The sequence below is a fragment of the Oryctolagus cuniculus genome, chromosome 5, assembly GCF_051225735.1.
Source record: "Oryctolagus cuniculus isolate XC-2025 breed Fujian yellow rabbit chromosome 5, ASM5122573v1, whole genome shotgun sequence".
Taxonomy (NCBI): Eukaryota; Metazoa; Chordata; class Mammalia; order Lagomorpha; family Leporidae; genus Oryctolagus; species Oryctolagus cuniculus.
Window position 1 is genome coordinate 86,221,770 of NC_142871.1, and position 288,358 is coordinate 86,510,127.

At 40.6% G+C, this 288,358-nt stretch overlaps 1 protein-coding gene, 2 long non-coding RNA genes, 2 other non-coding genes and 3 pseudogenes across 16 annotated transcripts in view; 7 read left to right on the forward strand and 1 right to left on the reverse strand.

The window, feature by feature from the left end:
- The first annotated feature begins 47,017 nt into the window (after positions 1–47,017).
- On the forward strand, positions 47,018–48,758 carry LOC100344662 (dnaJ homolog subfamily A member 3, mitochondrial pseudogene; annotated as a pseudogene). The gene has a single exon (XR_016233427.1). The product of XR_016233427.1 is annotated as a dnaJ homolog subfamily A member 3, mitochondrial pseudogene (transcript).
- Positions 48,759–76,227: 27,469 nt separating this feature from the next.
- LOC100344412 (transmembrane emp24 domain-containing protein 5 pseudogene) lies at positions 76,228–149,284 on the forward strand (annotated as a pseudogene).
- A 4,117-nt stretch (positions 149,285–153,401) lies between these two features.
- On the forward strand, positions 153,402–208,082 carry LOC100344158 (gliomedin pseudogene; annotated as a pseudogene).
- Positions 208,083–221,862: 13,780 nt separating this feature from the next.
- LOC149126564 (uncharacterized) lies at positions 221,863–226,365 on the reverse strand. Of its 2 annotated transcripts, none has more exons than XR_016233877.1 (4): positions 226,130–226,361; positions 225,686–225,855; positions 225,326–225,388; positions 221,863–222,053 (listed from the first exon to the last, which is right to left on the reverse strand). It is a non-coding gene; the product is annotated as an uncharacterized LOC149126564 (long non-coding RNA). The 2 variants fall into 2 exon arrangements; XR_016233878.1 differs by having other exon boundaries at positions 222,044–222,175; positions 226,130–226,365.
- Positions 226,366–239,711: 13,346 nt separating this feature from the next.
- LOC149126565 (uncharacterized) lies at positions 239,712–242,098 on the forward strand. 2 transcript variants are annotated; one of them, XR_016233879.1, is made up of 6 exons: positions 239,712–239,848; positions 240,782–240,837; positions 240,940–241,015; positions 241,096–241,151; positions 241,553–241,608; positions 241,823–242,098. It is a non-coding gene; the product is annotated as an uncharacterized LOC149126565 (long non-coding RNA). The 2 variants fall into 2 exon arrangements; XR_016233880.1 differs by having other exon boundaries at positions 239,805–239,973.
- On the forward strand, positions 241,392–241,460 carry LOC127493348 (small nucleolar RNA SNORD50). The gene has a single exon (XR_007923404.1). It is a non-coding gene; the product is annotated as a small nucleolar RNA SNORD50 (small nucleolar RNA).
- Positions 241,662–241,736, forward strand: LOC127493347 (small nucleolar RNA SNORD50). The gene has a single exon (XR_007923402.3). It is a non-coding gene; the product is annotated as a small nucleolar RNA SNORD50 (small nucleolar RNA).
- Positions 242,099–272,147: 30,049 nt separating the features above from the next.
- Positions 272,148–288,358, forward strand: part of SYNCRIP (synaptotagmin binding cytoplasmic RNA interacting protein) — a 35,506-nt gene continuing 19,295 nt past the window's right edge. For 3 of the 9 annotated variants that reach the window (XM_070073816.2, XM_070073817.2, XM_008263174.5), the window contains exons 1-6: positions 272,148–272,590; positions 274,924–275,083; positions 275,816–275,934; positions 276,053–276,160; positions 278,433–278,546; positions 278,646–278,822. In XM_070073816.2, the coding sequence (XP_069929917.1) occupies positions 274,936–275,083; positions 275,816–275,934; positions 276,053–276,160; positions 278,433–278,546; positions 278,646–278,822 (666 nt within the window). In that variant the 5' untranslated portion in view covers positions 272,148–272,590; positions 274,924–274,935. Of the gene's footprint in view, positions 272,591–273,422; positions 273,563–274,923; positions 275,084–275,815; positions 275,935–276,052; positions 276,161–278,432; positions 278,547–278,645; positions 278,823–288,358 lie in introns of those variants that run through there. The other 6 variants (XM_008263175.5, XM_008263172.5, XM_008263173.5 and 3 more) reach the window with 2 other exon arrangements.

Sequence of the window (288,358 nt, forward strand, 5' to 3'; positions counted from 1 at the left end):
ATCCACCCAGACTAAGTGAGATTTATCCCTGATATGCAGGGGTGGTTCAATGTGTGCAAATCAATCAATGTGATACACCACATTAACAAACTGCAGAAGAAAAGCTATACAGTTATCCCAATAGATGCAGAGAAAGCATTTGATAAAATACAACAACCTTACATGATGAAAACCCTAAGCAAACTGGGTATAGAAGGAACATTCCTCAATACAATCAAAGCAGTTTATGAAAAAACCATGGCCACCATCTATTGAATGGGGAAAAGTTGGAAGCATTTCCACTGAGATCTGGTACCAGACAGGGATGCCCACTCTCAAAACTGCTATTCAATATAGTTCTGGAAGTTTAGCCAGAGCTATTAGGCAAGAAAAAAAATTAAAAGGATAAAATTGGGAAAAAAGAAGTCAAACTATTGGGTTTTCCAGATGATATGATACTTTCTTTAGGGGATCCAAAGAACTCTACTAAGAGACTATTGGAACTCATAGAAGAGTTTGGAGAAGTAGCAGGATATAAAATCAATGCACAAAAATTAACAGCCTTTGTATACACAGGCAATGCCACGGCCGAGGAAGAACTCCTAATATCAAGCTCATTCACAATAGCCACAAAAAAAAAAAAAACAATCAAATACCTTGGAATAAACTTAACCAAGGACGTTAAAGATCTCTACGATGAAAAGCACAAAATCATAAAGAAAGAAATAGAAGAAGACACCAAAAAATGGAAAAATCTTCCACGCTCATGGTTTAGAAGATTGAATACCATCAAAATGTCCATTCACACAAAAGCAATTTATATATTCAATGCAATACCAATTTAAATAACAGAGACATTCTTCTCAGTTCTGGGAAAAATGATGCTCAAATTCATATGGAGAGGCACGGGGACATCAAATAGCTAAAGCAATCTTGTACAACAAAAACAAAGCTGGAGGCATCACAATACCAGATTTCAGGACATACTACAGGGCAGTTGTTATCAAAACAGCATGGTACTGGTACAGAAACAGATAGATAGATCAATGGAACAGAATAGAAACACCAGAAATAAATCCAAACACCTACAGCCAACTGATATTTGATCAAGAATCTAAAACCAATTCCTGGAGTAAGGACACTCTATTCAATAAATGGTGTGGGGAAAACTGAATTTCCACATGCAGAAGCATGAAGCAAGACCTCTACGTTACACCTTACACAAAAATCCACTCAACATGGATTAAAGACCTAAATCTATGACCCAACACCATCAAAATATTAGAGAACATTGTTGAAACCCTGCAAGTTATAGGTACCGGCAAAGACTTTTTGGAAAAGACCCTGGAGGCACAGGCAGTCAAAGCCAAAATTAACATTTGGGATTGCATCAAATTGAGAAGTTTCTGTACTGCAAAAGAAACAGTCAGGTGAGTCAAGAGGCAACTGAGAGAATGGAAAAAAATAATTGCAAATTAGCAAGAGATAAAGGATTAATAACCAGAATCTACAAAGAGATCAAGAAACTCCACAACATCAAAACAAACAACCCACTCAAGAGATGGGCCAACGACCTCAATAGATATTTTTCAAAAGAGGAAATCCAAAGGGCCAACAGGCACATGAAAAAATATTCAGGATCACTAGCAATCAGGGAAATGCAAATCAAAACCACAATGAGGTTTCACCTCACCCCAGTTAGAATGGCTCACATGCAGAAATCCACCAAAAACAAATGCTGGTGAGGATGTGGGGAAAAGGGACACTAACCCACTGTTGGTGGGAATGCAAACTGGTGAAGCCACTATGGAAGTCAGTCTGGAGATTCCTCACAAACCTGAATATAACCCTACCATTCAACCCAGCCATCCCACTCCTTGGAATTTACCCAAAGGAATTTAAATTGGCAAACAAACAAGCTGTCTGCACATTAATGATTATTGCAGCTCAATTCACAATAGCTAAGACCTGGAACCAACCATAATGGCTATCAACGGTAGACTGGATAAAGAAATTAGGGGACATGTACTCTATAGAATACTATACAGCAGTCAAAAACAATGAAACCCAATCATTTGCAACAAAATGGTAGAGTTAGAAATGTCCAGGGGATTTCAATTCAATTCCATCAAGGTGGCATGTACTAATGATATCTTACTAGTCCGAGTGATCCATTTCAGTTCACAATTGATCACAGTGATAGGTCTAAGAGTCAAAGGGATCACACAAAAAACACTAGTGTCTGCTAATACTAACAGATAGACTTAAAAAGGGGGAGAACGATCCAATATGGGAAGTGGGATACACAGCAGACTTGTAGAATGGCAGATGTCCTAAATAGCACTCTGGCCTCAGAATCAGCCCTTCAGGCTTCAGGATCTGGCTGAAGAGCCCATGACAGTATTTTAGGCATGGAAAGCCAAGACACTCTGGCAAAAAAAAAAAGAAGACCTAAATGGAAGTTCTCTGCGAGTGAGATCACAGTGGAAAGAACAGGTCATCAAAGAAGGAGGTACCTTTCTCTGAAGGGAGGAGAGAACTTCCACTTTGACTATGACCTTGTCTGAATAAGATCAGAGTCAGCAAACTCAAAAGGCTTACGTAGCCTTGGCAACTCATGACTAGAACCTAGGGATATTTCTGATGCCATAAACAAGAGTGTCAATTTGTTAAGTCAACAACAGGAGTCACTGTGCACTTACTCTTCATGTAGGATCTCTGTCCTTAATGTGTTGTTCAATGTGAAATAATGCTATAATTAGTATTCAACCAGTATTTTACACTTTATGTTCTGTGTGGGTGCAAACTGTTGAAATAGTTGCTTAATATATACTAAATTGATCTTCTGTATATAAAGAGAATTGAAAATGAATCTTGATGTGAATGGAATGGGAGAGGGAGAGGGGAGGTTTGCGGGTGGGAGGGAAGTTATGTGCGGGAGTAACTATTTTAATCCATAAGCTGTACTTTGGAAATTTATATTCATTAAATAAAATTTTAAAAAGTTGGAGATCTGCAAGTTATTATAAAACGACCAAACATACAGATCCTAAGAAATCCAGAAGGCATGGGATGAGAGAAAGGATTGGAAAACCTTCTTAATGAAAAGTAAAAGAAGCATGGTCAGCACTGTGACGTAATGTGTAAAGCCTCTGCCTGCAGTGCTGTCATCCCATATGGGCACCGGTTCAAGTCCTAGCTGCTCCACTTCCTAATCATCTCTCTGCTATGGCCTGGGAAAGCTGCAGAAAATGGCCCAAATAGTTAGGCTCCTGCACCCATGTGGGAGACCCAGAAGAAGCGCCTAGCTCTTGGCTTCAGATCGGCACAGCTCCAGCCATTGTGGCCAATTAGGGAGTGAACCAGCAGATGGAAGACCTCTCTCTTTCTCTGCCTCTCCTTCTCTCTCTGTGTAACTCTGAATTTCAAGCAAAATAAATAAATCTTTAAACAAAAAATCAATAGTACAAGAAAACTTCCCCAAACCAGAGAAGGAAAGAGACATCCAAGTACAGGAAGTACACAGATCTCCCAATACACACAACCAGAAAAGATCCTTGCCATGACTCATTTTTGTAAAACTCCCCACAGTAAAACATTAAAAAAAAGATTCTAAAATGTGCATTAGAGAAACACTAAATCACATTCAGAGAAAGCCCATTTAGACTCACTGCAGACTTCTCATCAGAAACTCTACAGGCAAAGAGAGATGGCAATATAAATCAAGTCCTAAGAGAAAACTGAGCCCTGCAAAGCTCTCACTTATGAATTAAGTAGAAATGAAGATCTTCCACAAATTTAAGTTCAAAGAATTTGTAACTATCTTGCCCAGCACTACAAAGATGCTGAAGGATGTGTTACAAACAGAAACACAGAAACATGAACATCACTATGAAAGAAGATTTATGCAGAAAATGTACCCATAAAAGCACAAACATAACCAAAAGAAAAAAATTAGGACTATTAACGGTAATATGGCAGGGCAAAGTCAGTACTTAACAACAGTCACCCTGAGTGTAAATGGTCTCACTTCTCCAGTTGAAAAACACAGACTGGCTGAATGGATTAAAAAACAAAACCCATCTATTTGCTGCCTACAAAAAACACACTCACCAATAAAAATGTACACAGACTGAAAGTGAAATGATGGAAAAAGATAATCCATGCTAAAGGAAACAAAAAATGAGGTGGTATAGCCATCCTAATTACAGAGAAAATAGTCCTTAACACAAAAACTATTAAAAGAGACAAAGGACACTATATAATGATTACAGGATCAATTCAACAGGAAGATGTGACTACTATAAATGTATATTCAACTAATTACAGGGCACCTAGCTATCAAAAAGAAATGTTAATGGATTTAAAGGGAGATAGAGACTCAAATACAATAGTAATGGGGGAATTCAATACCCCACTTTCAGCAATAGAAAGATCAGACAGAAATTCAACGCGGATTGTGATTTAATGCTATAACTAGGACTCAAACAGTATTTTTCACTTTTTGTTTCTATGTGGGTGCAAACTGTTGAAATCTTTATTTAATATATGCTAAACTGATCTTCTGTATATAAAGAGAATTCAAAATGAATCTTGATGTGAATGGAAGGGAAGAGGGAGCGGGAAAGGGGAGGGTTGCGGGTGGGAGAGAAGTTATGGGGGGGAAGCCATATTAATCCATAAGCTGTAGTTTGGAAATTTATATTCATTAAATAAAAATGGCTTTGATATACAAATCAACAAACAACAAATGCTGGCAAGGATGTGTGGGAAAAGGTACCCTAATCCACTGTTTGTGGGAATGTAAAATGTTAAAACCACTATGGAAGACATTTTGGACATACCTCAAAAATCTGAATATAATTTTACCATATTACCCAGCCTTCTCACTCCTGGGAATTTTCCAAGGGGAATGAAATCAGAAAATAAAAGAGTTATCTGTACCCCCATGTTTATTGCAATTCAATTCACAATAGCTATGACATGGAATCAACCTTAATGTTCGTCAACTGAAGACTGGATAAAGAAATTGTGTGATATATACTCTGTGGAATACTACACAGCGTTAAAAAAACGTGAAGTCTGGTCATTTACAACAAAATGGATGAATCTGGAAAACATAATATTTGTGAAATAAGCCAGTCCCAAAGGGGCAAATGCCATATGTTCTCCCTGATCTGTGAGAACTAGTAGAGCACTTAAAAGGCAATCTTTAGAAGTTAAATTGACAGTTTGAGAAGCAATTACTTAACTAGCCCTTATATTGACTGTTCAGGAACAGTTTTTTTTTTCTTTTCTTCATACTACTTTTTGAACTCTTTTTTTCTTTTTGACAGGCAGAGTTAGACAGTAAGAGAGAGAGACAGAGAGAAAGGTTTTCATTCCATTGGTCCACCCCCAAATGGCTGCTAGAGCTGGCGCGCTGAGCCAATCCAAAACCAGGAACCAGGCACTTCCTCCTGTTCTCCCACATGCGTTCAGGGCCCAAGGACTTGGGCCATCCTCCACTGCCTTCCCAGGCCACGTCAGAGAGCTGGACTGGAAGAAGAGCAACCAAGATGGAATCTGGTCCCCCAACCAGGATTAGAACCAGGATTGCCGGTGCCACAGGCAGAGGATTACCCTAGTGAGCCACGGCACCAGCCTGAATTCTTTATTTAACATAGAGTTCATCATATGTGTATAAAATCAAGTAAAAATAGATCTCAGTAAAAAGTCAGATTGGGAATAAGAGAGGGAAAAGTAAGTTTGTAACTATAAAGCTGTGTAGTTCTGCATACATTCCTACAGACTTACTTATAAGGATACAGTTCAAAAACTTGCCATGGGACCCCAAATCCCACTACGCTTGGTGGTAAAAAATGCCATCTTAATTGTTGAACTGATCTTATCAATTGTTAAAGTGATAAATAGATAGGATTCAGTGTTAAAGGGATCACATATATAAGACAAAGTGTCTGATAATAATAGATAGAATTAAGAAGGAGAGAGTGATCTAACATGGGAAGCAGGCCACACAGCAGACTCATAGAATAACAAATGCTCTAAACAGCACTCTGACCTCAGAATCAGCCCTTAAGACATTCTGATCTGGCTAAAAAGTCCATGTGAACATTTCAGGCATGGAAAGCCAAGGCACTGTGGCAAAAAAAATCCTACATGAAGGATCTATTTGAGTGAGAACCCAGTGGGAAGAAGTGGCAATCAAAGATAGATGTACTTTTCTCTGAAGGGAAGAGAGAATTTCTACTTTGCTGAATGCCTTGTCAATACTGAAGGAGACTGTGAATTCAATAGGCTTCCATAGCCTTGATAGGTCATGTCAAGAACCTCACTTGATAACTTACATCATACATAAGAGTGTTAGTTGTTAAATTAACAACAGGATTCACCATGCACTTACTTCACATGCAGGACCGATGTCCTCAATATTTGTATTATGAGAATTAACTGTAAAACTTACTCTCAAACAGTTTTCTGTGTGTGTGTGCAAATTATTGAAATCTTTACTTAGTACAGAGTTGGTCCTCTGTGTATAAAATTAATTGAAAATGAATCTTAATGGAGAATGGGACAGGGAATGGAAGGGGGGGGAGGTAAGGGCAGGAGGGTGGGTTTGAAGGTAAGAATCACTATATTCCCAAAGTTGTACTTACAAAATGTTTACTCATTGAATGAAAGGTTCCTTTGGGAAAAAAGAAAAAAATAATAAGTTGCTTTCACGGTAAAAACATCTCATTTTCTACTCATCTCAGTTTTAGATTTATCTCAATATCATGACCAACAAATAACATGAGTTTTGAATTTTTCTTTTTCTTTTTTTTTAACAATTTTTTTAACTTTTATTTAATGAATATAAATTTCCAAACTACAGCTTATGGATTAATATGGCTTCCTCCCCCCATAACGTCCCTCGCACCAACAACCCTCCCCTTTCTCTCTCCCTCCTCCCTTCCAAACATGAAGATTCATTTTCGATTCTCTTTATATACAGAAGATCAGTTTAGCATACATTAAGTAAAGATTTCAACAGTTTGCTCCCACATAGAAACATAAAGTGAAAAATGCTATTTGACTACTAGTTATAGCATTAAATCTCAATGTACAGCACACTAAGGCCAAAGATCCTACATGAGGAGTAAGTGCACAGTGACTCCTGTTGTTGACTTTACAAATTGACACTCTTGTTTATGGTATCAGTAATCACACTAGGCTCTTGTCATGAGCTGCCAAGGCTATGGAAGCCCCCTGAGTTCACTGACTCTGATCATATTTAGACAAGGCCATGGTCAAAATGGAAGTTCTCTCCTCCCTTCAGAGAAAGGTACCTCCTTCTTTGATGACCCGTTCTTTCCACTGGGATCTCACTCATGGAGAACTTTCATTTAGGTTTCTTTTTTTTTCCCCAGAGTGTCTTGGCTTTCCATGCCTGAAATACTCTCATGGGCTTTTCAGCCAGATCTGCATGCCTTAAGGGCTGATCCTGAGGCCAGAGTGCTGTTTATGACATCTGCCATTCTATGGGTCTGCTGTGTATCTCACTTCCCATGTTGGATCGTTCTCTCCCTTTTTTATTTTATCAGCTAGTATTTGCAAACCCTATTCTTGTTTCTGTGATCCCTTTGGTTCTTAGTCCTATCATTATGATCAATTGTGAATGGAAATTGATCACTGGGACTAGTGAGATAGCATTGGTACATGCCACCTTGATGGGATTGAATTGGAATCCCCTGGTATGTTTCTAACTCTACCGTTTGAGGTAAGTCAGCTTGAGCATGTCCTGAATTGCACATCTCTTCCCTCTCTTATTCCCTCTCTTATATTTAACAGTGATCACTTTTCAATTAAGTTTCAGCACTTAAGAATAATTGTGTATTGATTACAGTATTCAACCAAAAGTATTAAGTAGAAAAAAAAATACTAAGAGGGATAACATATTAAGTTGTTCATCTACAGTCAGGGCGAGGGCTGACCAAGTCACCATTTCTCATAGTGTTCATTTCACTTTAACAGGCTTCCTTTTTGGTGCTCAGTTAGTTGTCACCTATCAGGGAGAACATGTGGTATTTGTCCCTTTGGGATTGGCTTATTTCACTCAGCATAATAAACAAAATTGACACCCCAGTGGCCAAACTAAATAAAAAACTAGAGGAAAGACCCAAATCAATAAAATCAGAGATGAAAAAGGAAACGTAACAACAGACACCACAGAAATAAAAAGAACCATCAGAAATTGCTAAAAGGACTTGTATGCCAGCAAACAGGGAAACCTATCAGAAATGGATAGATTCCTGGACACATGCAACCTACCTAAATTGAACCAGGAACACAGAAAACCTAAACAGACCCATAACTGAGACAGAAATTGAAACAGTAATAAAGGCCCTCCCAACAAAAAAAAAGCCCAGGACCAGATGGATTCACTGCTGAATTCTACCAGACATTTAAAGAAGAACTAACTCCAATTCTTCTCATGCTATTCAGAACAATATAAAACAGAGGGAATCCTCACAAATTCTTTCTATGAAGCCAGCATCACCTTAATTCCTAAGCCGGAAAAAGATGCAGCATTGAAAGAGAATTACAGACCAATATCCCTGATGAACATAGATGCAAAAATCCTCAATAAAATTCTGGCCAATAGAATGCAACAACACATCAGAAAGATCATCCACCCAGACCAAGTGGGATTTATCCCTGGTATGCAGGGATGGTTTAATGTATGCAAAACAATCAATGTGATACACCACATTAACAGACTGCAAAAGAAAAACCATATGATTATCTCAATAGATGCGAGGAAAAGCATTTGATAAAACACAACACCCTTATATGATGAAAACTCTAAGTAAACTGGGTGTGGAAGGAACATTCCTCAACACAATCAAAGCAATCTATGAAAAACCCACGGCCAACCTCCTATTGAATGGGGAAATTTGGAAGCATTTCCACTGAGATCTGGAACCAGACAGGGATGCCCACTCTCACCACTGCTATTCAACATAGTTCTGGAAGTTTAGCCAGAGCTATTAGGCAAGAAAAAGAAATTAAAGGGATACAAATTGGGAAGGAAGAACTCAAACTATCTCTCTTTTCAGACGATATGATTCTTTATTTAGGGGATCCAAAGAACTCTACTAAGAGACTATTGGAACTCATAGAAGATTTTGGCAAAGTAGCAGGGTATAAAATCAATGCACAAAAATCAACAGCCTTTGTATACACAGGCAATGCCACGGCCGAGGAAGAACTTCTAAGATCAATCCCATTCACAATAGCTACAAAAACAATCAAATACCTTGGAATAAACTTAACCAAGGACGTTAAAGATCTCTACAATGAGAATTACAAAATCTTAAAGAAAGAAATAGAAGAGGATACCAAAAAATGGAAAAATCTTCCATGCTCATGGATTGGAAGAATCAATACCATCAAAATGTCCATTCTCCCAAAAGCAATTTATAGATTCAATGCAATACAAATCAAGATACCAAAGACATTCTTCTCTGATCTAGAAAAAATGATGCTGAAATTTATATGGAGGCACAAGAGTACTCAAATAGCTAAAGCAATCTTGTACAACAAAAACAAACCCGGAGGCATCACAATACCAGATTTCAGGACATACTACAGGGCAGTTGTTATCAAAACAGCATGGTACTGGTACAGAAACAGATGGATAGACCAATGGAACAGAATTGAAACACCAGAAATCAATCCAAACATCTACAGCCAACTGATATTTGATCAAGGATCTAAAACTAATTCCTGGAGTAAGGACACTCTATTCAATAAATGATGCTGGGAAAATTGGATTTCCACGTGCAGAATCATGAAGCAAGTTCCCTACCTTTCACCTTATACAAAAATTAAATCAACATGGATTAGACTTAAATCTATGACCTGACTCCATCAAAGTATTAGAGAGCATTAGAAAAACCCTGCAAGATATAGGTACTGGCAATGACTACTTGGAAAACACCCCAGCAGCACAGGCAGTCAAAGCCAAAATTAACATTTGGGATTGCAACAAATTGAGACGTTTCTGTACTGCAAAAGAAACAGTCAGGTGAGTCAAGAGGCAACCAACAGAATGGGAAAATACATTTGCAAACTATGCAACTGATAAAGGGTTGATAACCAGAATCTACAAAGAAATCAAGAAACTCAACAACATCAAAACAAACAACCCACTTAAGAGATGGGCCAATGACCTCAATAGACATTTTTCAAAAGAGGAAATCCAAATGGCCAACAGGCACATGAAAAAATGTTCAAGATCACTAGCAATCAGGGAAATGCAAATCAAAACCACAATGAGGTTTCACCTCACCCCAGTTAGAATGGCTCACATTCAGAAATCTACCAACACTAGATGCTGGAGAGGTTGTGGGGAAAAAGGGACACTAACCCACTGTTGGTGGGAATGCAAACTGGTGAAGCCACTATGAAGTCAGTCTGGAGATTCCTCAGAAACCTGAATGGAACCCTACCATTCAACCCAGCCATCCCACTCCTTGGAATTTACCCAAAGGAATTTAAATTGGCAAACAAACAAGCTGTCTGTACATTAATGTTTATTGCAGCTCAATTCACAATATGAAGACCTGGAACCAACCCAAATGCCCATCAACAGTAGACTGGATAAAGAAATTATGGGACATGTACTCTATCGAATACTATACAGCAGTCAAATCAACGAAACCCGGTCATTTGCAACAAGATGGAGGAATTTGGAAAACATCCTGCTGAGTGAATTAAGCCAGTCCCAATGGGACAAATATCATATGTTCTCCCTGATCGGCGACAACTGTTTTCCAAACTCCTAACAGGGATCACTTTTCAGTAAAATTTAAACACCTAAGAATAATTGTGTGTTAATTACTGACTTCAACCATGGTACTAGAACAAAAAAATACTAAAATGGATAAAGTATTACATTGTACATCAACCGTCTGTACAAGAGCTGATGAAGTCACTGTTTCTCATAGTGTCCATTTCGCTTCAACAAGTTTCCCCTTTGGTGCTCAGTTAGCTGTCGCCGTCAGGGAGAACATATGCAAATTGGTTAAGCCACTATGGAAGTCAGTCTGGAGATTCCTCAGAAACCTGAATATAACCCTACCATTCAACCCAGCCATCCCACTCCTTGGAATTTACCCAAAGGACATTAAATTGGCAAACAAAAAAGCTGTCTGTACATTAATGTTTATTGCAGCTCAATTCACAATAGCTAAGACCTGGAACCAACCCAAATGCCCATCAACAGTAGACTGGATAAAGAAATTATGGGACATGTACTCTATCAAATACTATACAGCAGTCAAAAACAACGAAACCTGGTCATTTGCAACAAGATGGAGGAATTTGGAAAACATCCTGCTGAGTGAATTAAGCCAGTCCCAAAGGGACAAATATCATATGTTCTCCCTGATCGGCGACAACTAACTGATTTTTTATTTTTCAATATGAAATCAGGTCTCCCTCACAAAATTTGCTAACAAAATTCGATCTTTTGGGGCAGGCATTTTGGCATACTGATTAGGCCACCACTTTGGATGCCTGTATGCTATATAGGAGTTATGGATACAAGTCCCCACCTCTGCTTCCCATTCAGTTCCTGGTAATGTGCACCCTGGAAGGCACCATGGAATGGCTTGAGAACTGAGTTTCTGCCACCCATTTGGAGAGGTCCAGATGGATTTTAAGTCTCCTGAATCTGGCCTGGCCCAGCCTCAGCTGTTACAGGCATTGGGAGAGTAGGGTAGGGAACCAGTGAATGAAAGATCATTCTCTCTCTCAATCTCTCTCTCTCTCCCTCATTCTCTCTCTCTCTCCCTCTATCTCTCTCTCTCTCCCCCTCTCTCTCCCCCCAAACACACACACACACACACACACACACACACATACACACAGTTCTGCCTTTCAAAGAAATAAATCTTAAAGAAAAATAGGGTCCAGGGCTGTGGTGTAGTGCATAAAGCTGCCACCTGCAATGCTGGCAACCCATATGGGTGCCAGTTTGAGTTCCAGCTGCTCCATCTCTGATCCAGCTCTCTGCTATGGCTTAGGAAAGTTGTAGAAGATGTCTCAAGGACCTGGGTCCTGCACCCATGTGGGAGACCCAGAAGAAGCTCCTGGCTTCTGGCTTCAGATCAGCACAGCTCTGGCCGTTGCAGCCAAATGGGGAGTGAACCAACAGATGGAAGACCTCTCTGTCTCTCTCTTTCTCAATCTCTACTTTTCCTTCTCTCTCTGTGTAACTCTGACTTTCAAATAAATAAATAAATCTCTTTTAAAAAAGAAAAAGCAATAAAAACAAAAAATTACATATGATAGTTTCTTTTTTGTTGAAGTAGTAAAATGAACTGTTTTCTAGGTAAACTGTTGGGAAGGAGGAAGGTAGAGGAGAATCCCATTTGGCAGCATATTGAGTTTCCAAATAGCCTGCCTTTTTTTTAAAAGAAAGTGGAGTCCCATAAAATAATCTTTAGTTGACTTAATCTGGGCCCTGAATCAACACCCTTTAGGTTCTACTCTTGGGGTGAAAAGAACTTGGGAGTGAGCACTTGGCACAGAAATTAAGACACAATTTAGGACACTGGCATCCCATCTCAGAATGCCTGGGTTACGTTTTGGCTAAACTTATGATTCCAGTTTCCTGCTAATGTGCACCCTGGAAGCAGCAGGGAATAGGTCAAGTGCTTGGGTCCCTGATACCCACATAAGAGACACAGTCTGAGTTCCCAGCTCGTGGCTTTGGCCAGGCCTAGCTCTGGTTGTTCAAGGTGCTTAGGGTGTGAACTAATAAATGGAAGAGTTTTTTTTCTCTCTCTCTCTCTGTATCTCTCCCCCCACTCCAATCTCGTGTGTGTGTGTGTCTGTGTGTGTAATGTGTATGTCTCACCTTTCAGATAAAAAAATAAGAAAAAAAAAAACACAACAGTACAATTGGAATGAAATGTTAGAGAAATTTACACACCAAACCTTTAACAGCTGCACTAGACTTGTCAAAATGTTACTTAGGAGTTTAATTTAGTAGCTTTCCAACATATGGGCAACAATATGGTCTCAGTGGTTCCCTGCTACTGGCATGGCTGAGGAGGAGGGAAAATAATTAGATATCTGACAGGCAAATGGCTGCTCTCACAGCTCAGGCAAGGCTTTTGCAGAGGGCACTAGATATTTTTAAACCATGGTTCCTTCAGAGCTAAAGAAACTGTACATTTTTCCTTTGCTGGTAAATTGAAATTCATTTGTTTCAGAGTATGATGATAAAGAAGTAATTGAAGTCATCACGCCTCTGCTCCTAATTCATTTATCCAGTGTATGGTGAAAAAGCATTCAAGCCATATATGGTGTATGAAGTTGTATGCTGAGAGGTGAGAACATTGTCTCACTTTTGCTGGTGAATTTATGCATCTAAACAATTTCTGCTCAATTGTCAGAACAGCCATTTCATACATAAACTGGGGAGACACTAATGATTCTGTATGAAGCTAGCAACAGAGCCCACAGATTTACACAAGAGCTACTATAGCAAATGCTTTCTCCAGCCAGATTGGAAAAGTGTCAAAATCAATGAATCTATCCTGATTTCCACCCACAATACGATCACCACCATGATGAAACAGCACAGGACTGGGTACTCACTGACATCCCGTAAATATTGGAAAGTATATTGACATTTATCCACTATTTAAACTTCATATGCATCAGTTCTGGGGAAAAGTGAATAAAATCAAGCAGGTTGAAGCTTTTTCTTTCTCTACCTTCATCACATACAATAGTACGTGACAGGAGAGCTCCCCATAGTAACATTCAATTTTTCTGAAATCAGACACTTTTTTTAGAGTTAAGTTTTTCTCCAAAGAAAGCATATGAATTTCAACCAAGTCATACTTCTTTTATTTTTTTTTATATAACCAAGTTTGTGTATATTTATCTTCATGGAAAAAATTTCTTGTCTGAAGCTCATCTTTTGTCCATTTCCAATATTATAAACTAAATGTCATTCAACTCAAAATTCTTATGTTAAATCCCACTGTGATAGTGTTGGGAGGTGAAGCCTTTGGAAAATGATTAGGTTTAAATCAATTCATGAAGGTGATCCCCTCATGAGTGTCATAATAAAAAAAAGACACCAGGGAGCTGACTCTCTATCTCTACTGTTTGAGGACACAATGAGAAGTCTCCTTTTAAAAGTCAGGAAGAACTACAAGAAAATAAATATCTATTGATTAAAACACTCAATCTAAGGTATTTTGTTATAGTAGCCCTAGCAGAACATCAATTAGTAAAATAATAGAGGAAGAAATTTGATTTAGGACAGAACTGCAGTCAGATGGGAAAAGACAGCAGTGACACAAGGGTGCATACCACATAAAATCAGGGCATATTTCCCTCTGAATTTAAAGATGAGATACCGTAGGAGTTGTTAGACTCAGAAAGCATGGGTTTGCCCTTGTTGGGAGTTAGGGATAGGGAGAGAGAGAGAGCGAGCTATTTTAAGGAACTGGTTCATGTGATGGTGGCCTAGAAAGTCCAAAATCTGTAGAGGGTTGCTAGAAATTCAAGTAAGAGTTGATTTTAGTCTTGAGTCCAAAATTGGCAGGGTAGCAGGTTGGAAACTCAGAAAGGGTTTTTCTGATGCAGAACCCCAAGTCTTAAGGCAGAATTCCTTCTTCTTCTGAAAACCTTAGTTTTGTTCTTTTTTTTTTAAGATTTTTATTTATTTATGTGAAAGACAGAGTTACAGAGAGGCAGAGGAAGAAAGAGAGAGACAGGTCTTCCATCTGCTGTTTTATTCCCCCAGATGACCACAATGGCCAGAGCTGTGCAAATCCCAAGCCAGGAGCCAGGAGCTTCTTTCTAGTCTCCTACATGGGTGCAGGGGCCCAAAGACTTGTGCCATCTTCTACTGCTTTCCCAGGCCATAACAGAGAGCTTGATCAGAAAAGGGGCAGCTAGGACTCGAACTAGCACCCATATGGGATGCCAGAACTGCAGGTGGCAGCTTTACCAGCTACGCCACTGCACCAGCCCAGGCTTTGCTCTTAAATCTTTCTACCAGTTAGATGAGATGCCCTCACACTATGGAAAGATAATTTGTTCTTCTCAAATTGTGCTCATTGTACATGTTTTTTAAATTTATTTGACAGGTAGAGTTAGACAGTGAGAGAGAGAGACAGAGAGAAAGGTCTTCCTTCCATTGGTTCACCCCCAAAATGGCTGCCACGGTTGGAGCTACACTGATCCAAAGCCAGGAGCCAGGAGCTTCTTCAGGGTCTCCCACATGGGTGCAGGGGCCCAAGGACTTGGGCCATCCTCCACTGCCTTCCCGAGCCACAAAAGAGAGCTGGACTGGAAGAGGAGCAGCCAGGACTAGAACCCAGCGTCCATATGGGATGCCGGTGCCACAGGCAGAAGATTAGCCAAGTGAGCCATGGTGCCGACCCAACATTGTACATGTTACATCTAAAACATACTATTACAGCAATTTCTAGACTATAAAAACAACTGGATTCCATACCTTAGCGAGACTGACACATAAAATTAGCTATCAATGGCATAAAATTGGAACTGAAAAGGACAGCAAACTTCCAAATTTCTCCAATTTTTTTTTCTGCCCTTACCAGCTAAATTTCTTAAGAATATATTTCACTTACTGTCACATTAAACAGATACTTGCATCAAATATGGTCTTTTTCATGCCCATTATGATGTCCTACATTTTTCACTAACTTCAGTACCACCAGATGAGTTATCTAGAAAGCAGGAAATAAACACAGTCAGCTCTGGCTGAAAAGCTCATGAGAGTATTTCAGGCATGGAAAGCCAAGACACTCTGGCAAAAGATCTCTGCGAGTGAGATCCCAGTGGAAAGAACAGGTCATCAAAGAAGGAGGTACCTTTCTCTGAAGGGAGGAGAGAACCTCCACTTTGACTATGACCTTGTCTAAACAAGATAAGAGTCGGAGAACTCAGAGGGCTTCCATAGCCTTGGAAACTCATGACTGGAGCATAGGGAGATTACTGATGCCATAGACAGGAGTGTCAATTGGTAAAGTCAACAACAGGAGTCACTGTGCACTTACTCCTCATGTAGGATCTCTATCCTTAATGTGCTGTACATTGAGATTTAATGCTATAACGAGTACTCAAACAATATATTTCACTTTGTGTTTCTATGGGGATGCAAACTGTTGAAATCCTTACTTAATGCATACTAAACTGATCCTCTGTAAAAAAAAAAAAAAAAAAGAAATTATCAATTCCCAACTTGACTCTCACTGGGATTAAACATGACAATAGGTCTGCTCTGATTTCATCATCATTTAAAAAAATCATCTATTATTTTTCACTTTATGTTTCTGTGTGGGAGCAAACTGTTGAAATCCATACTTAATGTATACTAAGCTGATCTTCTGTATATTAAGATAATCGAAAATGAATCTTGATGTGAATGGAAGGGGAGAGGGAGTGGGAAACGGGAGGGTTGTGGGTGGGAGGGACGGTATGGGGGGGAAGCCATTGTAATCCATAAGTCGTACTTTGGAAAATTATATGCATTAAATAAAAGTTTTAAAAAAAAATAAAAAAAATAAAAAAAAACACAGTCAGCTCTAAACCATGACATGTCAAAAGTTAGTACGTAAAATTGGGTTAGGTTATGAGGTTTTGGATGCTACTTGTCTGTTCAGCATTTTAGTCCCAGGTTTATGCCTAGCACATAGTTGTTACTACAAAATATTTATTTAAATAATACCTGAATGAACTAGGGAGTTAAAGAGATAAACACTATTGAAGGTATCTGCTTTGAGATGACAGAGCAAAGCAGAGGATTGCTGTGCTTGTATGTTAATCTGTTTTTATACTACATTATAAAATGTTTATCTCTGCAAATTCAATAAAGAACAGATTTACTGTAATTCTACTCTTAGTGCTCCTGTCAGTAAGGTTTCCTGGTATTTTGGAGCCATTAACTTTCATTCATGCTGCAACATTCAGAATTCAGTAAGCATTTTTACAAGCTGCATGATCTTTGGTGATAGTAAAAATAGCTAACACTTATTTTACCAAATATCTGTTACTGTTCTTAGTGCCTATAGTTACCAATTTATTTTCATTAGGTGAGTGCCATTATTAGCATCATTTTAACTGATAAGAAAACTGCAGCACAAATAGTTTCAAAAACTTGCTCAGGCCACACTAATAATTTGCAAAACTGGAATATGAGTTCAGTTTGGTTCCAGGCACCCCTGTATTGCAGTTTATTTCTCTGCTCTAGCTTCACATTGCTAATCTACAAAAGGAAGACATTAGTCCCTCCTATGCATGATTGTATTAGGATTGGAGCTAATTTATATAAAGTTTACAGAACAGTGCCTGGAACACAGCTTAGGAACCTTGAGTAAAATGTGATGGTAAAGATGGGAACGATAACAATAGTGGTTGTAGCTATGGCTTCTGTCAATGTCATGGCTAAAGTAGGCTCCCTCCACAGCAAACTCACCTTAAAACAGCTATTTATGTAATAAAATTCAGTAAGACATGTATCTATTTCTATGACTTGGTTCATAAATAATACAACACACAATAACAAATGTGAATTCAAGAATGCAGAGTAATCAAGCCAGCATTGTAAATTACTAAGTTAAGCCACCCACTTGCAATGCTGGATTCCATATCAGAGCATTTGAGTTCCAGCTGGTCTGCTTTCCATCCACATCCCTACTCCTGTATCTGGGATGGCAGTAGAAGATGGCCTAAATGCTTGGACCACTGCTACTGATGTGGGAAATTTAGATGGAATTCCAGACTTCTGACTTCTGGCTTCAGCCTTGTTCAGGCCTGGCTATTGTGGCCATTTGGAAAGCAGTACTCTTGCTCTTGCTCTCTCTCTCTCTCTCTCTCTCTCTTCCTTTCAAATAAATAAATGAATAAATCACTTCTCTTTTTTTCATTTTTTTATTTGACAGGTAGAGTTATATACAGTGAGAGAGAGAGAGAGACAGGGAGAAAGGTGTTCCTTCTGTTGGTTCACTCCCCAAATGGCCACTACAGCCAGCGCTGTGCCAATCTGAAGCCAGGATCCAGGTGCTTCCTCCTGGTCTCCCATGTGGGTGCAGGGGCCCAAGCACTTGGTCCATCCTCCACTGCCCTCCCGGGCCACAGCAGAGAGCTGGCCTGGAAGAACAGCAACCAGGAATAGAACCCGGCACCCATACAGGATGCCGGCACCACAGGCAGAGGATTAATCAAGTAAGCCACAGCACCAGCCCCAGAGTAATCACTTCTAAATTGCTTACCATGTCACAACATTAACATCAAATTTTAGACTAAATGTATGGACAAAGCAGCAGCTTAAATATAACCCTAAATTCAATGTTACTCCTCTTACAGAAGGGTAAGTTCTAATCTCCATCTCCCTAAATCTGGGCTGGCCTTGGTGAGTGGTTTGACCAATAGAATGTGATACAATTGGGGTTGGCATTGAAACATAGAGGGATAAACTGCCACCTGTTGACACTGGCAGCCCATATGGGCACTGGTTCAGGTCCCAACTTCTCCAATTCCAATCCAGGTCCTTGCTAATTTGCCTAGGAAGACAGAGGAATATGGCCGAAATATTTGGGCTCCTATATCCATATGAGAGCCGAGTGAGTCCTGGCTTCAGACTGGTCCAGTTTTTTCTGTTTTGACCATTTGGGAGTTTACCAGAAGAGGGAAGATCTCTTTCTCTCTGTCTCTCCCTTTCTTTGTCTCTCTGAAACTCTTTCAAATAAGTCAATAAATAATGTTTTTTAAAAAGAATGTGACAGAAATGACATCCTGGAAATTATGAAATTAGGTCATAGAAGCCTTTAATCTTCTCCATGGGGCATTTTCAATATTTGCCTAGATGTCCTGAGCTCCATGTAAGGCATTCAAGCACAATAAGTAGGCTTCCAGTCATCTGCATCAAGGTGGCAGGACATATAAAGGGAGCCATTTTGGATCATCAAGACCAGTCAATCTATCAGCTGAACACCAATAAGTGACCTATATCCATACCACATGGAACAGATGAATCACTCAAAGCCCTAAATTCCTAATCAAGAAAATAATGAGATAATATGAAACAATTATGGCCAGCACCACAGCTCACTTGGCTAATCCTCCACCTGCGGCGCCAGACCCTGGGTTCTAGTCCTGGTTGGGGCACTGGATTCTGTCCAGGTTGCTCCTCTTCCAGTACTGCTATCTGCTGTGGCCCAGGAAAGCAGTGGAGGATGGCCCAAGTGCTTGGGCCCTGCACCTGGATGGGAGACAAGGAGGAATCGCCTGGCTCCTGGCTTCTGATAGCGCAGCGCACCAATTCCTCTCAAAATTTCAAAGCCATTGAAAGAGAGGGAATCCTCACAAATTCTTTATTTGCATGGATGGTGCAAGATATGTGAATCAATAAATGTGATACAGCACCTTAACAAATTGATGAATAAAAACCATATGTTATCTCAATAGATGCAGAGAAAAGCATTTGATAAAAGACAGCACCTTTGTATGATGAAAACCTTAAGCAAAGTAGGTACAGAAGGAACATTACTGAATACAATCATAGCAATTTATGACAAACCCACAGCCATAATCTTTTTGAATAGAAAATAATTGGAAGCATTTCCACCAAGACCCAGAACCAGACAAGGATTCCCACTTTCACCATTGTTATTCAATATAGTACTGAAAGTTTTAGCCAGAGCCATTAGGCAAGAAAAAGAAATCAAATGGATACAAATTGGAAAGGAGGAATCACATTATCCCTATTTGCAGATGACATCATTTTAAATATAGAGGAATTGAAAGATACTACTAAGAGACTACTGAAACTCATAAAAGAGTTTGCTAAAGTGGCAGAATATAAAATTAGCACAAATAAATCTTCAGCCTTTGTAGACAAAGACATTGCCATGGCTAAGAAAGAACATCTAAGATCAATTCCATTCATAATAGCTACAAAAAAATAAACACCTTGGAATAAATTTACCCAAGAAGGTGAAATATCTCTAAAATAAAAATTAAAAAACATTAAAGAAAGAAACGGAAGAAGACACAAAGAAACAGAAAAATATTCCATTTTCATGGGTGTGAATTATTAATATCAGCAAAGTGTCTATACTACCAAAAGCAATTTATGGATTCAATGCAATCCCAGTCAAATACCAATGACATTTTTCTCATACCTGGGAAAACATGATTCTGAAATTCTTGTGGAAACACAAGAGACCTTGAATAGCTAAAACAATCTCGAACAATAAAATAAAGCTGGAGGCATCACATTACCAGATTTGAAGACATACTCCAGGGCAGTAATAATCAAAACAGCCTAGTAGTGGCACAAAATAGACATGTAGAATAATAGAACATAATAAAAACTCCAGAAATCAATCCACACATTTACAGCCAAATTATCTTTGAAAAAAGAGCTAACTTCAATCCCTGGAGATAGGACAGTCTCTTCAACAAGTGGTCATGGGAAAATTGCATGTCTGAATGCAAAAGTATGAAACAAGGCCCCTACCTTAAAATTATACATATATCAACTCAATATGGGTCAAGAATCTAAATCTATGACCATTAAACTGCTAGAGGAGAACATTGGGGAAACTATGTAAGACATTGGCATAGGCAAAGACTTCTTGGAAAAATACCACAGAAGCACAGGCAATCATAGCCAAAATAGACAAATGGGATTATATCAAGCTGAGAAGCGACTGCACAGCAAAGGAAACACTCAGTAAAGTTACAAGGCAACTGACAGAATGGGAGAAAATATTTGCAAACTTTACAACTGATAAAGGATTAATATCCAGAATCTATAAAGAGCTCAAGAAACTCAACAACAAAACAATCAAGTCAATAAATGGGCAAAGATATCAAACAGGCAGTTTTCCAAAGATGAAATTTTAATGGTCAACAGATTCATGAAATAATGCTCAGGATCACTAGCCATCAGGAAATTTGAAATCCAAACCAAATGTAGTTTCACCTCACCCCAGTTAGAATGTTAAAATGGCTCTCATATGTTATAATGGCTCTCTGAGCAATCTGCCAAATTTAGCTAAATTGAAAATAGTAAAAGCCTGTTATTTACATTTTTAGTGTAACCTTGGCAATTAGCCTATACAGTTTTATGACAAGTATTAAAGCATTCTTGTTAACTTTTGAATCTGATTCTTCTCAGAGAAAGGTAGTAGGTTGTCAGCAACTATTATTTTTAACATTTGCTCTGCTCCCTCTATCTGCTCCATCCCTTCAAAAGGTCAGATGAGAGGTGAGTAGCATTATTTGTATATAGGGATTTAAGAATATTATAAAAGGAATAGAGTTAGCTGCACAGCTTTATGTTTTGGATGGTGATCGTGAAATACACAGTTCTTTTATTCTGGAGTATATTAGTACACAGTTTTTATTGTGGTGATGAAGGTGTGCTAAAGGAAAGTTTGAGTAAGGTGATAAAGTTTTGCCAAGGGAAGTTGTTAGATACCTTTATATCCACCTGTGTCAGAATTGTGGTTGTGGTGAACAAGCCACAAGAACAGGTTGAAGTGAACTGTTAGCCTCCCCTCAACCTCATCAGAACACTTTATAACAGATTGTTTACCTTTGTTTTCTTGAAGTAAAAAAGCAACCTAAGAAGTTAGTGTCTTCCGTATTTTATTAGAAAATATCTTTATGTAATCAACTTAAAAATACATGTTTCTGCAGCCTTTAGCAAGAGAGTTTTAAGCTTCATTCAGCAACAGCAAGGTTTGGCTTCCAAGAGTGGCTTCAGTAGGCTGTAGTTAATGTGATTTTTGCACTTGTTTCTACACATATACTTTATGTCCTTTTTTTTAAACTAAAGATTTAAACTAGTGCTTATTAATTGAAAGCAAATGATAAATCCGGCAAGATGGCGGAATAGGAAGGGAGCACACTGATAGTCTGGGGAGAGATAGTTTAATAAAAGTGGAGATACTGCAGGTTCAAGGAAGAGTAGGGGAGGAAACAGCAGAAGAAACTCTTCCGGAACGCGTGACTCACAGCAGACCTGCGTGGAGAGCGTGGGAGCCCACAGTTCGGGACATCAGCGGCAGACTCAACACACCAGCGCTGGAACGCGAGGTGAGCCGAACCTCAATAGCCCGAGACACCGGCAGGCAAGCGGAGAGAGGAGACTAGAGGGGACGACCCCCGGGGGGGGGGGAGTTCACAAGGCTAACTGGAAGAGAGAGAGAGAGAGAAAAAAAAAAAAAAAGGGTGACTAGTACGGACACGGGTTTCTCTCTCTCCGCTCACCTCTCAAGGGCGAGCAAGACAAAGAGCAGGCGCCATCTTGGACATACGTCATAAGCAGAGCGACCTCAGGTCTGCACCGGCCCTGAGCCTAGCAGAAAAACCTGACTCTGGGCAGGGCGAATTAACAGGAGATTAGGACCTAGTGAATTTGTGGTGCTACTGAACTGAGACTGTGAAAAAAGAGACGGTGGGGGAGAGAACTCACGGAATTCATGTGAGTACTCTCCAGAGACGCTACAATTCCATAACTTTGGCAACCGAGTGGGAGACTGAAGGAGAATTTAAGCCCACACTGAGGGCAGAACAGATTCCCTGTGTGGTCCTTGGGAAAGAGCTTCTGATCTCTGGCTCCTGTGGGTATATCATTTGCCTGCTAACTACCTCCAACTTTGTTCAACTGTACGGAATTACTTCCCTTTTGAAGCAAAAAAAGAAAGAGAGAGAGAGAGAGAAAGAATTTGTTGCCACTCGTCCAGCCCTGCAAAAGATGCTTAAAGATGTGTTACACACAGAAACACAGAAACACGGTCATCAATATGAAAGAAGGTAAAGGGAGGAAACCAAGGAAGGAAACCTCACAACAAAAGATCACAGGGAATTCAAAGCATATATTAGAACTTATCTTTGGCAAATGGCAGGGCAAAGTTACCACTTATCATTAGTCACATTGAACGTGAATGGCCTGAACTGTCCAGTTAAAAGACACCGATTGGCTGATTGGGTTAAGGAACAAAACCCATCTATTTGCTGCTTACAAGAAACACATCTTTCCAACAAAGATCCATACAGACTGAAAGTGAAAGGCTGGAAAAAGATATACCATGCCAACAGAAATGAAAAAAGAGCGGGCGTAGCGATCTTAATATCGGACAACATAAACTTTACCACAAAAACTGTTAAGAGAGACAAAGAGGGACACTATATCATGATTAAGGGATCAATTCAACAGGAAGATATAACAATTATCAATGTATATGCACCTAACTACAGGGCACCAGTTTATCTAAAAGATTTATTAACGGACTTAAAGGGAGACTTAGACCCCAATACAATAGTACTGGGGGACTTCAATACTCCACTCTCAGAAATAGATCATCCGGTCAGAAGATCAACAAGGATACAGTAGATTTAAATGACACTATAGCCCAAATGGATCTAACAGATATATACAGAACTTTCAATCCTACAGCTAAAGATTTTACATTCTTCTCAGCAGTACATGGAAGCTTCTCTAGGATTGACCACATACTAGGCCATAAAGCAAGCCTCAGCAAATTCAAAAGAATTAGAATCATACTATGCAGCTTCTCAGACCATAAAGGAATGAAGTTGGAAATTAGCAACTCAGGAATCCCTAGAGCATACACAAACACATGGAGATTGAACAACATGCTCCTGAATGAACAATGAGTCATAGAAGAAATCAAAAGAGAAATCAAAAACTTTCTGGAAGTAAATGAGGATAACAGCACAACATACCAAAACTTATGGGACACAGCAAAAGCAGTGTTAAGAGGAAAGTTTATATCAATAGGTGCCTACATCAAGAAATTGGAAAGACACCAAATAGATGAGCTTTCAATTCACCTCAAGGATCTAGAAAACCTACAGCAAATCAGACCCAAATCTAGTAGGAGAAGAGAAATAATTAAAATCGGAGAAGAAATCAACAGGATTGAATCAAGAAAAACATTACAAAAAATCAGCCAAACGAAGAGCTGGTTTTTTGAAAAAATAAACAAAATTGACACCCCATTGGCCCAGGACCAGATGGATTCACTGCTGAATTCTACAAGACGTTTAAAGAAGAACTAACTCCAATTCTTCTCAAACTATTCAGAACAATCGAAGAAGAGGGAGTCCTCCCAAATTCTTTCTATGAAGCCAGCATCACCTTAATTCCTAAGCCAGAGAAAGATGCAGCACTGAAAGAGAATTACAGACCAATATCCCTGATGAACATAGACACAAAAAAAAAAAGAAGAAATTATCAATTCCCAACTTGACTCTCACTGGGATTAAACATGACAATAGGTCTGCTCTGATTTCATCATCATTTAAAAAAATCATCTATTATTTTTCACTTTATGTTTCTGTGTGGGAGCAAACTGTTGAAATCCATACTTAATGTATACTAAGCTGATCTTCTGTATATTAAGATAATCGAAAATGAATCTTGATGTGAATGGAAGGGGAGAGGGAGTGGGAAACGGGAGGGTTGTGGGTGGGAGGGACGGTATGGGGGGGAAGCCATTGTAATCCATAAGTCGTACTTTGGAAATTTATATGCATTAAATAAAAGTTTAAAAAAAAAAAAAAAGAACTTACCTATAAAAAAAAAAAAAGAAAGCAAATGAACTCCAAAGATTAAATTTCAGAAACTTAGCCTCCATGAATGTGTGTGCTGTTGGTCTCTTTAGAGATCCAAGTGGGAGTGGCAGCCCAAAGCACAGTCATGTTAACTCTTCACTGTAAAGAGATCTTTTAGACAATGAGTCTGTTCATCATGGATTGAAAAAGAGAGAATTTTGAAATAGATGTTTTAATACAGGCTGAAAATGAGGAACTATTCAACACTATCACTGATTGCAAAGTAGTATATTTTATAATCTGCTGTGAACATTTTTAGTACCTAAAAATGTTTCAGGTATTTCAGATGGGAACAGCCCATATCTAGACATAATACATTAATGTGAACATGTTTATTAAGAGTTGTCTATAAAAAGTATTAATAAGCCAGGATGTGCCTAAATGTTAGGTTACTTCAAGCTTGAAGGTCATACATACGTTTTAAAATATGGATGTTAAGAAAATGATAATGTATCTTGATATAGCTTAGTAAGATTCACTAGTGCTTGCCCTTAATTTGTAGGACAGTATTGTTTAGGTTACATTAACCTGAACTAAAAGCATAAATCGCTAGGATTCAGGCCTCTATACTACATTAGTGCTACCATGAAGGTCTCACTTAGGTTTGGCTGCTTTTCAAGTAGAGAAGTAAGGGTACTGTGAGTCTTTTGAAGTGGCTTAATTTTCTCGTCAGTAGTGAAACTTGGACATTGCAGTTGTTAGAAAAGAGCATCTCCCTCACAGACTCACAGGGTTCCGCTCCGTTGATCTTCAGCAGGGTCTACAGGCTGTCCCTTTCCTCTTCCCTCGACTCCATGGTCCAGGAGAGACCAGCTTCCCCAGCCATGCTCATATTGGGTGTGTGAAGTGCTGGATACCAGCACGTGGCCTCTCAGCTGGGGGCCTGAATGAAGTTTCTGTAAAAGTGTTGAGGCACTGTCGTAGAAAATGCTCCAAAGCTGTCTCCTCCCCTCCTCTCTCCCTGCTCTCTCCCTCTTATGATCAAGATGAAGACTATTGGATTGGGTAAGAACAATTTTAAGCGGTATAACAAAATATGATTTGAGCTTAGAAGTAAACCTAGAATTTCCTTAGTGTTCTCTTTATTATAGGTGTTTATGTCTAATGATTGTAGAACTTGAATTGCTCTAGAATGTGAATGACTAGCCTTATGTTTTATTTCGTTTGAATTTTGTTTTGTAAAGTATCTCCTGAGTAGTTCTCTCTTTAGAATATTGTGTGATTGGCCAGCGCCGTGGCTCAATAGGCTAATCCTCCACCTTGCGGCGCCGGCACACCGGGTTCTAGTCCCAGTTGGGGCGCCGGATTCTGTCCCGGTTGCCCCTCTTCCAGGCCAGCTCTCTGCTATGGCCAGGGAGTGCAGTGGAGGATGGCCCAGGTGCTTGGGCCCTGCACCCCATGGGAGACCAGGAAAAGCACCTGGATCCTGGCTCCTGCCATCGGATCAGCGCGGTGCGCCGGCTGCAGCGGCGGCCATTGGAGGGTGAACCAACGGCAAAGGAAGACCTTTCTCTCTCTGTCTCTCTCTCTCACTGTCCACTCTGCCTGTCAAAAAAAAAAAAAAAGAATATTGTGTGATTGCTTCCCCAGCTTCAGTGAAAGTTAATAGAATACTTAACTATACCAGCATCTATCTTAAAGTGCAAGTATTAGATAAGTATCTACACTTACTATAGGTACCACAGCGAAGATTTCTTAGTTTGGTGCATTGAGTGGTAGCTTTCTGCTGCTATGTCATGGCAGTCACAGAGGAGATCACAGCTGAAGCAGAGTTGGGATTACTGAAGTGTACTTCCTAGCTGTTTTTTATTTAGATGTAGAATACACAATGAGAATCTTATGCTTAGAATGTAGCAGTAACAACTGAAGGTCACGACACTGCGGGACTTCAAAGGTTTGAGCGTGTGACACTGTCTTCGTGTTGGGGGAGCAGGGTATAAAAATGTAGGAGATGTAGAATAGTTCATGATAATGTTTTATATGTATGTTTAATTTCCATGATATTTATTATTTTGTAGAGACATTTGTGATTGTTTAGTTATTGTTTTTATTATATTTATGTATAAGATTGCCTTTTCTAAATAAATAAGCCAAAAATTCTTTTTGAAAAAAAAAAAGAAATCAACAAACAATAAATGCTGGCAAGGATTTAGGGGAAAATATAACTTAATCTAATCTCACTTGGTCTGGGGTGAATGATCTTTCTGATTTGTTGTTGAATTCAATTAGCTAGTATTTTGTTGAGGAGTTTTGCAATTATGTTCATCAGGGATATTGGCTTCTGATTAGAAATCAACTGAGTCTAATTGGAGTTCCTCTGAAAGTAATTAGGCATTTCTCTCATGCACATTTTAGAATCTTTTCTTTATGTTGTTCTGTTGAAAGTTTGACTACCATGCGTCATGGTCTTGTCTATTAGGAGTTCTATATGCCTCATGTATTTGGACATCCCTTTCTTTCCCCAAATTAGGGAAGTTTTCTGTAATTATTTCACTGAATAGGACTTCTAATCCTTTATCTTCCTTTAGGAACTCCCAACATTTGTATTTTGTTCCTTTGATAGTATCCCATATACCTTGAACGTTGTTTTTAATTTTTCTAATTTGTTCATTTGTTGGTCTGAGTTATTTCCAGAGTTTTCTTCTAGCTTGTATATTCTTTCTTCCTCACCAAGTCTGTTGTTAAGGCTATCCATTGTATTTTTATTTGACATAATGATTTTGCTTTTCTAATATTTCAGCTTGATATCTCTTCAAAATAACAACCTCATGAGAAAAATTTTCCTCCAGGTCATATATGGATTTAACTCACAAATTCGCTTCTCATTGCTTCCTTTGGGGGAGTTTGCTGTCTTCCTTATTCTTGTTGCTTGGATTCCTGCATTTATTTTAAGACATTTGTGGAAATACTTGTTGGTTTTTTCCTGTTTATATTTTATCTTTGAACTAAACCTCTGTGTCTCACTGGAATGTATGCTCTTCCGCTGAATAACCAGAGGCTTGTGTTGAGTGGGGCCAGTGAGCTCTGGTAAGTGCTCCGAGATGGGGTAGGTATCCAGGGTGTCACAAAAAATGGGTATGGTAGATCTCCCCTATTGGCAACAGGGGGAGGGTACAATCACATCTGTTGGCATAATTATATCCTCATTGCCTCCCTTCCAAGGTAATCAATATCCAGGGTTAGCCCTTGCTGAGTGCAGCAATCACTGGTGCTTTGCTTTAACCACAAAATGATCTATGCAGTCCTCAGTGTGAGTACAGATCTCACTGTAATGACCCAACCCAGGCCATCAGGAAGTTCTGAGCATCTGGTGCCAGACACAGTGATTGCCCAAATACCCAGCTACTCCCTGTGCCTTCTTGTAGAGTCACAGAGTTCCCACAATCACAGCACAGAAGGCTCCTTCAGTCATGGGGTGCAGAGTATCTATTCTGCCCCCCTACTAGCCTGTCTCATCATGGAGAGAGCAGAGATGTTCCCAGAGCCAGTTGCCTGTGGGTGCTCCAACTTGGCAGTTTGAGTCCCAGAACCTGTTATATGTTGAGAGGATGAAGGCACTTCACAGTCCTATGTGGGTGCCCATTCTCCATCAACCCTCCCAACCTGACTCAAAGTCAGTTGGAATGTAGATTTTTCTCTCTGGTAAAATCCCGTGATCATACATGCACAGAGGAGCCACTGCAGCCACTACTGGTATCAAAATGGTAGTTTCCTCACCAGTTGCCAGGAATTCTTGAGGGAGAATAGGGAGAAAGAAACATGCTTTTCTCTCACTGGATTGGGGTACCCCGCCCCTGTTAGGGCTCCAGGCCAAACTCAAAGATAGTGTTGTGCACAAGACTATTCCTCAGGCAATATCACCCATGGCATGGCTTTCCACAGTCTGCTCTCATCTCATTCTCCAAAGCTGGTGAATCCTCCAGTTCTCAGCTGGGATGATCATGTGTGGTGTCCATGTTCGTTACTGTGAGTCTGCACTTCCATGCTGCTCCCAGCGTTCCTCTTCCTACTATAGTCTATAGAATTTCCACTGCAAATTTCTCTCTAATTCTCCCCTGGAAATGCACTTACTCCACTTTTTTCTGAAATTTTCCACTTGTGTAAAACAGTATATATTTTCCCTATTCAGCTATCTTGGAATCTGTAGTAATTATTTCTTATTCTCATGACAGAAGCAAAAAAACTACTTAAAACTCCATATTAGTAGAAATATTTTTCAAAGAGGATAAATGGGGAGAGAAATGAGATATTTATATGATAATCACTAATGAAAGAATAAGAAATAAATTAAAATATATTAAATTATGGCAGAGCTGTCCTCATAAAAAAAAGTTATCAACATATCATTATGATGTAAGTAAGCATTTTAAATTACAGAATATGGACTTTGAAATTAAGCTACTGAAAAAATAAATAATTGACACACCATTGGCCCAACTAACTAAAAAAAAAGAGAAAAGACCCAAATCAATAAAATCAGAGATGACAACAGCAATGTAACAACAGACAGCACAGAAATAAAGAGAAACATGAGAAATTACTACAAAGAGTTGTATGCCAGCAAACAGGGAAATCTATCAGAAATGGATAGATTCCTGGACACATGCAACCTACCTAAATTGAACCAGGAAGACATCAAAAACCTAAACAGACCCATAACTGAGACAGAAATTGAAACAGTAATAAAGGCCCTCCCAACAAAGAAAAGCCCAGGACCAGATGGATTCACTGGTGAATTCTACCAGACATTTAAAGAAGAACTAATTCCAATTCTTCTCATACTATTCAGAACAATAGAAAACAGAGGGAATCCTCCCAAATTCTTTCTATGAAGCCAGCATCACCTAATCTGTAAGCTGGAGAAAGATGCAGCATTGAAAGAGAATTACAGGCCAATATCCCTGATTGACATACACACAAAAATCCTCAATAAAATTCTGGCCAATAGAATGCAACAACACATCAGAAAGATCATCCACCCAGACCAAGTGGGATTTATCGCTGGCATGCAGGGATGGTTCAATGTGTGCAAAACAATCAATGTGATACACCACATTAACAGACTGCAGAAGAAAAACCATATGATTATCTCAATAGATGCAGTGAAAGCATTCGATAAAATACAACACCCTTTCATGATGAAAACTCTAAACAAATTGGGTATAGAAGGAATATTCCTCAATACAATCAAAGCAGTTTATGAAAAACTCATGGCCAACATCCTATTGAATAGGGAAATTTGGAAGCATTCCCACCGAGATCTGTTACCAGACAGGGATGCCCACTCTCACCACTGCTATTCAATATAGTTCTGGAAGATTTAGCCAGAGCTATTAGGCAAGAAAAAGAAATTAAAAGGATACAAATTGAGAAGGAAGAAGTCAAACTATCCCTCTTTGCTGATGATATGATTCTTTATTTAGGGGATCCAAAGAACTCTACATAAATACTATTGGAACTCATAGAAGAGTTTGGCAAAGTAGCAGGATATAAAAATCAATGAACAAAAATCAACAGCCTTTGTATACACAAGCAATGCCACGGCTGAGAAAGAACTTCTAAGATCTATCCCATTCACAGTAGCCACAAAAACAATCAAATACCTTGGAATAAACTTAACCAAGGATGTTGAAGATCTCTACGATGAGAATTACAAAATCTTAAAGAAAGAAATAGAAGAGGATACCAAAACATGGAAAAATTCTCCATGCTCATGAATTGGAAGAATCAATATCATCAAAATGTCCATTCTCCCAAAAGCAATTTAAGATTCAATGTGATACCAATCAAAATAACAAAGACCTTCTTCTCAGATCTGGAAAAAATGATGCTCAAATTCATATGGATACACAGGAAACCTCAAATTGCTAGAGCAATCTTGTACAACAAGAACAAAGCCAGAGGCATCACAATACCAGATTTCAGGACATACTACAGGGCAGTTGTTATCAAAACAACATGGTACTGGTACAGAAACAGATGGATAGACCAATGGAACAGAATTGAAACACCTGAAATCAATCCAAACATCTACAGCCAACTGATATTTGATCGAGCATCTAAAACCAATTCCTGGTGTAAGTACACTCTATTCAACAAATAGTGTGGGGAAAACTGGATTTCCACATGCAGAAGCATGAAGCAAGACCCCTACCTTACACCTTACACAAAAATCCACTCAACATGGATTAAAGACCTAAATCTACGACCCAGCACCATCAAATTAATAACCCTAATGTTTAAGCTTATAATAACCTTAATGTTTTGCAGCTCAATTCACAATAGCTAAGACCTGGATTCAACCTAAATGCCCATCAAGAGTAGACTGGATATAGAAATTATGGGATATGTACTCCATAGAATACCATACAACAGTAAAAAATAAAATGAAATCCGGTATTTTCAACAAAATGGAGGAATCTGGAAAACATCATGCTGAGTGAATTAAATCAGTCCCAAAGGTACAAATATCATATGATCTCCCTGATCAATGACAACTAACCAAGTACCAAAAAGGAAACCTGTTGAAGTGAAATGGACACTATGAGAAACAGTGACTTGATCAGCCCTTGTCCTGACTGTCAAGGAACAACGTAATACTTTATCTCTTTTAGTATTTTTTTGTTCTACTTAATACTATTTGCTGAACTCTTTAATTAACACACAATTATTTTTAGGTGTTTAAATTTATCTGAAAAGTGATCCCTGTTAAATATAAGAGTGGGAATAAGAGAGGGAGGAGATGTACAGTTGGGCACATGCTCAATCGGATTTGCCCCAAATGGTAGAGTTAGAAACATGCCAGGGGATTCCAATTCAATCTAGTGTCTGCTTACTAACTGATAAAATTAAAAAGGAGAGAATGATCCAACATGGGAAGCAGGATACACAGCAGACTCATAGAATGGCAGGTGTTTTAAACAGCACTCTGGACTCAGAATCAGCCCTTAAGGCATTCGGATCCAGCTAAAAAGCCCATGAGAGTATTTCAGGCATGGAAAACCAAGACACTCTGGCAAAAAATAATGACCTACATGAAAGATCTCTGTGAGTGACAACCCAGCGGAAAGAACGGGCCATCAAAGAAGGAGGTATCTTTCTCTGAAGGGAGGAGAGAACGTCCATTTTGACTATGACCTTGTCTAAATAAGATCAGAGTTGGTGAATTCAAAAGGCTTCCATAGCCTTGGCAACTTATGACAAGGGCCTCGGTGATTACTGACGTCATAAGTAAAAGTGTGAATTAGCTAAGTCAACAACAGGAGTCACTTATGCCCCATGTAGGATCTCTTTCCTTAATGTGTTGTACTAAGTGAATTAACAGTATAACTAGTACTCAAACAGTACTTATAATTGTGTTTCCATGTGGGTGCAAACTGTTGAAATAGTAAATTGATCTTCTGTATATAAAGATAATTGAAAATGAATCTTAATATGAATGGGATGGGAGAGGGAGTGGGAGATGGGAGGGTTGTGGGTGGGAGGAGGTTATGGGGGGAAAAAGCCACTGTAATCCAAAAGCGGTACTTTGGAAATTTATATTTATTAAATAAAAGTTTAAAAAATCAAAGTTACTTAATTTTGGAATCCTCAGATCTAAAACAAGTCTAATGAGTTATCTGGTTCTACCTAAACTCCTCTGCATTGTTCCATAGACTTGTGAATAAAGGAGAACTAACATGAAACTCACTTTGTTTGCTCTGTTATGAATAATATTTTTTAGAATTTTTTTATTTATTTGAAAGACAGAGTTATTTGAAAGTATAGCCAGAGAGGGAGAGAGAGAGAGAGAGAGAGAGAGAGATAGGTTTTCCATTCAGCTTGTTCACTCCCTAAATGACCGCAATGGCCAGAGCTGAGTTGATCTGAATCCACAAGTCAGGAGCTTCTTCTGGGTCTCCCACTCAGGCGCAGGGTCCCAAGGACTTGGACCATCTTCTACTGCTTTCCCAGGCCATCGCAGAGAGCTGGATCAGAAGAGGAGCAGCTGGGACTCGAACCCACACTCATACGAGATGCTGACACTGCAGGTTGGGCCTTTAACCCACTGTGCCACAGCACCGACCACAAGAGTCTCATATCTTTCGCCACCATTTATGAAACTCCACTAGGCTAACATGTTAGCTTGAGGTACAGTAAAACCTCAAACACTTCATAGTTTCTGACAGCTTCATCCATCTATAATAATATTGGAATTATCATTGGAATTATTGGAACAATATTGGAATTATCATTTCAAATTATCTGGAATAGGAATTACAGTTGATTATATTTATGATAATTTAGTATTATTCTCCAGGAAATATCTGTTTTTCTACAAAGGCCCAAACAGCAAACTTGAATGATGCTATGGTTAGAAGGATCATCCTGGATTGTTCAAGTCCTTGATTGTGGCATTAATGCTGATATCTCTTCCAGAAATGCAAAATTGTTTTTGGCTTACTGAAATGTCTTTTACTTGGCCTTCCTCATCATAACAAGTCTAACTCCATGAGGCAGGGAGCCAGTGTGTAGAGTTTACCAACTGCTGAAGTTATGTCTTCCAACTCTTCATTCTGAAACTGAAGAAATAAACCACAGGATGGGTTCTGATACCCATTTGTCTCATTGTGAGAGAGGCCTGAGCTAAAATTTGCCTTATTTGGACTAGTGGACCCAGAGGTAACTGCAGTCTACAGAAATTTGTGTTGGTTGCAAGTGTTCTGCAAAAATAAACAAACAAACAAAAACCTCATTATTCCTATTTCCCCAATGCATGATCAACTTTGAAAATGACTGGATAAAGATGGAAGAGTAGGGAAGGAGCTTTCTGCTTGAGTCTAGGAGAAGATAGTTTTTAAAAAGTGGAAAGCATACAGTCTCAGTGAAGAGTTAAGGAGAAAACAGCAGAGGAAACTACACAAATTGGAGGAGCACAGTGCACCTATGTGGAGGGTGAGGACATGCACAACTCAGGACCCAGCAGCCAACAGCCTTCACACCAGCATTGGAGAGTGGTGTGAGATCAGACTGCAGCAGCTCAAGTTACTGGCAAAAAAGCTTCAGGAAAAGCCTACAGGGAATCTGGCTTGGAGCCCCATTGGAGACAGTAGAGCAGCCAAACTAGAGGAGAAAAAACAAAAGTGGGGCACGTTTTCTCTTTCTCCAATCACCCTGTAAAGGCATCTGGTAACAAATTGACAGACAACAGACACCATTTTAGACATACAGAACACCTGTATTAGCTTGTGGCCATGCCCAGAAACCAGCCAAGCAGAGACTCCTTAATCTGGTGGAGAGAACATTCAGGGAGCTGGATGATGTGACTATAGGAGGCTTGTGTGCCAGGACTGTGAAAACATTGAAACTGTGTGGGAAGATTCAAGGTGTAGCTGGGACACTGTGCACTCACTTTGGGAGGATCCGCAAAATCAGGGTTACCAGGTGAGGGACATTGCTGGGGAATCTGAGCTTAAACTGAGGACTGCACAGATCCTTTGTCTGGTCCTTGTGGCAGAGCAGAAAAATAATACACTCACTGGGGCTAGTGCCCAGACACTGGTCTTCTTTGAGGAGAGGAGCTCAGCTGAGTATATGCCAGGAGACAAGAAGAAATCTCACCTCTGGTAAAAAAAAGAAAAAGAGATTTACCATGCCAAATTAAGTCCAAATATAAAAACTACCACAGTGAAAAAAAAAAAGAAGAAACCAATGAGTATCTCCACAAAAGCTGAATAGCAAATGTGCCAAATCAAGAAATAATAATGAGGAAGACAACAAGACACCCCCAAGAGAACACAGCACTTCAATACTAGATTGTAAAGATGATAAAATTCAAGAAAATGGAATTCAATAAATTGATCATAGGATTACTTAGAAGTAATCAGAAGCAAAGACAGGAACTAATGAAATCCATTAATGACATGAAAGAAAATTTCTTGGGACCAGCACTGTGACATAGTGGGTAAAGATCCACCTGTAGTGCCGTTATCCCATATGGGCACCAGTTCAAGTCCCAACTGCTCCAATTCTGATCCAGTTCTCTGCTATGGCCTAGGAAAGCAGTGGAAGATGCCCAAGTCCTTAGGCCCCTGCACCCTCATGGGAAACCTGGAAGGAGCTCCTGGTTCCTGGTATTGGATCGACACAGCTCTGACTGTTGTGTCCATCTGGGCAGTAAACTAGCAAGTGGAAGACCTCTCTCTTTCTCTCTGCCTCACCTTCTTTCTCTGTGTAACTCTGACTTTTAAATAAATAAATAAATCTCTAAAAAAATAGAAAATTTCTCCCACAAAATTGAGATCTTAAAGATAAATCAAAATGAAGCATTGGAAATGAAGAATTAAATAGAGCAAATAGAAAATACAGTGGAAAAAAATATAGTAGAAAGCCTTAACAACAGGAAATCACACAGTCAGACCATTCACATGAAGAAATTAGAAAACTAAAAAACACTATTGGAAATCTATAGGATAGTATCAAATGACACAACATACAGGTTCTAGGTGTTCCTGAAGGCATGGAAAGAGACAAAGGAATAGAAGGCATCTTTAGTGAAATAATAACAGAAAATTTCCTCAATTCGGAGAAAGAAAGGGACATCCAAAGGAGGAAGCACATACAAACCCTAATAAATTGCTTCTCGGCCTTTTAGTTAAGATCGAGTGAAACTCTAATAAATACAGACAGAAAAGATCTTCACTACGACACATTGTAATCAAACTCTCCACAGTAAAACATGAAGAAAAGATTCTAAAATGTGCATGAGAGAAATGCCAGATTTTCTTCAGAGGATTTCTAATTAGATTCAGAGAGGACTTCTCATAGAAATCCTATAGGCTAGGAGAAATGACAAGACATATTCCAAGCCTTCAGAGAAAAAAAAAATCTGTCAATCCAGAATACTATAGCCTGCAAAGTTCTCATTTATGAATGAAGGTGAAATAAAGACCTTCCATAACAAACAGAATCTGAAAGAATTTGTCACCACTCATCCATCCCTAAAGAAGATGCTTAGTGATATGCTGCACACAGAAACACGAAAACATGGTCATCACTATGGAAGAAGGTAAAGGAAGGAAATCTTCCAGGAAAAGTACAAAGGAAATCCAAAGTAAAAAATAGGAATCTTAATGGAAAAATGGCAGGGCAAAGTCATTACTTCTCAATATTCACCTTCAATGTAAATGGACTTATTGCTCCAGTCAAAAGACACAGGCTGGGGGACGGAGCCAAGATGGCGGAACAGTGAGGGCCTGCACCGATAGTCCGGGAAAAGATAGTTTAATAAAAGTGGAATTACTGTAGCCTCAGGAAAAGGCTCAGGAAAAAATTGCAGAGGAAACTCTTCCGGATCTAGTGGATGTGACACAGAGGACCTACGGGGAGAGCAAGGTCACCCACCGCATGGAAGCCGAGCTGCCGCGGGAGCTGAGCCACCGCAGAAGCCCAGCCATGCGAGCCGCAGAGTGTGCACGCCAGCGCAGGAAGGGGAGGTGAGACAAAAAACCTCAGTAACCCGAGACATTGGCGGGGAAAGGCAGAAAGAGCCCACAGGGAATGAGGCCTGAAGCCCCACTGGGGAAAGTTCACCAGGCTGACTGGAGGAGAGAAAAAACAAATAAGGGGAAGTGGCCTGGACATTAACCTCTCTCTCCACTCACCTTACAAAGCCGAGCAAGACAAAGAGCAGGCGCCATTTTACGTATGTAGAGAGGCACCTGCCATTAGCCAAGCAGAAAAACCTGACTCTGGTGGGGAGAAATAATAGGAGGTTAAGACCTAGTTAGTGAAAGTGTGGAGCTAACGAACTGAGACTGTGAAAATCTGAGGGGGGGAGGCCAGAGAACTCACCGAGTACACAAACTTGGAAACCTGGGCAAACTGGAGAGAGACTGCAGAGAAATTTGAGACTACACTGAGGGCTGCACAATCTCTTTGTGTGGTCCCAGGGGTGAGCAGACAAATACCCACAGGGGCCAGATTTCATACATCAACTACACTCAATCTCACTCAGCTGTGTGGAATTACTTCCCAACTGAGTCAAAAAAAAAAAAAAGAGAGAGAGAGAGAGAGCAAGAGAGTGAGAGAACAATCTGGGAGAGTCACCTTTGGCACACCCTTAACCCTGAAGAACCAAACAGAGCTCTCTGGAAAAACCCATCACAGCCTCTCAGGATCCATCAAAAGCAGACAGTCCACTTAATCTAGAGTCACAGTATAACGTGAAAAAACACCACAGTGAAGAAACAAAAAAGTATCTCCAATATGACAAACAACAAATGCAAAAACTGAGGTAACAAGAAAAAGGAAGACACTATGATGCCCCCAAATGAAATAGACACCCCAATTCAAGATTATGAAGATGATGAGAAAGAAGAAAGGCAAGAAGCAGATCTCAAAAAATTGATAAGAACATTAAGAAGTTCTCAAAAACAAAAAAAAAAAAAAAAAAAAAAAAAAAAAAAAAGAAGTTCTCAAAAACAAATTCTTGAACTACAGAAATCCTTACTGGATAGGATAGAAAATCTCTCTCATGAAAATGAAATATTAAGGAGGAATCCAAATGAAATGAAGCAACTAGTAACATGAAACTATGATAGTGACGAGAAATCATAACGAAATGAAGAATTCAATTGATCAAATGACAAAAACATTAAAGAGCAATAAAAACAGAATGCGTGAAGCAGAAGAGAGAATATCAGACTTAGAAGACAGAGCACAGGAAAATATACAGTCAAACCAAAGAAAAGAAGAGGAAATTAGAAATCTAAAACAATTTGTTAGGAATCTTCAGGATACTATTAAAAAACAACAACAACATTCGGGGTTCTAGGAGTTCTTGAAGGCATGGAGAGGGAGAAAGGATTAGAATGCCTTTTTAATGCAATACTAGCAGAATATATTCCCAGGTTTGGAGAAGGACAGAGACATCCTAGTACAGGAAGCTCATAGAACCCCTAATAAATATGAACAAAAGAGATCCTCACCACGTCACGTTGTAATCACACTCACCACAGTGAAACAGAAAGAAAAGATCCTAAAATGTGCAAGAGAGAAACGTCAAATTACTCTCAGAGGATCTCCAATCAGACTCACAGCAGACTTCTCAGCAGAAACCCTACAAGCTAGGAGGGAATGGAGAGATATAGCACAGATAGCCCAGGTACTAAGAGAGAAAAACTGCCAGCCCAGAATATTATATCCTGCAAAGCTCTCATTTGTGAATGAAGGTGAAATAAAGACTTTTCATAGCAAACAGAAATTGAAAGAATTTGTTGCCACTCGTCCAGCCCTGCAAAAGATGCTTAAAGATGTGTTACACACAGAAACAAGGAAACACGGTCATCAATATGAAAGAAGGTAAAGGAAGGAAACCTCACAGTAAAAGATCACAGGAAGTTCAAAACATATATTATAAAATATCTTTGGCAAATGGCAGGGCAAATTTACCACTTATCAATAGTCACATTAAACGTTAATGGCCTGAACTGTCCAGTTAAAAAACACCGATTGGCAGACTGGCTTAAGGAACAAAACCCATCTATTTGCTGCTTACAAGAAACACATCTTTCCAACAAAGATCCATACAGACTGAAAGTGAAAGGCTGTAAAAAGATATACCATGCCAACAGAAATGAAAAAAGAGTGGGCATAGCCATCTAAATATCGGACAACATAAAGTTTACCACAAAAACTGTTAACAGAGACAAAGAGGGACACTATGTAATGATTAAGGGATCAATTCAACAGGAAGATATAATGATTATCAATGTATATGCACCTAATTACAGGGCACCGGTTTATTTAAAAGATTTGTTAAGGGACTTAAAGGGAGAAGTAGACCTCAGTACAATAGTACTGGGGGACTTCAATACGCCACTCTCAGAAATAGACAGATCAACAGGACAGAAGATCAACAAGGATACAGTAGATTTAAATGACACTATAGCCCAAATGATCTAACAGATATCTACAGAACTTTCAATCCTATAGCTAAAGATTTTACATTCTTCTCAGCAGTACATGGAACCTTCTCTAGGATTGACCACATACTAGGCCATAAAGCAAGCCTCAGCAAATTCAAAAGAATTAGAATCATACCATGCAGCTTCTCAGACCATAAAGGAATGAAGTTGGAATTAGCAACTCAGGAATCCCTAGAGCATATGCAAACATGGAGATTGAACAACATACTCCTGAATGAACAATGGGTCATAGAAGAAATCAAAAGAGAAATCAAAAATTTTCTGGAAGTAAATGAGGATAACAACACAACATACAAAAACTTATGGGATACAGCAAAAGCAGTGTTAAGAGGAAAGTTTATATCAATAGGTACCTCCATCAAGAAATTGGAAAGGTACCAAAGAGATGAGCTTTCAATTCACCTCAAGGATCTAGAAAACCTACAGCAAACCAGACCCAAATCTAGTAGGAGAAGAGAAATAATTAAAATCAGAGAACAAATCAACAGGATTAACTCCAAAAAAAACATTACAAAAATCAGCCAAATAAGGAGCTGGTTTTTTGAAGAAATAAACAAAATTGACACCACATTGGCCAAACTAACTAAAAAAAGAAAATACCCAAATCAATAAAATCAGAGATGAAAAAAAGAAATGTAAAAGCAGACACCACAGAAATAAAAAGAATCATCAGAAATTACTACAAAGAGTTGTAAGCCAGCAAACAAGGAAACCTATAAGAAATGGATAGATTCCTGGACACATGCAACCTACCTAAATTGAACTAGGAGGAGACAGCAAACCTAAACAGACCCATAACTGAGACAGAAATTGAAACAGTAATAAAGGCCCTCCCAACAAAGAAAAGCCCAGGACCAGATGGATTCACTGCTGAATTCTACCAGACATTTAAAGAAGAACTAATTCCAATTCTTCTCAAACTATTCAGAACAATCGAAGAAGAGGGAATCCTCCCAAATTCTTTCTATGAAGCCAGCATCACCTTAATCCCTAAGCCAGAGAAAGATGCAGCATTGAAAGAGAATTACAGACCAATATCCCTGATGAACATAGACACAAAAACCCTCAATAAAATTCTGGCCAATAGAATGCAACAACACATCAGAAAGATCATCCACCCAGACCAAGTGGGATTTATCCCTGGTATGCAGAGATGGTTCAATGTGTACAAAACAATCAATGTGATACACCACATTAACAGACTGCAGAAGAAAAACCATATGATTATCTCAATAGACGCCGAGAAGGCATTTGATAAAATACAACACCCTTTCATGATAAAAACTCTAAGTAAACTGGGTATAGAAGGAACATTCCTCAATAATATCAAAGCAGTTTATGAAAAACCCATAGCCAGCATCCTATTGAATGCGAAATTTGGAAGCATTTCCAATGAGATCTGGTACCAGAGAGGGATGCCCACTCTCACCACTGCTATTCAATATAGTTCTGGAGGTTCTAGCCAGAGCTATTAGGCAAGAAAAAGAAATTAAAGGGATACAAATTGGGAAGGAAGAACTCAAACTATCCCTCTTTGCAGACAATATAATTCTTTATTTAGGGGACCCAAAGAACTCTAAATAAATACTACTGAGACTCATAGAAGAGTTTGGCAAAGTAGCAGGATATAAAATCAATGCACAAAAATCAATAGCCTTTGTATACACAGGCAATGCCATGGCTGGGAAGGACTTCTAAGATCAATCCAATTCACAATAGCTACAAAAACAATCAAATACCTTGGAATAAACTTAACCAAGGATGTTAAAGATCTCTACGATGAAAACTACAAAACCTTAAAGAAAGAAATAGAAGAGGACAAAAAAAATGGAAAAAACTTCCATGCTCATGGATTGGAAGAATCAATATCATCAAAATGTCCATTCTCCCAAAAGCAATTTATACATTCAATGCAATACCAATCAAGATACCGAAGACCTTCTTCTCAGATCTAGAAAAAATGATGCTGAAATTCATATGGAGACACAGGAGACCTCGAATAGCTAAAGCAATCTTGTACAACAAAAACAAAGCCGGAGGCATCACAATACCAGATTTCAGGACATACTACAGAGCAGTTGTTATCAAAACAGCATGGTACTGGTACAGAAATAGATGGATAGACCAATGGAACAAAATAGAAACACAAGAAATCAATCCAAACATCTACAGCCAACTCATATTTGATCAAGGATCCAAAACCAATCCCTGGAGTAAGGACAGTCTATTCAATAAATGGTGCTGGGAATACTGGAAGTCCACATGCAGAATCATGAAGCAAGACCCATACCTTTCACCTTACACAAAAATCCACTCAACATGGATTAAAGACCTAAAGCTATGAACCGACACCATAAAATTATTAGAGAGCATTAAAAAAAACCAGCAAGATATAGGTACTGGCAAAGACTTCTTGGAAAATACCCCAGAAGCACAGGCAGTCAAAGCCAAAATTAACTATTGGGATTGCATCAAATTGAGAAGTTTCTGTTCTTCAAAAGAAACAGTCAAGAAAGTGAAGAGGCAACTGACAGTTGGGAAAAAATATTTGCAAACTATGCAATAGATAAAGGGTTGATAACCAGAATCTACAAAGAAATCAAGAATCTCCACAACATCACTTAAGAGATGGGCCAATGACCTCAATAGACATTTTGGAAAAAAGGAAATCCAAACGGCCTACAGACACATGAAAAAATGTTCAAGATCACTAGCAATCAGGGAAATGCAAATCAAAACCACAATGAGGTTTCACCTCACCCCGGTGAGAATGGCTCACATTCAGAAATCTACCAACAACAGATGCTGGCGAGGATGTGGGGAAAAAGGGACACTAATATACTGTTGGTGGGAATGCAAATTGGTTAAGCCACTATGGAAGTCAGTCTGGAGATACCTCAGAAACCTGAATATAACCCTACCATACAACCAAGGCATCCCACTCCTTGGAATTTACCCAAAGGACATTAAATTGGCAAACAAAAAAGCTGTCTGCACATTAATGATTATTGCAGCCCAATTCACAATAGCTAAGACCTGGAACCAACCCAAATGCCCATCAATGGTAGACTGGATAAAGAAATTATGGGACATGTACTCTATAGAATACTACACAGCACTCAAAAACAATGAAAACCAGTCATTTGCAACAAGATGGAGGAATCTGGAAAACATCATGCTGAGTGAACTAAGCCAGTCCCAAAGGCACAAATATCAAATGTTCTGCCTGATCGATGACAACTAACTGAGCACCAAAGGGGAAACCTTTTGAAGTGAAATGGACACTATGAGAAACAGTGACTTGATCAGCCCTTGTCCTGACTGTTGATTTACAATGTAATATTTTATCCATTTTAGTATTTTTTTGTTGGTTCTACTTAATACTTTTGGTTGAATACTGTAATCAATACAGTTATTCTTAAGTGTTGAAACTTAACTGAAAACTGATCCCTGTTAAATATAAGAGTGGGATTAAGAGAGGGAAGAGATGTACAATTTGGGACATGCTCAAGCTGACTTGCCCCAAACAGTAGAGTTAGAAACATACCAGGGGATTCCAATTTAATCCCATCAAGGTGGCATGTACCAATGCCATCTCACTAGTCCCAGTGATCAATTTCTGTCACAATTGATCATAATGATAGGACTAAGAGCCAAAGGGATCACATAAACAAGACCAGTGTCTGCAAATACTAGCTGAAAGAATGAAAAAGGGAGAGAACGATCCAACATGGGAAGCAAGATACACAGCAGACTCATAGAATAGCAGATGTCCTAAACAGCACTCTGGCCTCAGAATCAGCCCTTAAGGCATGCGGATCTGGCTGAAAAGCCCTTGAGATTATTTCAGGCATGGAAAACCAAGACACTCTGGCTAAAAAAAAATGACCTAAATGAAAGATCTCTGCGAGTGAGATCCCAGTGGAAAGAACAGGTCATCAGAGAAGGAGGTACCTTTCTCTGAAGGGAGGAGAGAACTTCCACTTTGACCATGGCCTTGTCTAAATATGATCAGAGTCAGTGAACTCAAAAGGCTTCCATAGACTTGGAAGCTCATGACAAGAGCCTAGGGTGATTACTGATGCCATAAACAAGAGTGTCAATTTGTTAAGTCAACAACAGGGGTCACTGTGCACTTACTCCTCATGTAGGATCTTTGGCCTTAATGTGCTGTACATTGTGATTTAATGCTATAACTAGTACTCAAGCAATATTTTACACTTTGTGTTTCTATGTGGGTGCAAACTGTTGAAATCTTTACTTAATATATGCTAAACTGATCTGTATATAAAGAGAATTGAAAATGAATCTTGATGTGAATGTAAGGGGAGAGGGAGCGGGAAAGGGGAGGGTTGTGGGTGGGAGGGAAGTTAAGGTGGGGGGAGCCATATTAATCCATAAGCTGTACTTTGGAAATTTATATTCATTAAATAAAAGTTAAAAAAAAGAAGAACTTGGGAGAACCTAGTGGCATTGCATAGGGAGTAAACCACCATCTGAAATTCTGTCACCACATGTGAGTGCTGGTTCGTGGCCCAGCTGCTTCTCTCTGTTCCAGGTGTTTGCTAACAGCCTGGGAAAGCAGTTGAAGCCCAAGTGCTTGGGCCCCAGCACGTACATGGGAGAACTGGAAGAAGCTTCTTCCTCCTGGGTTCTGCCTGGCCCAGCCCTGAAAATCACAGCCATCTGAAGAGTGAAAAGCACAAGGAAGGTCCCTCTCTCTCTCTCTCTCTCTCTCTCTCTGTAACTGTAACTTTCAAATAAAAAAATATTTTAAAAAAAGACACAGACTGGCTGAATGGATTAAAAAACAAAATCTATCTGTTTGCTGCCTACAAAAAAACACATGCACCAATAAAAAATCATACAGACTGAAAGTGAAATGATGGAAAAAGTTTCCATGCTAAAGGAAACCAAAAATAAGATGGTATAGACATGCTAATATCAGACAAAATAGACTTTAACACAAAAATTGTTTAAAAGAGACAAAGAAGGACACTTCGTAATGCTTAATGGATCAATTCAACAGAAAAATGAAACTTTGAAAAACCTATGTGTACCTAATCACCAGGCATATGGCTAACTAAAAGAAATGACAAGGTATCTAAAGGGAGACATAGACTAAAATACAATAGTAACAGAAGATTTCAATACCCTACTTTCAGCAATGGACAGGTCAACCAGACAGAAAATAAACAAGGAAACAGAGAGTTAGTTGATACTATAGACCAAATGGAGCTAACCAATATCTACAGAATATTTCATCCTTGAGTTGCAGAATACACATTCTTATCACCAGTGCATGGAACCTTCTCTAGGATTGACAACATGCCAGGCCAAAAAGCAAGTTTCAGCAAATTCAAAAAAATCTAAATCATACCATTCAACTTCTTGGACCACAATGCAATGAAGCCAGAAATCAGCATTCCGGGAATATCTAGAATATAAACAAACACATAGAGACTGAACAACATGCTCTTGAACAAAAACAGTGGTTCATAGAAGAAATCAAAAGAGAAATCAAAAAACTTCTGGAAACAATTGAAGACGACAATATAACATCAAAACTTATGGGCTACAGCAAAAGCAGTGTGAAGAGGAAGGTTTATAGTAATTGATGCCTACATCAAAATATTGGAAAGACACCAAATAAATGAGTTATCACTGCATCTTCAGGATCTAGAAAAACAACAGACCAAATCCAAAACTAGTAGGAGAAAGGAAATAATTAAAATTGGAGAAGATATCAACAAAATTAAATCCAGGTCTTCCAAGATAGTGGAATAGAGAGGGCGTGCATTGATAGTCCAGGAAAAGATAGTTTAATAAAAGTGGAAATACTGTAGTTTCAGGGAAAATTTAGGGGGAAATTATAGAGCAAACGCTTCCAGAACTAGTGGGACACAGTGGAACTACATGGAGGGCAAGGGCACCCATGGCTCGGGAACCAGTCACAGAGTATATGCACCAGCACTGGAAAGGAAGGTGAGGCGAGACCTCAGTACCCAGAGACATCAGCGGGGAAATGGCAGGAAGAGCTTAGAGAGAACAGGGCTTGAAGCCCCATAGAGGAAAGTTCACCAGGCTAACTAGAGGAGAGAAAGCAATAAATAAATAAAAGGGACCGGGATGGGCAGGTGCCACAGCTTCATAGGCTAATACTCTGCCTGCAGCAGCAGCACACCGGCTTCTAGCCCCAGTTGGGGTGCTGGATTCTGTCTCAGTTGCTCCTCTTCCAGTCCAGCTCTCTGCTGTGGCCTGAGAGTGCAGTGGAGGATGGCCCAAGCCCTTGGGCCCTGCATGGAGGACCAGGAGAAGTACCTGGCTCCTGCCTTCAGATCAGCGTGGTGCGCCGGCCGCAGCAAATTGGCCGCAGTGGCCATGGGGGGTGAACCAACAGAAAAAAGGAAGACCTTTCTCTCTGTCTCTCTCACTGTCCACTCTGACTGTCAAAAATAAATAAATAAATAAATAATCTTTTTAAAAAAAGGGACCAGTATGGACACGAGTCTCTCTCTCCACTCACCTTACAAAGGCAAGCAAGACAAAGAGCAGGCGCCATTTTGTATATATGTAAAACCTGTGCCCGCCATCAGCCAAGCAGAAAAACCTGACTCTGGTGGGGAGAAATAACAGGAGGTTAGGACATAGTGAATCTGTGGAGCTAATGAACTGTGACTGTGAAAAACTGAGTGTGGGAGAGAACTCACAGAGTACCCGAGACATGTGTACTCTCCGGAGAGTACACATACTCAGTAACCTTGAAAACCTAGTGGGAGACTGCAGAGGAATTTGAGTTTACACTGAGATCTATACAGATCCTTTGTGTGGCCCTACGGGTAGAGCAGATGAATATTATACACACAGGGGCCAGATTATAGAAAATGACTACCTTCAATTCCACTTAGATGTTTGGAATTACTTCCCTTCTGAATCAAAAAGAGAGAGAGAAAGAGAGAGAGAGAGAGAGAGAGAGAGAGAGAGAGAAAGAGAGAGAGAGAGAGAAGATTTACACTCCTAAATGGGGTGTGTCACCTTTGGCACACCCTTAACCCTGAAGAACCAAACAGAGCTCTCTGGAAAAACCCATCACAGCCTCTCAGGATCCATCAAAAGCAGACAGTCCACTTAATCTAGAGTCATAGTATTACAAGAAAAAACACCACAGTGAAGAAACAAAAGATTATCTCCACAATGCCAACCAACAAACGCAGACCAAGGAAAAAACAAGGAAGATATTATGATGCCCCCAAATGAACAAAACACCCCCAATACAAGATTATGAAGATGATGAGATAGAAGAAATGCAAGATATGGATCTCAAAACATTGATAAGAACATTAACAAGTTCTCAAAAACAAATTCTTAAACTACAGAAATCCTTACTAGACAGGATAGAAACTCTCTCTCATGAAATGAAATAATAAGCAGCAATCAAAATGAAATAAAGCAACTAGTAGAACATGAAATTATGATAGTGAAGAGAAATCATCATGAAATGAAGAATTCAATAGATCAAATGACAAATGCATTTGAGAGCCTTAAAAAGAGAATCAGTGGAGCAGAAGAGAGAATATCAGACATAGAAGACAGAGCACAAGAAAGTATACAGTCAAGCCAAAGAAAAGAAGAGGAAATTAGAAATCTAAAAAATATTGTGGGGAATCTACAAAATCCTTTTTAAAAACCCAACATTCAAGTTCTAGGAGTTCCTGAAGGCATGGAGAGAGAGAAATGATTAGAAGGCCTTTTTAGTGAGATACTAGCAGAAAATTTCCCAGGTTTGGAGAAGGACAGAGACATCCTAGTACAGGAAGCTCATAGAACCCCAAATAAACATGAACAAAAGAGATCCTCACCATTACACATGTTAATCAAACTCACCACAGTGAAACAGAAAGAAAAGATCCTAAAATGTGCAAGAGAGAAACGTCAGATTACTCTCAGAGGATCTCCAATTAGAATCACAGCTGACTTCTCATCAGAAACCCTATAAGATAGGAGGGAATGGCGAGACATAGCCCAGGTACTAAGAGAGAAAAACTGCCAGCCCAGAATATTATATCCTGCAAAGCTCTCACTTGTGAATGAAGGTGAAATAAAGACCTTTCATAGCAAATGGAAATTGAAAGAGTTTGCCACCACTCATCCAGAGTTGCAAAAGATGCTTAAAGATGTGCTACACACAGAAACACAGAAACACGGTCATCAATATGAAAGTAGGAAAAAGAAGAAAAACTCCCAGTAAAAGAACACAGGAAGTTCAAAGCATATATTAGAAAATATTTCTTGGAAATTGGCAGGGCAAAGTTACGGCTTATCAGTAGTCACATTGAATATTAATGGCCTCAACTCTCCATTTAAAAGACACAGACGGTCTCCGGGCCAAGATGGCGGCGCAGTGTACCACACGCTGGTTGCTGGTGGCTGTGGGGTCCCGCCGGCTGCCAGCTGTAGCGGGAACAGGGGCTCGGCCGCCCAGGGAGGGCGTATTGGAGGCGTCGCTGGGCCGCAAGCTGAGCGTCGTTGCCTTCGCGCCTTCCCTGGGCGCTGGCAGTCCCCGGGCGCTGCTGACATTGAGACCCGGTGTCAGCCTCACAGGAGCAAAAAGTTACCCTTTTATTTGTACTGCCTCCTTCCACACGAGTGTGCCTTTGGCCAAAGAAGATTATTACCAGATTTTAGGAGTGCCTCAAAATGCCAGCCAGAAAGATATCAAGAAAGCCTATTACCAGCTTGCCAAGAAATATCACCCTAACATGAATAAGGATGACCCCAAAGCCAAGGAGAAGTTCTCCCAGCTGGCGGAAGCCTATGAGGTGTTGAGTGACGAGGCGGAGAGGAAGCAGTACGATGCCTATGGATCTGCAGGGTTTGATCCATGGGCTGGCAGCTCTGGGCAGAGCTACTGGAGAGGCGGCCCCACCGTTGACCCTGAGGAGCTGTTCAGGAAGATCTTCAGGGAGTTCTCCTCATCTTCATTTGGAGATTTCCAGGGCATGTTTGATCAGCCTCAGGAATACATCATGGAGTTGACATTCAATCAGGCGGCCAAGGGCGTCAACAAGGAGTTCACTGTGAACATCATGGATACCTGTGAGCGATTTGACGGCAAGGGGAACGAGCCCGGCACCAAGGTGCAGCACTGCCATTACTGTGGCGGCTCCGGCATGGAAACCATCAACACGGGTCCTTTTGTGATGTGCTCCACGTGTCGGAGATGCAGTGGCCGTGGCTCTATCATCACAACTCTCTGTGTGGTCTGCAGGGGAGCGGGACAAGCCAAGCAGAAGAAGCGAGTGGTGATCCCAGTGCCTGCTGGAGTTGAGGATGGCCAGACTGTGAGGATGCCTGTGGGAAAAAGAGAAATTTTCGTCACGTTCAGGGTGCAGAAGAGCCCTGTGTTCCGGAGGGATGGTGCAGACATCCACTCGGACCTCTTCACTTCTAAAGCTCAGGCCATTCTGGGGGGAACAGCCAGAGCTCAAGGCCTGTACGAGACAATCAACGTGACGATCCCCCCTGGGATTCAGACAGACCAGAAGATTCAGCTGAGCGGGAAAGGCATCCCCAGGATTAACAGCTATGGCTACAGAGATCACTACATTCATGTCAAGATCAGAGTTCCAAAGAGGCTAACGAGCCGGCAACAGAGCCTGATCCTAAGCTATGCTGAGGATGACACTGACGTGGAGTGGACAGTGAACGGCATCACCCACACAAGCACTGGTGGCAGCACCATGATAGCTCCGCAGGAAGCAAGGCTAGGCCCGAGGCTGGGGAGGACGAGGGATTCCTTTCCAAACTTAAGAAAATGTTTACCTTCTGATATCCCAGCTGAGGAAAATGGTCTACCGGAAACTAGGCCAGAAACCAGCAACCCCTCCCTGTGGCCAGGGCGCCTTGGAGACAGGAAGATTCCGGAAAAGCAGCACTGAGCCTCTCCTGAAGAGCCCTCTTGACTGCCTGGCAACAGCAAAATCATGTGACAACCATTTCTCCTCAGAAGGTCATGGTGGACGGCCCTTGGGCAGTGAGATACAACACCAAGGGCTGTAGAGGGCTCATGTCCACAGGTGGGTGACTCAGCCTCCCTGGCTCAGACAGGGTAAGACACTTAGACATTTCTTGCAGCACTAAACTCTGATTTGGAATCCAGTGTGGTGGAGGTCATAGCTAGAACTAAAGGCCCTGCTTACAGCCTAACAATGAAGCCTTAAGCTGCACCCAATTGTGAAGCAGTTGGTTTCCCTCTCAGCAAACCTGTGGGAGGTTTTGGAGTGAATGCTTCCTGACAGGCTGTCCTCACCAGGAACCTGGGGCCCACACGCACATCAGCACCTTCCTCCCACTACGGGCTCTGCTGGGTAAAGTTTGCTGCGATTCCCAAAGGTACAGAGCAGCTGGAAAGTCGGTGTTTGGGGTCTGGGGAGGCACTGATGAAGGCCAGAGTGTTCCTAGAGGCTCCCTTCCTGACCACATGTGTGGCGGTCCTTGGGTAGTCCTTCTGCCACCCACGCCTGGACAGCCACTGGTCCCCACCTATTGAGTTCTGTTGTCCTAAACAGGTGTGGTGACTCCTGCTCTTCTGAGCCACCACCACTGTGGCTCTGCCAGAGAGACTTCAAGCACAGTGGGAAGTCGGTTCTCCCCACTATCACTGTTGACATCTGTTTTCCAAAGTGTGTTTAAATTATTCAGTGCTAAGAATCACTGTCTTTGCCTGTGTAAATGTTCAGAAAGGAGTGCAGCATCTAAGCAGTTGACATAGAGCTGGAGCGCAAGACTTGTCTCCCAGCCCCTGCTGGGAGCACGTTGCAGTTTCTGTTTCAGCGTCTTTGAGATGTTGTAAGGCAGGTTGATGAAGAACACTTCCTGTAGTTTCCTTTCTGCTTTCCTTTATGATTTACAAAAATAAAACATCTACTAGTGTCTGATTTAAGAATGTAAAATGATTCTGTATCCATGTAAATAAGATTATCTACTGCAAAAAGATATTTAAAACCTAAAAAAAAAAAAAAGACACAGACTGGCTGAATGGATTAAAGAAGAAAACCCATCTATTTGCTGCTTACAAGAAACACAACTTTTTTTAATTTTTTTATTTAGTAAATATAAATTTCCAAAGTACAGTTTATGGATTACAATGCCTTCCCCCCCATAATTTCCCTCCCACTCATACCCCTCCCATCTCCCGCTCCCTCTCCCATTCCATTCACATCAAGATTCATTTTCAATTCTCTTTATATACAGAAGATTGATTTAGTATATATTAAGTAAAGATTCCATCAGTTTGCACCCACACAGAAACACAAAGTGTAAAATACTGTTTCAGTACTAGTTATAGCATTACTTCACATTGGACAACACATTAAGGACAGATCCCACATGAGGAGTAAGTACACAGTGACTCCTATTGTTGACTTAACAATTTGACACTCTTGTTTATGGCGTCAGTAATCTCCCTAGGCTCTAGTCATGAGTTGCCAAGGTTATGGAAGCCTTTTGAGTTTTCTGACTTCAATCTTATTCCGACAGGGTCATAGTCAAAGTGGAAGTAGTCTCCTCCCTTCAGAGAAAGGTACCTCCTTCTTTGATGGCCCTGTTCTTTCCACTGGAATCTCACTCACAGAGATCTTTCATTTCGGTCTTCTATTTTTTTTCCAGAGTGTCTTGGCTTTCCATGCCTGAAATAATCTCATGGGCTTTTCAGCCAGATCCGCGTGCCTTAAGGGCTGATTCTGAGCCCAGAGTGCTGTTTAGGACATCTGCCATTCTATGAGTCTGCTGTGTATCCCGCATCCCATGATGGATCGTTCTCTCCCTTTTTGATTCTATCAGTTAGTATTAGCAGACACTAGCCTTGAAGAAACACATCTTTCCAACAAAGATGCATGCAGACTGAAAGTAAAGGTTGGAAAAAAAAAGATATTCCATACCAACAGAAACCAAAAAAATAGCTGTAGCCATACTAATGTCAGAAAAATAAACTTTAAGACAAAAACTGTTAAGAGAGACAAAGAGGGGCACTATATAATGATTAAGGGTTCAATTCGACAGGAAGTTGCAATATTATACATGTATATGACCCTATTTACAGGGCGCTGGTTTATTTACAAGATATGTTAAGGGACTTAAAGGGAGACTTATATTCCAATACATTAGTATTGGGGGACTTCAATACTCCACTCTCAGAAATAGACAGATCAACAGGACAGAAGAAAGACAGGAAACAGCAGATTTAATCGACACTATTGCCCAAATGGATCTAACAGATATCTACAGAACTTTCAATCCTACATGTAAAGATTTTACATTCTTCTCTGCAGTACATGGAATCTTCTCTAGGATTGACCACATAATAGGCCATAAAGCAAGTCTCAGCAAATTCAAAAGAAGTACAATCATACCATGCAGCTTCTCAGACCATAAAGGAATGAAGTTGGAAATTAGCAACTCAGGAATCTCTAGAGTGTATGCAAACACATGGAGAAGGAAGAACATGCTCTTGAATGAACATTGGGTCAGAGAAGAAATCAAAAGAGAAATCAAAAACTTTCTGTAAGAAATTAGGATAACAACATAACATATCAAAACTTATGGGTACAGCAAAAGCAGTGTTGAGAGGAAAGTTCATAGCAATAGATGACCACATCAAGAAATTAGTAAGGCATCAAATAAATGAGCTTTCAATGCATCTCAGGCATCTAGAACAACTGCAGCAAACCAGACCTAATCTAGTAGGAAAAGAGAAATAATTAAAATCAGAGAAGAAATCAACAGGAATGAATCCAAAAAAAAAAGGACAAAAAATCCGCCAAATGAAGACCTGGTTTATTGAAAAAAAAAATAAATGAAATTGACAAATCATGAACCCAACTAAAAAAAAAAGAGAGAAAATACACAAAACAATAAACTCAGAGATGAAAAAAGGAAATGTAAAAAGAGATACCACAGAAATAAAAAGAATCATCAGAAATTACTACAAAGAGTTGTATGCCAGCAAACAGGGAAACCTATCAGATGGAGAGATTCCTGGACACATGCAACTTCCTAGATTGAACTATGAAGACATAGAAAACCTAGACACACCCAGTACTGAGACAGAAATTGAAACAGCAATGAAATCCCTACAAAGAAAAGCCCCGGTCTGGATGGATTCACTACTGAATTCTACCAGACATTTAAAGAAGAACTAACTCCAATTCTTCTCATACTATTCATAACAATAGAAAACAGAGGGAATCCTCCCAAATTTTTTCTATGATGCCAGCATCACCTAATCCCTAATCCAGAAAAAGATGCAGCATTAAAAGACATTTACATACCAATATTCCTGATGAACACAGATGCAAAAATCCTCAATAAAATTCTGGCCAATAGAATGCAACAACACATCAGAAAGATCATCTACCCAGACCAGGTGGGATTTATCCCTAGTATACAGGGATGGTTCAATGTCCACAAATCAATCAATGTGATATACCACATTAACAAACTACAGAAGAAAAACCATATGATTATCTCAATAGGTGCAGAAAAAGGATTCAATAAAATACAACAGCCTTTCATGATGAAAATTCTAAGACTACTGGGTATAGAAGGAACATTCCTCAATACAATCAAAACAATTTATGAAAAACCCACAGCCAGCATACTATTGAATGGGGAAATTTGGAATCACTTCCACTAAGATCTGGTACCAGATATGGATGCCCACTCTCACCACTGCTATTCAATATACTTCTGGAAGTTTTATCCAGAGCTATTAGGCAAGAAAAAGAAAATTAAAGGAATACAAATTTGGAAGGATGAAGTCAAACTATCCCTCTTCGCCGATGATATGATTCTTTATTTAGGGGATCCAAAGAACTCTACTAAGAGACTATTAGCAAAGTAGCAGGATATAAAATCAATGCACAAAAATCAACAGCCTTTGTATACACAGACAATGCCATGGCTGAGGAAGAACTTCTAAGATCTATCCCATTCACAGTAGCCACAAAAACAATCAAATACCTTGGAATAAACTTAACCAAGGATGTTGAAGATCTATACGATGAAAAGGAGAGATCTTAAAGAAAGAAATAGAAGAGGATACCAAAAAATAGAAAAACCTTCCATGCTCACGGATTGGAAGAATCAACATCGTCAAAATGTCCATTCTCCCAAAGGCAATTTATAGTTTCAATGTGATACCAATCAAGATACCGAAGACATTCTTCTCAGATCTAGAAAAAATGATGCTCAAATTCATATGGAGACACAGGAAACCTCAAATTGCTAGAGCAATCTTGTACAATAAGAACAAAGCTGGAGTCATCACAATACCAGATTTCAGGACATACTACAGGGCAGTTGTTATCAAAACAGCATGGTACTGGTACAGAAACAGATGCATAGACCAATGGAACAGAATAGAAACACCAGAAATCAATCCAAACTTCTACAGCTAACTGATATTTGATCAAGGAACCAAAACCAATTCCTGGAGTAAGGACAGTCTATTCAACAAATGGTTCTGGGAAACTAGATTTCCATGTCAGAAGCATGAAGCAAGACCTCTACGTTACACCTTACACAAAAATCCACTCTACATGGATTAAAGATCTAAATCTACAACCTGACACCATCAAATTATTAGAGAACATTGGAGAAACCCTACATGATATTGGCACCGGCAAAGACTTCTTGGAAAACACCCCAGAAGCACAGGCAGTCAAAGCCAAAATTAAATATTGGGATTGCATGAAATTGAGAAGTTTCTGTACTACAAAAGAAACAGTCAGGTGAGTCAAGAGGCAACAGATAGAATGGGAAAAAATATTTGCAAACTATGCAACAGATAAAGGGTTAATAACCAGAATCTACAAAAAGATCAAGAAACTCTACAACAACAAAACAAGCAACCCACTTAAGAGATGAGCTAAGGAACTCAATAGACATTTTTCAAAAGAGGAAATCCAAATGGCCAACAGACACATGAAAAAATGTTCAAGATCACTAGCAATCAAGGAAATGCAAATCAAAACCACAATGAGGTTTCACCTAACCCCGGAGAGAATGGCTCACATTCAGAAATCTACCAACAACTTAGAGCTAGAAACATACCAGGGGATTCCAATTCAATCCCATCAAGGTGGCATGTACCAATGCCATCTCACTATTCCAAGTGATCAATTTCAGTTCACAATTGATCATAATGAAAGGACTAAGAGTCAAAGGGAGCACATAAACAAGTCTAGTACCTGCTAACACTAACCGATAGAATAAATAAAGGGGAGAGTGATCCAACATGGGAAGTGAGATACTCAGCAGACTCATAGAATGGCAGATGTCCTACATAGCACTCTGGCCTCAGAATCAGCCCTAAAGGCATTCCGATCTGGCTGAAAAGCCCATGAGAGTATTTCAGGCATGGAAAGCCAAGACACTCTGGCAAAAGATCTCTGTGAGTGAGATCCCAGTGGAAAGAACAGGTCTTCAAAGAAGGAGGTACCTTTCTCTGAAGGGAGGAGAGAACCTCCACTTTGACTATGACCTTGTCTAAACAAGATAAGAGTCGGAGAACTCAGAGGGCTTCCATAGCCTTGGAAACTCAGGACTGGAGCATAGGGAGATTACTGATGCCATAGACAGGAGTGTCAATTTGTAAAGTCAACAACAGGAGTCACTGTGCACTTACTTCTCATGTAGGATCTCTGTCCTTAATGTGCTGTGCATTGAGATTTAATGCTATAATGAGTACTCAAACAATATATTTCACTTTGTGTTCCTATGGGGGTGCAAACTGTTGAAATCTTTACTTAATGCATACTAAACTGATCCTCTGTAAAAAAAAAAAAAGAAATTATCAATTCCCAACTAGACTCTCACTGGGATTAAACATGACAATAGGTCTGCTCTGATTTCATCATCATTTAAAAAAAATCATCTATTAATTTTCACTTTATGTTTCTGTGTGGGAGCAAACTGTTGAAATCCTTACTTAAGGTATACTAAGCTGATCTTCTGTATATTAAGATAATCGAAAATGAATCTTGATGTGAATGGAAGGGGAGAGGGAGTGGGAAAGGGGAGGGTAGTGGGTGGGAGGGACGGTATGTGGGGGAAGCCATTGTAATCCATAAGTCGTACTTTGGAAATTTATATTCATTAAATAAAAGTTTAAAAAAAAAAGAAATCTACCAACAACAGATGCTGACCATGATTGGGGAAAAAGGAACACTAACCCACTGTTGGTTTGAATGCAAATTGGTTAAGCCCCTATCGAAGTAAGTCTGAAGATTCCTCAGAAACCTGAATATAACCCTACCATACAACCGAGGCATCCCACTCCTTGGAATTTACCCAAAGGAATTAACCCAAAGGAAATTAAATTGGCAAACAAAAAAGCTGTCTGCACATTAATATTTATTGCAGCTCAATTCACAATAGCTAAGACATGGAATCAACCTAATTGCCCATCAACAGTAGACTGGATAAAGAAATTATGGGATATGTATTCTATAGAATACTGTACAGCAGTCAAAAACAATGAAACCCAGTCATTTGCAACTAAATGGAGGAATCTGGAAAACATCATGCTGAGTTAAATAAGCCAGTCCCAAAGGGACAAATATCATATGTTCTGCCTGATCGATGACAACTAACCGAGCACCAAAAAGGAAACCTTTTGAAGTGAAATTGACACTATTGATTTTTGTGCATTGAGTTTATATCCTGCTACTTTGCCAAATTCTTCTATGAGTTCCAGTAGTCTCTTAGTAGAGTTCTTTGGATCCCCTAAATAAAGAATCATTTTCTGCAAAGAGGGATAGTTTGAGTTCTTCCTTCCAAATTTGTATCCCTTTATTTTCTTTTTCTTGCCTAATAGCTCTGGCTAAAACTTCCAGAACTATATTGAATAGCAGTGGTGAGAGTGGGCATCCCTGTCTGGTACCAGATCTCAGTCGAAATGCTGGACGAGTGGCAACAAACTCTTTCAATTTCTGTTTGTTGTGAAAGGTCTTTATTTCACCTTCATTCACAAATGAGAGCTTTGCAGGATATAATATTCTGGGCTGGAAATTTTTTTTTTCTCTTAGCACCTGGGCTATGTCTTGCCATTCCCTCCTAGCCTGTAGTGTTTCTGCTGAGAAGTCAGTTGTGAGTCTAATTGGAGATACTGTGAGAGTAATCTGACATTTCTCTCTTGCACATTTTAGGATCTTTTCTTTATGTTTCACTGTGGTTAGTTTAATTACAATGTGTCCTGGTGAGGATCTCTTTTGGTCATGTATCCTGTAGATTCCCCACAATATTTTTTAGATTTCTAATTTCCCCTTCTTTTCTTTGGTTTGACAGTATGTTTTCTGTGCTCTGTCTTCTAAGTCCGATATCCCCTCTTCTGTTTCACTGACTATTTTTTAGACTCTCTAATGTGTTTGTCATTTGACCTATTGAGTTCTTCATTTCATTTTGATTTCTCTTCACTACTACACTTTCCTGTTCTACTAGTCTGCATTTCATATTTTTTTAAATTTTTTTAACTTTTATTTAATGAATATAAATTTCCAAAGTACAGCTTATGGATTACAATGGCTTCCACCCCATAACATCCGTCCCACCTGCAACCCTCCCCTTTCCCACTCCCTCTCCCCTTCCATTCACATCAAGATTCATTTTCGATTCTCTTTATATACAGAAGATCAGTTTAGCATACATTAAGTAAAGATTCAACAGTTTGCACCCACACAGAAACACAAAGTGAAAAATACTGCTTGAGTACTAGTTATAGCATTAAATCACAATGTACAGCACATTAAGGACAAAGATCCTGCATGAGGAGTAAGTGCACAGTGACCCCTGTTGTTGACTTAACAAATTGACACTCTTGTTTATGGCATCAGTAATCACCCTAGGTTCTTGTAATGAGCTTCCAAGGCTATGGAAGCCCCTGAGTTCACCGACTCTGATCATATTTAGACAAGGCCATGGTCAAAGTGGAAGTTCTCTCCTCCCTTCAGAGAAAGGGTACCTCCTTCTTTGATGACCCATTCTTTCCACTGGGATCTCACTCGCAGAGATCTTTCATTTAGGTTTTATTTTTTTCCCCCAGAGTGTCTTGGCTGTCCATGCCTGAAATACTCTCATGGGCTTTTCAGCCAGATCCGCATGCCTTAAGGGCTGATTCTGAGGCCAGAGTGCTGTTTAAGACATCTGCCATTTTATGGGTCTGCTGTGTATCTCACTTCCGATGTTGGATCATTCTCTCCTTTTTTTATTCTATCAGCTAGTATTTGCAGACACTATTCTTGTTTATGTGATCCCTTTGGTTCTTAGTCCTATCATTGTGATCAATTGTGAACAGAAATTGATCACTGGGACTAGTGAGATGGCATTGGTACATGCCACCTTGATGGGATTGAATTGGTATCCACTGGTATGTTTCTTTTTTTAACTTTTATTTAATGAATATAAATTTCCAAAGTACAGCTTATGGATTACAATGGCTTCCCCCCCATAACGTCCCTCCCACCCGCAACCCTCCCCTTTCCCACTCCTTCTCCCCTTCCATTCACATCAAGATTCATTTTCGATTCTCTTTATATACAGAAGATCAGTTTAGCATACATTTCATTTTGATACCTCCTTAAGATTTCATTTTCACAAGAGAGATTTTCTATCTTGTCCATTAAGGATTTCTGTATTTCAAGAATTTGCTTTTGAAAACTTCTAAATGTTCTTGTCATAAATTTTTTGAAATCCATATCTTTCATTTCTTCTATCTCATCATCTTCATCTTCATAATCTTGACTTGGTGTATTTTGTTTATTTGGAGGCATCATAGTGTCTTCGTTGATCTTGTTCCCTCGGTTTTTGTGTTTGTTGCTTGGCATTGTGAATGCTTCTTCCCTCACTGTGGTGTTTTATTTTCTTTTTCTTTTTTTTAATACTGTGTCTGTGTTAAGTGAACTGTCTGCTGTTGGAGGAGCCTTGGAGGCTTGAGATGGGTGTGGCCAGAGAGCTCTGCTTAGTTCTTCAGGGTTAAGGATGTGCCAAAGGTGACACGCTCAGGTTAGGCATGGTAAATATCTCTCTATTTATTTATTTATTTATATATTTATTTTATTCAGGAGGGAAGTAATACCGCACAGCTGAGCAGAATTGATGGTATTTAACTTCCGATCTCTGGCTTCTATGTGTATATCATTCATCTGCTTATTCCCACTGACCACCCAAAGAATCTGTGCTGCCCTCAGTGTGGGCTCAATTCCTCTTGCAGTCTCCCACTGGGTTGCCTAGGTTACCGAATTGTAGCATCTCTGGAGAGTACTCACGTGACCTCCATGAGTTCTCTCACCCACCGTCTCTTTTTTCTCCCCCTCAGTTCATTAGCTCTAACCTTTCACTGAATCTTAACCTCCTGATATTTCACCCCCGCCCCCCAGAGTCAGGTTTTTCTGTTTGACTGAAGGCAGGCACAGGACTGTCATGCTCAGCTCTGAGTTCGTGCACAGTCCTGAGGTCGCGCACTGCACTGAGGTCACACACCTTTTATGTATATCCAGAATGGCGCCTGCTCTTTGTCTCTTGCTCACCTTTGAAGGTTGGTGTAGAGAGAAACTCGTCCGTACCAACGCTCCCCCTTTTTTTTTCTTCTCTTCTCTCCTGTAGTCAGTCTGGTGAACTTTCCCCAGCAGGGAAAGTTCTGTCCGCCAGAACTTTCTGTCCGCCATTTCCCGCCCCAATGTCTTGGGTTACTGAGCTCACCTCCCCTTCCAGTGCTGATGTGTGGACTTGGAGCTGTGGGCGTCCCTGCTCTCCCCACTGGTCGTCTGTGTCACATCCACTAGATCCGGAAGAGTTTCCTCTGCATTTTTCCCCAGAGCCTTTCCCTCTAATTACTGTAATTCCTCTTTCATCAACCTATCTTTTCCCGGACTATCAGTACACGTCCTCACTATTCCGCCATTTTGGCTCCACCCCTTTGAAACAATTCACACAGAGTTATTCATAAGTGTTGAAACTTAGCTGAAAAGTGATCCCTGTTAAATAAAAGAGTGGGAATAAGAGAGGTAAGAGATGTACAATTTGGGACATGCTCAATCAGACTTGCCCCAAATGGTAGAGTTAGAAACATACCAGGAGATACCAATTCAATCCCATCAAAGTGGCATGTACCAATGCCATCTCACTAGTCCAAGAGATCAATTTCCATTCACAATAGATCATAATGATAGGACTAAGAGTCAAAGGGATCACATAAACAAGACTAGTGTCTGCAAATACTAACCGATAGAATAAAAAAGGGAGAGAATGATCCAACATGGGAAGTGAGATACACAGCAGGCTCATAGAATGGCGGATGTCCTAAACAGCACTCTGGGTCAGAATCAGCCCTTAAGGCATTCAGATCTGGCTGAAAAGCCCATGAGAGTATTTTAGGCATGGAAAGCCAAGACACTCTGGCAAAAAAAAAAAAATGACCTAAATGAAGGATCTCTGCGAGTGAGATCCCAGTGGAAAGAATGGGTCATCAAAGAAGGAGGTACCCTTTCTCTGAAGGGAGGAGAGAACTTCCACTTTGACCATGGCCTTGTCTAAATATGATCAGAGTCGGTGAACTCAGAAGGCTTCCACAGCCTTGGCAACACCTGGCAAGAGCCTAGGGTGATTACTGATGCCATAAACAAGAGTGTCAAATTGTTATGTCAACAACAGGAGTCACTGTGCACTTACTCCTCATGTAGGATCTCTGTCCCTTATTTGCTGTAAATTTAGATTTAATACTATAGTACTCAAACAGTATTTTTCACTTTATGTTTCTATGTGGGTGCAAACTGTTGAAATCTTAATATATACTAAATATAATCTGATAATCTTAATATATACTAAACTGATCTTCTGTATATAAAAAGAATTGAAAATGAATCTTGATGTGAATGGAAGGCGAGGGGGAGCAGGAAAGGAGAGGGTTGCAGGTTGGAGGGAAGTTTTGGGGGGGGGAAGCCAATGTAATCCATAAGCTGTACTTTGGAAATTTATTTTCATTAAATAAAAGTTAAAAAAGTATAACCTAAATGGAAATATAGCACACAGTAACATAATTATAATTTGTTGCCAATTTGTATTAATAGAAACCTGGGAAATATATGTGGGAGTGGATCTTAAAGGTATTGGATCAGAGTGGAAGAAACATAATGATGGATTTGTTTGAATTCTTTGATATTTGCTCATTAGGATACATTCTGGGTTCAGTGTTTTAGCTTGAGAAGTGACTTTTATTGTTGGCATTGTGGTCAAAGTATGAATACAAAATTTATGTATTCTAGGTGAATAGGAAACTCCAAAATTTTCTTAGTAATCTGCAGAGCAGGGTCTCCAAGGGCTTTGAGGATTTGGAGTAGTGAATGGATTTATCATGTAGGATCTGCTGATCCACTTCTTAAGTGCTTTAAGAGGGTCCCCGAGAACACTCTCTTCACCAAGGTGGTAGGAGATATGCCTGTGAAGGGAACTCTAGCATTTCCCAAAACTCCTGGGGTGGTCCCTATCCCTTGTAGGCCAAGAATACAGTAGAACCTGTCAGTGAATTTGGCTTCCTTAATTACATAGCAGTAATGGAATCTAGAGGCAGGGATGGTACTGGGCGATGGATTACTGTAATAGGCAACAAATGGGAGAGGTAATCAGAATGGTTTAGATCACAGAGATCTTTGTCTCTTTATCACTGACTAATTGATCATGGACTTTCTAAACCTGAAATACACAGGCAGCTCATGAAAGTCTTACTTGATTTGTTACTGCGTAAAGCTCTTTGTCCAGTTGAGAAAAGTCAGATTTGGATCATCACAACAATGAATTGCAACCCACCTCCCCCTTTTTTTTGAGCTATGTCATGTTCTAGAGTAAATTGACTGAAAGAAAGGCCAATTCACTTTAGAGAAGACCTTGCTGGCAAGTGTTTTGATAGCAGTTTAAGTTGCTGTTCAGGATGCCTGCATTCCATATCAGATCCTGGTTTGAGTCTTTGACTATTCACATCCAATACAGCTTCCTGCTAATGCACCTGGGAAAGTAGAAGATGACATCCCAACTACCTGGGTTCCTGCCATTCATGTGGGAGAAATGGATGGAGTCCTCAGGTTCTGGCTTTCAATCTGGCCCTGTCCCAGCTGTTAGGAGTATTTGAGGAGTAAACCAGTTGATGGATGATCTTTCTCTGTCAATCTGCCTTTCAACTAAATACATACATATATAAAGAAAAAAACATTTTTACACGAAACAATTATAATACAAGTGTTCCTCTAAGTTTTCCTCAGAATGGACCTGCAGTCATTTTCTTTTTTTCCAAAGAAGCCTTTTATTTAATGAGTACAAATTTTATAAGCACAGCTTTAAGAATGTAGTGATTCTTCCCCACTGCTACCCCCACAAACTCCTCCCTCTCCCATTTCCAGTCCCATTCTCCATTAAGAAAAAAAGCTGTTCCTTGGCAATCAAGACAAGTACTATTCAAGTCATTGCTTCTCGAAGTGTCAATTTCACTTCTACAGATTGCATTTAGGTGTTCTATTAGTTATCACAGATCAGGGAGAACATATGGTATTTGTCCTCTTGGGGCTGGTTTATTTTACTAAGTATGATGTTTTCCAGATTCATCCATTTTGTTGAAAATGACCGGATTTCCCTTTTTTTGTAAACTACTGTGTAGTATTCTGTAGAGTACATATCCCATAATTTCTTTATCCAATCTTCTGTTGATGGGCATTTAGGTTGCTTCCATGTCTTAGCTATTGTGAATTGAGCTGCAATAAACATGGGGGTTAAGATAACACTTTTGTTTACTGATTTCATTTCCCTTGGGTAAATTTCAGGAATGAGATGACTGGATCATATGGTAAGTCTATATTCAGATTTCTGAGGTATCTCCACACTGTCTTCCAAAGTGTTTTTGCCAGTTTACATTCCCACCAAAAGTGTATTAGGGTACCTTTTCCCACACATCCTCACCAGCATTTGTTGTTTGTGGATTTCTTTTTTTAAATATTTTTTTGTAATTATATCACAATGGGTTAATTTTTTTTTGCTTTCAAACTTTTATTTAATGAATATAAATTTCCAAAGTACAGCTTATGCATTACAATGGCTTCCACCCCATAACATCCCTCCCACCCGCAACCCTCCCCTTTCCCACTCCCTCTCCCCTTCCATTCACATCAAGATTCATTTTCGATTCTCTTTATATACAGAAGATCAGTTTAGCATACATTAAGTAAAGATTCAACAGTTTGCACCCACATAGAATCACAAAGTGAAAAATACTGTTTGAGTACTAGTTATAGCATTAAATCTCAATGTACAGCACACTAAGGCCAAAGATCCTACATGAGGAGTAAGTGCACAGTGACTCCTGTTGTTGACTTAACAAATTGACACTCTTGTTTATGGCATCAGTAATCACCCTAGGCTCTTGTCATGAGCTGCCAAGGCTATGGAAGCCCCCTGAGTTCACCGACTCTGATCATATTTAGACAAGGCCATGGTCAAAGTGGAAGTTCTCTCCTCCCTTCAGAGAAAGGTACCTCCTTCTTTGATGACCCATTCTTTCCACTGGGATCTCACTCGCAGAGATCTTTCATTTAGGTTTTTTTTCCCCCCAGAGTGTCTTGGCTTTCCAGGCCTGAAATACTCTCATGGGCTTTTCAGCCAGATCCGCATGCCTTAGGGGCTGATTCTGATTTTTAAAGATTTTTTATTTAATTGAAAGGCAGACTTAGAGACAGGCAGAGGCAGAGAGACAGAGATAGGTCTTCTATCCAATGTTTCACTCCCCAGATGACTGCAATAGCTGAACTTGCACTAATCCAAAGGCAGGAGCCAGAAACTTCCTCCAGGTTTCTCAAGGACCTGGGCCATCCTCCACTGCCTTCCCAGGTCAAGCAGAATGCCGGATCAGAATTGGAGCAGCTGGAACTTGAATTGGCACCCACTTGGTAGAATTAAGTTGTAAAGCCAACTGAGTTGGGCTTTTCTTGTTTGGAGGGTCTTTATTACTGATTTAATTTCCATTTTTGTAAAGAGTTTGTTCAGGTTTTCTATAGCTGCTTGGCTAAATTTAGGTAGGTTGTATATTTCCAGGAATCTATCCACTTCTTCCAGGTTTTCCAGTTTGTTAGCATACAGCTCTGTGTAGTAATTTCTGATGATTCTTTTTATTTCTGTGGTGTCTCATATTTTCTTTTTCATCTCTAATTTTATTGATTTGGGTCTCTCTCCTTTTTTTAAGTTGGGGCAATGGTTTGTCAATTTTGTTTATTTAAAAAAACCAGTTCTTTGGTTTCCCCATCTTACATTTTTTTTTTATTTAATTTTTTTTTTTTTTTGCTTTTGCTACATTCACATTAGGATTCATTTTATTTTATTTTTTTTATTTGACAGGCAGAGTGGACAGTGAGAGAGAGAGAGACAGAGAGAAAGGTCTTCCTTTTTGCCGTTGGTTCACCCTCCAATGGCCACCGCGGCTGGTGCTCTGTGGCTAGCGCATCGTGCTGAATCAGGATTCATTTTAAATTTAGCATATATTGGCCGGCACCGCGGCTCACTAGGCTAATCCTCCACCTAGCGGCGCTGGCACACCGGGTTCTAGTCCTGGTCAGGGCGCAGGATTCTGTCCCAGTTGCCCCTCTTCCAGACCAGCTCTCTGCTGTGGCCAGGAGTGCAGTGGAGGATGGCCCAAGTGCTTGGGCCCTGCACCCCATGGGAGACCAGGAAAAGTACCTGGCTCCTGCCTTTGGATCAGCGCGGTGCGCCGGCCGCAGCGCGTCGGTCGTGGCGGCCATTGGAGGGTGAACCAACGGCAAAGGAAGACCTTTCTCTCTGTCTCTCTCTCTCACTGTCCACTCTGCCTGTCAAAAAAAAATTAGCATATATTAAGTAAAGATTTCAACAGTTTGCCCACACACAGAAAAACAAAGTGTAAAGTATTGTTTGAGTATTAGTTATAACATAAATTTACATTGCACAACAAATTAAGGACAGAGATCCTACATGAGGAGGGGTAAGTGCAGAGTGACTCCTGTTGTTGACATAACAAATTGACATTCTTGTTTATGGCGTCAGTAATCACCCAAGGCTCTTGTCATGAGTTGCCAAGGCTATGCAGGCCTTTTGAGTTCACCAAGTCAGATCTATTTAGACAAGATCATAGTCAAAGTGGAAGTTCTCTCCTCTCTTCAGAGAAAGGTACCTCCTTCTTAGATGGCCCATTCTTTCCACTGGGATCTCACTTGCAGAGAACTTTCATATAGGTCTTTTTTTTCCAAAGTGTCTTGGCTTTCCATGCCTAAAATACTCTCATGGGCTTTTCAGCCAGATCTGCATGCCTTAAGGGCTGATCCTGAGGCCAGAGTGCTGTTTATGACATCTGCCATTCTATGGGTCTGCTGTGTATCTCACTTCCCATGTTGGATTGTTCTCTCCCTTTCTTGTTCTACCAGTTAGTATTAGTAGACACTAGTCTTGTTTATGTGATCCTTTGACTCTTAGTCCTATCATTATCATCAATTGTGAACAGAAATTGATCACTTGGACTAGTAAGATGGCATTGATACATACCACGTTGATTGGTACATTCCACCTTAATCAGATTGAATTAGAATCCCATGGCACATTTCTAACTCTACATTTGAGGCAAGTCCGATAGAGCATGTCCCAAATTATACATCTCCTCCCTGTCTTACTCCTATTCATATTTAACAAGGATCACTTTTCAGTTAAATTTAAACACTTAAGATTAATTGTCTAATAATTGCAGAATTCAACCAATAGTATTAAGTAGAACAAAAAAATACTGAAAGGGATAAAGTATTAAGTTGTTCACCAACAGTCAGGACAAGGGCTGATCAAGTCACTGTTTCTCATAGTTTCCATTTCACTTCAACAGATTTCCTTTTTTGGTGCTTCGTTAGTTGTCATCAATCAGGGAGAAGATATGATATTTGTCCCTTTGGGACTGGCTTAATTCACTCAGCATGATGCTTTCCAGATTCCTCCATCTTGTTGCAAATGACTGGATTTCATTGTTTTTGACCGCTGTATCGTATTCTATAGAGTACATGTCCCATAATTTCTTTATCCAGTATACTGTAGATGGACATGTGGGTTGGATCCAGGACTTAGCTATTGTGAATTGAGCTGCAATAAACATTAATGTGTGGACAGCTCTTTTGTTTGCCAATATAATTTCCTTTGGGTAAATTCCAAGGAGAGGAATGGCTGGGTTTCATGGTAGGGTTATATTCAGGTTTCTGAGGAATCTGCAGATTGACTTCCATAGTGGCTTTACCAGTTTGCATTCCCACCAACAGTGGATTAGTGTCCCTTTTTCCCCACATCCTTGCCAGCATCTGTTGTTGGTAGATTTCTGTAACTGGGGTGAAGTGAAACCTCATTGTGGTTTTGATTTGCATTTCCCTGATTGCTAGTGATCCTGAGCATTTTTTCATGTGTCTGTTGGCCATGTGGATTTCCTCTTTTGAAAAATGTCTGTTGATGTCCTTGGCCCATCTCTTGGTTGGGTTGCTTGTTTTGTTGTGGAGTTTCTTGATCTCTTTGTAGATTCTGGTTATTAACACTTTATCTGTTGCATAGTTTGCAAATATTTTTCCCATTCTGTAGGTTGCCTCTTCACTTTCCTGACTGTTTGTTTTGCAGTACAGAAACTTCTAAGTTTGATGCAATTCCAAATATTAATTTTAGATATGACTTCCTATGCCTCCAGGGGCTTTTCCAAGAAGTCTTTTCCGGTGCCAATATCATGTAGGGTTTCTCCAATTTTCTCTAATAATTTGATAGTGTTGGGTCGTAGATTTAGATCTTTCATCCATGTTGAGTTTCAGGCTTTGGCACGTGGAAATCCAGTTTCCCAGCACCATTTATTGAATAGACTGTCCTTGCTCCAGGAATTGGTTTTAGATCCTTGATCAAATATAAGTTGGCTGTAGATGTTTGGATTGATTTCTGGTGTTTCTAGTCTGTTCCCTTGGTCTATCCATCTGTTTCTGTACCAGTACCATACTGTTTTGATTACAACTGCCATGTGTATGTCCTGAAATCTGGTATTGTGGTGCCTCCGGCTTTGTTTTTCTTGCACAAAATTGCTTTAGCTATTCGAAGTCTCCTACGTCTCCATATGAATTTGAACATCATTTTTTCTAGATATGAGAAGAATATCTTTGGTATTTTGATTGGTATCGCATTGAATCTATAAATTGCTTTTAGGAGAATGGACATTTTGATGATGTTGACTCTTCCAATCCATGAGCATGGAAGGTTTTTCCATTTTTTGGTATCCTCTTCTACTTTTTTCTTTAAGATTCTGTAATTCTCATCGTAGATTTCTTTAAAATCTTGGTTAAGTTTATTCCAAGGTATTTGATTTTTTGTGGCTATTGTGAATGGGATTTATCTTAGAAGTTCTTCCTCAGCCATGGAATTGCCAGTGTATACAAAGGCTGTTGATTTGTGTGCATTGATTTTATACCCTGCTACTTTGCCAAACTCTTCTATGAGTTCCAATAGTCTCTTAGTAGAGTTCTTTGGGTCCCCTAAATAAAGAATCATGTCATCTGCAAAGAGGGATAGTTTGAGTTCTTCCTTCCCTATTTATATTCCTTTAATTTCTTTTTCTTGCCTAATAACTCTGGCTAAAACATCCAGAAATATATTGAATAGCAGTGGTGAGAGTGGGCATCCCTGTCTGGTACCAGATCTCAGTGGAAATGCTTCCAACTTTTCCCCATTGAATAGGATGCTGGCTGTGGGTTTTTCATAAATTGCTTGGATTGTATTGAGGAATGTTCCTTCTATACCCAGTTTGCTTAGAATTTTCATCATGAAAGGGTGTTGAATTTTATTGAATGCTTTCTTGGCGTCTATTGAGATAATCATATGGTTTTTCTTCTGCAGTCTGTTAATGTGGTGTATCACATTGATTGTTTTGCACACATTGAACCATCCCAGCATGACAGAGATAAATCCCACTTGGTCTGGGTGGATGATCTTTCTGATGTGTTGTTGCATTCTATTGGCCAGAATTTTATTGAGGGTTTTTGCGTCTGTGTTCATCAGGGATATTGGTCTGTAATTCTCTTTCAATGCTGCATCTTTCTCTGGCTTAGGGATTAAGGTGATGCTGGCTTCATAGAAAGAATTTGAGAGGACTCCCTCTTTTTCAATTGTTCTGAATAGTTTGAGAAGAATTGGAGTTAGTTCTTCTTTAAATGTCTATTAAAATTCACCAGTGAATCCATCTGGACCTGGGATTTTCTTTCTTGGGAGGGCCTTTATTACTGTTTCAATTTCTGCCTCAGTTATGGGTCTGTTTAGGTTTTCTGTGTTCCTGGTTCATTTTAGGTAGGTTGCATATGTCCAGGAATATATCCATTTCTGATAGATTTCCCTGTTTGCTGGCTTACAACTCTTTGTAGTAATTTCTGATGATTCTTTTTATTTCCGTGGTATCTGTTGTTACATTTCCTTTTTCACCATTGATTTAGTTGATTTGGGTCTTTTCTCTTCTTTGTTAGTTAGTTGAGCCAATGGTGTGTCAGTTTTATTCATTTTTTCATAAAACCATCTCTTCATTTGGCTGATTTTGTACTTTTTTGGATTCAATCCTGTTGATTTCTTCTCTGATTTTCATTATTTCTCTTCTCCTACTAGATTTGGGTCTGGTTTGCTGCAGTTTTTCTAGATCCTTGAGATGCGTTGAAAGCTCATTTATTTGGTGCCTTTCCAATTTCTTGATGTAGGCACCTATTGAAATAAACTTTCCTCTCAACACTGCTTTTGCCTTATCCCATAAATTTTGATATATTGTGTTGTTATCCTCATTTACTTCCAGAAAGTTTTTGATTTCTCCTTTGATATCTTCTATGACCCAGTGTTCATTCAGGAGCATGTTGTTGTCTCCATGTGTTTGTGTAAGCTCTAGGGATTCCTGAGTTGCTAATTTCCACCTTCATTCCACTGTGGTCTGAGAAGCTGCATGGTATGATTCTAATTGTTTTGAATTTCCTGAGACTTGCTTTATGGCCTAGTATGTGGTCAGTCCTAGAGAAGGTTCCATGCACTGCTGAGAAGAATGTAAAATCTTTAAATGTAGGATTAAAAGTTCTGTAGATATCTGTAAGATACATTTGGGCAATAGTGTCGATTAAATCTGCTGTTTCCTTGTTGATCTTCTGTCCGATTGATCTGTCATTTTCTGAGAGGGGAGTATTGAAGTCCCACAGTACTACTGTATTGGAATCTAAGTCTCCCTTTAAGTTCTTTAACATACCTTTTAAATAAACCAGTGCCCTGTAACTAGGTGCATATACATTTATAATAGTTACATCTTCCTGTTGAATTGAACCCTTAATCATTATATAGTTTCCCTCTTCATTTCTCTTAACAATTTTTGTGTTAATGTTTATTTTATCTGATATTATATGGCATGGCTGCTTGTCGCTCCCCCTCTTCGTGGAGGAACGACACTAAACCCTGCCTAGGCTTCATATCCGAGTCACGGCACCATTATGTCGCTCCCCGTCTTAGTGGAGGAACGACACTAAGCCCTGCCTAGGCTTCATATCCGAGTGACGGCACCATTATGTCGCTCCCCGTCTTCATGGAGGAACGACACAGGACCCTGCGCTGTTCTTTCGTCTGCTCGGCCCTCCCCGGGTTTGCTGCTGGTTCCTCCCGGGTTGGCTACCATCCCTTCCACCTCTGTGGAAGGGCGGTTCCCCCTAGCCACTTTCCCCACTTCCGCGGGGGAGCGGCACACTGCCGGCCGGCTCTCTCGGGGGCTGCACAGGTGTTCCTTCAGATAGATGTTCCCCTTAGATGTTCCTGGTGCATGTTGTCTCTCCTCCTTTATAGTCCTCTTCCACCAATCCCAACTCTGCTACCCACACGCCGAGTACACTGCTCTCCTCCAATCAGGAGCAGGTCCTGCTGTTTATTGGTTGAACTGGAGGCAGCTGTGTAGAAGCTGCTTCTCCCTTCTCAGCGCCATATTGTGGGAGAGCAGATGCATAGAATAAGTCTTAATTCCAGTCACTTAGTCTAGTCCGAGTTGCTCCCAGTTGCTCCCCACAAATCCCCCTTTCTTTTTATTTTTGGCGTTGATACGCGCCTGTCTTCGGTGCCCCGCGGCACACACTCTGCTCTGCTTGCTAGAGTTGCCCACAGGTGCTTACAAGCCTACCAATCAGGCAAACCGAATCCGGGTCCTCTCTTCGCCATGTTGTGAGGAGGTTTTTAGGCGCTGATGCGTGCCTGTGTTTGGTGCCCTGCAGCGCATGCTCTGCTCTGCTAGAACTGCCTGCAGGTGCTTACAAGCCCTACCAATCAGGCAAACCGAATCCAAGCCTTCTCATTGCCGTATTGTGGGGAGACTTATTGATGTTAATTCGTGCCTGTCTTCAGTGACCTGCAGCGCATAAGCTGCTAGCTGCCCGCAGGTGCTCACCACCTCCTTAATCAGGCAGACCAAATCCAAGCTCTCTCATTGCCATGTTGAGGGGAGGCCTTATTTTTCCCTATTTCTCTATCTCCGGGCATTCCTCTCTCTCCTATTTTACTTCTATCTACCAGCATTCCTATTTCTCTCATTTTACTTCCAAATTTCTGTTTCTCTTATCCCTGCGGCTTCCCGGCGCCCGCCCCGAGGCTGCTTCTCGGCGGCTTCCCGGCTCTGAGCCGCTTCAGCCCGCGCTTCTCTCATTTGCGCGGCTTCCCGGCGCCCGCCCCGCGGCGGGTTCCCGGCTCTGCGCGCACGCTCCGCAGTCTCCGCGCCCCTTCGCGCCCGCACCATGGCCTCCGCGCCAGCCCAACGTTCTCTATCTATTCACGCCCCGTGCTCTCTCTGCACGCAGCGGCTTCCGCGAGTCACACAGCGTAGCTTACGTTTCCACCACCACCGGTATTCAGTCCAAGTTCCCCAGACTAACCTGGCGAATTCCAACCTGGCGGCCCACGTCTCTGCCTCTGGTTCCAGATTTTCACCTTTTGCTCCCCGGGCTGACTTGAAGAATCCCAAGATAGCTTACGTATCCGCTTCAGCCTGCACTCGCGGCTTCATCCTCCCTAACATTTTTCTCTACCCGGTATGTTTCCCTAAGTTTTCTTCCAACAATATTCATCCCTCATTTCTCCTGGCCTCTCCCCACAGTCCGTATCCAAGTCTAAGTTTCTTGTAAGTTTCACTTTCACTTTCAACCTGCAGTCCGTATCTGAGTCTAAATTTCTTCTTGCTTTCACTTTAAATCCTAACTTCTTTCCCACAGTCCGTATCCGAGTCTATGCCTAGGCTTTCGATAGCTTCTTCCGGCACCTTTTCTGTCCGGCTTTTCGCTAGGCTCTTTGCTAGTCTCTCTCTCCGGTATTTTCCACTTCTTCCCATTTCTTCCCTCCTAAGTTTCCTATCCGAGTCACGGCACCATTATGTCGCTCCCCATCTTCGTGGAGGAACGACACAGGACCCTGCGCTGTTCTTTCGTCTGCTCGGCCCTCCCCGGGTTTGCTTCTGGTTCCTCCCGGGTTGGCTACCATCCCTTCCACCTCTGTGGAAGGGCGGTTCCCCCTAGCCACTTTCCCCACTTCCGCGGGGGAGCGGCACACCGCCGGCCGGCTCTCTCGGGGGCTGCACAGGTGTTCCTTCAGATAGATGTTCCCCTTAGATGTTCCTGGTGCATGTTGTCTCTCCTCCTTTATAGTCCTCTTCCACCAATCCCAACTCTGCTACCCACACGCCGAGTACACTGCTCTCCTCCAATCAGGAGCAGGTCCTGCTGTTTATTGGTTGAACTGGAGGCAGCTGTGTAGAAGCTGCTTCTCCCTTCTCAGTGCCATATTGTGGGAGAGCAGATGCATAGAATAAGTCTTAATTCCAGTAACTTAGTCTAGTCCGAGTTGCTCCCAGTTGCTCCCCACAGCTGCTCTTTTTTCTTTCTGTTGGCATGGAATATCTTTTTCCAACCTTTCACTTTCAGTCTGCATGCATCTTTGTTGGAAAGATGTGTTTCTTGTAAGCACCAAAGAGATGGGTTTTATTCCTTAATCCATTCAGCCAGTCTGTGCCTTTTAACTAGAGGGTTGAGGCCATTAACTTTCAATGTGACTATTTTTTTAACTTTCATTTAATGAATATAGATTTCCAAAGTACAGCTTATGGACTACATTGGCTTCCCCCCTCTCCCCGATGACTTCCCTCCCACCCACAACCCTCCCCTTTCCCTCTCTCTCTCCCCTTCCATTCATATCAAGATTCATTTTTAATTTTCTATATATACAGAAGATCAGTGTAGTATACATTAAGTAAAGATTTCACAGTTTGCTCCCACACAGAAACATAAAGTGAAAAATACTGCTTGAGTACCCGTTATAGCATTAAATCTCAATGTACACACATTAAGGACAAAGATCCTACATGAGGAGTAAGTGCATAGTGACTCCTGTTGTTGACTTAACAAATTGACACTCCTGTTTATGGCATCAGTAATCTCTCTATGCTCCAGTCATGAGTTTCCAAGGCTATGGAAGCCTTTTGAGTTCTCCGACTCATCTTATTTAGACAAGGTCATAGTCAAAGTGGAGGTTCTCTCCTCCCTTCAGAGAAAGGTACCTCCTTCTTTGAAGACCTGTTCTTTCCACTGGGAACTCACTCGCAGAGATCTTTCCTTTCGGTCTTCTTCTTCTTTTTTTTTTTCAGAGTGCCTTGGCTTTCCATGCCTGAAATACTCTCATGGGCTTTTCAGCCAGATCCAAATGCATTTAGGGCTGATTCTGAGGCCAGAGTGCTGTTTAGGACATCTGCCATTCTATGAGTCTGCTGTGTATCTCGCTTCCCATGTTGGATCATTCTCTCCCTTTTTTATTCTATCAGCTAGTATTTGCAGACACTAGACTTGTTTATGTGATCCCTTTGACTCTTAGTCCTTTCATTATGATCAATTGTGAACTGAAATTGATCACTAGGACTAGTGAGATGGCATTGGTACATGCCACCTTGATGGGACTGAATTAGAATCCCCTGGTATGTTTCTAACTCTACTGTTTGGGGCAAGTCAGCTTGAGCATGTCCCAAATTGTACATCTCTTCCCTCTCTTATTCCCACTCTTATATTTAACAGGGATCATATTTCAGTTAAATTTCAACACTTAAGAATAACTGTTTATTAATTACAGAATTAAACCAGTAGTATTAAGTAGAACAGACAAAAAAATACTAAGAGGGATAATAACATCAAGTTGTTCATTAACAGTCAGGGCTATGCTGATCAAGTCACCATTTCTCATAGTGTCCAATTCACTTCAACATGTTTCCTTTTTGGTGTTCAGTCAGTTGTCAATGTGACTATTGATAATTAGTGACTGCCCTGCCATTTTCCCAAAGATATTTTCTAGTATATGCTTTGAGCTTCCTATGTTCTTTTACTGGTAGGTTTTCTTCCTTTACCTTCTCTCATATTGATGGCCGTGTTTTCTGTGTTTCTGTGTGTAACACATCTTTAAGCATTTTTTTGCACGGCTGGACATGTGGCAACAAATTCTTTCAATTTCTGTTTGCCATGAAAGGTCTTTATTTCACCTTCATTCACAAATGAGAGCTTTGCAGGATATAATATTCTGGGCTGGCAGTTTTTCTTTCTTAGTTCCGGGGCTATATCTCGCCATTCCCTCCTAGCCTGTAGGGTTTCTGGTGAGAAGTCAGCTGTGAGTCTGATTGGAGATCCTCTGAGAGTAATCTGACGTTTCTCTCTTGCACATTTTAGGATCTTTTCTTTATGTTTCACTGTGGTGAGTTTAATTACAACGTGTCATGGTGAGGATCTCTTTTGGTAATGTTTACTAGGGGTTCTATGAGCTTCCTGTACTAGGATGTCTCTGTCCTTCTCCAAACCTGGGAATTTTTCTGCTAGTATGTCACTAAAAAGGCCTTCTAATCCTTTCTCCCTCTCCATGCCTTCAGGAACTCCTAGAACCCGAATGTTGGGTTTTTTAATAGTTTCCTGAAGATTCCCGATAATATGTTTTAGATTTCTAATTTCCTCTTCTTTTCTTTGGTTTGACTGTATATTTTCCTGTGCTCTGTCTTCTAAGTCTGATATTCTGTCTTCTGCTTCACTCATTCTGTTTTTAAGGCTCTCTAATGTGTTTGTCATTTGAGCTATTGAATTCTTCATTTCATTATGATTTCTTGTCACTATCACAGTTTCATGTTCTACTAGTTGCTTCATTTCATATTGATTCCTTCTTGATGCTTCATTTTCAGGAGAGAGATTTTCTATCTTGTCCATTAAGGATTTCTGTAGTTCAAGAATTTGTTTTTGAGAACTTCTTAATGTTCTTATCAATTTTTTGGGATCTGCTTCTTGCATTCTTCTATCTCATCATCTTCACAATCTTGAATTGGGGTGTCTTTTTCATTTGGGGGCATCATAGTGTCATCCTTGTTCTTGTTACCTCGGTTTCTGTGTTTGTTGTTTGTCATATTGGAGATATTCTTTGGTTTCTTCGCTGTGGTGTTTTTTTCTCATTATACTGTAACTCTAAATTAAGTGGACTGTCTGCTTTTGATGGATCCTTAGAGGCTGTGATGGGTGTGGCCAGAGAGCTCTGTTTGGTTCCTCAGGGTTAAGGGTGTGCCAAAGGTGACTCACGCAGGTTGTTCTCTCTCTCTCTCTCTCTCTCTCTCTAATCAGAAGGGAAGTAATTCTGCACAGCTGAGTGGAATTGAGGGTAGTTGATGTATGAAATCTGACCCCTGTGTATTAGTCTGCTCTACCCCAAGGACCACACAACGGGTCTATGCAGCCCTCAGAGTGGTCTCAAATTTCTCCACAGTCTCACCAGGTTGCCAAGGTTACCGAGTTTGTGAGTTCTCTAACCCCCTCTTAGATTTTCACAGTTTCAGCTCGTTAGCTCCACATTTTCACTAGGTTCTAACCTCCAGTTATTTCTCCCCACCAGAGTCAGGTTTTTCTGTTTGGCTGATTGCAGGCGCCACTTTACCTATGTCCAAAATGGTGCCTGCTCTTTGTCTTTCTCAGCTTTGTAAGGTGAGTGGAGATAGAGGCTAGTGTCCGTGCTGGTTCCCCTTATTTATTCATTTTTTTTCTCTCCTCCAGTCAGGCTGGTGAACTTTCCCCAGTGGGGCTTCAAGCCTCGTTCCCTCTAGGCTCTTTCTGCCTTTCCCTGCCAATGACTTGGGTAACTGAGGTTTTTGTCTCACCTCCCCTTCCTGCGCTGGTGCGCAGACTCCGCGACTCAGCTTCCGCACCTCGGTTTCCGCGCCGTGGGCATCCTTGCTCTCCCCATAGGTCCTCCGTGTCACATACACTAGATTCGGAGGAGTTTCCTCTGCAATTTTTTCCTGAGCCTTTTCCTGAGACTACAGTAACTCCACCTTTATTAAACTATCTTTCCAGGACTATCAGTGCATGCCCTCACTATTCCGTTATCTTGGCTCTGCCCTCCCCATTTAGGTTATACTTTTTTAAAGATTTATTTTTATTTATTTGAAAGCCACAGTGACAGAAAGAGAGATCTTCCATCCACTGGCTCATTCTCAAAGTGGCCACAACAGCTGGGGCTGAGACAGACCGAAGCCAGGAACTAGAACTTTTTCCAGGTCTCCAACGTGGGTGCAGGGGCCCAATTACTTGGTCCTTGCTCCATTGCTTTCCCAGATACATTACCAAGGAGTTGGATTAAAAGTGGTACAGTCAGGACTCAAACCGATGCCCATAAATACTGGTGTTGCAGGCAGTAGATTTGCCCACTGCAACAAAACACATGTCCCTAGGTAACACTTTTTTTTTTAAATACTAATTTACAAAACATTTTTTTTAATTTTTTTTAACTTTTATTTAATGAATATAAATTTCCAAAGTATGACTTATGGGTTACAGTGGCTTCCCCCCCATAACGTCCCTCCCACCGCAACCCTCCCCTTTCCCACTCCCTCTCCCCTTCCATTCACATCAAGATTCATTTTCGATTATCTTAATATACAGAAGATCAGCTTAGTATACATTAAGTAAAGATTTCTTTTTTTATATTGCAAATACATTGTTTAATAGCATGAACATTTTTTTTAACTTTCATATAATGAATATAAATTTCCAAAGTACGATTTATGGATTACAATGGCTTCCCCCCCATACCGTCCCTCCCACCCACAACCCTCCCCTTTCCCACTCCCTCTCCCCTTCCATTCACATCAAGATTCATTTTCGATTATCTTAATATACAGAAGATCAGCTTAGTATACATTAAGTAAGGATTTCAACAGTTTGCTCCCACACAGAAACATAAAGTGAAAAGTAATAGATGATTTTTTTAAATGATGATGAAATCAGATCAGACCTAGGTAACACTTTTTACCTTGCCCTCTGGGCCTTGCAAATTTCAGGTCAATAATGAGTTTAAATGCATTGGGAGATATTGGGGGCAGGTCTTTATCATGGTAATCAGTCCCTTGCACATATATCAGGAGGTGAGTAGAGTCCAATCTTCTTAGGTAGGATAAGAAGTGCTATTTATTGGCAAAGAAAATGAAGCATAATTTAGAGGTTGAGGATTCACAGTTTCATTTAAATTTGTCTGTATATTTCCTTATCCCAATTTTTAGAGTCCCACTTCTTCTCAATCAATGTCTTAATATTAACATGCAAAAAAATTTAGAGGTTGAAAACTTAATTTATCCTATCATTCAGTTCCCTGTGAGATTAGGTTTTGGATTTCATTTTCAGAAATGTCAGTCCTGCTGTTAGAAAACATAAGTATTTTTTAGAACAGTTACAGAAATTTTCTGGGAATATGAAGCCCTGAGCACATCATTTTCTTTCTATGTCTACTCAAGTGTATGTAGAAACAACTACCTCATTCAATTACACTCCTCATTTTGGCTAAAATGGCCTATGACATCAAATATAAGTCCCGCTAAGAACTTACCATGTATGGATTTTCATTACAGGCATCTACAGGTGATAATATAAGTAACTATTTTATCTCTGCATGCTATGGACTACCAGCATCCCCATTACCACCAGGAACAGGATTATTATGCCTCTAAATCTAATCAGATCAAAGAACCATGCCAGAGAATCAAAGAATAGCTTGAATTCATCTGCAACTGTTTCCTCCACCAAATTCTATCTGGTAGGATTTGCTCAAAAATTACTATAGGAATTTGACTTTAGGCAATGGCAGATGATTAAATAGTCACAATAAGACTGATGCTTCTATATCTGGTACCAAGCTGGAAGTTAGCAAGGCAGGTAATCTGGAAGAAAATTAAAGTGAATGTGAAAAAGAGCAAACACTAATGAAAACCCAAAAGAAGCTTGACACCAAATAATGCACTGGAGCCTGGTTTTGTCTCTCACCAACACCAGAATGACAACTTGAATTATATAGATGACCTGCAGAAGACAATGGTGCCCCTTCACCACACATACATGCATGTGCATGCACACACACACACACACACACACGCACACATGGACAGAAATGTGAAGCAGGATTCAGAAAAGCTGAATTAGGGAATACTATGGCAGTGGTTGGAGGAGTTGCAAGTATGGCCATGCTCCACAGAACAGGTGAGGTAACAGAGCAACAAAAAGAACAGTATGTGGGAGATGCAATAGGGCCTACTCCTACACTGACACTCTTGATGTACGCATGGCTTCTGCTTAACTTCTGCTCCATCTCAAAGTAGTATTGCTTGTGGTCAACCCTAATCTGAAACAATAAAATGAAAGGAATTCCAGAAAATGTAATTCCAGATTAATTAAATTGCCCGGATACTAAGTCACCACACTATCATACCCTACTCCAATTACACCAACATCTTTCTGGTCACGTAATATATAACAATTTGCTTCCTACTCAGGGCCTTTTGAACTTTTAGCTCCTTCTGCCCGAAGTTCCTTTTCCCCATCTTTATATATTCATCATTGATTTCTCCAGATTCATGTCATAAAGTATCTCTTGTTCCTAGTTGCTCTCTGTAGTCAACATGTGTAGTTGCTTGGCCACCATCAATTCCCTACCTCTTCTCCTTACTAATAGTAAATGGATATTGTTCCAGGTAACTGCTCCCTTACAGTCCTTCTCTCTCAGCTCTGGGAATGGACCTTCACTGATCTAAATTAATCAGAAGTTTTTATTCTCAGCTCCAGATATTTGACATAGGAATGAACACAAGATCTTTTTTCCCAAAGAAATCTTTTATTTAATGAGTACAAATTTCATAAGTACAATTTTAGGAATATACCCACTGTCCCAACACCACCTCCTCCTCCCTCTCCCATTCCCATTCTATGTTAAGATTAATTTTCTCTTAGTATATACTAAGTTGATCTTCTGTATATAAAGATAATTGAAAATGAATCTTGATGAAGAATGGGATGCGAAAGGGAGTGGGAGATGGGATGGTTGCATGTGGGAGGGAGGTTATTGGGGGAAAAGCTGCTATAATCCAAAAGTTGTACTTTGGAAATTTATATTTTTTAAATAAAAGTTGAAAAAAAGATTCAGTTTCAATTAACTGTATACACAGAAGACTAAGTAAAGATTTCAACAATTTGCTCACATACACAAAAAATAAACTGTTTGGGAACAAATTTTATGGTTAACTCTCATAATAAAACTCATTGAGAACAGAGGTCCTGCATGGGAAGTTAGTGCACAGTGACTCCTGTTGTTAATTTAACAATTAACTCTTATGTATGACATCAGTGATCACCTTAGGTTCATGACATGAGCTGCCAAGTCTATGGAAGCCTTTTGAATCCACAATCTCTGTCAGTATTTAGACAAGGCCATAAGCAAAGTGGAAGTTCTCTCCTTCCTTCAGAGAAAACTACATCCTTCTTTATTGGCCACTTGCTTCCACTGGGGTCTCAGTCACACAGATCCTTCATGTAGGATATTTTTTGCAACAGTGTATTGGATTTGCATGCTTAATTTGTTAACCTCCATCTCTTTTTACTAGAAGCTATGATGGAAACCCTGCTGAATACAAGAAAAGAAGTAAAGGACTCTTGACTGCTGCCAGGCATTCTTAACTGCAAGAACAACCAGCCTTAAAATGAAACTACCACTGTAAATTGCAGAGTAGAGAAATGAGAAAAATTGGGTCATTGTCAACCTCCTGGACAGCCAACCCAAAAACAATGCATGCTTCTGTATTTTCCAGCTAAATAAACCAACAAATTCCCATGTTATTGAAATCATTTTGATTAGACAGAACAAAATTAACAAAAACCATTGTAAAGGATGCAACCATAGCAGATTATACTATTTTATTGCCTTCAAAGCAAGTGTTTTTATTTAATTATCTTTGTTATTTTTTCACTTTTTGCCTTTTTTAAACATCTGCATCCTCTACTAGAATGTAAACTCATGCAAGTAGAGACTTTTGAGTGTTTTATTCCATGCTCCTAGAACAACACCCAGCCTACATAAAAACTCAAAAATACCTTAGAAAGTAATTGAAAAATAGATCCAGCTAAGAACTTGTTTTTCTATAGAGTGTAAAAGAGCTAAAGAAGTACTGATTCTGTCACCAAACGTAGACCTTTTAATTAAGTTGGACCACCAATCTCAATTTTGCCTTTCCTTTGATCATTTTGCTTAGAGCTGAATGCTACATAGAATAGTACTCAGTATAACATAACTGCTAAATGGCTAGCATGCCTGCAATGGTAAAGCACTATGAGTGTTCAACTGAAGATTTGTAGATGATGATAGAGATTAATATGTAACAAAGCAACTGACCTTATAATGTTTCTCATCACCATAAGCAGGAAGTGATGAGCTTTCTACATAAGCATCCCAGAAATACAAACATTTTTTTCCATCATAGGGCCTGTAAATGTCCTCCAAGAGTTTCATCAGCTGGCTGTGTTACCATTTTGAAAATGAAAGCAACAACAACACAGACCATAGTCAGTCCCTAGGAAGACAAATAAATGAACACACTCATCCACCTCAGAATTTATTTTCTAATTTCCTTCTGCTCCAGAACACTTTGCCTTGATGTAGCTTAGGCAAGCACACAGTACACAAGGTCATAGTTTCCAAAATGCATGCTATCTGACACAGTCTTTAATGTGCCAGGAGAGAAGACAATGAAAGTAGAATCTCCAGAACCTGATGGTCTCATGTTGTGTACCTCTTCAGCAGAAATTTGTGCAGGAGAATGCTTCTAAACTTGATTTTTCACTATGAAACTGAGATTTTAAAGAATGCAAAAAGCAATATTAGAAATGAAGAACTCAATAGATCAAATTAAAAATGTGGTGGGAAGCCCTAATGACCAACTCAGTGAGGCAGAAGAAATAATATACAAGCTAGAAGACAAACCTATGGAAATATTTCAGTTAGTCTGAGGAAAAAAAAAAGAAATTAAAAGCAGTGTGGGAAATTTGTGGATATCATCAAAAAACCCAACATATTAATATAAGGAGCTCTGCAAGTTGTGGAAATAGAGAATGGATGAGAATGCCTATTTAGTGAAATAATTACAGAAAACTTCACCAATTAGAAGAAAGAGGCAGTCCAAGAACAAGAAGCACAAATAACTCTAAATAGAAATGACCAGAAAAGATATTCACCACAAAACATTGTAGTCAAACTTTTAAAAATAAAACAAAAAAGTAAAACAAAAAGAAAAGATTCCAAAAATACCTGAGAGAAACACCAGATTACTTTCAGAGGACCTCGAATTAGACTCACAGCACATTTGTCATTGGAAACCCTACAGGCCAGGAGGGAATAGTGAGACATAGTCCAAGTCTTAAGAGAAAAAAAACTATCAACCCAGAATACTGAATCCTGCAAACCTCTCATTTATGAATGAAAGTGAAATAAAGACTTTCCATAATAAACAGATATTAAAAGAACTTGTCACCACTCATCCAGCCTTACAAAAGATGCTTAAGGATGTACTACCCGGTAAAATATGGAAAGATAGCAATCATTATGAAAGAATGTAATGGCAGAAAATCCCCCAGTAAAAGTAAAAAAAAATACCCACTATAAATAATAGGAATATTTATGGAAAAGTGCCAGAGCCAAGTCATTACTTATCAATAGTCAAGTTGCATGTAAATGGCTTCAACTCTCCAGTTAAAACATATAGACTGGCTGAATAGTTTAAGAAACAAGAAACTCCCATTTGCTGCCTAAAAGAAACACATCTCACCAACAAAGACACAGCAGACTGAAAAAGAAAGGATGGAAAAAGATACTCCATGATAACAGAAAGCAAAAAAGGACAGGAGTTGCCATCCTAATATCAGACAAAATAGACTTTAACATAAAAAGAGTTAAAATATAAAGAAGGGGCCGGCGCCGTGGCTCAACAGGCTAATCCTCCGCCTTGCGGCGCTGGCACACCGGGTTCTAGTCCCGGTCAGGGCGCCGGATTCTGTCCCGGTTGCCCCTCTTCCAGGCCAGCTCTCTGCTGTGGCCAGGGAGTGCAGTGGAGGATGACCCAAGTCTTTGGGCCCTGCACCCCATGGGAGACCAGGATAAGTACCTGGCTCCTGCCATCGGATCAGCGTGGTGCGCCGGCCGCGGCGGCCATTGGAGGGTGAACCAACGGCAAAAGGAAGACCTTTCTCTCTGTCTCTCTCTCTGTCCACTCTGCCTCTCAAAAAAAAAAAAAAAAAGAAAAAGAAAAAAGAAAAAAAAAATAAAGAAGGGCTCCGTGTAATGATTCGAGGATCAATTCAAAAGGAAGATGTGACTGAAATAAATGTATATGCACCCAATTACACTGTGCCTGGCTATTTAAAGGAAAGGTTATAGATTTAAAGGGAGACCACATAAATAAAGCAATAACCAAGATGTATGTTGAATCAGTAAGAAAGACCTTCCCGAGGTACCTTTCTCTGAAGGGAGAAGAGAACCTCCACTTTGACTATGACCTTGTCTAAACAAGATAAGAGTCGGAGAACTCAGAGGGCTTCCATAGCCTTGGAAACTCAGGACTGGAGCATAGGGAGATTACTGATGCCATAGACAGGAGTGTCAATTGGTAAAGTCAACAACAGGAGTCACTGTGCACTTACTCCTCATGTAGGATCTCTGTCCTTAATGTGCTGTGCATTGAGATTTAATGCTATAACGAGTACTCAAACAATATATTTCACTTTGTGATTCTATGGGGGTGCAAACTGTTGAAATCTTTACTTAATGCATACTAAACTGATCCTCTGTAAAAAAAAAAAGAAAGAAAAGAAATTATCAACTCCCAACTTGACTCTCACTGGGATTAAACATGACAATAGGTCTGATCTGATTTCATCATCATTTAAAAAAATCATCTATTATTTTTCACTTTATGTTTCTGTGTGGGAGCAAACTGTTGAAATCCTTACTTAATGTATACTAAGCTGATCTTCTGTATATTAAGATAATCGAAAATGAATCTTGATGTGAATGGAAGGGGAGAGGGAGTGGGAAAGGGGAGGGTTGTGGGTGGGAGGGACGGTATGGGGGGGAAGCCATTGTAATCCATAAGTCGTACTTTGGAAATTTATATTCATTAAATAAAAGTTAAAAAAAAAGAATCATGAAAAAAAAAAAACCTGTAAAGGAATATTCCATAGTGAGTAAAAAGACACACAATTTCCTCTCTGCTACTACTTGACATTGGGATGAAGATCCCCATCAAGATTTTCTTTCAGGGGCAACACTCTGGCGTAGCAAGTAAAGCTGCTGCCTGCAATGCCAGCATCCCATGTGAGCTCCGGTTCTATTCCCAGCTGCTCCACTTCCAATCCAGCTCTCTGCTATGGCCTGGGAAAGCAGTAGAAGATGGCCCACGTCCTTGGGTCCCTGCACCCATGTGGGGGACCTGGAAGAAGCTCCTGGCCCCTCGTGCATCTCTGGCCTTTGTGGCCATCTGGGGAGTGAACCAGCAGATGGAAGACCTCCCTCTCTTTCTTTGTCTTCCTTGGCCTCTCTGTAACTCTGCCTTTCAAATAAATAAATAAATCTTAAAAAATAAAAAAAAGAAAGAAAAGAAGAGGAAATTAGAAATCTAAAACATATTCTTGGGAATCTACAGGACACCATTAAAAAACCAACATTCTGGTTCTAGAAATTCCTGAAGGCATGGAGAGAGAGAAAGGATTGGAAGGCCTTTTTAGTGAGATACTAGCAGAACATGCATCAGGTTTGGAGAAGGACAGAGACATCCCAGTACAGGAAGCTCATAGAACCCCTAGTAAACGTGACAAAAAGAGATCCTCACCACAACACGTTGTAATCAAACTCACCACAGAAAAACAAAAAGAAAATATTCTTTTTTAATTTTTATTTTTTTATTTAGTAAATATAAATTTCCAAAGTACAGTTTATGGATCACAATGGATTCCCTCCCCATAATTTTCCTCCCACTCACATCTCTCCCATCTCCCACTCCCTCTCCCATTCCATTCACATCAAGATTCATTTTCAATTCTCTTTATATACAGAAGATCAATTCAGTATATATTAAGTAAAGATTTCATCAGTTTACACCCACACAGAACATAAAGTATAAAATACTGTTTCAGTACTAGTTATAGCATTACTTCACATTAGACAACACATTAAGGACAGAACCCATATGAGAAGTAAGTGCACAGTGACTCCTGTTGTTGACTTAACAATTTGACACTCTTGTTTATGGCGTCAGTAATCTCCCTAGACGCTAGTCATGAGTTGCCAAGGCTATGGAAGCCTTTTGAGTTTGCCAACTTTGATCTTATTCTGACAGGGTCATAGTCAAAGTGGAAGTTGTCTCCTCCCTTCAGAGAAAGGTACCTCCTTCTTTGATGGCCCTGTTCTTTCCACTGGGAACTCACTCGCAGAGATCTTTCCTTTCGGTCTTCTTCTTCTTTTTTTTTTTTTTCAGAGTGCCTTGGCTTTCCATGCCTAAAATACTCTCATGGGCTCTTCAGCCAGATCCAAATGCCTTAAGGGCTGATTCTGAGGCCAGAGTGCTATTTATAACCAGCCATTATAACCAGGGTGAGGTGAAACCTCATTGTGGTTTTGATTTGCATTTCCTTGATTGCTACTGATCCTGAACATTTTTTCATTGTCTGTTGGCCATTTGGATTTCCTCTTTTGAAAAATATCTAATGAGGTCCTTGGCCCATCTCTTAAGTGGGTTGCTTGTTTTGATGTTGTTGAGTTTCTTGATTTATTTGTAGATTCTGGTTATTAACCCTTTATCCGTTGCATAGTTTGCAAATATTTTTTCGTATTCTGTTGGTTGCCTCTCCATTTACCTGACTGTTTCTATTGCAGTACAGAAACTTTTAAGTTTGATGCAATCACAAATGTTAATTTTGGCTTTCACTGCCTGTGCCTCCTGGGTCTTTTCCAAGAAGTCTTTGCCGGTGCCAATATCTTGCAGTGTTTTTCCAATGCTCTCTAATAATTTGGTGGTGTCGGGTTGTAGATTTAGATCTTTAATCCATGTTGAGTGAATTTTTGTGTAACGTTTGTAGGGGTTTTGCTTCATGCTTCTGCATGTGGAAATCCAGTTTTTCCAGCAATATTTGTTGAATAGACTGTCCTTACTCCAGGAATTGGTTTTAGATCCTTGATCAAATATCAGTTGGCTGTAGATGTTTGGATTGATTTCTCATGTTTCTATTCTGTTCCCTTGGTCTATCCATCTGTTTCTGTACCAGTACCATGCTGTTTTGATAATAACTGCCATGTAGTATATCCTGAAATCTGGTATTGTGATGCCTCCAGCTTTGTTTTAGTTGTAGAAGATTTCTTTAGCTATTCGAGTTTTCCTGTGTCTACATATGAATTTGAACATTTTTCCCAGAATTGAGAAAAATGTCTTTGGTATTTTGATTGGTATTGGATTGAATCTATAAATTGCTTCTGGGGGAATGGACATTTTGATGATATTGTTTCTTCCAATCCATGAGCATGGAAGATTTTTCCATTTCTTGGTATCCTCTTCTATTACTTTCTTTAAGATGTTGCAATTCTCATCATAGAGAACTTTAACGTCCTTGATTAAGTTTATTCCAAGGTATTTGATTGTTTTTGTAGCTATTGTGAATGGGATTGATCTTAGAAGTCCTTCCTTGCTGTGGCATTGCCTGTGTATACAAAGGCTGTTGATTTTTGTGCATTGATTTTATATCCTTTGCCAAACTCTTCTATGAATCTCAATAGTATTTATAGAGTTCTTTGGATCCCCTAAATAAAAAATCATATCATCTGCAAAAGGGATAGTTGAGTTCTTCCTTCCCAGTTTGTATCCCTTTAATTTCTTTTTCTTGCCTAATAGCTCTGTCTAAAACTTCCAGAACTATGTTGAATAGCAGTCGTGAGAGTGGGCATTCCTGTCTGGTACCAGATCTCAGTGGAAATGCTTCCAAATTTCCCTTTCAATAGGATGCTGACCGTGGGTTTTCATAAATTGCTTTAATTGTATTGAGGAATATTCCTTCTATACCCAATTTGCTTAGAGTTTTAATCATCAAAGCGTGTTCAATTTTATCGAATGCTTTCTCTGCATCTATTGAGATAATCACATCATTTTTCTTCTGCAGTCTGTTAATGTGGTGTATCACACTGATTGTTTTGTGAGCATTGAACCATCCCTGCATACCAGTGATAAATTTCACTTGGTCTGGATGCCTGATCTTTCTGATGTGCAGTTACATCTATTGGCCAGAATTTTATTGAGGATTTTTGCGTGTATGTCAATCAGGGAAATTGTTCTGTAATTTTCTTTGAATGCTGCATCTGATTTTATTGTTCTGGTTTTTTTTTCTCTTTTTTTAGTTAGTTGGCCAATGGTTTTCAATTTTATTTATTTTTTCAACACACCAGCTTTTCATTTCTCCGATTTTTCGTACTTTTTTTTTTTTTGATTCAATCCTGTTGATTTCTTCTCTGATTTTAATTATTTCCCTTTTCCTACTAGATTAGGTCTGGTTTGCTGCAGTTTTTCTAGATCCTTGATATGCATTGAAAGCTTATTTATTTTTGCCTTCCGAATTTCTTGATGTAGGCATCTTTTAGTATGAAGTTTCCTCTCAACACTGCTTTTGCCGTATCCCATAAGTTTTGATATGTTGTGTTGTTATCCTCTTTTACTTCCAGAAAGTTTTTGATTTCTCTTTTGATTTCTTCTATGACCCATTGTTAATTCAGGAGCATGTTGTTCAATCTCCATGTGTTTTCATATGCTGTAGGGATTCCTGAATTGCTAATTTCCAGCTTCATTCCACTGTGGTCTGAGAAGCTGTATGGTATGATTCTAATTCTTTTAAATTTGCTGAGACTTCCTTTATGACCTAGTATGTGGTCAGTCCTAGAGAAGGTTCCATACACTGCTTAGAAGAATGTAAAAATCTTTAAATGTAGGATTGAAAGTTCTGTAGATATCTGTTAGCTCTATTTGTGCTATATTATCAAGTAAATCTGCTCTTTCTTTGTTGATCTTCTGTCTGGTTGATGTGTCCCTTTCTGAGAGTGGTGTATTGAAGTCTCCCAGTATTATTTTATTGGAGCCTATGTCTCCCTTTATGTCCCCTATCATATCTTTTAAATAAACCGGTGCCCTGTAATTAGGTGCATATAAACTGATATTCATTTTATCTTCCTGTTGAATTGATCCCTTAATCATTATATTTGTCTCTTTTAACAGTTTTTGTGGTAAAGTTTATTTTGTCTGATATTAAGATGGCTACACCCACTCTTTTTTCATTTCTGTTGTCTTGGAATATCTTTTTCCAACCTTTCACTTTCAGTCTGCATGCATCTTTGTTGGAAAGATGTTTCTTTTAAGCAGCAAATAGATGGGTTTTGTTCCTTAAACGATTCAGCCCGTCTGTGCATTTCAACTGGAGAGTTGAAGCCATTAATGTTCAATGTGACTGTTGATACGTAGTACCTTTGCCCTGCCATTATCCCAAAGATGTTTTCTAATATATACTTTGAACTTCCTGTGATCTTTTACTGTGAGGTTTCCTTCCTTTACCTTCTTTCATATTGATGACCGTGTTTCTGTGTTTCTGTGTGTAACACATCTTTAAGCATCTTTTGCAGGGCTGGACGAGTGGCAACAAATTCTTTCAATTTCTGTTTGCTATGAAAGGTCTTTATTTCACCTTCATTCTCAAATGAGAGCTTTGCAGGATATAATATTCTGGGCTGGCTGTTTTTCTCTCTTAGTACCTGGGCTATGTCTCGCCATTCTCTCCTAGCCTGTAGGGTTTCTGCTGAGAAGTCAGCTGTGAGTCTAATTGGAGATCCTCTGAGAGTAATCTGACGTTTCTCTCTTGCGCTTTTTAGAATCTTTTCTTTCTAGTGATCCCTGTTAAATATAAGAGTGCGAATAAAGGAGGGAGGAGATGTACAATTTGGGACATGCTCATCGGACTTGCCCCAAATGGTAGAGTTAGAAACATACCAGGGGATTCCAATTCAATCCCATCAAGGTGGCATGTACCAATGCCATCTCACTAGTCCAAGTGATCAATTTCAGTTCACAAGTGATCACACTGATAGGTCTAAGAGTCAAAGGGATCACATAAACAAGTCTAGTGTCTGCAAATACTAACTGATAGAATAAAAAAGGGAGAGAACAGTCCATCATGGGAAGTGGGATACACAGCAGACTCATAGAATGGCAGATGTCCTAAATAGCACTCTGGCCTCAGAATCAGCCCTTAAGGCATTTGGATCTGGCTGAAGAGCCCATGAGAGTATTTTAGGCATGGAAAGCCAAGGCACTCTGAAAAAAAAAAAAAAGAAGAAGAAGACCGAAAGGAAAGATCTCTGCGAGTGAGTTCCCAGTGGAAAGAACAGGGCCATCAAAGAAGGAGGTACCTTTCTCTGAAGGGAGGAGACAACTTCCACTTTGACTATGACCCTGTCGGAATAAGATCAAAGTTGGCAAACTCAAAAGGCTTCCATAGCCTTGGCAACTCATGACTAGCGTCTAGGGAGATTACTGACACCTGCAAAAGATGCTTAAAGATGTGTTACACACAGAAACAAAGAAACACGGTCATCAATATGAAAGAAGGTAAAGGAAGGAAACCAAGGAAGGAAAGCTCACAGAAAAGATCACAGGGAATTCAAAGCATATATTAGAACTTATCTTTGGCAAATGGCAGGGCAAAGTTACCACTTATCATTAGACACATTGAACGTGAATGGCCTGAACTGTCCAGTTAAAAGACACAGATTGGCTGATTAGGTTAAGTAACAAAACCCATCTATTGGCTGCCTACAAGAAACACATCTTTCCAACAAAGATCCATACAGACTGAAAGTGAAAGGCTGGAAAAAGATATACCATGCCAACAGAAATGAAAAAAGACCGGGCGTAGCCATCTTAATATCAGACACCATAAACTTTACCACAAAAACCGTTAAGAGAGACAAAGAGGGACACTACATAATGATTAAGGGATCAATTCAACAGGAAGATATAACAATTATCAATGTATATGCACCTAACTACAGGGCACCGGTTTATCTAAAAGATTTATTAACGGACTTAAAGGGAGACTTAGACCCCAATACAATAGTACTGGGGGACTTCAATACTCCACTCTCAGAAATAGATCAATAGGACAGAAGATCAACAAGGATACAGTAGATTTAAATGACACTATAGCCCAAATGGATCTAACAGATATCTACAGAACTTTCAATCCTACAGCTAAAGATTTTACATTCTTCTCAGCAGTACATGGAACCTTCTCTAGGATTGACCACATACTAGGCCATAAAGCAAGTCTCAGAAAATTCAAAAGAATTAGAATCATACCATGCAGCTTCTCAGACCATAAAGGAATGAAGTTGGAAATTAGCAACTCAGGAATCCCTAGAGCATATGCAAACACATGGAGATCGAAACATGCTCCTGAAAAGACCCAAATCAATAAAATCAGAGATGAAAAAGGAAACGTAACAACAGACACCACAGAAATAAAAAGAACCATCAGAAATTACTACAAGGACTTGTATGCCAGCAAACAGGGAAACCTATCAGAAATGGATAGATTCCTGGACACATGCAACCTACCTAAATTGAACCAGGAAGACATAGAAAACCTAAACAGACCCATAACTGAGACAGAAATTGAAACAGTAATAAAGTCCCTTCCAACAAAGAAAAGCCCAGGACCAGATGGATTCACTGGTGAATTTTAATAGACATTTAAAGAAGAACTAACTCCAATTCTTCTCAAACTATTCAGAACAATCGAAGAAGAGGGAATCCTCACAAATTCTTTCTATGAAGCCAGCATCACCTTAATTCCTAAGCCGGAAAAAGATGCAGCATTGAAAGAGAATTACAGACCAATATCCCTGATTGACATACACGCAAAAATCCTCAAAAAATTCTCGCCAATAGAATGCAACAACACATCAGAAAGATCATCCACCCAGACCAAGTGGGATTTATCCCTGGTATGCAGGGATGGTTTAATGTGCGCAAGACAATCAATGTGATACACCACATTAACAGACTGCAGAAGAAAAACCATATGATTATCTCAATAGATGCCGAGAAAGCATTTGATAAAATACAACACCCGTTCATGATGAAAACTCTAAGCAAACTGGGTTTGGAAGGAACATTCCTCAATACAATCAAAGCAATCTATGAAAAACCCACAGCCAACATCCTATTGAATGGGGAAAAGTTGGAAGCATTTCCACTGAGATCTGGTACCAGACAGGGATGCCCACTCTCACCACTGCTATTCAATATAGTTCTGGAGGTTCTAGCCAGAGCTATTAGGCAAGAAAAAGAAATTAAAGGGATACAAATTGGGAAGGAAGAAGTCAAACTATCCCTCTTTGCAGATGATATGATTCTTTATTTAGGGGACCCAAAGAACTCTACTAAGAGACTATTGGAACTCATAGAAGAGTTTGGCAAAGTAGCAGGGTATAAAATCAATGCACAAAAATCAACAGCCTTTGTATACACAGGCAATGCCATGGCTGAGGAAGAACTTCTAAGATCAATCCCATTCACAATAGCTACAAAAACAATCAAATACCTTGGAATAAACTTAACCAAGGATGTTAAACATCTCTACGATGAAAATTACAAAACCTTAAAGAAAGAAATAGAAGAGGATACCAAGAAATTGAAAAATCTGCCATGCTCATGGATTGGAAGAATCAATATCATCAAAATGTCCATTCTCCCAAAAGCAATTTATACATTCAATGCAATACCAATCAAGATACCGAAGACCTTCTTCTCAGATCTGGAAAAATTGGTGCTGAAATTTATATGGAGGCACAAGAGACCTCCAATAGCTAAAAAAATCTTGTACAACAAAAACAAAGCTGGAAGCATCACAATACCAGATTTCAGGACATACTACAGGGAAGTTGTTATCAAAACAGCATGGTACTGGTACAGAAACAGATGGATAGACCAATGGAACAGAATTGAAACACCAGAAATCAACCCAAACATCTACAGCCAACTTATATTTGATCAAGGATCTAAAACCAATTCCTGGAGCAAGGACAGTCTATTCAATAAATGGTGCTGGGAAAACTGGATTTCCACGTGCAGAAGCATGAAGCAAGACCCCTACCTTACGCCTTACACAAAAATCCACTCAACATGGATTAAAGACCTAAATCTACGACCTGACACCATCAAGTTACTAGAGAACATTGGAGAAACCCTTCAAGATATTGGCACAGGCAAAGAGTTTCTGGAAAAGACCCGGGAGGAACAGGCAGTCAAAGCCAAAATTAACTATTGGGATTGCATCAAATTGAGAAGTTTCTGTACTGCAAAAGAAACAGTCAGGAGAGTGAAGAGACAACCGACAGAATGGGAAAAAATATTTGCAAACTATGCAACAGATAAAGGGTTAATAACCAGAATCTACAAAGAGATCAAGAAACTCCACAAAAACAAAACCAACAACCCACTTAAGAGATGGGCCAAGGACCTCAATAGACATTTTTCAAAAGAGGAAAACCAAATGGCCAACAGGCACATGAAAAAATGTTCAGGATTACTGGCAATAGGGAAATGCAAATCAAAACCACAATGAGGTTTCACCTCACCCCGGTTACAATGGCTCACATTCAGAAATCTACCAACAACAGATGCTGGCGAGGATGTGGGGAAAAAGGGACACTAACCCACTGTTGGTGGGAATGCAAACTGGTCAAGCCACTATGGAAGTCAGTCTGGAGATTCCTCAGAAACCTGAAGATAACCCTACCGTTCGACCCAGCCATCCCACTCCTTGGAATTTACCCAAAGGAATTTAAATTGGCAAACAAAAAAGCGGTCTGCAGCCTAATGTTTATTGCAGCTCAATTCACAATAGCTAAGACCTGGAACCGACCTAAATGCCCATCAACGGTAGACTGGATAAAGAAATTATGGGATATGTACTCTTTAGAATACTATACCACAGTAAGAAACAACGAAATCCAGTCATTTGCAACAAAATGGAGGAATCTGGAACACATCATGCTGAGTGAAATAAGCCAGTCCCAAAGGGACAAATACCATATGTTCTCCCTGATCGGTGACAACTGACTGAACACCAAAAAGGAAACCTCCTGAAGTGAAACGGACACTATGGGAAATGGTGACTTGATCAGCATAGCCCTGACTGTTAATGAACAACTTAATACATTATCCCTCTTAGTAGTTTTTTTGTCTGTTCTACTTAATATGACTGGTTTAATTCTGTAATTAATACACAGTTATTCTTAAGTGTTAAAAATTAACTGAAATGTGATCCCTGTTAAACATAAGAGTGGGAATAAGAGAGGGAAGAGATGTATAATTTGGGACATGCTCAAGTTGACTTGCTTCAAATGGTAGAGTTTAAAACATACCAGGGGATTCCAATTCAATCCCATCAAGGTGGCATGTACCAATGCCATCTCACTATTCCAAGTGATCAATTTCAGTTCACAATTGATCATAATGAAAGGACTAAGAGTCAAAGGGAGCACATAAACAAGTCTAGTACCTGCTAACACTAACCGATGGAATAAATAAAGGGGAGAGTGATCCAACATGGGAAGTGAGATACTCAGCAGACTCATAGAATGGCAGATGTCCTACATAGCACTCTGGCCTCAGAATCAGCCCTAAAGGCATTCCGATCTGGCTGAAAAGCCCATGAGAGTATTTCAGGCATGGAAAGTCAAGACACTCTGGCAAAAGATCTCTGCGAGTGAGATCCCAGTGGAAAGAACAGGTCTTCAAAGAAGGAGGTACCTTTCTCTGAAGGGAGAAGAGAACCTCCACTTTGACTATGACCTTGTCTAAACAAGATAAGAATCGGAGAACTCAGAGGGCTTCCATAGCCTTGGAAACTCAGGACTGGAGCATAGGGAGACTACTGATGCCATAGACAGGAGTGTCAATTGGTAAAGTCAACAACAGGAGTCACTGTGCACTTACTTCTCATGTAGGATCTCTGTCCTTAATGTGCTGTGTATTGAGATTTAATGCTATAACGAGTACTCAAACAATATATTTCACTTTGTGTTTTTATGGGGGTGCAAACTGTTGAAATCTTTACTTAATGTATACTAAACTGATCCTCTGTAAAAAAAAAAAAAAAAAAGAAATTATCAACTCCCAACTTGACTCTCACTGGGATTCAACATGACAATAGGTCTGATCTGATTTCATCATCATTTAAAAAAAATCATCTATTATTTTTCACTTTATGTTTCTGTGTGAGAGCAAACTGTTGAAATCCTTACTTAATGTATACTAAGCTGATCTTCTGTATATTAAGATAATCGAAAATGAATCTTGATGTGAATGGAAGGGGAGAGGGAGTGGGAAAGGGGAGGGTAGTGGGTGGGAGGGACGGTATGTGGGGGAAACCATTGTAATCCATAAATCGTACTTTGGAAATTTATATTCATTAAATAAAAGTTAAAAAAAAAAAGGATAACAAAAAAATAAATAAATAAAATAAAACCTAAAAAAAAAAAGAGTGTCAAATTGTTAAGTCAACAACAGGAGTCACTGTGCACTTACTTCTCATGTTGGATCTCTGTCCTTAATGTTGTTCAATATGAATTAATGCTATAACTAGTACTGAAGCAGTATTTTATACTTTATATTCTGTGTGGGTGCAAACTGATGAAATCTTTACTTAATATATACTAAATCTATCTTCTGTATATAAAGATAATTGAAAATGAATCTTGATGTGAATGAAATGGGAGAGGGAGCAGGAGTGGGGAGGGTTGCGGGTGGGACTGAAGTTATGGGGTAAGAGCCGTTGTAATCCATAAACTGTACTTGGAAATTTATATTTACTAAATAAGAGTTAAAAAAAGTACCTGAAAAAAAAGAGTTAACATCCAGAATCTATAAACAGTTTAAGAAATTCAACAACAACAAAGTAACAATCCTATTAAGAAATGGGGAAAGGACTTGAATAGACATTTTTCTTGATAGGAAATTCAAATGGCCAACAGACACATGAAAACATGCTAAGGATTTCTAGACATCAGTGAAATGCAAATCAGAAAGTCAGTGAGATTTCATCTCACCCCAATCAGAATGCTTTTTATACAGAAATCAACAAACAACAAATGTTGACAATTGTGGGGAGCAACTCGGACTAGACTAAGTTACTGGAATTAAGACTTATTCTATGCATCTGCTCTCCCACAATATGGCGCTGAGAAGGGAGTAACAACTTCTGCACAGCTGCCTCTCGCCAATTTGAGTGATGACCTGCAGGAGCTGATCCTGCTCCTGATTGGAGGAGAGCAGCGTACTCGGCGTGTGGGTAGCAGAGTTGGGATTGGTGAAAGAGGACTATAAAGGAGGAGAGAGACAACATGCACGTGGTACATCTAAGAGGAACACCTGTGCAGCCCCCGAGAGAGCCGGCCGGCGGTGTGCCGCTCCCCCGTGGAAGTGGGGAAAGTGGCTAGGGGGAACTGCCCTTCCACGGAGGTGGAAGGGATGGTAGCCAACCCGGGAAGAACCAGCAGCAAACCCGGGAAGGGCCGAGCAGATGAAAGAACAACGCAGGGTCCTGTGTCGTTCCTCCACGAAGATGGGGAGTGACATAATGGTGCCGTGACTCGGATATGAAGCCTAGGCAGGGTTTAGTGTAGTTCCTCTGCGAAGAGGGGGAGCGACAACAATCATGTGGGGAAAGGGGTACTATTGGTCCACTATTGGTGGATATATAAACTGGCACGGCCACTATGGAAGACAGTAGGGAGATATATCAGAAATCTGAATTTAGACCTACCATATGACCCAGCCATCTCACTCCTGGTAATTTACCCTAGGGAAATGAAATCAGCATATGAAAGAGTTAGCTGTACCTCCATGTTTATCACAGATCATTTCATGATAGCTAAGATATGGAATCAACCCTGATGGCCATCAACTTAAGACTGGATAAAGAAAATATCAAATGGAATACTGTATGAAATATACTGTATGGAATACTGTATGGAATACTATACAGCAGTAAAAAATGAAATCCTGTCATTTGCTACAAAATGCAACTGGAAACTATTATACTTAGTGAAATAAGCCAATCCAAATAAAATACAAATACCATATGTTCTCTCTGATCTGTGATTACCTAAAGGGTAATCTACAGGAGTAAAATTAACACTTTTTTATGCAATGATTTTGAACAGCCTTTGTCTTGACTGTTGAAGAATATTTTTTTGTTTGTTTTTCCTTCATACTATTTGTGGAACTCTATTCTTAATATAGGGTTAATCTTATGAGTATAGTGTTAACTAAAAATATATCATTGTATAAATAAATTGAGGGACTGGCACTGTGTTGTAGAAGTTAAAGCCACCACCTGCAGTGCCAGTATCCCATATGGGCACCGGTTCGAATCCTGGTTGCTTCACTTTTGATCTAGCTCTCTGATATGGCCCAGGAAAGCCATAGAAGATTGCCCAAGACCTTGGGCCCCTGCACCCACATGGGAGACTCTGAAGAAGCTCCTGGCTCCTGACTTCAGATTGGCACAGCTAAAGCCATTGCAGCCAATTAGGGAGTGAACCAGCAGATGGAAGACCTCTCTCTCTGTCTCTCTTTCTCTCTATGTGTAACTCTGACTTTCAAATACATAAATAAATCTTTAAAAAAAATAATGGTAATGGAAAAGGTAGGAGGGAGAAGGATGGGAACATTGGCAGGAGGAAGGTAAAGTGGAAATAATCACTATGTTCGTAAATTTGCATATATGAAATGCTTGAAATTTGTATTTTAAATAAAATTTTAAATAGAAACACTAGATAGATTTTGTAGAGAGTACATTATTCAACAGCATTCTCTATGCATCCTGTGATGAATTTTGTCTGAGAAATATTATCAGAATTCAAAACAACAGGTCACTCTTGAGAACTATAGTGAGGAACAAATAAGTTAATGTGTGTGAAATAAATAGGAAATCACTCTGGTGTTACAGCTCAGTGGGTTAAGCCACCACCTGCAAGGCTGGCATCTCATATTAGTGCCAGTTTATGTCCTAGCTGCTCCACTTCTGATTCAGCTCCATGCTAATATGCCTGGGAAAGCAGTGCAAGATTCAAGACCTTTGGCCCTGACACCCATATGGAGACCCAGTTGGCGTTCCAGGCTCCTGACTTTGGGATGACCTCACCCTGGATGATTATGGACATTTTGGGATTAAACTACCAAAAGGACATTCTCTCTCTCTCTCTCTTTTTCTCTCCCTCCCTCTCTCTCTCTCTCTGTGAGTCTTTCAATAAACAGATAAATCTTTTAAAAATAATAAAACACTCTAAAATGAAGTCAATTATATTGTGTAAATACTAATTCAACAATAGGTTTCACCATCAGTGGTGGTAATAGTGATACATTACTACTACTGATTATTATTATTATTATTATTATTATTATGAAAGTTAACATACTGAGCACTTACAGTAGGATGGGCAATGTGCTAAATATATCACAAGTATTATCACACTTAATTCATGCAACAATTCTTGGGTGGGCAATATTATTATCCCAATTTTATAAGCAAAGGAATGAATACAGAGAGAGGTTAAATAACCTGCAGAGTAAAGGTCACAGTGCTAAAAAATAAAGTAATATGCTATTTTGAAATGTACTTGGTGGCAGAGAGAATTCAGAGAACTACTGTCCTATGAGTAGACTGTAACAGACACCACTGGTAACTGTGTCACTTTCCATCTGCCACCTCTGTGTTCAGGATGTTCTGTGAGGGTAGTCTCAGCTCCATTGCCAGCATCCTACTTTAAGCCTGGGTTTCTCATCTATCCACATGCTGTCCTAGGGCTTCTCCAAGGCTATCTGAGATCATGCAGTCCTCTCCCTATAGCAGCAGAAAAATTAACATTCTCAAGGTATAATTCTCAATCCCAGAAATGCTGGGTGAATGTTCTGTTTGCTATCTTTCAGGGGGTCAGTTCTGGAAGGCTCCTGAACACCTCAGAGATCCCAGTAGAATCAAGCCTCATGGCCAACAACAGGAGAGGTAAGGCACCATAGCTGATTGTTTTCCTTTCCCTTCTTCATTCTTTCTATGCCCTCACTACTTACTGCTTGCTGAATCACTGAAAAAATAAACTACCTCTCCCACCTCCAGGTGCTTACCTCAGGTTCTGCTTTGAAGGAACCCAAAATATAAAGCATTTAAAAATTTAACCAAATAAATAGTATAGGATATGCAAACATATAGGTTTATTCCACCCACATTTATCAAAATTAAGTAACGTGTTCATTATATGGTTCTGATGATTTTTAATACTTTGTTTTAAAATTGCAGGAACCAGCAGGAGATTTGGGAACAGATAGATTGTGAAGCTTTTTAAAAACTATTTTTAGCACTTGCTGAAATGTTTCACACTAAAGAAAAAATCCTTTCACTCAACAAGACACTGATTAGATCGTTGGGTAACTGTTCCTATAGCAACAGTCTACTCTGTAATACTCTATTATTTTTTCAATCCCACCCCCTCAACCAGAGACTAGAGTTCATTACACTTAGCCATCATTTCCAACTTTGCCATTCAATGTCATGCTTTCCATTTTTTAGGTTATTTCCAAATTTTCCCTTATTTCTTCTCACCTTTATTTCAGTGGTGAATTAAAGAAAACATTTCATTAAAGCTAGTCTGTACATTCTGTATATTGCTATATGATGTCTAATGACATAAGAATAATAACATAATGGCAATTCCTTAGTAATCAAACATTCAAGACCTTCTATAAATGTACCCCAGGTTACCTCTTCTGACAGAAAGGCCTAAGAATGTTAGGTGGGAGCAATTATGCAAAAAGATTGGAAGTAAAAATCATGAAAGAAGTTAGTATGATTAGAATGAAAAGTGTGCAGCAGAATGGGAAAAGATGAAATGTCAAGGACTAGATAATATAGGAGCCTTGTAAGCCTTGTAAGTCATCTTTATTGGTTAGGGTAACTCCAGTGCTACAATATCCAAACCCCAAATCATGAATTTAGATTTTTGATGAAAATGGAAATCCCTTAAATGGTCTTTGAAGGTTTTTTTTAATTTTTTATTTAGTAAATATAAATTTTCAAAGTACAGTTAATGGATTACAATGGCTCCCCCCCCATAATTTCCCTCCCTCTCACACCCCTCCCATCTCCTGCTCCCTCTCCCATTCCATTCACATCAAGATTCATTTTCAATTCTCTTTATATACAGAAGATCAATTCAGTATATATTAAGTAAAGATTTCATCAGTTTGCACCCACACAGAAACACAAAGTGTAAAATACTGTTTCAGTACTAGTTATAGTATTACTTCACATTGGACAACACACTAAGGACAGATCCTTTTTTATAAAAAAAAAAAAAAAAAAAAAAAAAAAAAAAAAAAAAAAAAAAAAAAGATCATCCTGGATGTTACATGGAAAGTGAACTAGAGTCAACTAAGAAAGTATTGAAGTAGTCCAGGAAAGAAATCGTTGTGTCATGCAGTAGAATGGACCAATGGAGATAAAGATATTTAAGAGAGGCATAATTTATGGAAATTGGTAACAAGTTGGAGTAAGTACAGAAGAAGAATCAAGTTTCCAAATTAAAACAATTAGTTTAAAATGAAGGATTAGCAAGTTAGCAGGATAAGACTGTGAATTCAGGAATGATGATGTTGAGTTTGAGGTGGTTCTCAAACTTCCCAAATCAAAGTATCCAGTAGGAAGTTAGATATAAAAGTCTGGAGCTCAAAGAAGTAAACCAGACCAAAGATGCAGATTGTCAAGGTGACACCATATAGGTACTAAAGTCATAAGAAGCAGTGACACCTTCAGAGAAATGCATAATCAGACAACATAGAGTCCATAGAGAAATAATTGTTTGTGACAGAGAAACTTGCTTATCTCTAAGCCTTGGTTTCCCATCTACAAAATGGAGAAATAATGGTCTCCAGTTTACAAAGTATTCTAAGGATTAAGTTACAGGATAAATATTTAACTTAAACATTCATATAAATATTTAGCACAATGTCTAACAAAGAGAAAGGGATGAATAAATGTTAGTTATTATTATTAACTTTTAAGATCAAAACAGAATGTGGCATCATGAAAACTGAGGAAAAAAGAATGTTTCAAGAGGAGAAGTATTATTGAGAGTCCAGTATTGCCAAGAATTAAATCATGAGTCTTTGAGACCAGAAGGGACCTCAAAAAGTCGAAATTTTTCTTCCTTTAATTCCATTCTGTGGTATTCTTTTAATGTTGGATGTCTCTGACAACACAGTTGGATAGTGAATCACTTCAAGATTTTCTGGGCAGTGCAGAAGTGGAAATAGTCACAGAACATTTGATTGGCTAATTTGCCCATTTAGCAATGATTTCCATACTTCTTGTAAATGCCTTTCTCAAAGTCAGCAGTTGTGGGAGTCAGAATCCATTTTGGAATAAGACATTCTCCCTTTAGTCATATTGATTATACAACCAGTGGGCATTCCACCTCATGTTTGATAAGAGGGGTCATATAACCAACAACCTAAAATTGTGGAAAGAAAACATTAATTGAGGCTGGCGCTGTGGCTCACTTGGTTAATCCTCCGCTTGCAGCGCCGGCATCCCATATGGGCACCAGTTCTGGTCTCGGTTGCTCCTCTTCCAGTCCATCTCTCTGCTGTGGCCAGGGAGAGCAGTAGAGGATGGCCCAAGTGCTTGGGCCCCTGCACCCACATGGGAGCCCAGGAGGAAACACCTGGCTCCTAGCTTCGGATAGGCACAGCACCAGCCGTGGCGGCCATTTGGGGGGTGAACCAACAGAAGGAAGACCTTTCTCTCTGTCTTTCTCACTGTCTCGGTCAAATAAATAAATAAATAAAAAGAAAGAAAGAAAACATTAGTTGTTCTTTGTGAAGGCAAGAGGCTTGAGCTGCAACATATACCTGGGAGCTGCTAGCACCCATATTTTGTTTCTTTGGAAAAGGAAGCTAAGGAACTCAGTCGGCAACCAGTCAGAAGAATGGAGCAATCAGGCAGAGAGGAGAAGAGAAGGAATATTCTTCAGGTGTTCAATTTCTGGATCCAGATCTATCTGAAGGCTTGGTGTAGCCCTGCTCATGTGAAACATTAGACACGTTTGTGTTTTTTCTTACTGAAGGTGGTAGAAATGATGTATTATTACTTCGAACCAAAGAGTGTTCACCTAACACAGGGAGTTCTAGGAAAGAAAGATATCTCTGGCTAAGAAAAGGATACCCTCTGGCATTTTCCTTGATGAATCCTAGCCCTGATATCAGATAGTATCCCAAAACACAGAAAGGATTTCTGGTGGTTTCTTTTTTAGGACACTGGTTTGCAGACACCAAGAGGTGTTTAGTTTGCCCTGAATTGTGATGAGTAGTTTGTCTGAGAGGAGGCAAATTAGAAATGACAGAAGCAGTTTAGATGAAGTTATTACAAAAAAAGATGAGATTATTATTATCCCAATTCCTTTCCTCCTAGCTTCCTCCTCATCAAGATTCCAAAAATGCACCTCACATATTATTCTCAGGTCATATGTTCAGAATGCACTATACCGCCTCTTGGAAAATCCTTTATTTTGTGATTTTCAGAGAAATATTCACCCAACAACAAGTGTTTCTTTTCAATATCTTCTGCTATTAATATTCAAAGCAAATATACATCATGAAGATAAAATGCTACTACCCTGTTTACAGCACAAAGATAAAGCCAAGCCAATTTTCAAAGGCTACTGGAGCCCCTATTCTTCCACTTACTGGTAAAGTTATTTTATGCAGAACTTAAATTATCTATAATTATATTTTAAAGTGCTGGCCTCATTTTTAACTACTTTATTTATTTTAATTATTTGAGAAGCAAGGAAAGAAGGGAGAGACAAACAGGCAGAGTTCCAATCTATGAATCCACTCCTCAAATGTATACAAAGGCCAGGACTGGGCCAAGCCAAACCTGAGAGCCTGAAATTCAGTCCAGGTCTCCCACATTAATGACAGGAACCCAAACACTTGAGCCCTCACTGCTGCCTCCTAAAGTGGGCATTAACAGAAAACTGGAATCAGATGCAGAGCTGGGACTCAAACTTAGGCACTCTGATGTGGGATGCTGGCATCCTGGATAGCATCTGAACTACTAGGCCAAATACCCACCCCCATTTTTTCATATTTAAAATGGATAATATGACTTTTTTAGAATTTTTTTAGTTTTAAAATTTAACAGCTTTCAACATTTGGCCATATTCACCTCATATGTAAACATTACATACATATACATATATATATAAATAATGCTATTTTTAAGGCACATTCAAACAATGAAAATCACATCCTACATAATTTCACTGGCCACACACTGGTATCATACCCAGTGTACCTATAAACACCAACAACAGTAGACTACTGACCCATGGAGTAATCTTCAACAGAAGGACCACATGTGCCCAATTACACCCCATGCCCAAGTTACCACTCAGCTTGAGTTGAAGCTACTTCAGTTTGCAACTAAAACCATACTCTAACAACTATTCCTTCACCTGAAATTAAAGAGTTGATTGCAGTGAACTACTCAGGTCTAAAATCAAGGCTGAAAACCTATTGACCTTATTGTGATTTCTTAACTATGTTTTCTTAATAGATTTTTATTTAACAGAGAGATAAGAAGACTATGTGTACATGGCATAAATACAGTATTGCACCAGTTTGAGAGTCACTTTTTTTTCACAATTTAACAAATTTGAAATGTGGGTATGTTTTGGAATTGTTATTAGCCAGCAACAAATCTTGCACATCAGTATTTGCACAAAGGTTATTATGGCCTTGGGAAAGAATTTTGGTGACAAAAATGAATCACTCTTTTAATAAATATTGGGTCGCCAGTACTGGTAATGGCATAAGGACAATAATGTGTATAATCACAATGTTAATGATTAAGTCAAAATGTGATTTATTTTAAGTCTAATTTTTAATGTGAAAAAATTTTAAGAATACCAAAATTTATTTTCATTTTATTTCTTTTAATGGTTATAGAGTAGATATGAGAAAAATCCACTTTAAATATATCTAAAAGTACCCTTGCAATAGCATAGAATAAAAGTTCTAGGGAATAAAACATCATATCATGCAGTTTCCAGTTTCACATGGAAGGTTCAATGCTGCTACTCCTTCCTAATAAGTCAAAAGGTGAGCAGACTAAAAAACCAACTGCTCTTCTTGAATCTGTAAGAAAAGTAAAGGCACAGAGCACATTGATGTCCCCAAGACTGGAAACACAGACGGACAGACTCACAAGAGAAAACAGTACCAGAAGAGGAAAACCTGACCTATAACCTACAAATTGCTGAGGCTCTGTATAGACAATTCTTAGAGTTAAAAATATCCATGTCATAGGGGAGCTTCCCCACTTAGTGAGCTTTATCTCCAGGGTTTCAATCAGGTTCTCACAGTAAATATCAGAGAAAATGCTCTGTAATTCCACCAGGGGAGGGTAGAAGTAACTATTTTGAAATGTGCCAGAGTATTCTGCTGCTTTTGACAAGGACTGTTGTCAAGTGAAATTATTTTATCACAGCCTAACCTGCTGGGGTTTTTCCAGAGGCTAACTAACCTGAGGAAAGGGAAACACCCAACTACAAATAGCTTTTGCTACTCTGTCCCATGTAAGGAGAGTGGTAGAGAATGAAAAACACTTGTGAAGTTCACAGTCCAGAAGCATAGATACACTGAAACACTAAGAACTGACTAGCCATAGGATGCTTCCAACACAATGCTACAGTTAACGTAACTTTTTCTCAGTCCTTAAGAATCTTTTCTAATGTATGCTGAGAACAAATTAATTGCTAAATATCAAATTTATAAGTATGTAAGGGTACATTTTAAAGTTCATGGAGAACAGAATTTAAAAGATAAATTTATGTTGATGCAAAAGGGATTTAAAATTTTATGCAACAAAATAATTCTTGCCAAAACAGACTTATCTTTTATTAATATTTTCTATAAACTTTCTGAAGTACTCAGATATGCTTAGATTTTGCCTTCATCTTTAAAAATTATGTCTAATCCTTTACAATGCTTTATTCTTTAAAAAGAACATTAAAACCTCAATTTAGCCATTTGATTGTCAATTCTAATTCTAAAGACAACCCTGTTTGTTGAAGAGTTGGAAACAGCACTGCTAAAGAAATATTCTGGTCCAGTTTCTCATAAAGATAAGTGGTGACATTGTCATCATGACCTGCAGCCTGAGGAAACTCAGCTCAGTTGCTAGGACAAACAGAGATCCTATTGTGAAAGCATGAGTGAGTTTAGGCAGCTCAACATCAAAACACAAAGCGACTGAGGAGAAACCAATTAATTATTGCATTTCCCCATAGGTCAGAGAAAAATAATATTATAAGAGAAATTAGGAATCCAATGCTGAAGATACCATTGTGATTAAAGACATTGCTGGATATATCAAACAATATCCCCAAATTAAAAGCAAAACAGTAAAGACTAAAACAAAGTAACTATAGTTTAATTTACCAATATTATATTTTTAAAAATTAGCAGTAATTGAGTGTAAGGGGAAAAAGGGAGATGGGGGAAGGAGATGGAAGTTTGCTCCTTAACTAATGTTATTATAAATATGTTTTTTTCAATTTTTAATTACAAGATTTGAGATCATCCAAGTAACATATTAAGTTAAATTATGAATCCTAATCAAGTGTTTCAATATAGATGATGTGTTGCAGATTGCTTTCAAGAATGTCCCCAGCAATATTTCTAGTCCAAGATACTCCCCCAGAATACTGCACTCTCCTTGGATCTGGGCAGGACTTTGTTATTGACTCAGTGAATAGAACATGATAAAAATCTTACAGCATGACTTTTGAATCTTAATATAATGTGAAGAAGAGCAAACTAGCCCACACTGAAAGACCATGTGAGCCTAAAGCTAGCATTAAGTTAGAAAATTAGAAATTAAATGAGGTTGTTTTAGTTATCTACTGTTGCATAGCAAATTATCTTAAAACTTGTCAGCTTAAGCTATAAATGCTTATTATTTCATGCAATTTTGAAGGGCCATGAATGCAGGCTACCTTAGATGAGTGGTTCTAGTTCACAGTCCTCATGAGATCACAAGAAAGTTATCAGTTCACAGTCTACCATCTTTAGTCTTAACTAGGGCTGAAGGCTCTGCAATCAGTGTTGCTCATTCAAGTGCCAGCAAATTAGTGTTGAATGCTGATAGGGAGTTTCAGTTTCTTGACATGAGTATTTCTCCACAGGGCTACTTGAGTAACCTTATGACATGGCAGCTGGCGTCCCCTGGACAAATTCTTGAGCAGCAGCAAGCTCTAAGCTGCAGCATATCTTATGGCCTTGCCCTTGAAGCCATAATTTGTTACATCCTATCTATGGGTTAAAATTTTAGTTGGCTTTTCATTACTATAATATAATACCTGAAACAGGATACTCCTGAAGAAAAACAGGTTTATTTTGGTTCATGGTTCTGATGGTTCAAGCCCAAGGTCAGGGACTGATTGGTTCGAATATCTGATGAGGCCAAGGATGGCAACGATTGAATGTACACAAAGGAGTAATCACATAGAAAGCCAGAAACAGAGCAATTAGGCCCAACTCAGACTTTTATAACCAACCCACTCATAAGAACCACTATCCACGACATGTCCCCATTGATCTACGGATCCCTCAGTAACTCTATCTTCTAAACACCATAACTGGCTTCTGCCCTCAGTACCATTAACTCATGACTTTGGAGTTTTAACATTACCTTGAGTTCAAGTGCTCTATTCTTTTCAAATCATAGCACTTACACTGCTTTGTCTATCTAGTATGAGAGCAGGCTGTACAAAACCATGAATACCAAGACCTAAGAATCACTGTAGGCTTCTTAGTCTATCTTCTTTTGCTATAACAAAGCATCCAAGACTAGGTACTTTGTAAATAAAAGGCAGCCTTAACTTAGTTCACATTTAGGAAGTCTGAAAGCCCTATCTGTTCAGCCTCTGGTAAGGGATCCCTGGGCCATGTCATAACATGGTAGATGGCATCATGGTAACAGTGTGTGTATGTGGGAAGGAAATCTCAGTGTCAGACCAAAAGGCAGAGAATCAGAGAATTTCAATCTTGCTCTTACCATAAAAGGGTCCATTTTTGAGGCTGGATTTGTCAGAGGTTTAATATTGGAATAATAACACTTCCTGGCTGGCGCCGCAGCTCACTAGGCTAATCCTCCACCTGCAGTGCCAGCACTCCAGGTTCTAGTCCCAGTCAGGGTGCTGGATTCTGTCCCAGTTGCTCCTCTTCCAGTCCAGCTCTCTGCTGTGGCCCGGGAGTGCAGTGGAGGATGGCCCAAGTGCTTCGGCACTGCACCCACATGGGAGACCAGGAGAAAGAACCTGGCTCCTGGTTTCAGATCAGGGCAGTGCGCCGGCTGTAGCGGACACTTAGGGGGGTGAACCAACAGAAAAAGGAAGACCTTTCTCTCTGTCTCTCTCTCTCACTGCCTAACTCTGCCTGTCAAAAATAAATAAATAAATAAATAAATAAATAAATAACATTTCCTGAAAAAGAGAGAGAATGGGATGATAAATAATCAAAGAAATAATGCAAGGGAAAAAAATTAAAAATTCCATAATTGAAAATCATAAATTTATAGATCAAAATGATACATCAACCACAAAGCACAAAAGGTGAAAATAGAATCTGGACAAGAAAAAACTTTGGGACACGAGAAACAAAAACAAGCTGTCAAGGAAGGGGGGAAACATCCTACAAGGCACAAAAAGCACAGAGACTTCATATTGATCAAAAGCAACTCAAGAAACTGAAAAAGCAACGCCTTCAAAATTCTTGAGGAAAATTATTTCTAACCTAGAATTCTATATTTAATCAAATTGTCACTCAAAATTGTAAATTGTAAAAGAAATGTATACTTCTTGCATTTTACAGAAAATCGCAGTTAGAAGTGCTCCACAAAAATAAAGGATTAAAGCACCAAAGAACATTCCAAGGATATAGGAAATAATAGATACCAAAAAAAAAGCTAAAAGACTTCCCAGGATACTAGCAAAGAAAGCTATCAGATGAAAACTTATACAACACATAAAGGAATATGTAAGGGAAGAAAGAGAGCTAAAGTCTCATTTTCCACTGTGAGAAATTAATAGATGATGTCTAAAAACTGAAAATCAATAATCTGCAATACAAGTATACAGACATAAAAGAAATATGTAAAATAATAATTAGCTAAAATAAGTGAAAGTATAGTGGACATAGAGAAGGTAAACAATGGAGAGGGAATGAGCTTGCTATTACCTATAACAAATGTAAAATTACTTGGTTATTTATACTATGGAAATATAATTCTAATAATTTTAAGAAGAGAGACTTGTGGCCAGTTTGTGATTTAGTGGCTTAAACCACTGTCTACAATGCCAGCTTCCTGTGCCGGCCTGCAGCACAAAGAACCGGGTTTCCTGAAACAGAGAGTGGGAATGCAGGGACAAGGACGCAAAGAATGGAGCCAAGACAAATCCTGATCAAGACTCGTTTATTCAACAAACCCAGTAGTATTTAAACATGACCAGTTGTACACAAGAAGGAGCACAAAAGATGTACATATCAAAAAGACTAAGGAGTTCCCGATTATCTATATCATCTCGTGTGAGAAGTTTAGCAGTGAGATAAGGTTCTTCCTGTCTCTTCCTGGAATCTCCTTAGCCTAATTGTCTCCATTCATATGTTTAAGTGTAAACAAAAAGGGGTGACTGCCTGTGGCTGCCCACAGCTTCCCACCTGCCCCACTTGCAATCCTGCTCCCTGATAACACACCTGGGAAAGCAGCAGAAGATAGCCCAAGTCCTACAAACCCTGCACCATTTGGTAGGTCCTGATGAAGCTCCTGGCATCTGGCTTCATCCTGGCCATTGTGGCAATTTGGGGAGTGAACCAGTGGGTAGAAGTGTCTCTGCATGGTCTTTCTTCTCTCTGTATCTACGCCTTCAAATTAAATAAGTAAATCTTTTTTAAAAAATAATCAAAAGAGGTACTAGGAAGAGATGGCCCCTTTTCTGTATCTAGACATTGTTGCTCTGCACATCAGCCCTTGAACTACTGTAAATGTTCCCAGGAGGAGCACGCACTGAAGATGGTGATACAGAATTCTGGACAAGCTGTAGTCCTAGAGTCCTAGATGACATTAATGAACCACTGAAAAACCAACTCTGAAAAACACTCTCTTCAGACTTCTCATTTTTGTGAGATCATACATTTTCTTACTTTTAGAAATGGTTAAATTTTTATTTTAACTTTCAACCAAACACTTTTACTAAGAATACATGGTAAGATTACTAGAACAAAGCAGTGATTGGGTAATGATAGCTGTACCTCTCATATTCCAGTTCTACATGTAATAACGTTCTAATTATGGATACATGAGAGAAAAAATACTTGAAACATTTTCATATGAGTTTGAAACAGGTGATCAAAGACTAAGAACAGGTATACAAAGCTATTATTGTATATGCAAATTGTGGTGAGATAGAACTTATTTCCCTGATAAATACGCCTTATTTATTCTTTTTTGTTGTAGTTAAATGTCTTCCTTCCACTGGTTCACCCCTCAAATGGCTGCTACAACCGGCGCACTGCACCGGTCCAAAGCCAGGAGCCAGGTGCTTCCTCCTGGTCTCCCATGCGGGTGCAGGGCCCAAGCACCTGGGCCATCCTCTACTGCCTTCCCGGGCCACAGCAGAGAGCTGGACTGTAAGAGTAGCAACCAGGATAGAACTGGCTCCCCAACTAGGACTAGAACCCAGTGTGCCAGTGCTACAGGCAGAGGATTAGCCTAGTGAGCCATGGTGCCAGCCATCATTTTTTTCTAAATGCTATTCAACTGACACTAAGGCACCAGCATGAACTTGGAATTTGCATGAATGAAATTATAGCGTTCCATTCAAGAATTTCTCAGTCTTTGAGAAGACAATCATTTAAAGTAATCAAGACAATTAATGTCACCTATGTCTACAATGTCTGGCAAGTGCTTCAGATAACTTTAAAGTAGCTCACTGATTTAGAATAAGGTAGCGTGAGTTACCCTCTTGGTCACTTTTGCAGATGAGAAAATGTACCTAGTTGAAATAACAGAGTAATCAAATAAATCTCCATTTTCAATATGACCAAAGAATTGAAATAAAGGTCTTGTAGACTGGGAGAATAAAGAGAAAGATATTGAAACACATCAGATTCCTCACAAAGTTCACGGATTTGAGAATCAAAAATGATGGAATAGAGAGGCCCTGCATCTGCCTCTGCCACGGAATAGAACCAGCACAGCAAAGGAAAGACTGTGCTTCCAGGACATTGACTGAAGGAAAACTTCAGTAAAGAAGTTAAGGGGGCTGGTGCCACGGCTCAATAGGCTAATCTTCTGCCTTGCAGCACTGGTACTCCAGGTTCTAGTCCTGTTTGGGGCACCAGATTCTGTCCCGCTTGCCCCTCTTCCAGGCCAGCTCTCTTCTGTGGCCCGGGAGTGCAGTGGAGAATGGCCCAAGTGCTTGGGGTCCTGCACCTGCATGGGAGACCAGGAGAAGCACCTGGCTCCTGGCTTCGGATCAGCGCGGTGCGCCGGCCACAGAGCGCTGGCCACAGCGGCCATTGGAGGGTGAACCAACAGTAAAGGAAGACCTTTCTCTCTGTCTGTCTCTTTCTCTCTCTCACTGTCCACTCTGCCTGTCAAAAAAATTTTTAAAAAAAAAGTTAAAGGAATTCAAAACATCACGGAGACATCAAAAGCCTGCAGAGAAAGAAGACAAAAAGTACACTGCAGCTCCAACCTTGGCTCCCTGGCCAGGGTGACTCCATCTTGCCAGGAAAAGAGTCATGTGAGTTCTCCCTGTGGGACCCTACCTAAATTCCACTACTCCAGATATATATCTTCCAGTGAAAAACCCCCAAAATGATCTACCTGTAAGACCTGAGTAAGTCCTCCACTATACCCTGCAGCTCTGGGACTGGCAATATAAGTCTCAGGAGCACCTTGACCTTCCCTGTGGGACCTAGGGAAGCCTCTATTTCCTTTCCACTGCTACAGATCCATTATTTCCAGGACACAATCACCCCCATAACCTATACTTTTTCTGTGGGACCTGAACAAGATACATTTCCTCCCCTGAAGCTACAGGACTATGACCATTAGTACTATATTCCTCTGAGCCTTCAGAATCCATCCTGCAAGATCTAGAAAAGACCTTAACAAATTACGTGTTCCAGGTCCAAATGTGCCAGTGAACAATCTCCACCATAACTAGCAATTACTCCATGGAACCAGAGTAAGTAGTGGGACTTTTGGTGCTATACATTCCAGCCCCACATGGCCTACCCAGAAGTACCTGGAGAGGGTCCAATCTACATCACACAGTTTCAGTAAAATAAATATTGGTGCCATAGCTCTCCCCCTCAAACTATGCAGGCTTCCTGGAAGGACATTAGGACAATATCCTCTGTGTTCCACAGTACCAGAAATGTGGCTACTGTCATTGCAAACCCTGGTATGATTGATACCCAGCCCTCTGGAGCTCTAAGATACACACCTTTGGAAGTCCATGTCCAATTCAAAATCATACTACCACTTCCATTAACTGCTGCCAGCTAGATAATTATGGTGCTTGAAGACATTGTTGATGGTGAACATAACTGAAGAAGTTACTAAGAAGTTATATTTCTGGGTTCACTTAAAACCAAAAGCAAAGCAAATACCCATTGATGCCTGCATTCCATCTGAACAAAAAAAGTCCTTTCAAACAAAAGCTACTACATAAAGATCAAACTGATCTATGTGTACATTTACCACTGTAATTACACAGAAGACATAAAAAATCAAGGAAGTGTGACAGCTCCAAAAGAACACAATAGATCTCCACAAACAGACCCCTATTTGAAGGAAATCTATGAAATGCCTGAAAATGAATCAAAATAGTGATGCTAAAGAAACTCAGTGACAAAAAAAAAATAAAAAAAATAAAATAAATAAATTAAAAAAATAAAAATAAAAAAAAAAGCCGGCGCCGCGGCTCACTAGGCTAATCCTCCGCCTTGTGGCGCCGGCACACCGGGTTCTAGTCCCAGTCGGGGCGCCGGATTCTGTCCCTGTTGCCCCTCTTCCAGGCCAGCTCTCTGCTGTGGCCAGAGGGTGCAGTGGAGGATGGCCTAAGTGCTTGGACCCTGCACCCCATGGGAGACCAGGAGAAGCACCTGGCTCCTGCCATCAGATCAACACGGTGCGCCAGCCGCAGCACACCGGCCGCGGCGGCCATTGGAGGGTGAACCAGCGGCAAAGGAAGACCTTTCTCTCTATCTCTCTCACTGTCCACTCTGCCTGTCCAAAAAAAAAAAAAGAAACTCAGTGAGATGAAAGGAAATACAGGTAGTCAATTCAAACAAATTAGGAACATACTCCATGAGATGAGTAATTGAACAAAGAGATATAAGCCATTAAAAAATAAATGAGAAATTTTGGAGCTATAAACTTCAAACAACAAAATAAAAAATACAACTGAGGGCCGGCGCCGCGGCTCACTAGGCTAATCCTCCGCCTAGCGGCGCCGGCACACCGGGTTCTAGTCCCAGTTGGGGCGCCGGATTCTGTCCCGGTTGCCCCTCTTCCAGGCCAGCTCTCTGCTGTGGCCAGGGAGTGCAGTGGAGGATGGCCCAAGTACTTGGGCCCTGCACCTCATGGAAGACCAGGAAAAGCACCTGGCTCCTGGCTCCTGGCTCCTGCCATCAGATCAGCGCCGTGCGCCAGCCGCAGCGCGCCGGCTGCGGCGGCCATTGGAGGGTGAACCAACGGCAAAAGGAAGACCTTTCTCTCTGTCTCTCTCTCTCACTGTCCACTCTGCCTGTCAAAAAATAGAAAATAAAAAAAAATAAAAAAAAAATACAACTGAGAAATTTAATAATAAAATGGAACAAGTAAAACAATTTCTTATCTTCAGGACAAGACTTTTGAAATAATATAGTCAGCAATTTAAAAGAATGAAGAAAGTTGATGAGATATATGGAATATCATTCAGCAAACAAATATTTATATAATAGGATTACATGAAGGACAACAGGAAAGGTCACAAAAATAAAATATGAATATTTCTGAAGGCCATCCAAATATAGGAAGCTCCAAGGACCCAAACTAGAGTCAAACAAAAAATGCTTTCTCCAAGGCATATTATAGTCAAATTGTCAAAAGATAAAATGAGATAATCCTAAAGACAGTGAAAGAAAAGCTTCAAGTTACATATAAAGGAAAACCCATTACATTAGCAGACTTATTACCAGTAACTCTAAGAAGATAATGGGATGATAAATTAAAGGTCTTGAATGAAAAAAAGTTTCAAACCAAGAATATTAGAGAAGTGAAGAAGAAATAAGCAACATATTAAAAATCAGCAAGCAATCACCAAAAAAGCGGTAAGTTTTTATCTATCAATATTAAATTTGAATGTAAATGGATTAAATCTATCAGTCAAAAAATACAGCTTAGGCAAACATTTTTTTAAAAACAAACTTAACTATGTGCTATCTACAAGAAACTCATATCACAGTTAAAAAATACACATAGACTGAAAGTGAAGGATTGGGAAAAAGTGCCATGGAAAAGAAAATTAAAAATATACATGAGTTTTATTCATACCAGATAAAACACTTCAAACCATCATCATGAAATAATGTGAAGGCAGTAAATCTCCTAATAAAACTACAAAAGAAGTTCAAAAAGACCAATAGGAATATTTTTTAAAATGGCAGTACCATGTCATTACCTATCAATAATAACCTTGAATGTAAGTGGACTAAACTCTCCAATTAAATCATACAGACTGGTTAATGGAATTAAAAAACACAATACATCTATAAGCTGCCAACAAGAAAAACACCTCATCAAGAAAGATACACATAGACTGAAAGTAAAAGGGTGGAAAAGATATTCCATGCTAACAAAAAGGAAAAATGAACAGGAGTAATCATTCTAACATCAAAAAATGGACTTTAAGTCAACAGCTATTAAAAGAAAAAATGAGATTGGATTAAGATGGTAGAATAGCTGGTACCACGGCTCACTTGGCTAATCCTCCGCCTGCAGTGCGGGCACACCGGGTTCTAGTCCCGGTTGGGGTACCGGATTCTGTCCCAGATGCTCCTCTTCCATTCCAGCTCTCTGCTGTGGCCCGGGAAGGCAGTGGAGGATGGCCCAAGTGCTTGGGCCCTGCACCCACATGGGAGACCAGGATGAAGCACCTGGTTCCTGTCTGCGGATCGGCGCAATGCATCGGCCAGATGCCGGCCGTAGTGGCCATTTAGGGGATGAACCAACGGAAGGAAGGCCTTTCTCTCTGTCTTTCTTTCCTACTGCCTAACTCTGCCTGTCAAAAAAAAAAAAATGGCAGAATAGGGAGGGAGCTTGCTGCTCTAGTCTAGGAGAAGATAGTTTTTAAAAAGTTAAGAGAGTGCAGCCTCAGGGATGAGCTAGAGTAAAAATGGCAAAGGAAGCTCCACACAAAATACAGGGACACTATGGATCTAGTGGAGGGGGAAGACACACACAACTCAGGACCCCAGCAGCCAAGAACATCAGCACCAGCTCTGTAGTGAAGTGAGACCAGTCTGTTGCAGCCTGAGTCACTGGCAATAAAGCTGTGGAAAGACCCTGAACAGAATCTGGCTTGGATCCCTGTCGGGGACAGCGTACCTGCGAAAATAGAAGAGAAAAAAAAGGGGGCTCATTTCTCTCTCCACAACTACCCAGCAATTGTTGCTGTTGATTTCTTTCTGAGAGGATTCGTTCTGAGAGGAGGAGTATGGTGGGGGCAAGAGGCGCAGAGTCACCACACAAACCCCGGGAGTCAGGTGAAAACAGGCCTGAGGCAACCAGCCTGCAGAATCCTTTATTTCAGTTGCTACAGCTGCTTATATAGCCAAGGCAGCCAATCCAGTCAAGGGGTGGTATATGCCCTAACCAATCACAGCCTGTTGCCAGGCAGTTTCCAAAGCCATCAATCACAGCCTGTTGCCAGTCAGGCTATTGTTGCCAGGCAGTTTCTGAAACCATCCAATCACGGCCTGCTGTCAGTCAGGCTCTGTTGTCATGTGGTTTCAGAAGCCATCCAATCACAGCCTATTGCCAGGCAATTTCTGTTGTCAGCGGCCATCTTGGCATGACCTTTTCACCTCCTCATTCCACCACATGCAATGATATCTTATAACAAGCCGATGGAGGGCAGGCATAATTTTGAACATATGTAACAGCCAACCAGCTCATGTGTGCAAGTCAAGCATCCAGCCAATCAGAAATGCATGAGTCTGGCAGGGAAAACTGACAGAGGGCTGGGTGCTCATGGCTATAAGAGACTTGTGTACCAGGACTGTGAAAACACTGTGTCTTCATGGGAGGATTCAGGGTGTGGATGGGACTTTGGAGTACTGTGGTAGGCTCCACATGTTCAGTGCTCCCTGATTTCATGCGGAGGATCATCGCTGCAGAATCTGTGTTTACATCAGGACTACACAGATTCTTTGTGTGGTTCTTGAGGCACAGCAGATGAATATTAGACCCATTGGGGCTAATATCTAGGTACTTGTTTCCTTTGAGGAGAGTGGGTGAACTGAGATTACACCAACAGAGCAGAACAAAAGAGATTTACCATGCCAAACCTGAGTGTCATCAAGGACACTCTCTTCACCATGGAGCACAGAAAAGAGCTACCTGGCCACTCTCCAGCACACACCTCTACGTATTCACTGAAAAAGCAGCAATCCACTAATCCACACAGGGATAGTCCAAAAGTAAAAGCCATCGCAAGGAAAAAAACAAAGAAGAAACCAAGACGTACTACAAGACAATTATAATCAAAAAACCCTGCTATTAGTACAAAAATAAATGGATAGACCAATGGAACACAATAGAAACAACAAAAAACGATACAAATCACTTTTTTGAACGTTTATTTAATAAATATAAATTTGCAAAGTACAGCTTTTGGATTACAGTGGCTTTTTCCCTCCATAAATTCCCCCGAAACTGCAACACTCCCATCTCCCGCTCCCTATCCATTCCATTCACATCAATTCAATTATAATTATCTTTATATACAGAAGTTCAATTTAGATTGGCGCCATGGCTCACTAGGCTAATCTTCCACCTGCAGCTCTGGCACCCCAAGTTCTAGTCCCAGTTGGGGTGCTGGTATTGTCCCAGTTGCCCCTCTTCCAGTCTAGCTCTCTCCTGTGGCCAAGGAAGGCAGTGGAGGATGGCCCAGTGCTTGAACCACTGCACCCACATGGGAGACCAGAAAGAAGCACTTGGCTCCAGGCCGTAGCAGCCACTTGGGGGGTGAACCAACAGAAGGAAGACCTTTCTCTCTCTCTCTCTCTCTCTCTCTCTCTCTCTCATTGTCTAACTGCACATGTAAAAAAAAGATCAATTTAGTATATATTAAGTAAAGATTTCAACAGTCTGCACCCATATAGAAACACAAAGAGTAAAGTACTGATTGAGTACTAGTTATAGCATTAATTCACATTAGACAACACATTAAGGACAGTAATCCTACATGAGGAGTCAGTGCACAGTGACTCCTGTTGTTGACTTAACAATTTGACACTCTTGTTTATGGCATCAGTAATCACCCTAGGATATTATCATGAGTTGCCAAGGCTATGGAAGTCTTTTGAGTTCACCGACTCTGATCTTATTTAGACAAGATCATAGTCAGAGTGGTAGTTCTCTCCTCCCTTCAGAGAAAGATGCCTCCTTTTTGATGGCCCATTCTTTCCACTGGGATGTCACTCACAGAGACATTTCATTTAGGTTTTTTTTGTTTTTTTTGTTTGTTTGTTTGTTTGTTTGTTTTTTGCCAGAGTGTCTTGGATTTCCATGCCTGCAAAACTCTCATGGGATCTTCAGCCAGATCCGAATGCCTTAAAGGCTGATTCTGAGGCCAGAGTTATTTAGGACATCTGCCATTCTATGAGTCTGCTGTGTATCCCGCTTCCCATGTTGGATTGTTCTCTCTCTTTCTAATTCTATAAGTTAGTATTAGCAGAAACAAGTCTTGTTTATGTAATCCCTGTGACTCTTAATCCTTTCATTATGATCAATTGTGAACTGAAACTGGTCACTTGGACTAGTGAGATGGCATTAGTACATGCCAATTGATGGGATTGAATTGGAATACCCTGGCACGTCTCTAACTCCACCATTTGGGGCAAGTATGATTGAGCATGTCCCAAATTGTACATCTCCTCCCTCTCTTATTCCCACACTTATATTTAACAGATATCACTTTTCAGCTAAATTTAAACACCTAAGAATAATTGTGTGTTAACTAAAGAGTTTCTCATAGTGTCCATTTCATTTCAACAGGTTTCCTTTTTGGTGCTCGGTTAGTTGTCACCGATCAGGGAGAACATCTGATATTTGACCCTTTGGGACTGGCTCTTTTCACTCAGCATGATGTTTTCCTGATTCTTCAATTTTTTTGCAAATGACTGGATTTCATTGCACTTCACTCCTGTATAGTATTCTACAGAGTACATATCCCATAATTTCTTTATCCAGTCTACTGTTGATGGGCATTTCGGTTGGTTCCAGGTCTTAGCTATTGTGAATTGAACTGCAATGAACATTAAGGTGCAGACAGCTTGTTTGTTTGCCAATTTAATTTCCTTTGGATAAATTCCAAGGAGTGGGATGGCTGGGTTGTATGGTAGAGTTATATTCAGGTTTCTGAGGAATCTCCAAACTGACTTCCATAGTGGCTTGACCAGTTTGCATTCCAACCAACAGTGGGTTAGTGTCCCTTTTTCCCCACATCCTCGCCAGCATCTGTTGTTGGTAGATTTGTATGTGAGCCATTAAAATCAGGGTGAGGTGAAACCTCATTGTGGTTTTGATTTGCATTTCCCTATTGCTAGTGATCCTCAACATTTTTTCATGTGTCTGTTGGCCATTTCTATTCCTCTCTAGAAAAATGTCTATTGAGGTCCTTGGCCCATTTCTTAAGTGGGTTGTTTGCATTGTTGTTGTGGAGTTTCTTGATATCTTTGTAGATTCTGGTTATTAATCCTCTATCTGTTTCATAGTTTACAAATATTTTTTTCCAATTCTGTAGGTTACCACTTCACTTTCCTGTTTCTTTGGCCATACAAAATAATTTGATGGTGATGGGTTGTAGATTTATATCTTTAATCCATGTTGAGTGGATATTTGTGTAAGGTGTAAGGTAGGGGTCTTCTTTAATGCTCCTTCACTTTTCCCAGCACCATTTAGTGAATAGACTGTCCTTGCTCCAGGAATTGGTTTTAGATCCTTGATCAAATATAAGTTGGTTGTAGGTGTTTGGGTTGATTTTCTGGAGTTTCTTTTCTGTTCCATGGGTCTATCCATCTGTTTCTGTACCAGCACCATGCTGTTTTGATTACAACTACCCTGTAGTATGTCCTGAAATCTGGTATTGTGATGCCTCCAGCTTTGTTCTTGTTGTACAAGATTGCTTTAGCTATTCAAGGCCTCCTGTGTCTTCATATGAATTTGAGCATCATTTTTTCCAGATCTGAGAAGAAGGTCTTCGGTATCTTGATTGGTATTGCATTGAATGTATAAATTGCTTTTGGGAGAATGGACATTTTGATGATATTGTATCTTCCACTACATGAGCATGGAAGATATTCCATGTTTTGGTATCCTCTTCGATTTCTTTCTTTAAGGTTTTGTAATTAGGTTTATTCCAAGGTATTTGTTTGTTTTTGTGGCTATTGTGAATGAGATTGATCTTAGATATTCTTTCTCAGCCGTGGCATTGCCTGTGTATACAAAGGCTGTTGATTTTTGTGCATTGATTTTATACCCTGCTACTTTGCCAAACTCTTCTATGAGTTCCAATAGTCTCTTAGTAGAGTTCTTTGGGTCCCCTAAATAAACAATCATGTCATCTGCAAAGAGGGATAGTTTGACTTCTAGCTTCCCAATGTGTATCCCTTTAATTTCTTTTTCTTGCCTAATAGCTCTGGCTAAAACTTCCAGAACTATATTGAATAGCAGTGGTGAGAGTGGGCATCCCTGTCTGGTACCAGATCTCAGTGGAAATGCTTCCAACTTTTCCCCATTCAATAGGATGTTGGCTGTGGGTTTTCATAAATTGCTTTGATTGTATTGAGGAATGTTCCTTCCACACCCAGTTTGCTTAGAGTTTTCATCATGAAAGCGTGTTGTATTTTATCAAATGCTTTCTCTGCATCTATTGAGATAATCACATCATTTTTCTTCTGCAGTCTGTTAATGTGGTGTATCACACTGATTGTTTTGTGAGCATTGAACCATCCCTGCATACCATGGATAAATCCCACTTGGTCTGGGTGGATGATCTTTCTGATGTGCTGCTGCACTCTATTGGCCAGAATTTTATTGAGCATTTTTGCGTGTATGTCAATCAGGGATATTGGTCTGTAATTCTCTTTCAAAGCTGCATCTTTTTCCGGCTTAGGAATTAAGGTGATGCTGGCTTCATAGAAAGAATTTGTGAGGATTCCCTCTTTTTCGATTGTTCTGAATAGTTTGAGAAGAATTGGAGTTAGTTCTTCTTTAAATGTCTATTAAAATTCACCAGTGAATCCTTCTGGTCCTGGGCTTTTCTTTGTTGGAAGGGACTTTATTACTGTTTCAATTTCTGTTTCAGTTATGGGTCTGTTTAGGTTTTCTATGTCTTCTTGGTTCAATCATGGTAGGGTGCTTGTGGCCAAGAATCTATCCATTTCTGATAGATTTTCCTGTTTGCTGGCATACAAGTCCTTGTAGTAATTTCTGATGATTCTTTTTATTTCTGTGGTGTCTGTTGTTACATTTCTTTTTTCATCTATGATTTTAATGATTTGGGTCTTCTCTCTCATTTTTTAGTTAGTTTGGCCAATGGTGTGTCAATTTTGTTTATTTTTTTTTAAACCAGCTCCTCGTTTGGCTGATTTTTTTGTAATTTTTTTTTATTCAATCCTGTTGATTTCTTCTCTGATTTTCATTATTTCTCTTCTCCTACTAGATTTGAGTCTGGTTTGCTGCAGTTTTTCTAGATCTTTGAGATGCACTGAAAGGTCATCTATTTGGTGCCTTTCCAATTTCTTGATGTATGCACCTATTGCTCTAAACTTTCCTCTTAACACTGCTTTTGCCGTATCCCATAAGTTTTGATATGTTGTGCTGTTATCCTCTTTTACTTCCAGAAAGTTTTTGATTTCACTTTTGATTTCTTCTATGACCCACTGTTCATTCAGGAGTGTGTTGTTCAGTCTCCATGTGTTTGCATATGCTCTAGGGATTCCTAATTGCTAATTTCCAGCTTCATTCCACTGTGGTCTGAGAAGCTGCATGCTATGACTCTAATTCTTTTGAAATGCTGAGACTTTCTTTATGGCCTAATATGTGGTCAATCCTAGAGTAGGTTCCATGTACAGCTGAGAAGAATGAGTATGTTTAAAGTGTAGGATGAAAGTTCTGTAGATATCTGTTACATCCCTTTGGGCTATAGTGTCGATTAAATCTGCTGTTTCCTTGTTGATCTTCTGTCCGGTTGATCTATTTCTGAGAGTAGTGTATTGAAGTCCCCCAATATTATTTTATTGGAGTCTATGTCTCCCTTTAAGTCCCTTAACATAACTTTTAAATAAACCTGTGCCCTGTATTCATTTATAATAGTTACATCTTCCTGTTGAGTTGATCCCTTAATTATATAGTACCCCTCTTTGTCTCTCTTGACAGTTTCTGTGTTAAAGTTTATTTTGTCTGATATTAAGATGGCTACGCCCGCTCTTTTTTCATTTCTGTTGGCATGGTATATCTTTTTCCAGCCTTTCACTTTCAGTCTGTATGGATCTTTGTTGGAAAGATGTGTTTCTTATAAGCAGCAAATAGATGTGTTTTCTTCCTTAATCTATTTAGCCAGTCTGTGTAATTTAACAGGAGAGTTCAGGCCATTCACTTTCTTATTTTATTTTATTTTATTTTATTTTATGAACATAAATATCCAAAGTACAGCTTATGGATTACAATAGTCCCCCCCACACAGCTTACCTCCCACCAACAACACTCCCCTCTCCCACTCCCTCTCCCCTTCCATTCACATCAATATTCATTTTCAATTATCTTTATATATAGTAGATAAATTTAGCATATATTAAGTAAAGATTTCAACAGTTTGCACCCATACAGAAACACAAAGTGTAAAATACTATTTGAGTACTCGTTATAGCATTAATTAAACACCTAAGAGTAATTGTGTATTAATTACAGAGTTCAACCAATAGTTTTAAGTAGAACATAAAACATACTAAAAGGGTAAAGTATTAAGTTCTTTTTGTTTGTTTGTTATATAGTTATTTTTATTTAATAAATGTGAATTTACAAAGTGCAACTTTTGTATTGTTTTGGCTTCCCCCCTCCAACCTCCCTCCCTCCCGTGGCCCTCCCCTCTCCCACTCCCTCTCCCATCCCACCCTTCATCGAGTTTTCATTTTCAATTACCTTCATATACTGAAGATCAACTTAGTATACACTAAGCAAGAATTTCAACAGGCTGTACTCACACAACCGCACAAGGTATAGGGTATTGTTTGACTAGTAGTGTTGTTTTTAAGTATCATAGTAAAGCACATTAAGGACAGAGATCCTACGTGGGGAACATGTACCCAGTGACTCCCGTTGTTGATTTAACAATTGGCACTCTTATTTATGATGTCAGCAATCACCCAAGACTCTTGCTATGAGCTATCTAGGCTATGGAAGCCCCTTGAGTTCACCGACTCTGAACTTGTTTAGTCAAGGCCGTATCACAGTGCAGGTTCCTTCCTCCCTTCAGAGAAAGGCGCCTCTCTGCTTGATGGCCTGTCCCTTCTGCTGGGGTCTTGTTCACCAGGATCTTTCATTTAGATTGTTTTTTGCCACCGTGTCATGGCTTTCCATGCCTGTGAGACTCTCATGGACCTTTTAGCCAGATCCGAATGTCCCAAGGGTTGATTCTGAGGCAGGAGTGCTGCCATTCTATGAGTCTGCTGTGTGTCCTGCTTCCCCCACAGGATCATTCTCTCCCTTTTAATTCTATCCTTCATCATTTGCTTACACTGGTCTTATTTGTGAAATCTCATCAACACATACCCTATCTTTTTGATCGGTTGTGTATTTATACTTATCACTTTACCAAGTGCGCTGGCATTGGTACCTGCCTCATTGGTAAGATTGAGTTGAAATCCCCTGGCACATTTCTAGTTCAACCATTGGAGGTAAGTCTGAGTGAGCATGTGCCGACCTATATATCTCCTCCCTCTCTTATTCCCACTCCTATGTTTAACAGAGACCACTTTTATGTTAATTTTAAATGCCTACGAATGATTGTACATTGATTACAGAGTTCAACCAGTGGTCTTATGTAGAACAAACAGAGCAACAACAACAACAATGATAAAAACAATAAAAGGAATAAAATAGTAAGTTGTTCCTCAACAGTCTAGACAAGGGCAGATCATGTCATTGTCTCTCATAGTGTCCATTTCATATCAATGGGTATCATTTTAGATGCTCGTTTAGTTGCCATCGATCAGGGAGAACATATAATATTTGTCCACTTTGGACTGGCTTATTTCACTCAGCATGATGTTTTTTCCAGCTTCCTCCATTTTGTTGTAAATGCCCTGATTTCATTGTTTTTTACTGCTGTATAGTGTTCCATAGAGTACATATGCCATAGTTTCTTTATCCAGTCATCTGTTGATGGACATTTAGGTTGATTCCATGTCTTAGCTATTGTGAATTGAGCTGCAACAAATATTGAGGTGCAAATGGCTCTTTCTTTTCTCCCCTTTAATTCCATTTGGGTAAATTCCAAGGAGTGGGATGGCTGGGTCCTGTGGTAGTGCTATATTCAGGTTTCTGAGGATTCTCCAAACTGTCTTCCATAGTGGCTTTATCAGTTTTCATTCACACCAACAGTGGATTAGTGTCCCTTTTTCCCCATATCCTTGCCAGCATCTGTTGTTGGTTGATTTCTGTATATGAGCCAATCTAACTGGAGTGAGGTGGAATCTCATTGTGGTTTTGATCTGCATTTCCCTGATAGCTAGGGATCCTGAGCATTTTTTCATGTGTCTGTTGGCCATTTGGATTTCCTCTTTTGAAAAATGTCTGTTAAGGTCCTTGGCCCATCTTTTTATTGGGTTGTTTGTTTTGATTCTGTGGTGTTTCTTGATCATTTTATAGATTCTAGTTGTTAATCCTTTATCTGTTGTGTAGTTTGTGAATAATGTCTCCCATTCTGTTGGTTGCCTCTTCACTTTCTTGACTGTTTCCTTTGCTGTAAAGAAACTTCAATTTGAAGTAATCCCATTTGTTTACTTTATCTTTGATTACCCGTGCCTGTGGGGTCTTCTCCAGGAATTCTTCGCCTGTTCCAATATCTTGAAGGGTTTCCCCTATGCTCTCAATTAGTTTCATGGTGTCGTTGCACATCTCTAGTTCTATGATCCATGTTGAGTGGAGTTTTGTATAAGGTGTAAGATAGGGGTCTTGCTTCATACTGCGGCATGTGGACATCCAGTTTTCCTAGCACCATTTGTTGAAGAGGCTGTCCTTGTTCCAGGGGTTGGTTTTAGGTCCTTTGTCAAATATGAGTTGGATATAGATGTGTGGATTGATCTCCGGTGTTTCTATTCTTTTCCATTGGTCTATCCATCTGTTTTTGTACCAGTACCAGGCTGTTTTGATTATAACTGCCCTGTAGTATGTCTTGAAGTCTGGAATTGTGATTCCTCCGGCCTTGCTTTTATTGTAAAGGATTGCTTTAGCTATTCTCGGTCTTCTATTTCTCCATATGAATTTCAGCATCATTTTTTCTAGGTCTTTGAAGAATGACTTTGGTATTTTGATTGGTATTGCATTTATCACCTAAGTGTTTTATTGTAACCTTAAAAGCCTTTTTGATATGTAAATCTTTTGTGCTCCTTCTTGTAATCAACTGGTCATGTTTAAATACTACTGGATTTATTCAATAAACGAACCTTGATCAGGAAAAAAAAAAGAATGACTTTGGTATTTTGATTGGTATTGCATTAAACTTGTAAATTGCTTTTGGGAGAATGGACATTTTGATTATATTGATTCTTCCAATCCATGAGCATGGCAGGTTTTTCCATTTTTTTGTGTCGTCTTCTATTTCTTTCTTTAAGGTTTTGTAATTTTCATCATAGAGGTCTTTGACATCTTTGGTTAAATTTATTCCAAGGTACTTTATTGTTTTTGTGGCTACCATGAATGGAATTGATCTTAGAAGTTCTTCCTCTGCCCTGGCATTATCTGTGTATACAAAAGCTGTTGATTTCTGAGTGTTGACTTTGTATCCTGCTACTTTACCAAACTCTTCTATGAGTTCCAATAGTCTCTTATAGGAGTTTATCGAGTCCCCTATATATAGTATCATGTCATCTGCAAATAGGGATAGTTTAACTTCCTCCTTTCCCATTTGTATCCCTTTAATTTCTTTTTCTTGCCTGATGGCCCTGGCTAACACTTCTAGGACTATATTAAATAGTAATGGTGAGAGTGGGCATCCCTGTCTGGTGCCAGTTTTCAATGGAAATGCCTCCAACTTTTCCCCATTCAATATGATGCTGGCAATTGGTTTATCATAGACTGCCTTAATTGTGTTGAGGAATGTTCCTTTTAACCCCAATTTGATTAGGGTTTTCATCATGAAAGGGTGTTGTATTCTGTCAAATGCTTTCTCTGTATCTATTGAGATACTCATATGATTTTTGTTTCTCAATTTATTAATGTTATGTATTACATTGATTGACTTTCGAATATTGAACCATCCCTGCATACCAGGGATAAATCCCACTTGGTCCAGGTGAATGATCTTTCTGATGTGCAGTTGGATTCGGTTTGCCAGAATTTTGTTGAGTATTTTTGCATCTATGTTCATCAGGGAGATAGGTCTGTAGCTTTCCTTCTCTGTTGTGTCTTTTCCGGGCTTAGGAATTAAGGTGATATTGGCTTCGTAGAAAGAATTTGGGATGATTCCCTCCCTTTCAATCGTTTTTCAATAATTTGAGAAGAACTGGTGTTAGTTGTTCTCTAAATGTCTGATAAAATTCTGCAGTGAAGCCATCCGGTCCTGGGCTCTTCTTTTTTGGTAGTGCGTTTATTACTGATTCAATTTCTTCCATGGTTATGGGTCTGTTTAGATTTTCTATATCTTCATGGCTCAGTTTAGGAAGGTTGTATTTGTCCAGGAATCTATCCATTTCTTCCAGGTTCCCCAATTTGTTAGCATACATCTCTTTGTAGTGGTTTATTATGATTCTTTTTATTTCTGTTGTGTCTGTTGCTACATTTCCATTACTATCTTTGATTTTACATATTTGGGTTTTCTCCTTTTTTTGAGTAGTTGGGCCAATGGTGTGTCGATTTTGTTTATTTTTTTTCAAAGAACCAGCTCCTAGTTTTGCTGATCTTTTGTATTGCTTTTTTGGTTTCAATTCTGTTTATTTCTTCTCTGATCTTTAGTATTTCTTTCCTGCATCTGGATTTGGGCTTGATTTGCTGCTGTTTTTCTAAATCTTTGAGGTGCATGGAGAGTTCATTTATTTGGTTCCTTTCCAGCTTCTTGATGTAGGCACCAATTGCTATAAACTTTCCTCTTAGCACTGCTTTTGCTGTGTCCCACAGGTTTTGATAGGTTGTGTTATCATTTTCATTTGTTTCTAGAAATCTTTTGATTTCTCTTTTAATTTCTTCGATGACCCACTGTTCGTTTAGGATCATGTTGTCCATTCTCCATATGTTTGCATATGGTGTAGAGATTCTTGGGTTGTTGATTTTGAGTTTCACTGCACTATGGTCTGAGAAGCTGCATGGTATAGTTTCAATTTTTTTGAATTTGTTGAGGCTCCCTTTATGGCCTAGCATATGGTCAATCCTAGAGAATGTTCCATGTGCTGGGGAGAAATACACAAACTCTGTGTCTGTGGGGTGGAAGGTTCTGAAGATGTCTATTAGGTCTATTTGGTCCATAGCATCAATTAGCTCTGTTGTTTCCTTGTTGAATTTCTGCCTGGTTGATCTGTCCATTGGTGAGAGTGGGATGTTGAAGTCTCCTGTCACTATTGTATTTGAATCTATATCTCCCTTTAAATCCTTTAGTACTTCTTTCAGGTAGCCAGGTGCCTTTATTAGGTGCATATACATTTATAATAGTCATGTCTTCCTGTTGGATAGATCCTTTGATCATTATATAGTGCCCTTCTCTGTCTCTTTTAATAGTTTTTATGTTAAAGTCTATTTTGTCTGATATTAGGATGGCCACACCAGCTCTTTTTTGATTTCCATTAGCTTGGAGTATCTTTTTCCATCCTTTCACTTTCAGTCTGCGTGCATCTTTGCTGATAAGGTGTGTCTCCTGAAGGCAGCATATAGATGGATTCTCTTTCTTGATCCAATCAGCTAGTCTATGTCTCTTTGTAGTAGAATTAAGACCATTCTCATTCAGTGTGATTATTGTTAAGCACTGTCTTTTCCCATTCATGTTTCCTGAAACGAGCTGTTTATGTATTTTGAACTTTGTTTGTAGGTTACTCTACATTCGTTTTTTTTTTTTTTTTTTGTAGTGAAGTTCTTGTTTTTGTATTTCTGTGTGCAGCATGTCTTTGAGCAAGTGTTGTAGGGTTGGATGCAGGGATACAAATTCTTTCAGTTTCTGTTTGTCGTGGAAGATCTTTATTTCCCCTTCATTCATAAATGATAGCTTTGCAGGGTATAGTATTCTAGGTTGGCATTGTTTGTCTTTTTTTTTTTTTTTTTTTTGACAGGCAGAGTGGACAGTGAGAGAGAGAGACAGAGAGAAAGGTCTTCCTTTGCCGTTGGTTCACCCTCCAATGGCCGCCACGGTCGGTGCACTGCGTGCGGCCGGCGCACCGCGCTGATCCGATGGCAAGAGCCAGGTACTTATCCTGGTCTCCCATGGGGTGCAGGGCCCAAGCACTTGGGCCATCCTCCACTGCACTGCCTGGCCACAGCAGAGAGCTGGCCTGGAAGAGGGGCAACCAGGACAGAATCTGGCACCCCGACCAGGACTAGAACCTGGTGTGCCAGCGCTGCAAGGCGGAGGATTAGCCTAGTGAGCTGCAGCGCCGGCCCATTGTTTGTCTTTTAAAACTTGAAATATATCATGCCATTGTCTCCTTGCCTGTACTGTTTGTGATGAGAAGTCTGGGGTGAGTCTGATAAACTTACCCCTGAATGTGATTTGTCGTTTTTCTCTGGAACATTTTAGGATTTGTTCTTTGTGTGTCACTGAGCTGAGTGTTGCCACAATGTGTCGCAGTGAATTTCTCTTCTGGTCTACCCTATTCAGAGTCCTGGCTATCTGTTGAATTTGCCTGTTGTTATCCAGCTGCCTTTGTTTGAAGTTTTCTGATATTATTTCATTGAAAACACCTTCCAATCCATTCTCTCTTTCCACCCCCTCAGGGACTCCTATTATCCGAACATTACACCGTTTGATTTAATCTTGTAGGTCTCCGACCATATTTTTTAATTTTTTAATTTCTTCTTCCTGCGTTTGAACTGACTGTATTATTTCTGGAAGTTTGTCTTCGAATTCTGATATTCGGTCTTCTATTTCATCTGTTCGATTTCCGAGGGATTCCATGGTGTTTTTTATATGGTCAATTGAGTTTTTCATTTCCAGTATTTCATTCTGGCTTCTCTTTAGGATCTCTAATCCTTGGGCTTGTTTTTCGTTCAGCTCTCAACACTGTTTCTCATTATTTCTAAGTAATCTGATTATTAATTTTCTGAATTCTTTTTCTGGCATAGTTTCAAATTCTTCTTCTTCAGCCTCTGTTTTGGTTGGTTTAGTCTGCTCCATTGGCGAGTTTATATGTTCTTCAATATTCTTATTGTGGGTTTTTGTTTTGTTTTTTGGCATTCCGTCTGGGTGGTTTTTCAGGTTGATTGCCCTCTGCTATGGGCTGTTGTGAGTCTGTACCAATATCCAGTGTAAGCAGGCTGCTCTGCCTTCTAGAGTTTGTTTATTTCTTTTACTTATTTATTTTTTGTAACTTGAGTGGGCTGGTGTCAGGGCTTTGAGGTGCCAATCTCCGCCCCTTAGGGGCCTGTTTCCTTGTTCGCCCTTATGTGACTGTGCCTGGGGTTCGTTGATCAGCCACTCTTTTTCACTGCACCTCCTGCGTGAGGACTGCCAAGTAGCTCCAGACCACCTTTGGACTCCACCCCTGCTGCTTCCTCCTTCGGAGCAGAGGCCAGCCTCCTTTAAGCCCAAATGTAAACAAACAAGATGGCTGCACTCTGCCCACTGCAGCTCTGAGTGTGGGTTGGGCAGCTCCTAAGGATCCTGGAATTTTTGATCCCTCAGTTCGTCCCCCTGGATCCTGCCCTCTTCCCGTGGGCACTATTCAATTTTTTTTTTCTGGTAACTTGAGTAGACTGGTGTCAGGGCTTTGAGCTGCCCTCCCTCGCTGCCCGCCCCTGCGCAAGGAGTGTCCTATCGCTCCACTCCACCTTTGGGCTCCGCCTCTGAAGGTTAGTGCGGAGGCAGAGGCAGTTCTCCTTTAAGCCCAAATGTAAACAAACAAGATGGCTGCTTCCCGCCCGCTGCAGCTCCGATTTGGGGGAACATTCCTGGATTGTTTAGTCCCTCAGTTAGACCCCCTGAATCGCACACTCTTTCTGCAGGCGCTACTCACTCTGTTCCATTTTCTATTTCCTCCCCCACTCAGTCGTGTGTGTCTCAGTGTCCATCCCAGGGTGGGTTGGGGGTGGGGCAGCGGTGGTTATTACAGCAGTGCTGGGCGAGCACCCTGTCTCCCCTGTGCTTCCAGCACTGGTGCGTACACACTCCTGCTGGTGTCCTGCTCTTCAGGCATCCACGTCCTCCTCGCAGGTCCACCCTGTCTCCCCCATTTAACAAGAGCTTCCCTTTCCCCGAAACTACAAATTCTCACCCCTCTTTGAATCTTCCCTTCCCAGACCATCAGTGTGCTCCCTCCCTATTCCACTATCTTGGAACCCGCCATTCACTTTCAATGTGACTATTTTGAAGTAGTGACTTTGTTTGCCCTGCCATTTTCCCAAAGATATTTCTAATATATGCTTTGAACTTCCCATAATCTTTTACTAGGAGGTTTTCTTCCTTTACCTTCTTTCATATTGATGACCGTGTTTCTGTGTTTTTGTGTGTAACACATCTTTAAGCATCTTTTCCAGGGCTGGATGAGTGGTGACAAATTCTTTCAATTTCTGTTTGCCATGAAAGCTCTTTATTTCACCTTCATTCACAAATGAGAGCTTTGCAGGATATAATATTCTGGGCTGGCAGTTTTTCTCTCTTAGTACCTGGGCCATATCTCGCCATTCCCTCCTAGCCTGTAGGGTTTCTGGTGAGAAGTCTGCTGTGAGTCTAATTGGAGATCCTCTGAGAGTAATCTGACAGTTCTCTTTTGCACATTTTAGAATCTTTTCTTTCTGTTTCACTGTAGTGAGTTTGATTACAATGTGTCATGGTGAGGATCTCTTTTGGTCATGTTTATTGGGGGTTCTATGTGCTTCCTGTACTAAGATGTCTCTGTCCTTCTCCAAACCCGGGAAGTTCTCTGCTAGTATCTCGCTAAAAAGGCCTTCTAATCCTTTCTCTCTCTTCATGCCTTCAGGATCTCCTAGAACCTGAATGTTGAGTTTTTTAGTAGGATCATGTAGATCCCCAGCAATATTTTTTAGATTTCTGATTTCCTCTTCTTTTCTTTGGTTTGACTGTATACTTTCCTGTGCTCTGTCTTCTAAGTCCCATATTCTCTCTTCTATCTCACTGATTCTTTTTTGAAGGGTCTAAAATGTGTTTTTCATTTGCTCTATTGAATTCTTCATTTTATTTTGATTTCTCTTCAGTATCTCAATTTCATGTTCTACTAAATTCCTCATTTCATTTTGATTCCTCCTTAAGATTTCATTTTCATGAGAGAGATTTTCTTTCCTGTCCTGTATGGATTTCTGTAGTTAATGCATTCGTTTTTGATAACTTCTAAATGTTATTTTATTTTTTTCTTTTTTTTGTATTTTTTATCTTTCATTTAATGAATATAAATTTCCAAATACAGCTTATGGATTACAATGGCTTTTTCCCCCAAAGCTTCCCTCCCACCCACAACCCTCCCCTCTCCTGCAACCTCTCCCTCTCCATTCACATCAAGATTCATTTACAATTCTCTTTACATACAGAAGATCAATTTAGCATATATTAAGTAAAGATTTCAACAGTTTGCACACACACAGAAACACAAAGTGTAAAATACTGTTTGAGTACTAGTTATAGCATTAAATCACAATGTACAGAACATTAAGGACAGAGATCTTACATGAGGAGCAAATGCACAGTGACTCCTGTTGTTGACTTAACAAATTGACACTCCTGTTTATGGCATCAGTAATCCCCCTAAGCTCTTGTCATGAGTTGCCAAGGCTATGGAGGCCTTTTGAGTTCGCCGACTCTGATCTTATTTAGACAAGGCCATGGTCAAAGTGGAAGTTCTCTCCTCCCTTCAGAGAAAGTTCTAAATGTTCTTATCATAAATTTTTTGAAATCCACATCTTGCATTTCTTGTATCTCATCATCTTCATAATCTTCTATTGGAGTGTCATTTTTATTTGGGGGTGTCATAATGTCTTCCTTGTTATTATTTCCTCAGTTTCTACATTTGTTGTTTGGCAGTGTGGAGACATTCTTTTGTTTCTTCTTATTTTTCTTGCTGTGGTGGTTTTTCTCGTTATACTATGACTCTAGATTAAGTGGCCTGTCTGCTTTGGTGAATCTCTAGAAGCTTGTAGTAGGTGTGGCCAGAGGGCTCTGTTCAGTTCCTCAGGGTTAAGGGTGTGCCAAAGGTGACACAGCCAGATTTGGTGTGGTAAATCTTCTCTTCCTCTTTTTTCTTTATTCAGAATGGAAGTAATTCTGCTCAGCTGAGCTCTTCTCCTTTATGGAAATCAATGCCTGAGTGCCAGCCCCGGTGGGTATAATATTCATCTGTTCTATCCCAAGGACCACACAAATGATATGTTCAGTCCTCAGTGTAAGCTCAGATTCCCCTGCAATGTCTATCACCGGGAAGCCAAAGCTGCCCAAGTTTGTGGCATCTCACACTGAGACTACTCAAGTCTCAGCCACACTGTGAGTTCTACACACCCTTAGTTTTTTTTTCACAGTCCCAGTTCATAAGCTCCACACATTCACTAGGTCTTCGTCTCCTGTTATTACTCTCAACCAGAGTCATGTTTTACTGTTTTGTTGAGAGTGGGCACAGCCCCGAGCTGACGCAGCTGTAATGTATGTCCAAAATGGCACCTGCTCTATTATCTCACACGCCATTGTAAGGTGAGTGGAGAGAGAGAATCGTGTCTGTACCAGTCCCTTTTATTTTTTTTCTCTACTCTATTTAGGCTGGTGTACATTCCCCCATGGGGCTTCTAGCCTCATTCCCTATAGGCTCTTCCTGCCACTTTTCCACCAGTGTCTCAAGCTCATGCAATTTCCTGCCACTTTCCTGCCAGTGTCTCGGGCTACTGCAGTTTCACCTCACCTCCCTTTCCAGCACTGGTGAATAGACACGGCAGCTGGGGTCATGAGCCATGGGCACCTGTGCCCTCCACATAGGTCCACTGTGTCCCACTAGTTCCAGAAGAGTTTCCTCTGCAGTTTTTTTCCCTAACTCTTCCCCGAGACTACAGTATCTCCACTTTTATTAAACTGTCTTTTCCCGGACTATCAGTATGCTCCCTCCCTATTCCACCATCTTGGAGCCCTCCTCTATCTTTTGATCCAATGATTTTTTTCTTTTTCTTTTCTTTTCTTTTCTTTTCTTTTTTTTTTTTTTTTTTTTTTGACAGGCAGAGTGAACAGTGAGAGAGAGAGAGAGACAGAGACAGAGACAGAGAAAGGTCTTCCTTTTCCATTGGTTCACCCCCCAGTGGCTGCTGCAGCCAGTGCACCATGCTGATCCAAAGCCAGGAGCCAGGTATTTCCTTCTTGTCTGCCATTCGGGTGCAGGGACCAAGCACTTGGGCCATGCTCCACTGCACTCCCAGGCCACAGCAGAGAGCTGGACAGGAAGAGGAGCAACTGGGACCAAACCGGCACCCCAACTGGGAATAGAACCTGGGGTGCGCGCACTGAAGGCAGAGGATTAGCCTAGTGATCTGTGGCACCAGCCTGATCCAATGATATTTTTTATTTTTTTTTAACTTTTATTTAATGAATATAAATTTCCAAAGTACAGCTTATGCATTACAATGGCTTCCACCCCATAACTTCCCTCCCACCCGCAACCCTACCCTTTCCCGCTCCCTCTCCCCTTCCATTCACATCAAGATTCATTTTCAATTCTCTTTATATACAGAAGATCAGTTTAGCATACATTAAGTAAAGATTTCAACAGTTTGCTCCCACACAGAAACACAAAGTGAAAAATACTGTTTGAGTACTCGTTATAGCATTAAATCACAATGTACAGCACATTAAGGACAGAGATCCTACATGAGGAGTGCACAGTGACTCCTGTTGTTGACTTAACAAATTGACACTCTTGTTTATGGCCTCAGTAATCGCCCTAGGCTCTTGTCATGAGTTGCCAAGGCTATGGAAGCCTTTTGAGTTCACTGACTCTGATCATATTTAGACAAGGTCATAGTCAAAGTGGAAGTTGTCTCCTCCCTTCAGAGAAAGGTACCTCCTTCTTTGATGGCCCATTCTTTCCACTGGGATCTCACTCACAGAGATCTTTCATTTAGGTCATTTTTTTTTTTTTGCCAGAGTGTCTTGGCTTTCCATGCCTGAAATACTCTCATGGGCTTTTCAGCCGGATCTGCATGCTTTTAGGGCTGATTCTGAAGCCAGAGTGCTGTTTAGGACATCTGCCATTCTATGAGTCTGCTGTGTATCTCGCTTCCCATGTTTGATCCAATGATTTTTAACAACTCTTTTCTCAACTGTTGCGTAACAGTTTTTTTGTTTGTGTGTGTGTTTTTTCATAGTATTTGTTGAACTCTTTACTTAGAGTAGGGTTAATCTTATGACTATAAAGTTAACTGATATGTTATCTCAAAAGGTAAAAAAAAAAGAGGGAAGGAGGGTGAAAGGGATGGAGGGAAAAAAGGAGGCAGAGGGAATATCATTATATTCTTAGACTTGTATCTACAAATCATAGAAAATCTGTTAAATTGATTAAAATGAAAATGAAAAAAATTTTAAATGCATCCATAGACCAATGGAATAGAATAGAGACATCCAAAGGAAATCCATGTATTTACAGCCAATTCATTTTTGAAAAAGTAGCAAAAAATGTGCATTGGTAAAAGTATAAACTTTTCAATAAATGGTGCTGGAAAATTGGATATCCACATGCAGTGGAATGAGCCTAGCCACTCCCCCACTTTTCCACCATGTATAAAAACCTATTTGAAGCAGACTGAAGCCAAAATGTAAGACATAAAACTTCCAAAAAGCTAGTAGAAAAAAAACATGGAAACACTTTGGGACACTGGAATTGGAAAATATTTTTGGATTACATCTTAGAAGCATAGAAAACAAAAGTAGAAAATAGATAAATGGGATTTCATAAAACTAAAGAGCTTCTGCAAAGGAAATAATCATCAGAGTAAAGATAAAACCAACAGAATGGGAGAAAATATTTACAATTTATACATCTGAAACGGCACTGATAAGAAGAATATAAAGGAACTCAAACAACTCAATAGAAAAAAATCAAATAATCTAATATAAAATTAGCAGTAGATCTACTCTGCAAGTGAGATCCCAGTGGAAAGAATGGGCCATCAAAGAAGGAGGTACCTTTCTCTGAAGGGAGGAGACAACTTCCACTTTGACCATGGCCTTGTCTAAATACGATCGCAGCTGAAAATTCAAAAGGCTTCCATAGCCTTGGCAACTCATGACAAGAGCCTTGGGTGATTACTCATGCCATAAACAAGAGTGTCAATTTGTTAAGTCAACAACAGGAGTCACTGTGCACTCCTCATGTAGGATCTCTGTCCTTAATGTGTTGTACAATGTGAATTAATGCTATAACTAGTACTCAAACAGTACTTTACACTTTGTGTTTTTGTGTGGGTGCAAACTGTTGAAATCTTTACTTAATATATACTAAATTGATCTTCTGTATGTAAAGAGAATTGTAAATGAATCTTGATGTGAATGGAAGGGGAGAGGGAGCGGGAGAAGGGAGGATTATGGGTGGGAGGGAAGCTTTGGCGGGGGAAAGGCCATTGTAATGCATAAGCTGTATTTGGAAATTTATATTTATTAAATAGAAGTTAAAAAATTAGTAGTAGATCTAAATAAACATTTCTCAAAGGAAAACATACAAATGATCAACTGGGATATGAAAAAAAATGCTCAACACTACTAGTCATTAGGAAAATTAAAATTATAATTATAGATGTCATTCTAGTTAGCCTAGCCATGATCAAAAAGACAAAAGATAACTAATGCTGGTGAGAATATGGGGAAAGGGGAACATGTACAGTTAGTGGGGATGTACACCAGTGTGTAAAACAAAATGGAGTTTCCTCAAAAAACTAAAAATAGAACTGCCATATAATCCAGAAATCCCACTAATGTGTATATGTTCAAAAAAACAAAATCACACTCTCAAAAAGACATTTGAACTCCATATGAATTGCAGCACTATTACTGTGGCCAAGAATGGAAATACCAAAGTGTCTAGCCACTGATGATGCATAAGGAAAATGTGGTACATGTACACAATAAAATACTTCTCAGGTATTAAAAAAATGAGAAGAGGATGAAATCTTGTCATTTGAAACAACATGAATGGAATTGGAGGGTGTTATGTTAGGTGAAATAAGTCAACTTCAAAAATTAGCCACATTATTTTACTCTATGAAATCTTAAAAATGTTGATCTTATAGAATTTAGGAATGTGAGAGTGATTACCAGATGCTAGGGAGTGTACCATTGTAAGAGGCACATGAGATTGTTAATTAATAGCAAGTAAGTTATAGTTAGGTAGGGGTAGGAAGTTCTGCATTAACAAACTGAAGAACAAAAAACTATGGTTATCTCAATAGCTGCAGAGAAAGCATCTGATAAAATACATCGTTTCATGATGAAAACCTTAAGCAAATTAGGTATAGAAGGAACATTCAAGGCAATCAATGACAAATCCATGGCCAACAAAAAAACTGGTATCCTTGCACACAGACAGAGGAAAGTACATATAGGTATGCAAGGTAGTACACTCTGACTTCTGATTCTGTGGTCTTCCCAAATGCTTAGTTTGGCCTTTAAGCAGATGGAAAACTTCAGAATATAGCATTCCATCATAAACCATTATACTTAGTAAAATAAACCAGTCCCAAAAAGGTAAATATCATATGTTTTCCATGATCTGTGGTAACTAATGAAGCACAAAAAATTATAACATTTATGAGAAAAATTGACATTTTCAGATTTGATTGTTGTTTACAGTCCTGGTTTCCACTGTTGAAAAACAATATTTTGTTCTTCTTAACTATTTGTTGAGTTCTTTACTAATTTCAGGGTTAAGCTTATGATTATAAAATAAACTGAAAGTATATCATTGTGGTGCCAGTGCTGTGGCTCAGCGGGTTAATGTCCTGGCCTGAAGCACTGGCATCCCATATGGGTGCAGGTTCTAGTCCCGGCTGCTCCTCTTCCAATCCAGCTCTCTGCTATAGCCTGGGAAAGCAATAGAAGATGTCCCACGTCCTTGGGCCCCTGCACCCACATGGGAGACCTGGAAGAAGCTCCTGGCTCCTAGCTTTGGATCGGTGCAGCTCCGGCTGTTGCGCCCAATTGGGGAGTGAACCAGCGGATAGAAGACCTCTCTCTCTCCCTGCCTCTCCTCTCTGTGTAACTCTGACCTTCAAATAAATAAATAAATCTTTTTAAAAAAGAAAGAAAGTATATCATTGTAAAAATTAAAAAATAAGAAAGAAAGGAGGAGAGAAGGTGGAAATGTGGGTGGGAGAGAGGGTACAGTGAGAAGTATCACTATGCTCCTAAATCTATGTATATGAAATACATGAAATATGTCCTCCTAATACAAATAAAAAATTATTTTAAAAAAATAGAAGATGATATTTTGGATGCTTTCTCTGAACAGAAATGTAAAATGCTTGAAAGGGTAAAATATTTACCATGGTTGAGCATTACACAATGAATACATATGATAAAAAAAAACATAGTACTTTATAAATATGTACAACTGTATGTCTATTAAAATTAAAAATTAAAATTCCAGAGTTAAAAATAACTAAATAAAATTTTAAAAACACTGATCTGTGTCTTCTTCATTTTCTCTGTCTCCACATAAGCATCACAGTTTAATGCCCCATAGATTGTAAGAACTTAAAATCACTGAAATATCTGCATTCATGTTGATTTCATGAACAGAAGCAAATGCCACCAAATTTGCTTAGACAACATTCATTTTAGTGGCATGGCATTTGACATAATTTTTCTAGTACAGTGATGTTTACTCATTCAGCCAAAAGATATGTTAGCTTAAGTTGCCCCCTAGAGGAGGCCAGGAGAAAAATTAAACTGTTAAATAGTAAAGCAAAGTCCAAATGAAATGCAAAAAGAGTAATAAAACCCTTACTGTTTATGTATTCCCCCCTTATCTCGTGTGAGAATAAAATAATTAACTAATAACATATTTCATACAACATAAGCACTAATAATGTATTTTTTCACAGACAGACTGAATTTATTCAAAAAACATAAACTTACAGGGGTCAACCAACTTCCAGCATGCACACAGATTGAACATGCAGCAGACTTACCACATGATCCAGTCATCACACTTCTGGAAATGTACCCAAACCAAAAGAAATCAGCATATGAAACAATTATATGTACCCTCATGTTCACCGCAGCACAATTCACAATAGCTAAGATATGGAATCAACTTTGACTATGACCCTCTTGGAATAAGATCGAAGCCGGCAAACTCAAAAGGCTTCCATAGCCTTGGCAACTCATGACTAGAGCCTAGGAGATTACTGAGGCCATAAACAAGAGTGTCAAATTGTTAAGTCAACAACAGGAGTCACTGTGTACTTACTTCTCATATGGGATCTGTCCTTAATGTGTTGTCCAATGTGAATTAATGCTATAACTAGTTCTGAAACAGTATTTTACACTTTGTGTTTCTGTGTGGGTGCAAACTGATGAAATCTTTACTTAATATATACTGAATTGATCTTCTGTACATAAAGAGAATTGAAAATGAATCTTGATGTGAATGGAATGTGAGAGGGAGTGGGAGATGGGAGGGGTGTGAGTGGGAGGGAAATTATGGGGGGGAGCCATTGTAATCCATTAACTGTACTTTAGAAATTTATATTTACTAAATAAAAGTTAAAAAAAGATATGGATTCAATCTACCTGTCCATCAACTGTTGACTAGATAAGGAAATTATACTATATATAAACTATGGAGTACTACTAAGCTGTAATTAAAAAAAAAATGAAATCCTGTCTTTTGCAACAAGATGAATGCAAATGGAAAAATTATACTTAGTGAAATAAGCCAGTACCAAAAAAACAGATATGATATGTTTTCCCTGATACGAGGTAACTCATAGAGTAACTGAAATGTAATGTATTTGAGTGAAATAGACATTTTGAGATTTTATGCTTCCTTATGGTCCTTGTCTCTTCCATTAAGGAACAGTGTTTATTTTTCTACATACTCTTTGTTGAACTCTTTTACTTACTGTAGGGTCATATAATCATTAAGTAAACTGAAAATAGATCTTTGTAAAAATTAAGAGTGGGAATATGAGATTTAGGAGGAGGAAGTTTTGGAGAATGGGCAGGAGGCATGGTAGGGAGGGAAGTGTAACTATATTCCTGAATCTGTATAAATGAAATACATAAAACTTATATAACTTAAATAAATTTTTTTAAAAATCAATTGCTTGGTGTCTGTGCTGTGGTGTAGTGGGTAAAGCCTCTGTCTCCAGTGCCAGTATCCTATATGAATGCTAGTTAGAGTCCCAGCTGCTCCATTTCCAATCCAGCTCTCTACCATGGTCTGGGAAAGCAGTACAAGATGGCCCAAGACCTTGGAAGAAGCTCCTGGTTCTTGGCTTTGCATCAGCTCAGCTCTGGCCATTGTGGTCATCTGAGAAGTAAATCAATGGAGAAAAGACCTCTCTCTCTCTCTCTCTCTCCCTGCCTCTCCTTCTCTGTGTAACTCAGACTTAAAATAAATAAATAGGTGGAGCCAAGATGGCGGAATAGTGAGGGCACACACCGATAGCCCGGGAAAAGATAGTTTAATAAAAGTGGAGTTACGGTAGCCTCAGGAAAAGGATCAGGAAAAAATTGCAGAGGAAACACTTCCGGATCTAGTGGCTGTGACTCAGAGGACCTAGGGGGAGAGCAAGGTCGCCCACCGCGTGGAAGCCGAGCCGTGGGAGCTGCGGGAGCCACCAGAGCCACTGGAGCCGCGGGAGCCGCAGAGTCTGCGTGCCAGTGCTGGAAGGGGAGGAGGAAAATTGAAGAAGCTCAAACTGCCTCAGTAAAACTTGAGCAAACATCAATCTCTGGAGTTAAGACTTTGGTGGACCTGCGTGGAGAGTGTGGGAGCCCACAGTTTGGGACACCAGCGGCAGACTCAACATACCAGTGCTGGAACGCGAGGTGAGCAGAACCTCAACAGCCCGAGACACCGGCAGGCAAGCAGAAAGAGGAGACTAGAGGGAACAACCCCGTGGGTAAAAGTAAACCAGGCTAACTAGAAAGAGAGAGAAAAAAAAAGTGACCGATATGGACACGAGTTTCTCTCTCTCCTCTCACCTCTCATAGGCAAGCAAGACAAAGAGCAGGCGCCATCTTGGACATACATCATAAGCAGGGCGACCTCAGGTCTGCACCGACCCTGAGCCTAGCAGAAAAACCTAACTCTGGGGGGGGGGGGGTAAATAACAGGAGATTAGGACCTACTGAATGTGTGGTGCTACTGAACTGAGACTGTGAAAAAAGAGACGGTGGGGGAGAGAACTCACGGAATTCACGTGAGTACTCTCCAGAGATGCTAAAATTCGGTAACCTTGGAAACCCAGTGGGAGACTGCAGGAGAATTTGAGACCACACTGAGTGCAGGACAGATTCCCTGTGTGGTCCTTGGGAAAGAGCTTCTGATCTCTGGCTCCAGTGGGTATATCATTTGCCTGCTAACTACCTCCAATTCTGTTCAGCTGTGTGGAATTACTTCCCTTTTGAATCAAAAAAAAGAAATAAAGAGAGAGAGATTTACCACGCCTAACCTGGGAGCATCTCCTTTGGCACAACCTTAACCCTGAGGAACCAAACAGAGCTCTCAGGCCACACCCATCTCATGCCTCTAAGGCTCCATCAAAAACAGACAGTCCACTTAATCTAGAGTCATAGTATAACAAGAAAAAACACCACAGTGAAGAAACCAAATATCTCCAATATGCCAAACAACAAACGCAAAAACCGAGGTAATAAGAACAAGGAAGACACTATGACAACCCCAAATGAAAAAGACACCCCAATTCAAGATAATGAAGATGATGAGATAGAAGAAATACAAGAAGTGGATCTCAAAAAATTGATAAAATAATTAAGAGGTTCTCAAAAACAAATTCTTGAACTACAGAAATCCTTAATGGACAACATAGAAAATCTTTCTGCCGAAAATGAAATATTAATGAGGAATCAAAATGAAATGAAACAACTAGTACAACAGGAAACTGTGATAGTTATGAGAAATCATAATGAAATGAAGAATTCAATAGATTAAATGACAAACACATTAGAGAGCCTTAAAAACAGAATGCGTGAAGCAGAAGAGAGAATTTCAGACTTAGAAGACAGAGAACAGGAAAGGATACAGTCAAACTAAAGAAAAGAAGAGGAAATTAGAAATCTAAAACATATTGTCGGGAATCTACAGGATACGATTAAAAAAACAACATTTGGGTTCTAGCAGTTCCTGAAGGCATGGAGAGGGAGAAAGGATTAGAAGGCCTTTTTAGTGAGACACCAGCAGAAAAATTCCCAGGTTTGGAGAAGGACTAAGACATCTTAGTGCAGGAAGCTCACAGAACCCCTAGTACACATTACCAAAAGAGATCCTCACCATGACACGTTGTAATTAAACTCACCACAGTGAAACAGAAAGAAAAGATCCTAAAATGTGCAAGAGAGAAACGTCAAATTACTCTCAGAGGATCTCCAATCAGACTCACAGCTGACTTCTCAGCAGAAACCCTACAAGCTAGGAGGGAATGGCGAGATATAGCCCAGGTACTAAGAGAGAAAAACTGCCAGCCCAGAATATTATATCCTGCAAAACTCTCATTTGTGAATCAAAGTGAAATAAAGACCTTTCATAGCAAACAGAAATTGAAAGAATTTGTCACCACTCGTCCAGCCCTGCAAAAGATGCTTAATGATGTGTTGCACACAGAAACACAGAAACATGGTCATCAGTATGAAAGAAGGTAAAGGAAGGAAACCTCACAGCAAAAGATCACAGGGAATTCAAAGCATATATTAGAAAATATCTTTGGCAAATGGCAGGGCAAAGTTACCACTTATCATTAGTCACATTGAACGTGAATGGCCTGAACTGTCCAGTTAAAAGACACAGATTGGCTGATTGGGTTAAGGAACAAAACCCATCTGTTTGCTGCTTACAGGAAACACATCTTTCCAACAAAGATCCATACAGACTGAAAGTGAAAGGCTGGAAAAAGATATACCATGCCAACAGAAATGAAAAAAGAGCGGGCATAGCCATCTTAATATCAGACAAAATAAACTTTACCACAAAAACTGTTAAGAGAGACAAAGAGGGACACTATACAATGATTAAGGGATCAATTCAACAGGAAGATATAACAATTATCAATGTATATGCACCTAACTACAGGACACCAGTTTATCTAAAAGATTTGTTAAGGGAATTAAGGGGGACTTAGACCCCAATACAATAGTACTGGGGGACTTCAATACTCCACTCTCAGAAATAGACAGATCAACAGGACAGAAGATCAACAAGGATACAGTAGATTTAAATGACGCTATAGCCCAAATGGATCTAACAGATATATACAGAACTTTTCATCCTACATATAAAGCATTTACATTCTTCTCAGCAGTACATGGAACCTTCTCTAGGATTGACCACATACTAGGCCATAAAGCAAGTCTCAACAAATTCAAAAGAATTAGAATCATACCATGCAGTTTCTCAGACCACAGCGGAATGAAGTAGGAAATTAGCAACTCAGGAATCCCTAGAGCATACGCAAACACATGGAGATTAAACAACATGCTCGTGAATGAACACTGGGTCATAGAAAAAATTAAAAGAGAAATCAAAAACTTTCTGAAAGTAAATGAGAATAACAGCACAACATACCAAAACTTATGGGACGCAGCAAAAGCAGTGTTAAGAGGAAAGTTTATATCAATAGGTACCTACATCAAGAAATGGGAAAGGCACCAAATAGATGAGCTTTCAATGCATCTCAAGGATCTAGAAAATCTGCATCAAACCAGACCCAAATCTAGTAGGAGAGGAGAAATAATTAAAATTAGAGAAGAAATCAACAGGATTGAATAAAAAAAAATTACAAAAAAATCAGCCAAACGAGGAGCTGGTTTAAAAAAAAATAAACAAAATTGACACACCATTGGCCAAACTAACTAAAAAAAGAAGAGAAAAGACCTAAATCAATAAAATCAGAGATGAAAAAGGAAATGTAACAACAGACACCACAGAAATAAAAAGAATCATCAGAAATTACTACAAGGACTTGTATGCCAGCAAACAGGGAAATCTATCAGAAATGGATAGATTCCTGGACACATGCAACCTACCTAAATTGAACCAGGAAGACATAGAAAACCTAAACAGACCCATAACTGAGACAGAAATTGAAACAGTAATAAAGTCCCTTCCAACAAAGAAAAGCCCAGGACCAGAAGGATTCACTGCTGAATTCTACCAGACATTTAAAGAAGAACTGACTCCAATTCTTCTCAAACTATTCAAACAATCGAAAAAGAGGGAATCCTCACAAATTCTTTCTATGAAGCCAGCATCACCTTAATTCCTAAGCCGGAAAAAGATGCAGCTTTGAAAGAGAATTACAGACCAATATCCCTGATTGACATACACGCAAAAATGCTCAATAAAATTCTGGCCAATAGAGTGCAGCAGCACATCAGAAAGATCATCCACCCAGACCAAGTGGGATTTATCCATGGTATGCAGGGATGGTTCAATGCTCACAAAACAATCAGTGTGATACACCACATTAACAGACTGCAGAAGAAAAATGATGTGATTATCTCAATAGATGCAGAGAAAGCATTTGATAAAATACAACACGCTTTCATGATGAAAACTCTAAGCAAACTGGGTGTGGAAGGAACATTCCTCAATACAATCAAAGCAATTTATGAAAAGCCCACGGCCAACATCCTATTGAATGGGGAAAAGTTGGAAGCATTTCCACTGAGATCTGGTACCAGACAGGGATGCCCACTCTCACCACTGCTATTCAATATAGTTCTGGAAGTTTTAGCCAGAGCTATTAGGCAAGAAAAAGAAATTAATGGAATACACATTGGGAAGCAAGAAGTCAAACTATCCCTCTTTGCAGATGATATGATTGTTTATTTAGGGGACACAAAGAACTCTACTAAGAGACTATTGGAACTCATAGAAGAGTTTGGCAAAGTAGCAGGATATAAAATCAGAGCACAAAAATCAACAGCCTTTGTATACACAGGCAATGCCATGGCTGAGGAAGAACTTCTAAGATCAATCCCATTCACAATAGCTACAAAAACAATCAAATACCTTGGAATAAACTTAACCAAGGACGTTAAAGATCTCTACGATGAAAATTACAAAACCTTAAAGAAAGAAATAGAAGAGGATACCAAAACATGGAAAAATCTTCCATGCTCATGGATTGGAAGAATCAATATCATCAAAATGTCCATTCTCCCAAAAGCAATTTATACATTCAATGCAATACCAATCAAGATACCGAAGACCTTCTTCTCAGATCTGGAAAAAATGATGCTGAAATTCATATGGAGATGCAGGAGACCTCGAATAGCTAAAGCAATCTTGTACAACAAAAACAAAGCTGGAGGCATCACAATACCAGATTTCAGGACATACTACAGGGCAGTTGTTATCAAAACAGCATGGTACTGGTACAGAAACAGATGCATAGACCAATGGAACAGAATAGAAACACCAGAAATCAATCCAAACATCTACAGCCAACTTATATTTGATCAAGGAACCAAAACCAATTGTGGGGCTCCATGGGATGCACAGCCATGGAGCCCCCACGTCAAGGTCGGTCTGATAGCTGTTGCTGTGTCTTTATCACAAGGCGGATGTTGCTAGTGTCGGTTAGGGCAATGCTTTCCTACGGTCGGGACTTTCCAGAGGAGTTGAGAATGTTGTAAACAACAAGATGGCGCCGAGGACCACCTGGTGAGCCTGCCTGCTGCATGACACCTCATCTGATTGGCCCGAGGACACGTGCACACTGCGTGAACAGACAGCAGATTGGAATGTTCTGTGCATGGACTTGAGCCCACTTGCAATTGGCCAGATTTTGTATATAAGCTGTGTGCTGAGGAAGGAGGGGGCTTTTCTGTCCACTCTTCTCCCTTCATTCTTTCTCTGTCGCTGTTATTTTCTTATTAAAAGTCTACTGAAGCCGGCGCCGTGGCTCAATAGGCTAATCCTCCACCTTGCGGCGCCGGCACACCGGGTTCTAGTCCCGGTTGGGGCACCGGATTCTGTCCCGGTTGCCCCTCTTCCAGGCCAGCTCTCTGCTATGGCCAGGGAGTGCAGTGGAGGATGGCCCAGGTGCTTGGGCCCTGCACCCCATGGGAGACCAGGAAAAGCACCTGGCTCCTGGCTCCTGCCAGGATCAGTGCGGTGCGCCGGCTGCAGCGGCGGCCATTGGAGGGTGAACCAGCGGCAAAGGAAGACCTTTCTCTCTCTGTCTCTCTCTCACTGTCCACTCTGCCTGTCAAAAAAAAAAAAAAAAAAAAAAAAAAAAAAAAAAAAAAAGTCTACTGAAGACCGATAAGCTGCGAACAGTGTCGTTCCTTTGCGGGCAAGGGAGTGACAACCAATTCCTGGAGTAAGGAAAGTCTATTCAATAAATGGTGCTGGGAAAATTGGATTTCGACATGCAGAATCATGAAGCAAGACCCCTACCTTTCACCTTACACAAAAATTCACTCAACATGGATTAAAGACTTAAATCTATGACCCAACACCATCAAATTATTAGGGAGAATTGGAGAAACTCTGCAAGATATAGGTACCGGAAAAGACTTTTTGGAAAATATCCCAGAAGCACAGACAGTCAAAGCCAAAATTAACTATTGGGATTGCATCAAATTGAGAAGTTTCTGTACTGCAAAAAATACAGTCAGGAAAGTGAAGAGGCAACCAACAGAATGGGAAAATATATTCGCAAACTATGCAACAGAAAAAGGGTTGATACCAGAATCTACAAAGAAATCTAGAAACTCCACAACATCAAAACAAACAACCCACTTAAGAGATGGGCCAAGGACCTCAATAGACATTTTTCAAGAGAGGAACAGAAATGGCCAACAGACACAGGAAAAAATGCTCAGGATCCCTAGCAATCAGGGAAATGCAAATCAAAACCACAATGAGGTTTCACCTCACCCCAGTTAGAATGGCTCACATATACAAATCTACCAACAACAGATGCTGGCGAGCATGTGGGGAAAAAGGGACACTAACCCACTGTTGGTGGGAATGCAAACTGGTTAAGCCACTATGGAAGTCAGTCTGGAGATTCCTCAGAAACCTGAAGATAACCCTACCATTCGACCCAGCCATCCCACTCCTTGGAATTTACCCAAAGGAATTTAAATTGGCAAACAAAAAAGCGGTCTGCACCCTAATGTTTATTGCAGCTCAATTCACAATAGCTAAGACCTGGATTCAACCTAAATGCCCATCAACAGTAGACTGGATAAAGAAATTATGGGACATGTACTCTATAGAATACTATACAGCAGTCAAAAACAACAAAATCCGGTCATTTGCAACAAGATGGAGGAATCTGGAAAACATTATGCTGAGTGAATTAAGCCAGTCCCAAAGGGACAAATATCATATGTTCTCCCTGATTGGTAACAACTAACTGAGCACCAAAGGGGAAACCTGTTGAAGTGAAATAGACACTATGAGAAACAGTGACTTGATCAGCTCTTGTGCTGACTGTTGATGTACAATTTTATACTTTATCCATTTTAGTATTTTTTTGTTCTACTTATTACTATTGGTTGAACTCTGTAAATAACACACAATTATTCTTGGGTGTTTAAATCTTAACTGAAAAGTGATCCCTGTTAAATATAAGAGTGCGAATAAGAGAGGGAGGAGATGTACAATTTGGGACATGCTCAATCGAACTTGCCCCAAATGGTGGAGTTAGAATCATGCCAGGTGATCCCAATACAATCCCATCAAGGTGGGATGTACCAATGCCATCTCACTAGTCCAAGTGATCAATTTCAGTTCACAAGTGATCACACTGATAGGTCTAAGAGTCAAAGGGATCACACAAACAAGTCTAGTGTCTGCTAATACTAGCTGATAGAATAAAAAAGGGAGAGAAAAATCCATCATGGGAAGCAGGATACACAGTAAACTCATAGAATGGCAGATGTCCTAAATAGCACTCTGGCCTCAGAATCAGCCTTTAAGGCATTCGGATGTGGCTGAAGAGCCCTTGAGAGCATTTTAGGCATGGAAAGCCAAGACACCCTGGAAAAAAAAGGAAGACCTAAATGGAAGATCTCTGAGAGTGAGATCCCAGTGGAAAGAAAGGGGCCATCAAAGAAGGAGGTACCTTTCTCTGAAGGGAGGAGACAACTTCCACTTTGACTATGACTCTGTCGGAATAAGATCGAACTCGGCAAACTCAAAAGGCTTCCATAGCCTTGGCAACTCATGACTAGAGCCTAGGGAGATTACTGACGCCATAAACAAGAGTGTCAAATTGTTAAGTCAATAACAGGAGTCACTGTGTACTTACTCCTCATGTGGGATCTGTCCTTAGTGTGTTGTCTAATGTGAATTAATGCTATAACTAGAACTGAAACAGTATTTTACACTTTGTGTTTCTGTGTGGGTGCAAACTGCTGAAATCTTTACTTAATATATACTGAATTGATCTTCTGTATATAAAGAGAATTGAAAATGAATCTTGATGTGAATGGAATGGGAGAAGGAGCGGGAGATGGGAGGGGTGTGAGTGGGAGGGAAATTATGGGGGGGGAGCCATTGTAATCCATTAACTGTACTTTGAAAATTTATATTTATAAATAAAAAATTAAAAATTTAAAAAAAATAAATCTTTAAAAGGAAAGAAAGAAAGCCCATGTAACCAAAGATTTATTTCCAAATTTTTGCCATAACCCTTGAAATATCCTTATTTTTAAGCTGTTGCTTGGAGCTCACCAATGATTTCGGGACTTCACTGTAGTGACAACATCTTTATGGGTTTTTAAAATAAAGGGTAGTTTTTCACACATGTTGTCAGCTGTAGTTTGGCTAGGTGCTCTGTTCCCTATTTTATATTGATACAGATTAATGAAGTCTTCATCTCAAATATTTCCTGTCACTGTGGCAGAGGGAAGAAAATTTTAGAGGCCCCTACACTGGTTATTATATGGCTTAACCTTGAAATGATACATGTCAGTTCTTGTTACAATTCATCACATAGCTTTACTCAATAATAAGAGAAATAAGAAAAGCAATCTAATCCAGAGGGAAGAAATGAAAATATCTTGAGTTGTGACATTTATGATGCCTAGGGAAGTATCACATTAGTTGTTTGCTATTACAAACAATTTTGCAAAGAATAACCTTGTACATCTATTGCTTTGCAAGTATATCTGTAAAAACAAATTCTCAAAAATAGGACGGCTGGACCAAATGTTATAACATTTGTAATTTTCATAGATATTGTCAGAGGTGCTTTATATATATAGTAAGTTCTGCAATTAATTTAAAATTTGACTTGTAAAATTTCAAATTATTCATGAAATATTTAGAATGCATTGAGTAAATAAATTTCAATGGATTTATGAGCTGTGTGGGAGCTATATTATGCAGACCTTTATGATAAATTTCACAAGGGTATTGGAAATGACATTGAGTTAGAGTTAGAGAGGGATTATGTACAGCTAAAATGATTCAGCAAGTTGAGCATAGTGGATGTATCATTCTCTATCATACCTCCCCTAATGTCCTTCTTTAAATCGTTTGTAGCTACAAGAGCAATAACTTTGGAGTAAGAGCACCTGAGTTAAAATCCCCTTCCTTAAGTTCCTGGTTCATTTTGGAAAGTTGCTTAAATTTTTGGTTGCCAACATATTCTTCCCATAAATCCTCAAAAAAAAATTTTGTTATATTAACTCTTTGCTTCTGTATCATCTTGTAATGTAACTCATGCTATAAATTACCACGGTCAATCCCTGAATTTCTCAGCAACCTAAAATCCAAACAATAGCTAACTTCATCTGCTTGCTTGAGATTAGAAGAACAATTATTTCAAAGGTGTCAGGCTGATTAACCAACCATTTTGAATGAAAAACAAAAACTGCATATCCTCATTCAAATGTGGAAGTTAAAAAAGTTGTTCTCATAGAAGAGAGTAGAATACTTGTCACAGGAGTCTAGAAAGAGCAAGGAATTTTGGATAGAAGGAGACTGGATGACAGCAACCAAAATAGAGTCAGAGAGGAGGAATAAGTTCTACTGTTCTACAGTGCAGCAGAGTGAGGCAATAGTTTACAAAATTTTATTATATATTTTATAAAGAACTAGAAGAGAGAAATTCAAAAGATGCCAACACAAAAAAAAATGGTAAATGATTAAGGAGACAGAAATGCTAATTACACTGATTTGATCATTGCACATTATATACATGTATCATATTATCACATTGCACTCAAAATAAATATTATGTATCAGTAGAGAAATGACAGAACAGAGTCTCTGTGGGACAGTGAAGAAGGAGGGCAGACACACTGCTACGAATGACTGGTGCAGCCAACTTCCATTTGGGAGTCACCATCTTCAATGTCAAAGTAGGAAGAAGTGGGCCGGCGCCGCGGCTCACTAGGCTAATCCTCCGCCTTGCGGCGCCGGCACACCAGGTTCTAGTCCCAATCAGGGCACCGGATTCTGTCCCGGTTGCCCCTCTTCCAGGCCAGCTCTCTGCTGTGGTCAGGGAGTGCAGTGGAAGATGGCCCGAGTCCTTGGGCCCTGCACTCCTTGGGAGACCAGGAGAAGCACCTGATCGGATCAGCGTAGTACGCCAGCCGAAGCGCGCCGTCCGCAGCGGCCATTGGAGAGTGAACCAATGGCAAAAGGAAGACCTTTCTCTCTGTCTCTCTCTCTCACTGTAGGAAGAAGTTGCCTCATGCCCTACCCACCAGCAGCTTTAACTGAGGGGGAATTCCACAGTCCTTCACTAATTTTAACTCCAGCCTGGGGAGCTGACTGGGATCTGAGCAACTACTTCATTCCAAAAAGAAGAGCTGCTTTGCCTCCCTTTCCTTGACCACCCCTGTAAGGTACCAGACTAAATTGGCTGTGTAAAGCCATGCAGCTGATTTCTGTTCTACAAATACCAGAAGCTATTAGAGCCAGAGTCAGGGAAAATTGTGGGGCAGAGAGAAGACCCCCCGCATCCTGAAACTATGAGTTTTGGACACTGTCCCTCTATTGATCCAGGGGGTTTCCATTCAACTTTTGGGAGCTGATGCCAGCAGCAGCTTACAAAAAACTTCCCAACCCAAACTGAAGACATTCCTTCTGTTCATGCTGCTGGGAGACCCAGGCACAAAACTCAGCAACACTCTTGTATGCCTTGTTAACATTGGGAGAATTTTTATCTGTGCCTGGTGGAACTGGGACTATTGATGTTGGTATTATAATCTTCAGAGTAATTCATTTGGATTTCCTCTTTTGAAAAATGTCTATTGAGGTCCTTGGCCCATCTCTTAAGTGGGTTGTTTGTTTTGATGTTGTGGAGTTTCTTGATTTCTTTGTAGATTCTGGTTATCAACCTTTTATCTATTGCATAGTTTGCAGATATTTTTTCCCATTCTGTCCGTTGTCTCTTCACTCTCCTGACTGTTTCTTTTGCAGTACAGAAACTTCTCAATTTGATGCAATCCCAATAGTTAATTTTGGCTTTGACTGTCTGTGCCTCCAGGGTCTTTTCTAGGAAGTCTTTGCCGGTACCTATATCTTGCAGGGTTTCTCCAATGCTCTCTAATAATTTGATGGTGTCAGGTTGTAGATTTAAGTCTTTAATCCATGTTGAGTGAATTTTTGTGTAAGGTGAAAGGTATGGGTCTTGCTTCATGATTCTGCACGTCGAAATCCAATTTTCCCAGCACCATTTATTGAATAGACTTTCCTTACTCCAGGAATTGGTTTTGGTTCCTTGATCAAATATAAGTTGGCTGTAGATGTTTGGATTGATTTCTGGTGTTTCTATTCTGTTCCATTGGTCTATGCATCTGTTTCTGTACCAGTACCATGCTGTTTTGATAACAACTGCCCTGTAGTATGTCCTGAAATCTGGTATTGTGATGCCTCTGGCTTTGTTTTTGTTGTACAAGATTGCTTTAGCTATTCGAGGTCTCCTGCATCTCCATATGAATTTCAGCATCATTTTTTCCAGATCTGAGAAGAAGGTCTTCGGTATCTTGATTGGTATTGCATTGAATGTATAAATTGCTTTTGGGAGAATGGACATTTTGATGATATTGATTCTTCCAATCCATGAGCATGGAAGATTTTTCCATGTTTTGGTATCCTCTTCTATTTCTTTCTTTAAGGTTTTGTAATTTTCATCGTAGAGATCCTTAACTTCCTTGGTTAAGTTTATTCCAAGGTATTTGATTGTTTTTGTAGCTATTGTGAATGGGATTGATCTTAGAAGTTCTTCCTCAGCCGTGGCATTGCCTGTGTATACAAAGGCTGTTGATTTTTGTGCTCTGATTTTATATCCTGCTACTTTGCCAAACTCTTCTATGAGTTCCAATAGTCTCTTAGTAGAGTTCTTTGTGTCCCCTAAATAAACAATCATATCATCTGCAAAGAGGGATAGTTTGACTTCTTGCTTCCCAATGTGTATTCCATTAATTTCTTTTTCTTGCCTAATAGCTCTGGCTAAAACTTCCAGAACTATATTGAATAGCAGTGGTGAGAGTGGGCATCCCTGTCTGGTACCAGATCTCAGTGGAAATGCTTCCAACTTTTCCCCATTCAATAGGATGTTGGCCGTGGGCTTTTCATAAATTGCTTTGATTGTATTGAGGAATGTTCCTTCCACACCCAGTTTGCTTAGAGTTTTCATCATGAAAGCGTGTTGTATTTTATCAAATGCTTTCTCTGCATCTATTGAGATAATCACATCATTTTTCTTCTGCAGTCTGTTAATGTGGTGTATCACACTGATTGTTTTGTGAGCATTGAACCATCCCTGCATACCAGGGATAAATCCCACTTGGTCTGGGTGGATGATCTTTCTGATGTGTTGCTGCATTCTATTGGCCAGAATTTTATTGAGCATTTTTGCGTGTATGTCAATCAGGGATATTGGCCTGTAATTCTCTTTCAATGCTGCATCTTTTTCCGGCTTAGGAATTAAGGTGATGCTGGCTTCATAGAAAGAATTTGTGAGGATTCCCTCTTTTTCGATTGTTTGAATAGTTTGAGAAGAATTGGAGTCAGTTCTTCTTTAAATGTCTGGTAGAATTCAGCAGTGAATCCTTCTGGTCCTGGGCTTTTCTTTGTTGGAAGGGACTTTATTACTGTTTCAATTTCTGTCTCAGTTATGGGTCTGTTTAGGTTTTCTATGTCTTCCTGGTTCAATTTAGGTAGGTTGCATGTGTCCAGGAATCTATCCATTTCTGATAGATTTCCCTGTTTGCTGGCATACAAGTCCTTGTAGTAATTTCTGATGATTCTTTTTATTTCTGTGGTGTCTGTGGTTACATTTCCTTTTTCATCTCTGATTTTATTGATTTAGGTCTTTTCTCTTCTTTTTTTAGTTAGTTTGGCCAATGGTGTGTCAATTTTGTTTATTTTTTTTTAAACCAGCTCCTCATTTGGCTGATTTTTTGTAATTTTTTTTTTTTTTGGATACAGAAGTGCTCTATTTGCATTGCTCTGCTCAGATAGGTGGTTTATCGTCAACACTCCACTACCACTCTGTAAGATCTAGGTAATAACCTCACTGTACCCTACCCTACAATGCCAGGACTTTAACAATAAGTACTAATTTCCTAAAACCCAGTGGATAGTGGGACCTGCAGAGCTACATTCCTATAGTCCACCTCTCTAGAACCATACCTGAAGTGCAAAAGCTACTACATATCTTGCAGTTACCCTGTAGGGCCCAAGCAGAATTCTGTTTACATCTTCCAGTCCTGGGACTAAGGCTGTTGGTGTTATATGCTTCAGCACTAGTTGCACTGTCCAGCAGGGCCTAAGGAAGGGCCCATCCACATCAGACCTTCCTAGAGCTACAATTATTGGCCCACAAGCCCGAGAATCACTCAGGTTTTCCAATGGAAAGGGGTAGCAGTCCACTTTGTGTCCCTCAGGGCCAAGAACAAGACCCTGGCTATCACAATCTCCAATGTAACTGACAAGGATTTCCCTGGGGAATGAAGATAAATATCCTGGGAAGTCCACATTCACCTCAGAATTAAACTTCTCACCCTACAAACTGCTGTAGATACAGCTGATGTTGACTAAAACAAAAGAAATTACTCAAAGGTTATACTTCTGGTTTCACCTAGAACCAAAGCTGAAGCAACAAGCCAAGTGATGCCTTGCATTCCATCTAAACTATAAACTCCTTTCCAATAAAAACCTATACCACAAAGAAAGGACTATTACACCAGATATGCAGATGTCAACATAAGAAAACAGGAAACATGAAGAAGGTAGTGTGATACATCCAAAAGCATGCAATACTAAAATCAATACTTTGATCTTCCTCTGAAGGAAATCTATTAAATGTTAGAAATATATTGAGAGAGAGCATTTGTCACTGGCAGTGGCCACCCGAATTTCTAAGGGACTCCAGGTTTCTCTGCCAACCAAGAGGAGGAATCCAGGGAGGAAAAGCTGAGCAGAGGCACCAGTATCCTACACTTGTCCAGCCCAGGATTGCCCAGTAGGCATAGGCAACAAGATTTGGCTGTCCTGCCAGGGGTGGCAGGCTTTACTCCATCCTTAGACTGTGACTTCATCTTTACCCTTCCAACTGACCAGAAGGAGTGTTTCTACCAGCCTATACTGCTAAGGGCCTCGCCAGAGATCAAGTACCAAGTTTTAGATGAAGTACTACAAGATACCTATTTTCATCTTGCCTCTCCAGAAGGCAAAACCTTAGTTTTTGAACAAAGAAAATCAGATGCAGTTCACACTGTAGAGATGGAAGATGGTGACTACATGGTTCTACTTTGACAATACATTTAGCACTACTTCTGAGAAGGTGGTTTTCTTTGAATTAATCCTTGATAATATGGGAGAACAGGCACAAGAACAAGAAGATTGGAAGAAATATATTATCAGCACAGAAATGCTAGGCATGAAACTGGAAGATACCCAGGAATCCACTAATAGCATCAAGTCCAGACTAAGCAAAAGTGACCATATTCAAACTCTGCTGAGAGCATTTGAAGCTCTCATACAAGAAACATACAAGAAACTAATTTTGATAAGTCAATTTCTGGACTACGGTTAATTTGGGGGTGATGCTGTTGATGTTAGCCATTCAAGTTTATATGCTGAAAGTCCTATTGATGATAAGAGGGAAGGTAGAACTTAAAACTCCAAGCAAGAATACTTAACACTCAAAAAAAAAGAGGATGGAAAAATGCAATAAACTCTCACAGTTAAGAACATTGTCTTCCAAAATGCTTTCAAGCATTGCCATTCAGTGTGAAACAAGTATAATTTTAATGTTAAAGGGAAATATTCACTTTCTCTGTAAGTAATCTTATCAATACGCCTGTATGTAAGTATATAATGAGAGTATTTTATCAAATATAGAATTAACTAAATGAAGCCATAGTAATAACTGCATTTTCCTAAGTTTAAAAAAATTGCTAATGACATAGGTGATTTAAATAACAGCATGCGGCCTAAATGCAATCCCAAATAATCTGTTTTTTTTATTTATTTTTAATTTATTTTTCTGCCCCAAAGAAACCTTTTATTTAATACAGACTTCATGCATTTCATAAGTACAACTTAAGGAATATAATGATTCCTCTCACCATACCTACCCTTCCACCCACTCTCTCACTCCTCATTCTCCTCCCTCTCCCATCCCAAGTCTATTTCTCTACTATGATCAATTTTCAATTAACTTTATACACAGAAGATTATACTAAGTAAAGAGTTCAAAAATTTGCATGGGAAAAAAACCATAAACAAAATTAAAAAAAAAAAAAAAAGCTATTCCCCAATAGTGGAGACAAGAGCTATTCAAAGTCATTGTATCTTGAAGCAAATTTCACTTTTTTTAGAAACATAATTAACTTTATTTTTCTCCAAGAGAATTTTTTTATACACAGAATACTGAGTCTATACTAAGTAAAGATTTCAACAATTTGCACATACACCAAAAAAAAAAAAAAACTAAGAACAAGTTTTACAGTTAATACTCATAATACAACTCATTGAGGGCAGAGGTCCTGCATGGACAGTAAGTGCACAGTGACTCCTTTTTTTAATTTAACAGTTAACAACCTTATGTATGACATCAGTGATCACCCGAGTATCTTAAAATGAGTTGCCAAGGCTATGGAATCCTTTTGAGTCCACAAATTCCTTCGATATTTAGAAAAGGCCATAAGCAAAGTAGAAGTCCTCTCCTCCCTTCAAAGAAAAGTACATCCTTCTTCAATGGCCACTTCATTCCCCTGGGGTCTCACTCACAGAGACCCTTCATGCAGGACAGTTTTGCCACAGTGTCTTGGCTTTCTGTGCCTAAAATGCTCTCATGGGCTTTTCAGCCAGACCAGAATGCCTTAAGGGATGATTCTGAGGTCAAAGCGCTGTTTAGAATGATTGTCATTCTATGAGTCTGCTGTGTGGTGTGTTTGCCATGTTAGAACAGTCTCTCCTTTTTAATTCTATCTATTATTATTACCAGACCCTTGATCTTATTTACATGATCCGTTTAACACTTAATCCTACCTATCTGACCACTTTAACACATAATATGGTCACTTTAACAGTTAATATGGTAGAGCCGGCGCCGTGGCTCAATAGGCTAATCCTCCACCTTGCGGCGCCGGCACACCGGGTTCTAGTCCCGGTTGGGGCGCCGGATTCTGTCCCGGTTGCCCCTCTTCCAGGCCAGCTCTCTGCTATGGCCAGGGAGTGCAGTGGAGGATGGCCCAGGTGCTTGGGCCCTGCACCCCATGGGAGACCAGGAAAAGCACCTGGCTCCTGGCTCCTGCCATCGGATCAGCGCGGTGCGCCGGCTGCAGCGGCGGCCATTGGAGGGTGAACCAACGGCAAAGGAAGACCTTTCTCTCTGTCTCTCTCTCTCACTGTCCACTCTGCCTGTCAAAAGAAAAAAAAAAACAGTTAATATGGCATGTTTTTCACTCAGCTTAATGGGATTTGGGGTCCCATGGCAAGTTTTTAAACTGTAACCTAAGATGTGAGTCTATAGCAATGTATGCAGAACTATACAGCTTTATAGTAACAAATTCATCCTCCCTTACTCCCACTCTTATTTTTTACTTCGATATTTTTTAAGTTGACTTTATACACATATGATTAACTCTATGTTAAGTAAAGAATTCAACAATAAGTATGAAGAAGAGAAAAGAAAAAAAACTGTTCCCAGAGAGTCAAGACAAGGGCTGTTCAAGTCACTGTTTTCCAAAGTGTCAATTTGACTTCTACAAATTGACTTTCAGGTGCTGTATTAGTTACCACAGATCAGAGAGAAAATATGGTATTTGCCCTTTGGGACTGGCTTGTTTCACTAAGTATGACGTTTTCCAGATTCATTCATATTGTTGCAAATGACTGGATATCGTTTTTTAACACTGTGTAGTATTCCATAAAGTACGTATCCCACAGTTTCTTTATCCAGTCTTCAGTTGATGGTCATTTATGTTGATTCCATGTCTTAGCTATTGTAAATTGAGCTGCAATAAACATGGGGGTACAGATAACACTTTTATTTGCTGATTTTATTTCCCTTGGGCAAATTTCCAGGGGTGGGATGGCTGGGTCATAAGGTAGGTCTATATTCAGATTTTTGAGGTATCTCCAAACTATCTTCCATAATGATTTTAACAGTTTACACTCCCATCAACAGTGAATTAGGGTACCTTTTTCCCCACATCCTCACCAGCATTTGTTGTTTGTTGATTTCTGTATGAAAGCCATTCTAACTGGGATGATGTGAAACCTCATTGTGGTTTTGATTTGCATTTCCCTGACATCTAGTGATACTGAACATTTTTTCTTGTGTCTGTTGGCAATTTGGATTTCCTCTTTTGAAAAATGTCTTTTTGCCCATCTCTTAACTATGTTCTCTGTTTTGTTGTTGTGGAGTATATTTATCTCTTTATATATTCTGGTTATGAATTCTTTATCTGTTGCATAGTTTGCAAATAATTTCTGTCATTATGTCAGTTGCCTCTTCCCTTTCCTGAGTGTTTCTTTTGCAGTACAGAGCTTCTAAATTTGATGTAGTCCCACTTGTGAATTTTACTTTTGATTGCCTGTACCTCCAGGGTCTTTACTAACAAGTCTTTGCCTATACCAAAGTCTTGCAGGGTTTCCCAATGTTCCTGAACAATTTGATGGTATCGGGTCACAGATTTAGGGCTGTAATCCATTTTGAATGGATTTTTGTGTAAGGTGTAATGTAGGGGTCTTGCTTCATACTTCTGTATATGGAAATCCAGTTTTCCCAGTAGCATTTGTTGAAGACTGTCCTTGCTCAAGGGATTGGTTTTAGCTCCACAGTCAACTATAAGTTGGTTGTAGATGTTTGGATTTATTTCTGCTGCTTCTATTCTGTTCCATTTGTCTATCCATCTATTTTTGTACTTGTGCCAGGATGTTTTTATTATAACTGCCTTGTAATATGTCTTAAAATTGGGTATTGTGATGCCTCCAGCTTTGTTTTTGTTCTATAAGATTGCTTTAGCTATTCAAGGTCTCCTCTTCCTCCATATGAATTTCAGCATCATTTTTTCCAGATCTGCGAAGAATGTTGTTGGTATGTTGATTGTGATCACATCCAATCTGTAAATTGCTTCTGGTAGTATAGACATTTTGATAATATTGATTCTTCCAATCCATGAATATGGAAGATTTTTTTCCATTTCTTAATTTCTTCTCTTTCTTTCTTTAATGTTTTGTAATTTTCTTCACATAGATCTTTGACATCTTTGGTTAAATTTATTCCAATGTGTTTAATTTTTTTACCTAATGTGAATGGGAATGATTTTAAAAGTCCTTTCTCAGGCATGGCATTGTCTGTTTATACAAAGCCTATTTATTTTTGTGTGTTAATTTTATATCCTGACACTTTATCAAACTCTTTTATGACTACCAATAGTCTCTTAGTGGAATGTTTCAGATATAAAGAATAATGTCATCTGCAAATAGGGTAGTTTGATTTTCTCCTTTCCAGTTGCCTTGATTTCTTTAGCTTGCCTAATGGTTCTGTCTAATCTTCTAGGACTATATTAAACAGCAATGGTGAGAGTGAAATGTTGTCATGTTCTCATGGGCAGGATCATATTGTCTTCCTTATTCTTGTTTCTTGAATGTCTGTGTTTATTTTTGGGCATTTGGGGAGATACTTGATTTTTTTCCTCTGATGGCTTTTATCTTGAACTATGCCTCTGTGGCTTAGTGGAACATCTGCACTTTCAGTGAATACCAAGAGGTGTGTGCTGGTTATGGCCAGGGGCCTCTGGTCAGTGCTCCAGGGTGTGGCAAGTATCCAGAATAACACCCAGGTTGCGCATGGTAGATCTGCTCTTGTTAACAGAAGTGGGGGCAGAATTGTCACATCTGTTGGTATGATCACACCCTTACCTCTATGCTACAAAATAATCAATGTCCAGGTGTTATCCCTCGGTGGTTCAACCTTCATCCACACTGCCATGTGAACCACACAAATGATCTGTGCTATCCTCATTCCAAGCACAGATCCTGCTGCAATGACTATTCTAGGCAACCAGGGAGCTGAGTGTGTGGAGCCATACACAGTGGTTGCCCAGAGACCCAGCTAATCCCTGTGCCTTCTCATGCAGCCACTGAGTCCCCACAGTCTCAGCACACAAGGCCCCCTCAGTCTCTGGGTGCACCGGGTCTTCTCCATCCCACCAATCTGTCTGGACCACAGAGAGGCAGGTGTTCCCTGAGCCAGCTGTCTGTGAGTGCTCTGCCTAGGTGGCTTGAGCTCCAGAGCCTGTGGTTGAGAGGCTAAAGTTGGGAGGCTAAAGATGTCTCACAGTCTTATGTAGTTGCCCAGCCCCCTCTCAATCATCCTAGCCAGGCTCAAAGTCAGTGGGGAATGCAGATTTTCCCCTCTGCTAGAATCTCTGGCTCACAGGCATACACAAAAGCCACTGGCCAAATGTTGTCCTCCCCCACCACTGCCACCAGTACTGCTGAGAAGATGATGTCCTGTCCTAGCCAATTTCTATGGGCACACACAAGGGCTTCCACAGCTGCCACTTATGTCCAGTATGGCACCTGCCCTCTCTCAGTCAGGCACTGGGCACTGCTGTAGGAAGGTTGGGGTGAGAGAAACATGCCCCTTTTACTTCCATTGGGTCTATAGATACTCTCTAGCCCCTAGGGTTCCAGGCCAAACTCACTCCATGCTCTCCCTCCAGCTATATCACCATGGGTTTCCACAGTCTGATCTTACCTTTGTCTCCAAGCTGGCACCCTCTCCATAGCGGAATTTTTTTTAAGATGATTTTTGCACAGAACTAAATACACATGCACACACACACACACACGAGTATAAGAATGATGAAATCTAAGTAAGATGATGAATTGTCTTACAAGTCAATATCAAGATTATTATACTACACTTTAGTTTTAGAAGTCACCAATGAAGGAAATAGGAACAGGAATATGGAACCTTCATCTACTACATATTTCAACTGCAAAAGAATCTGCATCATTTCAAAATTTAAAGTTTAACTTACAAAGGGCAAGTCTCCTAACAATCAATACCCAAGTTAGATCCCAGGGAATAAGAATAGGAATAATATTTTCAAATTTTCCACAGCACAAAGGCTGGAACCGGATCTGGCATCACACCTCTGATGTTGTAGGCCCTGCCAAGGACTCCCTGTGTGAAGTGTGTGAAATGGCATGGGGCATGACCTTACACAAATGGGCATGAATTAACTGCAACATAAATATTTACTTGGTTTGTCTCGTTTGAGAAGAGGACCACTCCAGATTGCAAACTGAAGTGAAAGAGAAGAATATATAGGAACTCTTTGTATCATTTTAGCAACAATAATGGGCTGAACTGTGTTCCTCAAGAATTCATGTCCTACCAGAACCTCGTCACGCAAACTTTATTACAAATAGGATCTTCTGGCCAACAGACACATTAAAAAATGTTGAGGATCACTAGCAATCAGGGAAATGCAAATCAAAACCACAATGCGGTTTCACCTCACCCCAGTTAGAATGGCTCACATTCAGAAATTTTCCAACAGATGCTGGCGAGCATGTGGGGAAAAAGGGACACTAACCCACTGTTGGTGGGAATGCAAACTAGTTAACCCACTATGGAAGTCAGTCTGGAGATTCCTCAGAAACCTTAATATAATTCTACCATGCAACCCAGCCATCCCACTCCTTGGAATTTACCCAAAGGAAATTAAATTGGCAAACAAAAAAGCTGTCTGCACCTTAATGTTAATTACAGCTCAATTCACAATTGCTAAGACCTAAATGCCCATCAAGAGTAGACTGGATAAAGAAATTATGGGACATGTACTCTATAGAATACTATACAGCAGTCAAAAACAACAAAATCCGGTCATTTGCAACAAAATGGAGGAATCTGGAAAACACCATGCTGAGTGAATTAAGCCAGTCCCAAAGGCACAAATATCATATGCTCTCCCTGATTGGTGACAACTAACTGAGCACCAAAAAGGAAACCTGTTGAAGTGAAATGGACACTATGAGAAACATTGACTTGATCAGCCCTTGTCCTGACTGTTGATGAACAACTTAATACGTTATCCCTCTTAGTATTTTTTTGTTCTACTTAATACTATTGGTTGAACTCTTTAATTAACACACAATTATTCTTAGGTGTTTAAAGTTAATTGAAAAGTGATCCCTGTTAAATACAAGAGTGGGAATAAGAGAGGGAGAAGCTGTACAATTTGGGAGATGCTCAATCGAACTTGCCCCAAATGGTGGAGTTAGAAACGTGCCAGGGGATCCCAATACAATCCCATCAAGGTGGCATGTACCAATGCCATCTCACTAGACAAAGTGATCCGTTTTGGTTCACAATTGATCACAATGAAATGATTAAGAGTCAAAGGGACCACATAAACAAGACTAGTGCCTGCTAATACTATCTGATAGAATTAAAAAGAGAGAACTATCCAACATGGGAATAATGGGGTACACAGCAGACTCCTAGAATGGCAGATGTCCTAAACAGCACTCTGGCCTCAGAATCAGCCCTTAAGGCATTCAGATCTGGCTAAAAAGCCCATGAGAGTTTTGCAGGCATGGAAAGCCAAGACACTCTGGCAAAAAAAAAAAAAAAAAAAAAAAAAAAAAAAAAAAAAAAAAAACCCTATATGAAAGATCTCTGCAAGTGAGATCCCAGTGGAAAGAATGGGTCATCAAAGAAGGAGGTACCTTTCTCTGAAGGGAGAAGAGAACTTCCACTTTGACTATTGTCTAAACAAGATCAGAGTCGGCAAACTGAAAAGGCTTCCATAGCCTTGGCAACTCATGACAAGAGCCTAGGGTGATTACTGATGCCATAAAAAGAGTGTCAATTTGTTAAGTCAACAACAGGAGTCACTATGCTCTTACTCCCCATGTAGGATCACTGTCCTTAATGTGTTGTACAATGTAAATTAATGCTATAACTAGTGCTCAAACAGTACTTCACACTTTGTGTTTTTGTGTGGGTGCAAACTGTTGAAATCTTTACTTAGTATATACTAAATTGATCTTCTGTATATAAAGATAATTGAATATGAATCTTGATGTGAATGGGATGGGAGAGGGAGCGGGAGATGGGAGTTTGAGGGTGGGAGGGAAGTTATAAGGGGGGGAAAGCCTCTGTAATCCAAAAGCTGTACTTTGGAAATCTTATATTTATTAAATAAAAGTTAAAAAAAAGAGATAGGATCTTCATGGATGTAATTAAACCAAGGATCCTGAGACTGAATCATTCTGCATTTAAGGTGTGCCAAAATCCACTGACTGGTATTCTTTTTTTTAAGATTTATTTATTTATTTGAAAGTCAGAGTTACAGAGAGAGAAGGGGGAAAACAGATACCTTCCATCCATTGGTTTAATCCCCAAATGGCCACAACTCCCAGGGCTGGGCTGATCCAAAGCCAGGAGCTTCTTCCGGGTCTCCCACGTGGATGCAGGGGCCCAAGGACTTGGGCCATCCTCCACTGCTTTCCCAGGGCATAGCAGAGAGCTGGATCAGAAGTGGAGCAGCTGAGACTCAAACTGGCACTCATATGGGATGTGGTCACTGCAGGCAATGGCTTTACCCACTCCGCCACAGCGCTGGCACCCTGATTGGTATTCTTATAAGAGGAGAGGATACTGAGAGAATGGATTATTGTAATTAAACCAAGCACAGCTTACTTGGATTGCACTCATACTTCATCTCTTACTGCATGACATCTCTCTCACAAATTTGTGCCATGAGCCACACCTGTGAGCTAAATAAACCTCTTTATAAATTAAGAAGCAGAGGAAGAGGGGTAGGATGAGGATATAATACAAAGAGAATATTGGCTACTGTGATCTGAATGTGTCTCCTGAAAATTTTTTTTCTTTTACCCAATCCCCAGTGCAATAATTTTAAAAAGAGACATCACTTTTAATAATATTAAATATTAATAATGTATTAATATTTAATTGAAGTTGTGGGGCAGTATGTTAAGAAGGATGTGTTTCAGAGATGATCAGGACATGAAGACAGAGCCTTCGTGAATGGGCTTAGTGGGCCTGGTGCTGTGGTATAGTGATTAAGCCTCCTGTGGCCCCAACATCCCATATAGGCACTGGTTCAAGTCCTAGCTGCCCCACTTCCCATCCATCTCCCTGATAATGTGGTTGGGAAAGCAGCAAAAGATAATCCAAGTACTTGGGCCCTTGCACCAACAGGGGAGACCCAGAAGAAGCTTCTGTCTCCTGGGTTCTGCCTAGCCCAGCCCTAGCTATTGTGCCCATTTAGGGAGTGAACCAGCAGATGCAAGATTCTCTCTCTCTCTCTCTCTCTCTCTCTCTTTCTCCCCCACCTTTCAAATAAATAAATAAATGTTTCTCTCTCTCTCTCTCTCTCCTCTCTCTCTCACTCCTGCCTTTCAAATAAATAAATAAATGTTGAAACACAATGAGATTAGTGCTTGCTCACCTCTTCTGCCCTGTGTGAGAACCTAGTAGGAAGATGCTATCTAAAAGAAAAAAAGCTTCACCAGGCACCAATCTGCTGGCACCTTGATATTTTATACCTTCTAACTTCCAGAACTATGAGAAACAAATTTCTGTTGTTTATAAATTACCCACTGTAAGGTATTTTGATAAAAAGCCCAAACAGATTAAGACAAGGGCTGTGTAAAGTAAAAGGCAGTATAAAAAAACATGAAATCCTGTCTTTCACACAAAATGGATGCAATCAGAGATTATTAAGCTTAGTGAAACTAGCCAGTCCCAAAAAAGATGAATGCACATTTTCTCTGATTTGTGGTAGTTAAAAATGTACTGAAAAATGTAACGTATAGGAGTGAAGTTGAGATTTTGAGATTTGATTGTTTGTAGCCCTGTCTATACTCCTGAGGAATGATGATCTTCCTACTTACTTCTTGTTGAATACTTTATTTAGTGGAGGATTAAGCCTGCGATTATAAAGTAAATTCAAAGTATGTAATTGCAAAAATTAAAAGAAAGATCAGAAAGAAAGGAGGAGGGAGTGTCAAAGCAAGGGAGGAAAAGAGGGCTAAAGAGTGGGAAGTATCGATAAATGAGAAATACTAAAAAAGAAAGGCACATGCAGCCAAGGAACACTCCAGACCATTTTTGCAGGATGCATGTGTGTGGCCCAGTCAGGTCTTGCCTCTCTCTCCTTTTATCCTCACCCCTATCCTCCTTAGAGTCCTTCTTCTCCTGATGGTTTTCTCTGCAGGGCTGGTTCTTTGTTGCTGACCTTACCAGTTTGACATTTAAATAACCTTTTATTTTGGAATAATTTTAGCTTTTTAGAAAATATGCTGCATTATTTTCCAGGGGCTACTGCAAGAAATGACTAAAACTTGGTAACTTAAGAAAATGGAAAATTAGTCCCTCACAGTTCTGGAGTATAGACATTCTAAATCAAGGTGCTGGCAGCTCTGTGACCCCTCTCAGGGCAGTATGGGAGAATCCTTTCTTGTCTCTTCTAGCTTCTGGTGGCTCCTGGTGTTCCTTGGGTGGTGCTCACATTTGTTAAGATGATTGTACCATGTAATGCAGTATTTAAATTCATAAAGCAAAAGTTACAGAAATTCAAAGAGAAACAGGAAATATAACTAATTACCTTATTTTGTGTGTCAAAGGTAAGGAGAATGCCCCCTTATACTCAGTTCCCTTTAACAACATTGGCTTCTCTTTGTCTCACACACACACACACACACACACATGAGCGTGAGAATACAAAACCTCTGCGACTAAACATTTTGTCGCTCCCCCTCTTCGTGGAGGAACGACACAGGACCCTGTGCTGTTCTTTTGTCTGCTCGGCCCTCCCCGGGTTTGCTGTTGGTTCTTCCCGGGTTGGCTACCGTCCCTTCCACCTCCGTGGAAGGGCGGTTCCCCCTGCCACCTTCCCCACTTCCGCGGGGGAGCGGCACACCGCCGGCCGGCTCTCTCGGGGGCTGCACAGGTGTTCCTTCAGATAGATGTTCTTGGTGCATGTTGTCCCTCTCCTCCTTTATAGTCCTCTTCCACCAATCCCAACTCTGCTACCCACACGCCGAGTATGCTGCTCTCCTCCAATCAGGAGCAGGTCCTACAGTTTATTGGTTGAACTGGAGGCAGCTGTGTAGAAGCTGTTACTCCCTTCTCAGCACCATATTGTGGGAGAGCAGATGCATAGAATAAGTCTTAATTCCAGTAACTTAGTCTAGTCCGAGTTGCTCCCAGTTGCTCCCCACACATTCATTTAACAAATACATACTGAGTAGCTTTTCTGTGTATTTGGAGTACCAAACCAAGCCTCAAGTTTCAGAGTTTTGGGGAAATACACATGACTCTCAGCCTTTCTATCATTTGGCCCCTTCAAATGCAATCCCTCTAGTCTTAACATAAATTTTATTCATTGAGAAAACAATTTCCTTTCCTTGTTCACATTCAGATTATCAAGTGATACACAGATTTTGTAAATGAGAGAAAAGGAAAAATCCAGCAGAATTTGAATGTATGAATTGTACCTTTTGCAATATTTTTCCTTTCTCTCTCCCTCCCTCTCTCTCTCTCTCTCTCTCTCTCTGTCACACACACACATACACACACACACGCAAGCAAACATACACTACATACACTCAGAATCAGGCAATCAATCAGATAATGTGCTATTTCCAGAAATGCATAGTACATTTATCTAATCTTAAAAATACTACAGAAGAAGTGAAACTGACACTACGAGAAACAATGACTTTATCAGCCCTTGTCCTGACTGTCAAAGAACAGCTTACTATTTTATTCTTTTTTACTATTTTCTTTTTCTACTTAATATCATTGGTTGAACTCTAATTAACACACAATTACTCTTAGGTGTTTAACTTTAACCGAAAATTGATGCCTGTTAAAAATAAGAGTGGGAATAAGAGAGGGAGGAGATGTACAGTTCAGCACACTCTCTCACTCAGACTTACCCCTAAGGGTAGAGCTAGAAACATGCCATGGGATTCCAAATCCCATCAAGTTGGCAGGTACCAATGCCTTCTTACTAGTTAAAGGGATCAGTTTAAGTTCATAATTGATCATAAAGATAGGATTAAGTGTCAAAGGGGTCACATAAATAAGACCAGTGTCTGCTAATAATAATTGATAGAATTAAAAAGTAGAGAATGATCCAACATGGGAAGTGGGATACACAGCAGAATCATAGAATGGCAAATGACTCATAAATGGCTTGGAAGCTGTAACTCCAATCCTCACATGTAGAAAAGAGCTGAACAACTGAAATCAGCTGAATTGCAACACCGAAGTTCAACTGAACATTGAAAACCTGGCTTAGATCCACCAGAGAATTGAGATCACAGGGCAAATCACCTCAAAAAATAGAGAGATAGATGAATATAAGAATCAGAGCTAACTAGAACACAAGCTGCTGCTTATGGCTAAAAGAACAATTAAAGAATAACACTAAATTCTGGAGACTCAATTTGAGCTAACTTCAGTGATAAGAACTCTCAGAGCCTCTGCTTCAGGGAGGCCTCCACAGTTTCATGAATTTTACCTCCAGGAGCCCCATCAGGTTCCAGGGATCAAGACTGCAGAAAAACTCACCATGTGCTTTCAAGACAGGGAGGGACAAGTAACCATTTTTTAAATAAGTCCAAAGCTCTTCATTCTGCCTGACAATTGCCTAAAAGTAATCTTCCTATACACAAACAATGAAAAATTGGAATTTCACATTAAAAAGACACCACTTATATTTGCATTGAAAAAGAAATAAAGTATAAATGTCACAAAATATGTACAAGATCAACATAAGGGAAAACTACAAATTCTCATGAATGATGGGACTGCACTGTGGCTTAGAGGGTAAACTGCCACCTACAGAGCCAGCATCCTATGTGTGCTTGGTTTGAGTCCTGGCTGCTCCACTTCTGATCTAGCACCCTGCTAATATGTTGGGAAAGTGGCAGAGGATGGCCCAAGTGCTTGGACCCTTGCACCCACGTAGGAGACCCAGAGGAAGCTCCCAGCTCCTGACTTCAGATGGACACAGCTCTAGCCATTGTGGCCTTTTGGGTTGTGAACCAGCAGATGGAAGATCTCTCTCTCTCTCTCTCTCTCTCTCTCTGTCTCTCTAACCCTACCTTTCAAGTAAATAAATAATTTTTTAAAAAAATTCTGATGAGGGCTGGTGCTGTGGTGTAGCAGGTAAAGCTGCCCTCTGCAGTGGCAGCATATCATATGGGCACCTGTTCCAGTCCTGGCGGCTCCACTTGCAATCCAGCTCTCTGCTATAGCCTGGGAAAGCAGTAGAGGATGGACCAAGTCCTTGGGCCCCTGAACTCGCGTGGGAAACCTGGAAGAGTCTCCTGGCTCTTGGCTTTGGCTAGGTGCAGCTCTGGCCATTGCAGCCAACTGGGGAGTGAACCATCAGACAGAAGATCTCTTTCTCTCTCTCTCTCTCTCTCTCTCTCTCTCTCTCTCTCTCTCTCTGCCTCTCCTTCTCTCTCTGTGTAACTCTGATTTTCAAATAAATACATAAATCTTAAAAAAATTCAGATGAATGAAATATTAAAGGCCATCTAGAAAAATGGAGAGATAGTCCATTCACTTGGGTAGGAAGATTCAATGTTGTTAAGATCTCAGTTTTCCCAGATAGGTCTATATAGTCAACACAATCCCAATAAAAAAAATCGAGCTTATTATTTTGTGTATATTGAAAAACTGATTCTAAAGTTTATTTATATAGAAATGTAAAAGATCAAGAATAACCAACACTACATTGAAAAAGGAGTACAAAGTTAGAAGACTGATACCACCCAACCATAAGACTTAATATAAAGATGCAGTAATCAAGAGAGTGTGGTACTGATGAAAAAAGAGACAAATCTATTGATGGAACACAATGAAGAACTCAAAAATAGACAGAGGGCAAGTGTTTAACCTGAAGATTAAGACACTGGTTGAGATGCCCATGTTCCATATTGGCTTGCCTGGCTATGATCCTGACTCCAGCTTTCTGTTAACGCAGACTCTGGGAAGCAGCAGTGATGGCTCAAGTAGTTGGGTTCCTGCCACCCATGTAGGAAACCTAGACAGATCCTGGCTTTGGCCAGACCAGTGCTGGTCATTGTGGGCATTTGGGGAATGAGCAAATGGATGAGTATTCTCTCTCTCTCTCTCTCTCTCTCTCATTCTCTCTCTCTCCCTTCTCTGTCAAATAGATAAAAGAAAATATTAATTAATAGATCCACATAAATATAGTTAAGTGATCTTTCTCAAAGGATCAAAGGTAATTCAATGGAGAAAGGAATCTGCATTAGTTTGCTAGTGCTACCATAATAAAATATCACAGACTGTGTGGTTCAAACAATCTAAACATAATTGTTCACAGTTCTGAAGGCTAGAATCCAAGATGAAGGTGTCAGCAGGTTTGGTTTCTGTTAAGACTTCAATTGCTGACTTGTAGATAACCACCTTCTCAGGATCCAGATATAGCTGCCTCTTGATCTGTAGGGTGCACTAAATGACCCTATTTTAATCATCTCTATAAAGCACCCATCTCCAAATATAGCTACATTCATATGCCCTAGAATATAGCACTTGAACAAATGGATTTTGGTGAGAACACAATTCAACCCATACAACCATCTTTCAACAAATTTTGCTGGAATAACTGGACATTTACATACAAAAAAATTAATCTAGATACAGGTTTTATAACTTCCAAATAAAGAAATTCAATGGAATACAGTATGAGATACCTCAGAAATCTGAATATAGACCTACCATATGATCCAGCCATCATATTCCTGGAAATTTACCCAAACCAAAAGAAATCAGCATATGAAACAGTTATTTGTACCTCCATGCTCACTGCAGCTCAATTTACAATAGCTAAGATTTGAAATCAATCCACTTGTCCATCAGCTGTTGACTGGATAAAGAAATTATGGTATGCATACACTATGGAGTACTCAGCTATAAAAAAATGAAATCCTGTCTTTTGCAACAAAATGGATGCAACTGGAAACATTATACTTAATGAAATAAGCCAGTCACAAAAAGATAGATATCATATGTTTGCCCTGATCTGGACTAACTAATAGAGTACCTACAATGTAATGTAATCGAGTGAAATGGACATTTTTAGATTAGATTTCTTTTGCAGCCCTTATCTCTTCTGTTGTGGAAGTGTTTTTTTCCTCATACTATTTACTGAACTCTTTACTTAGTGTAGGGTTAAACTTACAATCAAAAAGTAAAGCGAAAATAGATCTTTGTAAAAATTAAGAGTGGGAATGGGAGAGAGAGGAGGAAGAAGGATTGGAGCATGGGCAGGAGGAAAGGTGGGGTGGGCAGTATAACTATGTTCCTAAATCTGTATATATGAAATACATGAGGGGCCAGTGCTGTGACGTAGCAGATAAAGCTGCCACCTGCAGTGCCGGCATCCCATACGAGCACCGGTTCAATTCCAGGCTTCTCCACTCTCTCTGCTATGGCCTGGGAATGCAGTGGAAGATGGCCCAAGACCTTCAGCCCCTGCACCCACATGGGAGACCCAGAAGAAGCTCCTGGCTCCTGGCTTCGGATCAGCACAGCTCCAGTCATTGAGGCCAACTGGGGAGTGAACCAGCAGATGGAAGACCTTTCTCTTTCTCTCTCTCTCTCTCTCTCTCTCTCTCTCTCTGCCTCTCCTTCTCTCTCTGTGTAACTCTGGATTTCAAATAAATAAATAAATCTTTAAAAAAAATTTTAGCTAGTATTTTCCTACTGGGAGTTACTGTCATTGAAAACAGCAAAGTAAGACTCTCTAGAAGTTCTTTTAAAAAAAGTTAATAGAAAGTGGAAATAAAATATAAGTTTATTTAAAAAAGAAATATGTTAGATTTTTAAAACTTAAATAAATTTTAAGGTAATAAAAAAGCATAATTATGAAATACAAGCCATGACCTGGGAGAAAATACTTTCAAAACACATGTCTGGAGAAAACATGTAATGAAACATATAAAAAACTCTTGAAACTCAAAAATAAGAAAACAAACAGGGCCTGTGCTGTGGCATAGCAGCCACCTGCAGCGCTGGCAACCCATATGGGTGCTGATTCAAGACCTGGATGCTCCACTTCTGATCCAGCACTCTGCTATGACCTGGGAGAGCAGTAGGAGATGGTCCAAGTGCTTGGGTCACTGAACTCACATGGGAGACCTGAAAGAAGCTCCTGACTTCTTATCAGCCCAGCTCCATGTTGCAGCCATTTGGGGAATGAACCAGCAGATGGAAGATGTCTCTCTCTTCCCCCCCACCCCAACGCCTATGCCTCTCTGTAAGTCTGCCTTTCAAAATAAATAAATCTTAGAAAAGAAAAGAAAACAAATATCCCTGGGTGGGTGTTGTAGCCACCACTTGAAATACCTGCATCACATATTAGAGTGCCTATTCAAGTCCCAGCTAAGCCACTTTCAAATGAGCTTCCTGCTAATACACCTGGGAAGGCAGCAGATGATGGCCCAAGTCCTTGGGTTCCTGCCACTCACTTAGGAGTTCCAGATGGAGTTTGTGGCTGCTATCTTCAGCCTGGGCCAGCTCTAGCTGTTGCATGCATTTGGAGAGAAAACCAACAGATGGATGATGTCTCTTTCCCTCTCACTCTTTCATTCTGTCTTTGAAATAAATATTTTTTAAAAACCAAAAAGGAAACAACCCAACTCAAAATTGGGCAAAGGTATGAACAGCACCTTACCAAAGAAAATATTCAGATGGCAAATAAACATAGGAAAAGAGCCTAAAAAATTATGTCATTACAGAATTGCAAAGTAAAATAACGAAATATCACTATTTATCATTACAATGGCTAAAATACAAACCACATATAATGCCAAATGTTGGCAGGAATGTGGAGCAACAGGAATTTTCATTCATTGCGAGCATGAAAACTGGTGCAGATTCTTTGGAAAATAGTTTAACATTTTTTTAAAGGCTAAACATAGGCTTAACATACAGTCCCTCAGTCACACTCCTAGGTTTTAGCGACTGAGTTGAAGATGCATGTCCACACAGAAACTGCACGAATGTTTATAACAGTTTTATACCAAAAGTTCAAAAAATTAGAAACATCCACAAAGTCCCTCTCTAAGATAAGCAAATTGATGTTCATGCATTTGATTGACATTATTAAGCAACAAAAAGAAACAAACTATTAAACCACAAAAAGATATAAATGAGCCTTCACTACCTTTTGCTCAGTGAAAGAAATCAATCTGAAAGAGCTACATAGAGTTTGATCTTCAATTAGTGACATTCTGGAAAAGGCAAAACTACAGAGACAATAATGAGATTAGTGATTGCCAAGAGTTTAGGAGGAGGATTAAATGAAACCTGTAGCATAAAAGATTTTTTTAGAGCAGTGAAACTATTCTGTATGATACTGTAATGATAAATACATGATATTATCCCTCTGTCAAAGTGAACAAAACGATACAACACAAGGACTGAATCGTGTCCCACTCACCCAAATTCATGCATTGAAACTTTAATACCCAATGTGATCATATTTGGAAATAGGGCCTTTAAGAAGGCAATTAAGGTGGAATGATGTCATCTGGTCATGGAAATCCTGGCTATTTCCTCTCCTTGGCCCAATAACTTCTGTAATCTTGATGCTTCTCTTTGGACCGTGTGTTTTTAATGCCCTTGTTCCTTTTTGTCTCTAACAGACTAAAAGCTGTCGAACTCCAAGTGGTTGTCAGACAAGGCTTTCAGCCCATTCCATTGGACGACCTGAGCAGCCCTCTGGACTGAGCAGCACAGTCTTTCCAAGGCCACTGTTGCACACCAAAAGACAGATAGCAAGAGGAAATACCCAAATCCCCCTCGATGCCCATATGCCAGCTTTGAAGAAGTTACAGAAAATGGAACTCCATCCATAATCCCAAAGAAGAATTCTGGGTATTGCCTCTTGAGGGGGGAATGTTAGGTAGGAAGTCAGTTATGAGCTTATGTGTGTGTGACATAAAGGCCTAAAGAGAAGACATCTATGTCCAGCATATGCTGCATCTCAAGGTCATCCCAATGGTGTTTCAGGGGCAGCCCGGTATTCACATCCTGCCCTGCCCTGCCCCCTTCTACCTGATAACCTGCCAGGTGGGGGGTCCCCACCCCTTCTGCCTGACAAATCTTCCACAATTTCCCAGGTGCAGCCCAGTATCTGCATCTCAAACACCCTGCTCCCTCCTGTCTGATAACATTTCCAGACCTTCAAGAGAAAACTCAGGGAGAAGCTTCTTAACATTTGCAAAACTCAGGGAGAAGTTTCTTAACATTTGCATCCAAAAAGCCCTTTGTTCCAAGAGGAACAGGTGGGGAAGCAAGACCCATCTCCTTAAAAATCCCCGGCCTCAACCGGACTGCGCGCTCAGCCCTCTGCCTCTCTGCTAAGTTGCCCGCCTGATCTGGCCAGGTGTAATGTCTGCACTCAACCATGTAACCTCGCTCCTCCCCCCCACCCCGAGTCTCTCAGGCTCTGTCTGGAGAGGTGCCCATCCATCCTTACAGATGTCCCTGCCCTAATAAACCTTGCTATTTTACCTCCCACTTAAAAAAAAAAAAAAAAAGGTGAAATGATGTCATAAGGATAGGCTTCAGATCAGCCCAGCTCTGGTCATTGCAGACATTTGGGGAGTGAACTAGCATATGGAAGACCTCTCTCTGTCTCTCTCTGCCTCTGCATCTCTTGTAACTCTACTTTTCAAAAAATAAATAAATCTTTAAAAAAATTAACACAAAACCAATCAATACATTTTGTATACACAGATAATGTCATGTCTGAGACAGAACTAAGATTATTCCCATTCACAATAGCTCCAAAAAGAATTAAATACGTTGGAATAATTTAATCCAAAGATGTCAAATATTTCTACAATGAAATTACAAAACACTAAAGAAAGAAATATAAGAAAACATTAAAAAAGAAAAATCTTCCATTTCATGGGTTGGAAAAATGAACATCATCAAAATGTCCATACTGCCCAAAGCAAATCACAGATTCAATGGGATCCCAATCAAAATACTAATGACATTCTTCACAGATCTAGAAAAACTGATGCTAAAATTCATATTACAAGACTCTGAATAGATAAAGCAATCATATACAATAAAAACAAAGCCATAGGCATCACAATACCTGATTTCAATACATACTACAGGGCAGCTATAATCCAAACAGTCTGGTGTTGGTCCAAAAACAGATGGGTAGACTAATGGAACAGTATAGAAATGCCAGAAATCAATCCAAGCGTCTATAACCAACTTATAATGACAAAGGAGCTAAAACCAATTCCTGGAGTAGTAACAGTCTCTTCAAAAATTGTGCTGATAAAACTGGATTTTCATATGCAGAAGTATGAAGCAAGACCCTTACTTTACACCTTACACAAAAATCCATTCAAAATTAGACTAAAGACCTAAATCCATGAACTGATACCATCAAATCATTAGAGAAGATTGGGAGAGCCCTGCAAGACATTGGCACAGGCAAAGAGTTCTTGGAAAAGACCCCAAGGCCAAATTTAAATCCAAAATCAAATCTAAGCCAAAATTAACAAATGCAATTACATCATATTAAGAAGCTTCTGTACTACAAAAGAAACACTCAGGAAAGTGAAGAGGCAACCTACAGAATGGGAGAAATTATTTGCAAACTATACAACTGATAAAGAACTAATAATCAGAGTATATAAAGAGATCAAAATATTCCATATCAACAAAACAAACAACCCAGTGAAGAAATGGGCAACAGACTTAGACATTTCTCAAAAGAGGAAACCCAAATGGCCAACAGAAACATGAAAAAATGCTCAGGATCTATAGCTGTCAGGAAATGCAAATCAAAACCACAATGAGGTTTCACCTCACCCCAGTTAGAATGACTTTCATACAGAAATGAACAAACAACAAATGCTGGTGAGGATGTGGAGAAAACTGTACCCTTATCTGTTGGTGGGAATATGAACTGGTAAAGCCACTATGGAAGACAATATGGAGATACCTCAAAAATCTGAATATAGACCTAATATATGACCCAGCCATCCCACTCCTGGGAATTTACCCAAGGGAAATGAAATCAGCAAATAAAAGAGTCATCTGCACCCCCATGTTTACTGCAGCTCAATTCACAATAGCTAAGACATGGAATCAATCCAAATGCCTGTCAACTGAAGACGAGATAAAGAAATTTTGGGAGGCCGGTACTATGGCATACTGTGTAAAGCCACTGCCAGCAGTGCCAGCATCCCATATGGACACTGAGTCCCGGTTGCGCCACTTCAAATCCAGCTCTCTGCTGTGGCTTGGAAAAGCAGTAGAGGATGGCCCAAAGCCTTGGGCCCCTGCACCCACATGGGAGACCCGGAAGAAGCTCCTGGCTCCTGGATCCTGGCTATGGATAGGTACAGCTCCGGCCAATGCAGTCATCTAGGGTGTGAACCAGTGGATGCTATACCTCTCTCGCTCTCTCTCGCTCTCTCTCTCTCTGGCTCTGCCTCTCTGTAACTCTGCCTTTCAAACAAATGGATAAACCTTTTAAAAAAATTTGGGGGGATATGTACACCATGGAATACTACATAGTGGTAAAAAAAAAAAAAAGAAATCTGGTCATTTGCAACAAAATGGATTAATCTGGAAAACGCCCTACTTAGTGAAATAAATTGCTCCGAAAAGGACAAAAACCATTTGTTCTCCATGAACTGTGATAATTAATAGATCACCTAAAAGGCAATCTCTAGAAGTAAAATTGACACTTTGGGAAGCAATGACTTGAACAGACCTTATCTTGACTGTTGAGGAACAGGGTTTTTTTTTTTTTTTTTAATACTATTTGTTGAACTCTTTACTTAACATGGAGTTAATCATATGTGTATAAAGTCATTTGAAAATATATCTTAATTAAAAATAAGAGTGGGAATAAGAGAGGGAGAAGGAAGAGGGGTGGGAGTATGGGTGGGAGGGCAGGCATGGTGGGAAGAATCACCATGTTCCTAAAGTTGTAATTATGAAGTGTATGAAGCTTGTAACTATAAAGCTGTATAGTTCTGCATTAAAAAAAGAACAAATTGGAACTCACACTCTTATTTCTTCATGTTGCCTCAGGTATTGGAGGCCTAGTGTCCTAGAGATGCACAGAGGTAAACAGGCACCTGTGGGGAGCAACTGAGACTAGACTGAGTTACTGGAACTAGGACTAATTCTATGCATCTGCTCTCCCACAATATGGCACTGGGGAGGAGCAAACAACTATGCAGCTGCCTCATCAGTTTGATAAGCTGCAGGAGCTGATCCTGCTCCTGATTGGAGGAGAGCAGTGTGCTCAGCGTGTGGATAGCAGAGTTGGGATTGGTGGAAGAGGACTATAAAGGAGGAGACAACATGCACGGGGAACATCTGAGGAACATCCGGGTAACATCTGAGCAGCCCCCGAGAGAGCCGGCCGGTGGTGTGCCACTCCTCCGTGGAAGCGGGGAAAGCGGCGGGGGATGCCGCCCCCTCCACGGAGGTGGAGGGGTCGGCAGCTAACCCGGGACGGCGTCATTCCTCCACGAATGAGGGAACGGCAGCTAACCCAGGAAGGGCCAAGCAGACAAAAGAACAATGCAGGGTCTAGCGTCATTTCTCCTCGAATGGGGGAGCGACAGGCACCTGGCCCGGTTTCACCGAAACTGAAAGAGGACCTAGGAGAATAAAAAGCAATTGCAGGCTGGTTGCTCCTTCACATCAACAATGTGAGCCAGCAAATTAGTGGCAAGGTGTGCAAGCTACAAAATGTAGCTTCACCCCACCAAACCAGTCTTGCACAGAAATCTGTCTTGTGGCCAGTCCTAACCAGAAATAGACAGGAAAAGAAATTCTTAGAAATACAGCTCAGCCTACCAACACATTACAAAACCACCACAAACACTAGTCTTACTTTAATGTTACAAAATGAAAGTCTTCAAAACTGATCAAGTAAGCTCATCACAGATTTTATTTTCAAGTGACCCCCAAAGAAAAATGTACAAATAATCTTGTGAACATGCAAGAAATTTCAATAAACTATATTATTTCCCACAAAATATTAATTCCATTTAGTTTGCAATCAAATTCTGCTTCATATGTTGTTTGTACTGTGTCCACATATAAATCAGAATGTTATCATTAGTTGAAAACTTGTATGTAATATCTCTGGAATATTAACAGTTTATAGTCACAGAGGGCTGGTGATAATGATTCAAAATCATTTATATTTTATTTTTCAAAAAAGGACATTGTGAGATTCCTTCTTGCCTCAGGAAGACTAATATTAAAACATAATTTAAGGCCGGCCCTGTGGCTCAATAGGCTGATCCTCCGCCTGTGGCACCGGCACACCAGGTTCTAGTCCCGGTCGGGGCGCCTCTTCCAGTCCAGCTCTCTGCTATGGCCCGGGAGTGCAGTGGAGGATGGCCCAAGTGCTTGGGCCCTGCACCCTCATGGGAGACCAGGAGAAGCACCTGGCTCCTGGCTTCGAATCAGCGCAGTGCGCCAGCTTGGGGGGTGGGTTGGGGGTTGAAACAACAGCAAAAGGAAGACCTTTCTCTCTGTCTCTCTCTCTCTCACTGTCCACTCTGCCTGTCAAAAAAAATAATAATAATAATTTAAGTGATTGTCTAAGATCTTCTCATCCTTCCTCCATTTCTACCAAATATCTGGCTTATGTCTTCTAGGCAGGGTAACTTTGAATGACCCATATTTTTTTAAAGATTTATTTATTTAATTGAAAGTCAGAGTTACACAGACAGAGAAGGAGAGGCAGAGAGAAAGAGGTCTTCCATCCGCTGGTTCACTCCCCAGTTGGCTGCAATGGCTGGAGCTGCACCGATCCAAAGCCAGGAGCCAGGAGCTTCTTCTGGATCTCCCACGTGCGTGCAGGGGCCCAAGGACTTGAGCCATCTTCCACTGCTTTCCCAGGCCTTAGCAGAGAGCTGGATTGGAAGACAAGCAGTTGGGACTGGAACGAGCGCCCATATGGGATGCCAGCGCTTCAGGCCAGGACGTTAACTCACTGCACCACAGCGCCAGCCCCTGAATGATCCATATTTGCAAAATGCATTTCCTATTGATTTTTCCATTCTCAACTAATTGGTTTAGAATTCATCTACCAGGGTCTGTATGTTTACTTGCTAGAGCAGATTACAGACCCTTCCTTATGAATGATAACATAGATTGGGAAAGGTGAAGTGTGTCCTTTCTCTGCTATTTAAAATCTAGGTAACTTAAGATTTCTTTCATTGTTTGATTTATTTGAGAGGCAGAGAGATAGACGAAGAGCTCCCATCCTCTGATTCACTCCTCAAATATCTGCAACTGGCCAGGGCCAAAGCTGGGAACCAGTAACACAATCAAGTTGTCCCACATTTGCAGAAGTAACCCAATTACTTGAATAATCACTGCTACCTTCCAGAGTCTGCACTAGTAGGGACTGCAGTCAGCAACCACAGCCAGGGATCTAACCTAGATACTTAGTTATGGAATGCTGGCGTCTTAAGTGGTGTCTTAATAACATTAGACAAAATGCCTACTTACCCTTAGAATTCTGTTTCAAAGTATGGACTGAGGCAAGAAGGAATGTCTTTTTTTGAGTATTAAGAGATGAGATGAAACATCTGCAAATATCCAGAAAATGGAAGGAGCTTCATTCAGAAACAACTTAGAAGACATTATGTTGGTTGATAAAGTCTTCGTGAAGATGTCCCTATCTGAATTGGGCTTGAACTGAGGCATTCTCTGAGTGTCACTATGTGAATGTCTATGGAGTAAATCATATCTAATCTAAGAACTAAGAACCAAAGTTTCCTGCCTCCCTATTACTCTGGTGCTTTGAAGGGTCTTGGCCACCAAAGACTGTACTCTGAAATTAGCAACAGGGTTTATAATGTTACAGGTGCATTCTCTATTAAGTGCATAATGTGATTAACCCATCTCCCAGTAAGAGTGTAAACTTCTACAGGAAAGTAAAGAAAGAATTCTGAGGGCATACTAGGTTAAGCCTCCACCTACTGCACCAGCATCCCATATGGGTGCAGTGTGGGTACCAACTGATCCCCTTCAAATCCAGCTCCATGAAAATGTGCCTGGAAAAGCAGGGGAAGGCAGCCCAAGTGCTTGGGCCCCTGCACTCACATGAGGAGACCCGGAAGAAGCTCTTAGCTCCTGGCTTCAGATCAGCCCAACTCCCGCCACCACAGCCATTTGGGGAATGAACCAGCAGGTAAAAGATCTCTCTGTCTCTCCCTCTCTCTGCCTTTCGAATAAAATAATATTTAAAAACAAAAAAAAAAAGATTCCAAATATACACATACATCTCCGTAAGAGCAGGAAGTCCATTATCCTCAAGAGTTTCCAAGAAGAATCAATGGTTCAGTGGTGCTCTTCACTACACCTGGGTCATTCCTGATTTGTGGCGACTACAAGTAGCCATGCATAGAACCCACAGCCTCAAGCTTCAACAATCCATTAGAGATAATACTCTAAGATGGAGTTCTTCTCCCAACACCAGTGCCCCAAGCTGGTAATCACTCTATTTTGATGCAATTAAAACACCAATCAATGCTTACAACATGACAGTGATGCTTTTGGAACATTGCTTAAGTCCAAAAAGCACTGGTGATTTTCCCCTGGAAATATCCCCCGGAAATCACCAGCATTGGTGATTAGTTTCACAAGCATGATCTGTTGGCATACACTAACCAAGATTTGACCTCTACATTATTGCTGAAACCTCTTTAAGATGTGAGCACTCTTGCCAAGTTTCACCTAACCCTTCACACATTCTCCTCCCTTGTAATGAATTCTTTCTCAGGGTATAAGCCAGGCTCTCTACAAACTGGCTTCTATTATGGCCCCCTTGTTTGGTTATTTTAATGTTTGTTGAATGATGAAGTTCCCATCTTTTCTGATGTAAATCAGTTTATGTAAATGGTTTAGGGCTGAACAGCAGTATCTTCTAACCCCATCCTCTAGAATCTATTTGAACCCTAAATAGCAAACCTTATTACATTTCTATTTATTTCTAACTCTCTCCAACAACTGCCAATCATAGAGCTGCATATGCTGATTCTAAATTATTGTCAAAAAATATTTAAAAGTAAAGAAGTGGATTCTCTTTAGAAGATAACAGTTTCCTGTCATTTTCCTAGTATGTGAATTTCCAGTCCCTCTTCATCTGAAAAATAGAGATAATGACAATACTAAGTCATATATTTGTTGTAAGAATTAGGTAGGTTAATACATACAGGTTAATATGTACAAGTTAACTAGATACATGCCTTGTATTAAATAATTCAATTAAATAAAATTGAAGTTTAAAATATTGGAAAGAATAGAAAAAACACAGAAGAATAAAGAGAGAAGAAAGAAAGGGAAGGGCAGGGAAGGGAAGGGAAAAGTACTTGGATGCTTGGACAAATGTTTTATATCAAGGACAAGTATTTGGCACAGTGATTAATGTGCTCCTTCGTACGCACACAGAGTGCTTAGGTTAAAGTTCCAGCTCCATTTTTAATCCCAGCTTCCTGCTAATGCAGACCTTAGAAGAAGCAGGTGACCCTGTCCCCTGTCTGGGACCCTGTCACCCAAGTGGGAGACCTAGATTAGGTTCCCAGGTCTTGGCTTCTACCTGGTCCAGCCTCAGTTGTTAGAAGGTAATTGGGGAGGCCAGTGCCACGGCTCACTAGGCTAATCCTCCGCCTTGCGGCGCCGGCACACCAGGTTCTAGTCCTGGTCGGGGCACCGAATTCTGTCCCGGTTGCCCCTCTTCCAGGACAGCTCTCTGCTGTGGCCAGGGAGTACAGTGGAGGATGGCCCAAGTGCTTGGGCCCTGTACCCCATGGGAGACCAGGATAAGTACCTGGCTCCTGCCATCGGATCAGTGTGGTGCGCCGGCCGCAGCGCACCAGTCGTGGTGGCCATTGGAGGGTGAACCAACGGCAAAGGAACACCTTTCTCTCTGTCTCTCTCTCACTGTCCACTCTGCCTGTCAAAAAAAAAAAAAAAGGTAATTGGGGAGTGAATTTCCAGATGTAAAAGACATATATATACATAGGTAGCTAGAGATAGAGATAAAGATAGAGAGAGAGAGAGAGAGATTAAAATCAATATATTTAAAATCTTTTATTCTCCATTTCCTCTTATACAGGAAAGAAAGAAAAGAAGGAGAGATGAAGGAAAGGAGGGAGAAAGGGAAGGAGGGAGAAAATAAAATTGAAAAAGTATAGATTCTGTGGGGCATCTAGGAGCTACCTTGTAACTGAGGGTATTATACTAAGTTTCTTTCAGTTCTTATAATTCACACCTTGTAGAACACCAAACATTATTTAATCAAGAACATTGGAGGTCCAGGTTACTTTAGTAAATCTTTTTAAAGAGAATAAGTATAAAAAGCTCATTTTTATTTCAGAGAAGAACAAGTAGAAACTTCAAACAGCCAAATTTTTCTCCATTTCTGCATTTTAGAATCTATTTTTTGTAGGAAAGTGTGATAAAACATTAGTAAATAAGCTGATATGGGGAGATTTTCTTTGAATTAGAAAATAAAGTATAATGTTACAAAATATTAACAAATTTTGACTCTAGATTGTAGGTATATGAGTATTTATAGTATGATTATTTCAACTTTTTCTGTAACTAAAATTTTTCAAAATAAATAATGAGGAAAATTGGGGCCAGCGCTGTGGCGCAGCGGGTTAAAGCCCTGGCCTGAAGCGCTGGCATCCCATATGGGCACCAGTTCTAGTCTTGGCTGCTCCTCTTCCAAACCAGCTTTCTGCTATAGCCTGGGATAGCAGCAGAGGATGGCACAAGTTCCTGGGCCCCTGCACTCATGTGGGAGACCCGGAAGAAGCACCTGGCTTTGGATCGGCGCAGTTCTAGCCGTTGTGGCCATCTGGGGAGTGAACTATTGCATGGAAGACCTCTCTCTCTGTCTCTACCTCTCTCTGTAACTCTGTCTTTCAAATAAATAATAAATAAATGTAAAAATAAATAAATAATGAAGAAAATGGCAAAATTTATGCCGTGTTTTTTTAAAACAATTATTTTATTTATTTGAAAGACCAAGTTACAGAGAGAAGGAGAAATAGAGAGATCTTTCGTCATCTGGCTCATTCCCCAAATGGCAGCAATGGCCAGGGCCAGGCCAGGCTGAAGCTAGGGTCCAGGATCTTCATCCAGGTCTAGGTCTCCCACATGAGTACAGTGGGCCCAAGGACCTGAGCCATCTTCCATTGCTTTTCCCAAGCACATTAGCAGGGAGCTGGAATGGAAATGGAGCAGCCAGTGACCCTATGGGGTACTGATGTAGCAAGCAGTGGCTTAGCCCAATATGACACAACTCTGGCCCCTATGCTGTATGTTAAAGTGTCTGAAAAATTCAGACAAGTATTTATAGCTTCTATATCTATAATATCATACACTAACAAATGACCCTAAGATGCTACAAAATTCTTACACATGCCTCTTGCATTATGCAAGACTAATATTTGAACATCTAAAATTTCCAAGTGACAAACTGTCCCTATTGACAGAGAACAGAATAAAATTATGGTAAATCTACACAACAAAATATTGTGTATTTATTAATTGAGAATGAGGAAGTTCTATTTGCTGATGACAAGAATGTCAAGATATATTGCTATATGAAAAAAGAGAGGGCCGGCGCTGTGGCACAGTGGGTTAACACTCTGGTCTGAAGTGCAAACATCCCATATGTGCGCCAGTTCGAGACCTGACTGCTCAACTTCCCATCCAGCTCTCTGTTATGGCCTGGGAAAGCAGTGGAAGATGGCCTAAGTCTTTGGGCCCCTGCACCCACATCCCACATGGGAGACCTGGAAGAAGCTCCTGGTTCCTGGCTTCGGATCAGTGCAGCTCCAGCCATTGTGGCCAATTGGGGAGTGAACCTTCGGATAGAAGACCTCTCTCTCTCTCTGCCTCTTCTCTCTCTATGTAACTCTGACTTTCATATAAATAAAATAAATCTTTTAAAAAGAGAGAGAGAGGAAGAATGTATATAGAATATATTGCCTGCATAAATAAGAAAAATCTTTTATCTATATATAAAATTGTATGTGTGTTTGTAATAGTTCAGCAAGGATATCCTAAACAAGGTAAAAGGGAAGCGCACTGAGGGGATAGGAAAGGAGTGAGGAAGGGACTTGAGTATCCACCATTCTGAAGGCTTTACATTTCGTCCTTTGTCAATTTTTCACCTATTTTTAAAATAACTAAAATGGGGGCTGCCACTGTGGCATAGCAGCTAAAGCCACCACCTGCAGTGCCAGCATTCCATGTGGGTGATGGTTCGAGTCTTGGCTCTTCCAATCCAGCTTTCTTTGGAAAAGTGGTAGAGGATTGCCCAAGTGCTTGGGCCTCTGCAGCCATGTGGGAGACCCCAAAGAAGCTTCTGGCTTCTGGGTTTGGATAGGCCCCGCTCCAGCCCTTTGGCCATCTCGGGAGTGAAACGGCATATGGAAGACCTTTCTCTCTGTCCCTCTGACTCTCTGTAACTCTACCTCTCAAGTAAATAAATCTTTAAATAAATAAATAAAATGAACATTTTGAAATAAATGCTTCAAATAAATAGTAAAATAAAAGAGATGACCTGGGAAACTTATAAGGTTACCATGAAACTAATGTCCAAGGCCAGCGCCGAGGCTCACTAGGCTAATCCTGCGCCTGCGGTTCTAGTCCCGGTTGGGGGGCCGGATTCTGTCCCGGTCGCTCCTCTTCCAGTCTAGCTCTCTGCTGTGGCCCAGGAGTACAGTGGAATATGGTCCAAGTGCTTGGGCCCTGCACCCACTTGTGAGACCAGGAGGAAGTACCTGGCTCCTGGCTTCGATCGGCGAGGCATGCCGGCCGCAACACACTGACGGCCACTTGGGGGGTGAACCAATGGAAAAAGGAAGACCTTTCTCTGTCTCTTTCTCTCACTGTCTAACTCTGCCTGTCAAAAAAAAAAAAAAAGAAAAGAAAAAGAAACTAATGTCCAGATGAACAGGTATCAGGGCACTACAAAATCTGCACCATCTATTTATAGTTTTCACAATAAAGTTGAACAAGTGACAAGTGAATCACTCTGAAAGGAGAGCCTGGGAAGAAGAATAAAGATATTAGTGAGTGAGGCCACAACTGTGGCACAATGATTAAGCTGCTGTCCGTGGGGCCTGCATCCTGTGTGGGTGCCAGTTCAAGTCCCAGCTACTCTGCTTCAGTTCCAGCCCCCTGCTAATGTACTGAATAGCAGAGAATGGCCCAAGTCCTTGGGCCTCTGCACCCATATGGGAGACCCAGAAGAAGCTCTTGGTTCCTGACTTCAGACTGGCCCTTCTCTGGCTGTTGCAGCCATTTGGGGAAAGAACCAGCAGATGAAAGATCATTCTCTATCTCTATCCTCTCTCTCTCTCTCTTTGATTGTCAAATACATAAGTAAATATTTTTAAAAAAATATCAGTGAGGCAATAAAACCCCTCAATATCCTTGCTCATTCTTCAATTAGCCAATAAGCTTCTTGATATATTTGTAGATTTAACTTTTATTTCAGCAATAAAACCTCTAAAATCAATACCTGTGCCTCCTTCAGGAGCATAAGGAAGCCCTCAAACTGGTCATCTGAATTTTGCATGTGCTGTATTAAACTTTAGTGCAGGGTTGACCCTTCCTGGAGAACATATACTCAAAGGCAGCTCTAGTACCACCTAGGCCACTCTAGCTTATCAACCCCAAATTCAACATTTTAGATTCTGCTTTCTTTAACATCATAGCAAACCTTTAACTCAGTCTCCCAGTTTATTGATTGATTTTTGTCAGATACATCCTCTGATTAACAAGGAAACAGAATAACTTGAGTTTGAATTCAAATATTTGCTTTAATCCTATTCTACTTAAAATTCCATGACTCTGTCATGTTCAAATTCCTTTACTGACAAGGTGATAATCCTAGATCTTACCTACCTGAAGATATGTCTGTCTTTACATTGTTCTATCTTTATCTAGTTATGTGCTTGCAGCCTCTGTGTTGGTTCCTTGTGATTCACATCTCCTGACATTCACACCCTTGTGGAATTCCTATCTCCTTAAGTATAGAACTGAATGACTCATTTCTAACAAATGAAATGTGGCAGAAGTAAAGAGATGTCATTTCAAAGATTAGTTTAGCCGGCGCCGTGGCTCAATAGGCTAATCCTCCACCTTGCGGCGCCGGCACACCGGGTTCTAGTCCCGGTTGGGGCGCCGGATTCTGTCCCGGTTGCCCCTCTTCCAGGCCAGCTCTCTGCTATGGCCAGGGAGTGCAGTGGAGGATGGCCCAGGTGCTTGGGCCCTGCACCCCATGGGAGACCAGGAAAAGCACCTGGCTCCTGGCTCCTGCCAGGATCAGCGCGGTGCGCCGGCTGCAGCGGCGGCCATTGGAGGGTGAACCAGCGGCAAAGGAAGACCTTTCTCTCTCTGTCTCTCTCTCTCACTGTCCACTCTGCCTGTCAAAAAAAAAAAAAAAAAAACAAAGATTAGTTTATAAAAATATTGCCCTGTCTTAGGCTCTCCCTTTCTCCCTTTAAGATAATTTGCCCTGGAAGAAACCAAATGCCCTTTGCTGCCCTGTGGAAAGGGCCATGGGAGTAAGCTTGGGAGCAGATCCCTCAGACCCACTGGAGCCCTGTGAGGATTGCAGCCCCAGCCAAGTTCTTGACTGCCACCTTGTGGGAGACTTTGAGCCAGAAGCACCCTGTTAAATGACTCCCAGGTTCCTGACCCTCAGAAATTATAATAGATGATTAGTATTTTAACCTACTAAATCTTAGCTAATTTGTTAGGTAGTAATAGATAACTAACATAAGTTACAATTTTCTACATCACCATTTTAAGTGAACTGATGCAATACTTAAGCTGTTGTAAACTCTTCCAGAGAGCAAAGAGTAGATGTTTAACAATGTTGGATTTATGTGTGATAAATCAGAAACATCATGTCAACAATTACACAATCAATAAAATGATAACTGTATCTGAATTGATGAAGACCTAGGAATGACTCATCAAACAAATGAAATACTTTGAGGCATAGAAGATTTTGCATATTCATATATATTCTGTTGTGAAAATCCTTTTATGATATTAAAATACGTATTTGCATAAGTGGAATCAGTGATCCCTAGCTTTGTTAGAGGAACACTATTCAATTTGGGGGGCCGGCGCCATGGCTCACTTGGCTAATCCTCTGCCTGTGGTGCCGGCATCCCATATGGGTGCCAGGTTCTAGTCCTGGTTGCTCCTCTTCCAGTCCAGCTCTCTGCTGTGGCCTGGGAGGGCAGTGGAGGATGGCTCAAGTGCTTGGGCCCCTGTACCCGCATGGGAGACCAGGAAGAAACGCCTGGTTCCTGGCTTCAGATCAGCGCAGTGCTGGCCATGGCGGCCATTTGGGGAGTGAACCAACAGAAGGAAAACCTTTCTCTCTGTCTCTCTCTCTCACTGTCTATAACTCTACCTGTCAAATGAGTAAAAATTTAAAAAAGAAATTCAATTTGCAATTTATTTCAGTGACAACTCCTCTAAAACGAATTTTTGAAACAGCACTTGCTTTAAAGAATAGGGCATGAGTGCCCTCTTGTGACAGAAAAGACTATTTAAACTCATTTGTAAATATTTTTCGTTGCCTATGAAATAATTTAAACCAAATAATTTTGAAAATATAAAATGCCTTCTTACTGTAGGCTAATTTATGTTTACATTATAAGTGAGGGAAGGATTAATACCTGAAGAATTTGGTTGCTGTTAATAGACAACATAAATGATACTAAAATGCTATTCTTTTCTTTGTACTGTTAACTCAAACAAAAGCTTAGTAAAATAGAGGATCTTTCAACTAACTGCCATTTAACTGTCTTGCAAATGCTCTTTTTTCCTGCTTAGAAACACAGAAATATTCTTAGAACAAGAACAAGTATCAGGACCCAGCCAGTAATCTGTCATGCTTCTACTTACTTTTTTTTTTTTAAGATTTATTTATTTATTTGAAAGGCAGAGTTACAGAGAGGCAGAGGCAAAGGCAGACAGAGAGGTCTTCCATCTACTGGTTCACTCCCCAGATGGCTGCAAATATTGGAGCTGTGCTGAGCCAAAGCCAGGAGCCAGGAACTTCCTCTGGGTCTTCCCACAAGGGTGCAGAGGCCCAAGGACTTGGCCCATCCTCCACTGCTTTCTCAGGTCATAGCAGAGAGCTGGATCGGTAGTGGAGCAGCCAGGTCTCAAACTAGTGCCCATATGGGATGCCAGCACTGCAGGTGGTGGCTTTACCCACGAGGCCACAGCACAGGCCCCGACACCTCTACTTTCTAGCTCCCACAGGGTGAGGTGTCTGTTTTCCAAGGGTCAATTATCTGACCCTGAACTACTTATATCAATTGTACTTATATCAAATTTATGTAATTAAATAATATGTTCTTTATTGAAAGAGAAGTGTTGCTAGAGCTAAAAGGAAATAAAACTGGACACTTTGACATGACTTCAGACAAGAACATTGGGAACGCAGATTGCAGTCAAGACAGCTGAATGGAGCTCACTTGCCATTGCCTCTGCCACAGAGAAAAACAACTGAGGGAGGACTACATTTTGAGGAGACTGACTGAAGGAAGACCCTGAAAGTCAACATGGAGCTGGTGCTATGGCATAGTGGGTGAAGCAATATAAGATGGCACAAGTCCTTGGGTCCCCAAACCCATGTGGGAGACCCAGAGGAAGCTCCTGGCTCCTGGCTTTGGATCAGCGCAGCTCCAGGGTTACAGCCAGCTGCGGAGTGAACCAGCAAATATAAGACCGGTCTCTCTCTCTCTCTCTCTCTCCCCCTCATTTCTCTCCCCCCTGTTTGTAACTCTGACTTTCAAAAAAATAAATAAATCTTGAAAAAAAAGTCAACAAAGAACTGGCAGGAACTTTAAACAGCACAGACTTGGAAAGTCAACATACAGAGAACAACAAAACACACTGCGCCTCCTATCCTGGTTCTCTAGCCAGGGAAACTCCACATCGCCAGGAAAACATAAGCAGGAAAGAACAGCCACCCTCATCATCACCACAAACCAGCAGCCTTAATTACAGAATTCCACAGTCCCCTAAGGTTTTACATCCAGTCTAGAAGCTTTCCAGGGTCAAAGCAAGTGCTTTGCTCCAACAATAATGAAACCACATTGTCCCTGCCCTAAGCTGCCATAGCACATCCTCTGCTAGACTCACTTCTATCATAGAGGTGAGTAAAAGACAATACCAGAACCCCTAGACCCAGCGCGCCAAACCAAGCAGACAACAGGCTCTCAGCATCCTGCAGTAGATCTGTCCCTGTACAGATTCAGGGACTATAACTGTCGGTACTATACATACCACAGACACTTGCATTTGGTCCCATGGAACCTGGCAAAGGCCCTATCTGCGTTTCACTGCACCAAGCGCAAAACTACCAGTGTATAATACCTATCACAAACTGCATTCACTTCATAGCATTTGGGTAAAAGAACCACCACACCCTGCATCTCTGGAACTGTAGCTGTTAGTGCTACAATTCCCAGAGTCACCAACATTTCTCTTGTGGGATTTGTCAAAAAACCTATCTTCATTCCACAGCTCCAGCATGGTAGTTACAAGCACACAATTGTCAGTATAACCTGTGTTCTCCCCATGGGATCAGGTTAAGGTGCCATCTATGTCCTGAAGCTCTCAGACTCTGCCAGTTTCTGCCAGTTGGTTTGGTTCTTTTTTTTTTTTTTTTTTTTTTTTTTTTTGACAGGCAGAGTGGACAGTGAGAGAGAGAGACGACAGAGAGAAAGGTCTTCCTTTGCCGTTGCTTCACCCTCCAATGGCCACCGCGGCCGGTGCGCTGCAGCCGGCGCACCGTGCTGATCTGATGGGATGGCAGGAGCCAGGTGCTTCTCCTGGTCTCCCATGGGGTGCAGGGCCAAAGCACTTGGGCCATCCTCCACTTCACTCCCTGGCCACAGCAGAGAGCTGGCCTGGAAGAGGGGCAACTGGGACAGAATCCAACACCCCGACCGGGACTAGAACCCGGTGTGCCAGCGCTGCAAGGCGGAGGATTAGCCTAGTGAGCCACAGCGCCGGCCTATGGTTTGGTTCTATAAGCCCCAGGAATACCCACACTTACCTTTTGAACCTGAGAAAGATCATATCTTCATTCCACTGCTCCAGGCACACACTGCTATTTGCAAAATCCCCAGAGCTGGCCGGAGCCACGGCTCAATAGGCTAATCCTCCACCTGTGGCACTGGCACACAGGGTTCTGGTCCCGGTCCGGGCGCCAGATTCTGTCCTGGTTTCCCCTCTTCCAGGCCAGCTCTCTGCTATGGCCCGGGAGTGCAGCGGAGGATGGCCCAAGTGCTTGGGCCCTGCACCCCATGGGAGACCAGGAGAAGCACCTGGCTCCTGGCTTCAGATCAGCGCGGTGCGCTGGCCACAGCGTGGCAGCCATGGCGGCCATTGGAGGGTGAACCAACGGCAAAGAAACACCTTTCTCTCTGTCTCTCTCTCTCACTGTCCACTCTGCCTGTCAAAAAAATAAAAAAAAATCCCCAGATCAAATTGTATCACCCCATAGGACCTGGGTAAGCTCCCATCCACATTCCCCAGTGCTAGCACTGTAGCTATTGGTGCTAATAAGCTCCAGCATCACTCATGCCCACCCAGCAGGATGTAACTAAGATTCCATCCACATCCTACTGTTCTAGGGTTGTAACTGTTGATCCACAAGCCCTAGAAGTATCCATACTCAGGGTTGCTTCTGGTTGTACCCAGGTTGTAGAACCTGGAGATGGTCCCCTTTGTGTCCTGCAGCACTTAGAAATTGGTTACTACCATCACAAATCCCATTTTTTTTATACAAATCCCATTATAATTGGCATTTAACTCTGTGGAGCCTAAAGACATACATCTCTGGAAGTTCATCCATATCCATTAGCAGGTAACACCACTGCTTCTGTGAAATGCTGAAATCTGGACAAACTGAAGTTCTCATAGACACCACTGACACTGATTAAAGCTGTAGAAATCACAAAGAGGATAGACTTATGGGTTCCAAAGCCAAAGCAGCTACCCAATTGATACCCCCATCTCATCTAAATGAAAATATTTTTCAAAGAAGGTTATTATGTAAAGTAGGAAAAGCTGTTATACCACAAGAGCTGACATAAATATAAGGACACAAGAAACAAGAAGAAGCATGACACCACAAAGGAGCACAATAGTTCACCAGAAACAGACTCTGATTTGAAGGAAAACTACACCTAAAAGGAAATTCAAAATAATGATCCTAAGGAAACACAATGATATGGAACCAAATAAACATTTAAAATTCAGAAAAAATTAGGAAAACAATGCATGATATGAATAAGAAACACAACAAAGATATAGAAATAATTTTTAAAAATCAAACATAAATATTGGAAATTAAAACTATAGTCAATAAAATAAAAATACATTTGAGAGCTTCCACAACAGAATAGATGGAGCAGAAGAAAGCATTTCTGATCTTGAGGACAAGTCTCATGAAATAACCCAGTCAAGCAAAAATTTTCTCAAAGTTAAAGAATGAAGAAAACCTATAAGACATATGGCACACCATTAAGAAAACAAAAACTAACATTATTGAAAAATCTGAATAAGAAGAAACTTCATCAAAAGCATATTTAGTGAAATAATAGCTGAGAATTTCCCAAGTCTTCGCAAAGATCTGGACATTCAGATCCAAAAAGCTCACAGTACCCCAACTAGGCTCAACCAAAAACAACCTTCTACAAAGCATACTGCAACCAAGCTGTCAAAAGTCTAAAATAGGATGAGAAGTATTAAGACAGTGAGTCAAATCCCATTAGACTAGAAAAGACTTCTCAGCAATGCTCCAATAGGCTAGAAGATAATGGGATGATATATGGTCTTGGAAGAAAATATGAACCAAGAATGCTAGACTTAAAAAAAAACTATCCTTCAGATGAAAAAGAAATAAAGTCTTTCTGAGACAAGCAAAAATTGAGGGAATTCATCACCAACAGACCAACTCTTCAGGAAATGCTTCAGGGAAAGCTACTTAAGAAGTGAGAGGATGTTTAAAACACACACCCCCCCCCCAAAATACAAAACTCACCAACAGAGAAGATATACAAAAGAAAATGGGATGAGAAAATCAAGCCATATCATGATAGAAAACTGCCAAAATATAAAAATAAACAGGAGACACTGTGCACTTGCTCCATATGTAGGACCTCTGTCCTTAATGAGTTGTACTATGAGAATTAAAAATAAAACTTGTCTTCAAACAGTACTTAATACTTGGTGTGTCTGTGTGGGTGCAAACTGTTAAGATATTTACTTAGGGGCCGGCGTCGCGGCTCAGTAGGCTAATCCTCCGCCTTGCGGCGCCGGCACACCGGGTTCTAGTCCCGGTCGGGGTGTTGGATTCTGTCCCGGTTGCCCCTCTTCCAGGCCAGCTCTCTGCTGTGGCCAGGGAGTGCAGTGGAGGATGGCCCAAGTCCTTGGGCCCTGCACCCCATGGGAGGGCTCCTGCCATCCCATCGGATCAGCGTGGTGCGCCGGCAGCAGCGCGCCGGCCGCGGTGGCCATTGGAGGGTGAACCAACGGCAAAGGAAGACCTTTCTCTCTGTCTCTCTCTCTCTCTCACTGTCCACTCTGCCTGTCAAAAAAAAATATATATATATTGACTTAGTATAGAGTTGATCTTCTGTATATAAAGATAATTAAAAATGAATCAATGAAGAATGGAACAGGAGAGGGAGTAGGAGGTGGGACACCTTGAGGGTAGGGGATGGGTATGGAGGGAAGAACTGCTATAATCCAAAAGTTGTACCTACGAAGTATATATTTACTAAATAAAAACTTTCTAAAAATATAGTCCAGCATTAAATGATTCATAGATTACTATTTAAAAACATAAAAATAAACAATAGATAAGACAGAGACAAAAATATATGAAATAATTGATGAGCAGTTAACAAAATGATAAGAATGTTATTACTTATCAGTAATAACCTTAAACATAAATGGATTAGAGTCTCCAAACAAAAGATATAGGCTAGGTGAATGGATTAAAAAATAAGACCCGGGGTCATCATTGTGGTACAGTGGGTTAAAAGCCACTGCCCGTGATGCCAACATTCCATATGATCAACAGTTCAAGACCCAGCTGCACTACTTCATCCAGCTCCCTGCTAATATGCCTGGGAAGGCAGTGAAAGCATGTGGGAGACCCAGATGGAGTTCCATGTGCCTGGCTTTTGCCTGGCCAAGCCCCAGCCATTGTGGCCATTTGGGGAGTCAACCAGTGGATGAAGATTCTCTCTCTCTCTCTCAATCTCTCTCTCTCTCCCTTTCTCTCTGTGTCTTCTTCTTTCTATGTAAAAAAATGGAAAGATATTCCATATTCATACATCTGAAGAATTACTATTGCTGCAATGTCTGTAGCACCCAAAGCAATCTACAAATTCAATGCAATTCCCATCAATCAAAATAACAATGACATTCTTCACAGAAATAGAGAAAATACTTTTTCAAAAAAAGAGATTTATTTATTTATTTGAACGCCAGAGTTATGAGGGGGAGAGGAGAGAAAGAAAAAGAGAGAGAGAGAGAGAGAGAGAGAGAGAATCTTCCATCTGCTGGTTCATTCTCCCAAATGGCTGCAAAAGCCAGAGCTGGGCCAATCTGAAACCAGGAGCCAGGACATGGTTCTGGGTCTTCCACGTGGGTGCAGGGGCCCAAGTATTGGACCATCTTCTGCCACTTTCCCAGGCACATAAGCAGGGAGCTGGGTTGTAAGGACTCAAGCTGGTGTCCATAGGGGTTGCAGGCACTGCAAGCAGAGGCTTTAGCTACTGTGCCACAGTGCCAGCCCCGAGAAAATACTTCAAAAATGTATGTGGAACCACAGAGACCCAGAATAGCCAAAGAAATCCTGATTAATAACAATAATTATTATTACATATCCAGGCATGGATATTTGGTATAGCAGTTAAAACATCCCTTAGGAAACTACATCCTATATTAGAGTACCTCCAACTTTTTGCCAGTGAAAAACCCTTGCAGAGAGTAATGACGGCTTGGGTAGTTGAGTGTCTGCCACTTATAATGGAGACCTAGGATGGAGACCTGGTTTGAGTTACCAGGTACCGGCTTCAGCATGGCCCAGCCCTGGATGTTGTGGACATTTGAGAAGTGAAACAGTGGATGGGAGATCTCTCACTGTCTGTCTGTCTCTACCTTTCAAATAAATTTTTAAAATAAAATAAAGCTGGAGGCATCATAATATCTGACACCAAAGCACACTACAAAGCTAAAATAATTAAAATAGCATGTTATTAACATAAAAGCCAACACATAGATCAATGGAATAGAACAGAGAACTCTGAAATTAATACACATACATACAACATACTGACTTTTGACAAAAACAAAGATGCCAAGAACATATATTGGAAAAAAAGCCAGTATCTTCTATAAACGGTGATGACCAAACTAGATACGCATATGTAGAAGATTGAAGTTAGGTCTCTAGTTCTCACCACTTACAAAAATCAAGCCACGTCTGACCAAAGACTTAAATGAAAGAAATGAAACTGTAAAACCGGGAAAAAAACAATGGGGAAACATTTTAAGAAATAGTTGTAGGCAAAGATATTTTGGATCAGATCCAAAAAGCACAGTCAACAAAATCAAAACTATACAAGTGGTATTCTATCAAACCAAAGAGCTTTTGCACAACAAAGAAAACAATCAATAGAGTGAAGAGGCAACCAACAGAATAGAAGCAAATATTTGCAAACTACTCACTTGACAAAAAATGAATACCCAGAACACATTAGGCGCTGAAAATAACAACAAAAATACAAACACTCAAGTTAAAAATGGGCAAAGGATATAAATAAATATTTCTCAAAATACAAATGGCCAACAAATATATGATAAAAGTGCTCAATATCACTAGCCATCAGGGAAGTGCAAATCAAAACCATAATGAGATATCACGTAATTCTAGTTTAAATGACTAATATCAAAAAGACAAAAAAATAACAAATGCTTACAAGGATGCAGAGGCAGGAAAACTCATATAATGTTAATAAGAATATAAATTAACATATCCACTGGGGAAAACAGTAGGGAAATTCTTTTTAAAACTAGAAAAAGAACTGCATTATGATACAGCAATCCTACTACTGTGTACATTTATCAAGAAAAAATGTAATCATTATAACAACGATATACCTGTACCACCATTCTTATTGCAGCACTATTCATAATTGCCAAGATGTGGAATCAAAGTGTCCATTATCAGATGAATAGGTAAATAAAATGTGGTGTATAAGTACACAATGGAATATTATTCAGCCACAAAAAAAATTAAATCTTGTCGTTTGCACCAAAATGAATGGAACTGGAGGACATTAGGTCAAGTAAAATAAGCTAAACACAGAAAAACAAATACTACACATTTTCCTTCATATGTGGGAAGTAAACAAAAACTGAATATAGAATACTAATTACTAGAAACTGAGGCTGAGTAAGAAAAGAGGAGCTTATGGGGCCGACACTGTGGCTCACTTGGTTAATCCTCCGCCTGCAGTACCGGCATCCCATATGGATGGGTTCTAGTCTCGGTTGCTCCTCTTCTGGTCCAGCTCTCTGCTGTGGCCCGGGAAGGCAGTGGAGGATGGCCCAAGTGCTTGGGCCCCTGCACCTGCATGGGAGACCAGGAGGAAGCACCTGGCTCCTGGCTTCTGATCAGGGCAGCGCGCTGGCCGTAGCGGCCATTTGGGGAGTGAACCAACAGAAGGAAGACCTTTCTCTGTCTCTCTCTCTCACTGTCTATAACTCTATCTGTCAAAACAAAATAAATAAATAAATAAATAATAAAAATAAAGAAAAGAGGAGCTTAAATAATGGGTACCAAATCAGAGTTGGATAGAAGGAATAAGTTCCCAATTTACATAGCACAATGGGATGACTAGAGTTCACAATAACCTATTATGTACTTTATGAAAAAATGGAAGAGAGAACTTCCAAGACTCTGAATACAAAGAAATGACAAAGATAGGGAAACATTAACTGTCCATATTTGATCAGTACACATTGTATGCATGTATTAAAATGTCACATTGTAGCCTATAATTTGCACAATGAATGTTAATTTGAAAACTTATAAAAATTTTTCTGTGAATATATTAAATAGTTTGAAAATAAAATTTTGAAAACTTTATTGAAACTGTACATAGGACAAAAAAACTAAAAAATAGAGAAACCATAAAAACTTAGACTTCTAAACTCAAAGTCTTCACATCAAGAGGCTACTTAAAAATAATTTTTAACAAAACTCTTTAAACAACATCAAAAAAATGGCAAAGTATTCTTTTGTGTATTTTACATTCAAATAAAATAGTTTAGGTCCATATTATCTTTTTTTAAGAAAGATTTATTTATTGATTTGAAAGGCAGAGTTACAGAGAGGCATAGGCAGAGGCAGAGAGTGAGAGAGAGAGGTCTTCCATCTGCTGCTTCACTTTCCAATTGGTCTCAACATCTGGAGCTGTGCCAATCCAAAGCTAGGAGCCAGGAACATCTTCTGGGTCTCCCACACGGGTGCAGGGGCCCAAGGACTCGGGCCATCTTCTCCTGCTTTCCCAGTCCACAGCAGAGAGCTGGATCAGAAATGGAGCAGCCAGGACTCGAATAGGCACCCATAGGTGATGCCAGCACTGTAGGTGGCGACTTTACCCACTAAGCCACAGTGCTGGCCCCTAGGTCCATATTATCTTTTGAATGATCATCTACTTTAACCAAATTTTGATCCATTGATTTTGTAGGATGATTTTCCCCTATTTGCTTTTATATATATTTATATATTTTATGTAAATATGTATTAGTGTAAATATATATATATTTACATTAAAACTTCTATGGAATGTGTATGACAAAATTCTTAGATGAATTTGGGCATCTTGGACCTGAAATACAGGAAATCTGTCTGTGGTTAAAAATCAAACCACAACATCTGGCACTGACATTCAGGAATACTCGTATGAACTTTTGACTCCTGAAAGTACACTGCTTTTAGGTTGCAGACCTCAATATTTGATATAAAAGGTTTATGCAGACAACTTGAATTATCACCAAAGGAGGATATTCCACAACTATTTAAAATAAAACCAAATGAATTATCTATAAGTCTGTACATAATTTTTCTTAGTGATAAGATCAACTATGGCATCAGATAAGAGCACTTCTACCTCGTTTTTCTAAATCGTTTTTTAACTATCCAGGAAATTATGAATATAATAAGCCTAAACCCAAATTAATAGAAATGGCCAATGTTTCACTTGATTAAATTTATTTTGAAGTTTCTGAGTGCCTACAACTTGTTCTTTCTGTATTTTTCTTGAATTTATACAGAAGCCTAAGCAACAGTCACATCAATTAGCAAATTTTCATATATAATTATTCTACTTTGGATTCATAACAGTGTAATTGTTGAAGTACAAGAATATATGTGCTCATACATTATTTAATCAATGATTACTTAGGATCTAAGTATATCTGTTCTTAGCCAAACAAATAATAAAACAGATAAAAATTCCTGGCCTTGTAGAGCTTCTATTTAGGTCATGAAAACATAAAAATCAACAAATATAAAACATACATAGTATGCAAGAAAGTGACTCACATTGTAGGGAAAAAAAGAGGAGAGAGATGAATGAGAAGTGTTGGATCTGAGTTGCAGTTTTAATAGGGTGGCCTAAGATAACAACACTGACAAGGTAACATTCAGGGCAGGACCTGTCCTGGGAGGTGAGTGGATGAGCCAGAAAGAAATGTGGTAAGGGAGAAATTTACACCAGAAGGGAATACAGCATTGAACAGCTTAATCATAAAATAGTTTTCCTTATAAATAGAGTGACAACATAATTTTTATGACCAAAGTAAGGCACATGGTATTAAGCAGACTTGAGCTCCCTCAGCAATAAAATTACAGGTTATTTGAGACATAATATTGCTGTCTTTTGCATTTCACTTTATTTAAGAAAACAAATATCAACCATAAAGTCATCAAACAATGTATTTTTTTGTAAATTATAACAGCATGCTGTAGTGAAAAAAGCAGTAGGGCAAAGAACAGTAGACTCTACACATAAAACTTAAGCTACAACTTCTGCTTCGTCCTAAACACATATTAAGAACAACAAGAGGCCAGCGTCGCAGCTCACTAGGCTAATCCTCCACCTTGTGGCGCCGGCACACCGAGTTCTAGTCCCGGTCGGGGCACCAGATTCTGTCCTGGTTGCCCCTCTTCCAGGCCAGCTCTCTGCTGTGGCCAGGGAGTGCAGTGGAGGATGGCCAAGTCCTTGGGCCCTGCACCCCATGGGAGACCAGGAGAAGTACCTGGCTCCTGCCATCGGATCAGCGCGATGCGCCGGCCACAGCATGCCGGCCACGGCGGCCATTGGAGGATGAACCAACGGCAAAGGAAGACCTTTCTCTCTGTCTCTCTCTCTCACTGTCCACTCTGCCTGTCAAAAAAAAAAAAAAAAAAAAAAAAAAAAAAAAAAAAAACACAAGAAACTGTCTAACAAATATGGCTCCTGGCTTCAGATCAGCACAGCTCCAGGTGTGGTGGGCATGTGGGGAGTGAACCAAGGTAAGGAAGACCTTTCTCTTTCTCTCTCTCTCCCTCTCACTGTCTAACTCTGTCAAATGAAAAAAAAAAAGAGCCTATCACTGACACAAATAAGAATGTTAATTGTTAAATCTACAACAGAAGTCACTGTGCACTTACTCCCCACATAGGACCTCTGTCCTTAATGAGTTGTACTATGAGAATTAACTGTAAAACTTGCTTTCAAACAGTACTTTATACTTTGTGTGTCCGTGTGAGTGCAAATTGTTGAAATATTTACTTAGTATAGAGTAGGTCTTCTGTATATAAAGTTTATTAAAAATGAATCTTAATGAAGATAGACAGAGAGAGCTCCCATCTGTTGGTTCACTCCCCCAAATGCCCATAATGGCTAGGGCTGCACCAGGAACTCAATCAGATCTTCCACGTGGATGGCAGGGACCAAACTACTAGAATCATCATCACCTGCTTCCTTCCAAGGTCCACATTAGTACAAAGCTAGACTCAGGATGTGGAGTTGGGACTTAATTCCAGGTACTCATTTCAACAAGAGATGAACCAACACTTTAACCACTAGACCAAACACCAGCTCCTATTTTCCCTTTTCTTGAAATAAATGTAAATAATTATATATGCCTTACACACTGCCCAATATTAATGTTAGATACCATGTTAAAAGGTTTTGACTAATAAAGTATTACATCATCATTATCATTATGTATTTATTCATTATCAACTACAATTAAAACAGTATGATATATGTTTATCAGGGAATGGGAGCCAGCATACCAAAAGAAAAAAAAATTAGTAAAACCAGGAAAATATCTTCACTACCCAGGCAATAAGATTGAGACTAGATGAATAACATATGTGCTTTACAGATATATGTACAAATACTAACATTTGCCTTAATAAAGCCAAGCACTTAGTAAAGATTACAGCTGGAATAAATTATTAGATAGTGCTGAGTTTGGGGAGATTATTTAATGAGGATACAAAGTGCCAAGAACATCTACTGAAAAGAAATATGAAAAAAGAACTATAAAAAAAGAAAAAAAGAAATGTGATTCTTGTGATAGAAAGGTGAGGTAGTGGGAGAAAAGTAGGAATAATAAGGAAAAAATACTTAAAGTTTTAACTAGAAATATAACTAAAACATTTGAAATAATGGGCATGTCATCCTTCTTTGTTGAGGAAGATAAATCCAGCCTTGGCCATGTTTTTATTTAGCTTAACAAAGGGCAGGACCTTAGATAGATCATAGATAGTTTTATTATATTGCTAGTTACTATAGTACTCTTTCAGAATCACAGAATGCGTTAGATCATTGAATTAGAAGAGAAGAAAAATTTTTCTATATTCTAAAAATGGTCATCTTTTAAAAATTTCTGAAATATCTGAAGAAAGTGAAATGAGATTCAATTAATTTTTATCTGTAACTTCCTAGTAATGTAGGGTGGGGTCAACAGATAGATCATTACAGAGACTTTTCTTTCCTCTTACTCCGTTTATAAACACTGAGCCTCTGCCCTTCCCCTGGGCTAGAAGAGTTTATTCAGATAGCTCACCATTGCCCTCCCATCTATTGTCAACTCCTCTTTCTGGCCATGCTCTTTCCCTCCAGATGTCTGTTTTAGCTTCCAGCTTATTATTTCTTTTGCACTGCCCATACTACCCCTTGCTTTTCAAAATCAATTGCCAATGCAAAAGAAAAATTCTTCCAAACCTGATCATAGCACTTCCTACCTGAAACAAGTTAACAACTTCTTTATAGGAAGATATGAATGCTCTTAATAAAATGCTTAAGCAATTTTCAGATAAACTCTAATGGAGTTAAAATTTCTTCTAGGAAAGACAAGTTGGGTAAGAATGAATATGAATCCAACCAGAAAGTTTTTGGTGATTGTCGCTCCCCGTCTTTGTGGAGGAACGACACAGGACCCTGCGCTGTTCTTTTGTCTGCTCGGCCCTCCCCGGGTTTGCTGCTGGTTCTTCCTGGGTTGGCTACCATCCCTTCCACCTCCGTGGAAGGGCGGTTCCCCCTGGCCACTTTCCCCACTTCCGCAGGGGAGCGGCACACCGCCGGCCGGCTCTCTCGGGGGCTGCACAGGTGTTCCTTCAGATAGATGTTCCCGGTGCATGTTGTCTCTCTCCTCCTTTATAGTCCTCCTCCGCCAATCCCAACTCGGCTGCCCACACGCCGAGTATGCTGCTCTCCTCCAATCAGGAGCAGGATCAGCTCCTGGAGGTCATCACTCAAGTTGGCAAGAGGCAGCTGCGTAGAAGCTGTTTTCTTCTCTCCCAGCGCCATATTGTGGGAGAGCAGATGCATAGAATAAGTCTTAATTCCAGTAACTTAGTCCAGTCCGGGTTGCTCCCCACAGGTGATGATCCCAGTTTCTTTGGAAACATAAAGCAGAAACCAGACTCTAATGGGTTGAGGAATGCAGGAGAAGCAAGGAATTCAAGATCATGAATGTGAGTGACTGTTTTAAGAAGCTTGACTGGGAAAGGCAAGAGAAAGAGAAGGTTGCAGTTTGTTTTCACAGATGATGAAGTTAATCATGTTTTTATCTGGAAGGAAAAGAGAATTGTAACTAGATGTTGGCTTTCCATTTCTGAATGAAAATATTTACTTCTTACTACAAATGAGATAATGTGCTCTGATTTTCTTTCACTTTAGAATAGGTAAATATTGGGGATTTAGGAATAGAGAAAAACTTTCTAGCACTAGAGAGGAAATGTAGTTTAGGGCATGGACACCCAAATTCACCTGCACACTAGACTCAGATAAGGATCTTGATAAAAGTAAAAATCTTAGAGCCTGATGCCAGACACTCTATCTCATAATCTCTAAGTAAAGTCTTAGAAATCTTAGTATCAATAAATATCGGTTGGGAAACAAGGGTACAGACTTTGTCATCAGAAAGACCTGGAATTTAAACTCTTCTCCAACACTACATGGCCTTGCATAAATTATTCTCTCTCCCTCAGTGGTTATTGTACGGACAAAACTATACATGTGAAGTATCTATTACATATAAATGTTCAATTCACAGTTAATGTTCTGATTTAAAAAAAAAAAAAAACTCATTCCCCAGTTGACTGCCAGTAAAAGCCTAGTAATCTTACACCAGTTAGTTTTTAATATAGCTAGTCTAAGGTTTACAGAACCATTCTCTTTTCCTATAAAATAGACCTACTGGGAGTAAATCTTTGAATGGGCCTATTAGGGGCCTTTTGCCCTTGTAGCAAGCTTGATATAAAATTTTTATGTTGTTCCAAACTTTTTTTATAAAATTTCTTTATCATAACCTTTTCTGTCTCTTGAATTTTTCTAACCCCTGGGTTTTGTTCACTTCCTAGCACTAATGGTTTTCCTTTAGCATCAGCCTGTATGTTGTTGCTTTACTGCCATATAATAGTCTCCAAATGGCTAACCCAGCTGGGAAGACAGAACTGCACAAGCTGTTATTAGAAGAGAATGGTGAATTTGAGAAGTACTGCATTGTCCTCTCAGGGATGACAATCAAGACCAGGGATTATGACTTGAACACTAAAGCAACAAATAGAAAACTTCCAGGAATCCAGATGCTAGAAACCAGCATAAGCCAGAAAGAGAGAAGATATGTAGATAGGATCTTTTTAAAAGGCTAGAATATCATTAAACACACAACAGGGAATTGAGCAAAGCCTTCATAGAGAGCAAAGTAGAGTGCACAAAAGTGAAAATAAAAGATCAGAGTTGAGCAAGTAGAGTTAATTGGATCAATGGGATATTGCTGGCCTGAGGCCACCTTGTTGAATTTAAAGGAGCCTCCCCTAGGAACACTAACAAAGGAGTGTAAAGCTTGAGGGTGTTTTTGAATGCTAGTAAATGACCTGGATTTTTGGCTTTGATTTTCCTGCTTCCACTTCTGTTTATTTCCATAGTTGAAACATCTGCATTCCTTTATTTTCATTTAATAAAAGAATTACTTTGGTCACTTGTCAGTCTAACCTTCATTTTGAAGAAACTATGATTTAATAGAGTCAGTCTTGGGTTGTTAGTTACAGAGATAAGGCAAGGCATATCACAGCAATAATTAGGGACCTACTCCAAGCCCAGCCACTGCTATCTCTAACCTGCACTACTGCAATAGCCTAGGAAGTGTTATGCAAAAGGAAGAAAGGAACCATCTGCTTTTAGTCTGAGACAACCTGAGAACCTTGCATGAAAATGAAAATTATTTACTTCAGCTCAAATTTTTTCACAGCAAGACTTCTTAATGAAAGAAGTTTTTGTTTTGTTTTTGTTTTGCATTCTACAATACACCGTTTAACTCTTTACAGACCTGTGCGTTGAGTAGTACTATTGTGGATCTCACTGCTTCCACTCTCACCCATTTATACATATGAGGGTACTTCAAAAAGTTTGTAGAAAATGAAATTAAAACTATAAGTTTATAAGTTTATTTTGGTCTAAAAAATTTCTTCCACAACAAAGAGAAATTGAAAGAATTTGTAACTACTCCCCCATCTCTACAAAAGATGCTCAAGGATGTGCTACACACAGAAATACAGAAACAGGAGCATCACTACAAAAGAAGATGAACTCAGAAAAGGACCCAGTAAAAGTACAAAGAAAACCCAAATACAAAATAGGACTATTTATAGAAACATGGCAGCACAAAGTTGGTACTTAACAACCATCACCCTGAATGTAAATGGTCTCAACTCCCAAGTTTAGACAGACAGGCTGAATGGATTAAAAAACGAAACCCATATTATCTTCTGCCTACAAGAAACACATCTTTTCAACAAAGTTGCATACAGACTGAAAGTGAAAGGATGGAAAAAGGTAATCCATGGTAACAGAAACCAAAAAAGACCTGGTATAGCCATCCTAATATCAGACAAAATAGATTTTAAAACAAAAACTATTAAAAGAAACAAAGAAGGACACTATATAATGATTAAAGGATCAGTTCAACAGCAAGATGTGACTATTATAAATGTATATGCACCTAATTATAGGGTACCTGGCTATCTAAAAACAATGTTAATGGATTTAAAGGGAGAGATAGACTCCAATACAATGGAAATGGGGGACTTCAATACCCCACTTTCAGCAATGGACACGTCAACCAGAAAATAAGCAAGGAAACAACAGAGTTAATTAACACTATGGACTAAATGGACATAACAGATATTTACAGAACTTTTCATCCTACAGTTGCAGAATACATATTCTTCTTATTGTATGGAACTCTCTCTAGGAAATAACATATGCTAGGCCATAGAACAATTCTGAGCAAATAAAAATCATGCCATGCATCTTCTCAGACCACAATAGAATGAAGCAGGAAATCAAGAACTCAAGAATCTCTAGGACATATGTAAATACATGGAGATTGAACAACAAACTCCTGAATAAACAGTGGGTCATTAAAGAAATCAAAGTAGAAATCAAAAAATTCCTGAAAACAAATGAAGACAATAATACAACATATCAAAACTTATGAGAGAGACTGAAGCTGTGGCATAGTGGATAAAGCTACCACCTACCTCCAGTGCCGGCAACGCACGTTCAGCAGTTCAAGTAGCATTTGCTCCACTTCTGATCCAGCTCTCTCCTATGGCCCAGAAAAGCAATAGAAGATGGCCCAAGTCCTTGGGGCCCTGCACCTGCATGGAAGAACTGAAAGAAGATCCTGGCTCCTGGCTTCTGTATGGTGCAGCTCCAGCTATTGCAGTCAATTGGGGAGTTAACCAGCTGATGGAAGACCTCTCCCTCTGTTTCTGCCTCTCCTTCTCTCTCTGTGTAACTCTAACTTTCAAATAAATAAATGAATCTTTTAAAAAAAACTCATGGGATATAGCAAAAGCAATGCTAAGAAGAAAGTATATAGCAATGGGTGCCTATTTCAAGAAATTGGAAAGGCACCAAATAAATGAACTATCAACACAATTCAAGGACCTAGAAAAGCAAAAGCAAACCAAACCCAAAACTAGTAGGAGTAAAGAAATATTTAAAATTAGAGAAGAAATCAACAAAATTGAAACCAAAATACAATATAAAAAGTCAGCAAAATGAAGAGCTGTTTTTTTGAAAAAATACACAAAATTGACACACCATTAGCCCAACTAAACAAAAAAGAGAGAGAAAGACCTAAATCAATAAAATGTAAACTGGGAATGTAAACTGGTAAAACCACTGTGGAAGCCAGTTTGGAGATACTGCAGATATCTGAATATTGTCCTACTGTAGAACTTAGCCATCCCACCACTGGGAATTTACACAAGGGAAATGAAATCAGCAAATACAAGAGTTACATGCACCCCCATGCTTATTGCAGCTCAATTCTCAACAGCTAAGACTTGGACTCAACCTAATGTCCATCAACTGAAGACTGATAAAAGAAATTATGAAATAGATATGTAACCTCTGGAATACTAAACAGAGGTAAAAAAATGAAATCCTGTCATTTGCAACTAAATGGATGAATCTGGAAAACATCATACTTAGTGAAATATGACAGTCCCAAAGGGACAAATAGCATATATTCTCAATGATCTGTGATAATTAACAGAGCACCTAAAAGGAATCCTGTATAAGTGTTATTGACACTTTGAGAAACAGTAACTTTAAGAGCCCTTTTCTTGACTGTTGAGGATCAGTTTTTTGTTTGTTTGTTTTCCTTCTTAATACCATTGGTTGAATTCTTTACCTAACAGAGAACTAATTATATGTGTATAGTCAATTGAAAATAGATCCCAGTAAAAAATAAGAATGGGAATAAGAGAGGGAGGTGGAAGAGTGGTGGGAGTATGGGTAACTGTAAAGCTGTATAGTTATGCATACATGCTACAGACTTACTACTAAGGGTAAAGTTTAAAAACTTCCCATGGGACTCCAAATTCCATTAACCTAGGTGATAATAATGCCATCTTAAGTGTTAAAGTGATCATATTAAGTGTGTAATTGATCATATAAATAAGATCAAGTGTCTATTAATAACAACAGATAGAATTAGAAAGGAGAGAATGTCACAACATGGGAAGCAGTCCACAGAGCAGACTCATAGAATGACAATCACATTAAATAGCACTCTGGGGGCTGGCGCTGTAGTGCAGAGGGTTAATGCCCTGGCCTGAAGCACCGACATCCAGTATAGGCACTGGTTTGAGCCCTGGCAGCCCCACTTCCAATCCGGCTCTCTGCTGTGGCCTAGGAAAGCAGTAGAGGATGGCCCAGGTCTTGGGCCCCTGCACCCATGTGGGAGACCTGGAAGAAGCCCCTGGCTCCTGGCTTTGGATCAGCGCAGCTCTGGTCATTGAGGCCAATTGGGGAGTGAAACAGCGGATGGAGGATCTCTCTCTCTCTCTCTCTCTCTCTCTCTCTCTCTCGGCCTCTCCTCTCTCTGTGTAACTCTGACTTTCAAATGAATAAATATTTAAAAAAAATAGCACTCTGGGGGCCTGTGCTGTAGCACAGCGGGTTAACGCCCTGACCTGAAGCACCAGCAGCCCATATGGGCGCTGGTTCTAGTCCCAGCTGCTCCTCTTCCGATCCAACTCTCTGCTATGCCCTGGGATGGCAGTGGAGGATGGCCCAGGTCCTTGAGTCCCTGCATCCACACAGAAGACCCAGAAGAAGCTCCTGACTCCTGGCTTTGGATCAGCACAGCTCCAGTCTTTGCAGACATCTGGGACCATCTGGGAAGTGAACCAGCAGATGGAAGTCCTTGGGCCCCTGCACCCACAAGGGAGACCCAGAAGCAGGTCCTGGCTCCTGGCTTTGGATTGGCACAGCTCTGGCTGTTGTGGCCAACTGGGGAGTGAACCAGCGGATGGAAGACCTTTCTCTTTCCCTCTCTCTCTCTCTCTGTGTGTGTGTAACTCTGAATTTCAAATAAATAAATCAGTCTTTAAAAAAAAAAAACAAAGTTAATTGAAAATGCATCTTAATGTAGAATGGGACCGGGAATGGGAGAGGAAGGAGGGAATGGGATGGGAGTGGGGGTGAGAAGATGGCAATGCTGGGAAGAATCATGATATTCCTAAGGTTGTACTTATGAAATTTGTACTCATTAAATAAAAGGTTTATAAAAAATAAAATAAAGAACACTGACAGTTACAGAAGACAGTGAGAAAACAGTCATCTATAAGCCAATGAGAAAGGCTGGAGAAGAAACCAATCCTGCTGGCAGTTAGATCTGGACTTCCAGCCTCGAGAACTCTGAGAATATAGACCTTTGTTGTTTAAGCCACCCAGTCTATGGCACTTTGTTATGGCAGCCCTATCAAATGCATGTAATGTATATTAACATATCCCCTGACTTGCTTCAAGTATTACACTCTAATTATTCTTTCCCTCTGATATCTTATTTTTAAATTTTTCTTCTAAGGGTGTGTTTATGTAGCCACCTCAACTCTTTTTTGGAATCCATGAATCTTCTGAAGCTTAAGTCTGTTTAATAATTACTTAATCCTGCTGGATTTTGATCTTAACTGTTTCTCTTTCTAAGTGCTCATATGCCAAATGGCTAATGATTCATTCAGGAAAGTCGTAAGGAATCAGAATCAGGCTGGGAAGGTGGAAAGCATCTAAGGGGCTGCGCTATGGCATAGCGGGTGAAGCCACCACTCACAGTGCTGGCATCCCTTATGGGTGCCAGTTCAAGTCCCGACTGCTCCACTTCCAATCCAGCTCTCTGCTAAGGCCTGGGAAAGCAGTAAAAGATGGCCCAAGTTCTTGGGCACCTGCACCCACGTAGGAGATCAGGAAGAATCTCCTGGCCCTGGCTTTAGATTAGCCTAACCCTGGCTGTTTTGCCATTTGAGGAGTAAAGCAGTGCGTGGGAGGTATCTGTATCTCTCTCTCTCTCTCTCTCTCTCTCTCTCTCTCTCTCTCTCTCTAACTCTCCCTTTCAAATAAATATTAAGAAAGAAAAGAAAGCATCTAAGAGTATGGATCAAGGCAACTGGAATTGACTTTAGGACCAAAGACTTGAGGAGTGATCTGGATTTTGGGTTCTACTGTTAACAAAATTGACCAATGAAGTGTTTAAGACATCCAGGCTGCATGGTTTTAAGTGAACATTTCTAATGTGTCAAGCATATTGCTAAGCACACAGTTATTTAATTTAATTCATAGGTAGATACTAGTATCTAATTCATTTAATTCAGAGGTAGATACTAGTATATTCATTGTTGGGATGGTAGAACTGAAACACTGAAAAAGTACAGTAGCTTTTTTGAGATCACACATCCAATAAGTGACAGACCTTGCTTTGAAAACCAACAGTCTACAGGGCCGGCACTGTGGCATAGCAGGTAAAGCCGTCCCAGCAGTGCCTGGCATCCCATATTGGCACCCATTGGAGTCCCAGCTGCTCTACTTTGGATCCAGCTCTCTGCTATGGCCTGGGAAAGCAATGGAAAATGGCCCAAGTGCTTGGGCCCTTGCACCCATGTGGGAGACCTGGAGGAAGCTCCTGGCTGCTGCTTTCAGATTGGCATAGCTCAGGCCATTGTGGCCATCCAGGGAACGAATCAGCAAATGGAAGACCTCTCTCTCTCTCTCTCCCTTTCTCTCTCTCTCTCTCTGTCTGCCTCAGCTTCTCTGTAACTGCCTTTCAAGTAAAAAAAGTAAATCTTTAAAAAAAGAAAGAAAGAAAACCAACAGTCTGACTCCAGAGTCCCTGCTCTCAACTGCTGGACTACACTGCAAATTGAGCTCACAGTCAATTCATTTAAACAAATACTGAAAAATTACTGTACATAAACATTGCCCAGGAGATCCTAAAAATACAGACATGAAAATAATATAATTTTGCCCTCAAAAAGCTCTTGGTCTTACTAGGCCAGGCCAATAGCCACACAAATAAACAAATTGTAATACTGTGTAATAGAACAATGAAGAAAAAGAACAAGTTCAAATTTTAGAAACACTATAGTGGAGGAAATGATTCCTGTATTCTAGGGACAGTTTCCCAGGGAGGCTAACCTCTGATCTTCCGATGCAAGAGCTGACATTTGTTATGTAGCTGAAAATAAAAAAGGGGAGATTCCAGGCAAAGAGCACAGTATGTACAACTAGTGTGTTTGGTTAAAGATCAATTAAATGATGTGATCTGCTAATTCTGGAGATAAAACAAAAGACAGATGACAGAAAAGAAGGTGTATTGCTATGATGCTTTCCTGGGTATCTTTGTTTTTTATATTTTTGGGTTTTTTAATATTTTATTTATTTATTTGAGAAGTAGAGTTTTTGACCAAGAAAAGGACAGACAGAAAGATAGATCTTCCATCTACTGATGACCACAACGGCCAGAGCTGAGCCAATTAGAAGCCAGGAGCTTCTTCCAGGTCTTCCACGCAGGTGCAGGGACCCAATAACTTGGGCCATCTTCACTGCTTTCCCAGGCCATAAGCAGAGAGCTGCATTGGAAGAGGAGCAGCTGGGACTCGAACCAGTGCCCATATGGGATGCCGATACCACAGACAGAAGCTTAGCCTACCACACCGTCAGTGCTGCCTTCCCAAACCGGTGTCTTTCTAACTTCACACTTTCCCAATTTTAATCATAACTTCTCTTCCATTTGGGTCCATGGTATGCTTTAATCCACCTGGAGCTATAGCTAATTTCATTTTTAGTTAATTGTATTCAACTCTTCTTATTGCCTGACTGGACTCTGCATTCCTTTTGCATTTATGAAGTCAATAGTATAGCTATTTAATGCACAGATATGAACAAGTAATTACTGTTCACAGAGACAGGGTGATCAAAGAGATAGGTACCTAGAACTGTGGTAGCAAAAGCCAGCGCATATTTTTATCCTGTTGAGTAGGAAGTAACTGAGTACTGAAGGATGAGACAGTATTCCAAGCAGGGGAAATAGCATGTATAAAGGTACAAAGACTTGGAGCAGAGCTTTTATTGGAAACAGGAACTAACTTAACTGGAGTGTAAAATGAACCTAGGAAAATGGTGAGAAATTAATCTGGCCAGATGAGCAAAAACCCCAAAAGAGGGTTGTGTACTCCATATCAAGGAATTTGAATTTTATTTGTTGAGTAATTGGGAGTCACTGAAGAGTTTTAAGAAGCTGTGTGACATGATTAGAGTTTCATTTTAGAAATTGTCACTGGCAGCAGTGAGGGGATGAATTCAAAGCAGAGATATCTGTCAAAAGACTACTGCAGGAGCCAGCACAGTGGCTCACTTGGTTAATCCTCTGCCTGCAGTGCTGGCATCCCGTATGGGCACCGAGTTCTAGTCCCGGGTGCTCCTCTTCCAGGCCAGCTCTCTGCTGTGGCCCAAGAGGGCAGTGGAGGACGGCCCAAGTGCTTGGGCCCCTGCACCCACATGGGAGACCAGGAGGAGGCTAATCCTCCGCCTGTGGCACCACCATCCCTTATGGGCACCGCTTCTAGATCCGGTTGCTCCTCTTCCCGGTTGCTCCTCCTGCAGTCCAGCTCTCTGCTGTGGCCCAGGAGGGCAGTGGAGGATGGCCCAAGTGCTTGGGCCCCTGCACCTGCATGGGAGACCCGGAAGAAGCACCTGGCTCTTGGCTTCGGATCGGCACAGCGCTGGCCATGGCAGCCATTTGGGGAGTGAACTAATGGAAAAAGGAAGACCTTTCTCTCTGACTCTCTCTCTCTCTCACTGTGTATAATTCTACCTGTAAAAAAAAAAAAAAAAAAAAAAAAAAAAGACTACTTCAAAAGACAAGTTGAAGGACAGTTTGGCAACATCTGTCCACACTAAAAATCTGCATATCTTTTGACTCAGCAATTCCACTTGGAAAAATGTATCCTATGGGTACACTTACACAAGTATAAAAGGTTACATACAAGGTAATTCATAGCTTATAAATGTTCATCAACAGTATATCTATAAAATGGAATACTGTAAAACTATTAAAAACCATTTTATGCATTGACAGAAAATGATATCCAATAGTTATTGCTAATTTTTAATTGCAGAATAACATACAGCATATCCTACCATTTAAATAGAAAAGAACAAGCAAAAGTATTTTTACTTTAATAAGCACGCATACATGAGAGAACAACATATACATAAAATATGTCTCTAAAGAGACACTAGAAACTGATAACATTAATAGCCTCCAGGGAAGTGAACTGGGTGGCTCAAATAGAGGGTTCAGAATGAACATTTCACTAGAGTTTTTTTTTTTTTAAGATTTACTTATTTATTTGTTTGAAAGGAAGAATGGCAGAGAAAGGGGGAAGACAGTAAGAGAGACCTTCCATCAAATGGCTGATTCCCAAAAATGCCCACAACAGCTGACAGTAGGTGAGGCTGAAGCCAGGGGCCAGGACCTGGATCCAGGTCTTCCACATGAGTGGCAGGGGTCCAAGTGCTTGGATCATCATCTGCTGCTTTCCCAGCCACATTAGCAAGAAGCTGAATCAGAAGCAGAGCAGTCAGAATTCAAATCAGCACTCAGATATGGGATGCAGATGTTGTGAGCCATAGTTTAATCTCTGTATAACAATGCCCACCCTCAAATTGAAGCTTTTGGTTTTAGAATCATGTGAGTGCCGGTGCCGTGGCTCAATAGGCTAATCCTCCACCTGCGGCGCAGGCACACCGGGTTCTAGTCCCGGTCGGGGCGCCGGATTCTTTCCCGGTTGCCCCTCTTCCAGGCCAGCTCTCTGCTATGGCCCGGGAGTGCAGTGGAGGATGGCCCAGGTCCTTGGGCCCTACACCCGCATGGGAGACCAGGAGAAGCACCTGGCTCCTGGCTTCGGATCAGCGAGGTGCGCCAGCCGCAGCGCACAGGCAGCAATGGCCACTGGGGGGTGAACCAACAGAAAAGGAAGAACTCTCTCTCTCGCTCGCTCGCTCGCTCGCTGTCCACTCTGTCTGTCAAAAAAAAAAAAAAAAAAAAAAAAAAAGGAATCATGTGAGTATATTATCCATTCCTAAATAAATTATCTAATTGCAAATTTAAGGCAGGAAAATCCAAGTGAAAATAAGGAGAGATTCTGAATCAAAACAGAAGCAGGCATAGATAGAAAAAACAAAAGGAAAGAATAGGGAAAAAAACATTAAGCACACAGAAACAAAAGAACTCCATGACTCTTCAAAGTGGCAGGTAAAAGAGAAGAGCTTATAAAAGACCACAGATTTCTCACCTGAGTGACCATATTGGTGTCACTTACCAAGATGAATAAAGATTTAAGGAAAAGAAAATGAGTGTCATTCTGGACATGCATTCTTTGAAGTGTTGTGGGTCCACATATGCAACAACTACTCGATAATTTATTCAGTCAACCATGCAAGACAGTGACAGCATAAACATGGTGGGCAAGTATATCTGAAAGGGAGATACTGGGAGGTAAGAGTCTGAACTCTAAAAAAGGAGCCTGGATGAGAGCTATGGCTATAGATATTAGAGAATTAGAACATATGTGTTTGTTGGGCTGGCATTGTGGTGCAGCAGGTTAAGCTGCCACTTGCAAAGTCAGTATCCCATATCAAAAAGCCAGTCCACTTCTAATCCAGCTTCTTGCTGAGGTGCCTGGGAAGATAGCGGAGATGGTCCAAGTATTTGGGTCCCTGGAACCCATGGGGGAGACCAGAATGGAATTCCTAATTGCTGGTTTCAGCCCAGCCCAGACCTGGCTATTTTGACCATTTGGAGAATAAACCAGTTAAAGCAAGATTTCTCTCTCTCTCTCTCTCTCTCTCTCAAATAAATAAATAAATAAATAAATCTTTTTTAATAAATACATTTTAAATATAAAAGGATGTATGTTACGGAATGAACAATCTCCAAAAAAAACAATCATATGTTGATTTCAGACTTCCAGACTCTGGACTATAACAAAAGTAATTTCTTTATTTTATGTTAAGATTTATTTGGGTTTTTTTTAAAGATTTATTTATTTAGGGGCCAGTGCTGTGGCATAGCAAGTAAAGCTACTGTCTGTGTTGTCACATCCCATGTGGGCACCAGTTCGAAACCCAGCTGCTCCATTTCCAACCAAGCTCTCTGCTATGGCTTAGGCAAGCAGTGGAAAATGGCCCAAGTGCTTGGGTCCCTGCACCCACATGGGAAACCTGGAAGAAGCTCCTGGCTCCTGGCTTCAGATCAGTCCAGCTCCAGCCGTTGCAGCCATTTGAGAAGCAAGCAAGCGGATGGAAGATTCTCTCTTTCTCTCTCTCTCTCTCTCTCCCTCCCTCCCTCCCTCCTCTACCTCTGTAACTCTGCCTTTCAAACTTGAAAATCATAGTTATGGGGGTTGTGGGAAGTCAGAGAGAGTGATCTTCCATCTGCTGGTTCACTCTTCAAATGGCTGAAACAGCCAGGGTTGGGCCAAGCTGAGGCCAGGAACCAGGACCTCCATCCAAGTCTCCCACATGGATCGCAGGGGTCCAAGTACTTAAGTCATCTTCTGCTACTTTCCCAGGTATATTAGCAGGGAGCTAATTAGAAATGGACAAGCTGGGACTTGAACTGGCACCCATATGGGATATGGATCACAGCTAGCAGCTTAATCCACTAAGCCACACCACCAACCCCAAACACATTTATTTATTTGAAAGGCAGAATGAGAGAGAGAGAGAGAGAGAGAGAGAGAATCTTCCATCCACTGATTTACTCTCCAAATGGTCACAATGGCTAGGGCTGGACCATACCACAGTCAGGAGCCTGGAATTTGACCCTGTTCTCCCACATGGGTGGCAGGGACCTAAGAACTTAGGCCATCTCCTACTTTCTCAGGCACATTAGCAGGGAGCTGGATCAGAAATAAAGCAGTGGGTTTGAACCTGGGCTGTTGTTGGATGCCAGCATCACAGTGGGCGTCTTAACCCACTACACCACAACAGCAGCCCCGAAAATGGTTTGAGCCACTCAGTTGGGTCAGGCATATGGCAAACTAGTTAAATGCATTTAGGAAACCCACATTCCATAGGAAAGTGCCTGAGTTCTAGACCCAGCTCTGCTTCTGAGTCCAGTTCCCAGCTAATGTACACCATGGGAGGCAACAGGTAATGGCTCAAGTATTTAGGTCCCTGGCACCCATTTAGGAAACCTGGATTGAGTTCTGAGCTTGAGGCCCTGCTGCTGAGGGCATCTGGATAGTCAACCAGCAGGTGGAAGATCTCTCTCTCTCTCTGTCTCTCTCACTTTGCCTTTTAAATAAAGTGAAAATAAGCAAATAAAATTTTAAATAAATAAATAAGGAACACTAAGTCACCTATTCTGTGGTAGTTTGTTATGGCAACACTAGCAAGCTAAACCGTGAGCCATGAGCATGACTTCACATCTTTTTAAACACAAATCACAGACATTCCTGAGAAGGATTGCAGCAGAGGCATGGTTATTCAATCTCCACAAACCTAACCATAAAAACCAATAAAGTGAGGCAGGCACATGAGCTAGCAGTTAGGACACTGATTGGGATGCCCACGTCCCATATCCAAATACCCAAGTGCAAGTACCAGCTCAATTTCTGATTTCAGGTTCCTGCCAATGTACATCCTGGAAGGCAGCAGGTGATCTCAATATGGGAGACCTGGATTGAGTTCCTGGTTCCTGACTCCAGCCTGACCTAGCCTTGCCACTGTGAGCATTTTGAAAGTGAACCAGTGAGCCACAGGAAATCCAGGGGAAAAGGGAGAGAGGGGGGACGTCGGTGAACTGGGCTCGACTGGCAACGAGGCCCCGCCGGGGCAGAAGGGAGCCAAGGGAGATGCGTCCAATGATGTGCTTGTAGCAGGTGCCAAAGGTGACCCAGGCCCAGCCGGCCCACCTGGGCCCCCAGACCCCCCAGGGCCTCCAGGGCCCCCTGGAAGCAGAAGATCCAAAGGCCCTCAGCAGCCAAACCTGTTCAATGGCCAGTGCCCAGGCGAGACATGTGCCATACCCAATGATGACACCTTGGTTGGAAAAGTTGATGAGAAAGTCAATGAGCATCACTCCCCCAAAGCAGAATCAACGATCACCTCCATTGGGAACCCAACACAAGTCTTCAAGGTCAAGGAGAATTTTGGGGCTTGGATACAAGAGTCTGCTATTAAGAACGACAGCTGCATCTGGGTGACTGAACACTTTTCAGGCATCATGGTGATGGAATTCAAAGACCAGACCGTCCTCCTGAACGGCAGCTGCACGATCATTCACCTCCTACTATTTCCATGGCTGCGGCCACACCGTGTACAACAACTCTCTCTACTACCACAAAGGGGGCTCCAACACCATCGTGAGATTCGATTTTGGCAAAGAAACATCTGAAACGCTGAAGCTTAAAAACTCCCGGTATTTTGACTGCAAATACCTTTTCGTCAATTCCAAGACGTACTTCAACCTGGCTATGGACGAACAGGAGCTGTGGGTCATCTACGCTTCGAGCGCGGATGGCTCGAGCTTCCTTGTTGTGCAGCTGGAGGAGAGGACCTTCTCTGTGGCACAGCACATCAATACCACCTACCCAAAGTCCAAGGCAGGCAACGCCTTCATCGCCCACGGGATCCTCTACGTCACAGACACCAAAGACACAAGGATAACGTTCGCCTTCGATCTGTTAGGAGGAAAGCAGATCAACGCCAGCTTTGATGTCAGAACTTCCCAGTCTGTTCTGGCCATGTTAGCCTACAACATGAGAGACCAGCACCTGTACTCCTGGGAAGATGGCCACCTGCTGCTGTACCCAGTGCAGTTCCTGGCGGCTCCGTTCAGCCAGTGATGTGCTGCATTCTCTTTTCCTCACTGGATCTCACATGTCTTCTGGGACCGTTTCTGTCCCATCAGGAAAACCTGTCTTTAAAGGTAGCCGGGTTCTTAGAGCTTAATCTCCTATCATGTGCATTCCTGTAGTCAGCGAGCCCCCTGTGAAACCCTAGTGCCCGCAGTGGGGTAGCATCAGGCTGGAAGTTGCAATGGCCCTGGAGCTTCCTCCACATATGAATTGGCCAGATTGCCACCCCTTCCTTGGGCCTTGGTTTCTCCATTGGTAATATTCAGCAGGTGGCCAAGAAAATGGGCACAGTTTTCTCTACCTACAAGAAATTCTGTGGTTTTTGGCTACCGCTACTCTCATAGTTTTTATAGACCAGTTTTCTGTTTTTTGTAGCTGGATGCTAAGTAACTTTACCTGTAAGATCATAGTCCTGTTGCTTCAACAGTGAATTCTGCAGTGCTGTGGGAAAATGCACTGAGCCTTTATGGCTTCTAAGGCACCATGCCGTCCATAATTTATTATTTTTCTCCACATTGCACCTGCTGCCTCAGAATGACCTGACCCTCTGCCCTTGATTGCAGCTCCCCGATCAGCAAAAGCCAAGAGCAGCTACATGCTCAGGCTTCTCAGTGAGACAGCATTGGCCCTTCCAGGTTTCTATCCATTTCCCTTCAGGTTGACTTGCAGCAGTGGGTCTCCAGGGTACTCCGGCTGCTGCTGCTGCTGCTTCTTTTTTTAAGGGAAAGGGTTTACTGATGGAAATCCGACAGATTGGAGTGAAGGGGCGAAGAAGAAAGAGCGGGGTCAAAAGAAAGAGACAGTGAGTCTGGCTTCTTCTACCACAGCCACAGATCCAGAGTAAAGGCCCCCCCCCCCGCCCTTGCCTTAGCCATGGTTTCAGTTCCCACAGTTAACCATAGTCCAAGAATACATCCAGTACAAGGAGGGATTAAAATATTCAGAGTGACACAGAGATAGAGGCCACATTTGCATAACCTTTATTACAACATATGGTTACAGTTGTTCTACTTAGTTATTAGTTATTGTTGTTAATCTCCAGCTCTGCATCATTTACAAATTGAACGTTATCATAGGTATATGTAGGGAAAAAACCATGGCCTATATAGGGGTCAGCATTGTCTGTGGTTTCGTGCCGGAGAACAGGGGACTGCTGGACTACATGCTGTGGGAATGGACAATGTCTGGCCGGAACTGTAACACTCTATGGTCTTTGGAAGAGAGGTACCATTTGTGAGTTTATCTAGATCAGGGGGTGGGAAAACTGGACATAAGCCAGTTCTTCACATGTTCTTGTAACAAAAGCTTTATTAAAACAGAAAAAAAAAAAAGAAAGTAAACCAGTGAATAGGAATTCTCTGTCCAGCTGTTGGTCTGTCTCTCTGCCTCTCAAACAAATAATAAATAATTTTTTTAAAAATTATAATAATAATATAAAAAGCCTATGGAAAAAACCTACAACAAAAATAAGTGATAGGCCACCCCAAAATGTGAGTATAGAGGCATAAACAACAGCTGCAAGAGCAGAAGGATGTGAAGAAAAGCTAAGGGCAGCTCATCTGAGAATCTCAAAAGAGCCAACAGGTGTTCACTGGAAAGTTCAAAGGGTCAGTTTAAGAATAGTACCTGAAACTAGGAACGCTTTTGTACATCCTAATATCAGGGGTCTGTATTAAGGTTGGAAGGGGATGGAACAATCTTGACCGTATATATAAAGGTCCTTCAAAAAGTTTGTGAGAAAATGGGATTAAAAGATGTTTATTTTGATGCAAAAAAATTTGAGATCATACATTTTTTTTTGACAGGCAGAGTGGACAGTGAGAGAGAGAGACAGAGAGAAAGGTCTTCCTTTGCCGTTGGTTCACCCTCCAATGGCCGCCGCGGCTGGCGCACCGCACTGATCCGATGGCAGGAACCAGGTACTTCTCCTGGTCTCCCATGGGGTGCAGGGCCCAGTACTTGGGCCATCCTCCACTGCACTCCCGGGCCACAGCAGAGAGCTGGCCTGGAAGAGGGGCAACCGGGAAAGAATCCGGCGCCCCGACCGGGACTAGAACCCGGTGTGCCGGCGCCACAAGGCGGAGGATTAGCCTAGTGAGCCGCGGCACCGGCTGGAGATCATATATATTTTTAAGCACATTCTCCATTAACTTTATGTGGATCCCTCACAGCTAAGAGATCCCAAGGTAGAGGCTGGCACTGTAGCACAGCAGGATAAGCAGCTGCTTGTGATGCCAGCATTCCATATCAAATTGACATTTTCAGTGCTGGCTGCACTTCTGATTTAGCTCCCTAATTTGCCTTAAAAAGCAGTGGAAGAGGGGCCAGTGCTGTGGTATGGTAGGTTAAGCCTCCACTTGTGGCACCAGCGTCCCATATAGGCACCAGTTCACGTCTCAGCTGCTCCTCTTCCAATCCAACTCTCTGCACTCTCATGGGAGATCTGGGAAAAGCTCTTGGCTTCAGATGGGCCCAGCTCCAACTGTTGCAGACATTTGGGGAGTGAACCATCAGATGGAAGACCTGTCTCTCTGCCTCTCCCTCTCTCTATAACTCTGCCTCTCAAATAAGTAAGTAAATCTTAAAAAAAGAAGAAGGAGGAGGAGGAGGAGGAGGAGAAAGAAAGAATAAGGAAAAGAAAGAAAAAAGAAGGAAAAGAAAGAAAGAGAGAAAAAGAAAACAGTGAAAGATAGCCCAAGTGCTTGGGCTCCTGCCAACTATTGGCACACCCAAATGCAGTTTCACAGCCTTCTGGCTTCAGCCTGGACCAGCCCATATCACTGGCCATTTGGAAAGTGAACCACTGGATGGTGGATGGAAGAGGCTGCTCGCTCTATCTATCTCTTATCTGTATATCTGTATCTCTCTTTCTCTCTCTGCCTATCAAATAAGCAAATAAATAAATCTTTAAGAAGAAAAGACCCTTAGGTATAGCCCCACATTGAGGAAAAACTGCTGAGGGTAGAATCAAGTTGAGTAACACAGTGACAACAGAGAAAAAGGAAAGAAAAGATTCATGTAGAAATGGAAAAGATAAACAAAACTCAGAGAGCTTAAAAAATGAGCTATCATATTGTTTAAGACTTCACAAGCATAAAAGAAAAGGGAATTCCAGAGTTAAGAAGTTAGAAAACCTGTCCTGCAATAGTCTGCTTTCAAAAGGGCAGGAAAATTAATTTTATATAAAAATGAGCAACATGGGTCAATGTTTAGTTAACAATTGAGACACCTGTGCTCCACATCTGATTGCCTGAATTTGATTCCTGGCCCTGACCCTGGCTCCTGAATCCAGCTTCCTATGAATGAAGACCCTAGGAAGCAATGATGATGGCTCAAACAGTTGAGTCCCAGGCACCCATTTGGGAAATGTAGATTGCAGTATCACTCCCAGCTTTGGCCCTGGCACAGCTCCAGCTGTTAGATCAAACTTTTTTTTTGCTCTCTGTCTTTCTGCCTCTCAAGACAATGAATAAAATTTTCTAAAGATTTTTTTAAAACATTGCATTAGAATTTAAAAAAATGAGCAACAAAAAAATAAAGGTCAAAGTCCATGCATACAAAGTTACTATTAAAAAAAAAAAAAAGAGGATAAGGAGTATCATGTCATCCTCATAGATGTTGAAAACACATAGAACAGATGAAAATTTGGGCTTACAATTCCAAAACAAGCTGAAACATGATATGAAAGAACAGAAAAAAAAAAAAAAAAAAAAAAAAAACAAAACAAAAAAAACCTAGGAAAGAATTACACATATAGTCTTAATTTCTACAATGGCTTATTTTCAGTTAACTTTATACTTGTAAGATTAACCCTCACTAATTAACCCTACACTAACTAAAGAGTTCAACAAATAGTAAGAAGAAAAAAAAACTGTTCCTCAATAGCAGAGACAAGGGCTGTATACAATCATTGGTATTCTAGTTATCATGGATCAAGAAAAACATATGGTATTTGTCTTTGGGGGACTGGTGTATTACACTAATTATAATAGTTTCCAGTTGCATCCATTTTGTTGCAAAAGATGGGATTTCTTTCTTTTACATGGCTGAGTAGTATTCCATAGTGTATACATACCATAATTTCATATCCAGTAATCAGTTTGTAGACATCTGGGTTGATTCCATATCTTAGCTTATTGTGAATTGAGTGGCAATAAACATGGGGATACAGATAACTCTTTCATCTGCTGATTTTAATTCTCTTGGGTAAATTCCCAGGAGTAGGATTGCTGGGTTGGTATGTCTATTTATCTATATCTATATTATGGTATATCTATTTTCAATTTTCTGAGGATGCCCACTTTCACCATTACTATTGAATATACTTATGAAAGGTTAAGCCAGAGCTGTTAGGCAAGAAAAAAATTTAAAGAGATACAAATTGGAAAGGAGGAAGTCAAATCATCCCTATTTGCGGATGACATGATCCTCTAAATAGGGGAATAAAAAGGCTCCACGAAGACGCTATTGGAACTCATAAGAGTTTGGTAAAGTTGCTGGATATAAAATCAACACACAAAAATCAATAACCTTTGTATACAGACAGTGCCATGGGTGAAAAGAGCTTCTAAGATCAGTCTCATTCAGAATAGCTACAAAAAAATCAAATAACTTGGAATAAATTTAATCAGGGATGTCAAATATCTCTACAACGAAAATTATAAAACACTAAAGAAAAAAATAGAAGACACAAAAATATGGGGAAATCTTCCATGCTCATGGATTGGAAGAATTAATTTCATCAAAATGGACATACTACAGATGGACAGCTTACAGATTCAGTGTAATCCCAATCAAAATACCAATGACATTCTTCTCAGATCTAGAAAAAAAAGATGCTAAAATTAACTTGGAAATACAAGAGACACTTAATAGCTAAAGCAATCTTAAGTAACAAAAACAAAGCTGGAGGCATCACAAAAGCAGACTTCAAGACATACTACATGGCAATTAAAATCTAAACAGCCTAGTACTGGCACAAAAATAGGCATATAGACCAATGGAACAGAATGGAAACCCCAGAAACTAACCCATGCATCTACAACCAATTAGCATTTGACGAAGGAGCTGAAATAAATCCTGGAGTAAGGACAGTCTTTTCAACAAATGGTGCTGGGAAAATTTGATCTTCACATGCAAAAGTATGAAACAAGGCCCCCTACCTTATACTTTATACAAAAATCAATTCAAAATGGATCAAGGTTCTAAATCTGTGAACTGATACCATCAAATTACTAGAGTAAAACATCAGGTAAACTCTGTAAGACATTGGTGTAGGCAAAGCCTTCTTTGAAAAGACCCCAGAAGCACAGGCAATCCAAGCAAAAATAGACAAATGAATCAGATTACATTAAGCTAAGATGCTTCCACACTGCAAAGGAAACGCTCAATAGAGTGAAGAGGCAACTAACAGAATGGGAGAAAATATTTACAAATTATGCAACTTATTAATAGCCAGAATCTACAAAGAACTCAAGAAACTCAACAACAAAACAAACAATCAAGTCAATAAATGGGCAAAGGACATGAATAAACATTTTTCAAAGTATGAAATACAGATGGCCAACAGATATAAGAAAAATACTCAGGATCACTAGCCATCATGGAGATGCAAATCAAAACCACAGAGAGGTTTCACCTCATGCCAGTTAGAATGGCTGTCATCCAAAAATCAAAAAACAATAAATTCTGGCAAGGATGTGGGGAAAAGGATACCCTAGCCCACTGTTGGTGGGACTGTAAACCAGTGCAACCAATTTGGAAGACAGTATGGAGATTCCTCAGAGACCTGAAGTAGATCTGCCATATGAATCAGCCATCCCACTCCTAGGAATTTACCCAAAGGAAATTACTTAAGCATATGAAAGAATTATTTGTACTCCCAAGTAATTTTAGCTCAATTCACAATAGCTAAGATGTATAATCAACCCAGATGTCCATCTGGTATACATACACTATGGAATATTATTTAGCCATAAAAATTGGATGCAACTGGAAACCATTATGCCAGTCTCAAAAAGACAAATATGTTTTCTCTGATATGTAGCAGTTAAAATAGAATACAAAAAAGTATAGGAATGAAACGATATGATTGTCATTTTTAGCTCATGTTTGTACTCTTGTGGAACTGTGGTCTTCCTACTTTTTACTTGTTGAATACTATGATTAGTGGCAAATTAAGCCTATGAATTAGAGTGGATTAAAATTATGCCCTTGCAAAAACTGAAGAAGAGAGCTGAGGGAGGGAGGATGGTCAAGAGGAACAGGGAAGTGAGGAAAGTGTGATTGTCTTCTTGGAACTGTACCTATGGAATGTATAAAATCTGTTCTTTTTATATTAATAAAATTTTTTAAATACAATGGGATCTGCACTGGCATTATCTCATTTCTTTTTTTCTAAATGAATAAAAAGCAGTAGACTGGCTTTTAACATGTGAAGCACCCTTCAGAAATGTCACCATCAGATTTGTCTCCACATATTCTCCCTAAAGTGTCAAAAAGAGCATAAATTGCTTCAGACTTCAATTTGCTCAAGTAAATATCCTAATTCTCATCATAATGTATGCATATGTTAAACACCATTCCCTTGTTAGTATGCTTTCTCTTTGGGTTACTTAGGATTAACTTTGGTTGCATGTAACAGAATACTCTAAATAATATGCCTTAAACACCACATGGCCAGAAACACAGAGTTTGGCAGTCCAAAATTTTTTATGAGACCCACAGTCATCAGAGAACCAGACTTCTACCTACTGCACCTCACTAGATTGTAATCTACATTCCCAAGGTCATCTTATTACCCTAGATGCTTCTAACAGCTCTAGTCTTTTTATCCATATCCAGGCAGTGGGGAGAAAAGCAAGAAAGACAGAAAGATAAAAGATACTTTTACTTAAGAGGTCTTCCCAAAAATCTTGCCCAAAAATTTCCACTTAAATCTTTCTAGCTAGAGCTTAGTCACACAGCCACAGTCAGATTCAGAGCAAGGTAGGAAATTTGACTTCCAGTTGGGCACCTTGAAACCCCAAGTAAATTCATAGTATTACTAAAAAGAAGGGGAAAATGGATAATAAGAGACAAGTCACTGTCTCTGCCATAGAGTTCCCTTTCTCGATCCCAATTTTTAAACATATAAAAACATTTTAAATATATAAGAAACTTGGAAGAATAGTGGATAACTTTCATTATACATCTCCTGTATTCAAGTAATGCCATCAATGCATACTTTATATGCACTACCTGGATTAAATAATTGTTAATAAATTACCATATTTGTTTTGTTTTATTGTATATATGTGTCTGTATTGCGTATTCATGTGTGTAACTAGTTCACAATATTCTCTTCCCTTCCTATACACATACGCAATACAGGAAGGGAAGAGAATATTGTGAACTAGTTACACACATGAAGTATGTACACACAAATATAAACATACATGTGTTTCATATATACATATACATGTTTCATATATACATATATATTCCTGAATCATTGGGCATTTTTTTAACTTTTATTTAATGAATATAAATTTCCAAAGTATAGCTTATGGATTACAATGGCTTCCCCCCCATAATGTCCCTCCTACCCACAACCCTCCCCTCTCCCACTCCCTCTTCCCATCCATTCACATTAAGATTCATTTTCAATTATCTTTTTTTATTTTTTTTATTTTTTATTTATTTTTTTTATTTTTTGACAGGCAGAGTGGACAGTGAGAGAGAGAGACAGAGAGAAAGGTCTTCCTTTGCCGTTGGTTCACCCTCCAATGGCCGCCGCGGCCGGCACACTGTGGCCGGCGCACTGCGCTGATCCGAAGGCAGGAGCCAGGTACTTATCCTGGTCTCCCATGGGGTGCAGGGCCCAAGTACTTGGGCCATCCTCCACTGCACTCCCGGGCCACAGCAGAGAGCTGGCCTGGAAGAGGGGCAACCAGGACAGAATCCGGTGCCCCGACCGGGACTAGAACCCGGTGTGCCGGCGCCGCAAGGCGGAGGATTAGCCTAGTGAGCCGTGGCGCTGGCCTTTCAATTATCTTTATATACAGAAGATCAATTTAGTATATATTAAGTAACGCTTTCAACAGTTTGCACACATATAGAAACACAAAGTGTAAAATACTGTTTGAGTACTAGTTATAGCATTAAATCACAATGTACAGCAGATTTAGGACAGAGATCCTACACGAGGAGTAAGTGCACAGTGACTCCTGTTGTTGACTTAACAAACTGACACTCCTGTTAATGGCACCATTGGGCATTTCTAAATGGATCATTTTTTAAGTGGGAGGCAGATATTTGGCTCAAGGGCTAAGACACACATCGTGATACCTGCATAACATCATATAGTCCCTGGATTATGCTTCCAATCCAGCTTCCTCCTAATGCATACCATAGGAGGCAGAAGTTATGACTCAAGTACTTTATTACCTGCCAACCACTTGGGAAATTAGATTGAGATTTAGATTCCTGGCTTTAGCCTGGACCAGTTCCTCCTATTGTGGGCATTTGGGGATTGAACCTGTGAGTGAAAGATCGCTCTCTCTCTCTCTCTCTCTCTCTCTCTCAGCCCTTCAAGTAAAATTAAAGTAAATAAATTTTTAAATAATGCATGTGAAATATATGTATTAAAATAGATGATAAACAGATTAATCTGAAGACTATTATTTCAGGGATCATTTCTATCCTTTGATAGATCTATCTGGGCCAAATGCAAGTAAGATATAGACATTCTGAGTCTTTACCCAAAAACATTTCTTTTTTTTTAAAGATTTATTCATTTATTTGAAAGTCAGGGTTACACAGAAGGAGGAAAGGCAGAGAGAGAGAGGGGCGGGGGAGGGAGAGGAAGAGGGAGAGAGAGAGAGGTCTTCCATCTGCTGGTTCACTCCCCAATTGGCTGCAATGGCCGGAGCTGAGCCAATCCGAAGCCAGGAGCCAGGAGCTTCTCTGGCTCTCCCACGTGGTTGCAGGGGCCCAAGGACTTGGGCCATCTTCTATTGCTTTCCCAGGCCATAGCAGAGAGCTGGATCAGAAGTGGAGCAGCCGGGACTTGAACCAGCACCCATAGAGGATGCCGGCACTTCAGGTCAGAGTGTTAACCTGCTGTACCACAGTGCCAGCCCCTACCCAAAAACATTTCATTACATATATTCTTTTTTTTTTTTTTTTTTTTTTTTTGGACAGGCAGAGTGGTCAGTGAGAGAGACAGAGAGAAAGGTCTTCCTTCGCCATTGGTTCACCCTCCAATGGCCGCCCGCAGCCAGTGCACCGCGCTGATCCGAAGGCAGGAGCCAGGTACTTATCCTGGTCTCCCATGGGGTGCAGGGCCCAAGGACTTGGGCCATCCTCCACTGCACTCCCTGGCCACAGCAGAGAGCTGGCCTGGAAGAGGGGCATCCGGGACAGAATCCAGCGCCCCGACCGGGACTAGAACCCGGTGTGCCGGCCCTGCAAGGCAGAGGATTAGCCTAGTGAGCCGTGGCGTCAGCTCTCATTACATATATTCTAAGAATTAGAAGATTCTCACTTAGGCACAATAATATTAACACGTTTATCAAAATTTTAATACCTTAATATGATATAATATCCAATTCAAATTCAAATTTCTCATTTGTCTACAAGATGCCTTTTTTCCTGACTTTTTTTAAACCACAATTTATTCACTGCTATTCATTGTTGTGTCTCTTTAATGTATTTTAATTCAGAGGTTTTCTAATAGCCACAAAGTTTAAATATAGCAAACAATTGATGACTATTTCTAGGTTATGCAGTATGTAGATAAAGTATACATATAATATAAATCAATGCTGATGAACCTTTGTGTTTAACATAACTGTTCCCAAATAAGTTGATTTCCAATGTATCATTCTTAAAATGACATCTTGGAGAGGTTTTCAGGATGGCAGAATAAGGAGGGAGCTTACTGCTCTAGTCTAGGGGAAGATAGTATAAAAGAAAATGGAGTACAGTCTCAGGGAAGAGTTATGGAAAAAGTGGCAGAGGAAACTACATGCACATTAGAGAGACATTATGGACCTACATGGAAGGTGTGGACATGCACAACTCAGGACCCAGCAGCTGAGAGTCTTAGTATCAGCTTTGGAGAGTGAGGTGAGATGAGACTGCAGCAGCCCAAGTCACTGGCAATAAAGCTGTGGGAAAAGCCTGGCGTGAGTCTGGCTTGAAGTTCTGTGGAGGACTGTTTACCTGCCAACCTAGAGGAGGAAAAAGGGGACCACATTTCTCTCTCCCTGACCAGCTGGCACCAGTGTCCTGTAACTAGCTGATAGACTGCGGGTGCCATTTTGGACATATGTAACAGCTGTGCCAGATCGTGTCTGTATGCCAGACTATGAGCTGAGAGGAGACACCTGAGTCTGGATGGGAGCGTTGACAGGGGACTGGGTGCTTGTGACTGTGAGAGCCTTGTGTGCTGGGACTGTGAAAACACCGTGGCTGAGTGGGAGGGCTCAGGGAGTGGCTAGGTCTTTGGGCATTCACTGTGTGTCTCCACATGCTTGGGGCACTCTGATTCCCTGGTGAGGATCATTGTGGTGGGATCCATGCTTACACTGAGGGCTACAAGGATCCTTTGTGTGGTTCTTGCAGCAGTGTAGACAAATATATTTAGACAGGGCTATAAGCAAAGTGAAAGTTCTCTCCTCCCTTCAGAGAAAAGTACCTCCTTCTTTGATGGCCCCTTCTTTCCACTGGGGTCTCATTCACAGAGATCCTTCATGTGGATCATTTTTTGCCATTGTCTTCGCTTTCCATGTCTGAAATGCTCTCATGGGTTTTTCAGCCAGATCCAAATGCCTTAAGGGCTGATTCTGAGGTCAGAGTGCTGTTTAGGGAGTTTGTCATTCTATGAGTTTGCTCTGTGGACTGCTTCCCATGTTGGATCATTCTCTCCTTTTTAATTCTATCTTTTGTTATTCCAGACACTTGGTCTTATTTATGTGATCCCTTTGACAATCCTATCTATATGATCAGTTACACCCTAAAATGATCATTTTAATATGTAAGATGGCGTTACTACCACCCAGCTTAATGAGCTTTGGAGTCCAATGGCAAGTTTTTAGATTTACCCTTAGGGGTAAGTCTGTGGGAACATGTACCGAACTGTACACATCTTCCCTCTATTATTCCTACTCTTATTTTTTTACTGGAATCTATTTTCAATTGGATTTAAGTACCTGTGAATAATTCTGCAGGTACTTTTCAAAAGAGGAAGTCCAAATGGCCAACAGATACATGAAAAAGCACTCAGGATTACTAGCCATCAGGGAAATGCAAATCAAAACCACAATGAGGTTTCACCCCACCCCAGTTAAAAAAATGACTTTCATACAGAAATGAACAAACAACAAATGCTGTTGAGGATGTGAGGGAAAAGGTACCCTAATCCACTGTTTCTGGAAATGTAAACTGGTACAGCCACTATGGATGACAGTGTGAAGATACTTCAGAAATCTTAACACAGACTTACCATATGACCAGCCATTCCACTCCCGGGAATTTACCCAAGGGAAATAAAACAAACAAAAACAACAACAACAACAAAAAGTTATCTGCACCTCCATGTTTATTGCAGCTCAATTCAAAATACCTAAGATATTGAATCAACCCAAATGGACATCAGCTAAACATTGGATAAAGAAATTATGGGAATATGTACACCATGGAATATCACAAAGTGGTAAAAAAAAATGAAATCCTCTCATTTGCAACAAAATGGATGAAACTGGAAAACACCATACTAAGTGAAATAAGCCAGTCCCAAAAGGACAAATACCATATGTTACTCCTGATCTGTGATAACTAATATAGAGCACCTAAAAGGCAATCTGTAGAAGTGAAATTGGCACTTTGAGATGCAATGACTTTTTTTTTATTTAATGAACATAAATTTCCAAATTACAGCTTATGGATTACAATAGCTTCCCCCCCCATAACTTCCCTCCCACCCACAATGCTCCCCTCTCCCACTCCCTCTCCCCTTCCCTTCACATCAAGATTAATTTTCAATTATCTTTATATACAGAAGATCAATTTCGCATATATTAAGTAAAGATTTCCACATTTTGCACCCACACTGAAACACAAAGTGTAAAATACTATTTGAGTACTAGTTATAGCATTAATTAAACACCTAAGAGTAATTGTGTATTAATTACAGAGTTCAACCAATAGTTTTAAATAGAACATAAAATGCAACTTTTGTATTGCTGTGGCTTCCCCCCCAAACCTCCCTCCCTCCTGTGGCCCTCCCCTCCCCCACTCCCTCTCCCATCCCGCCCTTCATCACATTTCATTTTCAATTACCTTCATATACTGAGGATCAACTTAGTATATACTAAGCAGGGATTTCAACAGGCTGTACTCACACAACCGAACCAGGTATAGGGTATTGTTCGACTAGTAGTGTTGTTTTTAAGTTTCATAGTAGAACACATTAAGGACAGAGATCCTACGTGGGGAGCATGTACCCAGTGACTCCCGTTGTTGATTTAACAATTGGCACTCTTATTTATGATGTCAGCAATCACCCGAGACTCTTGCTATGAGCTGTCTAGGCTATTGAAGCCTCTTGAGTTCACCAACTGTGAACTTGTTTAGTCAAGGCCATATCACAGTGGGGGTTCCTTCCTCCTTTCAGAGAAAGGCGCCTCCCTCCTTGATGGCCTGTTCCTTCTGCTGGGGTCTTGTTCACCAGGATCTTTCATTTAGATTGTCTTTTGCCACCGTGTCATGGCTTTCCATGCCTGTGAGACTCTCATGGACCTTTTAGTCAGATCCAAATGTCCCAAGGGTTGATTCTGAGGCAGGAGTGCTGTTTTGGGCGTTTGCCATTCTATGAGTTGAGATGCAATGACTTTGAACAGCCTTTCTCTTGACTGTTGAGGAACAGTTTGTTTTTTTTCATACTATTTGTTGAACTCTTTACTTAGTGTAGAGCTAATCATATGTGTGTGAAGTTAATTGAAAATAGATGTTAGTAAAAAATAAGAATAAGAGAGGGAGAAGGAAGAGGGGTGGGGGGCAGGCACACTTGGGGAAGAATCAGTGTGGGAAGAATCACTGCGTTCCTAAAGTTGTATTTATGCAATGCATGAAGTTTGTATTCCTTAAATAAAAGGTTTCTGGGGAAAAATATGACATCTTTCATTTTCTATTTTTTGTGTCTCAATATCTTAAAGGAAGAAATTCTGTGTTTTCTTGTAGTTCAAAACCTTTATTATGCAACCATTTAACACAGTTGACAAAGTCTAATTACTCATATAATATGAGCTGAGAAAATTCTACCTATGACATGCCATTAAATAACTATCTGGAGCTAAAATCTTCTGAATCTATGGCCTTGATAGCATTCAATTTTTTTATACATCTGTTATAAGCCATCCAGAACATCACAGGAAAATAGGAACCAGTGTGACAAAAGTCAAGTTGAAGTATATATCCAGGAAGCCAAACATCATTTGGTCAAACACATTCCCAACTCCACCTTCATTTCACTAAAAGAAATCACTCAGCCATTCATGGCATTTGATCCTTAATAATAATATTTTTAATTATGAAATTATGAAATAGTCATAATAGAGTCATCACATCGATTGCATGATAAAAATAACTGTCAAAAGTTTTTAGTGTATTGAAAAATTAATGATATTTCAAGTGGATTAAACCACTTGAAATATTATTGAATAAACTGTAGTTTGGCATCTATTTGTCATTTAAATAATTATAAACTTCTTTAAAACCAGTTTAAAATACATAACACATGATGCTATTTTGTAAAGCTAAAGGGTGAAACAGCCAATGTATTTGTAACAAATTATAACCAATGAGGCCAACACCATGGTGCAGTAGGTTAATCCTCTGACTGCAGTGCTGGTATCCCATATGGGGACCGGTTCAAGTCCCAGCTCCTCCTCTTCCAATCCAGCTCTCTGCTATGGCCTGGGAAAGTAGGAGAAGATGGCCCAAGTGCTTGGGCCCCTGCACCTTCGTGGGAGACTTGGAAGAAACTCCTGGCTTCAGATTGGTGCAGCTGCAGCCACTGCGGCCATTTGGGGAGTGAACTAAAAAAAGGAAGACTTTTCTCTGCCTCTCCCTCTCACTGTCTGTAACTCTACCTCTCAAGTAAATGAATAAAATCTTAACAAAAAAAAAATTATAACCAACAACAATGTATAAAATCTACCAACAAGGTATGAAATTCAGTTACCATAAACATTTTCAGCCAGTTTCTAAGCAATTATTTGTTTACAGCCTTTATAAACAGTGCATAAGAATTATCTGAATATTTTGATTAATACTGCCTGTAATTTATTTTTCAGACTCTAAAATAGAAAGGAAAATGCAAAGTGCTACCCAAGGACATACTGAAAAACAGTTTTAATTTAGACAATGTTGAATAATGTTGGAGAATGGGATTTTAAAAAAGTACTCACCATCAGGTCAGTCTGGTACATAGAAACCGAAAGACTAATTCAATTTCCAAAGCTGACAAGGATATTCTTTATTATATATGTATGTGTGTGTGCATGTGTGTATGCTTTCAAATGCACCTAAATCTGCTTCATTAAACCAGGAATTTACAGCTAAATATGTCAGGGTCCCAACATGAAACAAATGGAAAATTTGTGAAATGAATAAAGTAAGAGTGTTTACAAGGTGGGCAAGGTATAAGAAAACCAGATAGAATATCATCCTGGGCCTAAGTTGAGCTTTATTTTTGTTAGCAGATACAAGGGGTCCATTCACTTGGGATATCACCAAAGAATCAACCTCTAGTGGAAGTTACTTAAAGGACAGCTTTATTTACTTGAAATAAATAAAGGAGATAGTGGGAAGGTACAATTCCCTAAAGAAACTGCCTCCCAAACAAGGGATTTTCCAGGGATTTTATAGCAAGGGTTTTATAGCATGGGCAAGAGAAGTGCCCATGATGTACTAAAAGGATAGCAGGAGGACCCTTCTTGCTTATAATACACATCTAGAATGTAGAAGAGGAAGTCCCTCCTACCCAAGCAAAATGCATCTTACTACACCACATTTCCAAAAATCTGATTAAAACTGCTGTCCTGCAGATTTCCTTGTTTGTGGTGATCTGGTGCACCCTGAGTACAATATTTCAGGACAAGCTTTCCTGTAACATTCTCTAAAAATCAAGCTCAAGCAAGTAAACTTTCAGATTTTCTGCCCCTACTCCTTTGACCCCTTCTTGCCTAAATCATACTTTCATGGATATACCACCTCTGAGCCTAAAGAAGCAAGGGAAGCAGGAAAAAAGTGAAGAGGCTGCTTCCTGAAGCACAAAGTAGAGTGGAAAAGATTGAAAAATTGATCTAGAGTGGGAAATATAAAATAACTACCACAGTAGGTTTTTTTTAATGAAGTAGAAGGGGATTGATGTATCCCTTTGGTCCAAGCTGTGTAAGAATTAATAAAAGCAGATTGTCAGAGATCATTAAAGCACTGGCCTTGATGATTCACACTTGGCAATTATGTGTCTTCACACTTTTGTATCTTTCTCCCATCTTGACTCAGGGATTGGCCATATGACTTGTTATTGACAAAGAAACATTAGCACGTATAATAGAAGCAAAGACTTAATAGACGTCTGGACTTTAGGATTTGACCTATTGGAATACTGCCCTGATATTTCCTGCCATGAAGAAGCCAGAAATGAAATATCATGCTGAAAGAGAGGCCCAGCTGACCCAGTTGGCTCAACTGGAATCCACTCTGTAGATCTGATAACAGAATGCAGCATTATGAGTAAACCCAATCAGAAAAACGAGCCTGTCAACCCACAAAACCATGAGAAATACTAATAGTTTTGTTCTAAGGCACTAAGTTTGGGGTAGTTTATTATGCAGCCATAGATAAAGAACACAATCTGATTTCTAGTAAGGAATAGTTCATTATAACTTCATTTTGGAGCAAAACTTCTCGAAATTCATGCATATGTAGGGCCTTCAAAAAGTCCATGGAAATGAATATTATGAAAAACTATGTATGGATTTCAAAATTTTCTTGCACCAAAATGAACTTATCTTTTCATTCCATTTCTTCACAACCTCTTTGAAGTACTTTCATATGTCTAGAAGAAGAAAGCTTGCAACTATACTCACATAAAATTTAGTCCTAAATTTCATGGACACTCCACACTACCAGTCAGTCCTACTCTATTTCCTTTGTGTGTCTGCTTTTTCATCCTCCATGATGACAATTTTACATGTGCTTCTGACCTCTTACATCTCTCAACATTCAATTCTCAATTCATGGCCTTGCCTCATAATTATTTAAGACAATGCAAACGAGTCAGAACCTCAATTATCTGTACCTATTCTTCCTGGAATCAGTAATATCTGTTGCCTACCATCAGGAGCAGCAGCCTCAGCATGTCAACCCACTGTACAATTTGCAGCATTGGGATCACTAAGACACGGTACCCACAGCACTGGATATAACAATATTTTACTCACCCAGTAAATCAAATCTTGAATATCAAAAGATATCCCCAAACTAGGCAATTTTCCCAGTATAGGTTTTTAGAGTCCTTTCACTACAAAATGTTTCAGGCCTAAACTGCACTCTCATGTAGCCATGTAAGGGTCAAAAAAGCTGCACATAATTGCCTTTCCCAACAGTTCAGCCCCTAGTCTTACTCAGATGCCTAAGAGCAAATAAAGTTTATCAAATTTGATAGGACTACTACTTCCCAAATTTTAAAATGAACGTGAGTCTCATTGGACCTCTAAACAACCCATACGGATATGCTTTGCTTGAAGACACTCCTGTCATTTTGAGATAATATTCCATCCAGGTTATTTGGAGAATCAGGAATCCCAAGTGCCTAGATTAAGCCAACTAAGGAGACTAATATAAAATAAGTCTGGGGAATTGTGAAATGTAAACCTGAAAACCATTTGCCTGACTTTGGGTCATCTCCAACTCAGTTTTTACCTTCCCCAAATTACTGATTTATAAGCAGTAAGAAGTATTAGCCATAAGACAAATGCTACCCTGTTCTGCCAACAGATAATCAAAGTCTATTCTGTTGTCCATAACCACCTTGGCTCGTGAATTAATAGAGTCTTGCTGGTATTGGACGACTTAGAGAAGGTCCTAGTCACCGTGCACCAGCCATACCACTACAATAGGAGTGTGTAACAAATAGAATTTCAGTATGGGGTGGTAAATTCAGTATTATTTGAACTTACCTACACTCATCACAGCTGTGCTGATTCTTATCCATGCTATCATGCCAGGCAATTAGGAGATTTCTACAGGAATAAAAGGAAGGATTACTATTCCCACTCCACTCTCTCTTCACATACCTGAGGCCAGATACTGTTGTTCAGTGTCCTGGGGTGAGGCTTGATCAAATAAAGCCATTTAGGCTATTTGTCAATAAACTGAGGCTATAACTTCCATGGATCTACTGCCCTAATACTTAACCAAAACCTTTCAGTTCCAATGATTCACCTGAAGAGAAACGTCTTATCCTAAACAAATTTGACATATTTCTGGAGTGGACATTTATCTGAGTGGTAAGACACCTGCATCCCATATCTGAGTACCTGGATCCAAGGCTCAGCTTCAGCTCCTGACTCCAGCTTCCTCTTAATGCAGATCCTGGGAGGTAGCAGTGATGGCTCAAGTAGTTGGGTTCCTGCCATTCTTGTGGGAGACCTGGATTGAGTTCCCAGTTTGTGGCTTCTGCTTGGCCCACTGCTGGCCCTGCAGGCATCTGGAGAACAAAAACAATGGATGTGAGATACCTCTCTCTCTCCTTCCCTCTCTCTCTCCTTCCCTCTCTCTCTCTCTTTTCTCTTTCTCTTTTGTCGCTGCCCCTCTTCTTGGAGGAACGACACTAAACCCTGCCTAGGCTTCATATCCGAGTCACGGCACCATTATGTCGCTCCCCCTCTTCGCGGAGGAACAACACTAGACCCTGTGCTGTTCTTTTGTCTGCTCAGCCCTCCCCGGGTTTGCTGCTGGTTCTTCCCGGGTTGGCTACCAACCCTTCCACCTCCGTGGAAGGGCGGTTCCCCCTGCCACTTTCCCCACTTCCGCGGGGGAGCGGCACACCGCCGGCCGGCTCTCTCGGGGGCTGCTCAGATGTTCCTCAGGTGTTCCCCTTAGATGTTCCTGGTGCATGTTGTCTCTCTCCTCCTTTATAGTCCTCTTCCACCAATCCCAACTCTGCTACCCACACGCCGAGTACGCTGCTCTCCTCCAATCAGGAGCAGGATCAGCTCCTGCAGGTCATCACTCAAGCTGGCAAGAAGCAGCTGCGTAGAAGTTGTTACTCCCTTCTCAGCGCCATATTGTGGGAGAGCAGATGCATAGAATAAGTCTTAATTCCAGTAACAGTCTAGTCTGGGTTGCTCCCCACACTCTTTCTCTCTCTCTTCTTCTCCATCTTCCTTTCCCTCCCCCTCTCCCTCTTGAATAAATCCACACTTTTAAAATTTTTGAGATATCCTAAAATATTGCCCACTTATATTGCAAGTTTAAGAGTCCTAGCCACAACCAGGAAGACCCTAGTGCTTTGATATTCTGTCATCCCTTCCCTTATCCCCATGGAGTTCCACAAGAGATTGATACCTGAAAGTAGAATTCCTTTCAGGTTTAAGTCAAAGATCCTACTGGCAGTCCCTCTACAGCTTGGACCACAAGCCACCCCCCAGAGAGTGTACACCTGTGGGAAAAAAATGAAAAGAATGATTGAGTATACTGAGACTGGAATTTCACAGGTGAAGCCCAATTCAGGCAGATGCCTTGTCCCCCACCTGCCATTAAGCTCTGTACTGTACAATATGCATTGCAGTGCCATGTTTTCTGTACTCTGGGGTGTATTCAATTACAATTGGCTTTTTTAAAGTAGGGGTACCATTTGGCAAATTATTCTTCCTGATAGACTTTTTGAAGCTATTATTTGAATTACCATTTTATTATTTTATTATTTATTATCATTTTATTATCACATTTGCTTGGGGTGATAGGGAGCATAAAAGGTCCATCTTTTGCCATGGAGCATGCCTATTGCTATGTAGCTTGTGCAGGCAATACAGTGTCTTGATTGGATTGAAATCCTGCTGGATGCCTTAACATATGGCAAAGGTGCTTTGTAAAAGCCACAGAAAAGATTTCCAAATCTACATGATGCACTGGAATGGCCATTCTATATCTGGAATATGTATCCTCATAAATGAGGCACCACTGAAATCTATGATGTGGTAAGTTTGCCACATTCAAGTGGAGCCTATGGTCTGGTTAATGTGATCCAGTTTACCATGTTGCATTGTCTGGGTTCATTGATAGGAGTCATATGACTGTTGCAGCTTTAGTTTCTGTATTTGGGGGAAGAGGAGTGAGTCCTTGTAATTTGATCCATTTTTGTACCTGAGGTATATTTCTATGCCCTGTACTTTTATAGACCTAAAAAGCAATTGTAGTGATCTGCTGAGGGCTTGCCAGCTCAGCTTCTGAGTTACAAGTATGTTTCCTTTTGAGTGAACCTTTGTCCTGGGCATCAACATGAGTGACAAATAGGTTTCCTTTCCAGTTTGGAAGCTGTTACCACAGTTCTTATTTCCGTATAGCATATTATTTTGTGGCCCATTTATTAATCTGTTAGTCAATGAACCATACGATTAGTGCATTTGTAAGGTCCATGGGTCTGCAAATATGTAGCAGGGAGTTCTATCGGAGTGGCCTATATAGAAATCATTATTATATGGTATTTTTTCTTGGCTTTAGGAGTTCTCTATCCTTGGAACAGATGACCACAGGAGCCCATTGGACTCTATTTGCTAAAATACTGGAGATCTGCCTGGAATCAAGTCATATCATCACTTGGAACATCTCTGAACCAGAGTCCTATTTAGTTAAAGGACAGAAGGAATTGTCCCCTATGAGCCATTAGTCCCTAGCAGCAAGGTGGTTACTTGTTTATGAAGTTGGTAAAGCCCTTTGGGCCCAAATAAGGCTAGGTTTTTGATGTACCAGTAGTATGTAATTATGGAGCTTGCTTTATTTTGTTAGTAAGATTATTGAGTTCCCGAATGAGGAGGGGAAGCTTGAGTTTCATATTACAAACAGTTCTTTAGTAGTCAGGTACTATGTTTTTGTCAGGCCCGGAAGGCAGGTTAAGAATTGTCATTTGAAGTGTGTATACCTACAGTTACATAGGGCAACTTACGTGTTTAAAATCCAAGCTGGGGTTGGGCATTTAACCCAATAGTTAAGACATCAGTTATGATGTCACATTCTATGTTGAAGAACATAATTCAATAACTGGCTCCAGCTCCTCACTCCAGTTTCCTGCTAATGCAGACTCTGGGAGGCAATGGTAATGTCCCAAGTACTTGGATCCCTGCCACTGACATATGAGACTCCAACCGAGTTCTGGGTTCAGCTTCAGTTCAACCCAGCTAAGGCCTTGAGGGCATTTGAGAAGTGACCAGCAGATGGGAGTATTCTCTCTCTCTCTCTTTCTCTCTCTCTCCTCCCAACCTCTCTCCTTTCCACATAAATAAGTAAATAAGTTTTAATAACCCAAGGGGTCCACACATCCAGGTAACAGTCTCTTGTTAGAGGATCCAATCTGAACAGGTAAGAGTTACTGAGAGTTACTAGTTCTACTTGGGCCTATGCCATTGCTTGTTGTATGATCTTGAAAGATTGCCGTTATTGAGGGATCCATTTATAGGTGACTATTTTTCAGGCCATCTTAATTAAAGAGGCCACAAGAATACATAGATGTGGTAGATACTATCTTCAACATCCAAACAGACTCCCTAGCTATTGAGTTTCTTTCTTGTACATACTGTGAAGGACAGTAATTTTTGCTTGACTTTATCAAGATCACTTATCTGATTACTGGCTCAGGAGCTTCCGGGAAACTGTACTTGTTGAACAGGTTCCTGAACTTTATCAGGTAGAGGACCCAGCCTAAGTGTGTCATAGTGTCTGTTACCTTATGTAGGGACCTGGTCGATTTGTTTCTTAGGCTGGTAATGAGGATGTCATCAGTGCAGTAGATGACAAGTATGCCTAGGTGTAACTGGGCTTGCTGCAGATCTGGAGGATTTTTGGGAAAACTGATGTGTCTTTGTAGAACTACAGTGTAGGTATATTGTACATCATTCGATATAAACAAAAATTGGTCCTGGGTTGTGGCCTGCAAAGAATGAAGAACAAGGAAGGTCTTAGCCAGATCAATAATAATGTTATTAGTCTATACTATATAGGCTGCTGCCGTCTCAGTGACAGCAATGCTATCAGGTACCATAGGAGCCATGGGTGACATCCAAGTATTTAATAATTAGTAATATACTGTCAACTTCCAGTTCCAAGGTCTTTTTTTAAAGTCCTGACTGGGCTGTTAAACTGCAATTGAACGATGCATAATACTCCTGATAGGTAGTACTGCTTTTGATGAATAACTTGCTGGGACTTGGGTATTCTAAGTGGTGTATAACAGTGGACATGCTCCTCTGTTATGGCTTAATCCTCTATTTTCTGAGAAGGTATTTGCCCTGTAGTGGCAGTTGTGCTATAAATAACCAAAATATCACTAATTAAAACACTTTCAGGGGCCAGTGCTGTGGTGCAGCGGGTAAAAGCCATGGCCTGAAGTGCTGGCATCCCATATGGGCACCGGTTCAAGTCCCAGCTGCTCCACTTCCGCATCCAGCTCTCTGCTATGGCCTGGGAAAGCAGAAGAAGATGGCCCAAGTATTTGGGCCCTTGCACCCATGTGGGAGTCCCGGAGGAAGCTCCTGGCTCCTGGCTTCAGATCAGCACAGCTCTGGCAATTGTGGCCATCTGGGGAATGGATAAAAGACCTCTCTCTCTCTCTCTCTTTCTCTCTCTCTGTCTTTCAGATAAATAAAATAAATCTTAAAAAAAAAAAAACACTTTCAGCAGTGACAATCATGATCTTCGGCACACAAAATAGTCCAACATGCCCTATGCAAAATTCTTGTGTCTGTATCTGCCAAAGGTCATTTGTCTCAACCCCTAAATTTATTAGTTCACACTTAACCTGTGGGGGAATCTGGGATTCTCATTTAAGGATTGGATACCAAGAGCCCCATAAAAGTTGAGATTTGCATTTGATTTTTTTTTTTTTTGTCTTGGCAAGGGTGTAGAGCCCATGGTTTCCAGTGAGAACCTAGAGATCTTGGTTTTATTATTTTTAAGGGATAAAGTTAGAGAATGTGCTCAAGGGATCATCCTCCTTATTTGACTCACCATTTTTTTTAACTTTTATTTAATGAATACAAATTTCCAAGGTACAGCTTATGGATTACAATGACTTTCCCCTCCCCATAACTTCCCTCCCACCTGCAACCCTCCCATCTCCCGCTCCCTCTCCCCTTCCATTCACATCAATATTCATTTTCAATTATCTTTATATACAGAAGGTCAATTTAGCATATATTAAATAAAGCTTTCAACAGTTTGCACACACACAGAAACACAAAGTGTAAAATACTGTTTGAGTACTAGTTATAGCATTAAATCACAAAGTACAGCATATTAAGGACAGAGATCCTACATGAGGAGTCAGTGCAGAGTGACTCCTGTTGTTAAATTGACACTCTTGTTTATGGCATCAGTAATCACCCTAGGCTCTTGTCATGAGTTGTCAAGGCTATGGAAGCCTTTTGAGTTCACTGACTCTGATCATATTTAGACAAGGTCACAGTCAAAGTGGAAGTTCTCTCCTCCCTTCAGAGAAAGGTACCACCTCCTTTGATGACCTGTTCTTTCCACTGGGATCTCACTTGCAGAGATCTTCCATTTAGGTTTTGTTTTGTTTTGTTTTGTTTTGTTTTGTTTTGTTTTGCCACAGTGTCTTGGTGTTCCATGCCTGAAATACTCTCATGGGCTTTTCAGCCAGATCCGAATGCCTTAAGGGCTGATTCTGAAGCCAGAGTGCTGTTTAGGACATCTGCCATTCTGAGTCTGCTGTGTATCCCAATTCCCATGTTGGATCGTTCTCTCCCTTTTTTATTCTATCAGTTAGTATTTGCAGACACTAGTCTTGTTTATGTGATATCTTTGACTCTTTGACTTACCATTTTCACAATCAGAATTATCTTCTCCCATGTCCTTTCAAGGAATAGAGAAGCCATAATCCATGTGTCCAAGAACTCCCTCTTTTTTTGTTTGTTTTTGATTTTAGGTCTTAGAACCTTAACCTCTAACATGGAAGGCCCTCTCTTTGACAGATGATTGAAGTCTTCTGTAGAGATTCCACTAATTTTGTTTTGTCTATCTCTTGTTTTAACAACCAAAACCATATTGCTCTCTGGGTCAACTCTTTTCCCATCTTCCTCTTCCTTTTGTCATTCCTTGCATTCTCCTTCCATTTGGGAGTATTGCTTTCCATTGTTGGATTTCTGTTCGACCCAAGTTGTTGAAAACCATTGAAACCATTTTGCTTTTATACCAAAGCAGGGTATTTCAATGGATTTTTTCCACTGCTTCATCTCCATACCTATTTCAGGGTACAAGAATATGGATAATGAGGTCTACTCTTTGAGAGGTCCTGTCAAGTGAATGCTTCCAATATGTCCTCCATCTCCCCAGAAGTTGGGTCATATAGTCAGCTGTATATGGCTTTTACTTTAAGAGCAGTTAAGACATTATGAACAGTTTTCCTGGCAATCTTGGCCTTGGGTGAATCCTCAGTGATTGGAAATACCATTCTCATGCTCTTTGCAACATGCACCAAAAGCAACATGAGATCATCTCTGCCCATCCTGTCTGGTTCAAAGCAAGCAAAAACACATTGCAGCATGGAGTTGGTGGTTAGCTTTTCTAGTTTGTATCATTCAGCCTGAAACATTTGAGTCTGCAAAGCCCCTCCTCAAACAGGTAAGCTACGTGAGACTCCTCTGGCATCCACACAAAGCTGTCTTTCAGTTTTCAGATTTGATTCTCAGAAAAGGACCTTACAACAATCTCATTTTCAGCAATACCATTTATGAGTAGTAGAAACCAGTCTTAATTGAATATTGTAATCTACCAGACTACATGGAGCTTCCTGTAAGGGTACAAGTTTTGATTCCTTTCAGGAGTGGTCTGCAACCCCTGGGATACAGTGGGAGATGGCAAATAGTATGGGGGAGTACAGGGATGGCCAGGAGCCAGAGTATAGACTTCTTGCTTTTTAGGGCCCATCTTTTGTATTTCTACCCTCATTCATTACACCAGTTTATCCTCATCAGGGAGATTGTCTATACTTAATTTACCCTGTGCAATCTAAGAGAGACTAGTATCTCAGTCAGGCCATCATTCCCTCAGTGATTTGGCAACACCCTGCATGGACCCTGCATCTCCATCATGCCATAGTAACTCGGATTACTGTGTTAAACTGTTGATCAAATGACACTTGTTGCCTACTACCAGAAGCAGTAGTCTCAGGATGTTACCCCACTACATGGTTTGAAGGTATTGGAGCCACCAAGGAAGATTGAACTCTTGTAGGCAATAGAGGAGACAAAGCTTTATTCATGTAGTGAAGGGATAGAGAAGATCTGTTTCAATAATGGAACTATTGAAGCTATGGCAAACAGGTCTTGCCCTGCGGCTTATACAGGGTGATGATATGTGTGCATCTCTCTTGTTCTGCAGCCAGAGGAAACTTTTCCCTCCCCAGAGATACAGCAGTGGAGTTGGCCAGGTGCATTATGATGCACATGCTTTAAGTAGGACAAAGAAGTACACATCAAGACCCAAAGAAAGAAAGATACTCTCAAAGAAGGCAATTTGTTCAGCACAGGTTTAAGGACTCCTTATTTCCATATAAGAAAAGGCTCCAGGACCAAAGCATACTCTTCCGTAGTTGTGCAAATATTCACAGGTTATTTATGATTTCCATTCCCAATATCTTCCTTCTCTTTTGTTTTAATAGATTAAGTCTCTTTTCCAGGCAAAAATCTCTATTCATATTCTAGAGATGATTTCCTCTTGTCTTCTTAAGGATTTGTCTACAGTAACTTTTGCCTCTTCTTCCTGTGTCATATATCTTCTCCCTCTACAAAACCATTTCCATGAACATGTAAGTATGCACTAGTGTCTTCCATATACAAAACAGTTCCTTGACCCTACATCCTTCTTTACCTACTGACCTCTTTCTATTTTCTCACCTCATTATCACTTCAATCCTGTTCAAGTGGACTTCTATTGCTATTCCATTAAGATTATGTTTACAATATCTAGAGTGATCGTCATGTTGCCAAATCCAATGATTATTTCTGTTATCTTACTTGATCTTTCAGAAGCATGCAACTGAGCTATCCCTGTAATTCTTCACTTCATTTCTAAGATATGATATTTTCCAGTTTTCTCCTCAAGGAGTCTTTGCTGGCTCTTCCTCCTCTACTGAAATTCTGAAGTTTGAAGTGTTCGTGGCTCTGTCCTGGGCTTTTTCCTCATCTCTATTTATATTCTTTCCCTGATGGATGGGGTCACTTGTGTCAGGTTTTAAATTCCTGACCCATGCCAATGACACTCAAGCCATACTTCTCCTTTGAACTTCAGACGCATGTATCAAACTGCTTCATTAATATTTCCACATGTATGAGAAATCTCTAAATTAGCTCTTTTTGGTTTTTAATGCTTATATATTTTTACTTACTTGAAAAAGCAACAGAGAAAAAGGGAGAGACAGAGAAAAAGATCTATCTGCTAACTCACTCTCCAAATGGCAACAGCAGACAGGTCTGAACAGAAGCCAGGAGCCAGGAACTCCATCTGGGTCTCCCACATGGGTGGCAAGGGCCTAAGCACTTTGGCCATCATCTTCTGCCCCTCAGGATGCATTGCAGGAAGCTGGAGAAGAAGAGCAGCCAGACTCCAACGGAACTCTGATATGGAATGCAGGTATCCCAAGTAGGGGCTCAAGTCACTGTGCCACAAAGTCTGCCTCTCTAATTTAGCTCTTTAATTTCACTACTTCTTGGAGCAACAATAAGATTTTCAGTTGTGTGTTTGTCCTACTATGAAACCTACAGTTTACTGTCCAGTTCAAACACTGGGAAAATCAAAACTTTATACCAAGAGCTAACAGTCTTTACTTCTTTTCTGAAATTAATGTTTATGCTTTGGAATAAATTAATTATACTTACAATACTTGAGAGACAAAGTCGTAATGTAATTTAATCAAATGCTGTAATGATGTGCATCTTTGGGGACAGCGCTGTGGCACAGCAGGTTAAAGCCCTGGCCTGAAGCGCCGGCATCCCATATGGGCGCCAGTTCTAGTCCCAGCTGCTCCTCTTCCAATCCATCTCTCTGCTATGGCCTTGGAAAGCAGTAGAAGATGCCCCAACTCCTTGGGTCCCTGCACCTGCGTGGGAGACCTGGAGGAAGCTCCTGGCTCCTGGCTTCGGATTGGCACAGCTCCCGCCATTGTGGTCATCTGGGGAGTGAACCAGCGGATGGAAGACCTCTCTCTCTGTCTCTACCTCTCTCTGTAACTCTCTTTCAAATAAAATAAAATAAATCTTAAAAAACAAAACAAACAAGCAAAAAAATAATGTGCACTTTTCTTCTTTATTCATTGTATAATCAGATCCTTATATTATGCACACTATGTTTTCAAAGGTTGTCTATTGCAGGTTATCTGCACACAATGACACTAATTCTTTTTTCCTTTTATTCTTTTTTCCTTTTCTCTCCATAATCATCTGTTCACCTGGCTTCAGCCATACTCTCTATACTACTGTTTGCCAAATAGTCTTTCTCTAGCCATGACTTTTTCTTTTTCCACATTCCTAATGGTCCACTGAACAAACGTAACCCAAAATTTAACACAACCAAAACTGAATCATCTTGCTTTCCCCCACCTCCAAACCAGTAACCCCTGATTTACCTCTTTTTTTTTAAAGAAGTTGTCTGTGTCCAAATACCGATGGAGTCTATGGTCACAAAAGGCTTCCATAGCCTTGGCAGCCCATGGCAAGAGCCTGGGCTGATCACTGATGTCATAAATAAGAGTGTTAACTATTAAAGGAACAACAGAAATCACTGTGCACTTGCTCCCCATGTAGGACCTCTGTCCCTAATGAGTTGTAATATGAGAATTGATTGCAAATATTCTCCCCAAACTGTACTCCATATGTTGAGTGTGTGCGTGGATGCAAATTGTTGAAGTCTATGCTTAGCATGGAGTTGATCCTCTGTATATAAAGTCATACTAAAAATGAACCACAAGGAAGGAGATGGGAGAGGGAGAGGGAGGTCGGGTGGGAGCTGGGGGTAAGGGGTAAAGGGGAAAAAGCCACCATACTCCTAAAATTGTATCTACGAAAGACTGCATACAAAAGTAAAATGTAAAGTTTCTCAATAATGTTTATATGTTGAACATAAAATTTTTTGCTTATATTGTATTCAATAAAATGTATTACAATGTAGTAGAATTAATTGCATCTGATGCTTTTTACTTTTTAAAAATGTGGCTATTAGCACATTAAGGTTACATATTGTGGGGAGCAACTGGGAGCAACTCGGACTAGACTAAGTTACTGGAATTAAGACTTATTCTATGCATCTGCTCTCCCACAATATGGCGCTGGGAGAGGAGTAACAGCTTCTACACAGCTGCCTCCAGTTCAACCAATAAACAGCAGGACCTGCTCCTGATTGGAGGAGAGCAGCGTACTCGGCGTGTGGGTAGCAGAGTTGGGATTGGTGGAAAAGGACTATAAAGGAGGAGAGAGACAGCACCAGCAACATCTATCTGAAGGAACATCTAAGGGGAACATCTATCTGAAGGGACGGTAGCCAACCCGGGAAGAACCAGCAGTAAACCTGGGAAGGGCCGAGCAGACGAAAGAACAGCGCAGGGTCCTGTGTCGTTCCTCCACGAAGAGGGGGAGCGACACATATGAAGAGTGCACTGCAGTTCATATTAAATTCCTACCAGACAGCAGTGTTCTAAGGGTTAGTTAAAATATTCTTAGAGGGGCCCGGCACTGTGGCGTAGCAGGTAAAGCCGCTGCCTGCAGTGCCAGCATTCCATATGGGCACCAGTTTGAGTACCAGCTGTTCTACTTCCATTCCAGCTCTCTGCTAAGGCCTGGGAAAGCAGTAGAGGATGGCCTAAGTCCTTGGGCCCCTGCACCCACATGGGAGACCTGGAAGAAACTGCTGGCTCCTGGCTTTTGATCTGCCCAGCTCCAGCCATTGTGGCCATCTGAGGAGTGAACCAGCGGACAGAAGACCTCTTTCTCTCTTCCTGCCTCTGCCTCTCCATAACTCTGCCTTTCTAATAAATAAATAAATCTTTTGTAAAAAAAAATTCTTAGGTTCCACTTTCGGAGATTCTGCTTTGGTAATTCCAAGTTATAGCTTAGAAATCTGTCATTTTTTTAACTCACCCAGTTTCCATTTGTAAGTTAGAGTAGGGAATCATTCATTGTTTTATACAGCTTTTGATCAAGTGATTTTGATGGTATTTGGCACAGCAATGGTTCCAAGATAAGAAGGGCAATATTAGTTCATGTTATGGTTTAGAAAATAATTTCGGTGACACCTCCCCTCTGCCCCAACAACTCTGTTGAAGTCTTGATCACCATAGTCTTCTTAATAGATTAAGTACAGGACTTGATCAAATTTTGGTATCTGAAGGTGGGACCTCATGATTAGATTGATTTTAGGGTGCAGCTAATCAGTGTGCCTATACAGAGAGACACATGGGACATGTAGGAAGAATGTACTGTGTCTGCTTCCTGGCTTACTATATGTTATCTTTCTTTGCCATTGCCAGTCTGTCAGACACCAGACTAATTGGCCTCCCAATGGTGGATTATGAACTTTCAAAATTGTATGTTAAAATAAACCTTCTTCTTCACACGCATCTCCGCTCAGGTATTTAAGATGACTATAACTCTCAACTGCAATGACTGCCACTCCATACTTGTGTTTCTGAATTAGCAAAACATACCTCAAGGCCGGCGCCGTGGCTCACTAGACTAATCCTCCACCTGTGGCGCCGGCACCCCGGGTTCTAGTCCTGGTTGGGGCGCCGGATTCTCTCCCGGTTGCTCCTCTTCCAGTCCAGCTCTCTGCTGTGGCCTGGGAAGGCAGTGGAGGATGGCCCAGGTGCTTGGGACCTGCACCCGCATGGGAGACCAGGGGTAGGCACCTGGCTCCTGGCTTCGGATCAAAATAAATAAATAAATAAATAAAAATAAAATAAAATAAATACTTCAAAACACGATCAAAACACACAACATTTTGTGCGGCAAGAGGGAATGTAACTAGTAAGCATTACCTAACACAAATTTAAGTGCATATTACATTTGGTGCACTTCTAGAAACTCACTAAGATATATTTATAGTTCATTTTAGCTGTCTTTGAAACAGTAAAAAATCAGAAATTGATAAAATATCAGGAAACATCCAACTGAATACTATTCAGGTTATAAAAGAAAATAAAGTCATCTATAAGTTCTGATATGAAAAGGTGTCTGATATTTGTTAGAAGGAAAAGCCAGTTGCAGAAAAGTATATAGATCCTCTCTCTATGTGAAAAAATATATATATACAGATGGGTATAAAGAAGAAACTTCTAGCTGGCGCCGCGGCTCAATAGGCTAATCCTCCACCTAGCAGCGCCGGCACACCAGGTTCTAGTCCTGGTTGGGGCTCCGGATTCTTTCCCGGTTGCTCCTCTTCCAGGCCAGCTCTCTGCTGGGGCCCAGGGAAGGCAGTGGAGGATGGCCCAAGTCCTTGGGTCCTGCACCCCATGGGAGACCAGGAGAAGCACCTGGCTCCTGCCTTCAGATCAGCGCGGTGCACCAGCCACAGCGCGCTGGCCGTGGCGGCCATTGGAGGGTGAACCAACAGCAAAAAGGAAGACCTTTCTCTTTGTCTCTCTCTCTTACTATCCACTCTGCCTGTCCAAAAAAAAAAAAAAAAAGAAGAAGAAGAAGAAGAAGAAGAAACTTCTAAAAACTATTAATAGTCATTCCTGCTGGACAGTGGACAGTAGAGCTGGGGAGAAGATTCCCAAAACTGTGGAAAGGAATCTTTACTTTGCTTTTTATATTCTTTTGTTTTAGTTATTTTTTTACTATGAGGATATGCACATGTGTAGTGCACATTACAAAACAATTTTTTTTTTTTTTTTGGACAGGTGGAGTTACAGACAGTGAGAGAGAGAGACAGAGAGAAAGGTCTTCCTTTCATTGGTTCATCCCTCAAATGGCCGCTACGACTGGCGTTGCGCTGATCCGAAGCCAGGTGCTTCTTCCTGGTCTCCCATGCGAGTGCAGGGCCCAAGCACGGAGGCCATCCTCCACTGTCCTCCTGGGCCACAGCACAGAGCTGGACTGGAAGAGGAGCAACTGGGACTAGAACCCGGTGCCCATATGGAATGCAGGCGCTGCAGGCAGAGGATTAATCAAGTGAGTCATGGCACCGGCCCCAAAACAATATTTTTTAAAAAAGAGAGAGAAGGAGAAAGACATAATGCCCAGTCAAGAAAATACTTCATCAATTAGGTTCTTGTTAGAGAAATCTTTTTACCATTAACTTTTAATCTGGAGTTTGATCTTCATTCTAATTTTCTTAAAAACCCACCAAGTGTATTAATAAATGTATACATTTAGCCAATAATCTCTGAACGTCTGTCACATGGAGCACCCTGAGCCAGAGAACAGCAGTACCAGAACCAGATGTGCTCTTCCAGTAGGGGTACCTACCAGCGGAGACAAGCCAGAAATAAATGCACACTATGTTAATTAGTAGGAAATGCTATGAAGACCCGAATTTTTAAGCTGAAATGTTCAAATGTCATGTGTGTACATTTTTAAAGTATGGGTAAAGCATTCAAAAACACCCATGGAATTAACCTCCTGCATTCAGCATCAACTAATAAAGTTCCAAGATATTTTAAAAAGCGAGACATTTCAGTCGTGTGACCTCGGGAAAACTGCTTCGCTGCTTCGGACCACGGTTCGCGACTCTGCGAAATGGAGTAGTCGTGTTTCAGGTTTGCTGTCTGAGAAAGACTTGTACAAGGTGGTGACCGAGTCAAACTGCCCGACAGAAGGAAGCGCGCAGGGAGCTGGGCCCCGCTCGCTTCTAGGCGTCTACCCGAGGCCCTGCTGGGCTCCGTGCGGCGCGACGGGGCTGCCGGGGCTGTTGGCGCTTTTTCACCCTATTTCTGCCCGCCGATTGCCCTTTCAGAGTGTGCTCCGGCCAACGCCCGCCAGCCGTCACCGGGCGGCCAGTCAGCTCGACTTTTCGACCGGGTCCTAACCTGAGGCCGCCAGCGCTGCAAAACTCTAGTCCACTCCCGGCCCCAATCTGTCCTGGGCGGACTTGGCTCCCGGCAGGCAGTAGCCTCGCCTCCAACTGGGGCTGTTAGTTTGAATTCTGGCGCCACTCCCGCGCCACGTAGGGCCAGGTCTCCCGCCAGTCTCGGAAGCGACGGATCCTAGCGCGCCTACGGCCGCGCGCCGCCTAGGGGACGGGCGCGCGGCGGCCGTGCGGTGCGTGCACCACGCCCCTGCCCGGGCTCCGAAGAGCCGCCGTGCGCGCTCCCGCGGGGTCGCCCCAAGGAAAGACCACGCCCCGTCCTCCCCCGCGTCCAATAGGTGCGAGAGGGAGGAGCGGCCTCGGTCTGACTCAGACGAGGCTATATAGGGAGCTGCATCGGAGACGGCTAGTTCTTTTACGGCGGGACTTGGGAGTTGTTCTTTGGGCGCCAGGTGAGTGGGTGGCGCGGGCTCCGAGCCAAGGCAAAAGTGGTGGTTCTCGCCGAGGTTCGGGGCTTCGGTACCGGAAAACGGTCTCAGGAATTAGAATCCGCAGCCTAGATGTGAAAAATGAGCGGGTGAGGAGCGCGGGGCCTGACCGCCACGTGTTCTGTGGGAGGTGGCAGGCCTCGAGCTTGGGCAGGAGGCGCTCACGGGTCGCCGCGCGTGGCGAGGCGCCTGGCTCAGGCCGCGGGGAACCTGAGAGGCTGAGGGGAGGGAGGTTGGCTTAACAGCCAGGGGCCTTAGCTAACATGGCGAATGGCTTTCCCTGTTAGCCAGGTGATTTCAAAATAGGCGTGAGAACTGAAATCTTTACTTAATGTACACTAAACTGATCTTCTGTAAAAAAAAAAAAAAAAAAAAAAAAGAAAGAAAGAAATTTTCAATTCCCAACTTGACTCTCACTGGGATTAAACATGACAATAGGTCTGATCTGATTTCATCATCATTTTAAAAAAATCATCTATTATTTTTCACTTTATGTTTCTGTGTGGGAGCAAACTGTTGAAATACTTACTTAAGGTATACTAAGCTGATCTTCTGTATATTAAGATAATCGAAAATGAATCTTGATGTGAATGGAAGGGGAGAGGGAGTGGGAAAGGGGAGGGTTGTTGGTGGGAGGGACGGTATGGGGGGGGAAGCCATTGTAACCCATGAGTCGTACTTTGGAAATTTATATTCATTAAATAAAAGATAAAAAAAAAAAATAGGCGTGAGATCGAGCTGTCTTGTTCCTAGGCGGTATGATGTTCAGGTCGGATTAATGGAGGGGAGAGACTTTGTGCTTAAAAAAAAAAAAAAAAAGAAAAGAAAAACAAAAAAAAACCTTGGATTGTTACATCCTTCAAGAGGGCTAACTTTTCCAACACCCGTCCCCCGCAGGAACAATGGCGCTGGCGCTCTTCGGTGTGTGTGAGCAGTTCTGTGTAGATGCTGAGGTAAGCGCTGTTGAGCTGTTTTCGAACTGACAGTGTAAACCTGTTGATTCAACAGGACGAGAAAGCAGTGTGTCTCATTTGGAATTTGCTACTTTTTATTAGGTGCAGGAGAAAATTCCAAAACATCTGGAAGATACTTAATGGAAGATTACTTGGATAAAGGCTGACCGACTACCAGGTATGTGTTAAGCTAGTGCTTAGAACTGAGCCTGCATGTAATCCATGTGTAAGCTGAAAGATATTTTTGTCGTTGAACAGTTGCCTGGATGTTGCTGAATGCTAATGAAGCTATAGCCATGCCACTTCATTTTGATGTAAGTTGTGTGACTTCCAAGTTCAGTGGTATTTCCAGTATGTTTAGCAGGCTTTGTGATAAAATCTAAGATACAGGTTAACCCATTATGTCTCATTCTATGTATAAGAGCCATTAAAATGAGCAATGAATATAATATACAACTTATGGTAATTTTGAAATAATTGACAAAAAATTGGAAAGTTGGGACTTAATGGGTTGATGTGTTATTACTTATGAACATATAAGGCATGATTGGTCTACCCAATGATGAACCTATCCCGAAGCTGAGTACCTGAAGAAAAAGTATTACGGATTCGGCTTCTGAGAGAAGACCAATATGCAGAAATGAGATTTGTTTTGTGGGTTTTATAACAGTCTGTTCACAATAAATCCTGACACTGGGCTTTCTTCTGTAAACAGTGCAGGTCGCTGTCTTCCCATTGAAAGGACAGCTTGCTGAAAGTGCAGCCATTTCTGTAAGTGATTTTGGATTTTGCTTAGCGTTTAATGAATATTAAGCCTCTGGTCTTATCTATGATGATCTTATCCCGAACCTGAATTTTCTGTTGAAAAAAAAACGCTATACGGATCTGGCTTCTGAGATAGACCATTTTAAAAATAATACTATTTTTATGCTTTTAAATTATTTTAACATGGAGTTTTATAAATCTCCTGTATTTCCTTTTTTAGGGCTAATCCTGGAAGCTTATCTGTATGAAAAGCTATTGAAGAAAAACATCCAGAAAGAAAAGGTGGACATGAAAAGAAAACTTAGTTTTGGATTCTACTTTTTATGGGCTTTTTGTTTCCTTTGTAAACAGACTGAAACAGTGGGGTTTTCTTAATGAAAGGTTGTCTTCAGCTAACTAGCCCTGTAAACAAATATTCTGAATATGACTATTTCATATTTAGTCACCTGTTTGTCTTTAAAATATTTGTAATTAAAATAATATTGAGTTAAATTTATAATGACGTGGGAAAATCTTTTGTGGGATGTTATTGGAAAAAATGGCTGTTTGCTCATCACAGGATTAAGATGGGACACCTTGACTTTATGCTGGGCACTTGTATTTCAGAACTGAATGAAGTAAGAGCAAAGTGGAAATAAAAGAATTATTTGGGGAGGAATGCCACACATGAAAATAAGTGATTGCTAACCAAATCACAGACTACTTAGTCCTATGCTAATTATAACCTTCAAAGTAGGGGTGCTCAAACAAAAGAATGGGATCCTGAAAGTTTGTGAGGCATGGTGCCTCATAAAACATCAGGGTTAAAACTAGTAAAATACACATAATGCATTTAGTATGAACAGCAATAGCATCTAACCTAAATGGTTGGGCTTCACATGTAAATAGTTTTGTAAATAAATGCTTACCAAGCCCAAATTGTTTGGAAGGCAGATCTTCCCATGTTTTTTCTACACTCAAACAGGTACAGGAACCCAAGTACTTGGGCTATCTTAAGCTCTTTCCCACCCCATCCCAAGCTCAGTGAACCTGGGGGAACTAGGACTCCAATATATGGAATGTCTCTTCATTCCAAGCAGTGGGTTAATCTGATGCACCACAGTGCCCATCTGTCCCTCCCATTTGAAAGTTGATCTGGTGTTCCTTGAAATCCTCATATAGCAAATAAGGGCTTAGAGCTCAAAATTGGATAATGAATATGGCCAGGCACAGTGAACTTGCCTAAGTAAGTTAATGCCACCACATGGAAATGCAGATTTTGGGTATCTTGTCAGATCAGGGCTGGGGATTCCACAGTGAAGTAAATACACATATTAAGGTATAAATTAAGGAATGAGTGTACTTAAGAAAGGTAGATTATTGCAGCTCCAGCTGTGGAGCAGCAAGAAAGATGTGAATTTAAGGCCAAGATTTATTTACAAGTCTCAAGTACCTGGCATGGGGCAAACCACTTAATTTTGTATAGAAAGTAATGAGATTTAGTTCTGGAGAGCCCATGAAAAAGGGAAAAGTGCCTTTCCCCTTTTGTCAAAGCTGGCAAGCACTTCCAAATATTGCAAAGTTACGAAATACAGTTTGCTATGAAGACTTCTGACCTCTTCCTGCAGTTCCTATTTTGATTCCCTGTCTCCTAATATATCTATTAATGTCATATTTATTTACTTAGTTGATAATCCACATTGGTGCTGTGCATTTACTTTATCTTTTCCTAAGGGAAGTGGGTGTGTACTTTATTGCATTGCCAAGAAGGCCAAAGATAAAATTCAAGTTGTGCTATAAGATGTTGTGCTATAAGAGGGAAAAAGGCAATCAGTTTAAAAAGAAAACATTGAGTCAACACCAACTCAGATGTAGGTAAGAAGAAATGCTTAGCATAGACATAGTCCAGAACCAGGTAATGACAGATTCTAAAGATAGGGTGTATAGATAACACAAGGCAGAAGGTGAGGCTGAAATAAATAATAGTTTCTGAACAAGGGAGTTATCCTGTAATCATTTGAATTTTATAAAATGACAGTAGGAAGACTTGAAAGCAGAATTTGCAAGTCTGGCTTTTGTGACTTAAGCCAAATAGGAATTGTTTTACCTGTACCTTAAAGGACTTGGAGGTAATCAGGCTCAAAACTAACATTTGGTGTTTTCTAAAATCATTTCTATTGCCAGAAACATTCACTGCACTTGGCTAGCCAAGTGTCCTTTGAACAGATTAAAGTACCTCATAGTATCTCATAATCCTTGTGTGTGCCCAGTTTATGTAAAAGATCATGTGGCTGTTTTCATGGTTTTTACACCAATTCCCTAGTTAGGATTCCAACTTCCATTCGACTCAGCCTACAAGGATCTGCTTATCTTGCCTGTGCCTCCTCCCTGACTGAGACCCTTTTATTTGAAAGACAATTACACAGAGAGAGGTCTTGCATCCCCTGGTTCACTCCCCCAAATGATTGCAACATTCAGAGCTGAGCTAAAGACTTGGGCCAGCTACTGCTTTCCCAGGCCATAACAGAAAGCTGGACTGGAAGTGGAGCCGCAGGGACTCGAACAGCATCCATATAGGATGCCAGCGCTGTAAGCTGGGGCTTTAACCCACTGCACAACAGTGTCAGCCACTCATCATAGTATATAGAGTATTGCCTCTGGGTCTTACCCTACCACCTCTGGCCCTACACTTACGGGTATATACAGAGATCAGATGACTGATCACTTATCCATGTGGAAGATCCCAGGGCACCATTAAGCTGAATTTATCAGAGTTAAACCAGAAGTAAAGTTTTAATCTCAATCTCAAGTAGAGTAAAATACAGCCTGTTGGGGAATTTGTTAACTGTGATTACTTGATTTATTCTAGTTCTCTGAAAAAGCAATGGAATAATGAAAAATGCATTTCAGAATATACATTAACATTTGAAGAAGATAACATGAGTATAGAGCATCACTACTAAGGTCAGCAAACTTTTTTGACTTGTCCTTGCCTGCTAACTTTAATTAAGTATAATATGCAATAAACTATGCACTGTATTAAAAAAGGTTTATTTGAAAGGCTGAATTAGAGAGGCAGAGAGAAAGGTCTTCCATCGCGGGTTCACTCCCCAAAAGGTCACAACAGTCGGAGCTTTGCCAATCCGAAGCCAGGAGACTCCTCCAGGTCTCCCACGCGGGTGTAGGGGCCCAAGAACTTGGGCCATCCTCCACTGCTTTCCCAGGCCACAATAGAGATCTGGATCGAAAGTGGAGCAGCCAGGATGTGAATCAGTGCCCATATGGGATGCCAGCATGCAGGCAGCAGTTTCACCCACCCTGCCATAGCACTGGCCCCTTTAGTTAGTTTTTTAAAAAAAAATCCGTGAGCTTTGTAGATAGAACTCAAAAAACATAATTCTAAGAACATAATGATATTCTCTTACTCTGTCCCCTTCAAGAGTTTTTGTCATAGGTATACATCCATGAGATCATTACCATGATCAAGATAATGACTATAACCGGGGCCGGCGCAGGGCTCACTTGGCTAATCCTCTGCCTGTGGTGCCAGCATCCCATATGGGCACTGGGTTCTAGTCCCGGTTGCTCCTCTTCCAGTCCAGCTCTCTGCTGTGGCCCGGGAAGGCAGTGGAGGATGGCCCAATTGCTTGGGCCCTTGCACCCGCATGGAAGACCAGGAAGAAGCACCTGGCTCCTGGCTTCACATCAGTGCAGTGCCGGCAGTAGCAGTCATTTGGGGAGTGAACCACCAGAAGGAAGACCTTTCTCTCTGTCTCTCACTGTCTATAACTCTAGTTGTCAAAAAAAAAAAAAAAAAAAAAAAAGATAATGACTATATCCATCACTCCCAAAAGTGTTCTCTTGTTAGGTCTTGATTTTGAACATGTGAAGTTTGAGGTGGCATGTGATAACCAAATTGAGATTTTTGAGTAGGCAGATATAGAAGTTTGAGTTCAGGAGAGATCTGAGCTGGAGAAGTAAAATTGGGAGTCATCAGGAAATGGAGGATATTTTGAAAGCCGTAAGATTAGATGAGATCACCAAGGAAGAGGAAAAAAAAAAGTGTTCCATGAGTTGAACTCTACAGCATTTCAGGATTAAGACATTGCAGGCTAATTCAAATCCTGGAGATTATTTTGTTCCAACAGGAAGGAAAAATTGGAAAGCAGAAAACTTTGTGAAGTCCAAGTACCACATTTGGAATAGAATCTGGATAGAAAACCATTGAGATCTGGAATGAAATGAGGATAGGAAAATAAGTTAATCATTGTTTGGGGTGCCACAGCTGGAAATTGTCTTGAATTTAATCCAACACACTGGTCAGCCTTAAAATTGAAGGAGTTAATTGAAGGAGTTAGCCACTGTAAATTTAGATAAAATTGAGCTGACCATGGACAGTAACAGATTAGCCTAGCAGTGCCAAATGAGGCTGAAAATAGCAATTTTAACAAAGTTGATTAGCATATAGGTATGTATTCACTAGTGTTTGGAAGCAAAAAGCAGATGATTGGATCAATACAAAATTAGGGATTAATTAGGAGTAGAGCAATGATTGATCAATGGTACCTAGGAAACAGGTAAAAGTGTAAACTATTAACCATATGATCCAGGCTGATTAGAGGGAGGAAGCTGGAGAGTTCTGGAAAACCATCCCAGAAAAAGACAAAAAGACCAGATATACCCTAGAAATATGATAAATAAGACCCTTTCCAGTTATACTACACAATGACCTATAGCACGTTGTATGCTGATTTTTGGTTTCAGTGTTTTTGGACCTGGAATGTGAGTTCTTCAAGATCAGAGACTATGCTCAGTAATCAACTCAGTGCTAAGGGAACAATGTAATGATGTCCATTAAATGACTAATTGAATGGATTCAATTTGTATATTTAGGGTGGGCACTGATACGATTTACATCCTCCAAAATAGATATAAAAAAATAGGAAAAGTTGGAAGCTCTGTGGGCCAAATGTTTGTGTATTCCACAAAATTCATATAAATAAATAAATAAATATAAATATAAATGAAATACATACAAATTGAGAATCTACATCAGGAAATTCAGAATTAAGGGGACCAGCACTCTGGTGTAGTAGGCTAAGCCTCTGCCTGCGGCTGCTCCTCTTCCAATCCAGTTCTCTGCTAATGGCCTGGGTAAGCAGTGGAGGATGGCCCAAGTCCTTGGACCCTTGTACCCACATGGGAGACCCAGAAAAAGCTCCTGGCTCCTGGCTTTGGATCAGTCCAGCTCCAGCCATCGTGGCCATTTAGAGAGTGGACCAACAGATGGAAGACCTCTCCATGTCTTTCCCTCTTTGTAACTCTGCCTCTCAAATAAATATATAAAATAAAAAAAAAAGAAATTAAGATGTACATTACAGAATATCCCTTACAATTACATCTGAGAGATTTAGTGTGTTTAATGCCTATTTTCTAAATGATGTAACTGCTTTGATAACTGTTGGCAATAATCTCCAAATTGCACTTCTCTGTACCAGCATCTAAGGTTTTTGGACTGTTTTTATTAATGCCATACTATCAATAAGAAAACTAATGAGATCAATATGAGTTTATTGATGGCATGGCCTACAGTTATTAAAACTATGGCTGTTGGGGGGCTGGTGCTGTGGCACAGAGGGTTAAAGCCCCAGTCTGTGGTGCTGGCATCCCATATAGGAGCTGGTTCAAGTCCCAGCTGTCCACTTCCCATCCAGCTCTCTGCTATTGCCTGGGAAAGCAGTGGAAGATGGCCCAAGTGCTTGGGCCCCTGCACCTGCATGGGAGACCTAGAAGAAGATCCTGGCTGCTGGCCTCAGATCGACTCAGCTGCAGCTGTTGTGGCCACTTGGGGAGTGAACCAGCAGATGGAAGACCTCTCGCTCGCTCGCTCTCTCTCTCTCTCTCTCTCTCTGCCTCTGCCTCTCTGACTGTGCCTTTCAAATAAAAAACAACAACAACAACAACAAAAAAAAAAAACAACCAAGGCTATTAACCTAACACAAAAACAAGCCGGGTGAGCACTTGGAATAGTGGCTAATGTGATGTTCAGAATGTGTGCATCATATCAGAGTGCCCGATTCATGTGCTAGCTCCTCCACTTCCAGTTTATCTTATTGCTAATGTACACCCTAACCAGCAGTGGATGATGGCTCAAGTACTTGGGTCCCTGGCACCCATGTGGGAGACCAAGATTAAGTTCTGGGCTCATATATTCAGCCTGGACTAACCCTGGCAATTGCAGTCATTTGGGGAATGAATCAATAGATAAATCTGTCTCTTTGCATTTCAAATTAAATGAAAATAAATAAGAATTTTTAAAAACTGCATGGTCCAAATATCTTGCTGTAGCAGATAGCGAGAAAGGCAAATTTCTAGGATTGTGTTAAGAAGAACTCAGAAGCCACTATTCAAAGTCAGAAGGAAAATTTTACCAATACAGACTAAAGTGCATAAAATATGGTACTAATAAAGGGTGCTAGTAAATGAATTCATCAATTTCAGAATTGCAAATAAAGGGACTCTGTAATAGCACTGTACACATGGATAACCAAATAGAAGTGAGAAAACATTTTCCAGTTAACAATTGAAAAAGATTGACTTATTTGGTCTATCAACATTTTACAGCAACTAATGAATTAATATGTAGGCAATGATTGTCAATAGATGCTAACATCCAAGAGAGGCAACCAGATATTATGTGCCCCAAAAGGAACTTTTTTTCTTTCTTTTTTTTTTTTTTTTTTTTTTTTTTTTTTGACAGGCAGAGTGGATAGTGAGAGAGAGAGAGACAGAGAGAAAGGTCTTCCTTTGCCGTTGGTTCACCCTCCAATGGCCGCCACGGCCGGCGCACCGCACTGATCCGAAGGCAGGAGCCAGGTGCTTCTCCTGGCCTCCCATGGGGTGCAGGGCCCAAGTACTTGGGCCATCCTCCACTGCACTCCCTGGCCGGCACTGTGGCTCAGTAGGCTAATCCTCCACCTTGCGGCGCCGGCACAACGGGTTCTAGTCCCGATCGGGACACCAGATTCTGTCCCAGTTGCCCCTCTTCCAGGCCAGCTCTCTGCTATGGCCCGAGAGTGCAGTGGAGGATGGCCCAAGTGCTTGGGCCCTGCACCCCATGGGAGGCCAGGAGAAGCACCTGGCTCCTGCCTTCGGATCAGTGCGAGGCCATTGGAGGGTGAACCAACGGCAAAGGAAGACCTTTCTCTCTGTCTCTCTCTCTCTCACTGTCCACTCTGCCTGTCAAAATAAATAAATAAATAAATAAATAAATAAATAAATTAAAAAAAAAACACTGCCTATGAATAAGTCTTGCCTGAAAACAAAAATTGAATATGACTTTAATAAAGCATCTAGATATAACTACCAATTTACAGATGACAGAGAATTATGTTCAACTGCATCACAAATATGCAATCACCAAAATTCAGAATATGGAAAATTCTATAGCACAAATGACTTCTTTAATAAATAAATTGCAAGGAAAAATAAACCAAACTAGATGAATGGGTAATTTTCAAATTGAGAGACTGAAAAGATATATCAACATCTTCAGTGTTTGTAATTCATTTAGATTCTGTTGTAAAAACATTGTAAAAAAATTTACAACACTTACAAGATAGGTATTAGAACTCTGACTAGTTATTTCATGTACTAAGGAATAATTGGAGCTTTTGTTAGGTGTGATAGTGGTATTATAGCTGTTTTTTATTGTTGATAAAGTCTATCACACTTACCAAATTATGGATGAAATCGTTTGATGTCTGATAGTTGCTTCAAAATAATACAGAACACAGAGAAAGTGGTTGAAGGTACAACTGAAAAATGACTGGCCTTGAGTTGACAATTCTAGAAGCTGGATAATGGGTTCATAAAAGTTTATTATACATATTCTCTTTATTGTTGTACGTGTTTGAAATTTTTACTATAAAGAGTTTTTTTAAAAATCAACAAGTTCTTTTTTTTAAGTTGATTACATTTGTAACAAAAGGCACTATTTCTTCACAATTTGAATTTGCTGCAGAGTAGTTACGTAATAGGATAACAGTGCAAATTCCTGATGCCACATGCATAGCCCACCTATCTCTATTGATACATAACATCTTCATTAATTCACAGTGCCCTCATGTGTTCTGTGATTACTCAGAGTATACATCTCAGAGCATACTCTCAAATCAGTTTACATGCATTAAATAAAAGTTCATAAGAGATACTTAGCAGAGTGCTTACCATGCATTAGCTATAATGATAAAGTTCAGAATTTCTATGCATGTGAGTTGTTAGTACAATATTGTGAGCCACCACATTTGAATAAAGTAGACCCATCAGATCGCTTTGATTTAAAAAAATGTAATCTATAGGAACAGCTAAGTAAAATTCTTTAGCAATTTATCACAACTTGAAAACCGTACTGCATTACAATAAATGTAGTCCCCATAATATTTCAAATTCTTACAAATGTTCCATGACCCATTTAAAGAAGATTCACAACTGCACAAACACTTTTTGTGCCAAGGATACCAAGCTTATGAACTTCATCTTTTGAAATGAAAAACTATGGAAATCTCTTCACTATAGCTGCTTTGCCTATTGAAGATGAACTCAAAATGGGCGATGGGGAGAGACAGATATCTTGCTGAAAATTGTATCCAGACATCAATTGTCTTTGGCTCAGTTTGACTAATAGGACATATGTGGGACACCAGCATATACCTATATCTAATATTCTGCTATTCTTTCTGTTACCAGTTCTGCTCTATGCTATTACTTTTTGATCTTCCAACCCAATAAGCTATAAATTCCCCTATTTCTTACTATGAAAATGTCAAACATAGTTTTAAAAATTGAAACATAGTACCTGGAATACCTGAAGCTATAAACATTTTTTTCTCCTTTTTAAAATCACACTGCTTCAGTCTGAATATTGACCCACCTTTAAAGGCCAATGTATTAAAGAGTGTTAATTGTTATATTAACAATAGGAGTCACTGTGCACTAACTCTCCATGTAGGACCTCTGTCCTCAATGAGTTGTATTATGAGAGTTAACTGTAAAACTAGTTCTCAGTTTTTCTTTTGTGTGTGTGTGTGTGTGTGCAAATTGTTGAAATATTTTGCTCTTGTGTGTACAAAGTTAATTGAAAATGAATCTTAATGGAAAATGGAACTGGCAAGGGGAAAAGGAGGAGGAGGAAGGGTAGGAAGGTGGGTATGGTGGGAATAATTATATTCCTAAAGTTATACTTATGAAATTTGTATTCCTTAAAAAATAAATTTAAAATAAATAAATAAGTAAATAAAGGCAAATGTATTAAAGGCTTGTTCCCCAGGGTGGTATCACAAGGAGGTGAAGGAACTCTGAGGAAATGGGGGTGGTTGGGAGGTCCTTAAGTCATTGGGAATGAGCCTTTGAAAGGTAGTTCTCCTGAGAGGGCTGCAAAAGCCCGAGTTTAAGAGCACCCTCTCTGTGTGCTTCCTGACTTCCTATGTGATCCCTCCTATCCACATGCTCCTCCCTCTGCCACAGAACCTTTGCCAAAGCCTGCACCATGCCATTTGGACTCTCAGCCTCCCAAACTGTGAGCTAAATAAACCTCTCTTTCCTTCATAAGTAGTTTGTCTCAGGTATTTCATTTCAATGATCAAGAGCTAAGTAATACACATTACAATTTTCTTAAGCCAAATGATTAAAAGTTATATTTTTTGGTAGCGACACAATTTTTATATTCATACTTATTGGATATTACTGCTTTCGAATTTTGAAAATATTAAAAAAACAGGGGTGGACTTCGTGGCACAACAGGTTAACCTGATACTTAGGATGCCTACATCCCATATGGTAATGCTGGTTTGAATCCCGATGGCTCTACTTGTGATCCAGCTTCCTGCTAGTACATCCTGAGAGGCAGCAGATGATGGCTTGAGTGTGAGGGTCCCTGGAACCTACAAGGGAGACCCACATGGAGTTCTACACTCCAGACTTCAGCCTGACCCAGCCCTGGCTATTGTAAGTATTTGGGAAGTGAACCAGTGGATGGAATTTTCTCTCTCTCTCTCTTGCTCTGCCTTTTCAGATAAATAAATGAATCACCAAGCATACACACAGATGCAGGATCTGAACTCCAAAAATGTTAGAGAACATAATATACTTTTATGGTAACTTAAGAGAGAGAGAGAGAGAGAAATAATCTTCCTTCTACTGGTTCACTCCCCAAATGGCCACAGCAGCTGGAACTGTGCCAATCCAAAGTCAGGAGCCAGGAGCTTCTTCCGGGTCTCCCATGTGGGTACAGGGGCCTAAGGACTTGGGCCATCTTCCACTGCTCTCAGCTATAGCAGAGAGCAGGTATGAAGTGAGGCAGCTGGGACTGCACCCATATGGGATGCTGGCACTGCAGGCAGTGGCTTTACCTACTATGCCACAGCGCCAGCCCCTCGTGTAATTTTTTTAATTGTAGGATTTACATAGCATTAATTAATGGTAATAAGGGTAGATTCCCTTTTGTACTCTTTAACAGAACATAAGTATTTTTTTTTTAAGATTTACTTATTTATTTGAAAGAGTTACAGAGAGGCAGAGGCAGAGAGAGAGGGAGGGAGAGAGTCTTCCATCCACTGGTTCACACACCGGATGACCGCAATGGCCAGAGCTGTGTTGATCCAAAGCCAGGAACCAGGAGCTTCTTCCTGGTCTCTCACACGGGTGCAGGGGCCCAAGGACTTGGGTCATGATCTACTGCTTTCCCAGGCCATAGCAGAGAGCTGGATCGGAAGTGGAGTATCCGGGACTCGGACTGGCACCCATATGAGATACCGGCACTGCAGGCAGCAGCTTTCCAGGCTATGCCACAGCACTGGCCCTGGAACATAATTATTTCAATGTTAAGTGTGATATTATTTCATAATAACAATCTTTATTGTTGTAAGGAAGTTTTATTCAATTTCTAGTTTACTATTATTAAAACTTACCATGTGGGACAAGCATTTGGCCTAGCAATTAAGATGCTTGCATTTTGTCTCAAAGTACCTGGGTACAATGCCTGGTTGTAGCTCCTGTCTCTAACTTCCTGTTAGTACAAGCCCTAAAAGGCAGTGGTGATAGCTTAAGTGGTTGGGTTCTTACCACTCATGTGGAAGATCTGCATTAAATTCCCAGCTCTCAGCTTAAGCTTGGGACCAGCCCTGGCTACTGGGGGAATGAACCAGGGGGTGGAAGGTCTCTCTATCTATCTGTCTCTGTTTCTCACTGTTACTCTGTCACTCAATAAATAAATAAGTAACTTACAAAAATAATAATAATCAATAAATGTTTTTAAAAAACTTGTTATGGACTAAATGCCTGCATCCCCCCCTAAAATTCATTTGTTGAAACTCTAACCCCCAACATAAAGTATGTGGTAAGGACTTTGGGAATTAAGGTTGGAATAGGTCACAACAGTGGGGCCTTCGTGATGGGACTGGTTTTATTAAAAGGAAAGGTGACAAAAGGTATCTCTCTCTCTCTCTGTGTGTGTGTGTGTGTGTGTGTGTGCGTGCGTGTCTCCTTCATTATTTGAAAATACAATGAAAAGAGACAGCTACAAACTAGGAAACAGGGCCTCAATGGATGCTGGAGCTGCCAGCCCCTTGATCTTGTTCTTTCAAGTCTCCAGAATTGTGGGAAATAAATATATTGCTGTTTAAGCCTGTAGTAATTTTCGATAGTAGCCCAAACTGCCTGTGACAAAATTCAAAAGTAGATATTTATTTTTATATAAGTTCTTCTTTTTGACCAACTGATGCATTGTACTTATCAGGTGTTATAGGATAAATTCTACTAGATTTTTTTGTCGATTGTAGACTTTAACTTACAAGTAATATTTTATTAAAAATTTATATGTTTCTTTCATAATGGCAGTTCGTCTTAATTTGTGTGTGTACTTGTGTGCTCTGTCAGGTTCTTTAGTTTTTATTTTAGTATTGATTATTTTATTTTACTTGGACATATAATTATATGTATTTATGGATTACACTGTGATTTTTGATCCATGCATGCATTGTATAATGATCAAGCTACAGTAATTAGCATATTCATCACCTCTAACATTTATCATTTCTTTGTGATGAGAACATTAAAAATCATCTTTTTTAGCTATTTTGAAATATACAGTACATTTTTGTTAATTATACTCACTTTATTGTGTTACAGAACACCACAGTGTATTCATTCTATCTAGCTATGACACTGTACCCATTAACTAACCTTTTAACTTCTTTCTTACCTGTTCCCTTCCCCATCCTCTGATAACTGCTATACTATGCTAATCTTCTGTGAAATCAACTGTTTTATATTACACATACAAGAGCACTTCAACAAGTTCATGGAAAATGGAACTAAAAGAGAAGTTCATTTGGTTCAAATAATTTTTAATCTATACATAGATTTTCATAATATACATTTTAATGAACTTAAAAAATTCATTTATTTTTCATCTACTTGAAACACAGAGTGAGAGAGAGAAAGAGAGATCTCCCACCCACTGGTTCACCCCTCAAATGCCCACAGCAGTCAGGGCTGGACCAGACCAAACCAAAGCCAGGAGTCCAGAACTCCATCCAGATCTCCTACATGGTTGGCAGAGGCCCAAGCACTTAAACCATCATCTGCTGCCTTCCAGGATGCATCAAAAGGAAGCTGGATGGGAAGTGTAGCCAAGATTCAAACAGGTACTCTGATATGGGTGGGAGGTAGATGTCCCAAAAAGGGACTTGGCCCCCTCCACCACAATACCTGCTCCATTTTCATGAACTTTTTAAAGGCCCTATGTATGCATGGATCTGACAAAGTTTTTGCACAAAAATAAGCATATCTTTTAATTCCATTTTCCACAAACTTTTTTTAAAACAATTTATTAATTTACTTGAGAGGTAGAGTTACAGACAGAGAGAGGCAGAGACAGAGAAAGGTCCTCTACCCACTGGTTCACTCCCCAAATGGTCATAATGGCCAGAGCTGGGCTGATGCCAACCCAGGAGCCAGGAGCTTTCCCTGGGTTCCACATGGGTGCAGGGACCCAAGAACTTGGGCCATCCTCCACTGCTCCCCCAGGCCATAAGCAGAGAGCTGGATTGGAAAAGGAGCTACCAGAACACAAACTGGTGCCTATATGGGATGCCGGCCTGCAGGTGGAGGCTTACCCACTATGCCACAACCCCGGCCCATCCACAAACTTTTTGAAGTGCCTTCATATGAGTGAGATAATGCATAAGATAATATCTTCTGTCTTCATCCATGTTGTCCCAAATAACAGGATTTCAACTCTTTTTATGGCTGAAGTATTACATTAGGTACATATGTCATGTTTTCCTTCTTTTTTATCTTAAATGGAGACCTTACAAAGTAGATGTCCAATTGGCAGCCATCAAATATTTGGTATTTTTTCTTTCTTTTTCTTTTTTTAAGAATTATTTATTTATGTGAAAGGTAGGGTTTCAGAGAGAAAGGTAGAAAACAAGAGAGAATGAGATCTTCTACCCACTGGTTCATTCACCAAATGCCTGCAACAGTCAAGGCTGGATTGGGCCAGGCTGAGGCCAGGAGATAGGAACTCCATCTGTGTCTCCACTGTGGTGGTAGAAACCCAAGTGCTTGGGCCAGTCTCTCAGAATCATCTGCCAGAAGCTGGATTGAAAGTGCTGTAGCCAGGACTTGAACCAGCACTCTGATAAAGGATGCATGTGTCCCAAGTAGAGGTTTAACCCTCTGTATCACAACACCCATCTGCACACTTTCTTATCCATTCATCTTTTGGTGGACATTTAGGTTGATTCCATATATCGGTTATTGTTAATAGTGCTGCAAAGAACATGACAGTGCAGATGTCTTTTCAAGAAAATGATTCTGTTTCTTCTGGATGTATACCTGGTAGTGAGTGGGATTGCCACCTCATAAGATTCCTTTATATTTTTTAAGGATGTTAAATAACTTTATGCTAATGATTTTGGCAGCTTATGTGAAATGTACTTTTTTTAAGTAAGTTGGTAGTGTAATGTTAACATCCAAGAAAGTAAAACAAATAGTCAGATTTCTGTAGCAGCTCAGTAACAACTGGTAACTCATGCAGGTCAGTGTTGCTGCCATCTGGGGAGGGAACCAGCAGATGGAAGACCTCTCTCTCTGTCTTTACCTTTTTCTGTAACTCTGACTTTCAAATAAATAAAATAAATCTTTAAAAAGAAAAGCACAATTCAGAAAATTCAGGGGCAGGCACTGTGGCATAGTGAGTAAAGTCGCTGCCTGCAGTGCCAGCATCCCATATGGGAGCCAGTTAGGGAGCCAGCTGCTCCATTTCCGATCCAGCTCTCTGCTGAGGCCTGAGAAAGCAGTAGAAGATGGCCCAAGTCCTTGGGCCCTGGCATCCACATGGAATACCTGGGTCTTGGCTTCTGATCTGCTCAACTCTGGCCATTGCAGCCATTTGGGGAGTGAAGCAGCAGATGGAAGACCTTTCTCTCTCTCTCTCTGCCTCTGCCTCTCTGTAACTCTGCCCTTCAAATAAATAAATAAACCTTAGAGAGAGAGAGGGGAGAGAGAGAGAGAGAGAGAGAGAGAAAGAGAGAAAGCTCGGCTACTATAATTGGCTGAGACCCAGTTATTAAAAAAAAAAGAAAATAAGAAAATTCAGGACATAATAGAATGAGAGTTGATTTTTTTTTCTTTTTAATTGTAAATATTTTGTGTTCTACTTCATAATGACTGTATATAAATTGGAAACATTGATAAAATTGAGAATTTTTGAGCAAAAGAATATTGTTAAAAGATTTATTTGATATTCTCTCTGTTGGTTCATTCCCCAAAAGGCTGCAACAAGCAGTGCTGGCCCAGGCTGAAGCCAGGAGCCTGGAATTATGTCTGGGTCTCCCACGTGGGTGGCAGGGAACCAAGCACTTGGGCCATCTTCCACTGGTTTCCTAGACATATTACTATGTAGCTGGATTAGAGTGAAGAAGTCTGGACTTGAACCAGTGCTCCTATAGGATGCCGGCATTACAGGCAAGAACTTAACTTGCTGCCCCACAATGCAGGCTCCAAGAAAAATATATTATCAGAATTAACTGAAGAAGGAAATAGAAAGAGACCAAAACTATGCTAGAAATTTAAAAAGATATTGATGAATTAACTCCTCAAAAGGCTTTTGGTAAAAGCAGTTTGAAGAGTGGCTTCTTTCATGGGAAAGTGTAATTATAATGCTATATATTCTATTATATAGAATTAAGAGATCTGTGTTTTCCTGGGTCAATTAATAAACTCTGAAATCAAAATCTGACAGAAGGGGAGAGGAAATTGGGTAAGGTCTGCTACAGCACTGAGTATTATGCCCACCTCCACAGCCTCTTCTGTCAGGCCAGTACTTAGAGACTGAGTCTCTGGAATCATGTTAGCCAGGTGACCAAGAGATTGACTGCCTCCACAACCCCTCCCCAACTTCAGGCAGCATAGTGTAGATCTAGGAAAACTCCCTCTGCTAAAGGGTGGGCAGGAAAGTGACCACATGACTAGACATTACAGAGCACAGAAATACGTGATGGTCTTATAAAGAAAGGAACCAAGTACATAGCATCTGTCATGCACCTCTCAATGTTAATTCTGAACCAAGAGGGTCTTTGTTTAGTGGGGAAAAGTAAGTAGGGTGCCCCCAGCAGTCCCAGGCATGCCTTAGACACTTGATACATTTACCACAAAAACACTGAGGTCCAGTTTGGGGAGCGGCTGGATTATGACATCACTACATTGTCCAAGAGAAAGAACCCAGCCATGATGCACTCTCCTCTACCCAAGCTCTTGTTGCATGGATCTGTTTTGAGACACAACTGGGGTCCTGCAAAGTAGCTGCCCCAGTAGCTCGAAAGATCCAACTCTATAAATCAGACAAGAGATCCCATATACCCTGCCATGGCCTAGGAAGAAACTGGAAAGCACACCCTGAGAGACTTAGGCTACAGAGGCCTTCAGAAAACAGTTGGCTGACTTGACCCATCATCCTTGGAACCAGGAAGTGATTGGACAACCAGAGTGTCTTGGCCCACAGTGGACCAAAGAAACTGATAAACAACCCCACTAACCCACCCAAACTGGTTGGCCTGCCCATCTTCCTGTGGCTTGAAGCAGTTGAGCAGCTGGCTCTCAGAGGCTTGTGTCACTGAAGCCCTGAGAAGCAGACATTCTGACAACCCCAGAAAGCAGCTTTGCAGACCTCTTTAAGCAAGTCATCCCCCAAAGAGGTCCTGTGAAGTTACACATCCGCCCCTTGGACTTTGAATGTTGATTTTAATATTCAAGCAGGTGCTCATGGTAATTCTATTTTGATTTTTTGATTTTTGATCTTTCCCTTTTCAAATTTTTTTTTTAATTTTACTTCCATTTTATTTGAAAGTCAGATAGAGACAGAGATCTTCCATCCCCTGGTTCACTCCTCAAATGTAGTAAGTTTTGTTGGAAAAGAGACTATGGTTTAGCTAGAATGCAGGGTATCACTTCATGTTGATCTCAGCAACCAACTTCTGACTTTTTAATAAATCCTAGACTTAGGCCTAGCCCCAAACCTCCTGGCAGTTGGCTGGATCAGGGTGGCATAGTAGCAAATTCTCCAATGCCCTCTCCCTGCCCACAACAACTGGGACTTGGTCAGGCTGAAGCCAGGAGCATGGAACTCAGTCTATGTCCCATTGTGGGTGGCAGGGACCAATGTACTTCATTAATCATCAGTTGTCTCCCAAGGTGTATGTGTTAGTAGGAACCTAGAATTGGAAGTGGAGCTGACCGTCGAACTCAGGCACTCCTAAGCAATGTCTAAATCACTGCACTCCTAAGCAATATCTAAATCACTGCACAAAATATCTACTTCGGAGATTTTTTTCTTAATTCAAAATATATTTTGAAAATATTTTAATTTAAAGAAATCCAATGAAATATTTTAACTCAGGTACAATTTTTCACTAGTCTTTTGCAGTTAATTTGTAGTAATATTAATTTTAATTCAAAAGGTTTGGGATAAGCAATGCTGCATTTTAAAATCTACTGAGAGGCACATAATTGGCATAGTGGTTAAAATGCCATTTGGGATGCCCACGTCAAACATCAGAGCTCTTAGATTCAAGTCCTGACTGCTCTTAATTCTAGCTTCCTGCTAATGCACACCCTGAGAGGCAGCAGTGATAGCTCAGATAGTTGGCTTCCTGCCACCCATATGGGAAACTAGGATTGCTTTTCCAGCTTCTGGCTTTGCCCTCCTCCTCCATCCCAGAAGTTGTGGGCATCTGGGGAGTGAACTAGCAGATGGGAATTCTGTTTGTCTGTCTCTCAGATAAGTAAATATCTCCAAAATATACATAATATGTGCAAAAGATCTGTTGTTTTAATAATATGTGTGATATGAAACCATTAATATAACTTATGCATTAATATTATATTAGTACCTAGAGAAACAAAAACCAGAAAAAAATATACATAATTTGTATTCTTATATAGTAATCCATTCTACTTTGTATGCTTACATAAAGGCTGAATTTTTATTAGGAGCATATAAGTGTTTTTGGAAACATTCAAGAAAATGTGTGTTATAAAAGATCTATGCATGAATTTCAAACTTTTTTTGAACCAGAAGAAAAATCTTTTAATTCCATTCACCATGAACTTTTTGAAGTACTCACACATGTTATCTTTTATAATAAATGTATACTTGTATATATTTAAAACAAAAGGAGGACTAGGGACACATGAGCTAGTAGAATGGTATACCATATGATTATTTTTCTCTTCTTGGAGGTTTCTGTGATCTACTGTTATGATTTGTATGTAATTCATGTGTTGGAGGCTTGGTTCTAATTGTGGTGGTGTTGAGGTGATAGGATCTTGAAGAGGTATAGTCAGGTCATTGGGGAATCTGCTCTCAGAAGAGATTAAGGTAGCTCTTGAGGGACCCTCGTTAATTCCCATGAGTGAGTTGTGGTGAAAGAGCAAGACCAGCCCCTCCTCCCTCTCTGGCTTCCTGTTTTGCCATGAGGACCTTGCAGAACTCAGCAAGAGCCGATGCCATGCACTTGAACCTCCAGAACTGGAAGCTAAGTAAACAAGTTTTTGTTTTTACATTACTTAACATCAGCAGTCTTGTTTTATCAGTGGAAAAAGGACTAACAAATCCATTGACCTATGTATTTTATTTTCTTCTACTTTTCTGGCTGACCTTATCTATTCACTAATCACTATAGAAACATAGAGACAAGACTAGTCAATGGTGTCCATTTCTTCATCTGTGATGTGCTGGATCAAAGACCTCAATCTATCCAAATAAAAGGAGTATTACTTTAAGGATACTTGTCCAATAGAATTAGACTTTTCTGCAAAGATTGGAAATGTTTTCATATATTGATGCTGTCCACAACCATAAGCACTAGCTACATGTAGCTATTGAGTACTTGATATGTGATAAGTGTGATTGAGGAATTCAGTTTTAGATTTTTTTAAAATTTTTATTTGACAGGTACAGTTATAGACAGTGAGAGAGAGAGAGAGACAGAGAGAAAGGTCTTCTTTCCGTTGGTTCACCCCCAAAATGGCCACTATGGTCAGCACTGCACCAATCCGAAGCCAGGAGCCAGGTGCTTCCTCCTGGTCTCCCATGTGGGTGCAGGGGCCCAAGCACTTGGGCCATCCTCCAATGCCCTCCTGGGCCACAGCAGAGAGTAGCCGGGACTGGAACCTGGTGCCCATATGGGATGCCGGCGACACAGGTGGAGGATTAGCCAAGTGAACCACAACGCATGTAGCTAGTGGCTATGATTTTAAGAGTGTGACTCCACATTAAAAGAAACTGAAAAAAACAAAACAAAACAAAAAAAAAAACAAATTGCAGTGTGTAGAGTAGTTAAATGTTGTGAAAAACAGATACAAAGAAGTGGATTAATTTCACCTTGATTCCTCTCCCTTGGTCTTTATCCAGCTCTTTTTCCCACTGTCAACTCTGCTAACCAACAATGTCCACCACTTGCCACAGAATAGCCTTCCATAAATTTCTTTTTATGGTCGAATTCCAGTGAATGGACCTGCCTGGCTTCCCAGACTCTCCTGCAAGCTCTTCTTACCCACTTTGCCTTGAGGAGGGCAGTGAGTGACTCATCACTCATTTTCCAGCTCTCTCTTTTGGACTGTTACTTCTTCAGCTTCTCCCACTTCATATTAATTCTTAGACCTGTAGTAAACTCCTTCTACAATGCTTACAGTAGTTCTGGTTCCCTGATTGATTCACAGTTGTTAAGCCCTTGAAATCTGTTACTCTCCCATCTTCCTCAACTCAGTAAATAACAACAACAAACATCCAATTGCTCCCCCCACCCCCACCCCTTCTTACTTGCTACTTTCTGTCCCTCACCAGGCCCTTGATGAACTATATCAACTACATATGAGGGGCAGGCATTTGGTGCAGTGGTTAAGGTGCCTCTTGGGATGCCTGCATCCTATGTTGTAGTGCCTGTGGGTTTGAGTCCTCTCTCTGCTTCCAATAAGCTTTCTACTAATATGCATCCTGGGCAGCAGTAGAAGATGATTCAAGAGGCTGGGTCTCTACCACCTACATGGGACACCCAGATGGAGTTTCAGACTTCTGGTTTAGCCTGTCCCACCCCTAGCTGTCTGCATTTGGGTAGTGAAGGATGGAAGACCTTTCTCTCTCTCTCTCTCTCTCTCTCTCTCTCTCCCCCTCCCTCCCTCCCCCTCCCCCCCCCCCCGTCTCCCTCTTCCTTTCCCTCTCTTTCTCTCTCCTTTTCAAATACATAAAAATATAAAAATAAAAGAGAGGGGGGATATGTTCACTTCTAACTACTTACTCTGCAACTCCCTTAGTTTAAGTAGCTTCTACCTCTCACCTCATTCCACTTCCATCCTCAAAACCCAATATTCTATTGTTTCTAAACACTAATTTTAAACGTGTCATCTTCTAATAGCTTCCTATTATACTTACAATGTCCTGCACAATCAAGCTCTGATCAGTTTCTCCAAATCATCTTGGGTCTCTCTCTCTCTCTCTCTCTCTCTATCTCTATCTCTATCTCCAAATATAATCTAGTCATGCTGGCTTCCTTTCAGGCAAGACCAAGCAAGACCAAGCTCTTATCCCTCTGGGAGTTTTCACACACATGTTCCCTCAGCCTAGCTCCCTTTCATTCCTTGGTTTACTCACTTCTTAGCTTAACATCTCTTCCTAGAAAAGACTTCCTTGGGGGTAAGCATTTGGTTTAGCAGTGAAGACACACATTACAAGACTTGGGTTCAATCCCCAGTTCTGCCTCTTGATTCCAGGTTCCTGCTAAGGCACACCCTGGAAGGCAGCAGGTGATGGCTTAAGTACTTGGGTTCCTACCACCCACGTGGGAGACTTGGATTGAGTTCCCAGGTACCAGCCATTGCATGCATTTGGAGAGTGAGCCAGAAGATGGGAGATTCTCTCTCTCTCTCGTGCTTTTTGTCTTTCTTCCTCTCAAGTAAATAAATAAAATGATAAAAAGCATTTTTTGATCAGCCTAACTGGAGTCTCCCTGTTATTCTACTTCATCATAGTATGTTAATTTCTTCTTTGTATTAATCACACATAGCAAATATTTTATTTATTTATTTATCCCCTGTTTTTCTCACTTGGCTATGATCTCTTTGAGGGAAAGAAACACTTCTGCTTTATTCACTTAGTGTTTAATTTTGTGCTGGCACATAATTGGAGCCCAAAATATATTTGTGGAATGAGTTTTATAGTGAATGAATACCTCTTAGCTTCTATTTATTTAACTTCTGCTCTCACAGCCCTAGCTCTAACTCCATCCTCATGCCAACTCTTCCTCTGGTTTTACCCTGGAACTAGTCTGGTGTGTATTGCTGGTCCAATTAGCAAAATGAGGGTGAGTGGGTGTTGTAGAGTGAAAATGTAACATTCTAGTCTGCTTCCTTAGGAGAGGCTTTGGGGAAAATTACCCTTGAAAAGAGCTGTGAGACACACCATAATGGACATTCAGTGAAAGAACAGCACTATGAAATGAATCATCTTGAAAATGACCAATCAAAAGGTTGTTCATATTCTGAGACTCCATTCGGATTAGAGTGGAAATATTTTGATAAAAAGCATTGTATTGGATAATGCTTGCATAATCACTGTTCTTTTTGTAGTTACTTGTGTAAACTCTGTGGCTTATTGTAATTTAAGCCATCATCTTTTATTGTAAAAGAAGTCAAACAGCTAAAATGAAAAAATGTTTCTTATCTTAGAAAAGAAGCTAAAGCCAATAGAATAGCTAATATTTCTGGAGGCCGGTGCTGTGGTGTAGTGGGTAAAGCTGCAGCCTGCAGTGCCCGCATCCCACATAGGTGTCAGTTTGACCCGACTGCTCCACTTCTAACCCAGCTCTCTGCTATGGTCTGGGAAAGTGGCAGCAAATGACCCAAGTCCCTGGGCCCCTGTACCCATGTGGGACACCCAGAAAAAACTCTAGTCTCATGGCTTCAGATCGGCTGTTGCAGCCATTTGGGGAGTAGGTCATTGAATGGAAGACCTTTCTCTCTTTCTCTTTCCCTCTTTCTCTGCCTCTGCCTCTCTGTAACCCTGCCTTCCAAATAAATTTTAAAAATCTAAAAAAAAGAATATCTTATATTTCTAATGTATTTAAAACTTTAGCTTTTAAGAAAAAAATAATAAACTATTTTAAGAGCTCTTTTAGATTCTCAGAAAAATGAGAATACTCCCTGTAGCACCCAGCCCCCAGTTTCCTCTTTTAGTAATGTAGTATATTGGTTGGTACATGTGTTACAATTAACAAACCAATATTGATACTTTATTATTAACTAAAATGTACAGTTACCATTAGGCTTCACTCCGCATTTTACATTCTATGGGTTTTTAAAAATCTTTAATGATATGTATTCACTTTTGGGGCCCTTGCTGTGGCACAGTAGGTTAAAGTCCCCATCTGCAGCGTCACATCCCATATGGGCAACGATTCCAGTCCTAGTTGCTCCACTTCTAATCCAGCTCTCTGCTGTGGCCTGGGAAAGCAGTAGAAGATGGCCCAAGTCCTCAGGCCCCTGCACCAGCGTCGGAGACCTGGAAGAAGTTCCTGGCTCCTGGCTTCAGGTCGGATAGGCTCAACTCAGGCCATTGCAGCCATCCGGGGAGTGAGCCATCCCGGGAGTGAACCAGCAGATAGAAGATCTCTCTCTCTCTCTCTCTCTCTCTCTCTCTGCCTCTCTGTAACTCTGCCTTTCAAATAAATACATAAATAAAAAAGATATGTATCTACTTTTATAGTATCATACAAAGTAACTTCACTGCCCTAAAAATCCTCTGTGTTCCAGCAATTTGTCCTCCTTTCCCTCCCCCTGAATCCCCGATAACTACTGATTTTTTTCCTGTCTTTTTTTTTTTTTATTTTTTTTTTAAGATTTATGTGTTTATTTGAAAGGCAGAGTTACAGAGAGGCAGAGGCAGATAGAAAGACAGAGAGAGGTCTGGGCCAATCCGAAGCCAGGAGCCAGGAGTGTCCTCAGGGTCTCCCACGAGGGTGCAGGAGCCCAAAGACTTGGGCCATCTTCCACTGTTTTCCCAGGCCATACTAGAGTGCTGGATTGGAAGTGGAGCAGCCAGGATTCAACGGGCACTCATATGGGATACTGGCACTGTGGGCCGTGGCTTTATCTGCAACAGCATAGCGCTGGTCCCCACAGTCTTATTTTTTCCAGAATGTTACTTAGTTCGAATCACACAGTATGTAACTTTTCCAAATTGGGATCTTTCACTTGGGAATATGCACTTAAGATTTCTCCATGTCTTTTTGAGGCTTTATAGCTCATTTCTTTATCATGGTGAATAATCCTTCCATATGTATCATGGTTTTTTATACATTCACCTATTGAAAGACATCTTCATTGCCTGCAATTTTTGCCATTACAAATGAAGATGCTATAAAAATTTGTGTGCAGTTTTAAAAAAAGATTTATTTATTGTATTTGAAAGGCAGAGTGACAGGAGAGAGAGAATGAGAGAGGGAGAGAGAGAGGTATCTTCCATCTTCTGGTTCACTCTTTAAATGCTTTCAACAGTCAAGGCTAGGCCAGACTGAAGCCGGGAGACAAGAACTCCATTGGGGTCTTGCACTGAATGACAGGAACCCAAGTATTTGGGCTGACACCCACTGCCTCCCAGGTGTATGTATTATGGATTGGAAGTGCAGAGTAGCCAGAACTCCAAATAAGCACTCTGAAATGAGATGAGGATATCCCAAGAAGCAGTTCAACTTGCTACTGCCCAGCACCTGTCTCTATGTATAGATTTTTGAATAGGTTTATATTTTCAGCTCCTTTGAGTAAACACAAAGGAGTGTGATTACTAGGTTTTAAAATAATGGGATATTTAGTTTTGCAAGAAGCTGCCAAATGGTTATCCAGGGGGGCTCTACTATTTTGTATTTCTACCAGCAATAAGGAAGAGTTTCTTTAGCTCTATATATTTGCCAGCATTTACTGTTGTTGGTATTTTGGAGTTTTGCCATTCTAATAGGTGTATGGTAGGATGTTTTAATTCCCTATTGACATATGATATTGAATATCTTTTCAAATGTTTATATGCCTCCTGTCTTCTAATTTGGTGAGGTATCTGTTCAGAGCTTTCACCATTTTTTTTGGTTAGGTAGCTTATTTTATTACTGTTTTTTTAAATTAAAATTCATTTATTTTCATTTTATTTTAAAGGCAGAGAGAGAGAGAGAAACATCAAAATTGAGGTTGACAGATCTTCCTTCCATCTGCTGGTTCACTCCCCAAATGCTGGCAATTTGCCTGGGACAGATCAAAGCCAGGTGTGAGGATTCAGTCTTAGTGTCCTATGTGGATTGCAGGGCCTTTGTTCTCCACCTATCACCAGATGCCTTCCAGGGTGTGCATTAACAGGAAGCTGGAATCAAAAACAGAAGTGTGACTCCAACACTCCAACCCAAGCACTCCTATATGAGGATGCAGGCATCCCAAGTGATATCTTAACTGCTGCATTGAACATCCACCCCTTATTGTTGAGCTTTAAGAGCTCTTGTATATTTGAAATATACCTTTTGTCAGATTTGTTTTTCAGATACTTTCTCTCATATTTTAAAAAAGATTTATTATAAATATAGAGAGAGATCTTTCATCTACTAATTAAATCCACAAATGTCCACATGACCTCAATGGCTGGGGCTGGGCCACGTGAAACCTGGAGCCTGGGACACCATCTGAGTCTAACACAAGAGTGACAGGGGTCCAAGTACTTGGGCTGTTTTCTACTATTTTTTGCCAGGCAATTGGCAGGGAGCAGGATTGGAAGTGAGCAGTTGGGATTTCCATGCAGTGGCTTAATCCATTAAGACACAGCACCATAAAAAGCCCGTAGAGCATTTCAGGCACAGAAAGCCAAGAAACTGTGGCAAAAAATGACCTACATGAAAGATCTCTGTGAGATCCTGATGGAATGAAAGGGCCGTCAAAGAAGGAGGTATCTTTCTCTGAAAGGAGGAGAGAACTTCCACTTTGATTATGGCCTTGTCTAAATAAGGCCAGAGTTTGTGAACTCAAGAGGCTTCTATAGCCTTGGCAGCTCATGACAATAGGAGCCTCGGGTGATCACTGATGTCATAAATAAGAGTGTCAGTTATCAAATCAACAACAGGAGTCATTGTGCACTTGCTCCCCATGTAGGACCTCTGTCCTTAATGTGTTTTACTATGAGAATTAATGGTAAAATTAGTCTTCAAACAGTACTTTATACTTTGTGTGTCTGTGTAAGTGCAAACTGTTGAAATCTTTACTTAGTATAGAGTTGATCTTCTGTATATAAAGATAATTAAAAATGAATCTTAATGAAGAATGGGATGGAAGAAGGAGTAGGAGATGGGATGGTTTGGGGGTGGGAGGGCGCCTATAGGAGGAAGAACTGCTATAATCCAAAAGCTATACTTATGAAATTTATATTTATTAAATAAAAGCTTTCTATATATAAAAAAACAGCACCAGCCCCATTTTCTCTCAATTTGTGGCTTCTCTTTTTATCTTGTTGGTAGTGTCTATCAGATAGAAGTTTTTAATTTTAACATTTTACATATTAACCTGTTTATTATTGTGAAAATGTTACCAAAAATTTTCTTGATTATTAGAATGACTGGATTGAATGATTTACATAGTCTCTTTCAATGATTAGTTTTTGTGGTTTATGGAAAGAATGATGTGTGCTGTGGATTTACCCCAAATGAATTGCTGGTTTCCCCTTCCTCCATTATAAAAATAAAAGTTGTTCACTGCATAAGGTTTAGAAAATGCAAAAAAGAAAAAATATGATTTAAAAACTGATGTGGCAGGCCAGCGCTGTGGCTCACTTGGTTAATCTTCCGCTTGCGGCCCCAGCATCCCATATGGACACCGGGTTCTAGTCCCAGTTGCTCCTCTTCCAGTCCAGCTCTCTGCTGTGGCCCGGGAAGGCAGTGGGGGATGGCCCAAGTGTTTGGGCCCTGCACCTGCATGGGAGACCAGGAAGAAGCACCTGGCTCCTGGCTTTGCATCGGCACAGCGCCGGCTGTGGTGGCCATTTGGGGAGTGAACCAACAGAAGGAAGACCTTTCTCTCTGTCTCTTTCTTTCTGTCTATAACTCTACCTGTCAAATAAAAAAAAAAAAAAACTGATGTGGCATTAAGTAGGTGTAATAATTTTGGAGAAGAAATCCTATAGGCCTGCCTATATGCTTGCCCTTCATTAATTGCTAACCCACAGATTTCCATCTTTTCAGAATTTCAGAGGTCACATGGATGAAAAGACAGTAATGAAACAAAAAACTTTTTCATACATTAGTTTATAAATATTTATTATATGAAGAAACATATTATTTATACTTAATACAAAAAGCACTTTAGACATTAAAAAAAAACTTGTATCAACTGTATCATGGACAGTGAATGCGAGTACTGATTTTTCTTTTTTTTTTTATTTATTTGACAGGTAGAGCTATAGACAATGAGAGAGAGAGACAGAGAGAAAGGTCTTCCTTCTGTTGATTAACTCCCCAAATGGCCGCTATGGCCAGTGCTGTGCCGAAGTGAAGCCAGGAGCCAGGTGCTTCTTCCTGGTCTCTCATGCGGGTGTAGGGGCCCAAGCACTTGGGCCATCTTCTACTGCTTTCCCAGGCCATAGCGGAGAGTTGGACTGGAAGAGGAGCAACTGGGACTAGAACCTGGTGCCCATATAGGATGCTGGTGTCACAGGCGGAGGATTAACCAAGTGAGCCACGGAGCCGGCCCCATGTTGATTTCTCAATATGCATACCAGGAATGCTATCCAGAATAAAATATCAATCTTTTTTTGTTGTTCCTATCACTGTTGTTTGATTTTTTTTTTTTTATTTGACGTAGATAGAGTATATCCTCCCATCCTGTGGTTCAATACCCAAATGCCAGCAATAGCCAGGGCTCTGGCCAGGCCAAAGATAGGATCTGGAAATTCAATCTAGGTCTCCTACATATGCAGTCAGAACCCAACTATTTGGACTTCGGCTCCCACATGGGAGACCTGGAAGAAGCTCCTGGCACCTGGCTTTGGATTGGACCAGCTCCTGCTGTTGTAGCCATTTGGGGAGTAAATTAGCAAATGGAAGATCTATCTTTCTCTGTCTCTCCCTGTCGCTATCTGTAACTCTGCCTTTCAAATAATAAATCTTTTAAAAAATTAAACTAGAAATGTAAAGCATGAATCAGAATTTTAGCCCATTTTTATTTTTTAAACATTTTATTTGAGAGATAGAGAGATTGAGAGCGTACTCCCTTTGCTGCTTCACTCCTCAAATGCCTACAACAGCTAGGGCTAGGCCAAGGCTGAAGCTGGAAGCTTCAATCCAGGTACCCCAGATGGGTGGCAGGAACCCACTTGCTTAAGCCATCACCTGCTGCCTCCCAGCATCTGCTTTGACAGGAAGCTGGAATAGGGAGTCAGAACTGGGAATTGAGCCAAGGCATTCTGATATGGCATTTTAAGTGTTCAGCCAAATGCTTGCCCCATGTTCAAATATTTTTAAGCACTGGCAAACTGAAGAAAAGGAGTTTAAAATAAAATTAAATAAATTATAAAATGTTTGAACTAGAAGAAATCTTAGAAATTATGCAACAAGGCACCTTTTATAAAGAAGTGGAAATTCTGAGATGTGAAATGATTTGTCCAAGCCTACACTATCCTTTAGCAGCAGACCTGGGATTAGAAGGTGTCATTGTCTCAGATTATTATCCTCTGGTTTAATTTAGCAAATATTTACTAAACATCAACTCCTGAGCTATATAATAAAGAGGATTAAGGGAAATAAATAGATATGTTTATTGAGCTCTTTCTTGTGCTAATTTTATTTTATTTGACAGGTAGAGCTATAGACAGTGAGAGAGAGAGACAGAGAAAGGTCTTCCTTCTGTTGGTTCACTCCCCAAATGGCCACCACAGCCGGCGCTGTGCCGATGCAAAGCCAGGAGCCAGGTGCTTCTTCCTGGTCTCCCATGTGGGTGCAGGGGCCCATCCTCCACTGCCCTCAGTCAGCAGAGAGCTGGACTGGAAGAGGAGCAACTGGGACTAGAACCCGGTGCCCATATGGGATGCCGGCACCGCAGGCAGAGGATTAACCAAGTGAGCCACGGCGCCGGCCCCTCTTGTGCTAGTTTTCATATACATTTTGATCTATCCCTGTGTGTGTGTGCATGCAGGCACACCCCTGTGTCATACTAAGTTAATCAACTGTTTTACTTTTATTTATTTTTGCATATTATTTGGATTCCTCATATTTTGGTAATAATAGTAGTTCTTGGACACAAGGCTGGAATAAGAAGTTCTGAAAGTTGGGGCCAGCACTGTGGCCAGTGCTTTAACAGCAAGCCTGAGGTGCTAGCATCCCATGTGGGTGCTGGTTTTGGTCCTGAGTGCTCCACTTCTGATCCAGTTCTCTACCAATGCACCTGGGAAATCAGCAGAAGATGGCCCAAGTGCTTGAGCCCCTGCACCCACGTGGGGGACCCAGAAGAAGCTCCTGGCTCCTAGCTTTGGATTGGCTCAGCTCTGGCCATTGTGGCCATTTGGGGAGTGAACCAGTGAATGGAAGACCTCTCTCTCTCTCTCTCTGTCTGTCTTTTTCTGTAACTCTTTCAATTAAATAAAAAAATAAATCTTTAAAAATAAAGTTCTGAAGGTCAGGAGAAAAATTACACTATTGTTTCATTCAAAAAGGTTTTAAATGGAGGGTCCAACTTTGTCACACAGTGGGTAAATCACTGATTGTGGTGCCAGCATCCTGTAATTGAGTGCTAGTTCAAGTCCTGGCTGCCCTGCTTCCCAGCCAGTTCCCTGCTTATGTGCCTGATAAAGCAGCTTCTGGAAAATGGCCAATGATCTGGGGCCCTGGCCACTCATATGGGAGACCTAGATGGAGTTTCTGGCTCCTGGTTTTGGCCTGGACCAACCCTGGCCATTGTAGCTATCCGGGGAGTGAATCACTGGATGGAAGATCTCTCACTTCCTCTCTACTACTCTGCTTGTTAAATAAATAAATGTATTTTTAAGGTGTCAAACAGAGAGCATTTTACTCACTGTTACTCAGGGCATCAGTGAGTTCTATAGGGCCTCAATGTGACCAAATGTTAGGAATGCTAAAATTGAGGGAAGACCAGCAGGAATGTGGCTTAAAAGAAGCTGGCAAAACAGGTGGGACAGATCTGGCATGGCCTTGTTAATTTGGGCTTTTCTAAATTCATTGGGACCAATGAAGGTTTTTGGTTTGCTTGTTTTAAACAGGGCTGGAATTTTGGTATATTTTTATTTTTTTAGATTTTAAATTTTATTCATTTGAAAAGCAGAATTGGGGGGGGGGTCTTCTATCTGCTGGTTCACTCCTCAAATGGCCACAATGGCCAGGACTGGGCCAGGCAAAAACCAGGAACCTGGAGCTTCCTCTGGGTCTCCCACATGGTTACAGGAGCCAAGGACTTGGGTTATCTTCTGCTGCTTTCTTAAGCACATTAGCAGGGAGCTGGATTGGAAGTGGAACAGCCAGGCCTTGAACCAGCACCAGTGCAGGATGCTGTCATCCTGGGTGGCAACTTTACCCACTTCAACACAATGCTGGCCACATCATTAAAGCATTTTAAGTTGATTCCCCACATACTCTTATTTGTGAGACAAAGGGAGAGATACTTGAATGTTGAATAGATTAGGAGAACTGCAAGGGTGTATGAATCAGGATGCTATATCCTATATACCATCTATACCACCTATACAGATCACTAAGGCTTTGTCTGAGAGGTTGCAATAATGGAGAGAACTGAAGATATGTTTGGGAGACAGACTTGTCAGAACTCCATGAATGATATGACAGTGGGGAAAATGAAGTGTCCAGAATGACTTGTTCACTGTCAGTTATGTTGCTAGAAACATTTGGATGATGCTCACAGAAATGAGACTTCTGGAGATAGAAAATTTTGGAGATCAGGTGCTCAGTTTCTTGAAATTATACTTTTGAGAGTCAGAGAATGCACAAAAAGGTGTAGGGAATGGTTAGAGGAAGGAATTAGAGGTCAGAGAAGAGACAGAGATTTTTAACTTGGGAGTCTTTGATAGCCTAGGTAGAGACACATTCTTTTAAATAGTTTTTTGCTTATTTATTTAAAAGGGAGAGTGAGTAAGCGAATGAGAGAACAAGAGAGATCTTCCATCTGCTGGTTCACTCCCCAAATAACAGCCAGGGCATGGCCAGGCTGAAGCCAGGAGCCCAGAACTCCATTTGGGTCTCACACGTGGGTACTGGGAACCCAAGTACTTGAGCCATCATCCACTACCTCCCAGGTACTTAAGCAGGAAGCTGGACTGGAAGCGCAGAGTAGCTGGGACTCAGGCACTCTGATATGGGATAAGGGCAATGCAAGTGGCAGCCTGCTGTGCCACAAAGCTTGCCTCTAGACATAAAAAAAAAAAAAAAAAAGATTTGAAAGGCAGAGTGACACACACACACACACAGTATTCAGCCACTAAGTATTTCGTACTTGACCAAGTCACTTATAGAAATAATCCGGCATTTTATGTGGCTATACACTTTGAAGAATGCTTATCTAACTTTTCCTTAAACCACTGATTTGTTATCATAGCACAGAGCTCATTTGAGGAACCAGTAAACTCTAGAAAATAAGCTTTTCAACCAAAAGGATATTGCTACTATTTTTCATTACAGCTGCATTGGATAAAATCAGTATCCATATCGCGTTTGAAATTCAAATGCCTTTGTCTTTCTTGTACCTAGTAAATGATTACAAAGGAAATGTCACTTCATGTAAGTCAGTTGCCACGATTTTTTCAAAAGAAACATATCTTCCTCACAGTTGTCCTAACCACGCAGCTTTGTGCTGCTTCAAGTTGCTCAAACTGAGCCGGGAGGAAGCCCTTAACTGCTTAAAAGGCCAGAGACAGAAACGGAGTATTGCACAACCCTCCACGACCGCGCGGCTTCGCTTCCAAATCTGGCCTTCGTATCATCCCAAGGCGGGAGCCGTTCGTCGCTCCACAGGCGGCAGCCCCGTTCTCCCCTCAATAGCAGCTGGGGTTTCCTCGTCCGAGCTTGGGGCGCCCCTCCCTTCGCCCAAGGTCCTCCTGAAAGCCGAGCCGCGCTGGCGCGGGGCCGGCGAAGTGGGGCGGGGGGGATCCCTATTGTCCAGCTGGGGAAACCGGGTCTCCCCGGGGCGACTCCCGCAGCAGAATCCCACCGGCCCGGGGAACCGAAGGTCCACGGGTCTCCGCGCCGCTCCCCTCCCCCGCGGCCCCATTGTCTGACTCGCCCCGCCCCGGGGGACACGTGCGCCTGCAGCTTCCCGAGCGAGGAGAGCGCGGGGCGGCGGCGGCAGCGTGGACACCGCTTGGAACGGCTACGCGGCGGCTCCGTGGGCGGGGGCCGGCGCGCACGGACCGGTGGGTGCTCTCCCCGGAGCTGCGGTCTCGCACCGCGCCCCCTGCCTCGTCGGCCCGGGACCTGGCAGGCGTGGAGCGGACGGCGGTGGGGGTGGCGTGCGCGTGGTGCGGCGGTGGGGGTGGGGCGGGGCGGGGTGGGGAGATGCCTGTCTCCTGACAAAGGAGAACGAGTGGGACACGCTGAGCCGGCCCGCCCCGCCTGGAGGGGAGCGGGAGGGGGAGTGTCGCGAAGGGAAGGGGCGGGCCTTTCATTCACTCTCTGCCCCTCGGCCGCCGCCGGAGCGGAAGGGCGGGGTCTCGCGCTCCCCCGGAGTGAGGAGCTGGGGAGGCGGCGCGGCGTGGGGGCGGAGCCCGCGGGCGCGCGTCCCGAGGCGTAGGCTACGTCGTCACGTCAGCGCGGGAGAGAGAAAGAGAGGAGCCGACTCGGCAGGGACTGGGGGACGGGGCCGAGAGAGCGAGAGAGGGAGGGAGTGAGCGAGCGTGCGAGCGAGCGAGTCAGCGAGAAGGGGCAAGGCGGCCACTCGTGCCTGAGGGACCGCAGACGGGAGTGGGGGCGGCGAGGGGAAGGAACACAGAGGGAAGAAGAAAGGCCGAGAGGAGAAGGCGGCCGGAGGCGGCGGCGGCGGCTGCTGCGGCTGCGGCTGCTGCTGCTGCTGCTGCTGCTGGTGGTGGTGGTGGTGGTGATAGGGGAGAAGGAGGAGCAGGCGGAGGGCAGGGGCTGAGTGAGTGAGTGAGAGAAGCGGACGCGCGAGGGAGGGGAGGGAAGGGGGGGGGTCACGCGGGGGCGCGCGCGCGCACCGGGAGCGCGCTCGGAGGCGAGTGGAACTGGATCGGGTTTGCTGCCAGCGGCGTGAGCTTCGGCCGCCATTTTACAACAGCTCCACTCGCGCCGGACACAGGGAGCAGCGAGCACGCGTTTCCCGCAACCCGATCCCCTCGGACAGGATTCCTCGGCCACAGCCCAACGGGGAGGTAACGACCGCTGGGATCCGGGTCTGGGAGGGGAGCTCCATGACATTGTGGAGCGAGCTGGGGGAGGGCGGCGCGGGGAGAAACCGGCTTTTCTGGAAAATGGATTCCAAGGGGTAGAGGAGCACGTTGACTGGGGCTGCCAGGGAGTAGGCCGCGGTCCGCGCCGACACTTCCTCCTCTCCATGTGCTGCCGCCGTTCGGGCTTTGTCTGCGGCGCCCCGGGAGGAGGCGCCTCCGCAGCCCCGTGGCCCGCGCGGACCGCGAGCGGCCGCGGAGTTGGTGCTGTCGTGGCCATCGCCGGGGCGCGGGAGTGGGCGGAGAGGAGCAGGTCCTGTCCCGCAGCCGTGTGGTGGGCTTGGGCGGTGCTGGGGTCCCGCAGGCGTCGGGCTGTTCGAGGAACGCCCTCACGCAACCGGCTGGTCGGCCCCAGCGCCGCAGTCACTGCACTGAGGGGCGAGGGGTGGGGGCTTTGCCCCGCGCGCCGCAGGTCACGTCTCGGCCGGGCTGGCGGCCCGGGGGTCGCCCGCGTCGGGGAGAGCCTGGGGCGGAGGGCCATGTGTCAAGGCGGAGACGGCGGCGCTGGGGGGGCGGGGAGAGCCTGTGGCCTGGCGCCGCCGCGGCCGCGGTGTTGAGGGGCGAGGTTGTGCTGCTGCAGCTTTCTGGGGGCTCCGACCGCGGCTTCGGGTTGATGTTGGGAGCCGGTGACGGTCGTCTTGGCCTGGGACTCGGTGGGATTCCGTTGAAGGAAGTTGTAGGACATTTGAAGGCGCAGAGCACGTGTTTCCAATGGGCTCCTGGCGGCCGCAGTGGTGAGGCTGCTGCTTTGGGTGCGGAGTCGGGGGCGGGCTTTGGGGTGCGGGGGGTGAAGGGTGGAGAAATTGGGTGGTGGGAAGGTGGCTTGTGTGAGCGCTTTGTTCTTCACTGGCTGTTGTTACTGATATCCATAATCGGCAGGCGGGAAAAGCGCGCACTTTTGGGGGTTTATCTTGGAGAGGGACGAGCCCAGCTTTTTTCCACATACACACATCTTATTCTTGGTGTGGGCACAGCTGCATGTGGCCGGCTGGCTGGCTCGTCTTCGTGCTGATTGGGCTTCATTTGTAATAGGGCATTTCCTAGGGAGTGTTAGCAGGTGAGTCAGGGGTGGTGCTAAGGAAGAATATAGTGAATCGGTCCTTCTGTGCTCCGCGCACCAAATCTGGCTTGTCAGGTGTTAGTGACTTTAAAGTAGGGCTTCTTTAAAGGGAGGCACAGTCTGGTTAGTGTAGTAAATGGTAGAGAAAGTAAATATTGGGGCTCTCATATTGTCCTCTATACTTTTTGAAGATCCTAGTTTAATTTTGCTTATTGCGTTTGAACAGATCTCTGGAAACATGGCTACAGAACATGTTAATGGAAATGGTACTGAAGAGCCCATGGATACTACTTCCGCAGTTATCCATTCAGAAAATTTTCAGACATTGCTTGATGCTGGTTTACCACAGAAAGTTGCTGAAAAACTAGATGAAATTTACGTTGCAGGTAAGAACAAACACTTGCAAAATTACATATGAAATTTTACTATTGGATTTCTGGCTTTGAGCTAAAATAGCAACTTTTTGTGGTTTCCAATAAGTGTGGGAACTGGAGTTTGGTCTTGTGATAGTCGGTTAATTTGGGTTTGAACTAGAGGTTAAGGTGTGTAGATGGGGGGATGAAGGGAGGGTTAGGAGCTGAAGGCTGGCTGCCTGATGGATAAGTACATGACACTAGCAACAGCTGTTAAAAGTTGGGAGCAGGCCATGTGGTGTTTTTTTTTTATTGGTATTTTTATAGTAGGGTTCTTGTTAAGTAGTTTGGTAACTGTAGACTTGTTCTCTTGTCTTGGAGTGGCTGTTACTTTTTCTAGTGGTATTTGAAATTGAGTAGATTCAGTTGTCATCGTCGGTAGTTGGTTGATCGTAGGTGTTGTAAATCTATGTAGTTACTATAGAAATACTGTGGTGTTCAGAACTATCCAACTTGGACACAAAGATGTAAAAGAAGTTAACTCATGAGTATTTTAAGTGTGGTTGAGAGACCTTATTTAGTTTAGGGATGCAGTTCAGAATGGCAAAAATTGTGTTTTTCATTATGCAGATAAGGGGGATAGAAGAATTGTTAGTTGGCACACATGTACCCATATTGGCCAACATGGTCTTTTCTGGGAACAAAAAAAAAAACTTTCCCCCAAATATAAATGTCATTAACTAATTTCGTTTTTTTCTTCTCTAGGGCTAGTTGCACATAGTGATTTAGATGAAAGAGCTATTGAAGCTTTGAAAGAATTCAATGAAGACGGTGCATTGGCAGTTCTTCAGCAGTTTAAAGACAGTGATCTCTCTCATGTTCAGGTAATATTAATGTAGTGTCATTGTGAAGAGAATTGAAAAATTTGAGTACTTTTGATCTGCTTTGTTTTATTAGCTGCAGATATGATAATTTAAATATGAATGGGAAATGTCTTTACAGAACAAAAGTGCCTTTTTATGTGGAGTCATGAAGACTTACAGGCAGAGAGAAAAACAGGGGACCAAAGTAGCGGACTCTAGTAAAGGACCAGATGAGGCAAAAATTAAGGTAAGTCTTTAAAACTCCCTTAGTTTTATGGTTCTTTTAACTACTTTTTGTAACTTTGATAAATGTTCTTGGGGTGTGAACTTTATATGACTATTTCTAAAATGTTGACACAATTTAGTCATCTTTTCTAGTTTTTGAAGTTGTCTGCCTTTAAATTATTCTTATGACAATTTGCTGTTTTTTCAGTTTATCTTACTTAGCTATTGATGATTAAATTTGTGTTAGTATTACAGATAAAACATTTAAAGAAGTAGGTCCATTCTATTACTAGGTACTTTTTGGAAAAGTAAGTCTAGGATATTGTCAGTTAAATTGAAGTGGGAGGGAATCAGTTCATTTCATAGTGGTGGAGTGTGGAGTGTGTACTTTATTAGCTGGCTGCTTTTCTTAGAAATCTAGAACTCCAATGCATTTAGAATGTAAACACTGCTACCTTCCTTTTGGATTAGTATGGTTTATTAATGTTTAATTCTAAAAGCAGTAATCAGGTTGTTTAGTGTGGAAATACAAATGAGAGAACAGACTGGGAGTGGAAGAGTTTTGGTTTGTTCTAAGGTTCTATGGCAAAATGCCTCAAATTCAGCTACATTTTGATTTTGTTGGTGAGTTTTTTAGCTCGTAGAAAATATTGTGATCATGTTAGTTTTTAACCTGCTGCTCTTGATAGTATGCCAGTGTTCTTCAGTCAAGAGTTAAAGCCCAAGAAAATCAGTTAAGGACATGGGTTGGTTTAATGATAGGGGATGAGGGTAGCTTAGAATATTGGAATATGGAAGTTAGCTGTTAATGTCAACCATGAGACTTTCAAAGATCTGATTGAATGAATTATGAATCTAGTTTTTCCATAGACAGGGGGAATTGTACCTGTTGTAATGATGTCAGTTGTTACTAAATCTACATCTGAAAGACTTAATAAACAATTTAGTTTATGGGACTTTCAGTTCTGTTTTTGGAAGGGAGCAGCTTAAATGCTTAATGGGACTGAAATTGTGGCAAGAAGGCATAGAAACATTTTTATAGGGAATTTGATAGAAGGGATAAGTTTCTTGTTATGGGTTCAACAGAGTTGGTATTTGGGTCATAGGAAGATAAAGGTAAAAAAAAATCATAGCACAGATTATGCATGAGAAAAAGGAAAGATGAGCCATTTAATGATTTAGTTTATCTGAAGGGAAATTAGTTTTTAGTTTGTTACATAGTTTTGCAGTCATACTTGGGTGTCATAGAAAAATGGCTTTTAGAACAGTGTATCTTTCTGTGAACATTTCTATTAGAAAGTTTAGAAAAGTTTTTATGAATACAGTGTTTTTTCATAAATATTTAATGTACTTTGAATGGAAGCTGTTTAGATTCTGTTTAGTCATTTATTTTCAGAGACTAAGGTGACCTTAGATCATTTAACAGTGCTTTGATAAATTTTGTCATGTGGCTTCTGTTAGTCTTATTTCAGAATTTGCTAGTTAATTAATGGATTGGTTTTATTTTGAAAACTGATTTTGCACTTTGTGGTTGAGATGGCAGAGAAGAGGAATAATTCTTGACACTTTTGTTAGGGTAACAGATTACTTTTAAAACTTCTGCCTATAGTGGATAAAGAGAAAATCCTAATGTTTTGAGTAAATATTGTGTAAATTTTAACAATGCACTTTTAGGGAGATAAAATGTAGCAGTTATGTCACATTGTTGCAATTTCATGAAGTTTTCAAAGTTATTTTGGCTCTATATTTTCTGAGTAACCCATGCTGTCCTGTGAAGCATGGTACTTTAATGTCAGATAATAAGGTGGTTTTTCCTGTAGATCCCAAGTTTCTAGACTTGGTTGAGGAGTGTAATTTCTTCAAAGTTGACAAAATGCCCAGAATGGCAGTGTGCACCTTGGAGTTGGGTGCAAGGAATTTATTCTGTAAGAAATTCAGATTTGGGAGACACACAGCCAGAGCAGTTGGATTTTTTGGGGAGGTATTGGCAAAGTAGATACACCCTATCTTGAAAGTTGCTGGTGAATTGATCTTAATTTTTCCCTCAGTGACCATTGCTCAATAAATAATTACAGACTAGAAAATGATTTGAACAGGACACTAAAATTTTGACAGTGAGTTAGAGGTGTAATCAGTGCGCATAAAAGGGAAAATTCTGAAACACAGAGACCTGTTCATGGGAGATAATTGCTAAGATAACTGTAAAGATTTTTAACAAGATGGATTTTTCACTGTTAAATGCATGGGTGTGGCCTTGTGAATTCAGTGTATTAATGATATTTGAACTTTTTAAGGCACTCTTGGAAAGAACAGGCTACACACTTGATGTGACCACTGGACAGAGGAAGTATGGGGGACCGCCTCCAGATTCCGTTTATTCAGGTCAGCAGCCTTCTGTTGGCACTGAGGTAAAGAAACTAAAAACTTGCACCTTTTGCAATAAAAGCATGGGTATCTCATTTCCTAAAGAAATTCTCCATGGTTTTCACTTCATATTTAATTTACAGATATTTGTGGGGAAGATCCCAAGAGATCTATTTGAGGATGAGCTTGTTCCTTTATTTGAGAAAGCTGGACCTATTTGGGATCTTCGTCTTATGATGGATCCACTCACTGGTCTCAATAGAGGTTATGCGTTTGTCACTTTTTGTACAAAAGAAGCAGCTCAGGAGGCTGTTAAACTGGTAAGCCTTTTTTTTCCCACTTCAATATTCATATTCACTGTGTTTAATGCCATGTTTTTTCTTCCCTGTGCTTAAGAGTTTACCAAATATTTCTTGAACTGCTGATTCAGTGTTGTCTTTCACTATGTAAACACTGCAACAGTGTTCTTTGCAAGTATAATTGATAGGATTCATGATCTATAAGGTAATGTTCCTGATTCTTGAACTTTCTGGCTTAGTGATTTGTTTAAATTTATAGGAATGTGAAACAGTTTAAGAAAGTAACTATGATCTCCCATAATTTTCGGACACACCTGGGCCATCCATTTTTTTTTAAATAGTCCACAAAGACATGATAAATTCTTGGTTAATTACGAATTTTGTGGTGAGTGGCAATAGGACATAGTTATTTCCAGTTTTTGTGTTTTTTTTTTTTTTAAACACTTAAAGTAACTTCTTCCAGCTAGTTTTATTCTGTGACTCAAGTGGTTTCTGAATTTTTATAGTTAGAAATGAGGCTTAATTTTAAACCTAGGGAATGTACACGGTATATAACCAGGGAGAAGCTTTGTAGATGTGTCAAGTATTTTCTCATTTTGCCTTATCTGGCTTATAGATTTCATGGATATTCTAAAGCAAGCTTAAATCATCAGAATTATTTCTCCTGAAAAATTTTCCTCTTCTCTTCCCATCAGATACACAAGTTCAGTATCTTCCATTATCTGAAATGCTTGGGGCCAGAAATACTTCAAATTTGGGGGAGTTTTTCAGATTTTGGAGCATTTCACATTAAGGACACTCAACCTGTATCTTTGTTTTGCTATTTTATGGCTTCAAACCCTCTACCAGTATGTGTAATATGAGTGGTTGGAGGTTGAACATTAGGAGAGTATGCTATTTGTAAGAATATAGATGTTGGCTGGCATGGCATAGTGGATGCCTGTGACACTGACATCCCACTGGGGTGTTGATTAGAGTGCTGGCTATTTATGATCCAGCTCTCTGCTAGTGGTCTGGGAAGAGCAGCAGAAAATGGCCCAGGTGTTTGGGTCCCTGCAACCCATGTGGGAGACCTGAATGAAGCCCCTGGCTCCAGCCCTGGCTGTTGTGTCCATCTAAGGAGAAATCAGTGGATGGGAGAGCTCGTCTTCTATCTCTCCTCTCTGTAACTCTCTCAAATAAATACAATCTTTAAAAAACAAACAAGAAAAAAGGAAATAGATGGCTTTAAAAATAGAATGCAAGGGCAAGATGTTTCACCTGGCAGTTAAGATGCTGGTTGGAACACCGGCATCCGATGTGCCTGGGTTTGAGTCCTGGTTTTGCTCCCAATTCTTAATTATGGTAGATCCTCACTGGAACCCATTTCTAGATGGTTTCTAGATACTTTAATGATACATCACTAGAGGTAGATGGTATATAATTCTATAGTAAGTAACATGGTTTTGAGTGTCCTTTAAAAGACATTCTAGTGGTAAGGGTCTTCAAAACATTCATGGAAAACACATTTTAAAAACTGCATGAATAGGCCGGCGCCAAGGCTCACCTGGCTAATCTTCGCCTGCGGCGCCGGTACCCTGAGTTCTAGTCCCGGTTGGGGTGCTGGATTCTGTCCCGGTTGCTCCACTTCCAGTCCAGCTCTCTGCTGTGGCCCGGGAAGGCAGTGGAGGATGGCCCAGGTGCTTGAGTCCTGCACCTGCATGGGAGACCAGGAGGAAGCACCTGGCTCCTGGCTTCAGAATGGCGCAGCACACCGGCCTTAGCGGCCATTTGGGGGCTGAACCAATGGAAAAGAAGACCTTTCTCTCTGTCTTGTCTCTCTCTCTGTCTTGTCTCTCTCTCTGTCTTGTCTCTCTCTCTCTCTCTCTCTAACTCTGCCTGTCAAAAAAAAAACACCCTGCATGAATTAACAAGTTTTTTTTTTTTTTTCAGCAAAAGAAGTCTTTTAATTTCCTTTTCCGTGAACTTTTTGAAGTACCCTCATAAAACTGAGAGGAATTGGATTTTTTTTCTTTTTAAAGAATGCTTTATGGGAGGTTTGCCTTAATAAAACAAAAGGACTAGGCCGGCGCCGTGGCTCACTAGGCTAATCCTCCGCCTTGCGGCGCCGGCACACCAGGTTTTAGTCCCGGTCAGGGCACCGGATTCTGTCCCGGTTGCCCCTCTTCCAGGCCAGCCAGCTCTCTGCTGTGGTCAGGGAGTGCAGTGGAGGATGGCCCAGGTGCTTGGGCCCTGCACCCCATGGGAGACCAGGAGAAGCACCTTGCTCCTGCCATTGGATCAGCACGGTGCGCCGGCTGCAGTGCGCCAGCCGCGGCGGCCATTGGAGGGTGAACCAACGGCAAAGGAAGACCTTTCTCTGTCTCTCTCTCTCACTGTGTACTCTGCCTTCCAAAAAAATAAAATAAATAAAGCAAAAGGACTAGACTTGTAGTTCAGGAAATGAAATAACTGAAACATCCTATGTAAAATCACAACATTTAAGTTGATTTCAATTTTTAAAAAGTTTTTTTTTGCTGCTTTGAGTTCATTTGTCAAAATGAATATCTCTTTCTGAAATATATTCTCCAAGGGAGTGTACTCTAGAAACTCCCTGTTTTGTGTCTTTTTTTATATTTGAGTTATAAGGTAAAATTTTATATAATTCAGGTGTCATTCTAGTTATTATATAAGTATAATGGATAATAAGATGGAAGCACTTCTCTTACTGCTTTCCTTTGTGTTGAGGAGTATCATAGGTTAAGGGTAGATACTTGGCATTTTTTGAAGAACAATGATTTTTCTATATTTAAAAAAAACTATCGTAAATCTTAAATTTGTGAAAATCAAAGAAGGGTTAATTGATATGAGTAGCTGAAGAAGATGCAGGAAGTTAGAAGCATCTCCCAAGTTTCATTAATTTAGGAAACACAGGGAGAGCTCCTTACCTTATCTAGTTCCCTCACCAAATAGTCACATTGAGTGGGGCTGAAACCCAGAGCCTGGAACTCAATTTGGGTCTTTCACATAAATGACAGGAACCCAGTCACTTGAGCCATGAGCACTTCAGCCTCCCAGGGTCTGCATTTAGCAGGAAGCTGGAGGAAGGAACTGGAGCTGGGCATTGAAACCAGGTACTTGGACATGGGATGTGAGTTTCTTAATCAGTTTTGTAACTAAAAGGCCAAATATCTACCCCTCCAAGTTTCTTAAATGATGTTTTCCAGCCAAGATCTGCCTTGTTTTGGGGAGAGTGAAAAAAAAATCTGTAAATGATGATATTCTAGTAGGGGAAGCTGTATCTAATCTTGTGAAAAGGTGGTTAATAGCTTTTGCTTGAGTACTTAAAGAAGCAGGAGCCAGGTGCTACCTTGTTACCTTTAAATTCCACCTTAACCCTTTATTCAGATTTGTTGGGATGGTTTGCATTCTGTAGATGGGGATGTATTTGCTAATGCCATACAGCTAAATACCAGCTTTAGCTGTAGTATAGCAGTTTAAGCCAGTAGCCTGATTATTTCAATTTGGGTATTGTAGTGTTAAAAGGAGCTTAGGAAGTAAGTTGTGTCTGTACTACCTAAGTATTTCTGACACTTGACCATATTCACTGCTACCCTTCTAGCCCATGATAGCATTTGTAGCATTCAGATTACTGAAGAATTCTAATTTGTGTTGCCTTCTAATACCATGTTACATTAGGCAGTGTGGATTAGATCACAGCGTTTTCCTGCTGAAAAATAAGTTCCAAACAAGGCTCTGTCACATCTAGTTCTTATTGTTCTTCTTCATTACCTGTCAAGCCTTACTTTGCTTTCTTTTGTCCTCTTCTTAGCTATGACTGTTTCCATCTCAAGACTGCCTCTTGCTGGTCTTTTATGTATTTTGAGAATAGCCCAGTTGTTACGATTGTTACCTTACAATCAGCTCCTCTTAGAAGGCCTTTCCTAACTTTGAGCAGGTTATCATTCAGTTTTACCCTATGAAATTATCCTGAATGTGATTAAAAATAAGTTTTTCTTAGATTAACTTGAGCTTATTTCTTTTATATTTTTTGATCACAATAATTTCTTTTTTTTCTGTATCTTTAGCATATAGAACAGTACTATGTAGTGGGTGCTGAATAAATAACATGGCTGGCTTATTGGTGCCACCTTCCATCATTTATGACATTAGAATTTATGATAATTCTATATATTTCACGAATTGTATTTCTGTATAATTGGTTTTCTAGCCTCTGTTTGCAATATTCTGGTGAAAATGCTAGTGGTGCCTATATTATGAACATTGAAATAGATAAGATCCCAATTTGCACTTAAGAAGTTAAGATTTTAATAGCCACTAAGTTTTATTCAGAAAAGTGGTTCATGGACAAAACACCATAATGTATGTACAACCTTTTCAGTGAATGTTGCTGACAAAGTAGGTCCATGAAATATTTTAGTAGGAACTTAGCAGGTATTCAGTGTGTTCATCATAAAATCTGTTGGTACAATACCCAAGTTCTTGATTGTAGAATGTAAGGTATGAGAGGTTAACAATAATTGCAGTGGAATCAAATGGTAAAGACAGGATGAAGGGATATGCTACTTTGAGTTAGGGTTGTCAGAAAAGACTTTGTGATGAAGAGGCTTGAGCAATATAGGAAGAAAATGGGAAAACCTAGTTGCAGTAGTATTTTATAAAAATAAGTAGGAAATAAAACTTATGTAAAGTTAGTGCCAGGGGTTGGCATGTGGTACAGTAGGTTAAGGCACCACTTGGGATGCTGGGCTGCTCAACATCCTGTATCTAGAGTGTTAGCTATTCCATTGATATGCCTGGGAATCAATGGATAGTTCAAGTACTTGAATTCTTGCCACCTGTGTGGAAGAGTTCCTCATTCCTAGCTTCACCCTGTCCCTTCCTTGGCTGTTGGTAGTCATTTGGGAAGTGAACCAGCATATAGGAGATGGGTATTTGTCATTCTGCCCTTCAAATAAGTACATACATCTTTAAAAAAAAAAAGTTAATGCTAGAATATTCATAATTGCTGGGATAAGCTGCATAGTGTCGTTAAAGTTTTGAGCCATGATGTGGATGGCATGATGTAAATGTTTGAATAATGAAGGATGATGAAGAGAACAACCCAAAAAGACGATTGCAGAACAAGAAAGGAGAAGTCAAAGATTTTTGGAGAGAGAAATGGCAGTCTACTACTGATCTATTATATTATAGGTGGTTCTTCTCTTCTGTTTTAATTAGGGAGAGAGGTTCCCATCCACTGATTCATGCCCCATATGCCCTCAGTGGCTAGGGGTACTGAAGCCAGAAGTTGGGAACTCGGTCCAGGAGACTGGAGCCATCATTGCTGCCTCTCAGGGTCTGCATAAGCAGGAAGATGGACTCTGAATTCAGATCCAGGATTCAAAGCACAGGCACTCTGATGTAGGACAAGGTGTCCTAATCAGTGACTAAATGCCTACCCCTAGTAGAGGTTCTATTCCAAGTTTTATTAGTGATTTAACAGAAGGGGTTCTTGGACTACACTTTAAATGTTTAGTGACTTGAATCTACAAAGAATGCCTTACTTGACATAATTGGGATATGAGAATATTTTGGTAGTCTAGGGAAGATAGTTCACATGTAGCAAGATGGAATTGACAAAATGGAAGTCCTATACTCAAGTTAACAAGTATGTTGTATGAGTCAGCAGTGTGGTGTGGTTGCCAAATAAGCTAGGGTAACATGGACTATATGTAATATACTGTGTAGAAGTAGAAAATTAGTAATGGTTTCCAGTTTATTCTAGACTTCTCAGTCTTGCTCTGCTTAAACAATATTGTATTATTGATGTTACTCTTTATTGATGCTGGAGTGCCAACATCTCTTGGAAACACTTTGCTATTATTGGGGAAGAAATTATTAAGCATAAGGTATAAGTGAATCATAGCTGGCGCCGCGGCTCAATAGTTTAATCCTCCACCGAGCGGCGCCGGCACACCGGGTTCTAGTCCTGGTCCAGGCCAGCTCTCTGCTGTGGCCCGGGGAAGGCAGTGGAGGATGGCCCAAGTGCTTGGGCCCTGCACCCCATGGGAGACCAGGAGAAGCACCTGGCTCCTGCCTTCGGATCAGCACGGTGCGCTGGCCGCAGCGCGCCAGCCATGATGGCATTTGGAGGGTGAACCAACTGCAGAAGGAAGACCTTTCTCTGTCTCTCTCTCTCTCACTACCCACTCTGCCTGTCAAAAAAAAAAAAAAAAGAACCATGAGCTTTGGTTGTAGGTATATGTGGCTTGGAGGAGGTAGGGGCCAATGTTGTGGCGTAGCAGGTAAAGCCATTATGTACAGTGCTGGCATTCCATGTCAGTGCCGGATTGAGTCCAGGCTACTTACTCCCCATACAGCTCTCCACTAATGTGCCTTGGTAGGGAGGCACGTCAGAGGATAGCCCAAGAGCTTGGGCCCCTGTGCCCACTTGGGAGACCTGGAAGAAGTTCCTGGCTTCTCCCTGGCTGTTGTGACTGCTTGAGGAGTGAACCAGCAGATGAAAGATATCCCCCTCCTACCCTGTGTGTGTGTGTGTGTGTGTGTGTGTGTGTGTGTCTTCTCTCCCTTTAACTCTGCCTTTCAGATAAATCTTTAAAAAAAAAAAAAATGTTCAAAGTGGACAGACCTCAGAAGAGTTAGGACTGAACAACCACTTCTGGGTCACATTCCAAAGCTGTGAATGATAAACTTCAGGGAATTTGATGACTGACATCTATGAGGAAGTGAAGTAACACTTAAAATTCTGGGTCTTGGGGTCAGCACTGTGGTGCAGTGGGTAAAGCTGCCGCTTGCAGTGCTGGCATCCCGTATGGGTGCTGGTTCGAGTCCTGGCTGCTCGAGTTCTGATCCAGCTCTCTTTTGTGGCTCGGGAAAGCAGTGGAGGATGGCCCAAGTGCTTGGGCCCTGCCCCCATGTGGGAGACCCGGAGGAAGCTCCTGGCTTCAAATTGGTCTAGCTCCATATGTTGTGGTCAACTGGGGAGTGAACCAGCAGATGGAAGACATCTCTCTCTGCCTCTCCTCTCTGTGTAACTCCAACTTTCAAGTAAATAAATAAATTAAAATTATGGGTCTAGACAGGTCGAATGCTCCAGACTATACAACTCCTATTTTGATTGGTGTTAAATATTGGCTGATGAACAGAATTTTTTATTTATTATTTTTTTTATTTAGTAAATATAAATTTCCAATTTATTTTTTATATATTTTTTTATTTAGTAAATATGAATTTCCAACATGATCAGAATTTATATTTATATTTGGTTGCTTCACTGTGGTACAGATTCTAAAAGTTAGATTACTGGAGCCTCCATAATATCACAGGCCCATCCGCCCAGACCTCACTTTTTTTGTTCATTTTTTGTATTGTCATTAATGTCCTCAAATAATAATGTTGGAGAGAATTTTAAGTGTTGAATTAGAACCTTTAAAGATTTATCTATATTTATGTATTTGAAAGGCAGAGCAACAAACATTTTCTATCTGCTGGTTCACTGCCCAGATAGCTTCAAAATCCAGCCAGGTCTAGGCCAGGCTGAAGCCAAGAGCCAGGAACACCACTAGAGCCCAAGTATTTAGCCATCTTCTGCTGCCTTCCCAGGTACAATAATAGGAAGCTAGAACAGAAGTGGAGCATCTGGAGCTCGGACTATCTACTTGGATATGGGATGCCAGTGTCGCAAGTGGTGACTAAACACACTTAGCCACAACACATTAGTTAAGGATCCGATTTGTTTTTGTATGTCCCTTCTTTTTCTTTTTTCTTTTACTTTATTTGAGAGTGTTACCGATAGAGAGAGAGAGAAAAAGAGCGAGGTCTTCCATCTGCTGATTCACTCCCCAAATGGCTGCAGCAGCTAAAACTGGGCTGATCTGAAGCTGGGAGCCAGGAAGTTTCTTCTGGATCTTCCACATGGGTGAAGGAGTCCAAGCACTTGGGCCATCTTCCACTGCTTTCTCAGGCCTTAAGCAGAGAGCTGGATGAGAAGAGGAGCAGCCAGGACATGAACTGGTGCCTATATGAGATGCTGGTGCTGCAGGTGGAAATTAAGCCTACTACCATGTTCTTAGAATTTTTTTTTTTTTTAATTTAGGGTACTAGACTTCTGTTAGAGTGGTAAGGTTAAGCTGTTAAATATGAATAAAATGCATGCTTAATCCATAGATGGAGTATAGCTTCAGGAAATGTTTAGTTATTACTTTTGATTTATTTGGACAGAATGTTGGTAGAGTCTCCTTATTTTTCTTTAATGATTTATTTTTTTATTAGAAAACCAGTTTACTTTCTGTTACCTATAATTGTTTCAAGTTTGTTTTTCATTGAAAAAGAGTGGAGAGTTAACAGTGTTTTACAAATCCCACTGAATATTTGTATTATTTTTATTGTTCAGAGACAATATTCATTCTTCACACCCTCTCTGTTCTGCTTTGATTAATGTGATTGGCAGGGCCAGTGATGATGGGTTGGAAGGAAAGAAATGAATGGTTTTCTATATAGATAATGCAGTGGTCATTACTTTTGAAGCAGTGTTGTTAATGTTGATGGGTAATGGAAGTTTTTCCATGTTACAGATAGACCACTCCCTATATATCTGATTATTGTTGCTTTGATGGAATTTTTGTGTTCTCTGTTTTACCTTTCCCTTTGAGATTTCTTTTAAGGAGCTTGGTTGTCCTCAATGGTATTGGTATAATTAAGAATTGCAGTTTTTGCTACAAATTTTTGGTTAGGTATTATCTTAGCACTGGATAGCCCTTGTACTTAGAACACTGGAAATAAAATGCAAACAAAAAGTCACCCTTAAAGTAATTCTCCTTTTTTTACCCTTCATATTAATTCCTATATTTTTCTGATATTTAATAAGTTTTGTTAACTGGTAGAGTTACAGACAAGATGATCAAATTGAAAGCCTTTGATATCTCATTAAAAATGGCTATTTGGTACTCAGTTGTAAGAATCTAGGGAGAGGGTGGTATTGTGGTTCAGCCGGTTAGGCTGCCACCTGTACAAACTGCATCCCATATAGGCACCATTTCAAGTCCCGGCTTCTCTGCTTCAAACCCAACTCCTTGCTAATGAACCTGGTAAGGCAGTGGAAGGTGGCTCACATTCTTGGACCTCTGTTACTGATGTTGGAGACCCAGATGGAGTTCAGGGCTGTTGGCCTTTGGCCTGGGCCTGCCCCAGCTCTTACAGCCATTTGGGGAATGAACCAGTTGATGGAAGATCTGTCTCTGTAATCATTTCAATAAGAAATCTTTTAAAAAAATTATGGAATGTACATGTTTTACAGCAATTTATTGTGTTCATATGTTTTTTTATTTGTAAAATAAGACATTGTAGTCTACTTATGTAGAACCCCATGCAGTGATAGTTTTGGTCATAGTTCTTAAGTTTTCAAGTAACATGAATGTTTTTGCTTTTAAAGATTCTTGGTCTAATGGAGGAGAAAGGCTTGTAAATAGAATATAAATGCCATATGAGAAAACAAAGTATGTGGTAGAATTTCTCAAACTCAGGACTGTTGATACTCTTTGTTTTGGTAGACTGTC